The 254,245-nt window shown below is 39.2% G+C and overlaps 3 protein-coding genes across 12 annotated transcripts; 2 read left to right on the top strand and 1 right to left on the bottom strand.

Moving 5' to 3' along the window:
* Positions 1-7,112: 7,112 nt before the first annotated feature.
* On the top strand, positions 7,113-8,510 carry INSM2 (INSM transcriptional repressor 2). Its single transcript, XM_065636924.1, has one exon. It carries the CDS (start codon positions 7,113-7,115, stop codon positions 8,508-8,510), a length of 1,398 nt encoding a protein of 465 aa, XP_065492996.1.
* A 2,237-nt stretch (positions 8,511-10,747) lies between these two features.
* RALGAPA1 (Ral GTPase activating protein catalytic subunit alpha 1) lies at positions 10,748-150,379 on the bottom strand. 10 transcript variants are annotated; one of them, XM_065636637.1, is made up of 42 exons: positions 149,998-150,379; positions 138,065-138,175; positions 137,482-137,531; positions 135,914-135,971; positions 135,361-135,404; positions 134,208-134,385; positions 132,385-132,500; positions 129,675-129,813; positions 124,151-124,359; positions 123,518-123,757; positions 121,119-121,307; positions 120,482-120,619; positions 112,709-112,857; positions 111,278-111,407; positions 110,282-110,519; positions 107,863-108,024; positions 103,380-103,520; positions 95,675-97,243; positions 93,639-93,763; positions 91,270-91,486; positions 90,000-90,176; positions 86,424-86,576; positions 84,687-84,880; positions 84,460-84,558; positions 84,195-84,350; positions 82,596-82,724; positions 81,491-81,616; positions 80,243-80,301; positions 76,413-76,521; positions 69,327-69,437; positions 68,316-68,384; positions 66,432-66,566; positions 65,487-65,670; positions 57,739-58,603; positions 56,180-56,251; positions 55,140-55,263; positions 53,328-53,483; positions 44,451-44,609; positions 42,449-42,576; positions 20,490-20,614; positions 13,658-13,772; positions 10,748-12,084 (listed from the first exon to the last, which is right to left on the bottom strand). In XM_065636637.1, the coding sequence occupies exons 1-42, from the start codon at positions 150,101-150,103 to the stop codon at positions 11,988-11,990; spliced, it is 7,851 nt and encodes a 2,616-aa protein (XP_065492709.1). In that variant the 5' UTR covers positions 150,104-150,379; the 3' UTR covers positions 10,748-11,987. The 10 variants fall into 10 exon arrangements, with proteins under 10 accessions (XP_065492709.1, XP_065492712.1, XP_065492711.1 ...); XM_065636640.1 differs by lacking the exon at positions 13,658-13,772 and adding an exon at positions 15,855-15,857 and having other exon boundaries at positions 97,076-97,243; XM_065636639.1 differs by lacking the exon at positions 13,658-13,772.
* Positions 150,380-158,522: 8,143 nt separating this feature from the next.
* BRMS1L (BRMS1 like transcriptional repressor) lies at positions 158,523-185,235 on the top strand. Its single transcript, XM_065636122.1, has 10 exons — positions 158,523-158,717; positions 163,993-164,083; positions 166,682-166,809; positions 170,525-170,604; positions 173,525-173,621; positions 174,052-174,135; positions 179,581-179,645; positions 181,128-181,167; positions 182,019-182,145; positions 183,659-185,235. The coding sequence occupies exons 1-10, from the start codon at positions 158,582-158,584 to the stop codon at positions 183,780-183,782; spliced, it is 972 nt and encodes a 323-aa protein (XP_065492194.1). The 5' UTR covers positions 158,523-158,581; the 3' UTR covers positions 183,783-185,235.
* The last annotated feature ends 69,010 nt before the right edge of the window (positions 185,236-254,245 follow it).

The following is a 254,245-nucleotide window of genomic DNA, read 5'->3' as shown; positions in this document are numbered from 1 at the left end:
ATAGAAGTCACTGCCATGTTTGCTACAATGCCCAATGCTTATTTTAGGTCCCAACTCTTTACTGCTATTTTCATTTCTGATACCTTTCTGCTTGTATATCTTCCAACTGAACATACTGTGCTTCTGTTTAATGGTCTATTTATAGTCATAAGAGAAATAAACATATAAAATAAATGCATCTTGATGCATAGCTGTGCAGGAGTACAGATGTTTTATTAATGAAAATGAATCCAGCTTTTTGTAAGTCATGGCAGCAATATAACATATCATTGTTTGCTTCTCCGCTTAGACAGTCCCTGCTGTTTTTACATAGAAATTCCTGTAATACTTAATGGACATCTGGAAGAATTCAGCCAATTAATCGAATTCACGCAGGAGCTAGGCTAATGGCTGTCTGAAAGGCAGATTACATTAAATCAAACTTGCAATATGAATGAAAGTACTTAATCATACATGCAACATTCATTAGACGCGGCACAGCAAGTGTTTTGATTACTTTAATGAAAGATCAGGTAAAGTGCATCAACTGAACAGATTGAAGAGACAGCATGCTTACAAATGTTTGATTATGTTGACTATCAACAGGAACAGTGCCAGTAATTTATAGCAAAACATATTTGGAGGAGGAGGAGGAGGAGGATGGAGCCAGTGAACTTGGGAGGGGAAGTGAAATTTGGGCCTTGCCTCCAAGCACTTTAATTAATAGTCAGGTTAGTGAGACTTTAATCAAATGTCACAAAAGAAGCAAAACAGATGTATTTGGAGAATCCTGTGAAGCAACTGCTAGGGATCACTTCTGTTTGCAGTACTTAGAGCATGATGCTGATTTTGAGTCCCCTGTGTTTTGTCTGACTTTGGAGTAAACAGCACTAAGTCCTAACTGGAAAAAATATTTTTAAAACAGTGATATTCATGCTCCATTTTTTGGTCTGCAAATGGTAATGGTTTCAGCTCCATGCTGCTCTTCCCCTTGGCCTCTGTGGCAGGTGCTGGCTCCCAGCGCAGCTGTGGAGGATCTTTGGCCATGGAGCATCCTGAGGCATGGCCACATTTCGCCTTTTTCGACCTCGTCAGCCAGCAGAGTGCTTCGTCATTGCCACTCTGGCTTGCCCATGTGTGTTGACCCACCAAAGACAGGCAGAGCCTCCAGCCTGATGGACCTTTCCAGAGCGAGTGCTGCAGCCTCCCTGCTCTGCACGGTGGGTGTTTGGTAGGTCTCACTCCGGGGATGACCAGGGTGACTGATGGCAGAAGCTGGAGACGCGCTTTCTAAAAAGGGCAGCAGGTCCCTGGCTCAGCGCTGCCTTTTCTTTGCCCTTCTTCATATTTCCTGTGCTCAGGTTAATTAACAGTTCCTTTTGGGAGCTGTTGTCCTCCTTGTTGCTTTTGTGAGGTGCAGGCACCCAGCTCAGATGTGGTTTATTTCCTTGTAATGCAGTTTTCCTGCTTGTTTCTTTAGGGTGCTGCTCTGCCCAGTTGTTTCTAGCCAGCTTTTCGTGTTCGCTTGCTCTCCTCCCATTCCCCGTTTTTCCCTATCACCACCTCCCGTGCTTCACCCGTACCTTTGCAATTGCTGCTGGCGATGGTGGCTCCTACACTGCCGCCTGCTTTACAGTGGCCAGGACATACCTGCACCTTATCCCTCAGTAATTCCTGCCATTCCTTTGCACAGGCAAGCAGAGCTGCAATAGCATCATCTGGCAGGGGCCACCTGCAGCTTGGGCAGGAGACGGTACCAGGAATTCAGTGGAACCTGTAGAAAATGGATGGAGAATTAGGGAAGGTACCATGGAGTGGGGATGTGAGAAAAGTCTTCGGCAAGAGCCCTGGGGAATCACTTGTTGCCCCTCCGAGCCAGCAGAATTTTATGGAGGAAGCTGGCCTCAGCACAGAGGCATGAAAAAATTATTAGGGGCAGGGGGGAGAAGAAAAAGGGAACAGTTTTCCTGAGGGCTCATCTTCCTGCACCAAGTTCTGCAGGATGGGATGTCCTCCAGGGCCAGCACAAGAAGAGCAGGACGAAGCGTGGCCGTAACAAAGTATTTTGTGGCTGAGGGTCTCTGAGTGCTGCTCTCCAAATGTCCCCTGGATTGAGCCCCTTTAGGAAATTAAGCAAACTGCAGGCTTCTCTGTCCTGCCTGCACTTTACTGGAGGCCAGTGCAGAGCTGCTCAGCCCAGCGTGCAGCACAGGCACAGTTCAGGAGCTTTGATTCTCCCATCCTCCTGCTCTCTCATCTTTCTGTCTCTTCGGTTGTTGCTCTCTTTGCATGCACATCTGTCCAGCTATCTGCATGTACATCTGCACACAGCGCAGCGGGGACTCGGCCTCGCTGAAAGCCACTGTTGCTATTCATATAATTAATAACCATGACCTTTCTGTACAAGGAGTATCTTTTTCAGTGAATTACAACATATAACGATGTTTGTAGGAAACAGACTGCTGAGTATCTCATGCTGAAGGAAGCTAAAGCTTCCTATTTACGACATGGCGAGATCGATAAATAACTCCATTACAGGCAAATTTGTCATGGCAAATGGCTTCGGCCTGTGGGGTACGAGATGAAACCCAGTTGAAATCCTTAATGAAATAACAAAAATCATAATAGTCCCATTGAGACTCTTGGATGAGTTGTATGAGTTTGGGAATGCCAGGCTGCTCCCTGGAGAGGACCTGGTGTCCCCGCGATGGGCTAATGCAGGCGGAGGCGAGGAAGAGCCAGAACGGGGGTGTGCGCATCAGGCCCTAACGCTGCTGCTTGCTTAGGGAGTAGGGACGGGAGCCACAGTGTCACTGTCACCTCAATACCAGCTGAGTGACGGCAGCACAGCTACACCAGCAGCATCACTTCATTTACAAAAAAGAGGAAGGCTGAATGTTGTCGTAGTGTCCTAAAATTGCTTCAAATCCCCCTAGCCCGAGCACCTTCACAGAACAGTGTTTCCTACCTTCTGTTACAGAAAGCTTTTTGTTAATATTTGAGCAATGAAGAAAACAGAGCAGCCGTTAGCATTGTTTTCCCCTCGAGGCAGATTGTCCTCAGGTAAAACAAACACAATTAAGGTACCAGCAAGGTCAGTTACATTAGACAATCCATATCCTCACAATGCAGATATTTCCTTCAGTGTCTGTCACCAGCATCAAATCCCCAACCGCAGCAAGATAATTGGCAGCCTCCTTCTAGGGAGAAGATGAAATGGCTTATGCTGCCACCGAAAACAGCCTGGATTTTGTTTGTGTAAGTGCCGGAGCCTGGGGGTGGTATCGCTCATCTAACTATATTGCTGGAGAGTCATGTATCAAGGACAGGCTTCTGAGGCAGCTTCTGTCTCCCTCCTATTTACTGCTTCTTTAATTACAAACCAGATGTTGGGGAAGATTTAAAAGTAAACTTTATTTGAAATTCTGAAATGTAAAAAACTCGACCACAACAATTTTTTTTTGTGGTGGGGAGGGGAAACATGAAGGAGAAAAATGTTCTTTAATCCTTTGCTTATAGTTCTTTTCTACTTTATTTTTAACTCTTATTTTTTAAAGTTGTGGTTATTTTTTCTTCTATTAAGTGGCCAAAGGCATTTCTCTATTTTTTTTTCCTGCCCTCTCAGCCCCCAGAAGAGTTTTTAGGCTTTTCTCTGAGAAACAGACCTCACCCGAGACCTTGTCCCTCCCAGCCGAGATCGCTGTCATACATTCCTCTGGCTGTTTATGCCTCAAGACTATCCATAAACATCAAATGCAGCTGCCCACTTGCTTGATGATGTTCTATTCAGGGACCACGTTACATCTCCTCTCCAGTGTCCACACAGTCAAGGAGCCAGCACTGGCCGCCCGACTCTGCTGGAGACCTGGCAAGGCTGGGAGCAAAGGGATTCCTACCTTGCAGCTGGGGACCACAGTGGATGGTAGGACGGAGAAGGACCTGGGTGACGAGGTGCTGGTGCTGGAGTCTCTGGAGTCTCCTGGGCAATCGGAGCATCCTCCTGAAGGCAGCAGGAGCCCTCTGCTCTGACAGGGGAAGGTAGCTGGAGGAACATGAAGTCTGTCCTCGCTTTGGAAAGTCCTCAAGAGGTTGATCCAGCCATTGTTGAGTCTGATGGCTGAATCTTGACAAAGCTTGAATGGGTCTCACAGGCTTATTTTAGCCATAAAGTTATATACAAGAGTAACAGTCCCTTCGCACAAAAGAGGAAGCTTCTGCCAAAAGGGAGGTAGAGCAGTGCCATGCCACTCTCGTTCCTGTTCCCTAACACACCAGCATTCAGCCCCAACCAGAAAGGAGGGAATGGTCTGAGGAGGAACTGGTTCTTCTTGTTCTCATCCCACTAGTTCCCCACCAGCTATCGCATTTTTCCACTAGAGGTTTGATTTTCTATTTACCATGGGATTAATCCTTTGGTTAACTTAAGGTCATCCAAGGATGACTCTCATACATAAGTGGCCAATATGTTTGATCAAGTCCAACCTGATTTTATCAGATTGTAGAGAATGCAGTGTAAGATCAGGAGCAATGACGTTCAATTCCCTGCTTAGGAAAGCCTCAACCTTAAATAAAGTTCCCCTGTTGTATGATGTTCTGGCAGGTTAAGTGCTGCACTCTCAGCTTTGTGATGGGACTAATCTTAGAATCATTTTGGTTGGAAAAGACCCTCAAGATCATAGAGTCCAACTGTTAACCCAAAACTGCCACTAAACCATGTCTGTAAGAACCTCATCTACATGTCTTTTAAACCCCTCCAAGGATGGTGAATCCACCACTTCCCTGGGCAGCCTGTTCCAATGCCTGGCAACCCCTTCTGGGAACCTAATATCCAATTTAAACCTCCCCTGGCGCAACTTGAGGCAATGGAATGTAATAAGTCAGTAGAAAAAAAAAATCTAGCAAATTTCCACAGGATTTGGGGAGAGTGTGCACAAAATTGTTAAATATCCTCACAAATTGTCTGAATTTTCTAATTGTAAAATTTTTGGAAGGAGTAAAAGCTGAAGGCAAGAAAACACATGTAACAGTATGGAAAGCTTTGAAGCTGCGAGAGCCAGGTGTAGTGCCAGTCACCAGGGTTAAACTCACTTGTGAGTGTGGGGAAGGAGGGGAAATAATCTGTAATTGCAGAATAATGACCCCGCGAGTGGGAGCCAGGGCACTGGGAGCTGGCACTGGGGCAGGAGCAGCCTGGGGAAAACATGTTTCTTGAGACCAACAAGTCACAAGGCGGCTCCAACAATTTGAATCCCAAAGCAATTTTGCTAGTGTTTCTGTTAAAGATCTGCAGGCGCTAGCGTGTGCTGCAGCAAGACTAATGGTGAGATGATGGGTTCTGTAGTTTTGTGTCTCACCTTGGAAACCTACAGTAAACTGGAGGCAGATGGAGAAGGCTGCAAGCAGGCTGGGCTGTGAGGCCACCGTGGAGCATGGGGGAGGCACAGACTCTCACCAAATCAGGGTGAATGTGGCAAAAGCAAATGGAATATTAACAGGAACATTTCCCTACGAGGGGAAACTGAAAGAACTATTTTCATATCGCTTGGAGGAACAGTGTAAAATAGTGGATCTGTAACCAGAGATCCAGTCATTCAGTGAGAAATGTAGCTGGGAAGTCCCAGTTACAAAGGTCAACCCAAATGTTAGGCAAAAATCATGCAGCCAGTCAGTGGAGCAACCTAACTGCACTGCAGCATGGCTCATCGGTCCCAATTACAGCAGTTTGTGCTAACAAAGGGTGATCTCTAGCCTGCACAGTCTATAATCTAATCTAAAATTCAGTGCGACCATGAAAAGGGAGGAAAATGGGAGAGGAGAGTAATATAAAACATGATTAAAACTTCGCTAAGCAAATATAATCAGAGCACTTATACAGACAAGTGGTTGAGCGTTCTGAGCAGGTGGGGCAAGTCCTGTTCTTGTATGAAGGCTTCAAATCTTGCTTGCCACTTCTGGAAAGCCCTGCAATCTGGAGGTGCTGACTTTTTCCCAGTGCTCTCCTAATTTCTCCTGTTGGAGAATTCTCCCAACAGCATGAGCTGGACCGTACGACTGTGGCAAGGGGTGTCTGTCCCCGGGCAGGGGATGGAGCGAGGCGCTGGGGTGTTCATTTTCAATGGCACACCACCTTGTGCACACTGCGATCACCAGGTCTCCGGGCGGGACAGCACTGTCCTGCCCCCCAAAACTGGACTCAGATAAATGAGACATCGAACAGGAGAGGCTGGTAACGCGCAGTGCGGTCGGAGGGTCTGCTGACAACCCGCTTCAAGTGCATGTCATTCCCTACTGGAACAACAGCATTTCTAAAAAGGCGATTACTGGTTTAGCAAACACAACTACTGCCTTGCTTCAGGGATGTGCAAGCTGCCACTGAGGCTCACGGCATCCACGAACGAGCCAGGAACTACAGCAGGGGAGGGTGGAGGGGTCAGGTTTTGGCTCTTGCATTTTGTGGCACCACAACACAGTCTTGCCTCTGGGCTCAGGAGGCTGACCATGGGTGAAGCTGCCACAAGCCGTTACTTAGATGAGGGATGTGGCATTCTGAGCGGCCGTGGCAATTCTCCTCTTGCAGGAGGACCTCATCTTAATACAAGATCTTTCTGGCGACTTGTGGAAAAACTCCTGATGTGGCGGTGCGGAAGGATGGAGCAGGCTCCCAGCTTTCGCCCCCTTCGGAGGAAAGACGCGGCGGGCGGCCCGGCCCGGCCCCAGTGGTGGATGGATGTTCCTGGCACAAACACCCACCAGCAGCATCTAGAGATGCTCCTGCCGGAACCCTGCTCGGCGCCTCGGCCGAGGGGCTGCGGCCGTGCCCTGGCGCGGGGTGTCTCCCGTCTCAGACCCACGCTCCCGGTCCCACACCTCTCTCGGTCCCACAGGGCGCAGTTTCTCCCGGCTCCGCGCCGCGGGGTGCGCTCCCGAGGACATCCCGCCCGTCCCCGCAGACCGAGCGCGCCCGCCCCGGCGGCGGGGAGCCCCGGCCCGGCGCGGCCGCCGCCTCCCCCCGCCGCCAGCGCCGGCCCCAACTCCTCATTGGCCGCCGCCGCCGGAGGGAGGATGACGCCCGGGCGGGAGCGGGCGCCGGGGGTATAAAGGCCGGGCGGGCCGGTGGCGCCCGCCGCCCCGCCATGCCGCGCGGCTTCCTCGTCAAGCGCAGCCGGCGCCCCGGCAGCTCCTACCGGGCGCGCCCCCGGGAACGGGACCCGGACCGGGATCCGCCGCCCGCCCCGCCACCGCTCCCGCCGCCCGCCGCCGGGGGCAGCCCCGCCGCCAGGCAGGGGGCCGAGGAGGAGGAGGAAGGCGAGGAGGAGGAGGGCGCCGCCGCCGCCTGCCCCGCGACGTGGCCCCCCGGCGGCGGCGGCGGCCCCGGGCTCGCTCCGCCGGAGGGGCCGGCCACCTGGGGGGCCGCGGGACCCTGCAGCGCCGCGGGGCCGCGGGCGGCTCTCTTCGAGCGGTGCCTCAGCTCCCCCGCCTCCGCCGAGTCCTTCCCCCTGGCCGCCTCGTTCCCGCCCGCCGAGAAGCTGCTGCTGCAGCCCCGCACGCCGCTGCCCGCCCCGCCGCCGGTGCCCGCGCTGAAGCGGCCGTCGCGGGCAAAGGCGCCGGCCAAGAAGGCCAAGGCCACGCGGAAGCTGAGCTTCGCCGACGAGGTGACCACCTCGCCCGTTCTGGGGCTGCGCATCAAAGAGGAGGGACCCGAGAGCCGGCCGGCGACGAGGCTGCCGGCGGGGCGCACGCCGCTGGGCGAGTTCATCTGCCAGCTGTGCAAGGAGCAGTACGCGGACCCGCTGGCGCTGGCCCAGCACCGCTGCTCCCGCATCGTGCGCGTCGAGTACCGCTGCCCCGAGTGCCACAAGATCTTCAGCTGCCCCGCCAACCTGGCCTCGCACCGCCGCTGGCACAAGCCGCGGCCCGGCCCCAGCGCCGACGGCTCCGCCACCGCCGTCCCGCCGGGCAAGGAGAACAGCCCCGAGCGGCGGCCCCGCGGCCCCGCCGCCACCCCGCCCCAGCCGCCGCCGCCCCGTCAGCACCGCGGCGGCGCGGACAGCGCCAGCGGCGCCCCGGCTGCCCCCGGCCCCGCTCCCGGCGGCGCTGCCGCTCCCGGCCCCGGCGGCGGCCCCGGCGGGGAGGCGTTCGCCTGCCCCTGCTGCCAGAAGCGGTTCCGGCGGCAAGCCTACCTCCGCAAGCACCTGGGCACCCACGGGGCGGCGCGGCCCGCCGCCTACGGCCCGCCGGAGCGCGGGCAGCTCGCCTTCGCCTGCCACCTGTGCGGCGCCCGCTTCCCCTCGGCGGACATCAGGGACAAGCACGGGCTGTGGCACGCCGTGCGCGAAGAGCTGCTGCTGCCGCCGCCGGCCGGGCCCCCCGAGGGCGGCGCGGCGGGCGGCGAGCGGCAGGGCTTCCCCTGCAAGCACTGCCCCGCCACCTTCTTCAGCGCGCCCGGGCTGGCGCGGCACGCCAGCAAGTGCCACCCGCCGGAGAGCAGGCAGGTCCTACTGCTCCAGGTGCCCGTCCGGCCGGGCTGCTAGGCCCGCGGCCGCCCCCGATGGGATTGCTCCGGAAGCCCGGGCGAGCCGAGCGAGTCCTGTCCACGCTGTAATTCCTATGGAAAGTCGCGGTACTCACGGCTACGAAGGCGGAGGAGTCATCCGCGGTCTCCCGCGCTCCCTCGCCTCCTCGGCCGGCGGGCGGCAAAACTCACTGAACGTTTAGTCGGCGGGCGGTACCGGCGCCGCCGCGGATCCCGCCGGCAGCGCTGGTGCCGAGCCCTTCAAGGGAGGGAGCGCGGCGCTGCCCGCCAGCTGCCGGGGCAGCCGGGGGACGGCTGGGGGGCGGGTACGGCCCCGGGCTGGCGGCAGCACCGGAGGATCCGGGCCCCGCCGGCATCTGCCGGGATGCGGGCAATGCCAGGGCGGCGGGTGTCAGCCCACTGAAAGTACATCTTCCGTAGCTACTCTCGGTCCCAGGATAGAAGTACAACTGTATATACGGTATTTAAAGAGAGGAATTATTTTTCGTGAGAAAAGGAGCCTGATCTAGTGATCTTGTTTTAATAGCCTTAGCCCCCGAGCTTCAACATTTAAGTTATTGTGAGGTGTTTTGTTTGTTGTACTCTGTACTAAGATAGTCGAGAAGGTAAATGTTCATACTAAGTCAATGTCAAGTCATATAATAGCTAGCAAAACGTATGGAAAATTAATCGTGCTGTCTGCTTAATTAAAAGACGAGGTGTTGTTCTTCTATAGCTAAGTACGCATCTCCCGCTTACTCTGTGTTTCTATACTCCAGCGACCGTGCAGCGGGCAAAACGCATGTCTCTGGCAGCTGCCCATTTCAGGTACATGCTCCCTTAGTGTCTCCTTAGTGCGGCACAGATGATGGCAAGAAGCGCAGTTCGGCCTCGCCAGGCCGGGCAGCGTGTGGCCCTGCCACCCCCTGCGTTTGGGCGGGCAGAGGGTCCCTGGCTGTACCCGGCCTTTTTGGGTGGCCTCTGTCCCCTCTGCCCCGTGAGCTGCGCTGTTGACGTGAGCTCCTCTGAGTCTTGTGCACAGCTGGAACTAGAACATGAAACAGTCTTTTGATACGTTGCTGAAGCGCAGATGACAGGCTACCTTCCTTCTCTCTAACGAGACCTACCTTTAGGAAAGCAACCCACGGCGTGTATTCCCTGGCTTTAATGGTGTTCTGCCCAAACGCTTTGAAATACTGTCGAATTTACTATCTACTGACATTTCAGCCGGCATTTATTTATTTACTTATTTATTTATTTATGTTTCTTACGCATGGGTGATTGTTTCTAAATGTGATAACAGATGAAGCCAAAAATAAGGGCAAACAAATTCAATAAAGGATTTAAAACAAAGCTCACACCTTTCTTGAATTCAGCAGGGCAAAATGGGTCAGCTGGTGATTTCTGAAGAACCAAATTGATCCCAGCCGTAGTCTTTGTTCTAACACTCTGAAATGAGCACGCAAAATATTTCAATCTTTTGATTAGCATCCTATAAAGCAATTATTTCTGTTTTTATATTTTGTTACACACAACAAAAGATTCACGTGTATCATGCCCAAAGGCTGAAAGCAAGGAATAAGTGCTTTATTTTAAATGAGCTTCATGGACTTTCTCATTTTAGTTCTAGGACCTGGACAAATGAATTAATACAATATAACCTAAAGCAGACAAGATTTGCTGTCTGATGAAGGAGGCTAAACACACGGCTCGCTCTCATCATATGCCAGAAATAAAGCATGTTATTTTAAGTTGTGGATTTTTCCGTCATTTGTTGGTAACGGGGACGTAGGTAAAAATGCCCGTTTGTGCCATTAAATGAGTTCTCCCCTGGAGGTCACTATGTTTTTTTAAATCATTGCTCTCCTTTCTCCACTTGTACAGTCAAAGACGAAGCACTCTGGACCACAGAAACCTGATGATTATTAAGATGATTATTAACTGTTCCTACAATTAGCATTCGAGCAACCAGCCTGCAGGAGGGAACGTCCTGTGCTTTGCATTACCTGCGGAGCGACATGTATCGTATTTACCAGATCTGGGGAAAAGTTCTCAGTATGGCATTCTCGTGATGGGTTAGGAAAGAGCTCCTAAGAACTTGTGTGTACTTTTTAATACAAATGAAAACTGTGTATCGCACTTAGCTGCTCCACATGTAATAGGTATTCTATAAACTGGAGTAAGACTAATCACCGAGGTCAATGACTCATATACAAAAGGTGGTAAGAATAATTTTATTGTATTATTAAATAGCATGTTTTCTCTTCAACCATTACAAATTTGTAGATACTACATGAATGACAATACATAATTTATCTTTTTATTGTTGCCCATATGATATATTTACACATGCAGTTAGCACTGATGTCATGCTACATTTTGTCAACAGCTTTTTGTTGTTTGCCAGACTCAAAATGTGAGCATTTCATCTTCGGTCGGAAAACATCTCTGGGTGGGTGGAACGCGTGCACTAATCTGCACTCACAGGACTGCAATTGCCAGCATGTCAGGCCAGGCTCCTGGCGCATGTTCCCTTTTCTTCCCTAGTACACAGCATCAGAGCAACGATTTTCTATCAGGAAAGTGCCTTTTTTTTTTTTTTTTAAATGTAGGAAACAGGAATATACATGTAGACCCAGCAGCCCAGTCTAAAACCCATGAAACCTGATGGCATTTACTATTGATACCACTTGGAAAAAGCAAACATTATAAAAATATTTGGAAGCCAAGCATAAGTAGAATTTCAGCACAGTGATTTTTTTTTTTCTGTTTTTCTGGCATAGATTATGGCATCACCTGCAGAATTATGAAATATGTTGCTTTGTGAAGAGTTGGTGCTATGAGCAAGTTATTTCTTTTGGACTCTGTAATGCTTGAAAGGCCATTGAACTATTTTATTCTTAACATAAATAATCTGTACACATCCTGTGCATTAACATTGTGACATCTGACAAAGACTTTACAAATGCAACTTCGATTTAGAATTGTACATTCATTTTCAAGTTGTACATATTTCTTTCTTTGTTACAGAGAAAATTGCGATGGGGCACAATAAATACAGTGTAATCCAACTGCAGTCTCCAATTCCATACATGACTCAAGATCAACCAGAGTTAAAAATGACTACTGTTAAGATATTGTAATCATCCAGGAAGGTAAAAGGTGCAGAGTACAAACTGTACTAAAAACCAAAACCAAAACCAAAACAAAAACAAAAAAACAAAAAAAAAAAGCAGCCTGGAATTTGATTAAAAAAACCCAGAAGCTAAAATACTAAAGTAAAATTCCAGTGTCACTGTTTAAAATAAACATACAGACCAGGGGTACGCAGGGAGGGGCACACACACGAGAGACGTTATCCTGCGCGGGGACGCGGGGAGTCGCTGCGGGAAGGGCGGCCGGTCGCTGGTCACTAGGAAGCTGAGGGCATCTCGCCGCTTAGGACTTGTTGGCTGAGCCAGAGGAGCGGCGCAGTTTCATGGACATGCGGCTCTTGCTAGTCCGAGGAGACATTGGAGAGGCTAAGTCTGTTCCATCCACCTGTGCTGTTGCTGCTGCTGGAGTTTCTCCCGGCTGAATCTCTGGGCAGAAGCCTGCAGAGGACAGCAAGAACCAGACGGGTCAGTGCCGCCGGCCGTGCTCCCAGCGTGGGAATCTATTCACAAGGGGCAGAGAGGAATTTCAGTGCTGCCGTCGCCCCCACAGCATCTCCTAGCCCTTTACCAGCTGTGGGTGACGGTACTGCACATGGGGCTGGCACCTGCCACAAATCCACCTCTAGAGAAAAGGTGATGCCAGAAACCACTGAGCTACAGGACTGCAGGAACCCCTTGCTCTCGGCAACTGAGGCAGCACTGAAGTGGGTGATGTTCTCCTGCTAGCCGAGAGAACAAACACCTCCAGTTCCCTCGCAGGGATGGGGAGTCATTATTCAAGCCACAACCCAGAAGGATCCAGTCTTTAATGAGAACATGAAGGTTAAAAGCTGGTTGTGCATGAAGGGAGCTCTAGGAATGCAGCTAAAGAGGTGGAGTGAATCAGGGGCCAACCGGGAGAGCAAAACATCTCCCATCCCAACTTTAGTCAGTGCTTCAAAAGGCAAATTCCTGCAGAGCCCACAAGGCAGAAGCTTGAACAGATCATACTAACTGGATGCACTATACGTTAACATTTCTTTGTAAAAGGAACAAGATGAATTTGAGATAAGGGTGTGTAGTTCTGTAGCCCAGTGCCCAGAGCTACGCTCCAGTGAGCTCTGAGTCCTCCCTGCAAGAGGACAAGGCTCTTCCCCTACAAACAGCCCGTCTCCAAACCTTCTTCCATAGAGATAAAAAAGGAAAAGGCGAAAACATGAAATCAAATTTGTGTTCTGTACAGAAAATTAACACTATGAACTCATATCCACAAAACTAAGCTGCACTTTAATTAGCTGTTTACAGAGACTGACAGCCTGATTGAACTCTACCTCAGTCGCCACCGATCACCTCTGACCCGTATAAATTACGGACAGAAGCTCAGTCCTGCAGAAGTCAATGAGGAAACCCCTGCTGACTTCAGTAAGACAGAATATCACTTGCTATTTTTTCCACATCATGCTATTACAGGTAATTCTTTAAAATTTTAATGCAATAATCAGAATTGAAGATCTCTCTCCTCAGTATACATTTCATATGTAAGAGGTGCAAAAACCATTCAGAACTGATCGTGTTTTACTTCGAAAGGCTCCTCTAAAATAAAATGAGGTCGTCAAGTAAGAAGCCTGAGAGTACATTTAAAACATATTGTCATAAAGCTCAGTGATTTAGCGACCTGGCCATCCTCCACGCCTGGTCCATCACCTGCCTGCTCCAGAGAGATGGCACGGTGCTTTCTGTCTTTTCCAAACTGACACGACCCATCGAAGGGACAGGGAGGAGAAAGGGCTGTTATTTGTTCCCCAGCTGGTGACAGTAATTCTGTTCATGACCTGGGTACTTCATTGCCAAACAATCTGGAAAAGCATGATAATGCCTGACTCACCGTGCCTTACAGAAAAAGGCAGGCAGGGAAACATGCACTCTCATTTTCTGAAATTCTATCTTGTTCTAATTTTACAAGGAATTAAAGCATTTTGAATGGTGGAAGTTAGAGAACAGAAAATAACCATTGTTGTTTTGCACAGCATACCATTCACAGCTAGCGTGAAAGACCTTCCGTTTCAAGCCTTTGCCTTTTACCTTGATGTGGCCAATGCTTTCTAGTGGAGGTTTTGGAAGGAGAAGAAATATCACAGCATTTCTTTCTTTGTTGAGAATGAAGAAGTGATGAGGAAGGAGGAGTGGAAAGAAGTGAGGGGGGGGGAGAAAAGATAAAAGATAACAGGTGTGAGATATGAGACACGAACCGCAGAGATTGAAGGGTATTAACAGATGAGCACAGAAAACAGAATTTCGAATTTCATTATGCAGTTGCTGCTCATGCTACAGGTTAAAGAGAGTGATGAGTTAGTTATGTGCAATGAAGCAACAGCTCTGAAATCCGGCGTCATACTTACCAACTAAGCATTACAAGAAAAAAAAAAAAGAAAGAGAAAGAGAAAGAAAAGAATTCTATAACATTATCCAGATCCAGCAACCTTATTCATAGCAACTGAGATACATCCTAAACATTGTCTGAAATGCTTGCTTAAAGTCTGTGGAAACAGTTAAATACTCACACACATACACACAATCAAGAAGGAAAAACAAATGGCAACTCGATATATGGCTTCTGCTCCCCAGCTGTTTCACAGTATTATATATGCTAAAATTACAGCCAGTCTCAACATGAGACTCCTGAAATCATGTAAAGAAGGAAAAACAGAGTATTTAAGCTAGTTAGTCTGCATCAAAGGGTCAAACCCTGGTGTGAAATTTTATCACGGGATGGATAAAGAAAACCTTAACCCTTCCCCCCTACCCCCGTTATTTCAATTAAGGTATTATTCTGGTTGTATCTTAAATTTTTGTTCCTAATTCCTGCAAACAGAAGCACAGACTCAGATGCAACCCCATTTTTTAACGATCCGACTATTGAAGAGCAGAAGTCATGTAAAGTGATTTTCACATCTGAACATATCACACTAGAAGAGTGAAGAATAATGGCACTTAAAATATATTTAAAGTCTGACAGAAATCAACGGACTGATTATTTAACTCAATTTCTTTGGATTTTAGCTAAGCATATATAACTATATATACATACATACTCACATACACACGTGCATATTGAATGTGGTGTACAGAAAGTTTGCAGGTTTTGTTTCCCCTTCAGTTTTAAAATCCTCAGTGTAAAATGTTTTATCTTTATCTCTCTATGCAATGAAATGTTTAGTTATCCAAAACATAAAAATGAGGTTAAATTAAGAGGGCCTTATTGACAATTGACCCAGAACCAGAAAGTTCTATTAAAATAAACAAAATAGATGTGTTAGGATTTTTAAGAGTTTGAAAAATGTCAGGAAGTGATCCGTATTTTTCATCTCTCAGGCTTGACAAGTGACAAATATCATAGCCTGATGAGCTATGATATTTTGGGGTCACCATGTAAAGCCGTATCAATTGCTTCTGAACAAGGAGGTGGATCAACAAAGTTGAAATGCGACATTTTCCCACTCCACTTGAAGTCTTCAGGATATTCTAATAATAGTATGTTAGTTGTTTGACTCAGAAATTAACTATTTCAATGTAAAATGGAATCCTAACTACACAGAGACTGATTTAGAAGGGAGGTGAGGTGGAGGAACCTGGACGTATCATAACACACACGTTGGCATGACTCATCTCGCTCATCAGTTCTGGCTTTCAAAGAGGTGAAAAATTCAGTGAGCAGAAGCCTGACAGGGTGCTGATGTTAAGACAGGGTGCTGCATGGTAAGACTGCTCTCAGTAAGTCTAGCTTTATCACACCTTGTTGTCTGGATCAACATTTTCCTGAGTGTCACCTCCGAGAATGACCACAGAGGAAAATATCATTTGTGCATGTTGGTAAATTTAGATGGCCTTTTAAGATACTTCAGCCCGCAGTCCATATCCAGCCAAGTTGTCTGTTGTGCTCAGCAGAGCCTTGCTAAAGTCAAGTAATTGAGTCCCTCACCAATTTTGGGAAATGAGGAAAGGAAGTGAGAAGCAGACACAGAAAAAAAGACTGCAAAAGCAGCTGCAAAGCAAGACAAGAAGGTGAGGAAGACCTGGGAGACTGGAACTGGGTAGGAGAGAAAGAAGAGCAAGACAGGAGAAAGGACACAGCAAAAAACTATTCAGTTTATGGCAAAAGAGTGGCAGAGCCCATGTCCAGTGAAAAATGCTCTTCAGAACCTGGCTGGAAACGTAAGAGTTGGGTAAACCCACTCATCTCTGTCAACTAATATGTCTGAAACCCACGGGCAAAAATCCCAATTTGGAAACTAGTGGCGATTCAAAGAGGTAACACAACTAACCAGTACTACCAATTATTGCCCTATCTCAATCTGCAGGAGTTGGTGGTGGATCTAGAGGTTACAGATTTGTTTATGAATCACGTGGCTGTTAATCAGTATTACAGAATTTCTCTCTTGCCCTATGCCTTAAAACAAAAATGGAAGGAATTACACAAGGAAAATATTTTAACAAGACAAGAAATTAATAAAATCAAACACAAAAACCTAGGAAATGTCAGGATTCAAATTTAATTTTGTATCCTTGTGTGTATGCATGGGATGCTTTTAAATTGGGCAATCAAATTCTATTTTTTTTTTGAGTGGACCCATTTCATTAACTATAGAAAGTTGATCTGTTTGGGTCTCTAGAAGTCCACACTAAATTTACTGCCTCACAGTGCTGAGGATCCCAAGCTTACTATCACCCAAGGGGTCAACTTAAGGGCAATAGTTCAGAAATGCAAAAAGTTTCAGCATCAGTTGTGACAATACAAAATTTTTGGAAAATTTCAGAAAGTTTCGTGGTTTTTCTCTGTTTTGGAATGAAAACCAAAAATTTCATGTTTGGAATGGAAAAGGCATAACGAGAAACTCTTCCCAGCCCTGCCAGACATCCAGCCCTCATTTCCGTATTCCACTTCCAACCCAAACTTCAACCACCACCACCAAATGTTGCTTAGACCCTTCTCCAGTGAGAAAAACACCATCATTCTCATCCATGAAGGGGTAATAGGTGGCCATAAGGATTCTCAGTTCAAAGTTAGGCAGCAAAGCAGCAGCAGAAGAGACTGAGATGCTGTTGCATTTGAGTTTCCCTTGCGCAACGCTGAAGGATTGTGACCTCTGTGTTCCTTGCCTGGCAGCTGGCATCCCCGCTCACCAGGGGAACGGGGCAGCAGGTTCTGAACACAGCCTTGGAAATATAAGGAATGATTGTTGGGATCAAGAAGTCTGCTGCTTTTATCACAAGGAAAATACCGTGACTAATACAGAGACGCCCCTTCTTTATAAGGTTTGCTATACTGAGGTACTATTTTTACTAGGAAGAGAGGGGAAAAAAAGAAGATAAAGAAAATCCAAACCCAAGACATCAGTACATTTAAAATCTCAGCCTCTTAGCACCATGGGGTCAATAAGCCCTTCAGTGTCATTTAGCTTACCATTGACAGTTCCCTCAACCTATTGTGGTGTCACGGAAATTTGGTTTACTGAAGAGCTGTATAGCAGGAGTTACTCTAACACAGTATTTGCAGTTACTCTCTTTAACAGAGTCAGCACGAAGTAAAAAATACAAAGGCAACTGAATTATATTCTGTGATTAAGTGCAGGTAAATCTCATTTTTTTAAAACGTATGCATCCACTACAGTAGTCAGGTTCCTAAACATGGCAAGGTGGACTTGTCAGATATTTTGACAGGGCAAGCTAAGCATCCAGATAAAACAGCAGCAGCCACAATCACACTGTATTGAAGAGCAACCACTCTAAGGAAGGAAATGGCTTTTGCTGAGGGCTGAGCCTTTGATAAAATATGTCAATCGGAGGAAATAGAGTTTGTTACCAAATCGCATGTTCTGTATTTGCTCTGATTATCATAGCTCAAATGAAAAAAATGCCACGCTGAAACCAGCCAAGAGGATCACAACAACAAAATTACAACACCTGGTGATGGGCTGTAGTAGCTTCACAGCTTCTACATAACTTCCTTAGAAGAAATTGTATGTAATATTTTATAAAAAATAAACATATTCAGCAATTGTAATCTTGGAGATCACAATCCAATTAAAGAACCAAGTCTATAACATCTGAAATGTGGATATATTTTCTAGTCTCTTCTGGTCAGTTGTTTTTCATTTAAAAGCAGAAAAAGAGACAAAAATATTTTGTATTTAAAAAAATAATTGTGATGTATTTTTAAGAAGCTGGTCAGAAATTTTCAGATGACATGGAAAGTCTGGCAGGGAGCCTGCAAGGTTTTGTCTGAGTCATCTTGAGGGAGATGAATGTGTGTGGATGACCAGGCAGGACTCCAGCACCACTCCTGTGTGCCACCCTGGCACAATTCAGAGTTCTTCATGCACCTTTCAGTAAATTTGCCTGTTGTAGGGACCCTGGTAACTTAGGGGTATCTATTTTTTTAATAGCATATCTGGTGGACTCTTTCTTGGGATTACGGTCCATGCAAGTTCTGGGTCACCCGTCTCTCCCTCGCTCACAGGTCTGCCTTTGCTACAGTGGTCTCCAGGCCAACCCCAAGCCCTGGGGTAACCTTTTTGGCAGATGACTGCGGTGTTAATTTATACCTGCCTCAGGCTCTAGAATTTGTGCACTGCAGAGCCAGCCTGGAGGCAGATGGTGCGGTGCTATTTCAGGCACCCTGTCCTGGAGCTGAGCACCAGGAGCCCCAGACGAACAGGGCTCAGCCCCTAGGCTGCCGGGGGCACGGTCAGAGCGTCCCCAGCGCCCCTGGGCTGCAATGGAAGCACAGAGTCCGGCAGGTCTGGGGACAGGGTGACTCTGACGGGGGGTCACACCGTGCTGCATGTCTGTCCTAGGAAGCTCCTGGCTGCTCCCGACACTAGTGTGTTCATCAGTTCCACTGCACAGCACAAGGTCCAGAAGAACGTGGCCCTCAGGGCAGGACATCACATTTCATGGTACGTAAACACACATGCGCATACATGCAGATGTGAAATACATCACAATCTCCTATTAATGAGATCCCTGCAGAAAATTATTACATTTGATAGAAAGGTTAAGTCTAAAATCAAGTTTCCAAAAATCATATCTTTTTCCAGATCATGTTAGAGAATACCAAGTATGACTAGGACAGTTTTTGAAGGAATACAGGAATTGCCACTGTAGAGCAGTGTTCTCCAATGCACCAAACTAGCACAGAAAAGCAGCTTTGCTTCACCCCTAAGAATGAACTAGAGGAAGAGGGCAGAACCATCTAGCCTGGAATGAGATTTCCAGAAATGAACAGGCAGAACTGTTACAAGCGCACTAGAACATAGACTATATATGAGCCATACAAAAGTGTCTGGTGTTGTACTTACTGAGTGTATTAGGAAATGTGCCAAGCACTGGTATCCCTGGTTATTGTTTTAAATGTTTCTAGTTACAGATTTTTCCTATTCAAATGTTTTCATACATTAGATTATGTTACTATTTTTTATATTGATTTATTTAGTTTTAAATTGCTAACTTTTAACTTTGTTTCTCTTTGGTCTTGACTATTTGCACTAGCATTACTATACCACTTACTATACTTTGAATCTGCCCCTCATTTCTACTTATGGTTTACACTTTCAGTCATTCTTTCTGTAGTCCTATCACAACTCCTCTATAATTTTGGAATTTATTTCTGCATCTTTTTGCAATTGAGAAATAAATTTTGAGATAACAACTTGCCAAATTAATTTATTTTAGATTTACAGCTTTTCCACAGAAGCATTTTGATTCATTCGTTATTAAATAAAGGTTTCTGAACAAGGAATTTCAAGTGTTACACATTCTTCTTCTCCTTCTCTCCTATATTATCACTGCAGAATGTCTGACAACATCAATGAAAGACAGTACAGGGTACAAACCACACCACTGCCATCCAGTACTACTTGTTCATGCTGAGAAACAAAGGTCAACACAATAAAGTGTTACTCATTCAACAACTGTCTCTATCATTAGTTACCTTAATCCCCAAACCAGTGTTAGTGCTTCATGCAGACCTGAGGTTAGTAAAAAGACTAAAACTTTAAGAAGATGTAGTGGTCATTTCTCAATCAGCGTGAAATTCTTTTTAGTGTGAACAAGGGCAACAAGGAAAGTTCGCATACAATTTGGTTACAAGCTTAGTGGTCTAGTAAAAGTAAGAGGAACAAAGGGGTTTTTTGGACACTTTGTCTTACCTTCAGATAAACAGAACTGATATTTAATGATCTAAAAAGAGGGGAAATAAAATAATGAAATAATCATAAGGAGTTCGAGAAATTTCAGAACAGGAAGGCCTTGAGTTACTCATTTTCTTTTACCGATTTTATCATTAGTAACTGTAAATGCAGTATCCTCTTATAAAACAGGTATGTTACTGGACAGTGAAAATGACTTTAAAAACAACTTTGCAGCTAATAACCTGGAAACAAAATTGATGATTGCAAGGCTCTCAGATTTCAAATTTAGAACTTTGCATTCTAAAAATGTAGTGAGCCTTAAAACGTTCCTAGAGGCAAAGTGTACTTGGATTAAAGAAAGTGTCTACCTGAACTACCCTGGATGAAGGAGTACCAACACGTCCATGGAGACTTTATACAAGGGAACGTGATAAAACGCATTGTAAAAATACAGGGTCTGCTTGCTATATTACAGCAGCCTGCCAAATCTCAGTCCCAAGCATTGGCTCACGATGCCAGGCAGTAAAGACTTAAAAGCAACTTTGCCCAGGTCCTCAAATATGTACATATAGTCTCTTAACGATGTGCAAAGGTCTGAATTTTTAGTCTTTATAAGTAAGGATACTGCATTTCAAGTAAGACTGTACAAAACCAGTTCTTTACTGTACTTCTTACCTGTCTCTGAGGGCAAGTGGTGGTAAGGTGCTGGACAGAAAACCTGAGCAGCAAAATCCTCAAAAGTTGTAGGCTCTAGATGATGTTGAACAATTGTTTGCAGGTATCGTGCTCTCTCCTCATAACTGGTTTAGCCAAGAATTAAGGAGCAATTTGTATAATGTACTGTAACTGCTAAGTATCAGTGCCTAGTAATTCAGAATTCTTGTTTTTGTTAAATACATATTATGTATTTCAGTGACTGTACACACTTATTTTTTAATTCTGTACATAACAATGGTAGTATCTGATGCACTGAAGTAATAACTTTAAGATAAACATGATTAATGTGAAACTTACAGTTCAACTATTTTTTTATGTGTGATGCAAAACTTTCTGAAAATTTTTTCGAACAACAACTTATATACTCTCTTTCAAGTAACTGCTTTGGTTATACACTGGTCACAATTAAATATAAAAAACTTGACAATTTTTAAAAGGTATAGCATGAAAAATAACATTAGCATTAACAAAATAAATCATTTGCATTTTTCTGTAACAAACTGCTTCCATAATCCCTAAACACACACACGGTTAAGATAAACACATAGCTAAATTTGAATATTGTGAAAAACACCTTGTCAACTCTGCTGTTAAAACGAGCAAGAATATTTGTAAAGAATCCACAGGACCCCTAAATACTGACTAACAGGGTGTCGGCAGGGCACTGACAGCAAAATACCGTCCTTCTTCCTTTTCCCTGTGTTCTCCCTCTCTGATATTATTGACAAGAGACTGGTATCTTGAAGTGTTGTTGCTTTTGAAGAACCCTCTCCAGGCTTCTTGTTCCAGCAGGCCTGATTGTGCTGTTAGCACAGAGAGAGTGAGAAAAAGAAAGAATATTTCTGCTGTTCATGAAAGCAACTATGGAAATGGCTGTCAAAATGTAGAGCAGCAGGCAGCAACATACAATTATCAAGAAAAACTACCATGCTGACTTCATGTCGCATAGTTCCTGAACTGAGAAATCAGTTAACCTTTTCTCTCATAACTTTCAAAGTCCTCCAGCTGGACTCAATACGTTGAATGAGCGAGACCTTCTCCAGTTATCTTACAGAACCGTAAAATGATCAGAAATTTTACCAGGCGTTTACATTTGTGCACACTTTTTTTTTTTCCCCATGTTTTATTTGTAGATAGTGGGATAATTTTTTCCTTACATAGTTCTCTTTTCTAAAAAAAAAAAAAAAAAAAAGAACTAAACCAAATCAGCATGCTGTGGAAGAATGCACTCAGAATCAGCTTCTTGAATGTTCTGGGTTCCAATTTTAGATTTGCTGCTCATCTTGAGGGGAACAGAGACAGTGAGGAAACTACCTTTCTGATTCAATTTTACCATCTGTGAAATGGGGATAATACTTTTAGCAACCCAAAGATAAAAACTGCATTACAAGTGATAAGAGTTTTTAATAACAAGTGCTAACATTTAAAATAAATAACTACACTATTTTCAGTTATGATAAGCAATAAAATTGTCAGCCCAAAATTACAGCTGGAAACCACACCCCTTCACCTTAGCTTTTAAAACCACACTTCGACAATTACGGAACTTTTCCTGTGAAACCTTTTTGCTGTTGTATTCTGTACAATATTTACAGTAGATTTTGCAGTATATCTAAAGATGAAAAAATGTACAGAGAATACATTATCTGAAAAGAACTGTCAGTGAATAAATCAATCTTAATTGTATTTCCTTAGACCACAACTTGGTTACATAGTGAAACTGGGAAACAATTTTCCCTCCGAAATCTGCGTTCCAAATTCTTTCTGGATCCTGAGAGAGTTGAACCTCAGCAGAAGTCTCAGTCTGGAGAAGCTATAATAGAAGGACTGGGACAAGACAAAATATAAAAATCTCCTATTGTAATGGTTCTTAGGTTGTGCGATAAACACAGTATCGAGTTTGAACAGAGTAAAGTAATATAGCACAGTTTTTAAGAGGCTATGTATAAGTGGTAGAGGATGAAACTGATGGTTGAAGTCTAAATAATACTACGTATCTCTCAACTTGTTGAAAAGCACTTTTTTCATCGGGGGAGATTCACAGCTGCTGAATTTTCTGCAGTTAATAGAGTCCTTTGATTCACAGCAGTGCCCCTTGCACAAAAAATACTGGCCTTTGTGTATTACCAGAAACTAATTTTCTATTTGGCTGAAAAGGGAAAAATGGGGTTATTGCTTCTCCCTCCTACAGAGCTTTTCATTATGCCTGATGCACTCAACTTCTAAGCTCTTCTGAGAAAAAAAAATAACTGAAGAGGCAAGAGGTAGAAAAATGAGCTTGTTAGCACATTAGAAGTGAAGTATCTTGGTGGGCCCTAGAAATTCCCAGTGGTGTGTTAACTTATCACTCTATGCATGCTGGCACTGATAGTCTCCCAATTGATCACTCTCTTTTCGCACCAAAGGTGCTGCCAGGAAGCAAAGGCTGAAGGCCCACAGGAGAACAGGCTGCTATCAAAACAAGCTGTTTTTAAAAGTCTGCTTGAATGGGTAAAATGTTTCATGGAAAAGTAGGGTGGAGACACCTACCTGCTTTTAAAATGCTCTACTTTCAGAGGTCTCTAAAGGAAACCTTTTAGTTTATCCTATTATATCCAAAGCTTATACACAAATAAGGCAAAAATGAAGGAAAGTTACCATTTTGAACGTGACAAGGACATTCCCATTCTCCCATCTAGGTACCTATCTCCTAACCAAACAAAGAAGTCTTGACAGATGCTGACTGAGGAGGATAATGATGTTTTCATTACACAGTGGAGAGGACATGCTTATATCAGTTCTAGAAGTCTAATTCAAACGCACACTTAGTACACCTGGAGAAAAGTAATTCAGCTAGCGAGGTTGCCCCTCATCCTAACAATTCACAAAGCCATCTGCAGCTTGTTAAAAACAGAATCCCACTTAAAACCAGAACAATAATCTGATGGGAATGCCAAGTCCAAAGCTTGCAGTACTCTGCACTAAGAAATGATGTGCTCTCTTCGGAAGAACTCCTTCTCTGTAACAGAAACTGAGTAGCCGAGATGGGGATACTTTTATATTCTATTCGCTTATATTTTGAGAACATCCTAGTATTTTAAAACTCCAAATTTGTACACTTTTGTGGCTGAGATGATCTAGTCCTATGCTGTATTTGAATGCAACTACCTGCAAGAGTGACCATAAACTCATGGTAGTTAATTTCTACATTACCTCTAATAGGCTAGACATTTATTTTTTTTAAAATGCTGCTCTCTAGGGAAGAGTTATTAGCACCTACAAATTGAGTGGCACACACAAACTCAATGGCTAGTAATAATCAGGCAATGCAAGCTGTATTCTTACTGCGAGTGGATGTTGCCACTGGCATCAGCAATTAAGATGGAATGGGAAGGATGCATGGACAAACCAACAGGGAAAGACTCTGGCAAAGAGAGTGACTAAACACTTAAACAACAGTGTTGTCAGCTTTCTGCTTCTGAAGAAAGTGCTAACTGGAACAAAAGAAGATGGATAAAAAGGTATGGGATACATTAATTAACAAGCACTCACCCAAATCTGCCAGCTAAAAACTTGCAGATACATAATCCACAAAAAGCACAACAAAAAAACATCTAAAGATCTGCTGAAATGACTTCGTTATACTTTCTCTGAAGTTATTGTTCTGAAAAATAAAATCGGTACAGGAAAAAATCAGAAATTGTACCTTTATAGGTCACTCAGTTTGTAGTCAGTCCAGCTAAAATTTCATTTGCATTACAATCCATTTTACTAAATCTGCACTTATTTCTCTCAATACTGAAAACACTCTACTTGCCATTATTACTGTAAATATGCAACTTTTTTAGACCTGTTGATTTGCATTTCTGAGCAAGCACCGAAATCCCGTCTGTCAGATCACCGGCTTGTACTTAATCTGTCTGAAAAACAACATCTCATGTCTTCACCTAATAGCTATCCATCACTGTTGATTTTATCACTTCCTTTTGTAACTCAAGCTCCTCTGTTGAGATTCCTATGGCAGAATACATCAACACCTTGCAGATTCTTTTTCCATAATCTAAGTTAAAACTTTTTCTAGCCATCCACATGAACAAATCATCTAGGCTCTTACTTCACATCTCAGTTACTGCCATATCCTTTTCTCTGGCCTCAACAAATGAGTTTTTATTCCTCCTTATGTCTACCGGGAGCATTGCAGTGCCGACTTTTTAACTTATTGCTTAGATTGGGCATTCTCTTCAGATATCGCCATCAGTCTGCCACTCCTTAGCATAAATGCAGGCTACTTATTTTAACTTTATAGTCCATACCCAATTTATCAATTTTATCAAAACTACTCTTGCCTCCAGTCAGTTAATACAGACAGTCACTCTCACTCATCTTGACATTTTTGGACAGGTGCTTTTGTACTTTTTTCCATGTGGCTTCTTATGCCTAGCACCAGGTCTCCACAATCCCCCCTCAACCTCTCCCCTTTGCTAAGATGTTTATTGAAAAAGAAACGAAGCAAACACCTTGGAAGACTTAAGTCTGTTGCTGTGTAGGTGACACAAATATTCATGCTGTCTACTATCCTTTCACATTTCCCTGAATTTTGTATCTGCCTTCATTTGCTGTCTTCAGTTTTATACTTAGCTTTTTTACTTCTAGGGGACAAACACATCTGCCTTATGCTGTACAGCACCTCAGTATGATGGGTCCATGCTAAGGATATAAATGTGCCACAATAACACATGCAAAACAGTTCTCTTCCTTGTATCCACCATCTTAACCTCTTTCCTTTATATCCAAACCAATTCCCTCGCATTGCCTTTCTTTTTTTTTAACCTATGTCACCCTTCAATTTGGTAAGTAAATCTGTTTGTTACATTTCCCCACATCTCTAGCTTGTTCACACTAGCTCAGTGTTTATTTTTCCTTTCCTGTAATTTTAACCATGCAATCTCCACAAAACTCCATACTTCCCATTGTTCAGCCTCTTCTACTGTCTCCATCTTTCAAGTCCTCCTGTTGAATTCATCTCGTCATAGTAATTTCCATAGATTTACTGTGTCACTCTGACAACATGTTTTCTTTCCGTTCTTCTTATTCACACCTCTCAGGTTTAGAACTGAATGAAATGCATTACAATAAATCTATCTAGTATTTTGCAGCCAAAGAAGAGTGGATGCATGATTACTTGTTCAAATCGCCCAAGGAATACCAATCCTAAAATGTCATTAACCTGAGGCTGTAAAAAAATAAAGACAAAGCAGTTTCAACATGGAGTAAAATTTCCAAGACTTTTAATTAGGGATATGGAACTTCACAGTTTTGTAATCCAACTATTACCAGAGCATCTAAGTGCTAGATTCACAAAAGGGCTGAAGAAAAAATCCTAGTGCCTGCTCCAAAGACCATTTGATAACAAATGGTTCCTGAGCAGGGGCTGGAATCCAGGGACCCTCCTCTCCCAGGAAAGTACCACAACCATTAGGCTATACAGATGAGCACATACTTTCCCTGTGATTCAGAGAACATCTTATTTTATGAAACGAAGAGCAATTTCAGCAGCAAACAGAGTGTGCCTGATTACAAAATGTCCTCAGTCCCAATGGTTAGAGCAGTTTTGTAAGAGGCAGGAGATGTGGCCTCAAAATTGGAAAGCGCGCTCTCATTTCCTGGCTGATTGATATAACGAGGGAGTTACCTCCTGTTGTGTTTGTGTGGGCTCCAGTCCAGCGGGTCTACCTTCCACACTCCTAGCACTGCCGCCTTGCAGGTCAGATGAGCAAAGAAATGGTGACCTACTCAATGGATAAAAAGGGGCATGAACCGGGCATTTGGCTGTTTGGATACAGGAAGGACTCCGGCAGCTTTAAAGTGTGCTGAAGCTGGTAGTTCTCCAGGGGAAAGTGGCAGTGAAAGCTTGAGATACCCGTGAACTTCAGAGGCACCCAAGAGTAGGCATTTGCTGAGGGGACATTCTCAACACCTCTATTTTAGAATCAGGCACCCATAAGGCCAATTGGGAGGAACTTGGGTCAGATCAACAGAGTAGTTACAGGTCCAAGTACTCTCAAGACTTTAAGGAAAAAAAAAAAAAAAAAAAAAAGAGCCACAGAGAATGTTTTATCAAGACAGATTTCCTAAGCAGCTTCTGGAGGGAAGGGTTATGCTGGGGAACCTACTCCATGACAGAAAATTAAAAAAGGGCTGAAGAGATACACAGCTCATTAATACACTTAAAACAGTGATGGGAATATTTGCGGTGTCTGAAAAATCTCTTTAAAAGATCAATATTTCATTTGTTCAATGGAATTTAAAAAGAACGCATTCATGAAGTATCTAAAGTCGTCAGTGGCAGAAACCTTGTATTTTTCCAAAAGTCAGAAGAAAGTGTTGCTCATTTCAGATATCACAATAAAATGTTATACCTCAGCTTCCATTTAGTAACTGACTTCAAGATGATTTCTGGATGATTAAAAATGCATCAAGAAGACTATTGTTCAGGAATATCCTAGAACTATGAAGTTCAAGTCGTAAGCTCAGCAACACTACAGGCATCTCTACACCCTTACCAATGGTCTACTCAAGTCCAGTAGACTGATAATACAACATTCTCCTTTTCAAGAAAAATAAGAAAATAAGAATAACAACAAAAGGATTCCCTTTGCAAAAGGGAGTAAAAATGTGGGCTCTTCGCTCATTTTTTTCCATCACTGTGTCTCTAATTCAAAAAAATCCTGAACAAAAATCGAAATAAGACACTTCCATGGAAGTTTTATTAATAAATCTTTCATCCTGACACTTACATATTTACATATAGAATCACAGAATCATAGAATCATTTAGGTTGGAAAAGACCTTTAAGATCACCAAGTCCAACTGTAAACCTAACACTGCCAAGTCCACCATCACAGTGATATTTAAAACCAAGTCTAAGCCACCCTTCACCTTGTACCAGTGTGCCTCCTACCTGCCACTGAGCTGGCTGCTGATTTAAGCTGACTTGAAAGGAGAGAAGGCCAAGGCAAAAACAAATAACTGAATATCAGTAAATATGGGAACAGGGAAAAATATGAAGGCAGCAGTAAGATTAGATATATGTGCACACGTGTGTAGTATATCACAATGTAACTATTAATTGGAATAGGTGATCACAATACTGCAGGTAGGTAGTACCTGGGATTCTCTGATTCTGGTGCTAGGAAAAAAGAGGTTTTGATGATCACCTAGAAATACCTCTTAGAAAAAAGCCAGAGGATGCATTTCTAAATAGTAAGATGGACCTTTTTTCAGGTTAAATTACAAACTACTGTCAGGAATACATGTACAACTGCATCCCTGGCAGTTCCAACTGTTAGCAAAATCATTTAAGAAGTCAATATATATTGATATGATTGTGGAGAGTATGTCTTTGTCAGCCAGGCATTTGCAAAATAATTTAGACAAGCAGAAACCAAAGCACTGCTCCATCCTTAATTGGAAAATGAAAATCCTCCACCCAGTGATAGTTGCTTGTAGGATCAATAGACACCTGCAAGAGGTTTTTTGATTGCATGCATACGCTATTTATATGAAAGAGATTAAGAATATTTTCAGAAAAGCTATGTAAGATAGCATCCTCTTGTTTACTACATTTGCCCCCTCATCAGATTTAGAAGCATACCTCTTCTTTGCTGGAAAAAAACTGTAGTGTCAACATGCAAAAAAGCTCCCAGGACTTTAAAAACTAAAGGAGAAAAACAAACAGTGAGGCACAGTGAATGGCGTATGTTGGTAGGAGATTTTAAGTTTACTGCTCCCTGGCCTGAAAAGGTGTGCAAACCCCACAGCATTAATTGCTACAGTTTGAGGTATTTAAAATGAAGATAGCATCAATTTTATTGGGCAGATTTTTCCTAGTAAACTACAATTCCTGAAGTCAAAATGTGAAAGGAGGACTGCCTCCAGTAAAAAGATACCAAGTACAGGTTAGGACCAAGGTTTTACACAAGCTGAAAGGAAAAGTTAGCCATAGCAGAATTCGACTTCTAAAGGAAGACAGGACAAAACCCACACATCACAGAAATGGAAGCTTTTTCTGGGAAATTTCACTCTAAAAGAAGAGATTGTGCAGTGGCTGTCAAACCAGCTGAACTCATACTGAGTCACAGCAATTTGTACTCTTTGTTGGCTCTTAGAATTAAGGATGTAAGTCGGGCTGCTATTGATCCAGTGCTGGAAGCCCTGCAACTGGCTGCGTTTTGTATGTAGGTGGGTGATCAGTATCAACTGGCCACACTGAGAGGAATAGTTAAAGTTCTCTTATGTTCAGAAAAGTGACTCTGTACAAGTGGCATCATGGTGTTCCCTGTTTATTGCATTTCAGTGATTTCCACATCTACTTTGCACAGTATACAAATAAAGATTTTTTTTTTTTTTCCAGCTGCAACTTTTGTTTACTCAAGTCAACCTGATATCTCCAAGTCAGCCTGGGTTATTTTCTGTTTCTTCAATACTGCCAATATTGAAAATAGCATATGAATATTTTACTCCGTGTATCTGTTTACACAGCTATGCTGTAAATGAAAGCAGCTTCTGCATATGCAATTGGAACTTAGCCACAACACTGATGGTTCATAAAGCAGAATTCAGTTCATTCTCTTCATATCTGATGAAAGTTATTTAGGTGAAAGAGAAGAAAAAAATTTACTATGCCTGACATGACTAAACAGGTGAAAGGATCAGAAGAATTAAAAGTCTTCTAAAGTGATTTTTTTTCTCTGTTGAAACCATATTTTCAATACTAGCGACAGCACTTTTTCGATAAAATGTAACAATGTTTTCTTACTCATAAAAATGGAACACAAAACTCAGAGGAATCACAGATATATTTTAGAAGTAAACTTTTATGTTGCATTTTGTGAAAATATTTTAGAACTGCAGAAGAGACTCAGTGTTAATTATCCAAAATCACTAATTTAAAAAAGTAAAACATATATATGACAATCTACTGATTAATGTAGATATCTCATTAAAAAAAATGAAAATATGAAAAACGAGTTGGAATAAGACTGTAGAATTGAAGTAAACATAAAATGTAGTTATCTAACATCTTTAATAAAAATGTTTTTCAACACAAGTTGTAACTGCAAAAGGGCTTTCTGAGACAATTTCTGAGGTATATTTCTTCATGAAGAAAATAAAGAACATATAAAAGATAAATCCATACAAAGTAGTGCCATAGTTCCAGGTCTTGCAATTTGTTTCCAATGCATATAGTTACATAATTCTTTAAATGAATAGAAGGGAAATTACTTTGCATTTTTATGCTACTAAAAAGTTCCATAAATCTGTGGTAAATTAAAAGTTATTTTGCAAACTATAACAACACATACTTTTGCCATTTAGAGGCTTTTTTCTTTAAGAGTACTAATCTTGTAGCTAAAGGAGATTCCTTCCAGTGTATCTACCTTATGATGAAATGGTTAAAAGTTCTGCAAGGTAAGCATAGGCTAGATAAAAATTGCAGCCACTGAGTGTTTCCAAATCAATGCTATTCCTTTCTGCCTAGTTTACTTACACATCGTATATTGAAAGGCATTATCTGAATTTATAACAGAAATTTCATTTTTACAGTGTGAGCACTTTCAAAACTGGTAAATTGCTTCAAGATATTCTAATTGATGCTTACATTTTCATTGGAAAACCAAACATATTTAACATTCTGCAATGCTGTCCTTCTAGGAAAATCCTTGATATGATGTTTATTTTTATGTTGTTCCATCTGATCTTACAGCTAACAACATTCTTCAGTGGTTTATAACATCATCTAGGAAGAAAAAGCCATGATTCATCGGCGCAGACAAAGCTGGGCTTTAATCCATTCCTATAACCATATTGCCAAGTCTATATTGTTTACATTGCGTCTCAATTAAGAGACAGGCAGGACACCTGGTACTTCTTTATCTAAGTCCCACGGGCTGCCAGATGACTCAAAATCCATAACAGGTGCTAAGGCAGTGTGAGTGCAGCACCATTAACACAAGCTGGAATTGGATAAAATTTGGACTATGCTTAACCACTTAAAACACTCAATTATGAAATGAAAAATGTAACCACTCAGCAGCAAGCTCCTTTACGAAAGGCACTTACAAAGATATGTAGAATTAAAGTGAAAGTCTAATGGACTTAATGTAAATTTTAATTTTAATATAGATATTCTCCAGAATTAAACTATATAAAAAACAGCTACATAAAGAAGGGGTGTGTGTGTGTATGTTGGTTTGTTGGTTTTTTTTAAGATAACCATATACTTACTGAATTGAAGGAATTCTAATTCTGATCATCTGCTTAGACAGCAAAAATGACTAAACTGATGCTCAGACTTCTAGAAATTTCAACGTTAAGGGAAAAAGATCTGAATTAACAACGCGTATTGAATTCCTCAACACTGTAGAACCCAGAAGTTATTTTATTTTAAGGACTCTGGCAAATGAAAGCATCTTATGGAAGTACTTTAAAAACAACAAGGTTAAAGTGAAAACCTATATGATAACAGATACTCCTTTGCACTGAAAAATCCCACTGCGGATCTTTTTTCAGCGCTTTTTCAGCTAAGGTGACTGAACTAAGTATTACACTTAGACACTGACAGAACACACCTCATGAGAGAAAAAATGAGTATCAGAAATTTTACAGTGGACAATTACTTAAGAACTATCTGAATCTAAATGTGCAGTAATCCAATTAAGTTTCTATTTAATATTGTAATTATCAAGAACACAATATAGTGATTTTATTACCAGAGTAAGCAGTAACAAAGTACAGTAAACTTCCATTGAAGACAGTGTCATAGTATCTACGATAAGCAGCATATTGGCTTAAACTAATGCACTATATGCCTCTAGGGAATGACAGGCTCAGAGACTGCGTTTTAACATCAGAATCTATCCATTAATCTTGACTTAAATATAATCTACTCTGCAGTAAGAGGAAGAATGGGCATTCAATGAATTATCTGTTTGAAATATAGCAGGAGCATATTAACACAAACATATAGTAGAAAGTCTCCACTTCAGTATCATTTATTGTGTATTGCTGGTTTTACAAACCCTGAACTGCATTTTAGCATGAAATTGAAAAGATAGTAAGATCGAATGGCTAGCAGAATTGGAAGGACGAATACCTCAACAGTATAACAGATTACCTATTAACTTTACTGGCTGTGTGGTTAAAAGACTAATGACAGTATTTACAAATCACCTACTCGTCCGTGTTTTAGTAACAGGCTACAGAGGTGAAAACAAAACAGTGAAGGCAACAGTGCTGGAGCCTTTATGTAGGCAGAATTCCTACTCCAGCTTCCAGGAAGGATTTGTCTTACTAACGTATTCAAGACGGGAATCGATGAACCTTTAAGGTACGTTGTGCTCATTGTTTTGAAGCCCGTTGCAGCTGCTGCTGCTTCAGGCCCTCCTTGGCGCGACGCTGCGGGCAGAGCAGGGCTGGCCTGCAGCCGGGCCCCGCAGGAGGCCGCAGGGCGGGCACGGGGCCAGACGCCCACCCAAACCAAGTTTATTAAGGATTTTGCACCAAAAGTGCCAATGCGAGATGTTAAGGTGTTGTAGCCATCACTTCAGTACACAAATAACGTGGAATAGTACAGGCCAGGGAGAACTGCAGCCCCACATACTGACTCCTGGTTTTGGGAGGGATTCATCCCCACTCTGACACTCAGCATTACATCAGTTTTAACTCACGTCATTAAGGCTGATGAGTGTAAAAATACAGAAGAAAAACTGGCTCTTTGCTCTCTGGTATTAGCATGAATCCTTAAGCTCACTGTTCATCCATTCGAATGTTTAAATTTATATTTTAAATATGTTCTCTGCATATATAGACATATTCATTGATGACAGAAACAGTACGGAAAATGCCTTTCATGAAGACATCACTACAAACTGTAAAATTCAACAAATAAAAATTATATTAAAATCAAATATGGTCCAGTAAAAAGACTGCACATACAGACACATATTAATTTGCACTTCCACACTACATAGTAATAAAGAAAACTTCTCTCATCAGAAATTTTGTCATTAATTCCAACCTGTACTTTAACAAACTTTACAACTCCCTTTCTTTTTTTTTCCTTTATAGTGGAAGAGAATGTTTTCTCTTTACCCTTGGCTGCTGCAGTACTGGTACAAGATAATCTACTTAAAAGTCTCTTCAGAGGCCAGTAAAGTCAATTTTCAAAATTATTTTTAAAACTCGAAGACAGGCTTGTTCTATTTAAATGAGTAAAACAAATATTAATTTTCAGTTACTCCCCTCTTTCTTTAGTTTGAAGGGCAATTAGCAAAGCAGCCCCTTCGCCCTCCTCCCTGGTGCTGTCAAGCTGTTGAGAGCAGTTTGCAGCACTACAAAGGCACTATTGTGAACACAGCCTGGGCTCCCTTCCCACAGAGAGTTAAATGGGCAGTTCCCGCTGCCCATGATTGGTGTCCAGCGAAACAATACTTAAGAGCCAGGTTTTATCAGTTCCACGCCAAAGAAGCGAAGCCAGGGAACCCAAGCCTTCATATCATGCTGAACCATATGCCAACCCTGCTGCCCCCAAAGGTTTATCACTAAGAATCAGGATCCATCATGTCCCCTGTGAAATTTCCCTTCACATACCTTCTGTGAAATGCATGGCTTTGCTGAAAACTGACCTTTTTCCACAATTGGCAAGAACAGATGGATGGTAACTGTGGTTTGGCAAGCAGAAATTAAAAGATTTTCTAATAGCCTGCATTCTTCTATGTTTGGGAGGAGAAGCATTCAGAAGGAGACACATATATTCGTGACCCACAGATCTATTCAGGTGCAGTTAATCAGCAATTAAACTATTTTCTCAATGTCTAGAAAGTATATTGAGATTAATTTGATTGGCCAGGCTACATGATTAGGACTCATGTCCTTCGGACTACCATATGGTAATTCCAATTACTGTCATACTAACTTTTAATCCTTGTTTTATGTTATTCTGTTTTTCTATTAAGTATGTGGCACATACAGACTAAACTGTATAAGTACACCCTTTTTTTTATAATTTTGACCTGCTTAATATTTAGTTTTGTTACATGAAGTATATTTCGTCTCCAGCTAGATATTTCCATATACTAACACGTATTATACATAACCCCTTTTTTCAGCAACTGAAATACAGATCTTAGAAGAACAAAGACAACCAATGTGCTAGTTTCTATTAATCTCATATTTTTTTGTACCTATCATCTTCTAATCCCTCTGTTGGCACTGGAAACCATGCCCCAACTGTCTTGATTACCGTATGTAGAATGACACAAAACCAGTTTGCCAATCTTATTCAACTCACTCGAAAACATCATTTTATCTCACAGACATTAACTGTTTGTCAGTTTCCCTTGTTACAAAAAATCTCCCACATTTCCCACCAACTTAAATATCCAAATCAACCATACACAATGTTAAAGACTTATTCTTTATATATATATACAGCTTTTAGTGTTTTAACCTACAGATCTTTCAAGTTGTTTGCAAGTCACTTATCTATTATTAGGGGTGAATTTATGACTAGAAAAGGATTAAATCAATAAACAATGCTGTCTTTTACAACATAAAAATAGAGCTTAAATAGTTTAAAAATATTTATTTCTTTAAATCTTAGAAACATCACGAAAAATTGTTTAACCTTCCTGGCTTTTATTCACAGACTTCTGAAAGCTATCAGAGAAATCTGTATGAATTTTAACACTTTAAGGGGGCAAGAGTCTTAACATTTTAACAAAGGGCTTTTGTTATCCAAAATGTTTAATTAATTAATAAGGCTAAGTAGGTATTAACAAAAAACCTGTCATTTTGTCTTATGTACAAAGCAATCAACTCTGTGTAAGATTGAATTAGTTTATTTTTTTCATTCCAGTTTTTTCATTCCCAGCCTTCTCCCTGCAAATTTTTGTTTAAAAGAGGGATCTACACACATTTAAAACACACTTGATAATTAAAGAGTGATTGCTCTACTAACTTCCATCTTACAACATACAAAAATTTCATACCTTAAAAAGACAAAGTAACAACTTCCCTCCCAAGAGATCTGTACTGACGGATCCAAATTCACAAGTTCTAGGAGCTGATAAAGCACTTCACTGCTTTTCAGGGTAGTCCACTGACAACCGTTTATTCTAAAACAGAATGCTGCTGGCATAAGTTACCCATATTTTATACAGAAATCAGTAGAACCAATACCCCACTTTAGATGGGTAAATTCAATTTATGGAAGAAAGTAGAAGAATCTAGAATATACTTTTTAACAGTACAAAAAGATTTGAGTCTCCCCCATAACTGTGTATGACATCAACACATCACTCAGCTCTTTATAAGTGCAATTATTTGTAGAGAATAGTATTACTAGAGTCAATCACTTTTGTCTCATTTGGTATTTTCCTTTTTTACCACTTTCAAGAGAGTCTCATGCATTTCCTTAGGAAAGAGTAACTAATAAATAAAGCTGTGCTACTAATTAAAAACAAGTTATAGATATCTTGTGATGACAACAACATTATTACTCTTAAACCCACGCGCTTACACCATACCTCTTTAACAGGTGCTCCCAGCATCCTAGTTCTTATCTGCAGACAGCCCATAAGAAGAGGTAAAGACAGAAGAGCTACCTGGGGTCTAGAAGGCAGGTGCTGTGGGATTAGAAGCACGGCAATTACTGAAGAAAATATGTTTACCTGAACATGTGCAAATCCAGACCTGCTGCTAAAGGAAAGTACAGATGTGTGTTTTCCAAAAAATTCACAGACTATACACATGAAATATACTACATTACAACATAGCTTTCAAGCCTCACACTTCCATTTATTCCTCATATTAAAAATGCATGAAAACCAATTGAAATTATTTGTACGTCTACATGAAAATGCAGTAAAAACAGCAGCTTAGTACACACATTTGCAAGTATTCCTCCAGCAGTTATTTGAAGTGTCTATATGACAAACACTAAGGCAAGAATTTAAAAACCTATCACAAATGTTGGTTCAATCGGTTGTCTCTAGTGGTTAAAAATCAAAGGCATTTAAAGTGATGCTTTGGAATTATTCATTGCAAAACAATCCTATTCTTTCAACAGGTAACTAATAAATGATAGCTGAGAACAGGCTTGCACTACCCCCGAGGAACAATTGTTACTCAGAACACTGCCTACTTTTGCTCCCTGGTGTTGCATTTTAACTCTAATTGCATGATCAAGCCAATAAATTGGACTCAGGGGACAAAAAACCCCTACAAAAGTACCTACTCTGACAAAACCAGAGGTTGCAAGAAAATGCACTTCAAACAGAAGTGAGGCAAGATGAGACAAGCGAAGGAGAGGTACCAAGGCTTGAAAGACAGTCATTAATACTGACAGATTACTGTAATTCTGGCTGTCAAGGTGATCGATTTAAACAGCATATGCCAATCAATACTCTCCTCATTTACTGAGCAGCATTAGATATATAGTTAGGTAAGATGTCCTTAAGACAGGATTTCAAACCATACTTAACAAACATAAAAAGCACAATTTATGCTTTGGAATCTTAGCTTTTTTTTTTTTTTCCATTTGGCCTTTTTTTTAATTGGGTAAACATCACGTGATGTTATCCATACAGAATTTACTTTAGATGATTCTATTACACGGCATTGTCATCATGTATACAATTCCTTTACGTGAGATATTTCAAATTCTACCAGTCTTCTGTATAACATATTAAAACGCTGATCTTGAATACGAACATTCTTAAATGCAGCAGTTATTTAGGTACTGTTCATTTTGCTCTTTTTGCATTAGTGGTTTGCTGTGCTGAGTACTTTAGCCACTCATGGTTTACAAGAAACCAAATCTTCCTGGTATTTCCGCTGGAATTTTCCTTGCAACAATCTCTTATTGTTCAAACATACTTGTGACATCAAAGGAAAATACATCAATTTGATGTAGTAATTTAGGTAAGTTAAATATAAGATAAGAAAAATAGCTGTTACTGTCATTGCATAGACACACGCACAAACGTGCACATGCATATGCATGACTCTATATAGAGATATAAAACTTTCCTCTTATATTTAGGTCTTCTTATAATGCACAGAGAAACTGTTACACACGATTTCTTGAAACTGAAACATCTGAACAGTCCAATGAAAAAATCAGATACTCATAAATGCCTTGCAAATCTTCAGTTTTTCATGTTATACCACTGTATGCAGGCATCAGTTAACCACATTTTGAATTATTAAAAGATTAAGTAAGTTGTCAGCAGAACTAGAATTTGAGAGAACAGCAAAACTGAGCAAGTCAAAGTACAGGAAAGACTGAACATCATATTCTCTACCTTATGATTCTTGCTTGAACTTGGAAAACAATTTCCGTTGCTAAACAGTAAAATAGATTTTAGAAATAACTCCATTTTCTCCTGGAAAAAAACAGCAGGGGTCATATGATGAACTCATCCATGGTTCTTACTTCAACTCAGATAAGTCCACAATGGTATGATTCAGGGATGGGATAAATATTCACTGAAATCTTGAAATTTCCAATTATTTGTTGTAAACCATATAGAGTAGTATCTAAAAAGCATATCGAGCATTATTTTTAATATCTGTTTCTTCTCACCCGTGATGACAGAAAAATCAGTAACAGGTATGTTAAAACCTTATTAAATGTTTTGTATCAAAATTGTATCATCAGAAATATAGCAAAGTTTGCTGAGAATCTTGGCATATGGCAGTTCAAAAAAAAATCCTAAACCAAAGCATATTATAAGAGCAATTATACCGGCATGCATTATTCCTTTCACTATACCAAAATTAATTAGTGGCACTGTGAAAAATGAATTCATGATACATATTTAAGGAGAGAGCACCCCTTATGCCTTTTTCATTTCAAGTTATCCTTGATGTAGTACCGCTGTATTCATTTTTTTTCCTTACAGATGCTCATGCATCTATAAGATAGAAAACTTATTGGACTTAGAGGAAGGGAAACTAGCATTGCCAAAACCCGATGCTCTCCAGTTTTACCTTCTAGTTTCTGTATTAGTGAGAAATCTCCAAATTCTTCAGAAATTCCAGTCTGAAAATAGAAATCAATCAAATATTCCTAATTAAATGAGACAAACGTAGCCAGAGAATCTGAAGAATATTCTTTGCTCACTATACATCACTAATAACAAACACTTAATTTTTAAAGATAAGCTTTCCGGTGTCTGCAATTCTATCTTGAGGGAGACGATGGTCAACCAGGCACAACAACTGGCGACACTACCAGTTCCAATAAAACCCCCTCTCGGGGAACTTGAGTGTCATCTCAAGCCAGGAAGCTTCTTCTGAGCTATTAGTTTTTACTATAGAGGAAACTTTCAACAAACCATTCAAACACATTATTTTATTCATAAAGAATTTAACATCTTGTCAGACAGTGTATGGGGTTAACATCTTCCCTTTCTCTGGAAGACAACTGTCTAAAAAGGTCAGCTGAAATACATGAAGTATCAAACGTTTAGGAATACAATGTCAAAAAAAGATGGGGGAACCTACATTTTTCAGTTTTCATCAAAAAGATTATAAAATCATTTAGATTGAGATTTATTCTATAATATTTTGTAGGTGGAATAAACTGCAGACAGTTTGGAATAATCGTTAACACTCCAAAATCTGTGTACAATGTGTAAAAAGTAACACAAGTTGTTTCACATTTGGAATTCCACTCCCAGAAGGTTTCCAGCTGTTCTGTTGTATGACATAAATAATTTTAACAATTTAGATCACTGGAGGTGCTTACTATGTTCAGTAAAGAACATCATGTTGGTGTGCCTCTTGGCATCTGGCTAACGTCTGTTGTTTATTCAGGAAGTTCAAGTAAAACTTTGTATGAAGCCACTCTATTTTTCAAAACATTTAATATTGATCCATTTTCTACACGTGGTAGGTTCTGAGTTCAGAATGTGACAAAGTGTTTGCTCTGAGATGCAAAGTATGAATAAAACCATTCCTATCAGGAATTTCAATGCGATTTAGTAAATAATGAGAATTTAACAATCCCTTAAATATTGTCCTCCTTATTCCACATCATAGTGAAAATGACTGTTCTCTACATTCAGCCCCATTATTGCACCTGCAATTATAAGTCTTAAAAGTTTTCCTGGCATATGTGCAGATGGAGTGTATTCAAGAGATAAGCATGTACTTCTTACAACAATGACAACTGCATTGACAAGATGAAACATATTAGCTACGAGATAGAGAGGAGAGTACTGCTGCTTCATCAGCAAGACAATGCAAGTATTTTGTGTATATCACCTGCTACTGTGTGCATGTACATGGCCTGTTGGTGAGGGGGTACTGCTACAAGAAAGCCAGGCCACCAAAAGATAGTGAATCCTCACTGCAGAATCCTCAAAGGGGAAACTAAAACAAATTCCACAAACCAATGCAGAAACTCCACCCAAAATGGCAATATTCTCTTCACCCAGCTGCAGCAACAAAAATGTCAAGCATCGAGTAAAAGCAGGATACCTGCCATGCCTGACTGATGTTTGCTGATAAATTTAGTAATTTTTTCATCTTAAAATACTACAATACGGAAACACTGTTATAGTATTCTGAGCAAACAACAAAAACACAGAGCATATGAAACCTTTAAAAATAATTAAAAATTCAAACCTTCAAAATGTTCTGCTAAGTTTGCTATCAGAAGTACCAAAATAATGTCAGAAAGAGGTGATTGACAGAATATGTCAGTCTCAGAAGACTGTACAATACATGCTCAAAAGTCACGGCAGACTATAAAAGGGAGATGAGCAGAATTTCCTGTATCCATGCAACCATTATTATACTATTCACACATACTACCCATTGCCACATCGTGATTAACAGACTAGCGCAATAAGGAAAACGTTGCAATCAGGTTACGTGGAGAGGACTGAATATCCCTGCTGATTACAAATGACAGCTGATTTTTCCAGTCAGGTCTGCACTTAGAAAATGCACTAACTGGGAGGATGGATAAGCCCTCCTTGGAAGTAGGAGGGACAAGCTCAGTGCCACTTTCTTCACATCCCATACGCAAGCAAATCAACACACTCCTACTTTTTAATTAAGAGTTTACTATGATCTATTGTCACCACAAAGATCTGCAATGTGACATTGTATTACTCAAATATAGATAAGCACAGACCTACATATCATCATCAACTCCATACTGAGTCAAAAGGTGCCCACCAAGAAACACCCAGCACAGTGACATGAACCACGCACCTTCAGGCATAGAGACGTCCACACACTGACACTGGCTTTGAAATTCGGAGAGTTAATAGAGAAGCGTGGGGCTTGAAATGTGTTCTGCCTGACAGAACTCTCAAGTATTCTTCCCTCAAAATCTACATTAAACTGAATTTCTACTAACTATCAAAGCTCCTAATAAACTAAAACTGCTCCAGTAGATTAGATACTCATAAGTAAACAAAAATTAACTTTTGAGCAGATCACTTCAGAATTCTCTTTCACTGATACTGTTGTGGTCCTGGACATGTGGGAAGCCTTGATTATCAGCTTCAGTCTTCCAGCTGGGTTTCTGCTTTTGGCGTATCTTCTGAAGAATAGCTTTTCTGTGCCTTTTTTCCTCTCTCTTCAAACGTGTTGTTTTCCCCACTCTGAGCCCTCTTTTTCTTTGCTCCAGCAACACTCCAACACGAGGAAAGACCACCATGATCAACAAGGCCTGTCTTCCACAAGAGACATTAAGTCTGGTGAGGTCTCCAGAAAAGCTATTTAACTACAGACCATAAAATACTTCTCTCCCTACACCCTTCAGTCCATAAGAAACTTAAAAGCCAGTAATGAACTGCTACAGCCATAGCTAAAATATGCCAGTGGAAAAAAGCGAGAGACGCTAAAGACAATCCTTGACGTCTTCAATTCCCCACTATTGTAGGAACATAATTAGATTCAATTTTCTAATTATTCCTAGTTAACAGACCATGTCCATGTTACAGGAAACACCCACCAGTCTTTGACAGTCTTGTATGAGGGAAATTCCTTCTGGACCTCAAATCTGGCCATGGGTTGAACACCAAGAGCATGCCCATGGTGTTTTTAATCAAGAGTCTTTTAAACCACTCAGAGCTAGGACAAACTTTGAAGTTTAAAATTTTTTTGCTGTTCTTCACTGACACAACTGACTCCACCATAGCCTAGTTCAAGCTAGAGAGGTTTGTAGAGTTTTTTCTAATTTCATGCCAAGTAAACAGTTTTTAAAGAACTGACCACGCTCTCATTTTAAAGTATTACACAGAGCAATGGATATAAGATACTACAAGCCAGGTGGAAAAAGAATTCCACCAACTACTTAAGAAAGTTGCCCTTTAATATCAGCACCCAATCAACTGGTGCTTCATAAGCTTACCACGTGGTGATACCAAACCCACCAACCAATACTATCTAATATTAAGTACATGTAATACTTTCCAGTTACCATGCTAACCATATTAGGAGACAAATATCGACATTTTAATGGAGGCTACATTGTGTCATAAATGACATGCAGTGCTTTGACGCATATAAAAAGTACAATTTAGAGAACCGAATTAAAAGTGAACGTGCAATACACAGCTCTTAGGCCAACTCCTAGAGATTGAGATGGCAAGCTGTGCCCAAAGAATTTATTACAACTTCCATATTCTATAAAGAAGTTTAAACACACAAGTTTGTGGGGTTTTTTGGTACTGAAAATTTGCTACTTAAAAATAAGTTGTTTTCCAATTGCTCATCACTATACATCAATATGATGCTATAAGCCATCACTTTTCATGGTATAATCATGATAATACATTTTAAATTCTTTGATTAAGCCACTTGAGTAATGACAAAAAGATCGGACCTTTCCAAACATAAAAACACAATGAATCAACATCTGTCATCTACAGAAATGGCACAAACGTCATTTAATGTGATCACATCAAACATCATCCATCATTCATCTGTAAATCCACTTCATCATATCTAATCCAAAACTCTGAATATTAACAGCCAGCCTTAGAAAAAAATAAAAGAGTATTTCAGCAACAATCTCTCACATGACAAATACAAGTATCTACAGCTTGGGTGGAAATTAAGCACAGAATTTCATTTGGATCAAAATTTAAACTTACCTTGCAATTTATGAAATTAAAAAATAGTACATTCTTGTTGATTTAACTAACAGGTATATAAGAGAAAATCTTAAGAAGAGGAGAGGTATATATGACTGACTTACCTTATTATTTTAATTTCTGGTTGGTAAATCTGTTTTTCCAAGAGGAGTCCTTTCAAAAAACTTCAATTTCAAGTTCCAACAAAAACAAAAAAAATAAATAACCTTTTCTGACATCTTTACAAAAGCACTAACATAATTTTGACAACAGTTTTGTATTCTGAGCTGAATATCAAAATCTAAATGACAAAAATGTAACAAATTTCTCATCTGAAGGAAAACAGCATTCATATCCTTCTTGGAACTAGAAAACAAAACTAAGTCACATTAATACTGGATAAACATTACATACCTTTAAGGAAATAAAGATTATTAACACCATGACATTGCTATTTTAGAAAGTCTACTCACAAAATGGTCATTAAAATAATGTTGTTAAACAAGAAGTGATAAGTACATGCTATAAAATATTAGAAACAGGTGATTTTTCAGCACTGAATCTATTCTTCAGTTAATTAAAAAAAGCTGGTCTTTGTCTGAATTGTCTTCTATGGGTTTAAGTTTCCTAAACACACCATCACCATAAAAAAAATGGAAAAGATTTTCCCAATGTTAATTCGACAAAAAAAAAAGATGACAGCAAACACAAAGATAGTATCTGTAGGACCTGCAAGGGAATGTATATGCTTTGGAAACCATTTGAGTGAAAGGATACAAGTTTTGGTATAATGGGATTAATGATTTCAATGCACGGCTTGCATTTATAGCTGTTGCACGAACCATAATAGGAAGAATTTTTCCATTCACAATAGCACCATCAAAGAGTGGACCAAAAAATGGAACCTGAATAAAAAATTAAGAAATTCAATATAAAGCAAGATCTTAGCTATAACAATTAGCAATCAACATGAACAATAGAGCACTCAAATATATAATTTTTTTCTCCTCATCGCTAGATAATCAGACCAGTTATTGTGCTCCATGACAGACCTTTTCTCTTGTGGAAATATACAGCCATGTAACTGCTTGATATCCTTGGTAACAGATAACATAGCATTTGAAGAAAATTAAGCAACCATTTGAATACTACATCTCATCAAAGCTTATTTCCAACATTTGCTGCCAAAATCCTAGGAACAGTCATGCATATGATGTTTATGAGGTTGAAAGGGCTAGATGACAATACTGTAGGTGGTAAGAAGCAAAATGAATAATTACTCAATTTTAAAAATAATATTTATCATAACTTTAGATATAACATGTCCAAAAGGACCAATTCAACGTGCAACTGTCATACAACTACTGGCAGACAAACTCACTCCTTCCATTTTCTCTTCTTCTTCTATCTTTCTATGGTATCTATACGAATAGACTGTAAACCCTTCACAGGAGAAATCTGTGGTGAAAGTTTGGCCTCTTCAGACCCTAAGTGTAAAGCCCTATTTGTGAGATCCGTAAAAAACCTTGATGTTTATTATACGTGCCACCCAAAAGGTTTACAGAACAGATGGATCTTATGTTTTGCCATTACAATTTTCTGTAATCAATCATCATTTGGCAATTAAAAAAATAATTAAAACTCTATTAAGTATCTTCATTTCCTGTATGTGTGAATAAAGTCCTGAAGCTGCTAGCATAAAGCATGTGAAGAACAGCAAGGCTTGTTCATCAGGTCACCAAAGAGAGCAGAGCATACACTAAATATTCTTGCTGCTAAGATGAAAACAATGCTGCAAAATAATTTTAGATCCCTATATTATTTTTGCCATCAGCCATTTAATGTAGTTTTGAGAATACTGAAATCTGATGGAAGGTACCTCTTTTTTCACGTACAAGGACCTCTTGCTGGACTAACAACAATCCCTGCTATCAGCAGTTTTCTTTTTCCTTCTTAGCCTGCGCATCCTCGATAATACAACTCTTTGTATTAAAGTAGTAAGAGAAAGAATATATTATTAATTAAAAACATAAGTAACCCAGTAATAACAAGACCATGTACTGGGTATCACTTCATGCCTATCATCAGATAGAGGGAATCCTACTTCTGTCATACCTCATTTATGAATATTAGTGCTTCTAGAAAAAAAATATTTAAAGTATAGAAATCAATGGCAAGTGACATCACACACAGAAATTTTGCAGTACAAACATTCACAACTACTTTTACTTAGCCAGCGTTTGCTACCCTAAACCACTGTTTTAGTAACAGGGCCAGCACAGACATTTGAGGAAGAGTGTGTGTTCATATGCCTAAAGTTGAACAGTCTTGCTTTGCTGACTTAATCTCCAAATTCTTGTGTGGAGCCAAGGAGAAAGCGAAAACTTGCCTTGAGAAGAAAAAAGGGGAATATGACAGAGATGGAGAAAGCTGGAACAGGCTATTATTCAACTCCCACAGTCATGTATCAAATTTGATTTAAAAGTTTGCCAAGTTTATCTTAATATTTAAATGATTATGCAGAATATTCGAGATTTCTTCCCAGTTTATGTTACCAGATATGCTTGACAGGATCAGGCCTTTGCAATTTCATGTTACTGATTTTACTACGCCTTGTACTCAGCGAGCTCCTTCTCCTTCTCCTATCACCACTGCAATTGTCACTCTTAAAGACACATCACCTTGTGGTATCCATCTATTCTACCAAAAACTCAGACTCTAAACAAAATTCAGTTCAAATTAAACATACAAGGGAAACACAAAAGAAAAAACCCCTTACCTCAGGCTTTTTCATGATCTGGATACTGAACATATGGTTCTTCATGGGATAGATAACTATAAGAACATCACCAAATTCTGTTGGAATTATTCCTCGTCTATAATCTCGAGTATGCTCTGACCAGACAATGTGTACTTCATCATTTCCTAAATGTCTTAGCTGGAACAGTAGGGATAAAAACCCATCAGTTTGAATATATTCTATAGCCATACAGCTACACCACATTCTTGTATTTCAAAAGGACACACCCACCGAAAAGAAATTAAGAAAAATTAATAAAATAACTGAATTACACTATAGTTCTCATACAATTTCAATGACAGTATTAGTTCACAGTATGGGTTTGTGCTATAGAGTTTTATGTATTGGTGCCAATGTCTATTTAGATTAACAGATACGTCAATATGTTTTCTACTGAAAGCTAAAATTTTGTTGATATTATCTCAAGAATGCAGAGTTATCCAATCTGATTTACTAAAATGCTTTCAAGCAGTCAGTGAATTACTAAATTTTATATGAACTTTTACAGGATATGAACAAACATCTGTTCAAAAGCTACAAATCTGAGTAGTCTTTAACCTCATCATTCTAGCTAAATTCTAAACCAGCTAGTACAAATGAAAAGCTTTTAAAGGAGAATTGCTACTGCACTTTCCATAGCCCCTAGTTTAAATAAACTAAATGCTCATTTCCCCTGAAACCTGTATACCTTTGTAAAAATAACTCACCCCGTCCCCCAAAAACCACCCAAAATGGCTCTTGATTTGGCTCAGAATGGCCAAATGGGTTCCTCAAAGTCCATTCCGTATCCTCAGTTGTAATTTTATAACCAGATTAAGGAATATTGCGAACACTTTGGAATTATCTGCACTGAAACTCCAATATGCTCCTTCTGCTAAATGTTATCATCTGATAAACAAATGTTAACATCACAGAGAAAGGCTTTACATATACTGATCAAATTCATTCAGATTATTAAATGTGAGTTTCTTTCCAGTAAGGGCTACTTCTGAAAATCCAAGCTGAAATTTTATTTTTTTCCTCCTTGTACATCACCAGCTATAGCTGACAATTGTCTTCACCTACAGTTTTCGGTTTGTTTGCACAGCTTTAGGTAGGTAGAATTTGTCAAACAATTGCCTTGACGCTATTCCAAGGACAGCACTGTGAACTGCTGTTAACAGGTAACATGCAGATACTAATCTGAGCACTTACAAGAAGTTATTGTATATGAAAAAGCAACAATTTTCTGTATTCATTTTCAGAACATAACTGCACTTTAAATAAAAGCACAACACACACAGTCATCAGAGCAATTTCACTGCAAGTATTCACTTGTTTATATCACAAAACCTCCTGGAATGCTAACTTCATCTTCTCTGAAGGGTTATACCAGTTGTCAGCATTAGACTTAAAAAAAAAAAAAAAGGAAAAAAGAAGCCACCTCTGCTCCTCTGCTCTTCTCTGCTGTCTTTAAATTGTATCAGACTGAAAAACAGAGTTGTATTTCTACAACAGTGTTGGACTGGGCAAAGGACAGATGGCATCAATACCCTGCATCTTGTCTGATGCTCAACAAGTCATTTGTTTTGCCTGGGCCACATCATACATCTAATCTCCAATGACTGCAGTTCCTTTGAAGTGAGCTGTTCTTGCCTCTTTTGTAGACGGCTGAATTATTCTGAACAGCACTTAGGGACGTTCTTGTGCCAATGGTAAACCCAGCCCAACAATAGAACTGGTTACAGCAACATTCACTTTGCTGAGTTTTATTTGACTAAATTAGAAGAAAACCAGGCAGCAACCTGAATGACTGATGTGCAACGTGTAAACACCAGCTGCAGGAACCCTGGACGACACTTAGCAGTGATGAATGTCATAAAAGACAATGAACTGTGGAATCATTCTGAGGGCCTGAACCTTTCCTACCTTCCTATGTGAAGTGACAGTCAAACTCTCTGTTGAAATATGACAATGACAGAAGGGCACGTGGGACTGATGGGCCTGCACTTTGAGGCGAGTGAAAAGCTCAGGAAGGATGAGGCTGCCTAACCAAAGAGAAAGCAAGAGGCAAATCAGTTTAGATATTAGATCTTGTGGAAGATGAAAAAACTACATGATCCTAGACTGAGGGACAGCCATCTGGTGCAATGACTGAACTGAACTCATTCAACTGACTGCCAAAAAGAACTAGGACTGATACACCCCTTGCTGCAGTGCAGCTTTCCCAATTCGGCAATACTGAACTGTTTACTAGAAGAACCAGCCCTCCTTCACTTACTGTCTTTGGACACAAAGACAACAAACTCATGCACTGTTACAAACAAGAGACGGTGACAGGGTACATGCAAATAAATGGCTTTAAAATCCAAAACATATAGAGAGTTTAGCCAGTGCAACTTCTTGAAGGCGTCACTGCCTCTGAATTTCCATTATCAAAGGTTGCCCCTGTGTACCTGTTACTGATACCTGCAGTGCATCAGACAGGACATCAGTTCTTGCACGTCTGTGAGAGCTACCCAGACAGAGCATGGCTACTGATGCACACTTTCACATCAGATCGACACAGATTTTGGTGTGATACACGTGTATTGTATGGTTATTTCAGGAGGAGGACTACTGACAAGGCACACATTTTTGGATGCCAAGGGTACCGAAGCTACTAGTGACATTCCTCTCCAATTTCAAAGTTTGTCTTATACCCCCATAAAGGTTTGAGGATACATTCCAGGCTAAAAGCACTAACTTCTTTGGAGGAAAAGGAAAATTAATCAGATTATTCCAACGAGTTCTGAGTCCTGTCAGGTGTGTTTCACCTCATGATTATTACCAAGACAAGATCCAGTTTGAGTGTAGAATGGCATCTCTGTGACATATAATGGACTGAAAGTCAAAATCAGATGGTGTGAATAGGTGGATGATGGTATAAACTGTGAATTGTGGTTTATAACAACATGTAAATTACTCAAGATCAAAATTGTGATCAATGCCTTGTTTCCATTATAGGAGGTAGAAGACTGACAAAAATAATAGACAAGTAAACTAGATCGTGTGTTGCTGATTTTATCAGTATGTCTGGAGAAGAATTAAATTCTGGATACATGATTCTGTTCCTTTTTCAAGAGTAGACACCTTTGTATGTGTGTGTATCACAGTAAGCAAAACAAAGCACAAATCCGTATTAGAGATGTAAGGCACAGCAATAATATAAATAATAAAAATCTCTAAAATAATGTTCTACTTTGAGTAACAGGAATACACTACAGCTGTAACACCTGAAACTGTAGGTAATATATCAATATTCTAAAATGCTAAATACTGCATAAATGCAGATCAAACTGCTCTAGAGAGTTTATTATTCAGGCGTAAGGCAAGAAACAAAATGGAGATTGAAAAATGCAAAGAAACTGTAAAAAGGTGTTAAAGATTAGAAAAACGTCTTTCACAGCAGCATTCTTCAAGAATGAGTGTCAAGGCCAGAGAAAGGAAGAGTTAAGGATATAGCAGATAAATTTTAATTGTGTGTACGGAAAGGTTATATTGCAAGAAATGTTATGTAGAAAACAAAAAGAACAGAGTCTTAGGCACAGACTGAATTTAAGAATCCAGAAAGTGGACCAAATTAAAGATGATTTCAGGCTATGGGCACAAGTGACAGGCACAATGGCCATGTTATCCGTGGTGATCCAGAAAGGTGGCAATGAGAAAGAGATTAAGAGCTCTGTTTTAGTCATTTTGAACCTGAGCTGTCGGGAAGACAGCCCTGAGGAGATGTCAGAGACAAACAGATTTTTTTAGGCTTGCTTTGAAACTCTACTCCATTAAAACAAATATATAAAAATGACCGACTGTTAGGTTACCTGAAATTTCAAATTTAACTCAAAATACTTTAAAATATTCTTACTCTATAGCCATCATCATGTGTCAGCTCTCCTAATACATTTATGTTAACTGAATACAAAAGAAATGTGAAATAAATATAACCAGGAGGGATGATCAAATCTAATTTTGATACATTAGTGTCATATGCTGTACATGTTACAATAGCAGCCAGACTTAATACTGAGCTGCAGGCTATACTGAAATTTCCAAATGGCAGATTGTTCTAAGTGATACCAAGTATAATTGAAGTAATAAACGATAGTAAAAGCAAAGCACACTGTCAGGAAGAATTTAAGTATTTACTTTTTAAAATTAAATGAGTTAGGTCTGGAAAGGCAAGACAAGTGAAATAATGCAGGGCCCAATTTACAGAAAATTCCTTTTATTTATCTGTTGCATTAACCCTTGAACTCTTGCCAAAATTACTGTAATTTCTAATACCCACTTACCTAAAGGAGGGAGCAAAAAGGCTGTTATATTTTCTCATGATACAACAGCTAGCCCCAACTTTTTTCTTCGTCAAAAACGAAAGTGTTCATTACAAAAAGAACAGAAGGAGCAGAAACATCTGAAGTAATGGCTTACTGCAGCTACTTTCGCCCATTACGTGTAAGCAGCACTGCTGTCTACAGCATATGCACCCTCTAGTTGAATTTCTCACAGAACTTCGTTTCAACAACTATGGCGTGTTTTTGTTTATTTGTTTTTAAAGCAACATGTACTTAATTGTAACTCAAAAAAAAATCGTACTAATAATTTACATCTGTAAACTTTCAGTTTCTCAATACATGTTAATAGCACAATAAAAACACCCTAGCTATAAATACTAGGAGCTCTGAATCTTTTATGTGGTTTGGATGATGTCACACATAACCTAGAATCATGTATTAATAATACACCCAAAGCCCATGATGAATTAGTATTCCGATCATTAATAACATTACTACTTTTTATTTACATATCTTGTGTATAATATTCTCACCTACAATGCCTTCACTCCTTTATCAGGCTAAGGAAGGAGGAGCTAGACAGGTGATAAGCTGCAGAGGCACACAAGTGAGCTTTCTTACTCTGGGAACAGAGAGTCTTCACAGTTTCATTTAGTCCTGATATTTTTTCTTTGCAATTTGTTCTTGTAAGGATAGTGTAAATACTTTTTACTCTAACCTTTAATTTTAAGAAAAACAAAATGGATTGCATTATCAGCATCAAATCTTTAATTTACTATTTGCAAAGTAAATACCTATCATATACGCATTTTGATGTTAAGTTCCTTTACACATGCAGAAGATTTTGATCTATTCTCCCTGATTTCATGTCTTTGCTTGCTCTTGTTCATATCTTCAGAAACAAATGCTTCAGAGGTATCCAAGACACTTTAAAAGTTTTATTTACTACTCTGTAAGACTGATGGAAAAGAAGTTTAAAATTGGCTTAGCCTCTGAAACAGCAGAATCTTGATTTTGCAGTGGCTGGACTGTCAGGAAGAAGTTTTGTTTTAATTTAATTTAATTTCCATTTATAAGATGAACCTATCATGCACCTCTAGGCACATTTACAACACAAAAACCAGCAGTTCTAAGCCAACTACTGCAAGATTGCTTGTTTTCTCCCATTGAACGAGATAGACAATGAAAGCACAGGAAAGATCTGCACAGAAGCTCAAAACTCAAGTTTCTGTGGAGGTCATGAACAGTACACGCACTCAGAACAATGACAGCTGTTAGCACATACACGGTTCTCAAATCATTTTGAGTTCCCCTATAGCGTGTGTGAGCTGGACGGCATCTCATAAAACACATTCCTTGTGCTGATGTGCTCAGTCTAAGCAGGATGAGCAGTAGCAGAACTACAAAAATAATTAAGCCCGTTTTCCTACTCATGTCTCCAGAAGAAGCCAGAGAGCTGTGGTCAATGGGGCAGAGTCTAGTTGGAGGCCTGTATCTAGTGGAGTCCCTCAAGGGTCAGTACTGGGACCAGTACTATTCAATATATTCATCAACGACTTGGATGAGGGAACAGAGTGCACTGTCAGCAAGTTTGCTGATGACACCAAACTGGGAGCAGTGGCTGACACACCAGAAGGCTGTGCTGCCATCCAGCGAGACCTGGACAGGCTGGAGAGTTGGGTGGGGAAAAATTTAATGAAATATAACAAGGGCAAGTGTAGAGTCTTGCATCTGGGCAGGAACAACCCCAGGTACCAGTATAAGTTGGGGAATGACCTATTAGAGAGCAGTGTAGGGGAAAGGGACCTGGGGGTCCTGGTGGACAGCAGGATGACCATGAGCCAGCACTGTGCCCTTGTGGCCAAGAAGGCCAATGACATCCTGGGGTGTATTAGAAGGGGGGTGGTTAGTAGGTCGAGAGAGGTTCTCCTTCCCCTCTACTCTGCCCTGGTGAGACCGCATCTGGAATATTGTGTCCAGTTCTGGGCCCCTCAGTTCAAGGAGGACAGGGAACTGCTGGAGAGAGTCCAGCGCAGGGCCACGAAGATGATGAAGGGAGTGGAGCATCTCCCTTATGAGGAAAGGCTGAGGGAGCTGGGGCTCTTTAGGTTGGAGGAGACTGAGGGGTGACCTCATTTAATGTTTATAAATATGTAAAGGGGAGGATGGGGCCAGGCTCTTCTCGGTGACAACCAATGATAGGACAAGAGGCGATGGGTACAAACTGGAACACAGGAGGTTCCACTTAAATATGAGAAGAAACTTCTTCTCAGTGAGGCTGAGAGAACACTGGAACAGGCTGCCCAGGGAGGTTGTGGAGTCTCCTTCTCTGGAGACATTCAAAACCCGCCTGGATGCCTTCCTGTGTAACCTCATCTAGTTGTTCCTGCTCTGGTGGGAGGATTGGACTAGATGATCTTTTGAGGTCCCTTCCAATCCCTAACATTCTGTGTTTCTGTGATAACACTTGCTGGTTTCTCCCAAGATGCAAACTTCACTTGATGCTTTTCTCCAGGTTGGGATGACTTTCATAGCATCGCTCGCTGGTGCTGGTTCCTTGATGTCTAATGCTTCTGCCCACGCAGCCTCTATCTGCTGAGTAGGAGCACTAAGAGTCTCTCTCACTCTGCTTCCTTTACTTAGCCCATCTTCATTAAATACACATGAAATTAACATCTTTAAAACATGTCTCTACTAAATTTGATTGAAATGGACCAAAAGGTGTTAGGGAAGGGAGGAGACACTTAAAAGCAGGCTCACAAGCCTGCATTCATTTGGAAACCTAAAAATAAAACCAAAAACCAGATACTGAGGAAGAACAGGAAAGAAAACGACACAGAAATAAAGTGGTTTGATTAAACGGCCCATCAGTAGCTGAGCTACAAACATAATCTCAATCTTATGACACACTCTACATATCTATACAGACCTCAAATATTCCAAATTACGAGAGTGAGATTGTGGGTAAAAGAAGAGAGAAACAGGCCTGGGGCAAGCTGGAGTTGCTAAGAAGTCCAGCCGACACCATTGTCACCAGCGGAATCTCAGGAGGCCTGGACCAGCACCGACCCTTGCCTGGCAGGAATTGCTCTGTGGAGATTTGGGCTGCTCCTGGAAGCAGGCATGAGGTCTTGCACCTGTGTTCTGCTTAAGTCCACAGTATTTGCAGATTATTTAATTAATATTTTCACTGTGACCCATCTTCCCCCCTTTGTCAACACTTTTTAATGCTCTAATTCCAATAGATTATAAACAAATATTGTAAGGATAATTACAAGCTGTGTTTTATAAAACCAAGTTTCTGTTTAAAAAATACAGAAGCCTGGCAACTTAAGAAAAAAAAAAAATTTATATACACACATGCTGCTCTATACTAGAACAATAACAACAATCTTATTTTAAAATTATTTATTTTTGCTATTAAACCACTTTTATAAATCATTTAACAACCTAAGTATTACCCTGGCTCTACTTCAGGAAATAAAGAACAGAAAGGACCCAGCACCATAGGCATACAAGAAAAAACATTATTTAATTTTTAAAAACCCCACCAAACAAACCAACCTAAGATGCGCCAGTGAGAAGTTAGAACTCAGTCAGTCTATAATAATAACAATAACAATAGTATTTTTTTTGTCAAGTTGAACACAAAGAACAAAAAAGCCATTAATAATTGAAGCTTGCCAGAGGCATGGCCATTTCTCTCTTTACTAACTGTCTACTGTCTAATTTAATTACAAGTATTAAACTCCATGCCAAGGTCAACCAGCTTCAGCTCCTCCAATATTACACTTCAACCAGTGCTCATTAACGTGTCTACTGAATGGATTAGCACATCTGAAGATGTATGTACGCAGAACAGAGGACAGTCTAGTGATAGCCAATTGTTCATTTATAATAGGACACAGGTTTGAGACTATAACTTGTTATCACTAATGTGGAATTTATTAAATTCTAAAGAAAAAAATACCAATACAGAAAACCATTTTTTTCCTTCATGTGGCTATGAGAGATATCACTGTTGAGCATTTGTGCCTGCTCCAAGATAAAACACCTTATGTACAATGAGCATTGTCAAATTCTTAATATTTTTAACTTTTTTTTTCTAAAGGGAAAATTATGTTAATAGCACATGACTCTTCAGTGAATTAAAACTCATCTTAGAACGTACCCACCACATATTTATTAATCGGCATTTAAAATCTCAAAGTACTAAAACATAATTTGGACTTAATGCTTTTTCTTCTACACAAACCATCGCGTCCCTTCATTTTTTACCACTATACATGTGATCCTGCCAACATTTGCAACAATGGCAAAAATCACCAGTATGGCAAAATTTGAAATTGGTAGAGAATAATTTATATGGCTTAACCTACCTCAGTAAAATACCAGCTATTAGCACATAAAGGTGTTATGTGTGTGGTTTTGGTTCTGTTTGTTTTGTTATTGTTGTTGTTTTTTAGAAAAAGTTACTGGATTTTCTTTGACTCTAATTTCTCTGGGTTTATTGTCAAAAGAAAATATGTTATTCAGAAACTCCTACCTTTTTTGTTAAAGAGTCATCTGAATCAGAAGGCATTCTTGTTGACACATGGAACATTACTTCTACTGTCGAGGTAGCAAAATATGGAGTGGTCAGTCCAGTGCTTTTGTTTTTTTGCAGTCCTCCCATAAAGCCACAATGGTTTGTGAGATTTACCTAGAAGTAAAACCCAGGAAGCATTAGGAAAAATACATCAGGTGATAAATACATTCTTTACACTCTGAAACGCACTTTTGACTGAATTTTTAGAAGTACAGCCCTTTTCACAATAGTACTGTTATGCTTTTCTCAAAGAGCTCAGACTCACTGACTACACTGGAAATCAACTGCAGTAGTGGCATTCTATGTTCCATGGTCACCCCAGATGCTGCTGGGAAGAGAAGTTTAGAGAAAAGGAAAGATTGTGTACATGGATATTCACTGCACTATTCCCTGATCAGTTGACTCCAGTCATTTACATGTACTTTTTGAATTTTTAAAAATTCTGTGATACTACATTAGCCTTGACCTGAGCTCTGAAGAAACCCTGTGTGAGAGCCAGACAATTTTAAATTGTCGTTACCTTCCATAATTTTATTGAGAAATTTTCATTCCGCGAATATGAAAAGAATCACAGGAAATTAAAGGATAATTCCAAAATAAGTTTGTAGGTCTTAGTTCTATGGGAAATAGTTTGGCACTGAAATAAATAGGCATGTTTAATGTGCTATTTCACTTTTACAACAGTGCCAAAGAAAGCTACATCTCAGATGTGAATACATTTAATCTCTGCCCACATGGGATATATTTGCTTTTCTGTTAATAAAGGATCCAGAATTTAATGTTAAGAGGTTAAAATATTAAATGTCTCATCATGGAATATTAATCCAAATTAGCAACTCTTTAATCCGGCTAATAAAGGCTAAGAGAATTAACCTACTAAAGAAGGATATTTGAAGACACTAATGTGATTTTTTTTTTCCTCCTGAAGAATCAGGAATGTGGGAAATAAATATCTGTGTTCGTGACAGCACAGACTTCTCGTAATTTTTCTCTGTTCCTGTGGAAAAGTCATAGCCATTATCCATGCAGTTAATCTAGCCGTGCTGTTATATACGTAAGGAGTAAGAAAAAGAACAAATAAGATGGACACTCATGTGGACACTCCTGATGAACACAAGTCACAAGAGGAACAGAAAACCTGCAGATTCTTATGCAGCCAGCCAGGAACAGGAGCGATTCCTGTACTTCTGTGCAACAGTGAGGAGTTGAACTTTACAATGGAAGTGAATCCTACGTGGTCAGAAAGAAAGGAAAACCTCATAACAGTATCTAACTAGTGACTAAAGAGTTGCGAGTCTGTTTAGATTTTGGGGTACATCACAGTATTTCTGAGTGCTAGAAGAGACATGGAAGCAGAGTGTGTGAACAGACAGATGCCTGCATTGAAAGGCAGGAGGAAGGAAGCATGAGAGAAGCTCACATTTGTATTTTTTGGATTCCCAAATTCAAGCAAATCTCAAATTTCAATGGACTTTACAGGCCTACAGGGAAATCAAGATGCCTCTTACTCAGTCCATGAAAGCCAAGTACAGGACTGCACATTAAAGAATCATCTCTGCCTGCACAAAGTTTCTTAAATTGAAAGAGTGTAAAATTATATAGCTAGTATTGCTAATAGAATTAAAACCAGAATTATTCTTTACATCCTACTTGCAAAACAGTATTTCAGTACTTGTGAGTAATGCTAAAGAGCCAAAGACTTATAAAATCTAAAGGGATCTATAATTTTCTCTGTAAACAGACTTAGGATAAAAATATTTTAATAAATACCTCCCAGCCAAGGCCAGCTACAAAATCTTCATAGGCTTGACTTCCCCCAGCATTAGTAAGAATGGAGTGTTTATCTTCTTGTCCCTCAGCAACATAAAACACTGCGATCTTGTGTGTCTCTCGGCTGTAGAACAGAGAATGGTCACTGCATGACAGTGCCTTTACTAATATGAAACCCAACTATGCCCACAGTACGCACAGAACGTGGCTTTTAAAACATCAAAAAAGATAGTGGAAGTAAAGTACAACTGCATGGCTTCTTTTTGAATACCTTCTACATTTCCATATTCCCATTCTATCTTTTCTAGTCTGGTCTCCTCTAGAATATGAAGTTTTGCTCTACATGAACAGCATTTACCCCTTTCATCACTTCTGAGGTGTAGGATGGTGCTGGCAGCACCAACTGCTAGTGGAATAACTGGCCTTCTGAAACGAGCAAAACCTGCAACGTGGGCATTATCAACATCGCTGCCCATCAGCAACGATGCCTTGGGAATGCTGCGGCAAACGCGGCTTATGCAACTGCATGGAGAATCTTAAGTACTACAGCAATGCCTTCTGTTCACAGCTTGCTGTGAGACACCAGAGCAGCTGAAGGGGGTTTCTCACACTTCTAAAACCTCCACTGGATTTTATTTCAGCTTCTACAAAAACAATTCCAAGTTTAATTCTGTGCTGCAACTCCAACTAGAGTTCCATGTCTTCAACTACTAACAGCACTGGAAAACAGCTCAACAATTAGCCAAAGTTTAAAACGTGGAGATTTTGTTATATCAAAGTTTTAAAACTATTCCATGTTAGCATACAAACGTTCATAATTTCACATTATTTTGAAGGTTGTTCTATCTCATTATATTCTACTTGTAGAGTTTCACTCTATAAATAACACCAACGTAACTTCAATATAATACCAATAACTACATTAATAATTTACAAAATTATTTTAAAAATTATTCCAACTCTCACATCTACGCAATTAGAGCCACTTAAGTGCAAGCACACTTAAACCAAATAAGTAGGTAGTCATTAGAAGAACTTACCATTGTCTTGAGTCCAAATTTCTGAGTTCTCGAAGTAACTTCTCATTTTTCTTCAGCAGATGAAAGCTCCTTCTAAACAGAGAAATTTGGAACTCTTTTAACACCTGTTCAGTGATGTATACAGAACAGTACAAGAACGGTACAGGAACATCTCCAGGTCCATGCGAGAAGAGTCAACAACTGCTTTTGCCTTTTCGATAGTTCTTTCTTATTTAAAATATTAAGATATCTTTTCAAAAATATATTAGTATTTTTTTTCCAGGAAATCTTCTACATCCATTATAGCCTTGAGTACAACCTTTACTTCTTTCCTCTTTCTCCTATCAACCTATTGGATCAATTAACCTCAATCAATCTCTGCTCTGCAGAAGAACAGAGAGAACCCTCTTTGATGCATATGTAAGCTGCACACTTTACTAGGCCAAAATATATGGGCTTAGCGACAAGAAACAGTCCCATAATCTACTGTCCTAGGGAGCTAGTGCAGTAAACACAGAGGTTTTGCTACGCTGAACTGCAGAAGAGAGCAGAACACAGGTTGCTGGTCACCCAGCCAGCTGTAACAATTTAAAGAAAAAACAAAACAATATGTTACAGCAAGAAAGGCCCTCTTCATTTCTTTTAAACCTTACTAAAGATGTTTCCCACAAGACATAGTGGAATGAGTTTAAGAGCAGTACTGTTCAAAACCAGACTGACTCGAGGAATTAAAGACACAAATAAGAAGGGTTATAACACCAAAATTTTGTCTGATTCCAGTGATATCTCAGTGACAGATATTTTTGCTTTACAGAGTATTCACTTCCCTTCATAGTGAGACAGCTCTGGCAAAAGAAGATTTCGGAAAGACCCTTAAATTCTAGTGTGCTTCTATTTGCACATACCCACATGTATATGCAGACATACACCCAACCACACCCACACAAAAATAATAATGTAAACAGAGACATTACTTTTGTAACTGAACCTGGCTTGTCTCCTGTTGTTCTGAACAATACCCAAACATTGCCGATGCTGAAATAAATAGTAGGGGACACATCTTTCTAGTTAGCTAACACAGATGCAATGCTTTGGGGCTGCGTGCTCCTAGCAGGCAAAGCAGCAGGACACTGTCCAGCAACACAGCAGCTGAGAATATGACACTTTCAGAGTCTCATTCTGGCACAGAAAGGTAATGATTTTTTGCAGGAACATACATGGGAAGTAAAGACAGCATAAACGATGCCTTCTTTACCCATGGTAGCACCCCTTAGTGCAGCTGGTGAAAGAATTATTTGAAAAGATGTCACACCTTCAATTCTCCTTCAAACACTGTTCTGAAGAATATAAATAGCAATGAAGGCAACAGGTTCCTCCTTTCTCTATCTCTAAATGACATGTTCAAGTGCAGAAAACTGCCATTTTCCCCTTAGTCACACATCCCCTTTTCTCTTTTGTTGGCTGGCCTGAAGTATTTTTGGCTTCACCCACTCTATGATCAACTATTATTATGCAGCAAAAATAGCACAATTCCTTAAAAGAAAGTTCTTAAATTGTGAGTCTTAGTCTTTCCATTTTACCTTTTATCCCAAGAATTCATTCCCAGTATACTGAGAAGTAATCTGCAGTAGTAAAATGCTGACTGGGGCTTTTGTGAGGTTGGCTCATCCTGCTCCATAGCCCTCATATTTAAATCATTGAAATGCTTTTCAACAAACTCCCTCTCTTCTGTGTGCTGTTTCAGAATTGCATTGATGACATCGTTCTCCTGCTTCTCTGAGATGCAGACTGGTTGAGGGGCAGGAATATTGAGAGAGACACCAGTTCTCTGTAAGCATTCAGGGCTTGTAACACCTAAATACTGCAAGAGCTCATCAAGGGCATCTTCTTCATCCCTAATTGTATCCCATGTTGGTACAGTGTCTCTAAATTTCCTTTTTACTTGGAGTGTAATTCCATCCCTTGCAGATACATCCTCCACATGCTCAAAGGATGAAAGAGCATCTTCTGGTTTATCTTGTTGAGATAATGAAAGTGCAAAAGACGTTTGTTGTGAAGATCCACATAGAGATGATGGTCCATACAAAATGGCCGAATCCCACGAGTATTTGCCAGATAGGTCACGCACTATAATTCTAACATTTGAATTAGCAGATGCAAGTCCAGCAGACAGTCCTCCCCCAGGCATGTCATCTTCTGCTTGGATTTGTATGCAAGACACCAGGGAAGTATTGTTTAACACAAAGAACTGAAGGTTTGGTTTCTCAAAAAGTTCAGGAGAAAGTTCAGGACTTTCACTGTACGGATTGTCGTTGTTTTCACACACTTGACTGGTTAGCATAGCAGGACCTCCGCTCATGGGGTAGTGGCCTAAGTGGTTGACTAGATGTGTTATCACAGTACGAGCAGCAACAGAAATTAACCCTTGTTGCATGTGACTTTTCACTGCAAGAGAAAGAATACGGGTTTTAAAAGAAAACAACACTGAGATTTCTGTATTTCTTTTGGTCTCCTCTTCCTGGTGAGTCTTAAACAGAGGACAAGCACTGCAAGGTTATGATACAGCCAACTCAGTATGGAAAATCTTCACTATTTTACGGCTTACCACACCTCCTTACCATAGCTTTGTAATCAGCATGGTTCTTCTAAAATACAGGTTTTTTTAATCTAGTGATAATAAATCTTAAATTGCTGATAAAGTAGAGATCATAATTGTGTTGTAAAAAGTCCATTTCCAATTGCAATGGATTTTTATATTTATACACATTATTACACTGTGAAAAACAAAGGAACATAGATGCACAAAACCTCTAATCCATCTTAATTTCCCTGGGGAACGTATAGCTGCAGGTTAGATTGAGAATAATGCTAGATGGTTTTAAGGTACCAAATTAAAGACCAGGCTATCTATACTAAACACAATCTAACAGTAGCAAGATTTTTAAAAAGCAAATCTCATGCCTCAACTCCATTTTAAAAAGTTTTAGCCTGGAAAAACTTGCTGGGAGAAATAGAAGTTAACTGCACCAATCTTAAGTGAAATACATCTTGTGAAAAGTACTGGTATTTTGCCACCTCCTTCTTTGTTGCATACCTTCCACTTGCATGCAACGTTATCTAAATTCACAAAAGGAAATTCTTAATGTTTATAGTATACTCTGCTAACCAAGTACTCTATTGGCATTGGATTCTTCTACCAAATCCACTCTATGTTACTCATGAAGTACAGAGCTGACCAAAGCAACTCGGTCAGGCAGAGAACCCACAACTGGCTCAGGGTACCCCTGAAGAGCCCATACACAAAAGTTCCACACCACAGAAGATCACAGGTAGAAGAGTAAACAGGATCAATATGGCAAAGCACATATGTCTGCAGCCTCTCTCTTGTAACAGGATGGATGCCCTGAATTTGTGATTTACAAGGGGAAGATAAATCAAGACTGTGCTCCTCAGGATTACATCATATATTTTAAACTACGTTAAACGTTGAAAACTGTTGCAAACACTTCCCACCTTCTTTTTCACCAAAAATCCATCAGGCTAGAATGTTCCGAACATTACTTCTTTATTTGGTATTTACTGAGATGATGTAACCTCTTGAACATGTAAGTATGGTATAATTAACTCATCTTCCTTTATCTTGTGTATTTACATGCAATAAAAACTAACGCTTAATAAACAAATTTCTTTTTGCAGTTTAATGTGTCTTAATTGGTTTAACTGGAAAAATAAAGGCAAATTTGTAATGCATACTGTCATGACAGATCTTTAGTTTCTGAAGCACTGTATGCATTCTGCATCTACAAAAGTAAACAGTTAGTAAATATTTGTCTTTTATTTTTTCCACAAGGTTTGGGTAAAGCATCTAAGAGCTTCGGATTCTGGCTCTTTTTTACCTTTAGGGAGCACTAGATCCGAACTGCAAAAAGGGGAACATCTCATCCTGTTACTAATTGGCAAAATCAACTTAAATTTTATACTATTCCAAAACTCAGATAAACTCAAATACTTTAATAAATTAAGGCCTTGAAAACTAATATAAAAAAATTACACATAGGATATTTTTATTGTCTGTAACTTTCTTGAGGTTTAAAAATTTACAAACACAAAAACATTCAGTGAAGCTGAATTAAATGTCCAGATATTGATGGCATACAAGGAAATTAAGTTATAGTGCCATCTGCTGAAATATAAGAAAGAACTGTAAGCAAGTTTATATAAGACAAAAAGAAATTAAGTTGGATGCTTGAAGACTAATTTATCAGTGCAGCACTAATCAGCACCTGGACAATGCAGAGGTTGGCTCATCTTTGCCAGGATACTTGTGCCGAGTGTTTAGCGCTTGGCACTGCACAGAAGGAAGGTAACACTCTCCTCAGGTTCCTGGGAGCAAAGGTGTGTGAGCTTCCCAGCTACCTGAAGCCTAACACTCTGTAGGTTAAATGCCTTCGGTTAAGTTCTGCTGAAAAATCTAAACAAATGAGAGGGACCTTTTAGCATATAAGTTACTACTATTACTGTTTTGTGGCAAATCCTGAAGATCTCAAACCTGACCACAGTTGTACTTTGCCTGTGTGCACGAATTTACTCCCATAGGAGCCTAAAAGAAAGGTAATACCATGATGTGAAGAGTGGAATAAGAAATTTCAATTTGGAAGGTCCATTCCTGCTTTCTCTGAAAATTTTACTCTTGAATTAAAATTTTGAAAAGTGATTCGGATATAAATCTGTCATTGCCTCTTTTATAAAATGAGAACAGTACTTCTCTTTGAGTCTTCTCTTGGAATACAATATTGTTGATCTAAAAATGACACAGAAAAATCAAAAGTTTTAAGAGAATCACATTGAAAAGTAAATTGTAAGATGTAACCTGTTACATTGAAATAAAATAAAGCAGTCTTGAAACACTTTTGCCACATGGCAAATCAGATTTTGGTGATGGTTTCTCTTAGAAAACAAACAAACAAAACGAACTCAGTACTGCTTTTTGAAAACATGAGAATTTTAAATTGCATTCACAACTTAATGGATATATATTAGTAGTTTATTCCTAGAAGCACATCTCCTCAATCAGGAACAACTGGACATCCAATATATTAGAATTCTTAAAATGAGTATCCAAACTATGCTCTTTGTTTCTGGAGGGCAGATCAAAATTTGCAATAACACAAGCCATCACAGCTTTGCCACAAATTCTACAACTAAGCCATACCATTACACATTAAAGCTGTCTAGCTGGCTGCTTTGCCAGCCTGTCTTCCTGAGTGAACACTTCTCTGCTCTTTACAACGCTACAGTCTTTGGCTTGGGCAATGTAATTTATATGTGTACGTGCTCACTTGGTAATTTGCTAGAAGCATGTTATATTGGCTATTTTTACCAGTCCCTGAAATTACCTCTTTTGTGGAAAGGCTGAAGGTCCATCACCACTAATTTGTATCGGGGGCATGAATGGAGGATTCCTGAATTTCCTTAAGATGTGTTGTTAACTCTTTAATTCAACTTTGGCTCAACAGCTTCTAAACAGCTACAGTAATGTAGTAGAAGGAAAAAGTAATGACTGAGGGTGGAATTTAAATCTTCTCACCCTTTTAGCTATCCAAAGAATGATGCACCTGTATAGACTGATTCATCTCAGTTAGAAGCCCAAATTGGAGAAATGGGATGAAACATTCTCTGGAAACTCTTCTCCATTACCTTTAAAGGGAGCCTAAGAGTTCAATTTAGCTTAGCTACCTGGATTTTACATTAGCTTAAGGAAGTCTCACTCCCTTCTAATTTCAAGCTTCAGGTATAGAGAGATGCAGTTACAGAGAACCCATCTCTAGAATATCCCTCGCAAAACACGAACTGTGCTAATCTGGATACATCATATAGGAAGTGGTTTTTTTGGTTTGGTCTTCTTGTTTGTTTGGGGGTTTTTTGTTTGTTTGTTTGTTTGTTTTGGGTTTTTTTTAAGGTGTACTTTTTGTCTCCTGTCAGTAAAAAGGCAAACAGCAAAGCCTTAAAATAAAAGTACTTTGTATTTCTAATTTTTAAATAAAAGCTAAGACTAAACATCAGATGGAAGAAACTTTTCCTTCAGAAATTGAAATATATCCGGAAAAATGATTGATCTATGCAAAAAGTTTAAAATATGTTTGGAGAAATATGAAAAATGGGGGAAACTCCATGAAATCAGTAATTGATGGACCACTGTGTCTATGCAATACAATTAGTACCTTCCAATCACAACTATCTCTAATAGATGTGTGATCTATGAAAAACAGGTTTCAAAATGTTTTTGGCTATAATTGCAAAAAAATTCCCATAAAATATTCTTTCCTTATGACTAGACTCTATTCAATAGTCTGATTTTGCTACCTATTAACATTAGATGATGTAGAGCACTTCTTGTTTATTACTACCTATTTTCATGTAACCAGCATCCCTGTCAATATAAGGGTCACGAAAACCTCAATTTTACTTTTTCCTAAATGTTTGCATCATTTCATACAAACAACAAAAAAGCTTTCAAGGACAGGTTCCATTTTAATTCTGCCTCGTATATATTCATGGTCTCGTAATGACAAGTAAAAGATCAGAAGCGAGTAAGCAGATCACAGCACAATGCAGTCCAAGTTAGCTTTTGCACCTCTGACCTGTAGAGTGAATGGCTATAATGCTTTCCTATCCTTGAAGAAAGCAAATCTCTGTCAGGGGGACACTGAATCCAGGCTAGTGAGCTGCAGTTAATTAGCACAGGCAGCACTGGTATGCATGTACTGTCACTAGAAGAAGCCGTTGTCAATACTACCTAGAGGAACACTGTGATTCCTTAGATGTATGAAAGCACTACAGACTTGTCTCCAAGTTCTGATGATGCATGAAAAGCTTCCTACTCACATCTTTATTGCCAGCTGCTACGAGTTTGTTCTGGTTTAAATTATCACACTTCAATATACTTAACAATTTCAAAATTATTCTTTGTGCATCTTATACTGCAATCTACCACTTCGCCTGAAACCTACAGAAAGGAGGACAATTTCACAGATAATCCTAGGTACAGCAGATTCCTTGTGAGAGAAAGCACTTGGAAAGTTCCTGAAACAGAGAGGGGAACAGTCCCCTCTCCACATCATCTGTTTCCAGAGGACTTAATGAATTTTTGCTGTGACAATTATTGCAGGGCTTGCTCCAGCCTCTCAACAGATCCTGTCCCCACTACACAGCTGTATCATCAGAAGTTCCACATCATCACAATTTCATATCACATTATACTGTGGCTAACTGTCCATAAAACTTGTGATGGATCTGACCTTGAACAACGGGAGGCACAACAGGGTATGTCAATCACATCTATTAAACTGATCGAAAGCACCCTGTCTTAAGAATTCTGGCATTTCAGTACTTTCAGCTTTGCTTGTAACCCAAAGAAAGTGTCTAGCAAACCCCACCCTCTCCTTGTAGAACTTCCCTGATTTCCCTATAACTGCTGCCCTGCCCATTTTCACTCCTTCAAAAAACATATCATGATAGCACTTCCACTTTACCTAAAAAGAGGCTGACCCACTGACATACAGCTCTGCTGCTAGCTTGCACTAACTGACCCCCTGTCTCTATTGAGTCCCAGACTGGGTGTTATCCACTAACTTTACTCCTCTCACTCCTCCAGCAATGCCAGGGAGAACAGATGCTGAGCGACCGGTTAAGCACCGCCAATTCTATTCTCTGCCTGGCAATGTGGACTAGAAGTGCCAAGGTTGCAAGACCAGGGTTGCATTTTAATGCCACAGTTTGCCAATTAAATTTCACAATCTAACTTACAATTCCAGAGCCCTGAAACTTTAAAAAAACGTAGGGAGCTTTCTTAATTCATCTGGAGAGATAAAAGGAACATCTGAAATTACTTTTATTTAGAAATTTAACAAGAAATCATAAAAGAACAGATCACATACGGAAATGCAAAATGAAGATATCAGTGCTAAGGCTTTGTGCAACTACATTCATTTAAAGAGAAATCCATTCAGGGTTGTCTTTTCAGATTGTCAGATTAAACAAGCCACACAACATTTGCTGCTAACCCATAATTACAGATTATTACAGAACACAAAAGATGCCAGGCATAAAAAGCTACTACAATTCACTACACTGTAATAGAACATGCAGTGGAAGTTAATTTTGGCAAATGCTTTAAATATTAGCTTTACATAATATGTATAGGTGAGACTGTAATTAGGGCAGAATGAATCCTTCGAAGCCTCTTTCATTCTGACCCAGCAGATGATTACTTTTTTCTAATAAGACCACAGCCATTTGACAAAAAGCCAACTATAGTACCTTGCTTCATTCTTCAGTAAATTTAATAATTACAGCTCCTCCTGCCAATAATTCTCAAATCAGACTTGTTGAATCCAATACTGAGCTTATTAGGGGACAGCTCTATGTTTAGAATTCTTTGGCCAAAAAAGTACTTGACGATGATGAAGCATGCCTTAGACAAGGGCACAATGATTAGCCATTTTCTCTACATAAAAAACAGCACGTAGTCACTACAGACCACAAAATCACCTGCTGTTAGCACACAGCTGCTACAAAGAGCTTCTGCATTTATCTGGTTCTTAATACCTCTAAGGAAGCCTAAATGGAACAACTTAATATGGAGGGAGAATAGCACTACACAGAGGTTCTGGTATCAGTATTAATCTCATATTTTTCAATTTTCTTCCCAATGTAGCCATTTGATATTTACTAGATACACTGCATAATATATGCTACTCTCCTGTAGCTTCATTTCTTGATTTGTTATTTTTATTTTCAAGTTCTGAAGAAAATGTTGATTCCCAGGTCTCTTAAGGGTCTAATCAGATGAGATAAAATTTATTTCTTTTTAGAGGACTCTGTTGTTCTAAACAGTGCAAACAGATTGACAACATACTATCATGGGTTAAAAAAAAATTCAGAGAGAGCTTTCCATATTGCAAGCTCAGATAGGAGAGAAATCCAAAATATTCTTAGAAAAAGGAGCAAAATTAAGAAAACTATACATTAATTTAATAAAAGTAAAATGAAAAGCAACATTTATCCATGTTGTAGTACTTAACACTTTTTGCTGATACACAGAGCACAGGAGAATCCATATCAAATCAATCTTCATGTTGTTCAGAAAATACTTATTTCAGTTAATCGAACAGTAATTGCTCAAAATTATGTTAGCTCATTCCATACTAATGGCCCTTACCTAGTGTCTAGGTATAATTTAAAACTTACGCTTTAGACAAACACTTCAATACTGGAAACCAAGATAAAATCTTTTTGAAAGAAAATGTATTTAGGCAATTTGACAAACCTTCAGTGACTGGCTGAAGTTTAGAAGATCTCTCTGAGTCTGGAGAATGCAGTGGTTCTGGTTCCTTCAAGCTTTCTAAATGCATAAAAGGATCATAATCTACACATGCCAAATCAGAAAGGCTTAGAGGAAAATATTTAGGGTTGCTAAAACACTGAGACCCATAGACACATCCATGCAGAACCTAGAATAAAAACAGAATTTAATTACATTAACTACTGAAATTTCTACCTGACAGTTTCATAAGAAATTAATTTTATTTTAATTTACATTTTAATTGATTTGTTAGAACCAAGTAGGCAGGACAAAATGTTGGAAAATCTAAAATACTTAATGTTTACAGAAACAAACCCTACGATGCAAAGAAAATTGTTAAAACACTGTCTACGCTGAAGTGGAATTTAACAACAAAGAAACAAGATACAAAACTGAAATCACTAAAGTTACCTTTATTTTTAGATCTCCTATCTTCTTTAATTACATATGCTAGGTCTAAGCTGCTGGAAGTTTTAATCCCCTTCCCTTGCAAAAAAAAAAAAAAAAAAAAAAAAAAAAGAGATCCTGTCTTTGTTCTGTGTCCCTACAGACAGCAATTATAACTCAGTGCTTTTCACTTTGCTTAGTGCTAAATAAAATTGCCTGGCATAAAAAAAGCTACTTCCTCATCTGTCCTAAATGTATGGCTGGTCTCCTACAATGCAAACGTCTGCTATCAGTACGACATGCAAAAAGTACCTTGATTAAACATCACAAAACATAAGACAAAATTAACAATTCCAAATATATCAAAGATCAAGCAGTTACAGTAAAACAGAAGAACTAAGCACTCCACCTTTCAGCAGCAGAACTGGTCAGCTTACAGAAAGGTTCTGTTTTTGTTTCCATGAAAACTGACACTATCTCCATACATAAAAATTCTAATTTAGTGAATAAAGAAACATATACCTTATATATACAATTAAGAACGGATCTTTCAGTCTTATCGTTTTCTGCTCCTGTAGTGTGAAGAGGTTGCAGCAAGGTCTTTAATGGCAAAGCCATTATCCAATCCAATAAGCACAGAAGTAAAGAAACCACCAACTGGAACAAACACTTTCAATTACAAATCAATTAAACCAGCACCTGCTACTTCATATTTATCACTGTATTTTACTTCTCTGTTTTACTTTCTTTTCTCAGTTGAGCAGAGTCAACCTTCTGCAGTAATGGCAGGTCATACTTGTTTAAAAGCCACTGTATGTTCAAAACCTACGGCACGAGTCAAAACTTCGGCTTCTGAGGGATTTAACAAAGACCATCCATACAGCGGTTTCTCATCATGGTAAGTCTGTGCGCAGATACTGTGCTTAAGAAGATACCCATGATTTTTCAAAATTGATTTGTAGTGTGCTGTTTTTAAAATGACAGATTACACACGTACAAATTAAGGCCGATGCACCGTTCTGCACATAAATCTCACTGCAAAGTGAATCAAGGATCAAACAAAACTCAATGATTTCAGCTGCGTTCAGTGCTTTATAAATAACACAGAATTTCCTTCACGACCTGTCAATAACGCTATGCAGCATCAGGTACCATCTGAACGAAATCCAACTGCTTTCTATATTGTGGGCGACTCAGCAAAAGAACCAACTCCCTCTAGGGGATGTTTTTAAAGACTGTAGAACAGAATTAGCTTAAGACATACATACACACAAAATTATTAATATCTTACTGGCTTCAAATAATTATTTTTAATTTTTAAAAGTTAGCTGCGGTAGAGGAAACAATTCAGATAAATAGCTATAAGATTCTCTAAAATATTTCCCAAGTTAAATAAAAGTCTTTCAAAGAAAATCCATTTAACTAATTTACTAATAAATGACATAAACATCATACTCATTTCACATAATACATTACAACTTTATGTCTCTCAGAGGCACTGTATAATAAACCAAATGATGAAGGGCTCAGAGTATTTTTATATTAAACCAATTTTTAAGGAACCCATTAGGATTAAATTTGTCAAACTAGGTAAGCCATTTTTTTATACAATGTTTGAAGCAGAACGATCAGCATTAGCTCCTGGGAAAACTTATTGATTTATGGGAAGCATCTCAAGTGGAAAGGTGGCTCGCTTGCCATACTGCTGTAGTGCAAAACGGAGCTCTGGAGGCCAGAATGAGCACAGATGAACGCCAGCTCCCGTGGGAATGGGTGGCCCAGAACGACAGAGCTGCAACAAGAAACTGCAAAGTGCCAAGTTTAAATGGCCATTGAGCCCCACAGTCCTATAGCAAAGCCAAATAATTCAGTAGAGATGCAGCTTCCAGGAGGCAGAGAGTACTCCTGTGAGCTTCAAGTGAAGAATGAGCCTGTCTTAGTCACACTGAAAATACAAAAAGATAGCAATTGTTCTGAAGGATGGCAACAATCAAGTTCATTTGAAGATTACAGGCTGTCTTGCTCAAGAATGCACTTAAAATAGAAGGTGCAAAAAAATCAAAACCTTACAAATATTTTGAAATGTACTCTCTCTACAAGTTAGTAATATATTTTCACTATAAGACAAGTTTGAAAAGTCTACATAACTTTCTTGGCTTGCAAGTTTACTGAAAATAAGGAAAAAGAAGACTTTTAGTTATTGAAAACAATTAATTTCAATTAATTTTAAATGCATATTTTCCTAGAAAAAGTCAGAAATACCACTGGAATTCTGAGAAGACTATACTGTCTTATACTTAAAGAGCAGAATCCTTACTTTGAGGCACAGCTTACATTTTGTAACAATACTATGTCACACACCTTTGAATTAAATTGACACATTAAAAAGAAATGAAAAATGTTTACCCTCTTGTCCTGTTCATATGAGGAAGCTTCTGTACTGGGTAGCAGATGGGTAATGGTTGCTATGAGAATCTAGGGAAAATGTAGCACAGTTTCTTTAAAAATACAACTTATATATTTAAGTTTAAAACAAGTTTTTAAGGAGGTAAATGTGACACAATACTACACTCATGGTTAAATTCTGTTACAGTTATTTTGAGAAAAATTACAGTATTCCTTGCCACTTTTAAAAAAAACCCCAACCCTTTAAATTGAATTTCACAAAAGACATTGAAGGAACACGTTCTGCTTGACTGACGTAGATGCATTCGGGACAATGAAATTACACAGCTACTCCAAATACCAGGCAGAAAGAGAACTTGATGCAACACACTTGTAGGGTGCAGGAAGGAGCCTGATGTGGATTTGTGTATGGACCTATTTGAGCTCCATTATTTAGGACTTTGAACAACTAGAATTTGTAGATACCCTGCCTCCACTTAATCAACAATACAACTGCAGAGGAGGAGAGAAATGCTTGCTATACCTCTTAAGAAGCTTCAACACACTTTTCTTTCCAGTTACCTGGTAGACCTCTATCTCTTCTCTGTGGTTCAAAGTCACAGAGGCCAGTCTATTCCCTTGTTATTTAAAGTGTATTCAAAATAATTATTTTTGGTTTATGTAGGTCTGTATTTTAAGTAATCACTTTCTCACTTAAACTTAAATAAGCATATTTGAAGATACTGAATATTAAAAAACCCCTCCACTTTACTGACAATACTCTTACATAAATAATCACATAGTTGTACTGGAGAAAAAATAAGCATGACATAGCCATTTTACACGTTAATATTTGTGTCAGCAAGTGTGATGTGAACCCACACAATTAATAATCAGTAGGATTATGTTTCTGCTAATTTAATATTTTGTGAAACATACTTGTCAAAATTCTGGTATTTTTATTTCAGTGAAATACATTTTACTATTACATTTAAAAGAATTTAAATTTTCAAAATTTAAAAAATTACTTACTTGAATAATTCTTAAAGGTGAATCAGCTTGATACACTTGAAGTCTATGTACATAATGTATCAGCATGTTCAGCATACTGCAGGCAACTTGGGCTACTGTTTTATTTGGAAACTAGAAGAGAACACAGCACAGTAATGATGGCAACATTTCACATAACAGTATGGTATGTAGGTCAGGAATTTTAGTGACAGTTTAATACATGTAGTTCCTTGTGTACCCATTTATCGGTGTGACACAATTAAATGTTACAAAATTTTAAAGGAATTATTTTACAGTCATAATCAAATTTTAGCAGCTAACATCAAAGATCTGGAACAGACAATCAGGGAGTTGCATGCAATGAGAGAAAGAGGAAAGGACTCTCCTAACTAATTTCAGACCAGTTAGTACAGTATCATGAAGCCAGAAAGAATAAATTCATTTCTTGTTACCTTGATGTTTATTATTGTTAACACATTACTGTAAAAACCCAAGGACCTCATTCTGAAATCAGAGGTCTGTCTTGAGAACCAAGGCAGGCGAACAGCCGCATAACCAAAATGCAAACGCAGAACTGATGGTGAGACTGACTGTTCTGTATTTGTTGGTGACTGCTGCGAACGGCACTTGTCTGAATGGAAATAAATGCACCTTGGCTTCTCTGCCTACTTCTTCTTTGCTCTGTTGTTTTTTCAAGGCAGGAGAATGTTGCTTCACTGGAGCTTGCCTTCAACAGTTACTAAAAAGTTTAAGTTACTGCATTCGTCAAGGCAAAAGTGAATGCACTTGTACAATCAGTCCCCAGCCATGGGAGGGGATGCACACGCTGCCCTACGCTCCTAAGTGGGAAAATAAAGAAATGAGAGTCAGCGATATGTTTCCCTAAATTGTGAATGCCCGGGACACGTAACTGAGGCCTCTTCCTTCATTGCACTTGACTTAAAACATTAAGCCGTGTGCCAACAACAAGCAGAAAGTGAATTTTACATGTGAATTTTTATTACATGAAAATCCTACAAATCTGAGCTAAAGACAAATCTGAGCAAAATTGTTAATAGGACAGCAAAACTACATACCTCAGAAGACAGCACAAACAACACAGAAGAAAAAATAGTGTGCAACAGTCCCAAGGGAAATATTTCAAATACATTCAATTCAAGGAAATACTCAGTCTTTACTGAAAACAAGTATTCCAAACCATAATACTGATGCAACTCAGATCACTCAGAAAGCAATTAGGTAATTCATGCTTTAATAATGAAAAACCCTATTCTACTTCTCCAATGAAGATGGGTGACATCAGAATTCCTGTATTATTAAAAGAATAAAAAAGTTTACATGTTTTAATCTCAGTTAGCAGTGAAGCTGTCACAGGTGTGTGTTCCAAAGTGGCTGTCTAGTCTGAACTCAGAAAAGGGTAATTATGTTGCCAAAATACTTATATTTAACTTTTTGGCTTAGACTGTTTTCTTAATCAGTCCAGTTCTATCAGCCTTTCAGGGAATGGTATCTCACAAACCTTGGGGAAAAAAAAAACCAAAACAGTTTAAGAAAGCTGCAATGCCTGGGCAACAAAGCCTAAGCAGAAAATTAAGGATTTCAAAATAAAGTTTTCGAATAGAAAAAATTTAAGGGTGGAAAATACACTGAAAGAAAACTCTGTCCTGGGCCAGATTCTCATCAAAGCAGAGTTATTATTTTTTGCATTTAAGGTCTTCAAAATGAAAGAAAAGCCACAGGTTTAAGTATGGAATATGAAGCTTTAATTAAGTGGTTTTTTGGTAGTATCTATGTAAGCATGAGGAAAGGCTATGAATGTCTCTTATAAGTAGACACAGAGTCAGAAACCAGAGTATACAGAGCAGTTATTTCTTGTTCTGACTTTCCCTCTTTCTCAGTGGATGCAGTTTCATGGTATTGTTGGCTTTTAACAAAAACATAGCAGATATCTTACATCTGCAAGCCTTCCCAGAGCTTATGGCAAGAACACCATTATTTTTTATCCCTCATGAGGCAGGTGCTCTCCGCGCTGTGACAGTACATTGTAAGAGCACAGTAAGCGGGGTACAGATTCTAATGTTCAAGCTCGAGTGACAACCAAAAAAAATTAAATAAAGTTGAAAGCATAACAATTTGATTACAGAACTTGAGATCAAATCCAGATTGCTGGAAACATCCTTACAAGCTTGCAGGAAAACTCCAAAGTCACTGGAGAGGATAAAAGGTGTGGACAAACCAGAGTAGCTTAATCCAGTTCACTGAATTTAAGAAGTAACTGAGAAAAAGGCATGGAGATTTTTCAGTCTTTGAATAGTCAGCTGTTCACTACTTAAAAACACGGAGCATCTACTTTATCTTTTTTTTCATTTTTTTAAAATGAAAGAGAGGATCATCAGGCTCTAAAATGAAGACAAGTGAATGATTTCTAGTGCTGGTTTATGCAAAGTAGTTTACCTCTTTTCTGTTCTCTTGTTGAAGAGTTGGGGTTTTTTGTGTGGGGGGGGTTTTTTTTAATTTTAGAAAAGGAATGAAAGTCAGTGGAGATGCAAATTTCACAGAAAAGCTGAAGGGTATAAAGTAATGAACACGAATAAAATTCAAATCTTGTGCATTCACATCTCCCTATTAATGGGAAGAGGTTATGAAGATTTGATCAAGAATACAGTGATCGGCCCAAACAGATCAAACCGTACGTCTACTTCAGAAATCTGTCCCAGCACAGTCAATAACACACATTTCAAAAGAATGCACAGACACTTTAGAAGAGACAGTAATAGGGCTGTGTGTCCTGAAAGGACATTTTCTTAAACTCAAGTAGCAACACTGGGTTTATGGTATATTGAAACAATTCAGCCCTTTCAAGCCAGCTGCTTTGTTCTGACTGTTTTCCAAGAGCCTTCAGAGATGGCACGAAGATGTCTCTGCGATGCTACAAACATTTAGCCAGCTGTTTCTCAGAAAAATACTGTATGTTATAAAGCATACTGTATGTTATAAGGCATAAGAATTCACTACTTTTTACATGATTTTATATTTAGTAGTGTAATTGTGGGCAGAATTTTTTAAAAGTTACGATGGAAAAAAAATAAGCTTTCAATGAACTGTCACACTGCCTGGCACCTAACTGTCAGAGTTCTTAGAAATGTAGTCTTACCATACTTTTCATCTTTGCAAGGGTCCATTGCTCTCTGGGTGTTTTATTAGTAGATTAACCTACGTTTAGCACTCATTCAACTAAGCCTGCACAACACAATTTTGTGATGTATCTGCAGCATTTTTGAGAGGAGCGTCATGTAAGGATGAGATGCAGAGGTCTGGCCGGCTGGTTGGGATCCTTGGGGCTCAGACTTCAGCAGAGGTTGACGCCGCTCCAGCAGTATCGCTGCACTGCTGGGAGGAGTGCAGGCTACATTCAGAGCGAGCTGCTGGACTGCAGTTCTGAATATGCTTCTGTATTTCAGAAATAGGCATATAATTGTCGCTAACATTTCTATTGAATGTTATTTGCTCAATTGTACTTATCAGTAAATTGGACTAGGACTATACCCCCCCATCCATTCATTTCTCCTGAATATAAGAAAACAATCCATTCTGGGAGTTTAAATCTCCGACTATTTGCAAGCCAGGGGATTACTTAGGTAACAAATTAGAGCTAATTTGTTTCTCCCATGATATATTTATGAACTTTTCATTTCATGATTAAACTCTGTTGCGAATGTGTACCACTGCTCGGAACAGGAGAAAAGCCAACAGGCACTGGATGCTTTTGCCAAAACAGAGCAAAGCCAAGTAGAAATATAAAGATTTTTGTCTTCTCATTCAAGAAATAATTTATGTTTAATATAAATGAGCTACAAATAATTGGTCGAACAAATATGTCAAAGAAAAATAAGGGAAGACACAGTGAATGTCAGGATTAAAAATAGTTCAAACTTTGATAAATTGCAGAAGATAAAACCAGCATCATTTGACTCATACCAAATTTGCACAGGAACTTGATAAAATGCACCAGTTAAGGGATATTAAAAAGTAAGAGGAAAACTCTGGAAGAGAGTATTAGTGAAGTTGCAAAGGATGAATGTGATTTTGCAAAACAGGAAATTGCAATTTAGAGTCTAATACTAAAAGCCCTGCAGCCACATGTTCTAGACATAGACTCAAATCCTGCTTCACAGGATGTGATCAGCTGATTTGCTAAGATACTTTTCAGATTCCCATTGCTGAAAAGAAGAGTTAGTTCACAGCATCTGACACAAGCCATGTATAGCAAGTGTACACCCTGATTTTCATCAATGTGCATATACAGAAAGACTAGACTATTCATTGAATTCTAATGTAAACAAAAAGCATGTAGAAAGGTTCTGAAAATAAATTGGGTCATACTTAAAAAGTTGAAGATATTGTTCATGCACATGTAAGTTTGCAAAATGCTAAAAATAAAATGTTTTTAATAATATTCTAATTATTTCATAGAATTTGAATATGAAAAATATTTTCAAAAAGTAGGAAAACAAACATTCATCAAGGAAAAAAAAAAACCAAAATAATGCAGCTCATTAACAGAGGTGATGAAAGGAATATACTGTTGATATACTACCACTAATAGAAAAACTTGTGACCAGAGAGCTGAAATGCAGTGAGACTAGTTTCAGAATAGTGAAAACTGTCATTCACAAAAGGAAAGGCAGGCAAGTGTCAGAAAATCTCTTCTATTCATAAACATTTTATAGGAGTTGCACCACAATGAACTAGCTGTATCTGAGCAAGCTGCATTTCCAGGTGGGAATCACTGTGGATACCAGCTATGTTTAACAGATTCAATCAGAACAACAAATACCAAACCAGTAAATCATCCTGGATTTCAAGAACTTAATGTGAAGGTGTTTATACAGAATTGCACAGTGACTACCAGAGACTGAGAAGTTCTGTCTTACTAATTAGTTTCAGAACCATTGCACTGGGTATAGATGGGAAGGTTTTGGTGGGGGAGGTTGCAGTGGTGGCCTCCTGGGAGGGGGCCAGGGAGTCACCGCTGTTCTTCCCGTGCTGTCCCCTCTCCTGCTGGGGGTGGGCCAGTGAGCGAGAGGCTGGGTGAGAGTTTGGCTGACAGCTGGGGCCAACTCACCACACCCACTAAAAAAGGAAAAGCTAAATCCTTCTGAAAAACTGTAGAATTACCTAGTGTTACAGCATGCTGCATAAAAAGCAGGAAATAAATGTTAATGATAACCATAAAAACAGGTACTCTTTAGTTTTCACCAAAATTAGAATTCTTGTTATTCGCTTTCAACAGGTAGTTTATTCACATAAACGTTGATGCTAGCTCTTGATCAGTCTTTGGATTCAGATTTTTTCTAACAGGTATGAATGACATGCCCTAGAATGACTACAGAAAAGTACTTACCAGAGGAAATCAAACACCTTCCAGCGCTTCCATGCATGCAGCATAACTGCGCTACAGCTCTCTCTAAATATTTGGCCAGGGCTGAGAAGCAGTAATGCAATGGCTCTCAAATGCAGAAGTGAACAGGCACAGCATGTAGTGAGGATATGGGGATAATGGGACTGGGTTCGTGGGAGAAAGAAGAGAGCAGGTGAGCAAGAAGCACGAGAAACTTTGGGACACTTCTGCTTGGTCTTTGCATTTGTCACCTTCCCACTTTCTTCCTTGTCCCCCTCCTACACTGAATGTTCCGGCTCAAGTCTGGAAGCCAAAAAGTACAAGGCAGCAACTTGGCTTGGAACAGACTTTTTGCATATCACAGCAGATGGCTCACAAAACTGGGATCCCTTCCAGTTTCCTCTCTACCTTGGCCCTTCCCTTTTGCAATGTGTCAGGAGAATGTACCATGGGGGCTTTACAAGTACTATTAATCAGAGCTGGGGAACCCAAGGTGCCAATTAGTGAGGAATGTTACTTCCCTCAGCATCCATGGCTAACCTAGACAGGAGACACAAAAACCACCACAAAGGCAGAGAAAGGGAGAAGGAAAAAAAAAAAAAACAAACCAACAAGCAACAGCAGGTGAACATGAAGGTCAGAGAAGGAGGATGCGGAGGAGGTGCTCCAGGTGCTGGAGCAGAGATTCCCCTGCAGCCTATGGAAAAGACCATGCCAAATGAGATATCCACACTGCAGCCATAGAGTACCCCACACTGCAGCGCTGGATATTTCTTGAAGGAACTGCAGTCTACAGACAGCCCACATTGGACCAGACTTGTCCTGACTGCAGCCAGTGGAAGGACCTGCACAGGAACAGGGAAGGAGGAGTGGCAGAGAGGAACTGCTATGGACTGATCCTAACTCCCCATTCCCTGTCCCCTCTTCACTACATGGGAGGGGGCAGGAGGAGGCAGAGGAGCTGGGAATGAAGGACTGAAGTTGAGCCTGGAAAAAAGGGAGGGCAGGGAAAGGTGGTGTTTAAAATTTTGTCTTTGTTTCTCACTGCACAAATTATTTTAACTGGCAATACATTAAATTAACATCCCCAAGTCAAATCTGTTTTGCCAATGATGGTAGCTGGTAAGCAATCTCCCTGTCTTCATTTTGATGTACAAGATTTTTTCGTCTTGTTTTCTTCTCTTGTCCTGTTGAGGAGGGGGAGTGAGTAAGTGGCTGGGGGGGAATTTGGCCCTTACCCAAGGTTAATCCACCACAGGCTCCTAGATCTAGTGACAGCCAGATGCAGAAAACCCTCCTGGAAGCTTGGGTCCAGGATGTGGGAAGGCGTGTAGCTGGACAAAGTCAGACAAAGCCAGTAATGGTTTTGCTGAAACCTGGATTGCAAGGATTATTTATGAAAGCTGGGATGATGAACAAACTATTATGCTCCAAAGGGTAGAGGTTAGAGTTAAGTGGCTAATGATATATATTAAGATACGGATCCACTATCTTACTTCCCAGCACATCGTTTCCTCCAAACTTACAGAAGGGTAAAGATCTTTTTTGACAGTTTAGAGACCCACCAATTAAACTGAATTCAGTCTTTTGTAAGGATTGAAAACGAGACTGTGAAGCAGAGATGCCACAACGTGTCATGACTTTGAAAAGGCAAAATACCTCTACGCATAAAGGCAACATACATTGTAAAAGTGTTAGTCTCTCACCTTTAAAGAAACACAAATCACATTCAATGCTTCCTTGATCTGAGGATGATGTGATTCATGAACTAGCTCCTCACAGATCCAAATACCAAGGCTGCAAAGAGCAACACATCTGCAAAACAATGTTGGAGAAGTTGTTGAGAAACATGCTACAAGAATGTGCAATTTTTATGATTCATGATACGTCTTGCAAAAATCTAATAAATGTTTCTAACATTTCGAAAAGAACTACACAAGTATCTTTATAATGCTGTAACTTATTTAAAAATGAGAAAGAAATCCCAAGTACCCTGGTGAAGGCACAGGAAAGGACAAGGAAGCAACCTTCCGAGCAACTGAAAAATCCTAAACACATCAAGAACTCCTGCATCTGTATGTGCTTTTCAGATTAAAAATATTACCTGAAATCCATCTATTTAAAATTCATATATATTTTCTTAAGACAAAGTCAAAGTTGTGGTGGGAGGTTCCTCCTCCCCAACATGAGAGTTTGCTCATATTTGTTTAGAGCTTTTGGGACACAGAAACAAGAAAGAGGAATGTTGTTTGTTCACAGACATTTACATTTTTTTAGAATTACAATAAACAAGGATGAATAGAGGAAGGGGAAATGAATGCCAGAGACAATGTACATATTGTGATTAAATACTTCAGCTTCTGTTGTTTCTTCATTTAAAAATCAAGAAATATAAATACTTCAGCTTTTGTTGTTTCTTCATTGAAAATCAAGAAATAGAAGACAATTGTAAAGGTAAAGAGTATTTAGATAGATGTGTTCTAATCAGCAGAGATGGATTAAATTTGTTCAGAAATGTTAAGGAGCTAGCTTAAGCAATCTCTGAATCATTAGTAATTATCTTCAAGAACACAGGCTGCAAACATTTTGAAAAAAACTTCAGAATTCAAAATCCTCTGGATAAAATCGGAGAGCAATCCAAAAATCAAGAGATGAAAGATGGTCATAGGAAAGCCGGTCATAGGAACTGCAAAGCATTACATCTAGGAAGGAAAAATAGTCTGCTAGAACAGAAACAGAAGAGGCTATGAAGCTGGTGCTGTAGAAAAAGGATTTTAAGGCTACACAGAATAATGATCCTGCTAATAGGTCATAAAAACACATCTTTGCATGAATTCTATGTGACAATGTAAGTAATATCTGTGCTGGTTTGACTTCCTGTTTTGTACACTGTCACTAAAATCTCAGCTGCAACACTCCCTCCACTACATTTTGATTAATACCATTTAAGAATAAAGACAAGCCTGAGGGACTCCAGGAAAAAAGTGGCAACAATAATAAGCTTTGGGAAATACTATATATGGAGGAAAACTTGAAGGCCATACTGAGTCTAGATCACAATTAAGGAAGGAAATTATAAGAAAACCTCTGACATGCAGTAAGTCACTGAAGAGTTTAATTTCCAGTAGAAAATATTTCTCCCAAATACTAGTCATAAAAACAACCTGACTGTAAAAATTAGATAAGTATTGGAAGAATCTAAGATTTTTGTAAATTTCTTCTTTAAGAAAATTTTTTTGATTGTTTAGACAAGCTACTGCCAGGAACATTTTAAACACACTCCAGCCTTGGACGAGGGGGAGCTAATGGAGGTGCTCCCAGTCCCTCCCCAGTCTACTCTTCTGCTATTTCCACAGTTTGTGTTTGCATCCTTTTTGAACAAAACACAATAATAATATAGCATGGATTTAACAATAAATATAGACAGTTTGTGTCAGCTGACCCAGAAAATAAACCTTCAGTATATAGAAGACAGCTCTAAGTCCATGTTACTATTTAAAGTTTTCTTCATGCTGCTGAGATCCATCCCACATCTGATGACATGCTGACATGCAAAATATCCACGAGTTTGTAAGGTTTCTACAAAGAACAGGAGTTTTGCTATAATTATTTAGAGTAGCCTCTGAAAAACTGTGTAGTTATGTGGCTACAATATTGTTACTAAACTCAGAGCCTTAACAGCACAAGCAGAACAGATGAACACCAAGTTCATCTACCTGTCACTTCTTTTTCAGACTGTCGGCAGCAGGAGAGGAATTTGATTAATACAGTTAATCTCTATGGATGGAGATCTGAGATCAGAACGTCTTTCAGATAACTGACTTCCCTGAAGCTCAGCTGGGTCAAGTATGTAATGAAATGCAAAACATCAAGCCTCTGTGGAAGAGATAAAGAATAGAGATTTATAGCCTGGGTAACAGTAACAGCACTCAGACTTGATAGAGATATACAAAGCTATGTAATGAAGTTCCAAGAAATCTAAGTTCTTTCCTAGGGAACTGCAAAGACAATTAATCCTCTACCAGTAGCTGAGCTGACATAGCAAAATCATAACGCAGATCCTAAATGTGACCATGATCTCTGACAGGAACCCAGGTGAACTCTGTACTGCTGTGAAGCAGAGGGTATCAGAGAGGTTATTCCTAAAAGAGACGGTGGATAAACTGCCACTGAGGAGTAAGGCAGTCAAGTTTCTGGAGCTGTGGAAACATGATTATCACCACAATGAAGACATACCTATCTCTCTCCCAGAAGAAGAAGGAACACAGGCAACCCAAACATACATTTGGAATTTATTCCTTTTTAATCTCCATTTAATGTTATTACACACAGTGGTCCAACTTCGTATTTTGGAGGCAGCATAACTCAGCTTTCGGAAAGACTGGGCCTGCACATGTGCCTCTGCTCCTATGTACACTCCCTCAGAGCCAGACGGGACATGGGGACGTGCAGGGTGTTCCCTTCCTCTCCCCAGCCACACCGCCAGAACTGAAGACACTAATGCTGTGTGCTTCACTGCCACAAGATCAGCAATAATGTTCTGAACCAAATGGATTTAAATCACCTTTTTGTAAAAGAACATGAAAAACAAAATTAAAATTATCTCAGAACGTTCCTTCCTTCCCCTGTGTTGAGAGGGATTACCAGCTCAAGTGAAGAACAGGTAAGCGGGCTGATGAAAACTCCTCTTTGTTCTCCAGCAAAACATTTTAAGGTTCAATGAAGTGATCTTTCCAGTGATATTCTTCAGGCATGTGGTCCTAGTATCTTGCATTTGCTAAGTAACAATTTATTAGCTGAGCACATGTAGACACTCCACCCAAACACACAAGGCACACCAGCGTATTCTTTCTTGGTAGGCACTACAGATTCTTGTTTCAATCCCGTACACAGGACTCTATGACTGAAAGCCTCAGGGCATAGGTAAGGAGGAAAAAAATCCTAAGCAATTTCAGAAACAGAAAACTGGTAACTATCTTCTTCCATGAAGTTCTCTATTTAAGAAAATGCTTAGGTTTGAGCATCAGAACAATCATTCCCAGTTTAATGCTTAGCTCAGTATCTTCTGCTTTTCCATATCGTAAAGAAAAGCTCACATACCTTGGATTATTTCTGTTCTTCAAATTAAATCATGCAGTCTAATAAAAAATAACCATACCTCTCTTGTAAGTAATGTTGTCCTTAATCAAACTCAAAAATGCCTCTCTAGACAGAAAACCCCTGAACTGAACACTAGGATATACAGCTTATATTCTTACCCGTATTATTGTAACACCCTTTTCAATCAGCCACTATCAGAGAAAGGATACTGAGCTAGATTAGCATTTGGTCTGTCAAAAAATGTTGGTTCCATTATTATCTCTATTTACAAACAACTTCACATTCACTTGGTAGACCACAGTTTTTCTAGTGGCAAAGAAAACCATGAACAAAATATGTACAAATTTTTACTTTAAGCTCTTCAATATATCCAACTCAAACCAGTGTAACAAAGCAAAGAATCTATTAATTCAGAAGCTCTTTTTGTATGACATACCGTGCAGGACCAGATGGCTCCTCTCTTGCTGAACTTAACACAGTTTTAATTATGAGTTCCTAAAACAAAGAGGAAAATTTTCACCAATTTACCAATAACTCCATGACATGAAGTGTCAGAAAATAAGAATTTTATTATAGCACACAGAGGCATGTTGCTTAGCTGAGTCTTTAGGTTTGAGGTCAGATGAATTGTTTGCTTACCACTATTGCAAGCTTCTAGTTTCTCCCAGATGCTCATTATTGTGCTACCCCTGGAATACCCCAAAGATTACTGTCAAAATTTCTGCTGATTAACCATTTATCCAATTCTTGCCAACAAATTTCCATAAAAAATCATGGGTTAAAAGAAAAAGAAGCCTCCCTAAAGGAACAGCCTTGAAAGGTATTACAGAAAGTATCTATTACTTTGAGGTTTAAACGAGCAACTTTTCCCTCTCCAAAATCATACTGATTTAAAAAAATCTTTGGAAGTAGTTGCAGAACAAGTGACTACAGAGCCTTAGGAATGATGCCAAGAAGAATTCTGACTCAACTGCAGTGAAATATCCCTAAAAACTGTAGGTTCCTCTCAATAAAGCTCAAGTAAACATCCATTATGCAATAAAAATGAGAAAGAATGAATTCAAAATCAATCCCCAAAAGGAAGCAGCTTCCACACCATCATCTCTCTCTAAATCGAAACGGTTTGGAATCTAATCTTATGGGGAGCCTTTCTTAGACACGGTAATCATACCTGACGCACATACAGCAACTAAACACACCAACTGATCTCTGCCCAGTTTCAGTATACCGGCACAATACCCAACTCTGTGTTACAACAGAGAGGGAAATGTCTCTGTTAATCTTTGTTTTTTGTCTAAAATAACATACTGATGTATAGAGGTTTTCTAAAGCCCCTAGGAACACAGGCAGATGTTACCCGTTGTGAATTCTCAATAAATTAATGTACCTTGAAACTCTCAATCTTCTCCTTATCAGCCAATTAAATCTATGGTACTACAAACAGCCATAATGAGAGTAGGCTTGAAAAGGGGTTGAGATTATTAAGTTAATAGCAATTATACAATATGTTTAGTAGTATAAAGTTTGACAAGATTTTATGGGATGTTGAGCCTTATAAACTATTTAAAATGATTTCTGAAAAATTTTAGACTCTTAAAATTGTAGTTACTATATCTGGCAACAACATCATGTTAAACATATACTTGGTAGTGGAATACCATCCAAATACTCTTAAAATTCCTACCTTAACATCGGTAAACTGAGACACAGCAATGTCAGGAATGTTTGGGTGAAGAGCTGGTAGTTCATGATATAAATTGGGAAAACAGACTAGAGATCCTAAAAGAACTTGTGCTTCAACTCTTGGTGCCTGAAAGAAAAAAAGGTGAGGAGAAATATAAATTCTTACTGCAATCAGGAAGCTGACATTTCTAGCTGCCTTAAAAGAGAACAACGACTGAAACTCTACACAGTTATTTCCCTTCTCTTTTGGCAAACTCTGTAAGGCTGAGCAAACCCAGACCACAGCGCCACGGACTGCTAATCATGCACACCCAATGCTCCCATTTTCCAAAGGGAGCAGAGGAATTGTTAGGACTACAGACAAATGACTGAGCTGCTAACTAGGCTCAGGTCTTAGGTTCAGCTAATTGAACAGGATGTGGAAAACTACTGGACATGACATGAGGCATTGCTGGACACGACAGGTAACAGTGCAGAAGCTGACAGAGGCTTCAGATAGTACCTTGAGGCTGGATTTCATGGTTGGTTAAAGGGGGGAATGATGTGGACAACAGTCAAAACTCACAGACAATGGGAGGGGAGTATTGGGGATCTTTGAGAGAGTACAGTCATGCAAGACCAAAAGCACCTGCATAATTATATCAGTATTAATATAGAAGGCTGAAATTGCCAGGGTAACAATATCTGAAATACATCCAAATAGTGCAAACACTAGCAGGTTTGAGTACTCAAGTCTGATCATCAAAGTCATTGCACAGCAGCGATATGGAGGAATACATATACTTTTAAAATGAAGGTACGGTCAAAATGGATATTTATTTTAAAACATTTTAAAGCACAGAAAAATGGCAGTCACAATTCCAAGAACTCTAAGTAAAAGAATATTCTCTGCTTCAATGGTAATTTTTGCATTCTTCACATATTTTCTGGAAAGAACTTGCATGTGTAGTGTTCTGGAACACACCACTGACAGTACCTCTATTTGCTAACCATTACATTGAATTCCAGAGTTAAATTAACACACTAGTGAAGGAAAGATAGTGTTCAGTTTTCTCTCAAATCCTTTCCACTCACATGTAAATGAGAATTATGTGATGAATACTTACATTGAGGAAAGAAGAAGCAGCCACTCTTCCTGCTGCTACAATGAAATCCATAATAAGCATGGTGGCACCAGGCAAACCAAGCGAAAAGAACTGAGGAGAGCAGTGCTTGATGATTGTATTGACAATATCCTTGAAGAAGGAAAAAGGGAAAAACGAAAAGAAGAGCAGCAACAACGTGATAGTGAAAGAAAAAAGACAGGTATTTATCAAAGGTAGAAAGTAAAAACGCAAGAAAGTAAATCCATTGTGGCAATTAACACACTTATTACTGACCAATGAACAGCATAAAAAGATAAACTCCTTAAGTATACTCATATTAGTATAAGTAAACTGTGGCATACATTATAGATCCATTTAACCTTGGACACTATTGTATGGTGGTCAGTACCAGGTCACATCTTACATTCATTTATATTTAGCTTTTAAGAGTTCTATAAATGATTAACCATTCATTTAAATATGTACAGAAGAGATACAGTAAGATAACCAGCTATCATACCTTCCTACCAACATGCTTAAATCTTCCCCAACAAGTATCATCTGACTAAAACTTTAAAGAAGGTATTAGCCTTTTACATATATCTGTATGGAACCAGAATATAAAGAAAAAAATATAATGTTTCATAACATTTCAGGTATACAGTTATTCAACACAGCACATCGCATTCTTGTCGACTTAGTGAGGCAGTTGTTAAAATTAATGTACATGATACAATTTCTTCAAAATACTGGAAAAAGTAGAAAATGTTTTAATTATTAAAAAAAAACCTTCATAAGCTCACAGATATGAAAAAATAACCCCTTTCCTCCTTTGAATTTTTTCTCCAATAGCAGTGATTTCCATTTAAATGGCAATATGCCATTAGGAAGATTTGCAATACAGCAAGAAAAGCAGTGTAAACTGGTTTTTAAAGGACAGAAACTGGAGATCTGTATCCATAGCCAACTGTGGAATAATTTTAGACTAGTTCTATTTTGCCCAGTTAATGAAAGCAGGGTTGTTTGAACCTTTGATCTCCCTGTGCCTCTAACTGCTCCTCCAAAAAGTTCACAAACCCAACTTTTTCATACTTCTGACGCAAGCCTTCAAAAAGAGCGTTTAAACCATATAATATTTTCAGACTTGTTCATATTAAAACCTATGAAAAAGATCCACTCCCACCGAGATACACTCAGTAAGTTTGCTGGTTCCTGTGTGTTCTCTGTAAATAAACTACTCCAATGCAGTGAGCACAGTTTGCATTCCCACTAGCTAAACTGTTTCATCAAGGAGCAAGTAAGAAGAAGAGTAGACCTTAGAGAGATCTGCTTCCTTTTCTTTCTTGCATGCTTCAATCTGTAACATACAATCAGTAAAAAACTAAATAATACCTTTTCTGCCCTTGTGTTTGCTTGAACTGGACTACAAAAAAAGCATTCCTGATTACAGCCAAGAACATGAGGGCTGTTTATCAAGGTTTAGAAAACATATCAGTCACATAGCCATTTTCAAAGACAAAATTAAATTACTCACCTGAAAATCCCTTCAGTATTTTTGATAAAACAATTTAGTTTTAGTTATACTATTCACATTAACCTGAATTTTGTAATTAAACTTACTTGATCAACATGAAGAAGTCCACAGTGCATTATATTGTAGAAATGAGTTAAAAAATCCTTGTTTGGAGAAACATCTTGTCTTCGCTTCATTGTCTTACAAATGAGTTTATAAGCATGTAGCTTCCCTTGTTTGTATTTATCAGTCAGCATTGTTGCCTAAGTTGTAGAACAATATTTGTTATTCATAAATCAAAAAATGACATTAAACACTTCTACAACTACATGAACTTTTATTTCTGTTTCACTGCTTAGTGCTCAAATTCACCTTGAACAGCCATGGTGTCAGAATTCTGAGTGGTGGAATTAAAACTGGTGGAGACGGTGAAGTCAGGTTATCTGTTGAAATACCAAGATTGTCTCTTATCTGCAATTATTAAAAACAAAACAAAAAGGTAATCATGTAAGGGAAATATATGAGGTGGTAGGGGTTTTTTTCCTTCTGAAAATCCTGCCTTATTGGGTCAGGCTGGAGAAGAGGTTTGGTTATTTTACCTTGGCCAGATTCTGCCACAGTTCGCACAGGTAATCAAAAACCTGAGCATGAATCTCTGGATCCATGATGCTGTTGACATCTCCCAGAATTCCTAGCATTCTCCTCCACATCACAGTAGCAACATCTGCATGCCATCCTGTGAGCGTTCCCCCAGCCATCACGCTGCAACATTCTGAGGGGAATTCACTAGTTTCTGTAATGGAAGAAAAAATTACAGTGAGACCTACCTCTCCAGAGAAAGACAGCTCTGACACAACTCTTATATACATAGTTTTCTTAAAAACGAAAGGAAAGAAAAGATTAGGCTTTCCGAGTAAGGTATTTCTTACCCATCCAGCCACCTCAACACCGGACATGTTTAACTATATGTCTACTTTCAAACTCTGTAGAGGAAGAAATGTCTTGTTTCTTATATTCTTTCCATAAGTAACATTTAAGGTCACTTCTGGAGCATTAGTACTGGTCTGATTGACCTAGTAAGGCCACTCCTTTTGTAAACGCTGTCTTGGAGTTCAATGGAGTTCAATGTTCCTTGGAGTCAATGAATCTCCAGAACTCCACTTGCCTGCTTTGAAGTGAAATTACATTTCAACTTCACATTTTTTCCAATCATACAGAAAGATGATTTTCCTTAGAATCTACTAGGAATGTATTTTATTGCAAATTGAAGAGAAAGATGACAGTAAACTTGTCTCTGGCTACTGTTCTTTACACAGTAAATTTGTGGACAGAGATGCATTCAGTAACCTAGCACCACAGTCTAACTCTCACCTAGCTTTCTCTACACATCAGTGTTATACGAATGAATGTTATTTTTCAGGTGGAAGACGTTTAATCTATTCTGTCAATACAAAGAAAACGTCAGTAGATTACAATGCCTAGAGCTTAACTCAGTTCACATTTAACTAGCTGAACAGCCAACTAAACTAGCTGATGAGCCACAGTTTTAAAGCAGCAGGCAACCAGAATCTCCTTTCCGCCCCTCTCAGACAGATTTTCAAAACTCTCAGAGTTTGCTGAGATCTTCTGAAAATCTCACAGCTCCTACTGGCATACAAAATCAAAATGAAACTGAATTCAGTCTAATCACACAGCCTGTTGTTTTGAAGATCTGGACCACTGTTATAGAGACACTAACGGTTTCTAGCCTGTAGATTTCAACAAACTACAAAGCAAAATTATGTTGTTCCTGTCCATCAGTAGGCTATTGAAAGGAAAAGGGTCTGAAATGTACATCAGACACCATTCTGTTTTCATGAGACAAAACACGGAGAAATGAGAACTTTGTATTTATAAAGTGAATGGACCCTAGAATTCAATAACTAAGACAATGGAAGTAATTATAAATGTGTTTAAATATGAAAGGGAAAACAACCAACATTCCGAGAAGAAACTATAACATTACCTTAAAATTATGTCCTATTACTTATACATCAATGATAAAAGAGTTTATGACAGGGCCACATACTAGATTAAGCTGCAATGACTCTAAGCATCGAAAAGGACAATTATAAATTCGTGGACTATTAATCCACTGCTAACAGTTCCAATGAATGTAAGATAAATTACAAAAAGGTTTTGTTTGCTTTTAAATCACTATAATTAAGTATTTTTAAAAGTGCAGATGAAATAGCCTTGCACAGGATTGTCTACAACTAACATGATACTAGCTACTTCACTATATGGCATTGGAAAGAAAGAAAGAACAGGTTTATATTTTCTGTTCCAGATATTGCCTAGGTCATCTGGCGTCTGTAAAACAGAGTGGTGGAGCTTCTCATCCAGCTGCAGATCCTTCTGCTCAATATGATCTGCATGAAGAGTGGCAGGAGAGGGTGTCTGTGATCGGGATCCAAGAGCAGATTGGATTGGAGAAGCACTTTCAGAGCCTGCAAATGCAATTTTTAACAGTTACCTTAAAGGCTTTTCTATTTTCTTGAGCTACTGAAATGTTGTCTAAACATAGCATTAAAAGAAAACTGAACTACTTTTATATATCGGATCTGGGCAAGAAAAGATATAAAAACTGTAAGCAGAACTCCCTGTGAATGGTGCTCTGAAAGAAAACAAATTACATGCATGAAAGCTGAGAGGCGAACATCAAAATCAGATAAGTAAATGGATTAACAGACCTCTATTTTAGGTCCAAATAATTTTAAATGTATTAGTTCTGCAGCACTTCCAGTGTTCTGAACCAGTCAAATTTCTCTTCACATTCCCTCACCTAAATTTCTCTCCAGTCAAGTGGTTAAGCAGAATTTTTCCTGGAACACTGGTTTTTCCAGGTTTATGGATGCATGCAGGTTAATTTATAAATAAAAGCTCAAACCAGTAACTGACAACGTTTGATGTTTATCTGCCAATTGCGCTCAGAAAATCCATATGAAGCAAAAGTTCTGTAAAGTCAGAGGAATGTTTTTTCCCCTAAGACAGGAAAACACAGGAGTTTGAATGGCAGTGCTGCAAAGGCATTTTTCCATGATCCCCACTGAACAACCTCTAGGCAACTATTTGGTCTCCTCTACAGAGGAAACTGTGGAGATGGAGTGGGTATTTGTATTTTTCTTCTGTACTACCTTAGTTTCACTTCCTGAATTTGCCTAAAGATCCTTATAAAAAGCTGAGTTTGGTCAGAATAGTCAGATGGGGGGGGGGGGGGGGGCGGGGGGGAAGGAGAACAGATAGTTACCACATACTTCTCTACACATCACCACTTTAAAAATGGAAGAATTCGAACGTATTAATTTTAACTCTTAGATAAATGTAACTGGGACCCAAAAATGTTATAATAATATGTGAAGTTCAGAGTTAAACTGAACTTTAGAGACAGCAATGAAAAACTGAGTCTTTTTAAATAGTAATTTTTCCAAATTATTGGCTGTGAAGTGTTCTTTCTTGTAAAGAGAACAAATTGTTTAAAGAACTTGAGAGAAAATGTCAGTGTTATCAGAAATTGTGGTAAACAATCTTAATTACATCGTTAAACTGCAAAGGTCTCTATCTGCTTTAAATGGCAAAGGCAATGAAGCTTTTACCATCAATGTAAACCATCACCTCTGTGTAGGAGAGATGGACACCATGGCTTCACACCCAGACTGCTGTCTCACCCAGCAGGGAATGATGCTCTCCTCTCACTACTGACCACTTGTTTGTCAAATGCTCGCAAAGATAATGTAAAACACACACTTAAAAGCTGTTCAAAGAAATCTTTTCCTACTTAGCTTCCATTCTGCTTACTAAGTGGGATGATGGATGAAAGTAGACCGAGAGAGAGGAGGTGAGGAGGTAGTGGGGAGAAAGTGAGGGTGAGGGACAGAGAGGGAAGGAGAGGGTGAGAAAGTGCGGGCAGGAGAGGGAGAGATAGAAGGAAGAGATCTTTATATGATGGAAGAGAAAGGACAGAAACCATTATGGAACATTTGCTGTACTGGAGTCTTCTAAGAAGCACTGAAAGATACTCCAGCATACATGGATCCAAATTTGACAGAGAATACTATCGGTTCAACTTGTTCTAGGACTCATAAATGGCAATCAATCATTTGCTAAGAATATGAAAGAATGCCTGTACTCCAGGAAGAAATTTTCCTTCCAAAAACCCTCAAAGGAAAACTATTTAGAAACAAGTAGTTTTCTGAGCAGCTGAACCACAAAAAAAATCACTTCTTATGAGTGGTTTTGGGGTTGAGTTTCTGCATCGATTTGCTGGCATGTGACACAGTGAATTCCCATCGCAGCCTCCCTGCCATGGATACATGTAATTTTCACTAGATAGCTGCCTATCTTTCATAAAATTTCAAATAAAAGAATGTCTTTCTGTTTTCTTCTCATATGCCAATTAAGCAGAAATTAGACAATGGGGTCCAACACTGTTGAGGGCATGGAACAGTCAGACAGAGACAGACAGTGTAATTGCACAAGTCTTGCTTCCTCGGGAAATCCAGCTGAAGTTAAATGCATGTGAAACACAAAGCTGCCTCTCTAAAACAGCGGTCCAAACAACAAGAAAAGACAGCCACAGAATCTCTCAGTGGACAACTCAGTCATTAATTGCAATCTTATCAATTCACTTACAGCGCAAACTTGGACAAAAATACCAAACAGTAATGAAATTATTAACATTTAAAAACAAACAAACAGAAAAAGAACAGATTTTCTGCGAGGACTACCAACAAGCACACAGCAAAGAGAAAAATGAAGAGATCAGAAGTCAAGCTGAACATTGTTGAACAAGCTGAACAACAATGTCCAAGAAATCTAATACCATATTTCTTTCAGCAGAAAGGCCATTTTAGAAAGTGAAAACTGTTGCAGAGGAAGTAAAGATGTCTTTCAGTCTCTCTGAAAATGCAGAGTTTGATTTCTCAGAGAACAAGACACAGTATGTAGGCATAAGCTTTCACAGACAAACAGGTACTTGTTGCCAGGGTTGTAACACGAATGGTAGTGCATAACCATTAGGTAACAAGGAGGATGAAAATGACAATGGACATCTTTACTTCCCCACTTACAAAATCCAGCAAGAGACCCTTCTTCCAAATACTCCCCAGAAAGGAAGATTCTCTCTTTCAGAAAGGAGCCCATTAAATTTGGGTTAACTGCACCGCTTGGTGATTGCTAACCTAATCGTTATTCTCTTTCCCAAGAAACAGTTGCAAAGTAAACTGGAGGAGCCTCAAGCTCATCAGCTGAGGCTGTTAAACACTGCTTGCCGAAAGACTTACTTTTTTATGAAAACAACAGGGAATGTATTAAAAGAAAAAGAATTCTTAAGTTACATAAATGAAAACTGATCTTACATGGCACAGTGACTAACATTTTGCACATTAAAAGCTCCCAGTTAACACAACAGACAGTATATAGAGAGCAAGGTTAAGATGGATGTATACAGAAGAATTCCATGATACTTCAGTGTGATACAAGGGTTTGAAACAGCACTGTCAAAGCCTTCCAAAGACAAAAAAACCCTTCCTGGAAATTACCTATTTGACTACCAGTAGTAGAACGACACTTGTAAGAGATCTAGCATACATTATGTGGTAAGAGTTTTTTTCCTGGTAACTGTATAGATTTTCTCATGAAGGGTTTAAAATGCATTTAGCACCAAGCCAAGGATCATATGGGTAACTAAGTCAGAAAAAGGTTTTCCTTTTATGTTATTTCACATATTACTTTTCAATAGCAATCAAAAAATAATTGAAATCAAAGAATCATCTTATATAGAATACAGATTCATTGCAGAAGCTGGAACTCGAATTCTTCAGGATGGGTGGAAAAATTTCTGAAATAAATGCCTTTTTTTTTAACTACTTTACCAGTAATAGTTGCAGCTTCAGCAGACAATGGTTGCTGATTGAGACTACTTGTTTCTGAATCTATATGGAGTGTGGTTAGACTGGCCACTTCTTGCTCCTCAGCACTCTGTTGCTGTCCTGAAATTGCATCAACGTCAGTGGAAGCTGGCGTCCCTGCCTCAGTGCCAAAGCTGAAATCTGCATGAGGAAAGCACTGCATTAACTTACAACCTAAAAATACAACTAATATAAACCCCAAAAGCCTGGCACCTCCAAAATCCTCCATGTAAAACTTGGATGTATATCTCCTATGCTACTAAAACAGTGCTGCAAAATTTACATAAAATATAACAGCAGAAAGTAATTGACTCTTATTAATATTCTCATTTCTGTCACAAAACTGTGACTATACTTCTGGAGAAAACATTCCTATTGCATGTTGTGTGTTCTGCTTAGTTGCTCCAAGTGCACCTACATGAGAATAAAGTAAAAATAATGGAAAAATACATTAAGGAATATATTTGCAAAATTTACAAGCTGGAAAGAAATATCCAAGTTGGTTATTAAAGCACTAAATTAAAACTAAAAATATTATGGCAACTGATACTCTATCAAATGGCTTTTTCAACACTAAAGACAAAATGTCATGCTGAAATGGAGGTTTAAATAACATCACTTAGTTGCATAACATCTACATATCTAAAAATTGTAATTTCTTCAACAAATACCACCATATAAACATTATTTCTCTCTTACGTAATACATTAAGTCATAATTCCTAGCAACCATAATGATCCCTTCTGTTGAACAAGAGTGGGAATGAATAACTGAAATAATTATGTTATTAAACAAAGCATACTAATTTTACCATGATATTACACTTAGTATTTTGATTAAGCTATAGCTACACAAAGCCCTTAAAATTTTACCTAAATGTTTTCAAAAGAATTAAGATAACTTCCAAAAAAAGTAATCTTTCATTTCTATATTTTGTGCAAAACAGACGGATACGCTGCAGGGAGCAGACAATATTGCTTTTTAACTTCTGTTCACCGTTGTTCTGCTTTTTGCACAGTAGTACTCCAGTGCTGTTTTGTTTAGTATACTATAAACATGATAGCCTCTCTCAAGAACTCTGCTTGCTCCATTAACTTGCTAATGATTTCAATGGGAAGTCAAAATAAGCTCTCTCTACAGAAGACTGCTGCCATATCACTAAAAAAAAATAAAAATAAAAAAAAATTGCAAGCAAGCAATCAAAATATGAATACTTTTGGAAAAATATACTTGCTTTCAAATTTGCGGCCATCATATTGGAAGGCGCTGAAGGAGTCGGAGTGGCTGTCGGAGCTGATGAGGTCGCTGCTGCCCGCACTGGCAGGCGATGTCCATTCGGAAGGCACACCTGGGTCGTCTATAGGACGCATTTGGTTCTGTTTGTTCAATATATCCGGAAGGTCTTTAGGAACCTCCAGGCTGCCAGGACTGCTTCCTCTTCTCGTCACATTCTAAACATTGAAGAAATATAAATTATCTTACAATCTTGGATGGTTTATTTACATGTAATGCAAAAAGCAATCACACATTTGCAAGTGTCAGTATGAAAGAAATAGTTCACAAGAACCTAAACTAGAAATTGTCAACATACTACATACATTGCCAAGACTTTCCAAAACCCCAGACAGGCATCGGTAAGTCAAGAACCTACAATCACGCAGTCACACAATTTCATAAATACAAATTTTATTTGCATAATGATTTTTTGGGCACATACCTTAAAGGGCTAGGATTCAGACTAGGATGTGCCACACATGTATGAAGAAAGACTTCAGAGAGAAAACATAGCAAAAAAGTATATTTTCTCCAGATTATGTCTAAATTCCTAACAAAAAGTTGTTAACCTTGGTTGCAGCCACAAGCAGAAAAAAAATTTCAAGGAATGTGGTGTTCTCTGGCCCACCATGCTGTAAGCAAAAATTTAATGTACACCACAAGCAAATGAATTTTCTAATTAATGTGGTAATTTTCTTACGATCAAGCCAAAGCCTCGATATTGACTTGGACAATAAAGACAGCATATAGCAGAAATAAGACACATAGATTTGCTCATATAGAAGTAAGGTGTTGTTTTACTTGGAGTCTTTCTTTAAGCTGCTCTTTTCACAGATAGGACTGTTTCCTTGAGGGAAGAGAGTAAAGGCAGAAAAGCCATTTTATGAAACTGCTTGAAATCTTAATGCATTATAAAACTGAAGGTGACTTCCTTTCACACTAGGCCCAGTCACTATTCTTTTATTACCCTGCTACTAATTAGAGGTTTGCTCAGGCTGACAAGCTTTTCATGATACAAGATTTTAATATTAGTACATTAGATTACAAAATCAGTGTCAGTTTCAAAATATTTTTTCAAACCTAACTCGGCTGGTTTTTGCTACCTAAGGAATGTACCAATTCTCTTGTCTGAACTATTAACAATCAATATTCTTGCCCATCTATGTGAAAATGAAAAGTATTCCCTTTCTCTCTTTTTTCTGTGGCCAGATGTAATGATTTCTGTTTTATTAATTTGCAGACCAAGCTAATATTTTTTTAATAGACTTCAAGTTAGTATTTTCGTCTTGTAACTCAAGACCTACTAACAAGAATACTTTGCACCAGCAATCAAGTTTGATGAACATGAGTTCAATACAAAGGGGAGAAAAAAGTATACATTTAAACAAATTTTATAAGTCCTCTCTTGCCATTTATCAAAGATGCTAAAAAACCTTTTCTAATCACTTTGAAGAATCTTGCCCAACAACTAAACTACTCATTGCCAACCTGCTACAGAAGCACATCTTAAAATGATCCTCTTTTCTTTAAAAATTCTTTTAAAATTCTAAGCAGGAACTGGACAGCTTTGAAACAATACATTTAAGTTGTTATTAATTCTGTTCTTCATTTGCAATATTTTTTAACATCTTCCTTTTCACTGCTAGTTAATAAAACACTTATCACTTTGGATTCATTGTCTCATTCTGTAAGCATTCAACAGCAACCTGAAATTCTTGACTTAAAATTGATCAAAGTTTCTCATTATGAATGATATACCAAACAACATACCTGGAAAAATGTAGGAATAGAGTATGAGAAAAGTTGGTTCAATTAGCAGAAAACTATTAACAAGAAATTATTCAACACTTGTAAGTGAAATAAAAATAAATTAAAAAAAATGAAGGAAACGCAGACACTAGTAGTGTTTTATAGTCTGTTGCATTGACTAAACCTGTAGAGAATAGTACCATACTACAGCACAGAACTACGTACCACACTGAAGACTGCAAATTTACATATAAACTATTACCCTGAAAGTGTCTGTGTATGAAGATCTTTACAGGTGCAATTAAGGCCGTTCAGGTTCAATGAGACTATTTGACAGTTATTTTTTCATTGCTTCCGCAATGAAGATTTAATAGATATGAAAACATGAATGACATAAAATGGCTTGAGTCTATGTCAAAATGATTTAAAGGCAAGGAATAATTAAGTTATATTCTTAATCCTTTTTGATTCATAAAAGTCAGAGAAACATATTTTGGCAAACTGACTTAAAATGTCATTGACAAGTTCACACATATATGCAGACTTATATATTGAAAAGTAAGAAGTTTAAAGGCTTACCAGTGCACTGCCACTGCGGAGTCTCTCAGCTATAAATTCATCCATGAGGTCAGGAACATTTGTATTGCTACTGCCAATATCACTATCAATAGGGTGCAGCTTTTGACTCATGTCCTCTCTATTAGCTAAAAGTAAATGAACAACTGTATATAATAAAGAACACATCGAGACATTTTCAAAACAAAGCATAAAAAAATGAAAACCACCCTGTTAATTAACAGAAATTTAAAAATAAATCAAAATTGTCAAACATGCATTTCAAGAATTTCCCTCTTTTAAAGCAGATTGTACTGTAAGAATTAGTACGGCTGCTTCTTCCCACTAAGCAGGGGTTAGTTGATTTCCAGTACCACCTCTAATAGCAAGAAGCTTCTAGGTAAGCACTACTCAAAGTTGTTAATGCTTGCTTTAAGGATACAGCATATATTCTTCCTCCATATCACAAAAAATAAGTAATAAATCCTAAAAATTTGTTATGATTCCTCCAGGAACTCCTTCTTCATTGCATTCCTAATGAAGAGCAATGTAGTGGAAAACATAAACAAGGCTGTAATATGTACTAGTGACAAATGTCAACATGGCACCGTATACAGTTAGTATAAATAGTGCAAAGAAAATCTTATGTAATAAAATTACATGCTACCACAGGGAATGAAAATTCAAACTCTGGATGGTCAATGGTTATGAACAATTAATTAAGCTTACTCATTTATGAGTTCTATATTTTTGATATAACTATACTGTTCATATTGAACTGTGGCTGTTACACGTGACTTTGTGATTGTAGCCTTTAAAGTCTTCCAGTTATTCCAGTTCAGGTTTTCTCTGTAAGAATTTTTCCCTCCATGTCATCTCATGAGACCACAGTGAAGCTTATTCTAATAGAGGCTCTGTTAAATGTTACAAATTTCAAATAAAATATACTTCGAAAATTAGTGCTTTCTAGATCTCTCTTTTTCAGAAGTCCAGATTCTGCAGAGAAGCAAATCGTTTTTTTGAGACCCATGACAGTCACATTCTGCTGGTGCTATGCTTACAAAGACTGCCCTCAGGTGGCATTAACATCTCGATGCAGGATGCGTTACAGAATCCTCTGTTAATCATGCCAGCATAACAATGGGAGAAAAGAAAACCTACATTACTGCTGAAAGTTAATTTATTGTTCATTTAAGGTTAAGATGTGAACTAAGACAATGGATATTAGAGCGACAGCCTTCTTTTTTGATCAGTCCACAGAGGTCTCATAGTTAGCAGGAGAAGGACCATCATGAGACCTTCATGAACATCCACAATTCCAAGAAAAAAGAAAGCGATGAAAGAGGTTGCCAAGATGTAACAGCATCCATTTTGATGAATGAATACAGAAAGGCCTACAGCATGTTTTGAAAAAGATTCAAACAATGAATATGATTAGACTCACAGAGAATTGTCAGAACGAAATCATTCTGGTATTAGAGACTTCTGTTTAAGACTATTTTTTAAAGTTATCTAAACTGACCTCCAAATGTAAATTTGAGGGGCTTTTTTGTATTGGAGGAGGAAAAGGAGGAAGAGGAGGAAGAAGAAAACACACTAAATGAACCAGAAATACAATTAGTTCAACCCAGCTGGTCATGAGCCAGGTCCTTCCCACAATTGAACTACACTCAGAGTGGAATAGCACATTCTGATAAAATATGCCTATTCCAATCATTCGGTAGGCTGAATTTTAGGGCTCTGCATGGTAGATGAAAATTCAAAACTCTCAAGGCTTATTAGGTCATTTACTGTCTCTTCCTCCTCCCTAACGAGATGGTCTTCAGCAGCAAAGAGGTTCAACTAAATATTTTGAAAAGGGAAATTAGTAATTTAAAGTATGTAAAAGTAACTGATGCTGGGAGAAAAATGAGCTGGCTGTAGGCGCATGCATAACGAAACAGGGAAAGCAGTGATCATCCCAAAGCCTTTTGATTGCTTATCAGAGCTTGCTTCAGTTGCATTAAGCCAAACTGGTGCTGCCTTTCTCCTTTTGCGCTCTGCACACTGTTAGTGCTCACCTGCAGCTTTCCTTCCAAAATAGCCCATTACATGACTGTACAGATCCCTCAGTGGAGCCTCTGCTGGCATTCTGTTCTGCCTCTGTGGGGAAACATTTGCCTTCGGCTTCGAAAGAGCATGGACAACAGTTTTATAAACACCACCCAGGGAGCCCTGCTGTTGTGCTGACTCCTGACCTGGTGCTCTAAAGGCACTACGATTATGGAACTGATTAACTGCAATACCTTCTTTTTGCAACATGGATGCTTGAGCTTCTGTAGATTCCTTACTTTGCTTGCTGCCAGCTGAAGCAGCATTGATCGCATCTAGAGGTCTATACATTCCAGGTCTAACCAGCTCCGTGACGGCTGATGAGCCGGTGCTCGCACTGGTACTGCTGTTGCTGCTACCACTACCGCTACTACTGAAGCCACTGAGTTTACGAAGTCTTGCTTTCCAAGCGGCCTCTTTGCTCTCAAGAGGATTGTAAAATTGAACCGATTCTGTAGATGGCCTAAAAGTAACATGAACGCTATTTCTTTTTCTAGTCGTTATTTTCATTATTTTGGCCCTATGAGTTACAGTTTCAGATAAACTCCTTTTAGTTGGTGATGGTTTGCTTGTGCCTGTGATGTGAGGCATTTGAGGGTTAACTTGTGCTTTAGGAAGAATTTTCTTTGCATGCATAACACGTGAGTTGGTTACTTTTTCATTAAACTGGGCACTTTTATGCTTTTCAGCTACTGCTGTTTCCACAACTAAATCTACATCAGCTTCAGTGGCTGCTTGCCTGTACAGGTATCTCTTCCCTTCTTTGCTGCTAGGACTACTTGACCCGTGATCAAACACACTTTCACATTGCTTATCAATATTTAACTGTCTGGCTTTATCAAGCACTTGATTTCTTGTAAAAATGTCTACTTGAGTAGGTGCAATACTACTTATAAAGCCACTTTGGTTTTGTTCTAGGTGCAGCTCTGTGTTATCGGCTCTTTCTGTAACAGTGATGCTATTCGTGCATTGACCGGTCTGATCTCTATTTTCTAATCCATCCAGTGGCAATCTATCATTCTTATTTACTGATGTATCAACTTCGTGAGCAGAAGCCTCACATTTATCTATCTCAAAGTTACCGCAAAGTTCTTCTTTTTCTTTAAGATATTCTCTCAGAGAGGAAAGGAGATCATCTTCACCTTCAAGGTCAACATATTGGCTTTGTTCAAAGGCTGTGTTTGCAAATTCTACCGGCCCTATTAAATGACAAAGATGATCATAAATACTATCCCCAACTTCCAAGGAGGACTCTCTGCTATTTGTATCAGTTATATGGCTTTCAGTGGATCTATGCATTGAAGAGGTCTCAGTGGAACTCTGTAAGCTTGGAGCATGATGGGATGAACTGTCAATGACAGGAACTGCACCTTTGGCTCGTTCAACTGCAAATGGTTCCAGGATGTCAGAGGTGCTGCTGCTTCGTGGCAGTGGCTGCTCCTCATTTAATGCACCAAAAACTTCACTTGGAGCATCCTCGCTCTGTGAAAAATGTCTGACTCGAGGTGGACGTGGAAGAATTTGAGCATCATCAATGTCTGTAGGAAAAAAGTATATGTAACATGCACTAAAATTTACATCCAGAGACAACATGTATTTACCACTACAGCCTAATGACGCGACTTTAAAAGCCAGGAAAGTTCAGAGCCTTGTTTTCTTAAGGACAACAAAGATACTTTTTCCAGTACTAGAGTGTTAAAAACACACGCACGTAATATCCAGTACAGAATGTAATATAAATGAGTTAGACCATCAGAACACAGTTTTAAATGTTAACATGCATGAGAACAAACAGTGAGACCATGAAACATTTGGAAATACAGTTAAAGCTAGGGCTGTGCCAATAAGTTCAATAATTCAACCAATATTATGCCAGCTAGTTCATTCAGGACATGGTTACCTGGAATACAAATTAGCTTAACAGTAGTACCCGTCATGGAATTTACAACTTCGGAAAAATGCAAAACTCTAAAGATAACAAGTAAATTTTCTGGAAAATTAGAATTGTTTATTAAAGTGGCAAACTATTACTTTTTTCATAACTTGTATGAGTATATATGAACTACTGAAATATCGGAAAGAACACTAGCATACAATTATGAATATTATGGCATATATAATATAGTGTACGCCTAAAGACTAAAGCTTTTAAATTACATGGAAGAGCTGGCCCTATACAGAAAAGATTACTGTCCATAATGGATCATTTAAGGATATACCCTTTTTCTCTAGAAGAATGTTTTGTCTCTCACTTTCAAAATGTGAAACTGAATACTTCATAAAAGCTTACTTCTCCCTCCTTGTCCAGTTCTATTCGAGCAAATGTGGCATTTATGGGAATTACCAAGTTAAGGACCCTGCTACCGAAAAACATCCTGCAGCCTCACAACAGGTAACATTAGAGTAAAACCACTTTTGTTTATGAAAAGATCAGAACATTTCTTATGACCATTTAAATTAGTGATTCCTTGTCTCTGTTCAGACTGCTAATATTAGCATCAGTACAAATCATAGCTAACTGTAATGAAAGCTGCAGTTCCAACATAGATCACCTAGGAATCATACAGAAGTATCTTTAGCTCACTTTGCATCACCCACGAAAAAAAAGAATCTTCACACTCGCCTTCAGATTTCCTGATGTTATAGGAACACCACATACCATAGAATCACTGATGTGGGCAAGACTAAGAATCTCTTGCAGACGATTCAATTAATTGCAAGAATTCACACTATCCCTTGCAGTCTTTTTATGGGATAGACACAGTAAGGTAAAAACAGCTTTCTCAATTTTCTCTTGGTTTGGTTTTGACAGAATTCCTTATTCCCCAGATTTATTTTTACTACCTACCACTTAGAAAGTTGTAGTTATGGTTTTAAAGTCAGGAATAACAATAAAGAGCTTATATGAACACCAACAAGAGTTACTTGCCACAATAAACAGACTTACCTTGTTGTTCTATCTAGAGGCTTTATCCTCAGGACTGTAATGGTGAATTTACTTAAGATCAACACAAAATTTAAGCCCCTTTCCCTCCCCTAAATCTGATGTGTTACTGCCAAAACAAAGAAACTAAGTTGAATTAATTTTAAAATATTTCAAATTATTATTGCATGGATCTCTATATCTATTTCAGTAATATTTAGTAATAGTAATCTGAAGTCACCTTAAAAGGCTGTTTTCTGAGAAAGTTAGAGCTGGAGCTGAATTTTCCCATATTTTCTTTGTGAGCAAAGCATATAAACTGGAGGAACATCTGTACTTCACTAAATGTATGTGTTGCAAGATCAAAAGTGGTATTTCCATGCTCAATTTTTCAGAGACATTAAAATTTGAAAATTAGAGATTGACCTGATACAAAGTTTACTGAACTGTAAAGAAGCTATTAAACAAGGAACAGAGAGATCTATATTGGAATAAGAGAGTAGATATCCAAGCTATTTCAGAAGACAAACATGAACTGAAAATCATTGTATACGACACAATTCATTATCCCTTTCCTCTCTCTTCAGCTCTGATAAGCAACAAATTTCTCATTGTTCTCGTTCAACTTATTACTAGCTATGTGAATTAACACCCTCTGAAACGAATGCTGTTTCCCTCTACCTGGGACTGTTATTTCAAACTGTTGACTCAGAGAAAACACAGGTTATGTTTATATAGTCTCAAAGCCATTTCTTACAGCTGCAACGAAAGGATCATAGGATTCAGTCAAAACTACGTATGATAATGTTATATATGGGATTAACACAAATCTGATCTTGAGCCCTCAATATGCATCTTTTGTACTTTTTATGAACTCAAGCTTATCTAAAGCAGCAAGCAGCCTGAGGACTGCATACTCCGCATGCACACAGTGATTATGATTTTCTAGGATGTTAAAAATTACTGGATGTAGAACTCCAAGTGCACGTCAAGCAGCTCCACACATTGAAATAAATTCAGCTAGATTTATTTCAGTGTTGATCCAGTACTAATTTTAGGTGCTCACATATGCATGACTAGCACATACAAGTACACAAACTTTTTCAAACAAATGTGTAGTGCTTGTGCCAATAGAGATTTCTTTTTTGTAGAACAGAGGAAGAAATTAAGGAAATGAAAAATATGTTACTGCAAGATCAGCACTGAAAATACAGACAATGTTTAAAAACCCAAACAAACAGCTCCTTCACAGCCAGGGCTCACCCTTGCACACAGGTGTACAGCCACACTGGGACATCATCGATTCCCAAGGAGTTTTCACTAAGTACATTACAATTGTGCACGAGAAGGCTGTGTCTCTGACACACTGCATGCACTGCTGAGAAACGCTGGCCTGGTTTCTAGTACCTTACAGTGAGGAAGAGATTGAAATTGGTAGTTCTAGCCAATCTCACCCACGTCAACCTTACCTCTCCTTTTTCTGCTAGAAGGCAGAAAGAAAAGGTAGTTTTTCAGCATCAAGCAGGGCATAGATAAGCTAAAATACCAACTCAGAGAAACATTCTGGCAAGACAGCACGAGTGCAAGTGGGAGATTCCGATAGGACACTGGCACAAGATTACATTTTATCACGGAAAGTTAGTTCAGAAAGCAGAGAAAAAAATAACGCGTTTTGCTTCTCAGCTTTCATTGCAATTCTTTTATAAGGACACACTCGTTCTGTGAGTTTCAGGGATTAAAAAATAATTACAGCCATACTGACATTACAACTATGATTTTTTTTATATTTCATCTTAATTATTACTTACTGATTAGGGAACACAGTTGTAAAGGCATAATACACATCTCCCTTTCATGCTAATACTTACTTTGCCACTTTCAGTCCCAGTGGATAAGGAAAAATCTCCCACCTGCAGTTCATGAGTCTGCAATTGCGGCCAATTGCTTCCAGGAACCTTGCCTACATCTCACTGACACTGTTCTTCACAAGCAGTCTTGTACCTGAAAATCCTCAACAGTTCAAGGGACAAATGGTTATTTTGCTAGTTATGCTGTAAACGTGTAAGACTGGATTTCCTATGATTCTAACAGGCTAAAAGAAAAGTTATTTTTAGAAATATTGCAGACTTGCAACAATTGCACTACACCAAATCACTTTGCTAATGAAACATCCTAAAGCAGAAATCTCCATTTCTACTTTCTGGATCCTATTGAAAAGTTGCAAATATTCTGCAAATAGAAATACAGTGTAACTTAGAAACTACACAAAGGAATTACAATCTTAGGAAAAGCATCCTTTTTGATGTTAAATTACTAGACGTCAATATTGAGCTTGAAAATTAATATACCTAAGGTAAATGTTTTGGCATAAATGCTTTCTTTTGGACTACCTGTCAAGATACACCAGTGTTCAGTGAGTCGATCTTTCAATAAGGAGTTTCCCAGCTAAAAAGGAGCCAAATACTACTTAAGAAAACTTAAGATTAGGGTATCCTATTATCTTGGAATCATTTGAAATATATCCTCTCCTTCAAATTGTGTTGGATCTGACAGTCACTTGGGATAACATGGATATTCATGTAATGAAATAAGAGGAAGGGCTGTCACAGCCAGCTAAACATAATTCATTTCTTAAAGCATGATTATGATAGAAACAATATGATTACTTGCCAAATTACATGCTGTATGTCTGGACACAGAAGGCTTTCAGAAAAGAATATATTTACTGTAAGAAGAAAAGACAAGGAAAATAACAAAGCTCCATGTTAAAAAAAAAAAAAAAAGAAAAAGGAGAGAGCACGCAATAAAAAAAAAATGCAGAAAATTAAAAGAGCAAAGTGCACTCTGATCCAGTGGATAGTTTTTCCTTTACTCTGCTGCTTCCTCATCAACTTTGCAAGTTTGCTTTTCTTCACTAGAGCTTTTTAGCAATGTTCAAGATTCTTGGGCACATCACAAAGCTGTTTCAAAACCCATTTGTTTGAGAAGACACCAAAACCAGGAACTGCCAAGGATTTTTTCTATGTTACAAGTGCAAAGACCTGTAAAATTATTTTACTTTTAAAAATTACACTGGTTGTGCAGTTTTTGTATCCGATGAGTATCAACAGAAAAGATAACAGCAAGAGAGCTATCAGGTTTTGCACACTGTAGAAGAACTAGAAGATATAAGCCAAGACTTTTCAGAAACATGGATGATAAAACTGACTGCAAAAAAACTTTTGCCTTCTTTAAGACAGGATTAATTATCAGTGACTATATGAAAAAATAACAGTTCACTGTAAAAGCTCATTCCCCTCTGCGGGTGCTCTTAAGCTCTTCATTAAGCACTGATTATTTCCAAAATTGTTATGGCCAGGTAACATCTGTTTCCTAATAGGTTGTTCATGTATAATTCCTATAAAAAACCCCTATCTTCTAAGTTCTAATATTTTATCTCAGAAGAGTTATCTTTTGCACTCATATGTTTATTAATTTATTACATACAATTTGTGTTTTATTATTCTTTGTTTGTGATGTCAAGATTTGCATTCAAATACTTCATGATTTTTCACTGTGAAAGTCTGATCTCTTTAGAGTCAGTTCCTTGAACCTTCCTGATTCTCCATTTATGTTTTCAGATTGAATGCTAAGGCACCAATTTCTGTTTCACAACATGACTTAATTTTGGACACATAACAAAATACAGTTATGAAAATACAGTTCTTGATACTCCTTGGGTAACAAAGGGAAACGGGACAGAAAGAAAAAAAGAAAAAAAACCCAAAAAACCAAAACACAACAAAAACCCTCATATCTTCCATAAAAAAATTACTGCCATAAAGTCCTTATACTTCTACATAGTTTTGACTATATATATAGTCCTCCCACTGTGAGCTTTTTTTTTTTTTTTCACTCATTTAGACAAAGGCATAATGTGATTGTCGGCCTTAACATGCTACTAAGTTACACCTATGTAAAAGCTGAAGTACAGGAAAAAAACATTCTCTGTAAACTTTCATGCATGCACTTTTATAATCTGTGCTAATTCTAATTGTTGAATCAATTCGTTCAAAGAAAATTATCCAGAGAAAGCTAGTGTCACATTTCTAGCCAACCACCCTGCTGGACAAAACAATGTTGAGGAAAACAACTCTGTAAAAAACGGATCATTTGGAAAACACCAAAACACAGCACTTCAGGATTCCAAACTGGATAGATTTTAAACTGCTTTTATATATTAATGAAAAACAGGCATACTGTAAAGTATGTTATACGATACCATACACTTCAGACATTCTTTTTTCATGGGAGCTAAAGTACGTCATTATCATGGTTGTCCACACAACGTCTATGACACTGAATTCAAAGATTTACGTAGGAAGATGTAAATGGCAAATCAAAGTAAAATTCTGTTCTTCCTTTCCTCCCTCACTCATCACAAATAAAAACTTTAGATTATTTGTAGTCGCTGGTAGACAGATGCTATATGACTTCTTACAAATAAATTGAAAAAGCAAGAGATTTCTCCAATTTTTACTTTTATGACAGTAAACATTGGCACAGCACTAACTTCTAACAGTTCCAGAATGAATTGCAAAATAGCATGGTATTTTATATAACTCAAAATATTCTTTCTTAATCTCTTCCCCTCTCCCCCCATCCCCCAAGTATTTTTTACTTTGAAAAATTTAATGATTTAGCAGAATTTGAAAGCAGAAGGTTTAAAAAAGTGGTAAAGGGGGTGCAGAAATTAGCAGAGGTGGCACTACCTGAAAGCTCATCAGAAAGGGGAGTGAGAACAATATCAGGCAAGAAGGGTTTGGAAGTATGGATCAGAACAGGAGCACTTTTAGCACTGCGTATATAGGCCGATGGCAGAGCACATTCACCAATGGATCGGCTTCTCATGGCTTTAAAAAGGAAAAGAAAGAAGTGGGGAAGGAAAAAAGAAGAGTGACTATAATGAAAGGCTTGTGTCACAGAAAAAGCAGCAACAGAGAAAACAAAGATAAAAAGGAAGAAAATTCAAAAATTAAAACATTTCAGCACGGCAGATACTGGCAGAGCTGTAAGAAAGAAAAAAAAAATCAGTGGACACATAAGACATTTTGAGTTTTCAACTTTTATGTAAAGCAGCAACAATGCCTTTATTATGACGATTACAGAGATTTTGCATTCAAAATCAAGAAACTAATTAACACTTTTTTTTTTCCCATTGCATCAGGGGTTGAAAAATCAAAGTTAAAGTCACTCCACAAGCACTTGGAACTTGAATTTTTTTAACAGAAAAAGCGACTTGCAACTTACACTACATTTGCATTTTTCTAGTTTCCTTTGGTTTACTCCTGAAAAAGCATCTCCAAATTTTACACATACCCATACTCTTGCATTCATGATTCTCCAAAAGAGATTTAAAAGCATAAGGGGAAAATGACAAGTTCTGTGTGGAGAAATTTGCAATATAATTTGTTATAGTTCCACACTAAAAATGAAGTGACTGAAGTGAAATGGTTTGACAACAAAAAGCATTAAAATGTTTCTTGTCCATAGAGTCTGGCTTTTAATCAATACTGAATAAATCTTGCTAAACTGGTCCTTACATAAGAATTGTGGCATCAGGATCAAGGTTGTATCTGCAGCTTTTCTAATAGATTTTAAATGAATCTTTATGATATTTGTTTTCCTTTGTCAGAGTAAGACATAGCAAGAACCAATACTGCAGTCAATCTCAAAGTACACTTGAAGGTCTTCAAAAAGTAATATTCACTGTTTCAAGCAGCTTCATTTTCAAACTGTTGCAAATTTCATAACTTGTTTTAAAATAGTTGCTGATAAATGTTTTTTTAAGGAAACTTCAGTGCATCTTACCTAAATATCATCAGTACAATATTCAATCAGTCTTTGAACTTCTCTCTACATATTTTCAAAACAACATGGACTATAGATCTCAGTGCTCCTGATCTGTATGGGAATCAGAAGTACACAACTGGAGTGCAAGAAAAATTGAGCACATCACACTTCTAAATCAGGTTAAAGAATTGTCCCTAACAGCAACATGCAGATAACTTGGGTAGGTCAACGGACATAGAGCAGAAAACACATTTGACAAATGCAGCACAACTTAAGTGGAGTCTTAACACCAGCTTGAAAAAACAATTCAGAAAGACAAACGTTTAAAGACTGAAGCCATCCGATACTAAATTTAGTTTATAAGACAGAAACCAATTTTTTTTTAAAAAAAAAGGCTACCAATTTTTTTAAAAAAGGCTTTAACATTATGTGTATGGCTTTGACATCTCTTTAAGAGATACAATAACAAAATTCAGGATACAGTGATAGTTAGATGCATCACATTCATCATTGCACATCTTAAAATGAATGTAGGCAAGAGAAAAAATAATAAGGTACACAGTAAAACTTGAGAGTCTTTTCCAACCTAAACAATTCTACAATTCTAAATAAACCAAGCTTTTGAGATTAGATACTGTGTTGATTGCAGATCTTAATGTAAAATGTCCCTTGTAATTTGACTGGATCTTTTCCATCATATGACATTGATACTAGCAAGGGGAGGGCAGAAAAACCCATTACAATTTCTAAGGTGGAAATTTTACAGAAACTTTTGAAGGAAAAATTGCAGTGTGTTATTATTGAAAGGAAAATTAACTTTGAGGTGCAGTAAAACAGTAATGTGATCTCAGCTTATTATTATTTTAAATAAAATGTGTCACATTCAATTACATAGGTAAGTAGAAGCAGACAATACCAGAATGTGGACTAGATATCTGATAGTTTATAACCTCCGCCATTGTCTATAGACAAAAGCAGAACCAAAGATTAGGAAATTCTTTCAAATCCAATATTTTTATAGGACTAGAATCTGCTTCCTAAGCCATATATTATGTACCTAGCCCTATAGAAGATTTTTCAACCCATATGCATATCATGTTTAAAGGCCCTTTTCCAAAAATTACTTTACATAAGTTCAGGCTAAAAATGTACACACTGCACATCAGAAAAGCTGTGAATTTTGAGTAACACACACACACACAAATTTGGTGCAGCAATAAATGTGTGCTGGCATGAGGATGGCTCAAAAAATAGAGGTGCACAGATGTACACAAAATGCGTACAACATGAAGCAGATGAAAAAGAAACCCCAGCTTTTTCTTACCAGAAAATATTCAACATGCACATCCCCCCTACTCAGATATAAAGAGCGTATTACTCACAATCAAAAGAAATATACTACGCATCAGATATCATGCAACATATCTGAAGTCTGATTAAATTCCAGACTTAGCTTGCAGAGCTAATGTTAAACTGAAGGAGAAGATCTGACCAGCAAAATGTTCTATAGAAAATTTCACTTATTGTGACTATAAACCAGGTGGGGGTTTTTTTATGTGACCCTGTGTTAACTGGCACAGATTAAGAAGGATCCGAACAGCTCTCTTAGCAGACCTGAGAGACAATAACAAGCAACTGTTTGCAGACAGTCAATACACATGCTTTTGTAACATATTCTTCGTTAACATTTTAAAAAATGGAAGAGTTTGGAATTCTGACTCTGGCTAACCTTTTTGGGTGTTTCATCTTTAAAAATCATCCTACTAATCCTGTGATGCTTGTCCACAGACGGTATTCTATAGAGCTGAAATTTTAACTGGTTACAGTAATACAAACTTGGCTTATTAATATCAAATATGTGAGGTAATTGGAGGAAAGGAACAAAGCCATGGAAGGTAAAGTACAGTGAAACTAAAATCAGATTAGTTTGCTGCTAAGCAGGTCAACATATAGCTTGATTAGGATAAATTTCAGTCATTTTAGGGCTAACCTCATATAAATAGCCATCTTTCAAATAGCAGCAAAACAAAACCATTAATAAATTGACCAAACAACATAACCTTCTGACAGACTATCTGAAATATTAACAATTTGGGAAGGAGAAATTTTAACATGAGCTTTACCTTGTTAAGACAATTAAGGTTTAAAAACAAAACAAAACACTGCAACAGTTAAACACAGGCTATCCACAGAGAAGCAGAAATTACATTTAAAATATCTGTGACCCATAAGGAAAACTTTATTCAAACTAAATGCTGTCAGTATGAGATACAGGAAAAGCTGTGTAGCATTTGAATGGACAGGAAATTTTGGAGTAGTGACTTCATTTTCTCACGTCTGTACTGCTTACAGAAAAAATAACTCTCCCATACCAACAAAAGCCTTATGAGAAAACTATTTTTTTTAATTGAGAATTTTGAAGAATATTCAAATAAAAACTTTGGCTAAATAATCTTTGTGACTTAAAATTAATTTCAAATATTTTTGGAAAATGAAAGTAAACATTAATTTCCGAAAAGCCAACACAATTACATGTTCAACTGCCAATATGCATCCCTGGGTTCTAAAATTGTGTCAGAATGTATCTACTACCAAGAAGTATCAGTGAAGCAACAACACACAACGACTGAAGCCGCTACTGCTACAGAGACAGTACAAGAGCAAGATGCATTCCTTAAAAGTTCTTCGTTTAAATAAAAAGGTAAAATCAGCTTAATTTTCCTTTACATAAGGGATAGCACTGAGATCATAAAGATGAGACAGAGTTAAAGAAATCTTTAGTCCGGTTCATGTTAAGATATTCTGAGAAAATTACGTGAATGTAAATGAGTCTTCTTTTCAGCAATCCACCTAAAGCACTGTTTAGCATCACTCATTTCTAACACAGGAAAGAGTATCTGTAAGTAATAAAGTTGAGGAACAGACAACCTCAGAAATGGAGAATTACATACATCTGTGCCAATCTTCCACTAATGCAAGATTCAGAATATAGTAAAAGACAACATATTTTATAAATTATGCAGACATACATATTTCTCACACTTTTCTTTGCACAGTTGGAAAATACTCAACCTATTTTGTGGACCGTTTATGAAAACATGCACTTTAAAAGGCTTCTATTAGTCACCTATCCATACCATTGCTCGAACCATACCTGCTTTTTTCTCTTTCGTATACATACAACAGTATTACTTTTCCAATCCAGCTTAAGCATGTGATCAAACTCACTAAGATTTAATACATCAACTGGATTTCTTTCATTTGCAGTAACTGTAAATCTAGTAACCACAAGTTATTCAGCTACACTCAAAGCACAAAAGGCTACATAATTTACATATTTAACTCATTATTATAGATAGTATAGTACTCTCAAATAACACATCAGCTTTTACAGATACGTACCAACTGTTTTCTGCCGTACTATGCTTCTTGCCTTTTCTGTTCCTGGAGAGCCAGTGGTTGTAGCACTGCGTTGTCTCATCGGCGCTTGTCCAGGTTGATCACGGCTCCAGCCTCTAGAAAAGGACTTATCAACAGAAGACTTGGGGAATTCGTGCCCAACTCCTGCAAAAATAGAATTGTGAATCAAATCACTTCTATTCTGTTATCACCAGATATTTGTAGTTGTGTTCTTTTAAAGAGTTTTAAAGCTTGATAGAATAAATGTTATCAAAGCAAGAACGATTCCAAAAAGTAAACAGCTCATTAAGGGTTTTTAAATATATAAATCCACTCAGCCAGGTTTAACACTAAGGGATAGTAAAACTTTTTCAGAAGTGTTGGTGCTATTAAACTATTATGATTTTCTTTTCTGACCAATCAAGTGCAAAACCACAAGAAAATGGGTTTACAAAGGTTGTAGCCTGATAAAATGTGTAAATATATGTTTTTCCTTTGCCGTTCCTATTAGACAAGACTCACAAAATCACATATTACAGACCATTAATATTATGGGGTTTTTTCCAAATCATTTTGTGACATTTGAAGAACATGAAATAAAGATAAAGTATTTTAACACAAAATGCAAGAGTGAAAAAATGGAATTAAGCGCTCAGAGAACAAGCCTCCTTGGAAATTCACAAAAAAAACCCCTACACTAATATTAAGAAAAGAGGGAACAAATTTGGATTTGACATTTATATTGAAGGAAATAAAGCCCAAATGAGGAGCTATCAAAAACAAATGCAGGTTAAAAAAAGTTAACTAAGAATATTTGCAATGTATTTCCTTATCCATATTGAAGTAATGTAATCCAAAACTATACTTGATAAACAATTACAATCATTAAAAGGGCATCTTCTTGGAAAGTAAGTCCTTGTACAAGAAGTTCATTATTATTAGCAAGTGAACAGAGCCAAAGAAATTTGGCATAACTTGTATGATATTTATTACTTTCAAAGTTGGATTTAACTCTGCAACTCACATTTAACAACAGAAGCTTCTCTGGAACTCTTACTGGAGGCTAAAAACAAACTCATGTGGCTCCATATGGGTGATACAGATGATTCAAGATGGTTTTTAAGCCTATATTCAAATAACTATACACATTCTTATCCCATATCAGACAACTTTTTTTTTTTTTTTTAAACTGTGTCTTTTGCAAGAAAAAGAAGAAAACTGTATAGTATAACAAAACAAAACAACCTCTCAGGGTCAACTACAGAGAAATGTATTTTTGTTCAGTTGTCACACACCAGAACAAAATGAAAGTATGAGTAATGCCTCTGCCTAAGATGAGAAATTTGGAAGCGTGTGAAATGTTTTTAGCACAAACAGCTTACAGGGACATGCTCTTTCAGAGAAAGAATCCACACAGATTACTTCTCACTGACAAACCCTAGAATATTAGTAGGAAGTACATTGCCTCAGGTTTGACTGGTGAACTGCATCAGTCAGAATACAGAGGCAAAAAAGTAGACTAAAAATTACACTTTTTTTCCATCTTTATTACTCATCCTAAACACAATCCTGCCTCTCACTATTAGATTTCAAAGCACTTTTTGAAGGAGAACAATATCGTTACCTATGTTTTACAGAAGTGGAAACAAAGAAGTGATGGTCTCATGCAGAAAGTCAGCCTCTGATTTGGGAAGAGAATCCAGGTTTTGCAACTCTCAGCCCTCTATCCAAGAGGACAGACTTCATGTTCCTTACCAATTCCGTAACAGCACCATTATAAGCAAGTAGCCACCTCCTCTCCCCATATTGTGTCCTACAGAGTATTTCCTGCATTGTTTAGACACCAGTTTAAAAACTGGTACCATTCATACGGATTATTAAGAGTGCCTTCTCTTAAATAATCCAACAAGGTCACTTTGACAAAACCTGTCTTCACCATGGCTTAGTAATGAATTAGTACCCAAACAAAACTATGTCCATCTTGCATTTCATCTTTAAACCACATTCACTGGATTTCAGGATCAATATTCTAATTGTGCTTGCAATAGCCACTTGCTAGTTAGTTATTTTTTACTAAATGTATAATCTTTATGACTTTCAAGAAGTTATGATTAGGACTCAACTATTTAACTGCTTTGATAAAAGGAAAAAGGCATAACTCACTACAGTGTAACATTTTAGGTTAAATTCAACACATCTTCAAGAACTACATTTCATACGTGCCTATTTGCAGGACTGAATCTTAACGTGGAGATTTTGTGGTGGTTCTAAATAGCAGCCTTATCTTAAAGGAACTGGGTTATTTCAGGTGATAGAGACACCTAATTAGGTATGCTAAAAAGGCTTGACCAAAATTATGCTGTGTCAAACATCTCATTACTCCATCTCATATTCTAATGATGTGTATATGATGTTGTCTTACCTTTGCCTTTGTGTTTTTTCTGCTTCTGCTCACTTAATTTGTCCAACGGCAGATCACTGAGGTCCAGGCTATACAAGTTTCTAGCTAATACTTTAGTTAGTGTCTCCATTGTCAATGACCACTCAGTGGCCAGCTCTTCCCAATATGTCAGTGATGACATTACAGACAGCAAGTCATCCCAAAGTTCTCGAGAGATGTAGACATTTAGATTCGCTTTGATCCAAGCTACTATAAGAGTCTAAAAGAATAAAGTGAGAAAAGTTGGGTTCCAAACATAAGATTACAACATTCAAATGTTACTGCTTAAAAGAAAGGTTCTAACTGCCACTGATATTTCTGTGTAGTCTTGACATTCTTTTCCTCACCAGTATGCACAGACTTTTCATGAATTATCAAGTGTTATGTTAACATGGGCTTCTGACTTAAGTACAGGAACAACTGTTTTGACTCATGAAAGATCTTTCAATATCTTGCAAGTTTTGCCAAAGAGTCAATTAGTTCTCATATATGTATCTTGTGTATCCTTTCTTTTTTTCCTACTGAAGTATCTGCAGACTTTACAGATCCTATTTACAGAGAAGCCACCGCAACAGCACACTGTAACTATAAACTTTGAAAAGATCTGCTCCATCTTACTGCAAGGAATAAAAAAAAAAAAATCAGTTGGTTAAGCATGGATGGCACAGAAGACTTTGTGCTGACTTGAGCTAATTTTGCAAAGGAAGCAGGCTAGAATTGCACACATTGCCTGTTATCCCAACTCAATTAAAGAGTAGCAATTTTTTTAATTTCATGATACCCCAAAAACCATTGTCACGGTGTCATTAAATACAGGACAGAGAATAACAAATGTAGCCAGTTCTTTAACCCACACCATTCGCATTCTCTGGGTAAGGTGATCAATGATTTACGAAGACAAATCAGCCAACAGCGGTTGATGTATCTAATCTCTTGGTCAAAATTAAGCTGAATTAAAGTGAATTTATGTTTAATTGCCTGGAAAAGAGGTCCTGCAAGTCTTCCAGCTAAAGTGGAGTTTTTTCTTCCTTGATACTGCAAGAAAGTTTGGGGTGGTATTTTCAGCACAGATTCAGTAACCCTGAGCAGCACAAGTAGCATCTGCTCCCTGCAAAACAATATTAAACTTACAGTTACCATTTTGTTATACTTCTGTATATACCAGGATACTTTTAAAGATAATAATCTAGCTTGATTTCATCAAACACATTCGAAACAGGACACAGTGATTACAAACAGCCTAACTTGGTTCTTGAAAAAAAAAAAAAAAAAAAAAAATTACTCCGATCTTCTTTTCACACTTGAGAGTGAGGAACCCCTGTCACCCTCAAACATCTTCTGTCAGGTCATTCAAATACTATCACCTTCAATGGCCTAAAATTACAGGCAAAGTTTTAATTATGTTTCCAATCTGAGCGCCTTTTTTTTTTTTTTTTTAATGAATGACAGGTTTTGGCAATGTTACATTATCACTAACATACTTCATCAATTATTTTGTGTGGCACAATCTTTGGCATCACAATCTAGAGCAACTCCTTTACAGTGATGTGAAACCAGGGAAGAAAATACTAACCTAGTGGAATCTGGTTTTCATTATTATTCCTCCCAAATCTCCCAGTGTCTATCCTTCAACTGACTCCTTATTTCCTCACAAGAGAAGACAAGCTTCACATGACATGTAATGCCACTTCTCCTTACCCAGAGCTCAGGAAATACCAATGACAGACTGAATGCAAGTTAAGTTAAAATGGAGTAAATCAGTCATTTCAAATCCCCTTAGTTCCCTTGCTACTACTTCCTTGCAATGGAGAATGGTGGCACTATATTATCTCATCAGAGACAGCTATTTAAAGGAGAGGAGGAAATAATACAAATGAATCTGAAAACGGGGTCCCTTCTACTTGCTAGGCACCTTCAGCACTGGAAAGGAACAAAACACTAAACTAGTAGAACAGTACACAGACTCCTGTACACATTTACAGATCGGGAGCAACCCACATCTGATTATAATAGTTATCCATGCTCATCGGAGGATTTTTTTGTTTATTTTTAAATAAGGCCGCAAAGCTTCATATGTTTTCATATTTTAGCACTTTAACACATGACCAAAATGCCCTGGAAAAAAAGTAATCAGTCACTCATTACTAGCAGTCTGTATTTCCTAGCTTACTTCTTTTCTCACTGATGGCTAAGCCGCCTCAAACTAACTAGATGCTTACTACTGGGTTTAACAGAGGAGACACCCTCTTCCCCTGTGGTAAAGTGCCTGTGATATTCAAGCCCATGGATTTACTGACTTAGAGAAACTCGTTCACAAAGTCAATACCACTCTACTGTGTTTACTACCAAATAAATTTTCACATTTATCTTGTGAACTTATAAACTAAGATAAAAGCATTAGCATTTTACCATGTCTTCTTGTCCATAGTCACTTGGACTACCATGTGACGGTAGATATTAAGAATGCGTTTACACATATCAGTGTGTTCATCCAGCAGAGCTTTAATTTCATTTGCAGGTTCAAGAAAGAATATATTTGAAGAATTTATTATAAACACCTGTAAGTAGAAAAGAGTGGATGTTACGAGCTTGAAGTACTTTGACATTTTCAGCAACTCAGTTGATAGTAACCAGGAAGAGAAAAATCTATGATTAACAGAAGAGGCTGCATATGCACTCAAAAGCATATATTTAAATATAAATTAGCTTTATGTGATGATAAAGCAACAAAAAGACTGACTTTTTTCCTATAAAACCTAATTGTATATTTTTGCTCTCATGGACAGATGGTGCAAAAAAGTACTCAATACTACTCAAAACTTTAATATGATGGACAAAAATATGTCAGTAAAGAAAACCACTGCTGAACAGTTCCACCTGTAAGCCGGCAACTGACTAGTATAATATATGCTAAACTACTTGACATAGTCCTGGTACACAGTGTGTGCTTCAGCATGACAAGGCCTGCATTATGTTCAGGGCAACTAAAGCACTGTGAACAGTACGGCTTACCAAAAGTAGGGAACAGGATACCTTCTCCAAAATGGCTGAATTCAGTGGACAGTGAATTAAGCCTTTCAGAATGAAAATGATGAAAACAAAGGAGGCAAATACATTGTAGGAGATACAGGAGCTACTACTGAAGTATTGTTATATTTTTGAGTAAGTTTAGGAAGTATTTGAATCACAGTGAGCCCTAGATTTCCAAATATTTGTCTTTCTTAATCCACATGTATAGGAAATCATTGGTTCTACCGTTGTAATTTTCCTCTACTGAGAGCTTTGGATTTTAGTAATTAAAAACCATTAGTATGCAGCTTTACATTCACTAGACTCAAGTAACGAACGTACCCTAGTCTAAGTGCCTAGAAATAAGTCTCTGCAAGAACTAAATGGGAAGAAAACTCAAGACAGAAGTCTTGGATTCTTGATTCACAGAAAAAGTCAAATGTGGTTCCAGGTCAGGAAACCTCTCAAATTCACACATGGTACTGGGTTAAAATGATGTCTTGACTCTGGTTTGGACTAAACAAGATATTTGCTGGTCAAATGAACCTTCGTCTAAAACATGAAGAATCTCCCAGACATTCTCAGACGTGTAAACCTTAGTAAAACATTGCGAACAGGTGTTTTCTCGTATGCAAAGATTATGAAGCTCAAATTATTGTAACATATTTGAATTTAAAAGCGATTTCCATTTAGAAGTTTATTTCCGTATATAACAGTGTACAGCACAATAGAAACCCCTATTCAGGAAATCACTGTGGTAAAAACAATGAATTCTAACTACAATGGTCACCCATGGTAAAAGCGCACACCCTAAGTGGTAAATGCACATATTTTGTTCAGAATCAATTTTCTTCTAGACAAAAGAACATTATGGAGGCTAGAGTCATATACACACCTGTATGTATGTGCGTGCACGTATTATACATAAAAAGCACACATTTTATACGACCTTAAGATCATTTCAAAGACCCTCAAATTATACTCACTTGATTTTCTTCATAGAATCATCATGGAACAGTTTGGGTTGCAAAGGGCTTTAAAGATCATCTAGTTCCAATCCCCTGCAGTGGGCAGGGACACCTTCCACTAAAGCAGGTTGCCACATCCAACCCGGCCTTGAACACTTCCAGCAATGCGGCACCCACAGCTTCTCTGGGCAACCTGTCCCACTGCCTCACCACCCTCATGGTAAAGAATTTCTTCCTCAGATCTAATCTAAATCTACTTTCTTTCAGTTTAAAGCCATGATTCCTTGTCCTGTCACTACATGCCCTTGTAAAAAGTCCCTCTCCATCTTTCCTGGAGGCCCCCTTTAGGTACTGGAAGGCTGCTATAAGGTCTCCCTGGAGCCTTCTCTTCTCCTGGCTGAACAACCCTAACTCTCTCAGCCTTTCCTCACAGGAGAGGTGCTCCAGCCCTCTGTCTTAGTGGCCCTCCTCTGGACGCTCTTCCAACAGGTTTATGTCCCTCTTATGCTGGTGGGGGCCCCAGAGCTGAACAAAGTACTCCAGAGTCTTCACAAGAACAGAATAGAGGGGGAGAATCACATCCCTCGACCTGCTGGTCATGCTTCTTTTGATTTGGCCCAGGATACAGTTGGTTTTCTGGGCTGCAAGCGCACATTGCCAGCTCATGTTGAGCTTCTCATCAACCAACACCCCCAAGTCCCTCCCTTCAGGGCTGCTCTCAATCCATTCTCTGCCCACCCTGTATTTGTGCTTGGGATTCCCTTGACCCATTTGCAGGACCTTGCACTTGGTCTTGTTGAACTCCATGAGGCTTGCACGCAGCCAGGTCTCAAGCCCATCAAGGTCCCTCCAGATGGCATCCTTTCTCTCCAATGTGTCAACCACACCACACAGCTTGGTGTCATCAGCAAACTTGCTGAGGGTGTACTCAATCCCACTGTCCATGTTGCCAAGAAAGATATTAAACAGCACCGGTCCCAGTACTGACTCCTGAGGAACGCTACTCATCACTGGTCTCCACTTGGACATTGAGTCGTTGATCACCACTCTTTTGAGTGCGACCATCCAGCCAATTACGTATCCACCAAGTGGTCCGTCCAATTTAGAGACAAGCATGTCACGCGGGACAGCATCAAATGATTTACACAAGTTCAAGTAGATGACATCAGTTGTTCTTCCCTTACCCACCAATGCTGTAGAAGGCCACCAAATATGTCAGGCACAACCTGCCCTTAAGTGTTGGCTACCACCAGTTCCCTCCTTATTTTCCATGTGTCTTAGCATAGTTTCCAGAAGGATCTGCTCCATGATCTTGCTGGACACAGAGATGAGAGTCGCTGGCCTGTAGTGACCCTGGTCTTCCTTTTTTCCCCTTTTTAAAAAAGGAAGTTATCTGTCCCCTTTTCCACTCAGTAGGAACTTCACTGGACTGCCATGACTTCTCAAACATGATGGACAGTGGCTTAGCAACTTCATCTGTCAGTTTCCCCAGGCCTCGCAGATGCATCTCAGAATCACAGAATCACAGAATGTTAGGGATTGGAAGGGACCTCAAAAGATTATCTAGTCCAATCCCCCTGCCAGAGCAGGAACACCTAGATGAGGTTACACAGGAAGGCGTCCAGGCAGGTTTTGAATGTCTCCAGAGAAGGAGACTCCACAACCTCCCTGGGTAGCCTGTTTCAGTGCTCTGTCACCCTCACTGAGAAGAAGTTTCTTCTCATATTTAAGTGGAACCTCCTGCGTCCCAGTTTGTACCCATTGCCCCTTGTCCTATCGTTGGTTGTCACCGAGAAGAGCCTGGCTCCATCTTCCTGACACTCACCCTTTACATATTTGTAAACATTAAATGAGGTCACCCCTCAGTCTCCTCTTCTCCAAGCTAAAGAGACCCGGCTCCCTCAGCCTTTCCTCATAAGGGAGATGCTGCACTCCCTTCATCATCTTTGTGGCCCTGCGCTGGACTCTCTCCAGCAGTTCCCTGTCCTTCTTGAACTGAGGGGCCCAGAACTGGACACAATATTCCAGATGAGGTCTCACCAGAGCAGAGTAGAGGGGAAGGAGAACCTCTCTTGACCTACTAACCACCCCCCTTCTAATACACCCCAGGATGCCATTGGCCTTCTTGGCCACAAGGGCACAGTGCTGGTTCATGGTCATCCTGCTGTCCACCAGGACCCCCAGGTCCCTTTCCCCTACACTGCTCTCTAACAGGTCATTCCCCAACTTATACTGGAACCTGGGGTTGTTCCTGCCCAGATGCAAGACTCTACACTTGCCCTTGTTATATTTCATTAAATTTTTCCCCGCCCAACTCCCTAGCCTGTCTAGGTCTCGCTGGATGGCGGCACAGCCTTCTGGCGTGTCAGCCACTGCTCCCAGTTTGGTGTCATCAGCAAACTTGCTGACAGTGCACTCTGTTCCCTCATCCAAGTCATTGATGAATATATTGAATAGTACTGGTCCCAGTACTGACCCTTGAGGCACTCCACTAGATACAGGCCTCCAACTAGACTCTGACCCATTGAACCCACCTCTCTGGCTTCTTTCCTCCAGCCAGTTCCCAGTCCACCTCACTACCCAATCATCCAGTACACACTTCCTCAGTTTAGCAGCGAGGATGCTGTGGGAGACTGTGTCAAATGCTTTACTGAAATCAAGATACACCACATCCACTACTTTGCCATCGTCTACCCACCTTGTTACGACCTCATAAAAGGCTATGAGGTTGGTTAAGCGTGACTTCCCCTTGGTGAAGCCATGTTGACTGCTCCTGATGACCCTCTTATCCTTGATATGCCTTGAGATGGCACCAAGGATAAGCTGTTTCATCACCTTTCCAGGGATTGAGGTGAGGCTGACCCGGGTCCTCCTTCTTGCCCTTTTTGAAGACTGGAGTGACATTTGCTTTCCTCCAGTCCTCAGGCACCTCTCCCGTTTCCCATGACTTAGCAAAGATGATGGAGAGTGGCCCAGCAATGACTTCAGCCAGCTCCCTCAGCACCTGTGGGTGCATCCCATCTGGACCCATGGATTTATGGATGTCCAGATTGCTTAATTGGTCCCTAACCCAGTCCTCATCAACCGAGGCAGACTCCTCCATTGCCCTGCCTTCCTCTGGGGCCTCAGGGGTACAGGGTTCCTCAGGACAGTCTCCAGCAGAGTACACAGAGACAAAGAAGGCATTCAGAAACTCTGCCTTCTCTGTATCTTCTGTCACCAGGGCACCCACCCCATTCATCAGTGGGCCTACATTGCTTCTGGTGTTAGTTTTATCTGCCATGTATTTGCAGAAACTCTTTCTGTTGTCTCATCAAGTCCCATGGACCCGTGCACCTTCAGGTTCTGTAGATGGTCTCCAACCTGATCTTCTCCTACAGTGGGCAGTTCTTCATTCTCCCAGTCCCTGCCTTTGCCTTCTGCAACTTGGGTGGTGTGGCTAGAGCACTTGTCGGTGAAGACGGAGGCAAAAAAGTCCTTAAGTACCTCGGCCTTCTCCATATTTCGGGTAACTAGGTCTTCTGCTTCCTTCCAGAGAGGGCTCACATTTTCCTTAGTCTTCCTTTTATCACTGGCATACCTATAGAAGCTTTTCTTGTCGCCCTTGATGTCCAGGAGCTCCTTCTTCATCCATAGAGGTCTCCTGGTGTTTTTGCCTGACTTCCTCTTTCTTGGGATGCATCATTCTTGAGCTTGGAGGAGGTGATCCTTGAATATTAACCAGCTTTCCTGGGCCACTCTTCCCTCAAGGGCATTATCCCATGGTACTCTAGCAAGCAGATCCCTGAAGAGGCCGAAGTCTGCTCTCCTGAAGTCCAGGGTAGTGAGCTTGCTGTGCACTCTCCTCACTGCCCCAAGGACCTTGAACTCCACCACTTCAGAGTCACTGCAACCAAGTCTGCCCTTGGGCTTCACATTCCCCACTCCTTGTTGGTGAGAAGGTCCACCATAGTACCTCTCCTCATGGGCTCCTCTATCCCTTGGAGAAGGAAGTTATAATCAACACATTCCAGGAACCTCCTGGATTGCTCATGCCCTGCTTTGTTTCCTCTCCAACAGATACTGAGGTGGTGTAAGTCCCCCCATGAGGACTAGGGCTTGTGAATGTTAAGCTGCTACTATCTGTCTATAGAGGGCCTCATCCGCTTGGTCTTCCTGGTCAGTGGCCTATAGCAGTCCCCCACTATAATGTCACCCGTCCCTGCCTTCCCTTTAATCCTGATCCATAAGCTCTCAATCAGCTCCTTCTCCATCCCCAAGCAGAGCTCCATGCACTCCAGCTGGTCACTGACACAGAGGGCAGACCCCCCTCCTTGTCTCCCCTGCCCGTCCTTCCTAAAGAGCCCATACCCGTCCATTCCAACACTCCAGTCACAGGAGCCATCCCACCACGTCTCCATGACGCCAGTAAGATCAGAGCCCTGCAGGCAGGTGTGTGTCTCTGTCTCCTCTTGTTTATTCCCCATGCTATGTATGTGTTTGCATAGAGGCATTTCAGTTGGGCCCCCGATGAAGCTGATTTACTGGCTGGAGTGGCTGGAATTCCTTTGTGCTGCTCTTCGGGTGCTTTCCTGCTGACTCGTGAACCTTCTCCAGGCTCTTGGTGTCAAACTGGTAGAAGAGGGATGGACTGAGTTTCCTCTCCTCTGGCAACTAGTTTAAAGCAGCACAGCTCTCCAGAGAGTGTGTCAGGTCACCAAATGGGCACCTCGTACCTCTCAGAAGAGAGTCCCTTACTACTATTGCCTGTCATTTTCTCTTAGATGAGGTGGTTGTTATACGGGGAGCAGATCGGGCTGCCTTACTCAGCTCCAGCGTCTCTCCTCATGTGACCAAGTCTTTGTTCTTCAGTCTGCAGAGCAGTGAAGCAGTTCTGCAAGGGCACCTCAAGCTTCAGGGAAAGTCTCTTCCTTCTGCTGGTCCTTGCCGTTGCAAGCTTTCATTCTTCTGCATTATTGGCCCCCCTCCCTTCTGTGTGTGCTGGTGGGGAAGTTTTTAGCTGTTTGGCCATGGGCTGTGGGTCCACTGCCAATTGTGTTTGGAACCAGCTATCTAACTGCTTCTCAGCTTCCCTGATGTTACGGAGCCTCCTCACTGCCTCCTGCAGCTCAGCCACCTGCTGCAGGAGGTCCTCCACCTTGGCACACCTTTTGCAGGCAGGTCTGCTTCCTGTCCCTGCCCCAGGAGAAAGGTCCAGACACCGCCTGTGGTCTGAGGTCTGCACTTCAGCCTCTCCCTTCAGCAGCTCCATCTGTGCAGAGGCATTGGGGCCACTGCTGCGGTAGATGGTGCTGACCCCTCAGCCAGAGCTGCGGCCTTTGCTCTCAGAAGAGTGACCACCATTCTGCCTGGAGGGGCAGGTAGGATGAGTGCCCTTGACCTCTGCAGATGGTCACAGAACAGTGCCCGGTTGCTGGGTTGTGTGTGCTTCGAGTCTCCCACTCAGCCAGTGGAATGTCCCTCCTTCAAAGAGGTGCCCTCCCTGTGCCAACCGCCATGCCAGGCGCCATTTGCCCACTCTGTTTGCAGCACTCCTCAACTTCAGCGAAGCATTTTGCTGAACATTTGAAATTACACAATTTCTACCCTGCCAAATTTCCTAGAAGCATTTCTAAAACTTCTGTTAGGGAACTTCTGCAACTCCCCAATTCCTTAAGGATATCCCTGAAGTAGAGAGTTGTGGTGTCTGATCCAATTTTTCACACACTTCTGTACTCATCCAATCTGTAGTTCAGATAAAGATGAGAAGATAGCCCTGTATATCTAATTATTCACATTAGGAAAACCGCAGGTTTGGATTTTTTGTGTTTGGTGACTAATAGTTTAGAAGAAAAAACCTTCTAAGCACTCTCATTACACACTTAATTAGAATAATTCAAAGATGCGACACTCAAAGAATTATTTTTTCTGTGATATGATGCAGAGCAGAATGCATGACCTGATGCAAAATTAAAACATTTTTTTACTGTGTTATCCAACACTTGTGTATACATTGTCCTACTTAAGGTCAATAAAGATATAGTGAACCACTGCCATTATTCTAACACTATTATTCATCATACTTCTAAAATCTAAAATAATTTTTAAAATTCAGAGATGCTTGGAAGGAGCATGGGATTCCCTTGCAGAAGTATTGCATTACATTCCACTCTTTATGTAGTGATAACAAGAGATTTATTATTAGGACGAAAATCATATATCCTACCTGCAATACTGACTGCACTCCAGCTCGTACATTTTGCTCTTCAGTATCAATTTCAGACATTTTATGCAAACTGTCTTCATAACAGCCATTTCTTCCCCAGTTTGAATTTCTAACATGACTGGAGTTCATCTCTCTTTCCTGAAAAATATTTTTTCTTAAAATCCCACAGATATGTAGACAGGTACTTTTGTTTTATATTAAAGGAAAAAGGATATTATAGATACTAAATAAAAAACAATGGTAAACAGATGTTTAAGATGCATCTTAAAGATACAACTATATCTTAAGAAGTTTGTAGCAATTATTTTAAAGTATCTGGATGAAATAACTATTCTTTTTCCTTATCCTTTTATTTGTATATAATTTTTACACAGCTGAAGATTGGCATACTGTATAATCCACATCTTGAGAGTAGTTCATAAAACTATATGAAATTTTAAATTGAATTAACCACGTGAAAAATCTACAGGTAACAGATCAAATTGGCAGCCTATTCAGGCACTGTTTAATCACCACTGATTTTCCCCAACAGATGCTCTGACATCAAATCAAACCACACATAATCTGTCAAGGAGTCCACTTGTTTGCCTACTAGCATATAAAAAAGATGCACAAATATTAACCAACAATATTTTACCTCTTCTCTGTCTTTTGCTTTCTCTGATGAACTGTGGTCACCATTTTCATCACAATCTACTGTTGTGCACTGCATTATTTCTTCAGGTTCTTTCATAAATAAAGGCTTGTCTTCTTGCTGAATCCACTCCTGATACACCTTTACCACTTTCCTCATGGCAGCTGCTTCGCATATCGGTAACAGAAATGCCTGCGAGTAGAAAACAAATGAACAAACAAGAACACTTGAAATCACATTGGGCTCTATGACGTTCAGGTTCTAAGGGATAAGCAGAAAAAAAATAGAGCCACTGTATGATCTTAACAAATAAATTACTCCTAAACTTACATGTTCGCACACTTTCTTCATCTGTAAACATGACAAAAATGTTTTAACAAGAAAACTTGTCAAGAAAATACTTCGAAAACTTCACTGTCAAGGATGGAGATATGAGAACCCATGCAGGTGTATCTACTCAGCATCTAGCCTGCTGAAATTAAGACTCAAACACTCATCAAAAGTATGCAAAACGAATGAGCAGAAGTTTATATTACAACATCTTCCATTCAGAGGATTTGGAAGAGTGAAGTTAAATCAGTTCTAAATGACTATGAAAAATTCAAGTGACACACAGTACTGGCAGCCATGTATCTTATCTTTAGCTAAATGAGACTGTACAAAACAGTACCCTTAAAACAAATTACCCCCTGAAAATACATCAGAATTATTGTTTCAAAAACTCGTGCATTTGAGCTAGTGTGATGGCTGATCAGTGCCCTCTTCAGGAGGTTTTCTGTATCTGCTGTGCTGGTGACAACTAGACGCAGATTAGAAACTTTTAACATTAGTCAGGTTTTAACTAACTATAAATACATTTAGCAAAGACTATGACACCCTAATTGTATTATAAAAAAGAACAGATAAACTACACTAACACATAGTTCTATAGAGTCCATGGTGTGAATGTTGAAAACTCATTGCCCGTGTCTTTCAGGAGGGCCCACTTGACACACGCTGTATGTTCTCTCTCTGGAAATATGCATCTCATAGCAGTATCCCACTAAAAATAATTTTGCTGTGTATAACAGAATTCAACTAACAAGTCACACACTATCACTCTTCAAGTCTAATAGTTTTCTGCAAGCCGATATACTTTTTTTTGTATCCCAGAGTCTAAAACCCATAAAACTTTTTTTCCACAGACAATCTTCCCACCGTTCAGTACAACTGAAAACTCTTCCTGGCTGGAATAACTTAGCCCTAATGTTTTAGAAACATTACAAACATCTGGCATATTAGAAAGGAACTCACACTGAAAACATCTGCCTAAACAATTACTTAAATGAGACCTGATAACCACACATGAAATCCAAATTATCTACATAACTCACAGAATGTCTTGCAAAAACAACAAAGAAAATTGCCTTTGCTGTCTCTTTCATTGGGTGGGGCGGGGACACGACAGTTTCTAAATAGACCATCAATAATTTAGACTCTAAATTCAATGTCTCGAACTTTTAAAACCCTTGAGCAGCAGCTGAATTCAGATAACTCAGTTACCTCCCTCAGTAACAAGTCCCAGATCTTCAACACATCGGATGTGGATAAGCTTCTGACATTTATTTGCCTCATTCAAAAATATTCGTTTCATCCAGATATACCAAAGTTTTAAAATGTTTAGTTTCCTGCTGTTTAAAGCAATTAGTATCATGCATTTCAACTGAAACTTAAGTATACTATTATTCAGAAAGATGTCTCCATCTTTTGATCTATAGCATGAGGCATATAGAAAGTCGATCTTGTTCTGTTCTCTCACATTGAACTCAAAGTTACGTACCTTCATATTATAAATACAGACTCCATATTCTAGCATATGTTCTCAGTTTAAATTTCTTTAATAGCTTCCAGTTGAGAAACACTATTTTGAATGTGTTTAGCTAACATTTCTGGTTGCAGTTAAGTCAGAAGCAGAAGCTGTTACCTTTTATAGCCATCGGTCCTCCTCTTCTGATAAATGCTATCAAGGTAAGGACATTTGACTGCTCCTAAAACAGCTCTTTAAAGCTGCAGACTCCCACAGGAGGCTTATTTTAATATGCTCGGTTGTGAGCTCTAATACCTATGAGGTTTATGTATGAAAAGATCAAACATTCCTTTCTATGGGAAACTGTAAAGACCAAGTAAAACGCTGTCGAACTAGTTATTAAAGAAATAAAATTAGAAAAATCAGGAACTGGGGATATTCTACACAGAAAACATTTTAGAATTTTAACTTTTCAATTCTTAAGCCTTAAGGGCGAGGTGACAAAAAAAATTCTGCATTTTTATAATGTTCTGCTTAACAAATAGTCTTGGAAGAAAACCATGATAATTTACACTATAATAATCAAGATTCTTGCATTCTAAAGAAGGTTCTTTACCTGTCGAAAAATCTCAGTTAGAAAATTAACATTGTTTCTTTTTGAAGAAAAGACTTTCCGGACAATTTCAATATCGGTTAAATGTTCTTCATCAATACTGCAGAGGCTGGAAGAACTTGGTTCTCTCTCTGTTAGAGTACTTGTGTTAGAATGAGATTGTTCTGGCTCTGCATTTCTGTCCTGCTTATCGGAACTGTCATTTTTGCTGTCCTCCCTTGAAGCCATGCTAGCAGCTGCTCTCTGGAAAAAAAAAAAAAAAAAAAAAATCAAAGAATATTCCATAGCTCATTTATAGTATGACAATTGAACAGTACAATTTAAGTCATACAACAGTATAATTATAAACAGTACAAAAAACTCAGAAAATTAAAAACAAACAAACAAAAAACTAGGATTCACTGCGTTTCAAGGCTTCTTATGTCTATTTGGTAAAAACCACAATAGCAGAATTAAAAAAAAAAAAAAGAGAGAAGCATAGCAAGTCATTCTAAAGTGAATTCATAACCAGAAAAAATGTTTAGAAATCCCTTTTTTAAATTCTCCACTAGTTACAATTATCATAAGAGCGCACACTGCTGACATAATTAAAACAAGGTCATGAAAACAAACACTTTTTTGTAGATTTGGTTTTACCTGAATATTCTTTGGCACATTTTCACCTTCCATCCCAGGAATATGAGGTCCTGTATGAGGTTTTGGCTCAAGCCAGAAAGACACCAACCATCGAATTACAATAACACGAGCCTTAATAAAAGGTTCCTTTGTGCAATATATTGCCTCATTGGTTTCAGCATCTTTCTTAACCATTACGTAGTGTGGCTTTGGTCTCATTTGTGGTATATCTGTAAGGGAACACAACATCTTAAAAACATGTGCAGAGAGAAAGCTCTACAGAAGAAAGAAATCCTAAACCCATAACTAATACACACCAACTTTCAGTGGTGCTGGTTTTTCATATTCACTGTTGCACAACTCATCCCAACATGTGCCAAAATGAATGTGATAAGAGAAGATTTCAAGACAAGACTATAAGACATCAAAAGACTGCAGTTTTCTCCTAGAGGAAGACAAAATTGTTGGTCCAACACACAGCAACTTGTTTCTGCTATGCAAAACCTTTCATTTTATACCTGAAAGTGATTTCTGTAGCCTTCCATCCTTGCTTGCTTTTCTAAACAAGTAAACACATTTCTTTTCCTTGTTTTCAGCTTTAAGCTATGTGGTATACTCACTATTTATATTTAAACTTCAGCAAACTCACTGCTTCACATTTTAATTGAAAACTACAAAGGAGTTCTAAGTAGCAAAATAACTGTTAACTAGACCAGAACATGGCCTATACAAGAAAACTGTTTTCCTACAGAATTAAGATATTGTCAAATTTCTTAATTTTTAAGAAGTGTTTATAGTTGTTTAAGTTACAAAGCAACAATTTATGTAACTCATACCATTTTACAACATTTTAGGACTACCAAATCTACTGGGAAATGCAGATGCAGTTCAGATGCAAGAGATCACATTTCCTAACACATCCCTAGAAAGATCTCTGTGCTGGTCTGCAGTAATCCACAATAAAGCAATATAACAAGCAGTAAAGGCCATCAGTTCTTTACTGATATAGATCTCAACATCTAATCATGGTTACCATGGGAGAGCTTTAATTCCAAACTATTCTAACAGCAGCTGCAACAGGTGAAAGATGAATGGAACCAAGAGAAATCCTGCTCTGAAATCCTGCTCCTGCAGGTTTCACAGCTTCATCTAATGTCACATCTCCACTTGCTAATTTTGCTGGACTTTGCTGCCAGAGCAAGGACACATACACCAACCTATGACTTTGCCAAAAGATGACCCTGTGGCAACAGGTTCTGTGGCTGCTTGTAGGGAATGTAATGAATGATGCCCAGCAGCATGCCAGCTGGTAGCAGTGTGGTTATTTGGGGTCTCTAACCTACAATTCCGTTTTCTCCATCCCATGTTCTGCATGATGGTTCAGAACTGTTGAGCTTTTCTGGTTCTCTACTGTGCTAGTGACAAAGATGCTGACAGTGTCATGTGTATTCCTGAATCTGCTTTTTAAAAAAGCATCTTTTAAAAAAAGAATCTGCTTTTTAAAAAAATTCTTTGTGGACAGAACTGACACATGCAGTAAAAGCGTTACAAAGATTAAGGAGGTGGGGGAAGGACATGGATGAACAGTTTTAAAATTGTGCATAACGCACATTTCTGCAGGGACAAACATCAACAGCCCAGTTCAACTCCAGCTGTGTTATCAGTCAACTCAACACTGCAAAGTGTCATTTCTGAGTTTCACAATGCAAGACAAGGTGCAGAACAGCTCTGCAATACCAATCATCAACTTGAAACAGCTACAAAACTATCAGGTGTGAATGACCTTTCTCTGGGAGTGGTGTCCCAACTCTATTCCTAGTTCTAGAAGGGGGAAGTATGAAATCTGCTCCGATATAACGATTAAAATTTGTCTGAGGCCTGATTATGACATGTGCTGTCAAGAACACACCCCGCTGCTGGTGGTTTGGTATCATGATTTTCATCTGGTGACACCACACGCACACAGAACAACAAAAAACAAACCAAACCAAACACCAACAAAAACCACAAACAAACCAACCAACCCACCCAGACACACCACACAAAAAGGAGGAGGCATGGAAAACGATGGTTCTATCCAGATATGGAGAGTGATAGATCTGACAGAGCTGGTATTTCAGCACTGCCTCAACTCTTCTATAGCTTGCAGTACATGAGTAAGAGATACATTCCATGGTTTTACAGGCCAGAAGGAAGTTTAAAGATACTAATAGCGGGAGTCAAAGTAGATACAAAGTAGTCACGCTGAAGAGTATAAAGTTGTTCCCCAACTATATCATCCTAATGCAAGGTCAAGAGTTGTTTTAAGGGATCCAGCATAACTTCTGACAGCTCATGGTATCATAGTCCAGGAGGAACAAGTCTGGATAGCAGTGAAGAAATAATTACCTACTATCTATGCAATTAACTTATGACAGCCATGTATACTTTTAGGCATTTGAAGTGAATACAGCCTACCCGCCCACCCACTGTAAAGCTTTCCTTGTTAACGTTACAAATACACAATACAACATCCCCCACCAGCACCAAGGATATCTAAGCTGGCATATCTCAGTGTCATTTCAACAGCCACATACAAAAGTAGTGATAAACTCATCACGATGCTGCTAAACTGAGGAGTGTTTCCAGAATAGACTTTAAAGTTACATCCACTATTTTTAATAGAAGCATTATTTTTAGAGGAAAAAACTACATGACTCTTGCATACTATCCATCTAAGTAACAAATGCACAGAGTACTTTTTAAAAAGCTTACAAAGAGTTTATTTGCTACAAATAAAAATCAGTACATTGTTTTCATTCTGTGGAAACCAGCAGGTTAGTAAGAAAATTAAAATATCTTAAATCAAGGCACGTATAACACCACAATCAGTGAAAAAAAAGAAGCAAATGCCTGGTAATGCAGTGTTTAAAGATGCAAAAATCAGTTCTCTCTGTCATCTACTAGCATTCAGTAGGGCATGAAGGCTGCAATACTGGCAGTATTTTCAAAAGGATAAGGCATGCAGCAGACATGCAGTAAACACGTCTTCAAAGCACACTGTCTCCTGTAGTTTCAAGATATCCTCTCAGAACATCCTCTCTATTCCCTCTCAATTGTATTACGTGCTGTAGCTGCTTCTCAAACGTATCCTCCTTCAATCGATTCTTGTATTTTCACATTTCTGTCCATCTTGGAAGTAGGTGTCAAGGCTCCAGATGAGGACACTGATGTAAAACCAAACCAAAACAGAAGCTTATTAGATTGATCCAAATAGCACAAGAGGAAATACTCCCTTCCCCCAACTATCCATTTTTCCTTCCTATTTTGTTTTGGGCTTTCCCCAACCCTTGCCCTTCTCCCTCTGGGAACTTGATGTGAGCTGGTGCCCAAAAGGGCAGGAAGCTGTAGGTGGTGGAAAACGTACAAAGGGTAGAAATTGAAAGCGCCAGCAAAACCACAGTTGTAATGGTGGACACTTCTAGCTTTGACCATGCTTATTTTATTGTTTCCCTGTATATGAAGGAGCTCATCTAAATGGCTTGGAAATGGCACAGAAAGGCACATTACTATGAAGGAAGAAACAATGCCCCTGGAATCCTACTGTCATATCTGTAGTTCTTACTAAACAATTTCTAAAGACTACCTTACAGAATCTAAACAGTTGTTAAAAGACATTCAAAACAAAACAAAACCAATTTCATGGTCTTTTCTAAGCCTGTAATACAGAAGCCAGAATTTGGAGGAGGCACAATACCAGATTCTTCTAACTGGAATGCTTGTGCTTGTTACTGTAACCAATATATTTATCTGAAAGATCTGCCTCAAGGGAAAAAAAAGGAGGGGGAAAAAAAAAGGAGGGGGGAAAAAAAAAAGGAGGGGGGGAAAAAAAAAAGGAGGAGGGGAAAAAAAAAAGGAGGGGGGGAAAGGAAATCTCAATCCATTATACTATCTCCAGCAAAGCCCTGTATCAATGCTTGCTTACTAAAACTACTATTTTGATGTATACCTCATGACTTCTCCTAAACTAAACATTACACCAGTAGCCCAAGAACTGTTTTTAGTAGCAGGCTCAGTGCCCAAGTTTGCCTTGTTTTCTGCCTAAATGCTGTCAGCTTTGTTCAGAACAGGCATAGGATTATTTTCAAACAGGGTGGGAAGATGCATGCCAGAGAAGAATGTCTTAAAAGAGAAAAGACTATTCTACTTACCAGAGTTTCTGTTGCATTCATTACTGTATTCTTCCCAAAATCCCTTTCATTGTTGCTGACTTTGCACAGTTTCAGGCACTGACAGTTTTGGATATCTGTGCCCATTTCTTCTTGTTGTTCCCCACTGTCCTCTTCTTTACTAAAGCCTTGGAAGTTTCTTGTTTATGGCTCACAGAAAAAGAGAGGACTACGGTAACACTTCTGTGGAAGGCTCAGTCAAGATCTTCATAGAAAGAGAAAATATCATTTCCATGTTGATTGTTCCAGGATGTCAAGCAGCAGTAGGTTTGCTTTCTCAGCATCGCTTACAATCCCTCTTGTAGCTCTTCTATCACAGAACCTCTTCAGTATCTTACATATCTCTTGTTCTACTGTTGCTTATAGCTGGATTTACACTATTTCTTCTCCCCTAGACAAGAAGGCCAACTGTCTGTTTTCCTCAGAACAGAGTTTTGAAACATCCATCTCTGAAGAAAGCCACAATCCAAATACATGTTCATGGACTGACAAAAACTAAGGCTTTCTCAACAAACTTCCCCGACAGCTTGATTTTACAATATGAAATTGTGTCTGGAGATCACTACTAATCCTTGTGAGATGCTGCATCAACAGGTGAGAGGAGCAGTGAGGCGTCCGTACTATTCAAGTAATTAAACAGCAGCTTAAAGCCTGTGTACATGGTATTGCTTTGCAAACAAGAGTCTTCAACTCTGTTAGCTTACAACCAACATGTGTGGGTGCATGCAAACCTGAGCTAGCAAAAAATCAAGACATGCAGACAACATTCTAGTTTAGAATGGGCTAAAAACCTCTGAGCAAAACTCTAGTTAGGTTTGCTTAGCAGACACCCAAAATTCCGTACCCCCAGCTTTAAAGATTGTGTTAAACCTTAGCTTCCTCTCCCTACTGCAAGCTCTTGATAAAATAGTTTACACAAAAACATAACTTTGTCCTGTCTGAACTACAAGCAAGCACCGTATGATCCAAACACTATGATCCTGTACAGATAAAGCCAACATCCCCAAAGATCAGCACACTAACACCTTTTGTCTCAGCAGCAGTAGTTCCTCTTCAGAGCACAACTTAAACCAACAACCGAGGTCACATTAAAGAACTGTTTTGTAAGAACATTTAATTTACCTGAATCAGGTTAATATAGCAAGATTGACTCTAATGAAAGGGTCAGGTACCTCCACAGAGAAGTGAAAACCATGAACAGGAACCATAACATGTTCTTTCATAAGAAATACTTTTGGAGAATGTTCTTTATGGGCAACATGACTAGCAAAACACTGCTTTGCTGTAGTCTCTATTAGAGACAATGTAATGATTTTATCAGCTGTGTTAACACTTACCAAGTATAGGGTTATACAAACTGGTCTCCTTACAGATGTTTGGGAAAATAGAAGGTAAGTAGTATTTCTTAAAATTTGAGAATAAAAATGAAAATCCCTTTTCCTGGTTTTCCTTGTTCTTCCATTCTAAACTCTTAACCTTAAAAAAAAAATGGATAAAGTAAACATCTAGAAGCAGAATAAAAAGATGACTGATGAAATGTCTTCTTTATAAGTTATTTCTTTGGAACAAAATCATATGCATTTTAATAAAGACTTTTAGAAAGATGGAACAGAAACTAGCTAGGAAACGTCAACGAAACAAAGACTTTCTCTTCCAAAACATTGCTTCAAAATGAACCTGAACACATCAAATACTGAAACCAGTAAGAAATACATCTGCTTTTATGGTCATCTTGCCAAGTCAGGGTGTAAACCCAAACTGACTGTTTTTGATAAACTGGTTTTATATTTCAAAATGTTTTATAAGAAAAGGACAATTACCCATGGTACTCCGAACATTTGTTTGACAATTTAACACATTTCAACTAACAAGTGTCCATATAGTCATTATAATAGGTACTTGGATTCATTTCTGTGGTTGGTAGTATGTAACAAACAGATCTGTCAACCACAAGTAGCAGAACATACAACTTTAAAGTTGAATTAACAAATCTACTTTCATGGATCATGAGTGCTAAGCCCTTCTCTTAAAGAAATATTTCCTACTGAAAAGCATGATAAATTCTCCTTAATAATAAATCCAACATGCAGTTTCCATCTTTGTCCTAGAATATCCACCTGCCTGGAGGGCTGGGTTATCTATCGAGTCTACCATAAATAAAATAAGAAGCTTTGCTTTTTCCTTTTTTTCCCCCACCCTTTTTTCACTTCCCTCCCCTGTTTTTTTTTTTCTCCCTGCCCCCCCCCCCCCGCCCCCCGCTTCCTTTACTCCTTACTTAAAGTCCACAGTTCTATTATGATCTATTTTCAGGGCAATGGACCTTTAGAATGGAATACACATACATATATATATATATATACACACACACACATATATATACCCCCTCGATGTAATTCAATAGAATGGGTGACTAATATGTAGAAATTAGTGACACAAGGTCCTTTAGCAGAACTTAATGTCAAAGAAGTAACTATTCAGCTTGAAATTATTAGTGCCTCTAAAGAGACTTCAGCAAAAGACTGTAGCACTCACATAGTGAACAAGTTTTACAACAACTGTCTCAATGACTTATCTAAACTTAAAAATAATATTACCAATTTATTAGAGAGAGGGCAGTTGTCTTCAAGAATGTAAGGGGTATTTTTATTCAAACTGAACAGTCGTCCTTAAGCTCACCCTACAAAGTATGATGACCTCTATTCAAACTGGGAGATGCTGCAAGCAACAAAATGAAGTTGCAAATTATTCTAGCACTGCAAGTTCGCAGAGTAATATAGATAAAGGGAAACCAGGAAATGTTTCAGTTTAACACTGGCTATATTTGTGCACTGTCCAACTCCTTGAGCACAACCTGCAAAAGTGTGAAGAACTTATGGACAGATACCCAAGTGGGTTCTGCTGGACAAGTCTGACCAGAAGGCAGGACTCTGGAACACCTACAGAATGTCATGCAGTTTGCTGGGCGTATGACATCAGAGCAGGCTCAGAAGCAGCATGTGTGAACTGGCCAGCAAATCAATTACATAAAATATAACAGCTAGGCCACAGTTTTTGATAGGAGCTCTTGCCATGCCCCATCCTAGGCATTTCAATGATGGACTGAGATCATGTAAGCGTCAAAATACAAAAGGGAAGACACAGTGTGTGCCTGAGTTGCACACCGTGGACTAGATACTCATTCAAGTCTTCATTTTCTGTGCACAGTTCAGCTCCACAATCTGTTGATCAGAAAACAAACAAACAAACAAAAACACCAAAAAAACCCCACCAAACCAAAACGAAAAAAACACTACCACACACCAGCTTTTGCTAGAAAGCCATAATCTCTGTGTCACACCCTCACACTCTAAACACCAAGGGCTTTTCAGTAGCTCAGAGTGTTTCCATTAAAGAATGGAGAGGCTGTACGGTTAATCTACTGAAACAGCACAAATTCCAGAAAGATAGCTGGAGGAAAAATACGGCCTTAAGCATAGACACTAGCAGCCCCAGTCTTACAAACCACTGAGTCTGACATCCTATTTCTGTTGGTTTTGTCAGCTAGCCCAAGTATAAACCTGGGAAAAAAAGCCAGCAAAAGTCTAGGACTCATTAAAAGCAATCAATGCTTTCAGTCAGAAGTTTCCCCTTAGTTTGAAAAGCAAAGCCCCTAACCACCACAAAAACCACATGGTAAGAGCAAGCCCAGTTGATCCCTCCACTTATTGAAGGAACCAGGGCAGGGAAGGGGACGTGAAAATCATAAGGGAGCTGGAATCAGCATTGCTGGCAGTGACTGCCAAGTCTTATCTTTTTTTTTTCCCCTCTGTGTTGCAATTTGATATGCTACTCTGTGGTAGAAGACTTATGAATCTTCACAGTGAAGACAAGTGAAGATTTTCTAGGAAAATTTGCGTTTTATGAAGGACACTTGAGCAAGAGGCAAGGGGGAAGAATGTTTAAAAAATGTTTATATACATTTGCAGTGCTACTAGTAAATGTCTTTTGTAATGGACAAACAGGTGTTAGTTGCTTGGTACTTGTTTGCTTGAAAACCATAGAACATACCTGAATTACTATGTATTTCAAAAGTGCTTCTAGGAAATAGCTTGTTAAATCTTCTTGTCCTTTATCTCCTGATTGTGGAGGAACAAGTGGAGTGATTTCTTCTATAGTCACTTGAGCTATTTAAAAAAAAAAAGAAAAAGGAAGTACATCTAACATTTAGACCATTTTTTCTAATGCATAAATATCTACCAAGTTATGAAAGTAGAAATGTAATGAAGTAAGCAGAGACAGTTATGGGCAAAACAATCCACCCAAAGATTAATGAAAATTAGGAAATTTTAGCTAATAAACCACCACAGAACTAATTTCTTACATACATAAAAACACAGCAGATAATAACTAAGTGCTCCCTATGTACCTTGGGAATCTACCTGCCAAGATGCAATTTTTCAAAACGGCGTAATCAATTTATTTTGGAATTTATGCAAGCAACAGCGTAACATTTGTGTTGCACAAATGCCAAATCTTTATTTACATCTCTCAAAATTTTCTTCATCTAGCAGTTGACAGGTTACATTTGTGTTAAGTTTTACTAGCTCTATCCTTCCTTTGCCTCTACAGTGATGCTACTTCAGTTTATTTTTCTCTTTTTCTAGTTATATGTTCGCATTTCACATAGTGTATTCGTCATACAACCCCTTTATATTTGTTCCTCCTTTCCTGCTGTAGAGATACAACATAAGGTAACTCCAAAACAGGGCTTAAAATATGTAGCAAACTTATCAGCAGAGCTATCCTGCCATGGAATTTGTCAAGGAGACACCACTTGCTTCTACAAGCAATGTTTGTGTCAGCTCTAAAACACTGGGTGAAGGTGGAAAAAAGGCAACAGCACTGTTCAGAGGGCAAAGTGGTTAGCTGCTTATTCACATTTACGTGAATGCACAGCTTGCATTTATGACCCCATTCAATTGAAATTCGTTAATAAATGAGTTTAAAATTCTACTAACTGGAATAGTTTGAGTTAGGAGCCAAAAGGCTCCCCAAAGTAACCAGTATCTGATGCTGACTGCTAGAGTGAACAGTCAAATGAAAAACTGTCATAAGAATCATCTTAAGAGGAAAATCATCCTCATGCTAATCAAGAGTCAAGATAATGATCTTCACATTTAAAAAACCAGTATCTATAAAGTATAAAAAGCTTATCTCAGAATGCTTAATCCCTTCCACTGATGCTGACCTTTCTGACCCCAGGTTTTGCAATCTACAGGTCCAAGATTCTGAGCCACATTAATATCACAGCTTTAATTGCTTGGTCATACACAGACAGAGCAAGAAGATCAACCATTTGGCTTTATGCATTGCCTTAACAACTACTCATTCTGTTGACGGTCACACCACAAACTGCTTTGTGTAGCTTGCTCCCTACAGTATGGCCAAAGCCAGTGCAAGTGTTAAACGCAAGCAGAATCTGCCTGTTTTAAGTTTGCAGTAGATGCAGCACCTGCTTGTAGTTCTTAAGAAGAACTACATAAAATTTGTCAGTTTATTTTCACCCTCTGTGTTAAGCTACTATAGCCATACTAAAAACAAACCAAACCAAATAAAAACAAACCAACCAACCACAAAAAAATCCCAAAAGCAAACAGACAAAAAAAAATCCCACAAAACAAACCAAAACCCAATCCAACCCAAAAAACAACAGAAAAAGACAAAGTTACTATTGGAAGATCACCTGATAAACTGCCAAGAAACACATTACCAGCTCCATAATCTCCCTGGATACATACATACATACATAGTTCTTTGTTACTTCAACTTGCCTGTTCTGGGCTGAGAGGTGAATTATGTGGAGAATTGAGCAATATTACCAAATTACTTACTTTCTTGAACGTTAAGTGGAGGGTTAATGAGATTATCTAGTGTTCGGGGGCCATACTCAGACTGTGGTGATGAAAATCCAGGAATCAAGCAAGAAAACATCCATAATTGTTCTTTACTACAGTTATTTTGAAGTGCTTGCAGCCACAAAAGAAAGAGACGCACACCCTCTCGCCGTATCTTAAAGGAAAAAAACCAGACAAAACCAAACTGAGCAAGTTAACTTGTCCCAGAACATACAAAAGCATTTCCATTTGTCCTGGAGGAAGGAGGAGTAGGGGAGTGGTAGAAAAGATGAGAATAGACAGACAGCATGACCACCAGCAATCAGCAGAGCCAGGCTAGTGCATCTGCTGCTCCTGCTGAAATGCAAGGACAACCCCAGCACTTTCCCTGCTGTTTGCCTCACGGAATCTCTGTCATAGGGTTTTCTCTGAGGGACGAGGAAGAAAACCAAGATGCATCTAGTCACTTGCCTGACTGCAGCATTGCAAGACATCCCGTGAATTTTTCAGAAAATACAAAGACCATCATAAAATTTCTAAATGTATGCATGAATTATAACAGAGTGAGTTTTTTGCAGCAGAAAGATCTGTTCCACCCTCTTCCATTCCTTCTTCAAGAAAGGCCATGGAAACCTAGAGTAGTCCCCTCCTGGCTCTCACGCAGGCGAATTTCAGCACCAGCAAAGCCTTCAGGTGGTTTACAGAGGAGTGGCATGGGTGTTTGCTGCAGTACAAAAACAACCTGTGGCTTTTGTCCCATGGTCAACTGTTATCACACTACCCACTGACAGGTCTCTTTGGCACAGATAATCTTCCGCTTCCAAGGCAGTCCTAAAACCACAGCCGGAATCCCAAACCCAATTTCCTTGCTCCTAACAAGGAATGGTAAAGGCTTACTTCTGCTTTAATGCAAAATCCTTCAAACCATTTGCACACATTATCAACTTGGCTATTCTATGTAAACCTATTACCATTGCAAGTAGCTCTACCCAGGTAAAGCTGATGACAGGAAGTCATTCTTTCATAACACACAAATCATGATCTTGTTCTCATTCCTGTACTTTTACCATAAAAAAACCCCACACCCTTATGTTCTTATTTGTATTTTTAAGTATTTTAGAAAAAAGTAGTATGCAACTCTTCCCAATACCTTTAATGAATTTCCAGTATGAAGAAGCTTCTTTAAAATCAATCCTAAAAAACGGGGAAAAAAAAAGGTATATTTGTTTATTCTTTTATTAAGTAAAATGTCAGAGTTCTCGGTCAGACTTGATAACAACTTTTAAACAAGTCCTTGGCAATCTCCAATATAATCTTGGTGAACTTGATATCCTCAGGCAACTCTCTCAATGCCAGAAGGAAAAAAGATCACCTTTCATAGCTTCCTCATAACCCATAACATCTTCCCCCAATGACTTTTTCAGATGTGTACATTAAAAGTAAATGATTCTCACGTCATTAATGTTCATAATATCAGCACTCCCCATTTACAAATACGGACCTCACCCCAATGTTGAAATTTATTACTAGTAGAGAAGAAATTAGGAAAAAGAAAAACTACAAAGAGTTTCAAGACCATAATCCCTGTTATGCCACTTAAAGGTTAGGGAAATGAGTAGCACAAACTCCTAGTAGCTACTAATAAAAAAATAAAATTAAAAAAGAAAAAATAGGAAAAAAAGGAAAAAAGAAAATCAGCTTACCAATACTATGAAATTGCCATCTCTGATGAATCCTTTCTGGAAGGAGCTGCAAAATTTTCTACAAAAAACAGAACCCAAGGATCTATGTCACAGATACCACTCTCAAAGACCAAAGAACACTTTCACAAAGGCCACAGATCAGAAGCTGAAGGGTTAACTTAGAAAATTTCCACATTGCTTTCCTTGGAAGCATTACGGTCTTTTCAAAATAATCCCATTCCTAAAGCTAAGAAGCCCCAAGATTCAGACTGTCTGGCAAGTCCTGCACTGGAGACTCCAAATGTTGCTGCAGTTCATCTGGCGCCATTGCCTCTCTGCTGGGGGTTGCTGCTTACAGTATAGGGAGTCAAATGGGATGAGTATCTGTCTCAGTTGCTCTGGTTCACAACAGGTTGTGTTAGGTTATTCCGCCTTTCTAACTGCTTAAGCTAGGATCTTCAGCTGTCAACTTGCCTCTGTGGCACAAGCAAACATTTGCTTCAGCCTTCTCAGCAGAGGGGTAGTGAGCTACAGCAAAACAATGAAGAAAAGACTTGAGGCAATAATGGTCTAACACCTCTCCAGCCAGATTAGAGGATTATCATCTTCAAATGGTAAGAAACAGAGCACAGTTAGTGACAGAGACAGTTAAAAATGTATTATGTAGCACTTCAACATTTATGCTAGAGGCATCAGCAACTTGTAAGTAACTTGATTTCCCAAATGAATTTCTGGCCCTGGCCCTCCAGCAGCCTGTGCTACGGCTTCCAAGGTGACCTAATATCCCTTTATGTAGGAACTAGTGAACAAATTAACTAGCTCTCATTAGATTCATTCTCCTTGTAATAGCTAACCCTACAGTTTTAAGGACCAACGTATCTCACTAAAAATAAACTTAAAAAAATTTAAAATATTGAATTTATATTCAACCATGTGATAAGCATTCATCGACTTTCGATTTTACAGATATTTAAAAACCACAATCCTTGTTCTACAGTTAGAAGACTCCATCAAAAAGGAAAGACAAAAACTTGACATTCTGAGCTATTTCTGAACTATGGTCTCTGCGCAGAAATGGTCTGATTTCATTGAATTAGTTTCCAACTCATCTTAATTAAGTCAAGATATGCTTTTGGTAAGGATATTGCAAGATGCTACTTTCAAATAATAAATCTTTTCAAAAACAAAAGGGATCTATAAAAACTTATTATGCAGTAGTCACCTATTATGAGAAAAATCAAAGATAACAAGCAATCATAAGGTAAAAAACCATCATGACTAATCAGAGATCACATCTATAAGAATTTCAAAATGTGAAGGGGGGTGGGCAAGACCACCACCAAAAAGTAATCAACTATCTGCACATGCAGAAAACATCTTTTTCCACTTAGGACATCTTCCTGCAAAACTGCAAGTCAAATTCTTTTTCTTCTCATATAAAGCACATATATTCAACTCTATGCAAAAGAAGAAAGAATGTAGCTAAGTGCAAAGCATATTTCCAGGCAACTGTAGAATAGCTGTACTATTATTTAACAGGACTTAATTCAAAGCAAAAAACTCATACAAGAATATTTAAGTTATCTTACCTCAAAAATAAAAAGAATAGAATCTAATTCTTCTCTCTGAGACTTGTGACCTTGATGCAATTAAAAAAAAAAAAAAAAAAAATAGAAAATACACTTTCATTAACCAAACAAAACGTAGAGGACATTGACAAAGAACCTTAGATGTGTAAAACAAAAACATGCATTTCTACAACCATAATTTTGCATTCCTTCTACAATTTTTTTTAAAAAGTATATTTCATAGAAAGGTTTTATAACAGCTACAGTTTGATAATTTTCTATCACAGCACCAACAGCTGATAGAAATTCAGTTACATAATATTTTCTTACAACAAAACTTAGAATAATACTGCAGAACACAAGTAGTATAACACCTTAACAATCCTCACTTTGCCAAGTGCAAAACCAGTCAGAGAATAAAAACTCTTTGCTCACCTCCAATTGCTCCACCTTTATTTGCAAAGTTCATGCTTATACTTATTTCTGCACACCTAATGTTACTATCTGTGACCACAGACACTCTGCTTTATTTCTAACACTCTGCTTTATTTTATAACAAAAACAGAAGTGCCAAAACAAAAAGTGTTCTATTTGAAATACTTACCTTTTTGTTTAAGACCTACTTCAATAGTCACAAAGTTTTCAAAGAACACATAATATATATGTGAGAAATGTAGGTCGAAAAACTGTTTGAGATCAATTGATTCTGCATTCTCTGAAAAATAAAACAGAACACTGGTTTTATTTTTTTTAAATACTCAAAGTCAACCACTGCATACCATTATCCAGTAGGAAGAACTTAAGATATTTAAAAGAAAACTATTTTAAAGAAGTTCTTGAAGTTTTCATTCTTTTAAACTGAAGCTAAGGAAATTCAATATAGCATGCCGCAAATGCCTAGTGAATTTTAAAACACAAAACAGCATCTTCCTGCACACTCAGTGTTTGTATGACAGTAATACCTGCAAACCCCAGCCACGAACCAGAATTCCATCAGGACTAGCATTGTACAGATTAATGTTGTTTTAATTGTTAATTTAATAGAAATAAAGCTAATGACACTGCCCAAATTCTACAACAGAAAGACCATTGCTGCCCCCAACTGTAATTACGAGACACAACTAAGCTTACTTAAGAAAGCGGGAGAAGGACGATAAGTGAGGACCCACCTCTGCTCTGCAGAGAAACAAGCTGGGAAGACGCAAACAGAAGCACTGAATTCCCACTGCTGCCTCATTGCTCCCTCCAAGCTCCAACATGCACATTCCTTCCCCAGTCCCCCATACTCCTTGGATTATGTGGTCTCTGAGGTCAGAAGCTGGGACCTCAGGGGTACCCCGAGATGGGAACATTATTGTGAGTATAGGGGGATGTGCTTTGTTGTGTACCCCAGGAAGGTTTCGAGACTTTCTTCCCACAACCCTCTAGATGGTTTATGAAAATCTTCGGTTAAAGGAATACATGACGATTTATCTAGATTCGTTTTAAATTGATTGTTTTAAACAATCAATTCTTTGAAGTCTTAGTAAACGCTGAACCAAAAGATGCTCCCTGTCCTGTTATTTAACTACATAAGACTAGAGAACCTACATGGACAGAACAATACTATGGAAGCAGAGGAACAGGGAGACAGCATTTTAAAAGGCAAAACTCTCACCTTTCAGAATATTGATGTGAAACAAACAAACAAAAAAAAAGAAACTGAGGCAAATGGAACTTTTATACCCTTCACCAGCTCTATACACTGAGGCACCAACTTCCACCAAAGATATTTCTAAGTCTCTTTCTAATTCTTTATTGGATCATAGTTTTTTAAACTCTTTTTAGAATGTCATCAATCTTGATCATCTACAACTGTTATAGTATAAAGGAAAGAAACAATCAATTGAAAGGATGGCCAAAAGCACAGCATGGTTTTCAATTCTATTTTATTACGTAGCTCTGGAAGACTGCCAGTTTTCTCACAAATCTTGGTATAAAAGTTTCCAGTACATGTTCAGTTTTTGCAGTACCATAGAATTCTGCCATCATCTTGCATAATGAGTATAGTGGAGCCACAGTGCTCTTGGAGAAGACAGTGCTGTATTAACAGCCAAGATAACTCTTCAAGCAAGGCAGCTTAGCCAGCAATAAACTTTGTGGTCCAGAGTGCCAAGCGTGTGCCCGACCACCTACAAGACTACCCAATCTCCAGTTTTGCAGAAACTGCTACACCACTTACAGATCAGCAGCTGAACTGCTAGAATCCAGAGTCTGACATACTAAAGTATGGACAACAAAAAAAACAATTACACTTTAAACAAACTAGACCACGATTTTCAGACAGTCAGGGCAAGCGCACAAGCAACAGAGATACGACTAGAGCATAGCACAACCATCATGTCCACTTCCACACACGGGGCAGAACCCTAAGTGAGATCTAGACTATGGACAAGAAAACAGACCACGAAACAAATCAAAGGGGTTTGAGATAGGAGGATTAAACGGAGAAAGAAAGCACTGATTGAGATTTTCAGGAGAAAGGAAGGTGGCAGAAGGTAATCTTTTAGTCTATACATTTAACTGCTATTTGGGAATTGAACATAGAAAGCAATAGAATAGTTCACTTGATGTGAAGGAGCAGAAAACACTAGCTTCACATACTACAGGGATCAGAAGCAGTTAAACAGTGTCTCTGCCAATCAACTCGGAAGAACACTGCATTTTTGCAGGCACATTAAGTGTTTTGTTTCCTGAAATAGGTCCTCCTTTCCCTAGACACAGGTCAACTCTGAAGCAGACAAATAATAAAAAAATAAAATTAAAAAAAAAGCAAACCCCCTCAAAATCCCAAATGTATTCTTTAAAGACTCAATCTTAACGCAACAGTTTGTAATTTTTTGAGATACTACTCGAAACACCTAGATCCTTCAGGTGACGATCTCAAGGCTTGCCTACATCACCAGCTGGACACTGATTCTCATTTTTCCACATAATTAATGTGTGACACTTGCATATACCTGGTGCTGTGGTAAGAGGTCCTGCCATTCTCAAGTTCTGTTTCGGGAGAAGATTTCAGAAGATGGTCCTTTTTTGTTGTTGTTGTTATTATTATTATTAATTTTGTATTCATTTTTTAAGAATACTGTGGCGCAAATCACCTCAGGACTCAGAGGAGAATTGGTAGACTTGTATTACCACCATTAACAGCCAATTAACACTAAAAGCATACCTTCAGAATATAAGTATAGCTTAGAAGTGTATGATGAAAGTAAAAAATTCCTTGGCTTTACAACTTTTCTAGCAAATGCATTTCACACTGATTTCTTCCTAAGATCACACTTGACAGCACAATCAAATGCAAGTTTTTGGAATTCAAACCAAGCAGTTAACACCACCCGAATACTTGCAATAAATTCTATCACTTACGATGGAAGAAAATAAAAATGTAACATTTTATTTAATGAGAGTTTTGTCCTGGCGTTACATGAAAATAATACTTTTTTTAAAAAACCCGCAAGCTATTTCTGTTAATGGTGAAAAACAGCTTTGCTTCTAAAGTAGGGAAAACACACGTGCCTATGTGATAGGTTTGCCACGCAGAGCAAAAGACAGGATCTGCTCAAAGGACATCTATAGTCATTCAGTAAGCTGCTGGTCCAGAAGTTTGGAACTCATTATGCATACCCTGACCAAGAATTATGGCAAGAAGAGGGTGGGGGGGAAGTAGATACAGCATGGAGATAATAATGTAGACCTTAGACGAGTTTGATCTGGAAATCTAGTCTGGCCACCTGCCTACACCATTCCATGTCATAGCTACCTCCATGCTGAACACAATCCACACGACTAATACTAAGCATGACTAAGCATTGAGAGATTATTGCTCTCCTTGATTACTTTAACATCAAAACTTCCACCTATATGCTGCCGTTATGGCTTTCTTCATTAATTAAGGATCTGATTTTTTTTTTTCCCCTAATGAAAACATCTCTAGAACGTTTGGTTCACCTTTATCTTTGTAATCAACTAAAGATACAACTCTTCAATTCTCTCATCTTAAGCCATTTTCTCCATCACAAGGTCATTCTCCTCTATGCTCTCCCAAAGTACCATGAATGCTTCACACAGAGGCAAAAATCATTTCCTCTACAAGGAGCATCTGTACGTCCTTTGCACACAGCCTTGAACTGAGAATTTGCAGGAAGTTGCTTGTCTGCTTTGGCTATTTAATCTTTTCTGCCTTTCTAAGAAGGGAGACATAGCCTTGTTGCTACATGAAGTGGGATTACACAGAAACAGGCTTTTCCCCCCTAACTTACAGTGCATTCATTTACTTATTTTTAAACAAAATAACTTTGTATTCTCCTAACACAGATTCATGTAACTAACACAAACTAATGTATTCCTTGTGCTCTTGGTACTTATGCCCAGACTGGGAGGAGAGAAAGACTCAGAAATAGACCTGGCACCATATAAATGTCACAAGAGTTTCTCAGAATGGGAGAGGGGAAAATGGGACATTACTGTATTCCAACAATGTAAAAACTAAAGCTTCTACTGTACAAAGTATAGCTCCAGTACACTAAAATCCAGATTTCCAGCATTTTTTAGGGAAGCTGTTTGTCAAGAAAATGCAGTTCTCTTCAAGTATCACAAGGGCAAGAAACACAGATTATTGACTGCTTATTTTTCCTTAATAATTTTCTGTAACTTAAAAATTAACTCTGTATGTTCAGTGGGTTTTTGTTTGTTTTTAGGAGGAAGTTTAATTTAAGCACAAAGAGACATCACACAGCTTCTCTGTCCTTTTCTTCCTCCCATAAGACTTTTCTAAAAGTAGCTTTACTTTTTTCTAGGTTAAGTATTACAAAGGTAAGTTAGTTTTTTTGATTTAATTTTTAGAAGTTGTATTCAGCTTACAGATTTCTGTTCTATTTTGATGCATGAAACAGACAATCGAACTAAAAATGGGAGACTATAATAGTTAGAGCTATTTGTATGACCCTCATTACAAGAGCATTCAAACACCAGAGCAACTGGAATTCATATTTCCATTCAACCAACTGAAGTTTGGAAGTTCTTACTATTCCCCTCCTTATAGACTGGAGCTGCAGCAAAGGAAAAAACCAACCAAACAAACAACCGAAAAACCACAACCAAAAAACCAAACAAACAAACCAACCAACCACACAACAATCAAAACAAAAACCCCTCCACCTCTCCTACCAACTTCTGTGCTTACATGTGACTGTACTTTTAGGAACTTAATTTCCTATATTTTCAACTGGCCAACTCTTTTCTTACAAACTTATTTTCATGTATTTTCAAACTCTTTTGAAGGTTAATTGTTCAAAAGTTTCTGGAAGGTTACAGTCTTTCCAAGTATGTCAGTAGGATGTTCAAACTGAAGTGCCCACAGTGACCATTTTAGGAAGGGAAGATTCTAGGCCAAAATTTTCTTGCAGAAAATCTGCCACAGAACTCTGCCTGAGAGTAAACCCATTTGCTCCAAAGCTTTTATTATGGTTTATTCATCAGCACATCTCTTCTTAACCAGGAATAATTTGCATCCACAAAAGTGTTTCAATAAAAATGTAACCCTTTAGTACTTCACATTGGAAGATACTATTTGAACCGCATATCATACTTAGAATTACAGTGCTAGAGTGCCACCTCAAAGAGCTTAAAAATGACTTTATTAGATGTAAAACATGAACCAGAAAAAGCACCACAGGTTTTTTACTGTATATTTAAACTTGTAAGGGATCACCTGAGCCAGATTCTGCAAAGCTCACAAGTTTACACGTAAAACACCCCTATCATCTGTAGGACGAGGATCTCAGTGGGCTTTAACTTCTATTATACACAGTTTGTCATCCCTGGTTTTTTTGTTTTCTACATATTACCCTATAAATTATCATAAACTAATCCACAACATCTGTTACATATTTATAAATGAGTTGATTTAGCATGGGAAATGCATCTCTACTATTTAGGTGATTGCCTGCTGTATGAAAATAAAATATGATAAAGCAGCTAAACTTGTACTTTCTGCACAGAACTTTAAAAGTAAACGATCAAAATACTGAACTTAAAACTAAAACAAGAACACCTAGACAGATCTTAGATATATATTAACTTTTCTGAAGAGAACATTAACATTCACCAGTTGACACAAAGCATCACAGAAATTTACCATAGCATTTAACAGAATAGTCTACATCATTACAGACCAAGTTGTGGTTACTTTCACATTTGATTTCAAGTGTTTCAGAATAGTATGTTTATACATAAAATTGCTACAGCACACAGTATTTAAAAAAAAAAAAAAAAAATCCACCACACAACAAAAAACCCAAATAAAACAACAACAACAACACAAAAAAACCCACAAAAAAAACAAAACCAAAAAACCATTATCCTGTCTCATTCTGAGACTTACTGGCTTTTAAGTCACTTTCCCTCATCCTCACCCAAAAGTAAAATACCAGTGACAACCGCAGCAAACAATGGCCTGGAAGACATCCAGACTTCTAGTTCTATTTCTGTGAAGCGGGGGCCCGCTATAGAGACAAGTGTTCAGTACCCATTCTCATAACAAACTGGTGCCATTAGAAAGCAAGAGGTTTCTAAACATCCTCAGTTTCAGTTAACGTACAATCAAAATGGCCAACAGAACTTACTCATTCTTAATTCTCCAAGCTGAAAAATGTAATGGCTGCTTTACAGCAAAACAGTACAGAGATCCAATTACATACGAACAATCTCTCGAATAGAAAAGCATGTAGTTTAGAAAGGTCAAGTGGAAAACCTCCAGAACTAACTGGTGGCTCTGGCATAGTTAACAGACCGTCAAAGTGAAACAGACCCGATAATAAACCACCAACGTTTCAAACAGTGAGATACAAATGCAAATCTATTAAACAAGGGCTTCACATTAGCCCTTACTGTTTCAGATCACTAACGGCTATTTAACAAAAACAATTCATTTTTTTTAAAAAGGTAATTTTGTCAAAGAAAATATTCTTGAGGTTTTTGGTACTGAAAGAAGGAACACACTTCAAGAAGTCTTTTAATGGACTTCTGTTTCACATCAGACAAGTCTGAACTCCTGATCACCAACATCTTTTACACACAAATATACAAAGAAAAAAACAAAACCAACCCACAATACTAATGAATAAGCAGGTTAACAGCACCAATGAACATCTTCTACACATAAACTGTTGGAAATTGCAACCCGGGTGCTCTATACGAATGAGCCGAAGCAGCTCACAGCTCTCCAAGCTAATCTTCCAGGTTACTTGCAGACTCCAGAAGAGCTACACTAGTAAACTTTTAAGAAATGCTTCCATAACAAATCACACATGTTCCAGAACTTAAGCTTTTATTTAAGCAACTTCAAACACTTTGTAGTAATACATTTATTTTCATTCCAAACTGCCACAAGCTGAACCCACGCAGACCTTTCCTTTGCATGGCAAGGGCCAGAGCTGCCCCTCTGTCCAGCCGGGGGCTCCGATCCGAGCCCCAGCCCTGCCCTGGCCGGCCCGCAGCACCGGCCACTGCTGGCCTCTGCACCTCCTGCGCCACCTCAGTCGAAATCCTAAAGCAAAGCAATCCTTCCCCCTTTCCTCCTGCCCAAAACAGAACAGAAAGGATTCAGGGTTAAGTCAAGACTGACAGAACATCAAGTCTAATTGCTTAACCTGCACTCGAGCCGCAGCCAAATCCATGAATTACAGCAGTGACACATCCTCTGCAGTTAGAATCACCAGGAAAGAAAAAAAAAAAAAAAAAAATCTACAACTCTTGCCAAAAATAATACAGCTTTGCACATCCACAGAAACTTCTGGAACAGTTATCTCCAAAGAAAATTCCAGGCAGCTAGTTTTGCTGTAGCTTCTCACTCGCCTCCTACTTTAACAACCATAAGATGTTTTTCATTTATTATCATATAAGTGATATTATGATGAGTGATGTTGACAATGTGCAACACCAATGAATACCATCCAGCTGAAGCATTAGGGCTTACTGCCAGTCAAACAGACTTCTTAAATTAAAATCCCTTTAGAGAAATGCAATCTCTGTTTAAGTATATTGTTTAACATTAAACAATATATCAGAATGGACGGCCAATGCAGCCCCTTTCATTCTGTCCAGTACAGCTTCACCTTTCAGCAATTGCTTACGTGAGATGTCTAGCACTAACCAACCACCAAGAATAACAAAATAATAAAAAAATGACCCTACACTTCAAATGCTCTGTTCTCTTGAGTACTGCATTTTACAAGCATTCCCTCCATGGTTCCAGAAATACAAGCAGTGTACTTTTAAGATAACAGATGCAAATAAAATAATTCATGAGAAGCAATATACTCCTTTTCCCTTTACTCTGGCTTAACAGATTACAGGCCTGAAACTCCTACTCCACAAAAAAAAAAAAATTAAGAGGAAGGAAAAAAAAATCTTAAGAATTCAGCCCTAAAAGTAGATCTTAACCCAAGTATATTCATTTGACTTGCTTGCACATAGGAACACTACACAGAAATCATCAAATATTTAGAGGCTTTAGCTTTTTTTAAAAATACATATATTTTAAAATTCTGATTGACACTACAAATTCAACAGGTAGCAACAACATTATTTGATACCAAAACTAGAACAAAACAAGTAGTTAAAATTGTTAAGGTATGATGTTATGAAAGAGTCACATCTAGCTGCCTTAAATAATTATTGAGTTCTCAAAGCATTGTTATAACAAAAAGCCAAATCAAGCATGGCCTTTCCAGCACACAGAAACAAGTCAGAAGAACAGTTTGACAAAAAAAAAAAAAAAATCACACACGGACCAAGATAGTATTAGGGAACTGTATGAGACTTAAACGTACTTCTCAGAAGCAAGAAGGAGAAAAAAAAAAAGTGCCTGGGGGGTGAACACTTCCCTACAGAAAGAAACTGATACACCTCAAAAGAACCAAATCTCTTAAAGCAGATAGTTCCAGCTGTTTCAAGAAAAATCCTGCAGCAGGAAACAAAAGCAGATTACCTTCACTCACAGACTGGTATGTCCCAGGATATAGTCTTCAATCTCTTTGCAAATTTTTCTTAGCATTTCTTAGCAATAATATTTGTTACTGCTTGGAGGACTCCTAAAATCTTTAATCTCTACTAAGAAATCTCTACGCCTCTGAGATGCATAAATCAGGCATGTATTACATTTGCTTTAGCAACTAATTTAATCAATTCCGAATTAGTCACCTGAATTTCACTGAATTTTCCTTGGCTCCTGAATTGCAAAAAAAGGCTGAACAGAGCTATATGGAAGCAGAGCAGAGAACCAGCCAGAGACCAGACATTGGAGGGAACTGGCAAAAGAGTTTTAGTAAAAAAAATACAAATGCATTTCCTCCTGTATGCTTATAACTGACAATTAGTCTAGCACTCAGGAGCTTCCCAAACCAAAAATCTGTTACTGTAACTTCAAATTTGATAGGTCTTAATAAACTTTATTTCCTAGTTTATTTTCCTATATGTTTACATATTTTTCACTATCTGCCCCTATAGAAAGGGATTACAAAGCTTTCAGTGTCTTTTCACATTACAGTTTCACTCTCATCCAAGTCATTCCCATCTCTAAGTCTTCTACACACTGACTATAGCAACAAGACTACTAAAGCTGCAATGATAGTTGGTGTAATGGTACACCACTGTTTTACAAAGTTACAAAATTTTCTACATTTCTTATGGAGTCAGACTAATTTGCATTTTTTACGATAGTCAAACTGAGTTGTCATCAACAAGATACATTTTCCTGAAGTGATACAACTCACTGCATTCTAAGTTATCTTGTAAAAGGCATGTAAATAATTCCATTTAATGTACACTACTTTTAATTTGTTAAAAACAAACGTCACTTGCCTTTGTGCTATCCACTCAGGCAGCTTCATAATAGGTTCGCTGAAATTGTTCAGTCTCCTGTTAGTCTTTACTAACAACAACATTATACTATGTTAAAAAATTTTAGATGATGCATGATTTGCACAATTATCTTGTAGCATACAACAGTCAATCTTTTACTAGAATTAAAATTTTTAGATTTCCTCTCTTTGGCTAATAGACAAGGAGCAGTCTATCATTCACAAGCACTGCCTCTTTTCATGACTATTCCATTATTCTAGCCTACGGGAGAACTGCTGCTTTGGATGCCTTGATAAAAAGAAGAGGAAAAATGAACTAGTACTCCCTTTTATCCGCTCAAGTCCTAACCATGAATCCATGGCCATGCTTCAGTTTATTGTTGCTGAACCAAAGACTAAAAAGTATAGCAAAAAAAAAAAAATTAACTGCGGTCCAATACACCTTGCAGGTCTACTGAAAAAATTTTAAGAACAAGAGAAAATTCTCTCTTTCTCCTGGATGTCAAATGGCAGAGAATTCTCTTCTGGACAGTCTTTTAGTCTCCAATATGCACCGGCTAAGAGCAATAAACAAGACAAATAATTTTTCATTCATAAAGACACTGAACAGAGCTGAACTGAGATTTCCTCCCTTCTCCCCTTGAAAAGTCTGTTGGCAATAGCTAGCTTGGCTCCCCTGAGCACGTGGAAACATGCCAATTATTATGCTGGGGGAGTTGTCACTGAAGAAAAAAGATAAACAGGAAAATGCAGCACTATGCTGCTCAAGCTGCAGGATGGTGCCTGCATGCGAAGCAACCTCAGGTCTATCTTATGTGGGCACATCATTCTTTTAATCTGGTCCTGCAGGCCAGTCAAAGAAACGATTGGAAAAGAAAGGACATAGAGTTTAAGCTCTGAAAGCCAGTATAGAAAGCACAGAAATTTAAGGAATAAGGCAAGGAGATGATCACAGCAGAAGCCAGACTTCAAATAATCTGCTATATATATATCTTGCACTACACTAGGAATATGTAGATAAATATCCTACTCCCCTTGCCCTCAAAAAGAGACCTTGTTTTTGTACCTCATGCATCTAAGAATATCTGCACAATGACAAGATCCTGTAGATGCATCCAGAACAGACAAGCTGAAGTGTACTGTTACACCTTTTCCTACTTTCACAGTCACAGCGTTCTCCCAAACTCGGAGAAAGGACGTGTGGGAGCTGCGCTTCAACAGCTGAGACATACGCATGTGCAGGGGGGAAAGGGGAATGGCCATCCCATGAAAACATGCCCCAGCAGATTTAGTCTGTCCTATGGCCAGTAAGCAGAAACCTTAGATAAGAACATCTGCTTGACACCGTGTTTGTGGCTTGCATCTTTCAGAATGCATCCAAATATTAACAAGGCTGAAGGAAAATCTTGTAAATAAAAGCCAAGCAACAGAAATATAAAATCTAGAAGAGATCAGATCAAAATCATACAGATTGTTTTGCAGATTAAAGCAAAACTAGAAATATTCAACACACTTTAGGCAGGAAACTTATCTGTTCAAACACAAATACAAAAGAAAAAAGAGAACAATGGCCATTTTCATTTGAAAGGAAAAAAATCCAGCTTTGGAGCCAAGGACAATGTACGCACAGCCCCAGCCTGTGGGCAGAACTCAAAATAACCCATTCCGTGTTCTGCATTAAATACAGAATGCAGTTGCCCTTGACCCAGCCCTGCTAACGTGTTGATAAACTGTCACAAGCAACATGCGCATTTGCAGAACCAAAGGGCCCAAAAGACATTCCAGAGCAAACTTACTTTTTCAAGGACAGCTTGATGACAATGACTTAGATTTTTACGAACACGTGAAACTAACAGATATCTTGGAATGGTTAACTATGTTTTGTTTGGGGTTTTTTCCCCACTTTTTTTTTTTTTTTATTAGGCAATTATTCCACTTAATTCCAATTTCTAATTCACTGGTCAGGTTAAACAGCTGTTCACATGGAACTGCGGCAGTACTTAAGTGCTTATATGACCTCGTCGACCAACTAGCAAACCAAAAGTGTTTTCAGACTAGCTGTATCAATGCTCATCTACATCTCCTCTGGTGAGCACTTACTGTTGTAGCTCTTACCTTGAAAACATACACGAACATAAGTGGTTACTGTAAGCACTTAGGGGAAATGGACGAGGGAGTCACAGGCACCACTAGCGCTCACCAGCCACTTTTATTCAAGCGTACCGACTTCGCAGCGTTTACATAGCTCTAGAGAATAATTCACGGGGGAAGCACACCCGCTTTTCGCCTCCATCCACAGTTGCCAAGCGAATCCCACCGCCAAACGCTGTGCAAATGTACGTGTCTCAGGACAACAGCGGGGAGCGAAGCGTCCCCCGCTGCGCCCGCCGACTCCAGCGGCCCCCGGCTGAATCCCCGCCGGCCGCGGGGCCCTCCCTCCTGCCGCCGTGCCGGGGTGCGGCTGGGCCGAGCGGGGTCTCTCTCCGGCGCAGAGCCCCGAGCCCGCCTCCCGTCCCGGCGCCCAGCCGGTCCCGCCAAGTTCCTGGTCCTTCCCACGCCGGGATCCGGGCCGGCAGCCGCACGGACCCAGGCCATGGCCCCCGCTGACCCGCTCCCCCCCTCCCGGCCGCCTCACCGATGAGGACGCGCAGGTGCTTCAGGCGGGTGAGCGGGTCCTTGCGGGTGTCCAGCACCTTCTGCGTGGATTTCCGCACGTCCCCGTGCGGCTTCTTGGAGAACATCCCGCCGGGCCCGGCCCCGGCGCCGCGCTCCAGAGGCGGACAGCGGCCTCCAGATCCGCCCGCACCGGTCCCCTACATAGCCAGCAGCGGCAGCAACGGCAGCGCCGCCGCCGCCGCCTCCTCCTCCTTCGCCGCCTCCTGCCTCCGATGCGGCGGGGGTGGAGGGGCGCGGCGCGGAGCCAACTCCCCGCGGGCCCGGGGAGGGGGGGCCGGGCCGGGCCTAGACTCCCCCTTCCTCCTTCCCTCGTTCTCCTCCCGCTGCTTCACGACAGCCGTCAGGTGCGACCCCAGGCGTCCCTATGGCAACCGCGCGTGACGTCACGGCCGGCGCTCCCCAGCGCACCTCCGAGGCGGGGCGGCGGGGCGTGCGGACGGGGTTTGTCTCTCCCTCCCGCCTCTCAGGCCTGGGAGGGGAGGATGCTACCGGGGGTGCTGTGTGCGCCCTGGGTTTTCAGGGGTGTCCGCGCTGGAGGATGGAGAGCAGGCACCGGGGCACGACAATTAGGGCCTCGCTGCAGCATCCTCTGCGCAACTCGGCACAGCAACTGGTGCCGGAAACTGCACTTCAGCTATCCATAAGTAAAAGACAAAGTTACACCATTACACAGCAACTTCTGGCTATACTGAGACACCGAAGTGTAGTGAGGTGAGGGGCAACTCCGTGGGGAATAAGGAAATAAAATCCAGGTAGTGACTCCGAACCTTCGGGCTCGGCTGTGCGGCCGCAGCGCCCTGTCCCGCCGCTCCTCCCGCCGCACGGTCCCCAAAGCGCTGCTGCCGGGAGTCGCTTCTCCCCGGCGCCGCTGCCCACGCCTTGGGCTGCAGCGCTGCCAGCACCACCGAACAAGCAGCCGCCGCCGGGCCCGGTGCAACGGCCTGGGGAGCCCTGTCCCTCCTGCGCTCCCCGCGGTGGTCACGTCGTGCCCACGCGGCTCCCACAGCAGAGCCCGAAACGGGCTCGAGAGGCCACGTTTGCCCCCGTCCCACGCACAACCTCACCAGAGGGGCCCGCAACAGCCAGGGAAATGTACGAGGTGCGGTGCTAACTCTGCTGCTGAGGGGCTGAATTAGTAATGCCGAAAAAGCCCAAAGCCTCTCCTAAAAGCCTGACATTGGTTTTCAATAATGAAATCCATGAAATGGAGACTTATTGGACTTTTCAATAGACGTCTGCTGTTGTATCATTTCAGACTCGTGATTTTCAGTGTCCCTTTTCTTGGACATTTTTAAAAATCCAGTTCCTAAGCTAAGAATCTGATTACAATTGCTGGAGTTCTTAATATTGACAACATCTAACCATTTGAGAGTTGTTATAAAATTGTAAGAGTTGTCGACATTTACATACCTATCACATAAATAACATAACCTGAGCATTTAAATGCATAACCAATAACAGTCAATGTTACAAGCAAACTGGCAGTGGGATTTAGTCAGAAGGGTGTCAGTGAGGGAGTCAGTGTCATAGGTACCTACATGGTCTGCCCCAAAGCATCTCATATTCTACCACCTCTGTAAATGACATCTGAAGATTAACAATGTTAGGTAATAGCTAGTATTACAATACTTTTTTTCATGATAACATAGCACATTTTACCTCTCTAAGATCTGACAATGATACATTGATTTATGTGCTTTGTTTTCTAAATTTTGAAAATTCTAAGCACACTTTTGTATTTTGACAATCTTTAAAAAACAAACATATTTTCTTTGGAGAATTTACTTGCTTTTCTGATAATTTTTAGGTCTTCAACTCAAGACAGAGATGAAAACTAAACAGAGTAAGACATCACCAAAATATTAAATGACAGGAGGGAGTGGTGTTAACTGAGATATTAATGGCTTCTACAGAGAACATCCTGGCGCAGAGCACACCAGGCAGGAAGGGCACGTTCTGTGCACAGCGAAAGCCGTGATCTTGCAAAGGCTTGACTTTGAAGCATGTGACTTCTGCGCCTTTGATTATGCGTGGAGAACAAGGTTAGAAAATAGCAGGATTACTTAGGGAGCGGTTAGGTTCTGCTGCATTCCTGGTGGCTATTACTGTACCAAATTCTTTGCATTTCCACTTTAAAGAAAGTTTTCCAAATATTTTTGTCCAGCTGTGAGTGACACCTCCCCTCCCCAAGTAAGTTTAGCTGAACATTTACAGGAGTATTGTAGACAATTAAGTGCTGCAGAACTTTTTACGCTTCTTTTAAATCTCTCCACAGGGCCCCGTAGGGCATTCAAACTAGTGGGGGCAGCTGGGTCACATTCATACCATCAATTAACTTCTCACGATTCATCTAGAATTTATGATTTCCAAATAATTCAGGTGTTATCAAGTACTTAAAAAAACTTGTGAGTATTTTTGGATATATCAACAAGAGCACAAACCCTTTAGTTCTAGCCTGGTTCAGTCACATTTCAAATAGATAGATTACATTTTGGATTCTTGTATCCATGCCCAGAAATCCAAGTTTTTGGAACTCCTGCTTGACTTCCTTTTAATAATGTACCTTAATGTGGTGTAAAAGTGAGTTAAAATTACCCAGAATTTCACTAAGTATTTCCCTTCTTTCAGGGAGCTAGCATGAGTCTTAAAACTGATCCCTCAGAGATGCATGTTTATATTCCAGTGAAGAGCTATTTGCCTGCATGGTCCTTCAAGAGAAAACAATAAATTAAAAAGATTTTTTTTTTAAGTGTTACACTGCTTCTCATCTCTTTATATTTAGCTCAATAGTTGATCCCTTTGAGGCTTTTCTCTAAGTACTCCTATTTCTACTTCTCTATATTACCCTCCACTGTTCACTTCCGATGAGGGTTGCCTTGCTTTTGAGAAAGAAGCCTCTCTAAATTGCACCCTGGGCATCAGGATGGTGTGTTGCAATCCGCTCTGTATGTGTCTTCTCCTGTGCTATAGTACTCCTGTTTGAGAACCATCCTGAGTAACAAATTTTTGGTTAACTTAATTGGAAGCTATTTAATTTGAGAAAAAGACCCCCAAACCTGGTTAAGTTTTGAATAGTCAAAACAAGGGGTTTTTACAGTTTAGTACTCTAGAGTAACATTGATACTAGAGATGTGGGCCACAACCTAAGCAGCCAAATATCAGGAGCCTGTAAGTTACTTCTAATATGAGAATAAAGGAACAGCTAGATGTTCCTTTGACAAAATCCTCTTCCTATGCAAAAAAGCATAAATTCCCATTTCATTTGCACAACCTCGTATCTCACAAATGAAATCTGGAATCTATACTCTTCTGTAGTTAAGGCAAAAAGCTTTTCATGAGCTCGTACTCTCCTGAGCAACCAATTCTTGGTTTATTGCTTTTTTTGTTAAGCAGTATATCACCATTAATACCTTTGCATGAGCATCTGGTACAAAGTCAGAATGCTACAATCTTTCCAACCACCAAAGATCCCAAGCTTGAACAATTTTTTCCATGAGCTACAGAATTAATGAAGCCAGATTTCCTCTGAATTTGTAGTCTAGCCACTGTACGCCATGAGTCACCTCCTTCCACAACCATAAACCTTCCTTTGCTTAGTCCTCCCCTACCTATTTGAGATGGGCAAGAGGCCCAACTGCAGTTAATTATGCGTACACAGGCTGGCGAGCTGACTGCTGTCCCTTGGAAGGGTGAAAGCCAAGTTACATATTTCCCTCTGTGAGGCATTACTAGGGGTTCTTTGTTCCAGATACCATTTCACAAAACACACATAAACTTGGTGTCTTTAACACTTGTGCTCTCATGTACAATTAGATCTAATTTAGACAATGGATTTGAAAGTAGCAAGGAGAGTGCAAGTGAAAAAAAATCCAAACTAAAACCAACCCAACAGTCATTACCCAAGCTTTGTTTTCTTAACATGCTAGGACTCTGTCAGCTATGCTCAAAAAACAGAAGGGATATATGGCCTATCATGACAAGAAACTTTCATACACTTGAAAGTTATTTTCAACTCATGTAACCATTTCTAGTTCCCGTACGGCGTTGTCGGAGAATTTAAACTTTTGCTGTGCAAAGTCACCTCCAATTCTCAATGTTGGACTTCTAATGTAAGCACTAACACTCATATCTGATATGAAAGAGGTTTTGAAATGTGAACACACTGATACAGTGGCAATTACAACAACTTTTTTTCTAACTGAAAGTGCTCAAATGCTGTCTCTCAACCACTGACATGTTTTTCTTCCCCAACTTATGAAATAGTTTTGCGACATTGACAAACCCACAAAAGAACTTCCAGAAGAGAAAAGCCCTGCATGTCTGCCAGCCTCTAGGGGAGAGCGAATTTTGCACAGATTATTTCCTTTTTATCAAAGGAAATATTTTGCCCTGAATCTCTCCCCTTATCTTGCCTGCAAGAGTACGCAGAGTCTTTTAGAAATAAGTTGTATCTATTTGAGTTTCTTTTGATTAGTAGTTCTAAACTTACTTTACACCATTTGCAGCATATAGTGGAGTATCTTGCCTAGATAATATACGAGCTGAGGGAGGAACATGATGCAATAATCTTCAAACATAGCTAGTAGCTAGCACATTGTAACTGCTACTTTAACTTGCTGCTGACCTTGTCCTGCAGGGAAAATAGTCTTTTCAGTGTTCTAGTGACCCAACTCCCAATATTATGCTTTGAAATTGAGGGTGAAGAGTCAGATTTAATTTGATAGAGCATCCAATGTATGATTTGTGATACTGGATAAAAATTATTTCAAGTCACATAATTTGGTTTGCCAGAGTTCACAAACACCTGAGTGCTACCATTTCTTTCTTAACCCATACTAACGTGAGGCCCGAGAACTGACTAAAACCTTGCATGTATCTCCCAGACAAATTTCTCTCACGATTTTTCTTTCATTGTTAATAACATACACTGATAGACCTGGCTAATACGTTGATACCCTGTCCCCTTTGAAGGACCTCACCCCCCACAATCGAACTTGTAGTTTGTCTTAGACTTAGACATCTTTGAACTGGGAGAAACTCTCAATGAGAAGATACTTCTGCTCATTAAGATGTAGTGCACTACATTGCAGCAAACACAGGAAAAGCTCTTTCATCCCTGCTTCTCCTTGAAGGTTTCATCTATACCTGTACCCTACTGACTCACATTATGTATCTTTGGCTTCTCTCTTTACAATCTTCTTGTCAGAAATATTCAGTTACTATGCAGTTACTCACTACAACAAAAGCTGTCAATTAGGCTGATAATCAGAAAGCTAGTAACTGCTTTTCAGATTCTAGAGTGATATGTTTCCATTCACTGTCTTCGTTAAACAAATTAGGTATTAAATTACAGCTCTGCTTCCTAGCTTCTTCTGAATATGTCTAGTCTAGTAGCCACCATGTGTGTGGCAGGTTCCACTTTTCTGTGTGTTTCACAGATGTGGTTCAATAGCCAGATTCAGGTTATTGTCTTATGTGTCCAGACTAAGTCCTAGGAAGCTGATGCATGTATTTCCAAGCTTCTCCTCTTCATGTGTGTGAGTTCCTATCTTCAATCATCCCTCCCTTTCCCAAAATGAGAAAGGAGATCTCACCCTCTGTCAATATCTGTGCTGGCCAGCATTTTATTTATAATAATTGTTATCATGTCCATTTTTTTTTCAGTACCAGCTGTCAACAAAATTGCCAGTTTCAAATTTTACAGTATTGCCAAGTGTCCCTGTTAATGATCTCTTCATAATTGTTCAAAAATAGCACATATCAGCTGTTAATCCTGACTTCCCCATTAAATACAGAGCTGAGCTGATGAGGATGATGACAATTAGCTTTGTAGATACCTAATGCCTCCTTTTACTTATCTTAGTAAAATGGTCAGTCTACAGACTGGTTTGCTTGTAGGTGACTGGATTCCTAGCTTGTATGTACACACAGTAAGACACAAACCTTTGCAAATACTCTAGTAAGCCAGCCAGAATGTCTTCTTTCCTCTATCCTTCTTGGACCCATCTGGCCCTAGATAGCTGATTAAGATAGGTGTTGCTACTTTATACGTTAAGGGTTTACAGGTGAACTGATTAATTATATTTCTGGGAACAAATTATAAGCTGCCAATAGCACTATGGCACCATATATAGCTACTGGAAATACCCTTTTCTCTTAGGTTTTTTGGAACTTCTTTAGACAAGTTAACTTCTTAACCAGTATAGTTTGATTTTGGGTTTGTTTGTTTGTTTTCTCCTCAAGACCATAGATGTTTGTATTGCTTCAGCTGGGTAATCCCCTCCTCCCAGCTACAAACAGAATTTAAACAGCATATAAAATCATGTGTTACTAAAAAAAGATTTCTGGCTCAATTCCCTATCCTGGTTGCTGATTTCCACTATGGGACGGCAACTTTGATTTCCTTATAGAGCTTATTTTTAAGTCCCTTAAACCTAGTTCCAACTGTTTAGACAGGAAATTACAAGCAGGCCAAAGTTTTCCTGATTTCTTGCCGTTCCTTTCCCTGCAACTGTTGCCAGTAGTTTTTTTCTAGTCTAGATAACTTGATTTCTAGTCTTTTTATCTTGTTAGCCCAAAATGCAACACTTGAATTTGGGATTGTTAGGCATTTCTTATTTCTGGTTTATTTTTTTGTCAAATCCCGATGGATCTCTTAAGAGAAATTTCAGATTCAGTTTGTGAAATTCACAGGTTTTCTCTGAGGACATCTCCAGCTCTTGTTTCAGGCCTTCTCCTAACTCCTTTCAGCCAGTTGAGTAGCAGACATCACTACTAACACTTTTGCCACATTAGCTCAAAGAAATAAGCTTTAAAAAGTTCCTTGGGCTTGTGGCAAGTGGAGGCAGGAGAAAGAAATGTGTCTTCGGCAATCACAGCTGTCTGCGGCTGCGGGTCTAGGAAGGGACTTGTTTTTGTGTCTGCTGCAGTTCTTTCTGAAGTCATAGGTGTTTCCTATCATATACTTAAAATTATAAAAATTGCGGTGGGCATGGAGAAAGCATGCTAGGTTCTGCTGGGTCCCCAGTTGGCTACAAAGCCAGAGACAGCAAAAACAGAAGGGACGGAGTTCGCACAGTGAAGGTCGGGAGGGGGTTAATTTTGTCTAATATTGCTTTGTGTTCCTGGAGAAGAGGTGGTAAACATACATATGCTCCTCTTGGTGGAGAGACAGAAAAATCAGTTGCTTTGTATATGCAGAGATGTAGGAGAAAAGAAGTGACTAACGTACAGCGATGGTTGTCATAGGTGAGGTGGGCAGCTATTGCCATGGAGGTAGAAGCCCGTGGGGAAGCTCAGAAGTTATTAACTGTCTTACAATATAACCTCCATACCATTCCTTCACACTGCGGAGAGTGACTAAATCTGGATCTCTCAATATGAAGAAGTGCTACTGCCAGGCAAATACCACCTGAACTTCACTGTGGCAGCACATCACAGCACAGAGACACACGGGGCTTCTCCATTGCTCCTTCACCTGGCCCAGACATCAGAAGTTAGCCTGTGTGGTACAGGCAAGCTCGCCTTCACCCCAGAGATCCTGCCCATGCCTACCTGCGGGCCACAGCTGACCGTGCACTTCATGACTCTTGAGGAGCTCTGCCAGACTTTCCTGCGCATGCATATGTCCATAAGTGAAGCTAATCAGTCCCTGATGGCAAGGGGACAGTTGGGTCAGTTTGCTCCAGTAAGCACCATGTCTATTCAGTGCGTCTTACGAAGCACAATTAACAGCAACTGGCGAATGGACAGACAAGTACTGACACTCGAAGCCAAAAAACCCACCCCGACCCTGCACAGATTGCAGCACACCCGCTTATTCCCTTATGTCTGCTCTCAGTGGTTGCTATCAGCTTTAGAGGACCAAGTTAAGTCTGATTTAATTTGAAGTGTATCACAGAACGTGGAAGTGAGGAAGAAACGGGTTCTGGTGGGTAGGTCGCCGTTCACAGGGACCTCAGTGCCTTGGAGCCCACAGGGGGAAGGTGAGAGGGAGGCGGTGAACCGCAAGGGACACCTTGCCACGATGCTCCTGGGCAGCAGCGCGGGTGCGGGGCTGCCAGGCGGGCGGCGCGGGCAGACAGGAGGCCCCGCGTCCTCCCTCCGCTGCTCCGGCAGGGAACGGCAACGGTCGAACCCCCGGCCTCGCAGGCCCGCTCCGTCGCCTGGGCCACCTGCAGGTGCGAAGCGCTCCTAGCTCTGCCTGACCTCCATAGAGCTTCTCAGCGACGAGCAATTCTGGGAGCGCCCCAGGACGCGGCAGCGGGCGCGGAGAGCGCTCACTATCTGCCCGGCGCCTCGCAAATCCCCCCGGCGGCGGCGCCGCGCTCCCTCCTTGCCCCGCCCCGCTCCCGGCGGACGACAATTCCCAGAATGCCCCGCGCGCCGGCCAACGTCAGGCGCGGCGGGGCTCGGCCAATGGGAGGGCGAGGAGGACGCCGGGCGGGGCAGGCCGCGCAGGCGGGGCGGGGCGCAGGGGCCGGCGGCAGTGGCGGAGCGGCGGCGGGAAGGGCTGTCCCAGCGCGGCGGCAGCAGCAGGGACGATGCCGGTCCATTCCCGGGAGAAGAAGGAGAACAACCACGATGAGATGGAGGTGGACTACGGGGAGAATGAGGGCAGCAGCTCGGAGGAGGAGGAGACCGAGAGCTCGTCCGTGTCCGAGGAGGGGGACAGCTCAGGTACCGCCGCCGCCCGCGGGGCAGCGCCTCTGAGGGGGCGCCGCGGCGCTTCCCTCAGCGCCTGGCGCGCAGCCCCGGGGGAGAGGCCGGTCCTGCTGCCCTCGGCTCCGGTGGCTGCCGGTGCCCCCCCCCCGCCGTGACCCCGCCCCCCCGCCGCTCCGGCCCGGCCCGGCCCAGGCTGTGCTGCGGCCCGGCGGCTCCTCTGCGGGCCCCCGGCCGGGGGGGGGACGTGGCGGGGCGCATGGGCACGGCAGCCCCGCTTCGCCCTGAGCCGCCGGCTCCGGAACCGGCTGGCACCCGGGCTTGGCGGGCCGGGCCTCTCCCTGTGGGTGCTGTGGGTTGTGCCTTGCTCGGCTTGAGCGCAGGGCTCGCGGGGGGCTGCTCGCTCAGGTCTGCGCCTAGAAGCTTGATGTACATATGTACATATGTGTGCAGGTATCCACACAAAATGCAGGCGTACATGTGTGTACACATATATACGTATATATTTCCTCTTATGCATAGGCGTGAATTTCAGTTGGATGTTTTGAGGCCTGTCTTTGAGGGGGCATTGGAAGCCCTGTCAGTGCCATTGGCCTCTTTTGCATAGCATTTCAATCTCTGCTCTGTTGAAGGTCCCAACCTTTTTCTACAGCTTCCTCTGGACTGTAGATTTTAAATGATGTTAGTAGGTGAAATCCAGCTTTAAAAGGATTACTTTTTCTGTGCTCAGTTTCCACTGTGTTAGAAGAAGGTTATTGTCTGTTTAAACTTCCCTTGTAATTTCAAGGGGTAAGTTATAAAATGGTCACTTACTAGGATTGTACTCATCATCAGATGCATACACTGCTACTCTGGAATCATTGGGGCTATATGAATAAGTTCCATAAGCAGGAGCTTTGTCACTAGAAGGGCTAGCTGAAAAACAGTAGCTGTGTTCAGTGCTAGCTGTGGTCCTGATGTGTTTTTCTGGCAGCTTAAGTGATTTAGAGTGGTCTGCTGGGATGCTGTCCCGTTCTTTTACTATCATATTGAGTTGTGGCATGAGTGCCAGGCCTGGCACAGTGGAGGGAGTGGGACGCCATGAACTAGGCAAATTAGACAGCTGTGAAGTTACATTTTTACATATGTTGGCTTGTGATTGATTTATTTGTGTGTTGAAGTCCTCAATGTACAGTTAATTCTTCATTTTTGGTGTTAAAAGATCTGGGTGATGTTGAATGTTAAATCCTATGGCTTTTATATTCACACTGCAGTTCAGTGAAAGCCCTGCTATGGTGGTTCCATGTGGACTCAAGGATCTTGCCCTTGTCTGGGCTGTGCATGGCCTAGCAAGGTGTTGGAGCCTCATGAGTGTGGTTCAGAAACAGCCAAGATGACCCTACAGAAGCAGAGTGGAGACTCTGCTGGTGCCTGGAAAATGTGTCTGCCATACTGGGAGTATAGTCGCTCTCTTAGGCCTTGATCTAAGTTATTATAATACTCACACTGCAGTGGAGTCGAGTAGAGGCCTTGGTTAATCCACAAATCCAAGTAATCTACCCCTGGTTTATACAGAGCTTCTTGTGTTGTTGTGGTGGGTTTTTTTGATTGTTTGAATTTTCCCCCCACTTCCACATCTCCCCACGCCTTTGAGCTGGCAAGTTTTGCTGGTTGAACCTCATTTTACGAGTTAGTCTGCTGGTCCGTGGCTGCTGCTCACCTGGATTGGATTGCTGGCTGCCACTGTCCTGCCTCTCATCCTTACCCATCCTTCCTGGTACGCTGTGCTTTCCTATCCCCTTTTTTGCACTGTCTTCAATGCTTGTTGGACCTTTGTATTCTAAGCTGACAGAAAAAGAACCTATTAAAAAGATAGCTAGTGAAAATGTCTCTGGAGAGTCTGATATATAAATAGGAGGCACTGGGGACTACGTAAATCAGTGGTTAAATAGACTGCAGCTCAATAGCAGCAGAAGTCTTAAACTGCAATTTTGTAAGAATATTTAAACACCTCCAACTTAAATCAGTTAACTGGACAACTACAAGTTTTTGTGAATTTGGGACTAATGATTTGCATGGCTTTAGAAAAAAGCTCTTCGGGAGCTGGGAGTTCTTTAGTTCTGAACTGTTCCCTTATCTGAGGGAGGATCTTGCTTGTCTTGTCTACTGCAATGCTACACAGGAGATCTCTTCAATCAGTGAACTGTGGACCACATCCAGGTGTGGACTTGAAAGAGTCAGCAAAATTATTATAAACATAGTGATTTTATTTGTGTCTGTATTAGCAACTGATTTGGCAAAATGAGAATAGAGAATAAGTGGTTCTGAGTAGATAGTGCTGAGGCACCTACATCTTCAATGTAGTTAGGATTTCTTTGGGATTATGAGCCTGAACTGAATAGGTTTGGTTGGAAGCTGCCTGAAGGACAAATCATTGTTTCAAACCGTTGTGTTCCCCATAGATGTTGGAACATGTTTGACAAGTACCTGGAACAAAGCTTTGGGTTTAAGTTGATAGGAAGAGAACTTGGGCTGTGTTCACCAAAACTGCTGCAAATTGACCTGGACTGAAACCTCAATGTGTGCACAGCTTTTATAAACAGTTGGGCTGTTATAGGTGGAGAGTTTAGTGATACAATGATAGATCTGCTGAGGAACCCTGATCAGTCTTTCCTTAACTCTGTTCTCTCAAAGCGATTTCACTGGAAAACAAAGCCAGAAAAATGTGCTTAAACTGCCTTGGGTTGTTCTGATGAAACCTAAACTAGGCAGCATCCATGCGTGCTTGTGGTTACGATGGAAAAAAGGTGAACTTGAGTGGGGGTACCAGGGCAAGCAGCTGGAGGTAATCATGTTTTAAATTGGAAAAGCATATTTGATTATGTCCTTGTTTGCACAGCAACCTACTCTGTTCCTTTCAGATATGACTTACAAAAGCATGATTCAATTTTTTTATTATCAGAATTGTACATGGACTAAAAAGTGAATACCGTCTTTTGGATAAGAAATTCATGGAGACAGCTTTTCAAGAAGTTTTGATATATCAAGTTTGTTACATCTTTCCAGTGAAAACAGGGAGACTGTAAAGGAGGGGTATACAGGCTTATTGGGCAGTAAGTGGGTGAGACACAGGGTTGTGAAGGTCTAGGAGCAGTACTGCAGCAATAACCACTACTTACTTAGCCCATCTTAGCTTTCCAGTTTGTATTGTAGATAGATGCCATCTAGGAATGCCCTTTCTTCATCTCTTATTCTAGCTAATCTGTATGTCTAAAAAAAAAAAAAAAGTCATTTCCTCTGTGAAAAAGGGAGCTTGGTATAATAGATATAAACTTAACTCTTTCCCTCCTCCAGCTCCCCAGCTCTGATGAAGAGAGAGTTGTCTCTGTTAGTTCCAGCTTTGAAGTTTGCTCTTTTTCAAAACTTGCCTTTGCTCCTCTTTGTAGTTGTGCTGATATTTTTAAGGCAAACTTTGAATTTTACATGTCCTCAAAGACACTTCGGTTGATTTTTATTGAAGGCAAATACTGTCGTCTTGCCCTTGTCTTGGTTTCTTCAGGGCTTCTGGGGGATGGAAGGAGGAATTGTGTTTTAAGTGAATGTAGTCTGTGAATGTTTCTTAAAAACAATACCAGAAGCTCTCCAGATAATTTCTATTGCGTTCCACGGAGAGATGCTTTTAAGGGAGCACTTAAAAAGCGATGATTACAGGAAATTACATGCTCATCTCAGTGTCTTGACAAATATGAATGTACTCCATGGAAGCATATTGCTCCTACAGACATAAAATGATTAGCACTGCAAGAAATAAGTCTTAATTAAAATTAGCAATAATAAGAAAAAAATACGTTGAAGGAAAGGAATTTTTTTGTTGTTAAATTTGTCATTTGCTTTACTTGCATTCAGCTTTTTTTTTTCCCAGCAGATGCCTAAGAATACAGAAGATATGGTTATAAGAAGTATAACTTGCTCTTGAGAGTTGGCACTGTTTCTCTCCTGTTCCTTTTGGCACTGTGTATTTAGTAGAGAGTTTTTTATTGACCAGGATATAGAATAGTAAATTAGAGATGAATAAAAAAGCCACAAGTTATGCTCACCATCCCAGATGAGAATTTGGCCATTTTTTTGTAGCACTTTATATAGGCTACAACTTATTAAAAAAAGCTATTTTAGGTGCTGTTACATTTTAAGTACCATGGGATTTCTTGTCTTTAAACCAGGCTGCCCTAGTTACAGAGTTGGACTGCTTGAACATAGTAGGAAAAGAATGACTGTGATTTTGAAAGTGTCTAAATACTTCATGCAATATGAAACTTTATGGGAAATCTGAAGTGTTGAGACAGGATGGGCCTGTTAGCAAGTGTGTTAATATAAAATGAGGAATCTTCCACATCCAATGATGTGATTTTTTTTTTTTTTTTTTAACTGAAAAGCGATGAGATTTGAAACTAAAACACTTTAGTTTTTCAATACTGCATATTCTCCAATCTCTACGTTGTTTAAGGCCATGGGGAAGAAGTTCCATAACTGGGGAAATACCGATACATCAGGACTTCGCAAGTCTTCATCATTTTATGAATCTTACTGGAGTCAGAATAATACGAAACAATTGAAGAGCGACTTAGCATGTAAATTGCCATTCAGCATGAATGATAGGGAGAACATAGACTTCCAGGGAGGAAGTCAAAGACTTTTGAGTGTATGCATAGCTGAGGGGAGACCGGAGAGAGTGATGTGTTATTTCGGTACCTACATGAAAGTCAGCTGGGCTCTCAGATACCAACGCATCATAGTTTACTTGCAAAGCAAGTTTAAAATGGAAGACGCAGTCACTTTCCCCTCCAACAGTGGGTGTTGCACTGATCCTCACCCAGGGTTACAGTTCTAATGTATTTTCTTTGATTTCTAGTCCCTAAACATATGCAAACAATAGCTAGGAACTCCTCATGCTTAATGGTGCCTTTCCTCTGGCATGATAGACAGTGTTTAGTTTTTCTGTTTTACATATTCTTAAGTACACTTTGTATTATCAGTCATGAAATTTAACCTCTTGAAGTCTTACAGTGATTTTTTTTTTCCTGTTTTGAGGAAGAGAAATTGCTGTTTATGGGGTTTCTTCTAGAATTAGATCTAAATTTCTTTGTAGTATATATGGCAAGTGATTTTTCTTATTCTGCTGGAAGATAATAATATAATGGATATTCTATTAATGGCTAAAATTCAGCCTTGCTTCAAATTAATTAGAAACAAAATATCCAGTTTATTTGGTTATACATTACATTGTTCAAAATAAATTACCTTTTTTTATTCTTAGAAATGGATGATGAGGACTGTGAAAGAAGAAGAATGGAGTGTTTAGATGAAATGTCCAATCTTGAAAAACAATTTACAGACCTTAAAGATCAGTAAGTATTTTAATGTTTTATGTGCTTCATTTGAAGATCCATTCCATGAGAATATTTTGTGCAGCTGGGTTTTCTTGTCTTTCATATATGTCAATGCTGCTTTTGGAGGAGAATATGGATTGAGAATTCTGAAATTATTTGCAGGCAGTTGTTCCAGAATACATTTATTTATTTATCTATCGATTTATTTATTTTTCTGGTTTTGAAGTGTTATTGATGTGAAGGGCTGGTGTGGGTCTGTTGCACCAAAATTCTTAGCAGAACCAAGCAATTGTGATTTTAGGGAAATTTGTGGTTTTATTTATTTATTTGCTCAGGATTCTTCTCATGCTTCTATATATATGAGAGAAACTCAAGCACTGTCTTTGCTAAGTAAGAAATCAAGGTTTTTTTGCAGGATATCACAGCAACTTTTACAGTTGTTACCAATGAAAGTTTCTTGTGGTTACTGCAAACCAGATGCCAATATTAAAAAAATATGAAAATACTTCTGTCTGTAGTTGCCATAATATCTACATCAGTAGTAGAGACCTAATAAGTAGAAGAGACAAAATTAATAGCCACAGTTATTCAAAAGTGAATCTCATTTGCATTAGAGCCGGTCTTTTGTATGTGTTTTAAGTTCGACTTTTTTCATGTTTGCCCAGACAAGCTAGATGCGTCTGTTCCAATTTAAATTGATGGTAATTTGGCAGCCGCTTAATCAGATACCTGACAAGTGAAGCTTTGAGGACACTTTGTGTGTTCTCAGGCATATGCATTTTGATTGAAAATCTATTCAGTTGTTGTTATGTTCCGGATGCATGTTTACATTGTGAAGTAGTTCTTTCTGCTAGAAAACTGAGACATCTGACTTGCTTTGTGTACCAGGATAATGTGAGTTCTGTCTAATAGGGTCCAGAAAGAGTGGCCCAATGAGCCATTTCTTGCTGCAGTGCCTGGAGAAAACTGTTTGCCTTGGTCTTCTTTGTGCTGAGCATGGAGCAAACTGGGAAATGGAGCCAAATGATGAGCATTGGAGCCAGTTGGTACTCACTGGGTTGGTGTTTGGAAAACTGGCAGCTTTTGAGTTCAGTCCTACTCATCTCTCTGTTGGCCAGCTGGGATGATGACTGAAAACAGTTTGTGGAAACACATCTTTAAGGAGTGGACATGAAGGAGGGTGGTCTTGGGAGGAAGGAAACAAGTCATTCAGGGGGTTTAGGGAGGTGGCAAGGCTGTGGTATACGAGGTTTTTTGAGAGACTGGGGTGATTGTAGGGACTGGAAGAACTGTGATGGTGGGAATAGTGGGAAACAAGCAATAGAGTGATGGAAAAAGGATTATAGGGAGGAGCAGCTGTGAGTAGGGAGGTGGTAAAATTGGGAAAGAAGAAAAAGATGCATAAAGAATGAGATGTTTAGTCACTGGATAAGCAGTTTTAGGTCATCAGCTGCTGCATGGTACCAAGTGCTGGCAGTACCCAGTCCGTAACTGCTGCTCTGATGTAGCTGGAACTTGGTGCTGTGTGGTCAGATCTTTCTGACTCACCTGTTCATGTGTGCTATGCACCTGTGCTTATGTTCTAGCTAAATAATTCTGTTGTAGCTCTTATGTTAACCATTATGTGCATAGCATGCTCATTGAAGATTTAGCTCAGCAAATTGGTTTTTGACCAGCTGCAGGGCATGTCAGTTGACCACAGGACAGATTGAGTGTATCATACTCTTACAGTTCACAGGTAAGAAGGAAGGGGCTGTTCACTGACTGTTGCTTGGTTAGGTACCTGTGCCTGAACTATGGACTTGTCATCAAGGTAAAATGATGAACCGGCACTATATTTAAGTTATCAGTTACAAAGAGCGGAGCTTTATTGTGGCTGAGATGCTTGTCATTGATACTACATTAAATGTTTCAAAAGGCAAGCAGATTTCTTCACATTGTCTGCCAGTTAATATTAGCTTTTACAGAAGGAATGAATTTTAGGTAAAATGAAAATATTTTAAATACATTTCCTTTTGGCAGGAATGGGAGATACCAATTACAAATTATCCCATGATATTTGTGATAGTATGCAGTATGTGGGTGCTCACAGGAGATGAAATGAGAGTTGCTTCAATAAGAGCCTGTGTATCTTTTTCCGTGGTTTATGATATGGTGGGAGCAGATGTACGAACGTGAAAGTGAACGGGTGTTCCTATCCACAAAATGTCTTTCTCTCCCATGATATAAGCCATATTATTCTTATGTATTGTAGCACCCTTTCCTGCCCTATTCCCTGTTGATTCACCACTTACTCCATCTTAATCCTATTAACAGCTGCGTGATTTTTTTTTTCTTCTTCTTCCTTAGATATGGAGATACATGTAATTTTATCTTTACTTTCTACACTTCTGATTGTCTGCATGTGTTTTCCAGAAAGGCTTAATAGACAAGAGGAATATTGTTCAAAAATAAAATATGTATTTGAAAATTCAAATTGTAACAAATCTTAACTTTGCTTTGGTGGGTGTTCCATGGCAGTAACACAGAGATGCAGAAGTAGTTCTTTTAAAAATATTTCTTCTAACTTGTATTTGCTTTTAAATAAAAGACATTTTTTATTTCTGTTATTTTAAGACTTTACAAAGAAAGATTAAGCCAGGTGGATGCAAAACTACAAGAGGTCATAGCTGGAAAAGCACCTGAATATTTAGAACCATTGGCAGCTTTACAAGAAAATATGCAAATCCGCACCAAGGTGGCAGGTAGGCACGTAAAATGAGTATTGCTGTTTCAACAGTATAAAATCGCTATGCATTTTAAGCTGTGTTTTTGGGTTTTTTTCTTTCCCCTTAGAATTGCTAAAGGAGCATTTTTAAAGTTAGAAATACTGTGGCATGATTTTAAGTGTAAAATATTTTTCATGTCAAAATTAATAACTTGTTTACCTCTTTGCACAGGTTGCCTGATAACATCACACTAAAATATTCATATGTCTTTTAAATGTTTCATTTAATGCCTGTCTGTCTTTGTGTAGTAAGCACAAAATTACTTAATTAAAATAATATTTTTTATTAGTTAGAAGATTTGGGATCAAGTCTGCACAGTGGTCACTGTTGAAATGAAGAGATACATAGGTGCCATCTCTTGAAGTGTCTGCCATATCATCTTAGATGATGTTTTTCCTGCTCTTCTAGTCTATATCTTTTCTACTCCTCTGCTCCCATCCTCCTGTTCCATCTGGGGAAGGAGGAAAACTCTTGTCCTTAGAAGCTTTTATCTAAGCCACATTTTAATTATTAAAATTAATGCTCAGACTTGTATGCTCACAGAAGCAGCAGACAAGAACCGTTATCTTCTTCTGGGATGCAACCATGTAGTCATATGGAATGGTAGTATTATAGGAAGACAATGTTCTGTATTTCCCTTTTGTAAATTCTTTTCGTGTTATGGCTTGACTTCTGTAGGAGTAATTCAGCTGTCAGGGTGTTACCTAACACAGGCTGTCAGAGAGCCAAAAGGCAGACAGTTAGTTGTGATCTCTTCAACCAGAGAAGCTATGCCAATGTCTTTTCTACAAAACTCAGCAGAAGCATGGTGCCAGCAAGCTGGAAAATGGTTTTCGTAATACTAGCACTACTTTCAGTGCTACTCAGTATGTCTTCGTTGGTACTTTTGACTGCTGGCTATGAAGAGAATTTGAAGTCTTTTGTCTGTTGCATTTCTTTTCCTCCTAGGCTTCTCCATAACACTTTTCCTCAGCTGGTGAGCCAGAATTTTCTGGGTTTTCAGATCTTAACCCAAATTTACTTGCCTAGTCCAAAATAGTCCACTTGGGCTTCACAGCAGGTTCACAGGTGAACTTGCAGAAGGTTTGATATGAAAGCAACCTTAATCCAAGCTTTTAATTTTCAGTTCTAAATGTAGCTGTCTGTCGGTACTTTCATGTAGGTGGGCATGGATAGGCAGAATATTACGAATTTTGCTGATTTGTCTTCAGCAGCACTGGAGATCTATGTTTCAATGTAGGAAGAGCCCAGGGTAAAAACTACAAGTTTCCTTGAAGTTGAGACTAGAAATCAGGATTGTGGTTGTGGTGCTTGTTTTGTTGTGTGGGTTTTTTGTTTGTTGTTTTTGGTTTGGGTTTGTTTGGTTGGTTGGTTTGGGTTTTTTCTGGTTTTTTTGGGGGGGGCGGGGGCTGGGGGTGTGTGTGTGGTTTTATTGTTTGTTTTGGTGGTGGTTTTTTTGTTTGGTTTGTTTGTTTTCCGTTAACTGAAGGAGATGGATAAAATCGTTAAAGAGAAAACAAGAAACTGCAGAACAAGCTTATTTGCTCTGTTGGAGAGCCTTGACAGAAGTGGGTAGTAGCAGGACTCGAGCTCCAGCAGGTAGCCCCTAAGGAGCTACTTCTACCTGAGAGGGAAGAGGTGAGGAAAAAACAAACAAACAAAACCCAAACAAACAACAACAAAAAAGCTAAACTATGTTTAGCCAAACTATGGATATAATTGCATATGTGTTAGAAAAGAAACTTGTGTTTTGATTCTCTCTAAGGCACTGAGCACTACAGCACTATTCACACAAAATGTGGATCTTGACTATTTCAGCAAGTCAGGAATACAATTGTTTCTTCTAGAAGTATTCATACCTGAACTGCTTATTTCAGGCAAATAAGCTGTGATTATAAATTGGTAGACCTAGATATGCCAGTCATCCATAAATATTCAAACAAAACCCAAGCCAACAAAAACCCAACATAACAGTGATGTAAGAAAAGAACATTTTGAATTCTAGATCAAAAGTGACTTCACAGAGGAAAGATGATTGACATAATACTTTGCTGTTTGTTTTTCAGACAAATTGCTGGTAATGGTATTGTTCCTCTTGTACTGTATGAATTTATAGTCAACTGCATTCTAAGGGAAGTTGTTTTGTGCAGTTCTTCAGTTACTGGACAGCACCAGTGTGTGCAAACTTAAATCCTCTAGATGGTAATCTGGAACAATTTTTTTGTGTTGAATGCATTTAATATATTAAATCAAGTTCAATCTATGCTTGCCAAATAGTACATTTCAGATAGCTTTCAGCTTTAGTAGACACATTTTCAGAAATGTATAAGAAATGCTCCTAATACTTAGAAGCACTATCCTTTGTATCACAAGGTGACTAGATCTAAGAATGGAACAGTCTTGTTAATTGGTGTGATTTATTAAGGTCATTGGCATGGAGGCACCCCGAAGTCAGTTTTAGACGAACAATAAGTTCCAAACCAGACTTTATTCTAGCCGGAAAAGTGTAGCCAATAAACCAACTAGGAAAAGGGTTTATACAATTATTTAGCACTCCAACATCATAAAATACAGATTTGGATATCGGTTGAGGAGATTATTGGGGTACAACAACATAAGAATAATGAGGATCCACAATGTGCATGCATACAATCACAAGAAACAGAACCAGAGGCCTTTCACTCCAGGGTACCCACAAGAAATAATCACTTGCCTGGGTTAGGTGAGGGCTCATACTGCCTGGGTTAGGCAAGGACTCATTCAGGGATGTATCAAATAAATAACCACTCACCCCAACGAGGAGGTGAGGTGCTCTCAGTCCCAGGAAGTTTCCTTAGATGCCATCCCAGTCTCGCTGCTCCAAGAAGACCACTCCAAGGGGGTCTTCGGCAGGGACCATGTTTTATAGCCGGTCAGATCTGGCTGTGGTCATTACAACATAGTCCAGAAGGTTCACAGCTTCTCTGGGCGCCTCCTTTGTGAAGGATCCTGTCAATTGACTGAGGGTCCCACCCCTCCTGCCCCTCGAGCTGGGTGGAGGTGAAGTCACCCCGCCCTGGGGTAGGGGAGGATGTGACTGTCAGCACCTTGAGTGTGTACGTGGGGACAGGCACAGCGGGGTACAAATGGTGCTAAAGAGCCATCAACTGCCCCATTGAAGGCTCCGGATCTCAGGGGGATGTGCAACTGCCACAGTCATGCATTATAGTAAGCCTTATTCCAAATATTAATTTGTAAAAGCTTGTGCTTTCATTCAGTTTTCTAGATATTTAACCCCTCCAAACATTATTTAAAACTAATTAGAAAATAGCAGAAGCCATTTTGTACTTCATGTATTTGCAAACTGAGGATATCTAGGATAATTTGATCAGAAGTAGGAAATAGACCTATTTTGTAAACTTAGTATGACCACTGGTATAATTTTTTGACTGATAGGGGAAAAAGTGAAAATAGCATTTATTTTTCTTCAGATATTCAGAATTAAGGGATTACTTGTTCTTTGTGTGGTTTTGTTTGTTTGTTTGTTTGTTTTTACTTTGTAAAGCTGCCAGCCACTGTAAGTGCCTAATATAATACATTCATATTTTCCAGTATGTTTGTGTTTTGGGACTTGCAGGCAGTCTTAAAAGAGAATTCTGAAATCAGATATTACCTAAAGAAAGTAATATTGCTGTAATTTGTCTGATTACAGGTATCTACAGAGAGCTTTGTCTGGAATCTGTGAAGAACAAGTATGAATGTGAAATTCAAGCCTCTCGACAGCACTGTGAGGTTGTGCCAGCTATTTTACATTGATAACTAATCTCATCTATCTTTACTGTGTGTCATGCTTTCCAAGTTCAGTGCATGTTTTTTTACTGCTCTTATTTTCTCTTTTAATGCAATTTTCTTGTGATATTTAAGTCCATGTAAGAGATTGTTCAAAGCATCTAAACTTAGCTTTATATTAGTTTGGCTTTGCATATAACTAAGGTTTCTTACTTTCCATTGACAAGTTCTTGTTAATAGATTACCACATGATTTTTTTACCTTTTTTATAAAAAGATTACCAAGAACAGTAAATAAAATATATGCTATAAATGTAGCAAAAAGCACCTTACATTTTAATAATAACATTAACAATAATAATAATAATGTCTTTTTTAAAATGCCTTGGACAGCTAGTGATAGAGTTGTGATTTCAAAAGCAGTTACAGGAAAAATACCTTTCTCTCCTTGAACGTAAACATTCCTGTTTAAGCATCTAAGTGATGGCTACTGTAGTACAAATACTCGAGTACCTTATGTCTGGTGCTGTAGCAGCTGCTTAGATCCTGAGGTTTACATTATAGTCTTCCTCAGCCACCCACTACAGTTGCTTAAGTGTGTTTTAGCTTCTGAGTGGTTCACTGTATTCCTGAAGTCCGTGGCTCCTACAATAAAGCAAGAATGTGCACAAATACTTTAAAAAAAATGTCCATTTTCTTGATGCCTTGAGAAAGAACAAGGTGTAATGAGGGACTACTCATTACTGGCTGTGTTCACTTCCTGTGATCCCAAGGTTGGACAGAATCCGTGATTGAATGATTTGTGTTGGCTATCTATTATTCCTCTTTAAGGTGGTCCTTTTCCTTTGTATTGCTGTTATGTTTCTATTATTAAATCTTCAGGATTCAAATATCACTATCCAGTAAGAGTCTCTTGTGGGTAAAACTCTTTAAAGTCAGTGATTCTGCTTGTAGAATTGCTGTTCCACTGGAATATCACCATTCAGCAAGAATGCCTCTGACGCCTGTAACAGCTTTTCATGCTTTGTCACCAAGTGCTTGCAGCAAAATAGATTTCTAAACACAAACACTATTTTGTTTTAAAATGGAATTTTTAAATGATCTCGGAACACATAATGCTCATTTGGTGTTTCAGGTACATGTAAGAGGCTTCTGCTTTTTCAGTTCCATTGGAAGTTTTTTTATATAATAAAGGATTCAAAAATATATGAAAGGAGGTATTTGGAATTTAAATACTTTGTAACTTAAAGGTAATGGTAAACATGACAGTTGGTAGAAGAGGGTTGTTTTTGTGTATTCCTCAACTGTGTTGCTTCGCTTCAGCATACTGGCTTGAAGGTTGGTAAAGGTAAGTTTCTGTTAGTCTGCTGTGCTGGGGGCAGGAGCTGTTGGGCTGCAGACAGGCTTTTAGGACTACAGCTTCTGTCAGAAACATGCAAATAGCTGGACATGGTGACTTGTGCTGCTTAAGCTGTTTTCTCAATAAGTCCAAGCCTTCTGTTTTCCACAGTTGCTGAAAGACTTTCAGTGAAAAAGAACTTTAAGCTTCCTACTCATGTTTTAGGACATGTGCAAGCTTATGAAAGAACAGTAAACTTATTTCCTTGAGGCTTGGAATTCAATTTGATTCCAAGTTACTAGTTTAAGAGAGTTTAGTGTTTTTTAATACTGCCTTTACAAGGGCAACTGATCTGTATAGATAATGTGTGATTTTGGTATCAGTCCTATGTGGTGGACTGTAGTTGAGAGCAGTTTACTACAAAGTTGATTTTCTTGTTTTGAAACACTTAAGAGATGGAAGAGAGTGTAGACTGCACAAAATGTTGCAGAAAGTTCACATCAGAGTGTATTTTTGTTTGTCTTTCCATATAAAAAGTACTAATGATATATCTAACATTGAAGGCATTATGTTCATCTCTTAATATTCAGATCAGAAATGGCCTTTTAAAAGGAGGAACTAGATAACTTTTCTAAAGCAGTGTTTTAAGTGTTTCTTACAGCTTTAAGGTAGACAATTTTGCTTTCACAACTACCTAGGTTATTTTATGTGCTCCATAAATTCTTTCTTCTGTGGGAAGGTATTTTTCAGATCTATGAAAATAGTTATAAATACTGTGGTAATAGATGATAATTCTTTATAAATGACTGCAGGTTAATAAATATTGGAGGCAGCTTAATAAAAAGCTTTCCATGAAAAGATAGAATCATGGAGTCATAGTATCATTTTGGTTGGAAGAGACTCTCAAGATCATGGAGTCCAACTATTATCCTAACACTGGCACTAAACCATGTCCCTAAGAACCTCATCTAAACACCTTTTAAACACCTCCAGAGGTGGTGACTCAACCATTTCCCTGGGCAGACTGTTCCAATGCCTGACAACGCTTTCCCTAAAGAAATTTTTCCTAATATCCAATGTAAGCCTCTCCTGGAGCAACCTGAGGCCATTTCCTCTCGTCCTGTCACTTGCTATTTGGGAGAAGAGACCAACACCCTCCATGCTACAACCTCCTTTCAGATTAGCTTTTCTGATTTGTAATGAAAGAGGGCATGGAGGTCACTACTTTACAGTTATTCATTGTAAATAGATCTTTGCTATCCAAAAGGAAAATACTGTATTTGTGTCAAAATACAAACAGTTATTCTGGAGATCTAGCTGCATGCATTCCTATACTTAGTTATTCTTGGTACTGATATTTGATAACTATACTTACACTTATGCCAAGTGGGTGTGCTGTCTTTAAGGAGGATCTCATGCTAAGAAAGTGGATAGAGAGAAATGTCATATGCTTTATGGCTTCTGAAAAATTTTCACCTAAAGCTACTCTTATCTTCCTTCTGCTGAGGCTTTAAGTTCTTGTCAGATACATTTAGATGATAGAACTTAGTCATGCAAAATGTGTAATTTCTTACTTTTTTTTTAGAGTGAAAAGCTTCTGTTGTACGATACTGTACAAAGTGAACTAGAAGAGAAGATTAGAAGACTTGAAGAAGACAGGCATAGCATTGACATTACCTCAGGTGGATGGAAATTCAAAGTTGTTGGCGTGATTTGTTTGTGGTTTGTTTGTTTGGTTGTGGTTTTTTTTGATGTTGCTTGCTTTTCTTTTTTTTTTTAATCTTCTAGTAGCTACTGATGAGTTAGTTGACCATACACAGTATGTCTGGTGACTTTTGGATTATCCGGTAGAATGCTATTCAGCTGTAGACTTTGCGTGGGGGAGTGAATTTAAGCCTAAACCAAACTTTGGTCTAATAATTGTCAGCATCCCTTGTGTGTTTTGAGAATATTAATCTATGACTATATAATATAACACTTGTATTCTGTTCAGAAACAGGATCTCACTAGAATATAGGTTATTTTTTGGTTTTTGGGCAATGTCTTCTGCTGTAAAAAGGGCAAAACGTAACTGTTTCTGATTCATAGCATATTCTTATTATATCTTTTCAGAATTATGGAATGATGAGCTACAGTCCAGAAAGAAAAGGAAGGATCCATTTAGTCCAGATAAGAAGAAACCTGTTGTTGTATCAGATATCCTTTTACAGAAATCACTCTTCTTTCTGGTATTGTTTACTATTTTATAGCTAGTCTTATTACGTATGTCATTAATAACAAGTTGAAGTGATAATGCATTCTCAAAATTTATTTTTGCGGGGCAGATGTTACTCTAATTCAAGTTAGAGAAACCATGTTGACACATCTCGTTATGAAAACTGAAATTAAAATTCTCTTATCTAATTACTAGTTTCATATAGAGAATATTCCTGTAAGTTGATTTTTCTGACTGTTAAAAAAATAGACCTACAAAGCAAAAGCAGAAAAAAGTTAAGCATTATGTTTGAAAGGTATTACTTTACTTGTGTAACTGATGGTGTCATCTTTCTCCAGAGAAAGGAGGAGATGCCCTTGCAAACTGAATGTTCTTTCTACTTCAACCCCCAGCCCAATATTTTCATATGATAGAGATGTGATGTCTTAGAATTTGTCAGAATCATAGAAGTTGTTCTCTTTTAGGTAGTCACATAGGAAGAGGCAATCGACTCCACGCCTCAAGACTGCCTCCAATAAAAAAGAAAGAAGGGTAATTGTGGTAGGCAATTCCCTTCTGAGAGGGACGGAGGGCCCGATATGCAGAGCTGACCCTCAGCATCGGGAAGTTTGTAGCCTACCTGGAGCTCGGATCAGGGACATCACCAGGGCCCTCCCCAAACTGGTGCGCCCAACGGACTATTACCCCCTACTGATCTTTCAGACAGATGGGGAGGAAGCGGCATCCCGTAGTCTGAGGGGAATGAAGAGAGACTTCAAGGCCTTGGGACAAATGGTGAAAGAGTCTGGGGCTCAAGTTATCTTCTCTTCCCTCCTTCCATTTTCGGATGATGATGTGGGACGGAATAGAAAAATTGAGTCCGTAAATGATTGGCTTCGGGACTGGTGCTACAGGCAGGGCTTTGGGTTCTTTGATAACGGCTGGTTTTATAAGACACCAGTCCGGTCAGTGATATGTGGGAAAGGTTTATCCCACAGGGGTAAAAAGATGCTGGGACATGAATTAGCAGGGCTCATTTGCAGGGCTTTAAACTAGATTTGAAGGGGGATGGGGTTGTAGCTGGGCTTGCATCAGTGGGGCAGCACACTGGAATCAATAAAGACCGGGAGGCCCCCCAGGCCCCTAGGGTGAAATCGGTGTACTCGGCTCGCTCTCTGAAATGCCTGTACACCAATGCGCGCAGCATGGGGAATAAGCAGGAGGAGTTAGAAACCTGCGTTCGGTCAGGAAATTATGATCTGGTGGCAATTACAGAGACATGGTGGGACAGCTCACATGACTGGAATGTGGTCATGGATGGCTATGCCCTTTTCAGGAAAGACAGGCCAGCCAAGCGTGGTGGTGGAGTTGCTCTTTATGTGAGAGAGCAACTGCAATGTATAGAGTACTGTCCAGGTGCGGTTGAGGAGCGAGTTGAGAGTCTGTGGGTGAGAATTAAGGGGCAGGCTGGCAGGGGTGACACTGTTGTGGGAGTCTATTACAGGCCACCAGATCAGGGTGAGGAAGTTGATGAGGCCTTCTACGGGCAGCTGAGCGTGGCCTCACAGTCACAGGCTCTGGTTGTTATGGGGGATTTTAACTACCCTGATGTTTGCTGGAAGGACTACTCAGCCAGCCAGCCTCAGTCTAGGAGGTTCCTCCAGTGCATTGACGATAACTTTCTGATGCAAATGGTGGAGGAGCCGACTAGAAGAGGTGCGCTGCTGGATCTCGTCCTCGCTAACAAGGAGGGTCTGGTCGAAGCAGTAAAGGTGGGGGGCTGCCTTGGTTGCAGTGACCATGAGATGGTGGAGTTCAGAATCTCCTGTGGTGGGAGCAGAATACCGAGCAGAATTGCAACCCTGGACTTCAGCAGGGCCGACTTTGGCCTTTTCAAACAGTTGCTGGAGGAAATCCCGTGGGCAAGGCTGCTTGAGGGTAAAGGCGCCCAAGATAGTTGGTTAACTTTCAGGGACTGCTTCTACCAAGCTCAAGATCAGTGCATCCCGACGCGCAGGAAGTCAAGGAAGGGAGCCAGGAGACCTGCGTGGTTAAACAGGGAACTGCTGGGCAAACTCAAGTGGAAGAGGAGGGTTTACAAATCATGGAAGGAGGGGCTGGCCACTTGGGAAGAATATAAGGCTGTTGTCAGAGGATGTAGGGAGGCAACTAGGAAAGCTAAGGCCTCCTTAGAGTTAAACCTGGCGAGAGGGGTCAAGGACAACAGGAAGAGCTTCTTCAAATACATGGCAGATAAAACTAACACCAGAGGCAATGTAGGCCCACTGATGAATGAGGTGGGTGCCCTGGTGACAGAAGATACAGAGAAGGCAGAATTACTGAATGCCTTCTTTGTCTCTGTCTACTCTGCCGGAGGCTGTCCTGAGGAGCCCCGTACCCCTGAGGCCCCAGAGGAAGGCAGGGCAATGGAGGAGTCTGCCTCAGTTGATGAGGACTGGGTTAGGGAGCAATTAAGCAATCTGGACATCCATAAATCCATGGGTCCAGATGGGATGCACCCGAGGGTGCTGAGGGAGCTGGCTGAAGTCATTGCTGGACCGCTCTCCATCATCTTTGCCAAGTCTTGGGAAACGGGAGAGGTGCCTGAGGACTGGAGGAAAGCAAATGTCACTCCGGTCTTCAAAAAGGGCAAGAAGGAGGACCCGGGCAACTATAGACCGGTCAGCCTCACCTCCATCCCTGGGAAAGTGATGGAACACCTTATCCTTGGTGCCATCTTAAGACATATCAAGGATAAGAGGGTCATCAGGGACAGTCAACATGGCTTCACCAAGGGGAAGTCGTGTTTGACCAACCTCATAGCCTTTTATGAAGACGTAACAAGGTGGATTGACGATGGCAGAGCAGTGGATGTGGTCTACCTTGACTTCAGCAAAGCATTTGACACCGTCTCCCACAGCATCCTCACGGCAAAACTGAGGAAGAGTGGACTGGATGATCGGGTAGTGAGGTGGACTGCAAACTGGCTGAAGGAGAGAAGCCAGAGAGTTGTGATCAATGGGGCGGAGTCTGGTTGGAGGCCTGTATCTAGTGGAGTGCCTCAAGGGTCAGTTCTGGGACCAATACTGTTCAATATATTCATCAATGACTTGGATGAGGGAATTGAGTGTACTATCAGCAAGTTTGCTGATGACACCAAGCTGGGAGGAGTGGCTGACACGCCAGAGGGCTGTGCTGCCATCCAGCGAGACCTGGACAGGCTGGAGAGTTGGGCGGGGAAAAATTTAATGAAATATAACAAGGGGAAATGTAGAGTCTTGCATCTGAGCAGGAACAACCCCAGGTTCCAGTACAGGTTGGGGAATGACCTATTAGAGAGCAGTGTAGGGGAAAGAGACCTGGGGGTCCTGGTGGACAGCAGGATGACCATGAGCCAGCACTGTGCCCTTGTGGCCAAGAAGGCCAATGGCATCCTGGGGTGTATTAGAATGGGGGTGGTTAGTAGGTCCAGAGAGGTTCTCCTTCCCCTCTACTCTGCCCTGGTGAGACCTCATCTGGAATATTGTGTCCAGTTCTGGGCCCCTCAGTTCAAGAAGGACAGGGAACTGCTGGAGAGAGTCCAGCACAGGGCCACAAAGATGATTAAGGGAGTGGAGCATCTCCCTTATGAGGAAAGGCTGAGGGAGCTGGGTCTCTTTAGCTTGGAGAAGAGGAGACTGAGGGGTGACCTCATTAATGTTTATAAATATATAAAGGGTGGGTGTCACGAGGATGGAGCTAGGCTCTTCTCGGTGACAACCAACAGTAAGACAAGGGGTAATGGGTACAAACGGGAACACAGGAGGTTCCATTTAAATGTGAGAAGAAACTTCTTCTCAGTGAGGGTGACAGAACACTGGAACAGGCTGCCCAGGGGGGTTGTGGATTCTCCTTCTCTGGAGACATTCAAAACCCGCCTGGACGCCTTCCTGTGTAACCTCACCTAAGTTTTCCTGCTCTGGCAGGGGGATTGGACTAGATGATCTTTTGAGGTCCCTTCCAATCCCTAACATTCTGTGATTCTGTGATTCTGTCTCTAAGTATTAACATTATATGGTATAAAGGCCATTTTTTATTGCTAAGCTGCTGCAAAAGATCCTGCTGCTTTCACAAGGTTTTGCAACATTAGGAGAAGGTGGGAAGGAAGAAGTTTCTGAAAAAACTGTCATCATTGGGTCAGCCTCCTTCAGCATGGTTGATTCACTGGAACACATCCCAGATGGATGATTTGTCCTAATCATGACTGTTCTTCCATTAGGGTGCGTCATAAATTCAGTTTAGTAGAGATGTTAACTAGTGCTTAGAAGCCAAATGGTATTAATCAATGCAAGTACAAGTGGCTTCGTTAGTTTTGTAACTCCTTTTAGCAATTTCAGTGCCAGGTTGTGTGAAAGTATATTTTCTTTACCTCTCAGTCATCTTTGTCTTCAGGTTGTCTATAAAAATGGCATCAGATTCAGTGAATTGTGAGCTATCTTGCCGTTTTATAATACATTCCAAACAGAAAATACTAACATAGCATTAGGTCTAAAACCCCAGCAATTTCAGGCAATTCATGAGGCTGAAAATCCTTTCAGTTGTGAAGTATATTAATTTGCTCTTTTTGCTTATGATTTTGAAATAGTTGTGAACTTGTCAGTTTGTACAGATCTGTGTAAAGCGAGTATCTAGAAATTTTACATGGCTTTTGATTTATAATTCTTGGCTATTTAGATTAAAACAAATTTGAAAATGGCTAAAGATTCTTAAAATTTAAAATGGAATGTAAGTTAAAGTGCTCATGTCCATTTTAAGAGATTTTGGTTTTAAACATTCATAGCACCTTTTTCTAAACTTGTTTTTTGGAGATGAAATGGGGAGAAACAAAGTGAAAACTGTTGTAATGGAATAGCTGTGCTATATGGATTTTTTTGTTTTGAAGTTCACATAGTGTTCTAATACACAATTTTTACTTCACAGTTGATACTTCAAGGAAGGGGCTTTGCCTTTTTACTTCCTGGTTTTTGGACATTTGACATTCAGAGATGTGGTGCTGTCTACACTTCTCTCAAAGAAGTACGATGCACAATACTGTTAAAGCTGGTACTGGTGTAGATGTTGATTTGTAGTGGTGTATTGAAATTGCAGCAAATTTTAATTGTAATTTGTAGTATTGCAAATAAAATGGTTTGGGAACTGTTAGGGATGGAATGGCTGTATCTCAATTGTTTATCTTTGTGTTGAACTATAGTAGTCTGAATATCTACATACCATTACTTATCTCTTTTAATAATTTTTAAAGTGTATTTCTAGGTTGCATAATTTGAAGATGCATTTATTTTTGCTGAACTTTCACTTCACGCAGGTATTATTTGTTTGAAAGACTGGTAGAACAGAGCTATTAATATCTTTGTACAAACATTATTTTTATTATTGCTGTTTAAAAGAGTTTTCCCTAACTTTTTCACGCCCCTATATAGTTTATATGCTACAGGACCTCGATATACTCGAAGACTGGACAACAATAAGGAAGGTGAGATGAAAAGATGAATGCCAGTGGCTACGGGTTTTGTTTGGGTTCTTATCTAGTCCTTTTGCCTCTTAAAAACATGTAAATATCTTTCTTACATGATCAAAACTCTAAATAGATTTGTATTTCTGCAATACTCTGCTAATCATTCCAGTTCAAGCTATGTAACTGCTACTTTTTCTGATTCTACACAAATTATGCAGAGGAGTCCAATGAAGTGGTGGAAGAGGTTATCTCTAAAATGGGTAGTCTGTAGTTTTCCATGGTAAAGTGAGCCTAAAGCTTGTATCAAGAGGATTTGCTTTCTCGTATTCTAGCATAATTGGGTAGAAACTATGACAGGATGGTTTGATAGGATTTTGTTTTAAATTAAGATGTTCTCAACAGATACCATATGGTATGTTTTCACATAGTCAATACTTTATGTAGATGTCTATGTTTTGATGTGTCCTTATACCTTTTTTTTATTTTGTATAAAGCAAAAAGCTATGTCTTTCCCAGATGATAAAATCAGGGCTTATAGGAAAAGAAATTTGTTTGACCAGTTGATGTATTTGAAAAACTAAACCCAACTTGTAACTGCAGAGTGCCTTTTTCAGATCGTTGTCATTTGGTTAAAGTAACTTGCTGTAGTGAAACGCTATCCTTGACTTGTACCTGCAGTCAGAAAATTCCCTGTAGTACCCTGGAGCTTCCCAGCTTATGGAACAGCAAACTGCTTATGTGAATTCGAAAACTTGGTGGGAAATGGCTTTGAGTTAGTTTCCGTCCTGCTTTATACTTGTACATGTTTCCTAAACAAGAAGTATAATGTGGTGCTGATGTGAAAACTTGTCTGACTTTTCCCTTCCTATTGCATCAGAGGAACAGACACAAAATGGCTTTCCCTCAGTTCCTTTCCTGTAGTGTAACATGATTTTAAACAATAGTAACAAACCGAGAATCTACTGGAGATTTTGCCTTTTCTGGCAATAATTTAAAAAAAAAAGAACAACAACAAAAAACAAACAACAAAAACCAAAAACAAACAACGCAAAACACTCTTAGAGGTTTTCTAAATGTGCCTTAATACTACATGTGGTGTAGTGTTCACATGAGACAAAATTTGTGAGCTTATGAGTATAACATATAAATCAAGAGTAGCTTCTTCATTTTGTTTTTCAGAATGGGTTAATGTAGTTTTGTATTTTCCTGACAGAATTACATTACAGCAATTTTGAGGGTCTAATTTAATTTAAAACCTCCTGAGTTATTTGAAATCAAAACTTATACTAAAGCAGGTGATTTTTTTTTTCACCATTGAAGTGCTGTTTTATTTAGTTATTGAGTCACCACTGAACACACTTCTATTTGTTCTGATTATGTTTTTTGCATGTAAAAGCAAGTATCCTGAGCTACACTGCACACCACTTCGCAATTAAAGCTGGCAGTTTAGAAAAAAAGACTATACTTGCTGACTAACTTCATTTTCTTTTGTGTTTCAAGGCAATGGCTACACTGGGGCCACACAGAGTAAAACCAGAACGTAAGTAGACGTTGTCTGGTTTCGCAAGTCAGAACTTGCTGTGTGCAATGATGCAAGTTGCATCTGGGCAGATCATATTTATTTTAGTCCTGGCATAGTGACGGAGGATGGGGTGAGGTAGCTGGAAGACGTGGCTTTTGTCTTTCTCTCAGGTAGCTTGATTGCTCGTGATTGTGTTGACACCTGAATTCTAGAAAATTATTAAAAAAAAAATTTAGACTTCTAAAAGTGTTTTACACCAATTAATATTAGCAAGCTGTGCTGGTGTTTACACAAGATGAGGTGGGAAACTGAGAGCATCTGGACCTTAGGGGTGCATTCTAAAGGATGCTCATATTCACTGCAAGCTACAGCCCTGAAAAAGTAGAGGGAAAGGAGTGGTAACTGATATTTGGCACTGAGGAGAGAAGCATATTACTGCTAGGTAAAATCAAGTAGTTGGAGGTAGTGAGTAAGGAGGCAAAGGGAGAAGAGGCAAGCAGATGGTGTATTTCTTTATCAATGTATTACTACTTGCATGTTGTAGTAATGTGCTGATGAAGAGGTATCGGGTTCTGCCATTTGAAGTCTTCTCTTGCATTACTCGATTTGTGAAAACTCATATCACAGATACGAAGGTCGTGGGAGAGAGAGCTTCTATCTGATAATGGAAATAAAACTTTTGATTTATCTGACTGGAAATAAAAAGGTGTCTTGCTTCCAATTTTCTTGCATTCTTGCAATTATTATTAAGAGAGGATACTTTTGATAATGGAAAAATATGTATTCTATGTAAATTACCTGATGAAAGTGTATTTAAGTATCTGAGTTCTGCCACATCAATATTAAATTACTTTTGTTGATCATTTTAGCACCTGTCAAATTAGAAAAGCATCTACATAGTGCTAGATCTGAAGAAGGAAGACTCTATTATGATGGAGAGTGGTATGGACGTGGACAGACAATATGCATTGATAAGAAAGATGAATGTCCTACAAGGTAAAGATTACTCAGTTTGTACAGCTCTTTACATTCATGTTGAGCAATAGATAGGATGATGGCATTGAAGAGTAAGGCTTATTTGGAAATACTTCCACCTAAGTAACATTTATTAGTCCACCATGGAAGACAGACGTTATCAAAGAAGGTTGACTGCTGGATTTCTGAGAGACGCTGGTAAAGGTTGGGCTTCACTGAAGCTAATGAAATGTTTATCAAGTTAGGATCTCACTAACAATTTAAGCTCTTCCTAGTTTCTGAATAGCCTTTGAGTAAGGTGGGTTTTTTTTAGTAGCTTGGGATTTCGTTGCTTTGAAAATTCGATCTGTTGGCCCACCCAAAACCACTTAATTATGAAAAAACATTTTATACCATTAAAGACAAGCTTTATTTTCAGTTGATGAACGCTCTGAAAGAAAAGAGTTGGGACTTTTTTTATGGTATGTCCTTCTCTTAACAAAGGGTCTACCCGGGAATGGTCTAAATATTACAGTGCAAATTTGGTTGAATGTTTAAGATACCTAAATGTATTTTCTCTGTATGGATAATATTTGAAAATTCTAAGAGGTGGGTATATTTAAAACAATATTTAAAATTAGATGTATATCTTACCTTTTGCTGAATGGAGCAAATCAATCTAAGTGCAGTGTGACTAAAAATGCACAGCGACCCAAGAAATTTAACTTCTTATAGCAGTAGTTTACTGTAAAATGGCTGTTTCTTTTCTTCTATGTGCATGGTGAAGGGGAACAGATTTTGGTGATTTTGGTGTTTGTTCAGGGCTGTAACAGGAAGGTACTTTAGTAAACGATATATTCTTTCTGAAATTTAAAAAATTCTGAATTAGTTTAGCAAACCATAGCAGTTATACTGGGCCAAAAAAAAGATCTTATTATCCAGTGTCTGACAAAAGCCAAAACCTGATGCTTAACAGGGCAAGCATACAGTGGAACTTTCCCACCTTTCAAGATTTCAGCAACTTCTAAGGCTGAAGAGTTTCCTGCAGAGAGTTTTGTCATGCTCAGTATGTGATAGATCTTTGTTCCGTTAACTGTTTAAATCTCTGGGTTTGAGCCATTTTTTTGTCATCAAATTTACTTGAAATTTTTTTTTTCCTAGTGCATATGGGGAGGGGGTTGTGTTCAGTATTTTTATTAAGGCTTACCACAAGGAGCATAAAAACAGAGTTCATGTAAGAATGATTCTGTAAATCAGGCTTTTAAACTATTAAAATGTTTGTACATGTTGAGGGATTTCTCATGGGAGAAGAAAATAGATGGCTGAAAAATTAACAACCTTCACTAAAGACACATGCAGTTACCAAAGATTTCTATTAAAATTATCCTTACAATGGAGCCAGTATCTGTCTGGCCTCGCATTTACAACTAATACATATTTTCATTTACTGTACAGAAATAGAGCTGCAGTTCTGTGGGGTTTTTTATTAGCCTATAAGGTTTCTAAATTCTTCTTGCTTTTCTTCCTCTGACCCTTCTTCCCTCATTTTCTATAGTGCCACAATTACAACAATTAACCATGATGAAGTTTGGTTTAAAAGACCAGATGGAAGCAAGTCCAAGCTGTATATTTCTCAGCTACAGAAAGGAAAATATTCAATAAAGCATAACCACAACTGACCATTGCTAACCTGGTATGACACAAGTGGTATTGCCATGCTTGATTATGCCATGGGGTGAAAGTTGTATTTAATAGTGTTTTGTATTCCTTGTACATTTACAGCAGTATCTGATGTGTATTTGTAGTGCTATATGTAAACTTCATATGGATGGCCTTCAGAAACCTGAGGATGTTGAATCATATTGACAGACATTTTACCTCTAACTTGGGTCCAGTGCCTAAGATATGAAGTATGCTCTTCAAGTATAATGCCTCTGAACTCATAGTTTTAAAAGGGGCGGGGGGGGGAAGAGAGAGAAAAGAAAAGAAAAAAAAAAAAATTTCCAAGATTTTCCATTGGTGACCAGTTGGTGTGATAAAAATGATAACCATTATTACCAGCAACTCACTTTGTTTTCAGTGAAGATGTCATGTTTCTCTTGTGGATGTAAATTTAGCTTGTTCAGCTGTTGCTTTTGAATAGATTGTAACATGCGTAAGCATTCTTTTATCCAAAGTGGACTGATTTATGAAAATTATTGCCCTCAACAGCTCTGCTAGTACTGACTGTGTTATATTTTGTAAGGTTTACTATATTGCTTGTAATGAGACAAAGCCAGTATTTTGAGGTACAGTTTTTGAGGAGCACTTTTCTAGTTTAGGACTCTATTCTATAGTAAACAAATTATTGGTGATTTTTTTTTTCCTTCTTCCCCAAATTGCCAGCAAAATTTATGCATAAAATAGACAGTGTTGCTCCAACCTGTGTTATATGTAGCCCACAAAGAACGACTGTGGGGATGGTTATGTAAATACTGTTGCATGCTCTGCTTGTTTGGTCCACAGTTGTATGAAGTACTATGAATCTTTTTTTCAAAAGGAAAATATTTCCCCAGAAATCATATATCTGGGAAAATTTACACTGACTTTTTCACCAAACACTATTTTCCAAATTTCTGTACCCTACTTTATCTTGCTGTGCACCAGAAATTATTTCATGCAGCTTGGAAATCTGAATTTCTCTTAAATCTTACTGTTCAAGCCACGGAGAAAAGTTCTAAATCCTTGATGTTACTGTGATGTGCTTGGAGCATCTAGAATGATAGATGGGATTGCTGAAGAATTATTAATGTGTTGGTCATGTGCACTTTAATCTCCACTTATGATGATTCTTCTTGGAGAAAGAAAGCATCCATTTGCTTTAAATGATCACAGAAAATAACTATTTTTATTGTAACATATAAATGTTTTATTCCTATATTAATTGTTTCTTCTAGTGCAGGGTGGTAACTACTTTCCAAATGCCAAATCAGTTTCTGCTGAGTGATGCTTTTCTACAATTGTATGACATTATTAATCAAATGTACATAAAGTATCAATTGACATGTTGGTTTTTAACAATATGAACTCTATGTATACTGTTGTTTGATAAACTTTTTGTAATAAAATATTCGTATTTTTTAACTTAGTATATAAATAAATGATCTGTGGTAGTGGACATCATTTATGTTGTTTTGATCTTTGGTTTTCTAGTCTTGTTGGAATTACTGATATACCAAATGCTAAAGAGAAACCTATTTAAGTTTTCAGAAAGCCTAGATCTTTTTAGAGACTTTTGACTTTGCACTTCTTTCTTTTGAATTTTTAGAGTTTGTATGTATAGGTTCTGTCTGTTGGTTTTTACAATTTTTTTCTATATTTTATATTTTCTATATTTTATGGAAGCACTATTCTGTGCTGTTTATAACTTAAATGTAAGCACTGTTAAGAACATCTTAACTGTTGATGTGCTTGAAATAATTTGTATTTAGGGCATGCTGAGCACCCTAAACTGCTTTGTGCTTCACCTCTTTCCTCTCTTTTGTTCTGCACCTCTCTAGCTGCAGTTCATTATTTCTAAAGCTGTTTCTAATCTGATCCTTGGGTGCAGAAGTTTGCTTTGTACAACCCTGCAGTTTGGATTGACACTTGGTGAGTGTGGCTTCTTGATTCAGAATAAACATCATCCGTATTAACAGAACAAGTAATAAGCATAGCAGTGTGGGTTAGTGATCAAACTACTGGGATCTACCTGTTTTGTTACCAAAAGTCCAAGAAATTGAGCTATAGCTTTCCTTTTTACATGTAATCACTTCTGTGTATGTGATCAGAAAGGTATGAGGTTGCTCTTTTTTTTGTAATTGATTGTTTCATGCCTAGGCAAATCATATTTGGTATGTACTATATATCTTTTTAATATCTGAACGGTTAATTATTTGCTCACTCCGTTATAAAACTTAAGAGGTGTTTTCAACAGATTTCAGTCCTTTGAAGTGCAGATGACGTTACCCTGTTGTCCATCTGTTCCATCTTTTACACTGTGACAGTAAAGCTTTTCAAGCCTCAGTAGCATTGCTTTAACCTACAAATAGGATTAAGATCTGTAAAGTGCTGAAAGGAAAGAGATGTTGGGCATACCGGTTATTCCTTGAGATATATGTGAAAAGGGAAGTAAATGAAGAGTAACAGGCATTGAGTGACAAAGAACTTCCTGTACGTGTATAGAAAAGGCTTCTATATCAATAGGTATGTTTCAGAGGAGGTGCAGTTTGTTTTTTGCTGATCACGCAGAGCAAGCTGAGCTGTTCGTCTTTCCCATAATGAAGTATCTGGTGGATTTAGTTAAAATGAAATTGATTTAATATGACAACACTTAATGCATAAGTATCATGTGGAATTTAGCTTAGGTATCTTGTAACAAGTAGCTATTAAACTTTCCGAATACACTTGGATTTTGGCGCTTTGCACTGTATTTGTTTGGAAACTATTAAAATTGACTATCTATAGTCTGTGGAACGCGGTATTTTATATTCGTAAGCCAAGGCCTGCATAATTTGCTCATCACCCCCGTCAAGTGGCAAGTGACAAGTGCTAAAATTTTCACTCATTTTGAAAACCTGTGCTGTCTTCCACCAGGAGGTTGTTTGTTCTGGGTGGGGTTTTGTGTTTGGTTTTCTTTGAAGTGGAAAGAAACAAATAGGTTTTGGCTTTTACCAAAAAAGAGAAGTACTAATACTGTTCCCAGTCTCCTGGAGAAATTTTTCTGTTATTACTCTAGGAAGAGCTGCTTTTTTGGCCTTTTTTTGAGGACAAGTGCAAGAGGTAGTGGGAAAATGTATTCAGTAGACCTCACATTTAAATATCTAAAATCTCCAGTGGTTTTATCTGTATCAGGTTTGTTGGAGCCTTTTACTGTTCCTTGTGTTACAATAGTCCAGCAGGACGTGCTTTCTTCTGGTGCTGCATACGGCAGCCCTGGCCAGACACCCTTTACCAAGTGGCCAAGTGAGCTCTGCTCTAAGGACACTTGGTTGTTCCTGAAGAAGTTTTTTTACAAGGTCCCTCTGGGTCAGGGGCATGGTTACCATTGAAATCCAGACCAAGTAGCCCATATTTAGGTCGAGGGAGGTTTTCCTCCCCCTCTACTCTGCCCTGGTGAGACCGCATCTGGAATATTGTGTCCAGTTCTGGGCCTCTCAGTTCAAGGACAGGGAGCTGCTGGAGAGAGTCCAGTGTAGGGCAACAAAGATGATTAAGGGAGTGGAGCATCTCCCTTATGAGGAAAGGGTGACGGAGCTGGGGCTTATCAATGTTTATAAATATATAAAGGGTGAGTGTCAGGAGGATGGAGCCAGGCTCTTCTCGGTGACAACCAGTGATAGGACAAGGGGCAATGGGTACAAACTGGAACACAAGAGGTTTCATTTAAATTTGAGAAGAAACTTCTTCTCAGTGAGGGTGACAGAGCACTGGAACAGGCTGCCCAGGGAGGTTGTGGAGTCTCCTTCTCTGGAGACATTCAAAACCTGCCTGGACACATTCCTGTATAACCTCATCTAGGTGTTCCTGCTCTGGCAGGGGGATTGGACTAGATGATTTTTTGAGGTCTCTTCCAATCCCTAACATTCTGTGATATTTTACCTTGAGTACCCCAGGGATGCTCTGGGGAATGTGTACATGCAGGTGGCACTATCGGTAGCTGCCTGGTGTCTGGAAGTACTTAGGTGTTTCTGCAGCATGTGTACAGGTCAGCTGCTTGGTACATCTACAGTAAATCGGCATGGGATTTGCAGTCTAAGATTTAATCAAAAGCACAGCATGTATTCAGTAAGCCTGATGTTTCCTGGAAATGCCAGCCTAACTGCACTTGCATGGCATTCTGTATGCTTGTGTTTCTCTGGTTGGAAAAATCTGATCTTGGAGGAACAGATGTAACTTCCGACATTTAAGAATAATATATGTTGTTGATTTTTTTTTTTGTGTGTGTGTGTAGTTTTTATTATTATATTATTTTTTTCTGGAACTGCCAAACTGGAAAGCCAAGAAGTGATGAGCTGACTGCTGTTTCAGTATGCTGGCTCCTGTAGATCTCATTTCTAGAAATCTAACTTTCCCAGATGTTGTATGAAGAATTTGAATGCTGAAACTGAGCTGAGAGGTTCACTAGCAGGCAGAGGACCCGAAGTTAGGTGCAGTGCTGAATGCAATATTGAAGAAATTCGAGCTCCAGAATAAAGACTGGAGGCGTAAATGGAATGAAGTGGTGAAGAGTACGTCGAACATTAGCATTTAAAGAAAAAAGGTAAGATGAGCAACTTAGCCCTAGTTACCCTGGGCATTGACAACTTCTGATAGGAAAAAATACTGTATGATTTTGTAAGTAAGGATTGTTTCACATGGCAGTGGATTTAAAAAAAAAAAAAAAAAAAAAGACTTTGTAGGCAAACTTTGTATTTGGCATTTCCAAGCTTTAAAAGTGTCAGTATTACTCTTCCAGTACAGTTTAGATGTATGAGAGAATATAAATGTATCGGACTCAGGTCACTTCATAAGGCCATAATCTCCAAATTCTCCTAAAACAGTGCTTTCGGATGTTTTAACTCCAGACATGACTTACTGTAAGATCAGACTTGCTAGATTTTTTTAAAGATCTTGGTTATATTTTTGAAGATAGTAATTTCTTTGAACAATAGGAAAATACAGAAAGCACAGAGTGTTTGAGAGGTGGTTAGCAGCAGTAGAACCTCTCTGTGTGTGCACATATATATCATTTTTTTTTTTTTTTTAGCATGTCAATTCAGTAGGAAAATCTTCAGACGTCACCACCGTCTCCATGAACAGCAGCAAGCTGGAATAGAGTCATAGAATGGTTTGGGTTGGAAGGGACCTTCAAAGGTCATCTAGTGCAACCCCCCTACAACGAGCAGGGACATCTTCAACTAGGTCAGCACAGAGCCCCGTCCAGCCTGGCCTTGAGTGTTTCCAGAAATGGGGCATCTGCCACCTCTCTGGGCAACTTCATTGATCTCCACCAAAAGGCCCCATATGCCACCTACTGAAGCACCATCCCACTTTTTCAGTTTCCTATTCATGCTGAGCAAAGGTACCTACCACAACCTTCCCCCTTCTCCCCACTAAACGACACAAATGCCAACAAGCTGCGTTGTTCCTTTGAAGAGAGCAACATGAGTGGATCCTCCTTTTTCTAGAAGCAAAATAAGTCCCGAGTAGGGATATGGATCTGCCTTCCCTGCAGGTGGCCATGGGGCGGGTGGTGGGGCTGCCCTTGCTCCCGTTGCTGGAGCAGACCCGCAGGTGGCAGTGCATCTATGCTGGAGTTACTCACCAGCAGTTACAGAATTTTCTGTCTAGATCCTGTTAGGTTTTTTTACTCGGTTTCTGTTACTCTGTACTACAACTGGTTTTAATCCTAATGCATGCTAATTAAGGGATATTTGGAAAGAACAGATAGTACCCGGAGTTCTAAAGGAGGATTATCTTTTGCTACTGTATCGTGAAAGAAAATTGCTATGTAAAGGCTTAGGAAGGAACAGAAATGGATTAGATGCTTTCTAGTTGCTATAGAAACAAAATATGTAATTAAACAAAATGAAATATATTACAACTCTTACACTGATGAAAGTACTTAAAGGTTGGACAAGGAATAAGTGTTTTATATTGCAACACCAAACTAAGAAATAAATAGAGGGTTCAGGTTTATTTTTCTAATGTGATTTTCACCTACTGCATTTTTTGTGCTTGGTTAACTAAAACCAAAAATGTTTTGTTTCCTGAGGTGAATCTATAAAAAGCAATGTCAACAATAATAAGCAATAAGTAACACAGTGAGGATTTGCATCAATACTGTTGCAGATTAATAACATGAGTATTATGTGATGATAATGACGATACAATAAAATGAATACAAATCTTAAGCACATGGTTTTGGGGGAAAAAACCCCATTACTTGATGAGTATGAACTGTTTAATTACACTTGCTTTAAAAGAACTTCCAACAGATCACTTCAGTGCTTCTTATTCTATAAAATATATTAACAGTTTCATACCTTTGTTCTACAGCTAACAAAGGCAATTTCATAACGAAATATGTTTGTCAAAAGGACTTTCCTTTAATCGGAGAGTAAGTGCTGCGGGTTTGGGGTGCATTTCAAATGAGCTGGTAGTTAGTGCCAGCTGCCAGGAGAGGGCACTTTGAGGTTTCTAATGAAATGCAGTTTACTTTTAAGTCTAACTCGTTCTGAGAATTTTCTTTTTCTTTCTTGTGTCATAAAATTTCACCGTTTAAAGTTGACAAATCTAGCAGTGATTGTTACTTCTCTTGGTTAGGTTAACTCTGAAGGTGACCACATTCTGCTCTTTTTAAATTGAGGGGGCACATTTCCATGGAAGGATCTCTTATTTAGCACATCTCGATGTGTGGCCATGGGAGATGGATGGAAGTTGGTTGGCTTTGTATTTGCACCCCTACCCCACTCCTGTGCAAGAAAAAAAAAAGTATGTGTATATATATATATTAGAGAGAGAGAGAGATTGACGGATTGATGGTATGGTATTCTATATTGGTCAGAGTGAAGGGAAGGAAGACTGAAATTCTGCATTCACTATGTATGATTTCAAGTTTAGGTGACTATGACAGAACGTGGCTGAAATATCAGACAATATTTACCTTGGAAGTACTTTGTGGTACATCTGCACTTGCTCGCCAGGCGTCTATGTGGAATGAATCTGTTTTATCCTTTCTCACAATCCTGATGAGCTCATTGCCTGCCGTGGTTTAGCACCCCTGTTCCCAGGGTTCCGCACCTACAGGTGGAAAGGGGCAGGAGGAAAGCGGACATCCATAGATTAGGATACTTGCCACTGCTAAGATTTCTGAAGGTAAAATTTTGCTTTTTTTCATCAGGCAAAGTTGCCTGGAGTCTTTCATAGCTACAAAGTAAGCCTACTGTAGCTCCTAAACTGTTGTGTTTGTTTGGTTTTTTAATATTTTCAGAGTTTTTTACATAATAATGAATACATTAAATAAACACCTTTTACAATCAAGACCCAAGATTTCACTGAACTGGAAAAATAAATAATATCATTGCAACATAAAATGTAAAAAGTCCCCGTGAACTTTGCAGAAATGTTTAAAAGTGAGGGGAGAGACACCCAAAATGGGGTGGAGATGACCCAGAAAAGCACTTGGACAGGTATGTTTTACATGTGTTTTAATAAAAACTTTGGTTAATTAAGAAACAACTTTCTGGTTTACAGTATTATGGAAGCTTCTTTATAAGCACTTGAAGACTTGGTACTGAAAATACGTTTCATTGATATTGTCTATAGAATTTACCTCTATGTCTAATAAAACATTTCATTTTTTTTTTTCCTGAACATAAATGGGATTTTCAACTCTCCTCTTTTGTGTGCTGTCCATATTTGTCTTCTATGGAAGATGGTGACATTTTCCTGAGAAATAAGACCTGCAAACCAAAAAAATACTAAAATGAGACTGTCACTAAGGTACCATGAAGTCTTTGCTTAGATTGTGGAGCTGAGAGAATTGCATCTCCAGTGCCGCATGTACATTAAGAGATTCTCGTCATTCGTCAAGGGGTGAGATGAGAGCATTGTGGAGCATACATGCCAGCTAAATATATTAGGTCCAGTGAGAACAATGGAACAAGACAACTGGAGTTGTAAAACTCAGTAAAACACTCAGTAAAAAGATCTTACTGGATGTCTGAATCCTCTGTTCTGCTGTGAGTGTCTAGTAATAGATTGCTTGTCCTGTCTCTTTGCTTGGCTGCTTTGGCATACTTGCCTTAAGGCTTCATAAGAAACTCCTGTAAATTCCTTGACTCCTGCTTTCAGAATCCCATCTCTTCCATCTGAGTTACTTCAAATGGTTGCAGCGAATTTTCTGGTGGCCACTGCTTTGTCTCTGCAGTAAGACTGCAGTGCCCTGGGCTAATACAGCACCCCGCTCACAGGTAAGGAGAAATACTTCACAACAAGCAACGTATTCAAGTGTTATCACAAGAAATCTTGTATTATCTCACAGTAATGCAAAATTGTCACCATTTACCTCTCTTCTTAAATTGTTAACAAGATGCTCCTATGCTATACATATACATATAACCTCGTATGCACTGGTATGCATTCAGGATCTGTAAAATACCAAATTCCTGATTTTCCGTGGCTAGTATAATATTACACCATTGTTCTTATATTACTAATGTTATTACAAATTACTTGACCCTTAAACCATTTACAACTTCCTAAAGGCTGAAACAATTCACTCTTCTCTTGATCCCCGACTTTCTCTTAACCAACCAAATGATTTCGAACCTTTCTTATAGAATCATAGAATAGTTTGGGTTTGAAGGGACCTTCAAAGGTCATCTAGTCTAAGCCCCCTGCAATGAGCAGGGACATCTTCAATCTTACCTTGGTAAAATGCTTGTAAAAATAATTCTCTTTCAGTTTGCAACTGAGCTCTTGATTGTTTTGGTGCAAGGTCACAGTTAAAATACTGTAGTCAGGGTATTTATTTGGTGGCCACCGTGTCACTCCAAAGTCCTATGACAGGCACAAAACTGTGATGACCAGTAGAGCTGTGCCATGGTGGCTGAGAGAGGGAAAGAAGAGTCCGGGAAAGGCTGTGGTGTGTAGCTGTGTTGGCTGAGGAGCCAGCTTGTGTTCTCCACCTTGTCTGGTTCTGAGCAGCAGTGCTGCTGGGCAGCTGCTATAGAAGGTCTCATCTTCCGCTGTCTGGTCTCTGGTGTGTGTGTGTGTGTGTGTGGTGGTGTCCTGGGTTTGGCTGGGGTAGAGGAGGGGAAGCTGGGAGGGGACGTAGCCAGGATGGCTGACCCAAACTAGCCAAAGGCACATTCAATACCATGTGATGTCATGTATGAGGGAATCTCTGCTTGGGAGCAGGCTGGGCATTGGTTTCCAGGCAGTGAAAAATTGCACTGTGTATCCTTCACTTTGTATATTTTTTTAATTTTTATTGTTGTTATGGTTTATCTCTTCTCTTTTGCTGTCCTGTTAAACTTTTTTTCCAAACCCAGGAGTTTTAACTTTTTTTTTTTTTTTTTTTTTGGTTCTCCTGCCCATCCCACTGGGGCAGGGGGGTGGTGAGCGAACGGCTGAGTGGTACTTAATTGCTGTCTGGGAGAGATGTGCCAGAAATAGAATGCTGGGCTCAGAGAAATCCACGTCAACTGAGGTGGATGCTTTGGGTGGGATGTAATTAGCAAATAAATTATGGTAATCTTCAAGGATGGTGTTTTCCGCCTTTGCAACTCCCAAATAGCAGAAATGCAAACTGTCACATCTTTGTGGCAATTGAGTGTATCACTGGGAAAATTTTAAATACACGAAAGATAAGAATAGTTTACCTCTTGCTGATAGAGAAATGCAGGCCTCTTTCTAGTGCAGAAGAATCATCTGCTGGGCTGCCTCCAAAATAACTGAACCTCAGTTGTCACTGGTAAAATACAGACATACTTTGTTCTTCATATAAGAGATTTGTCTACAGAATCATTCCTCTTCTATCAGGCTCCTGACAGTGAGAAATAAGGTTACAGTAAACTGTTTGTGCTTTATTTTTTAAACCTACATTGCTGTAAGGTGAAAGCCATAACTTTGTTTTATATTTCTTTTTCCCAAGCTTCATTAGAGTAAATATTGAGATAACATGTCAACATGCCTTTATTTGTAGTCTTACTGAGCCTCAAGACAAGATCAAATGGCTGTTGAATATTGGAGTTCTAAATGCTCAGTACACAACTCTCAGATACACTCAAAAGAAGACAATCATGTCGTAACCACCATTTGGAGAAAAATAAAGGACAGTCTTCAAGACGAGTGGGGACTGGAAAGGTATATGTTTTCAGATTCCGTTGAAAGAGTAGAAGATGTGACAAAGAGTATGAAAGTTAGATCTTTTAAGGAGCTATATAGTACTTCTTGTATGTATTCTTAAATATCAAGGAAGACCACAGGATATTAGAGGATAACACATTTCTTTAACTGAAATAAGCTGGGATGCTCACACTGACTCCATCATGAAGCGAGGAGGGATTTGTACCGGGAAATACAGCTCTAAGTATTAATCAAAGTGAAATTGTGGCTAGATTTGAGAGATTACAAAGTGCCTTGGACATGGGCTCAAAACCTCAGGGGATCAGTGTTGAAGGCCCTGTGCTGTCACTGGTTATTTGGAGCCCCTTGTGGACAGGACCCAGAGCAGCAGTTCTGCAGCTGGATGGGTTCTCAGGCACATCTGGTGATTACAGCACAGCCGCTGCCTCACTGAGTTGCCTGAATACTGATGGCGCCCTAGAAATGAGAAGTTAGTGCATGCCTGACCCCTGAAACTTTTTATTTTCCTTGTTTGTTAGTTTTGTGTTCCATTTGTTTTTCTCCCTAACCCCACACTGCTTGTTTCTTACCTCTATTGCTGGCCTTTCTGGAAGCTGGAGGCCGCCTGCCGAGAACACAGGGTGTTGTCTAGCGGCATAAGCAATTGTTTGGCATGCGGAAGACCTACATGGTAGTGGAAAATGTGTATTAATACTAATGTGTGTCCAGTAAGCGTCAACGATAACATATCCAACAAGTTCAACAAGCTGTGAAAGCGTCAGTGCCTGAGGTTTGGTGCTGATGACATTCCTCACAGGTCTGGGGTGGGCAGCTTCACCTCTTCAATACCTGTCCAGATGCCCTGTGGATGTGTCTGAATCAGGGATGTTGTAGCCACCTGCAGACAATGCCTGTCTGTGCACTCGCTCCCGCCTCAAAATCCTGCAAGGCTTTGCTGCTTGGTTCCTAAATACCACTGGGAATTTGGCTCTTAATCTCCGCATGTGTCCGCCCCCACTTGTAAAATAGCAATCCTTCAGTGGGAAGCCGTGAGGTGTAATGCGTTTGACACTGGTTTGTCGGATAGTTTGGTTGCGAGAACCCTAGAACTAGGAAAAATAGCCAGTTATATTACGTAGAACGTATTTTGAGCCCAACACAATAAACAAGGTATTTTGGATTTAAGACTATGAAGCAGGATCCAGTTTTTAATCATATAAAGATTGTTTTGTTGGAATGATTATTGGATTGAAGTATGTAACTTGAGTGAGATGAAGTCTGTGCATGTGTGCATGGTATGTAATGGATAACTGACCATTTTAAATTTTTTACCATTTTAACAGCAGGAAACAACTCACAGATCAGTTTTTTAAGTGTATAATTTCTGTTTCAAGAACTCACTTGTGCTGAGCAGACTAAAACTCAGCACCTGTGGAAGAAATTGTGAGATGCTGTGATAAAATGTACTGTTAATTGAAAAACATAGTTACTGAATTCTCACATTTGTCCAGGTTCTTTCATTCTCTGATTGTGTGGTCTTGTTGCTTGTATGAGTGGGGTATTCATTCTCTAAATAGAAAGCAAAGGAAAGCTTTTTGGGCTGAAATGCTGCCTTTTTTTTTGTTGTTTAAATTCTTTCTTCCAACGTTCCCCTTTTAAATAGTTTGAGATGCATATAAATATTCCTAATGATTAGGCAGTAGTCAGCCAATTCCAACTTGCCTACAAATGAACCATTTTTAATCAGGCTTCATCTGAATTGGGCTCTATCATAAAAATTTCATGCACAACTCAGAGAAAGATGTTCCTCGTTTTAAGTAATGCTCTTTCTTTGTGGGCTTTTGTTTATTTGTTTTGTTGTTCCCCTACCCTGCCCCTCTCCAGGGTATAAATAGCCCAGTATTGTTTGGAATAATATAGAATAAAAATGTTTTCCTGGCTATGTAGGATTGCTTTATTATGTAAGTTGCTTTATTATTGTACTTTGTAATACAAGAGAGATGTTTGTTACTAAAGACTAACCATATCCCACTCATATTTTATTTTATGAAGGAGGACAAGGGTTATCTCCTGATACCTAATATCAGGCTGATATCATTATCTCAAATTTTAATTCTGGAAACATACCTAACCAGACCGTTGTTAGGAATCACATTAGGTGATAATAATTTGGAAAAATTTCCAGCATCACTAGCTTCCCTCCCTTGGATGGAGCGATTCCAGCATGGGTGGGCAGCCACTTTCCTGGCCCTGAGATCACAACCCCCCAGCCAGGACTGGGCAGCAGAGGCAGTCCCAACGCTTTAAGGACAAGAGGAGGAAGATGGTGTAGCTGGTGGAAGAAGAGCAAGAATGACCTTAAACCTCAACCTTCAGGTTTCCTCTGCCTCCCTCCATAGGGAACAGCAGTGTAAGTTGTTCTCTTCCACCCACAAGTTTTCACACACTGTGTAGCAAAAGTGCTTCCTCTGAAACCTCTCGCTGCTTTGTCAGACATAATTAGAGCTGATGAAGTTCAGAAGTTGCTACAGTGAAAGGAGTGATGGGGAAACAGGTGATATAGTTGAATAAGTCTCATTTCCTTAGAAAACTAAGCTAAGTATGTGTATTTAATATGAAAAATAATGAGCAAGTAAATCAAAGCCAGGGGTAGGGTTTTCTTTTGCATCTTTGTTCATAACTTTTATAATGCTTTATATGTAACTGTAAATTTAATCTCAAATACTCATACTGCTTCCTGCTGTCCATATTTGTTTTCTTGGCATCCTGTGGCCTGAAAGTTACCACAGAATAAGTCATTTATTTTCTAAACCGCTATGAAGTAATATAGTATAATGGCATAAAGAGTATTATTGACATATTTTAGAGTTTTCTACGCATATTAGCGTGTTTAGGAATTTAATTTTTATGGTTGGTGCAACAAGTTTAAGTAAGTGTAATAGATGTTAATTTCCTTTGGGAGGTTTTTTTCAGTGCCCTGAGGAATTCTTCAGTAAAGCAGAAAAATAAACAGGATTTGGGGATTTGCAGCTCGGCCAAGCAGCAGGGGCTTGCTGCATGCAGCAGGAATGCCTGCAGGTGTGCGCTGGGGCTCTGGTGACCCCATCCAGGAGCGAGCCACGCACCAGCACGTCACAGCTAACCTGAGAAGCTGCAGGCCTGTGCTGCGCTTATTTAGCAGCTCACATGTTGCGTCTACAGCTCTGCTTTCAGGCCTGTGCTGAACTGCACGTGCGCCGTGGCCGCGGGATAAATGTCGCCAGGGAACTGCAATGGTGGAGCCTGCGGGCAGCTCCTGTTCCGTGCCAGTGATTACACCACCTGCGTGTCCTCGTCTTTATCTGAAAACGTGGCAATAAGTTCTGCGAACGGCCTTCGACCTTTTTGTTTGACAGTAGAAATGAATAGAATTGGTTTAAGAAATTCCTATAAAAGCTTAGAAGCCCAAAACGGGGTAGGGAACCACACAGCATGCTGTGCACTGATTGGAGACCCACCTGGTGCTGTGCAGTGCAGGATTCCCAGCATCTGAAGAGATGTAAAATCATCTATGCTATCCTCTGCTTCTTTATAGTATTAGCTCCACTAAATGACATTTTAAGTGATACTTCAGAGAGTCTGAGTGCCTTTCTTATTGGGACTAGAACAAGCCAGGACTTCTTGGTGCAGAGCAATGGCACGCTATTTTGAGGGAGAAATGTAAAACCAAATGACACTGGTCTGTGTTGCTGGCATGACTTACAGAGGGTAAATGTGCAGAGAAAAGAAGAGTACTACCCTCGTTGCTCTGAATGCCTGCTATTAAATTCCAGATGTTTACCTTCTATTTTTTCTGCCATAGATAAGTCTGTTGATGTTGGTTTAGCCCTGTACACATTAGGTACTCTCAAAATAGGAGGCCTGGTCCTGTTCCTGAGAAACCTGTGGATGCCCTTTTACACACCTGAAAGGTCTTACTGACATGGAAGTAGTACTGAAGAGGTATAAAATCTGCTTGTGTGGGCGTGCCAGTGCTGGAGGATCAGGCTTTTGGTGTTTAGAGAAGAGGGAGAATTACCTGCCATCCGTCCAATCTTATCTTTACCACTTCTGTACTGCTGTAGTGCTAAAGCTATTCTGACTCTGTTATTGATAGTATTCCCTCCATGCTGGTAGGTACAGGTGTGAGCTATAGCATCAGTTGAAATTGCTGTTGACTTTGCATAATATATATTAATAATTTGTCTTTTAAAGTTTTGCATAAGAACCGTTTAGGAAGGCTATGGGAATTTTATTCTTAGTGGTCTACAATTAAAAAAAAAAATATATTTACCAGTTCTACACATACAAACAGAAAATAGGGAGCAGCGTGACTAGTTATAAAGTGTGCACGAGGTTAACTCTTCTGTGAATTCCGGGCTGGGTGTCAGCACCTAGAGGAGTGCAGAGTCCTTCTGGCAGTGCAGTGGCTGAAGGACCCTGCTTCCTTCTCTGATTTATTACTCAGTTAAATCAAATCCTTTTTGCAGTTTTGCCACTGAGTCTTGTGAATGCTGGGCTTGGTACAGGGAGAGAAATGGGAAATGAACCATTCTGTGCTTAGTGGCTGCTCAAATACACCTAAGAGGACAGCCTGAGGCAGCCGAGCTTTGCCGTCCTCAGCTCGGGATTTTAGAGAAAGCCCCGAGTGTGCGCTTTTAGAGCTGTATAGTAAGGTGGGTTGAATTCCTCTGCAAGGCTCTTGATTTTGCAGAATTATGGAAGTTTCATAGCAGCTTCTCTTGAATAAATAAAATTATTGAATTAAAAGTGAAAATACGAATGCAATTGGTACATTAGCATTTGTATATTTTCCTTTTAAAATTAGTTATTTTTCAATCTTACTTTGTGTGCAGTGAATATGCACTTTTAGCAGCTTTTATCTGCCATTAGTTTGTTAACGTTCACATCCTGTAATCCAGAAACACAAATATTGTGATTTTTGGAAAAAATGTGTGTGTGGATTTCTGGTATTTTGAATGTAAATGAATACTTGGTTATTTGGTTAATATAAGAAAACCTGATACTCTCATTGTGTAATTTCTCTGCAGCTGCAGACAATACTGAAAAAATACTTAAGCAGTGGAAGTGTGTGCAATCTCTTTACTGTTACTATAAATGAGAGAGAAACGTTTACTGGCATTTGTTAGTAAATCTTCACATGTTCAGCACAGCATAACAGTCTTGTTTTAAAGGCAGCTTCAAGTGTAGTGCACTGTGAATGGGAGGGAATGCTAATAAAGGCTTTGGTGTGTAAGATTCGCTCCACTACAGTATCGTCAGGTATTCCTGGATCCTTATAAAAAGAAACTGTGAATTAATCCCGTCTATTTTTGTCTCAAGTATAAAAAGCACATTATATTTCCAGAACCAGAGCTGAAAAAACCCACCAAATGGAAGTTACCTTTGGGTTTTAGTAAAAATTGAAGAGGTGACTGTTGACATGCAATGATTCTTGTCTATGCAAATTGTTTTATGGCATAGCAGGCTTTTCTTTTTCCTAACAGCAGAGAAATGTACTTATCTATTCTCAACAAATGTTTTTGAGTAGTAAATTTAAAAATAAAACAAAACAACCCAAATGAAAAAACTACAACAAAACAATCCCTTTCTGGAATGGTATTCAAGCTGCTTCATCTATTGGTCTTGGCTCTCCACAGCTCCCAGTTGCCAGTTTCAGCCTGGCTGCCTGGGATCTGAGACCCAGTGGGGCTGTAGGTCTCACCTCAAGTACACTTAAAGAATGTGTGTATCAATGCAGTGCATGAAGGTAAAGCAGAGGAATAAATAATTCTAGTGTTTTTTGATGTACATCTCCATTTCCCTCTGCTACTCTTCTGCTTTGAATTATGTATGTCCTAACACGAGGTGTTGATGTTGCCAGTTAAAGCCAGTTTAAGTGGCACTTTTGAACTTCTCCATATGTTGGTGGTTTTTTTTGGTTTGGTTTTTTGTTTTGGTGGGGTTTTTTTTGTTGTTGTTGTTTGGTTTTTTTGGGTTTGGTTTGGTTTGTTGCTTGGTTGGTTTGGGTTTGTTTGTTGGTTTGGTTTTGGTTTTTTTTTTCCCCCGCCCCCCCTAACTTGGGTTCTCACTGCTTGAGACTGTGGCACCTTGCTTCAGTTGAACTTTCAGCGAGTAGGTTTTTCTTAAGATTTAACCCTAAGTGCCTTGAGCTTGGAAAAATGAGTTCTGGGCACTGAGGCATTATTGAAAATTTTCTGCCCTGAAATCACTGGATATTTAGGAGAATGAAGTTATTAAAGAATGAAAGATGTTTGTAGTCATATGCCCAATTGCCTCTTGGAGCTGAAGAAGGAAAACAGAAAAGCTGCCAGGGCTGGAAATGAGACTTCTTCATGAAGTAATGTTTTTTTCCTTTTACTTGTGTTACAGGAACATTTTCTATTTGCTTTCTCTTCACAAAAAAGATACATCATTGTTTTTGTTATAGCTGTATGGTCTAAAGCTTTAAGCAGAATTATTTACTTACAGAAAAATCATCTTTGTTTGCTACATGAGCTGATGCATTTGTTTACAGTTAACATCTCTCATATTAAGTTGCTATGAGCTTACAAAATTAAATGCAGTACAATTCACATATAATAGAGCTCTTGCAATATACTACACCTACTATAATATGATAAGATTTAAGAAATATATTTAAATCAACTAATTCTAGAACTCTGGTAATATTTCAGAGAGACATATACATCATAAAGCTCTGTATGGTTGATCTCTCTTAATCTTACGCACATGCTTTTCCTTTTTCTACCTGTTTCATTTTAACAGTCAGTGCATGTGCTCAGCTCAGCTGCAAAACACTTGAAGAAGTTGTGTGACACAGGTATTCTACCAAATGAATTTTGTTATGTTTTGTTTATTGGCTGCTCTATTTTTGTTTAAATTTTCATTACAGATTTGTATTACAACAGGTGTGTTTTTCTGTGAGGGACAACTAATGTACTAAACAGTCAAACCCAGAGCAGTAATTAGTCTGGGAGAGATCAAAGGGTCCTCTTCTAAATCCCAACAATTTGATGGGGGTGAAAAAAAGCAAGTATTTCTTCTGCCTTGGTCTCCTATTAATTTTTACTCTCGTTTGCTGCAGAACAGCTGCTTTCCTGTCAATCCAGTGCACTGCTTGAAAAAAAAATCCATTTGAATGTCACAAATACCATCTCAGTGGGCTTTGCAAGAACAACTACTCTTTAACGTAACCTTTCTCTTTTATGAGGGACTCATGGGAAGGAGAAATTCCTTGAGCAATGGTGTCTCCAATACCCATCAGAAAAGTGTATCTGAAGCCAGCACCACATGCTGAAATTTTTGTCTGATTCTTTGCTGAGTGGTAGACACAAACCATGTGTGATTTTAAGGGGGGAAAAAAAGAAAGAGTGAATGACAGCCAAATACTCTGATGAGAAGTTGCAGAGCTAGAATGGTAGTATTAACAGCCCACCATTAGTATTGTCAGCAGAGATATTTCTTCCTTAATGCACCCTGCTGAGCTAGATGATCTCTTGAAATCTATTTCAGCCAGCATTTTTATGATTTCGAGACAATATCGCAGTGTTTTGGCTAGTACTCAAAGCCCTGTTCTCTCCCCTTTCTCTGCCCTGTATTGTCAAGTGGCTAAGGCAAAAAAAGCAACAAAAAAAGTCTGATTCAAGTTTCTTGCTCTTAAATTGGAGGCTACTGCTGCACCCTGCAAGAAGAGACAAGATGGGAGCACATCTGCATTCCTGACTGGCACGAATGGAGAGTGAGGCGGCCAAAAAGGAGATCCTCACTGAGCAAGGGGGAAAAGGTAACACCACCATCAGCCCTCACTGTACTGAGCACTACAGGAGGAAATGGTGGAGGAATTTTACACGCTGGAGGGAAAGATAGCATAGAAGTTGCAAAATGTCTTAGGACAAAGGGGAATAAAAAGAGCATCACACTGCAAAAAGCATGCCATGGCCATAGTGTCACCTTCTCCTTACTGGTTGTCTCTCTTCCCACTTGGTGGAGGACATGGAGAAAGAAGGTAGGGAGGACTTCTTTTCAGGTTCAGTCAAGGACCTCTGCTACTACATGTTGCCCTGAATTTTGATCCATGTGGGGTTCTCCCGTTCTCTGGTTTTATGTGAACAGTTGGTGGATTATATCAGCAGTGAAAAGTTCTCCCTTTGCCTGACTAGGAACTGAGCCAGTGGTTGACCAAACTAAGGCGAACTGGCAGTGCTTGCCTTCTTCTAGCACTGGTGGAAGAACTGTGATGTTCACTCCCAGGCTTAATTCTTGCAGGACAGAGTAGCTGGAGTCAAATACTTCAGTCTATAATACTTCGCACTGGAATTATATCCTGAAAATACTAACAGTTCTCAGTTACCTAAATATATGGAAAACCCCTGTGGCCATCACATCTTTCCCACGGAGATTTACAACCATTTAGAAGTGTGCACATTTTCCTATGTATTGTTTGTGAACGATAGAAATACAGATACATTTTTCCTGAAGTTATCCATAAGTATTCTTTGGCAACAGGTTTTTTGTTCTTGTTGTTCATGTCTTTGTATTACACAATGGGCAAGAATGTGCTCAGCCCTGATTTGACTGGAAAGCTGCCCTGGTCTGTGCTGACGGGAGAGCTGCATCTCCCTCCCAGTCTGCAGCACAGCCATATCCTGCAATGCCAGAAACTTCTGTGCTCCAGACACTGTAAAGTTGGAGACAATTGGTTTACAGCGTGTACAGTGCGGTGTGTTTTTTTGTTTGTTTGTTTTTTGTTCCCCCCCCCCCCGCCCTTTAATGTAGCCATAGTAGTAAACCAAGATGATTGTGTTGTCAAATGCTGGAACGGGTTATTGTCTCATTCGGCACCCATAACAGGTGGGCTAACTGTGGGTCCTTACAACACGCTGACTGCCTGCAAGTGCAGCTGAATGGAAGTGTTCTCTGTCACGGCGCATGTTCTAATGTGGGTTGTTTTAGTGGTGATGGATAGTAGTTCTCATCTGAGCAATCTCTTTCAGTTTAATTTTTAAATTATCAGACAATTGTAAAGACGTTTAATTCAGGTAGCCATAATGCAACTTTCTTGATGTGATATGAAGGCTTTTAAAAACACGCCTTTAAAAAGAAGTCCATTTGCATTAAAGAGAGAGAACCTTTTCTCTTTCTGCTTTTGTTCTCATCTCCTTTGAAGTGACAGTGTCTGAGATCTATGTAAAGCTCAAGTGCTGTGCATGATTATAGGAATGACATGATATTAAGTGGCTGACCTACCTATTATAGAATTTGTAAGGCACAGAACTTTTTATTACACAGTGATAAATATCACATTATGGAGAAATGAAGCTGCTACTTCCCATTTGAAATGGAGCAGTTTTTAAGCCAGCTGTAATATTTTAAATACAGATATTCTCTACTTTTTCTTTAGAGTAGACACAGATCTTGATCTTTTTTTCCTCCCATCTCTTCACAGTACCAACAAGCATTTCAGAAAATGATCCTGTTCAATATTTGGGTATATTAAAATGTGTAAGAAAAATTGTTTTAGCAAAAGACTGCTTTAATTAAATGAATTATTCCTATTAATGTAAACAGGCAGGTATGTTAAACACGTTTGTAGAGATAAGCCCTTCCATGTATGACCTTCCAGTCTCACTGTATGTTCTGTGACCAGGCAACCTACTGAGAGCACCTGGATGAAACAGGAGGAATGATCGGAATTGTAAATCCTAACATTTTGAAAAGCAAGTAAGAGCTATTAGTTGTGACTTTTAGGAAGCTTAGAAAAAAAAAATCTGAATATAAATGATATCCTATAAAACACTTCAGCGTATCCTTTAAGACCAAGAGTTGTGTGAAAAGAGCCCTTGTGCCAGCTGGGTGCCAAAGCCACCGCTCTTTCCTCTGGGACAGGCAGCCCTGCGGGGCAGCAGCGCCAAAGAACCGTTCCTAGAAACGCAGAACCGGAGATGTGGAAGGAGCAGGCCAGCTGTGAAATTATTGTGTTTTCTGGTTTTGTGCACGTTTATAAAGACATTGAAGACTAAGTTGTACAAAACAGCAGGAGTTTCTTTCCTGCTTCACATTTTAAAGTTCCACAGAGATCTGCTGAGCCTCTGTGGTTGTTGCAAACAGAGTAAAAGAAGGGGGAAATAATGAAAAGCAGGTGACTCTGTGTTAAGTAAAAACAGTTTTTCTTGGGGCAAGTTAGTTTGAAAAAAATTTTAAAGGAGAAATCAGTTTCTCCTGGTGCTATTCTGGTAGGATCTTTTAGGATATCCTATTGAAATTGTATAGCAGCATTTAGGTTTAAAACATGAGAAAAAAAAATTTGTTTTGTTCTTTCCAAACTGCAAATCCCTGAACAGTTTCAATTGCAGTGAAAACTATTACAAAAAGCATAATGAAGATGAAGGTAGCTTAAAGGCTTCCTGAAGTCTGCAGGTTAAACCTCTTCTTAGACGAAATTTCTGTTAAATTTTCTGACACTTTTGTATGCTGGATGTGAAGTGGAATACAAGTAGTAACAGCACCCAATTAGGTACTAGGGAAAACTTTTTATCAGGATATCCTTTGCATTTTCTTCCATCTTTGAAAAGCTTAGAGAAAGAAAACAAACATGCATAAAGTTTCATGGAAAGGGTCATGAAAAACCTGATGTAAATGGATAGGTATCTGTATAGAGTTCATTTGTGTCTTTTGGTCATTTCTCTATATCTTTATAGGATTTAAAGCAAAACTTTGGTGGAGCTGTCCTATTGCTTTTAATAAGTAATCGTATGTATCACAGCCAGGTTCATTTAATGGTTATTTGAAAATGTTATCACATTGTATCACATTTCTTTGTTATCAGCCTGAATTTGGAGTAGCCTATGCATGAGTGAAGAACCCATTAATAAATAACGGAAATAATATCCAGACCATTAAACAAAGAAGTGACCTAAAATCTTAGTTCAGTGTTTGTGCTGGCATAATGAATTCTGTATTTTCAGTAATGAAGTTTTTAAAAAGTTACAGCAGCTTGGAAAAAAACCCACTTCTGAGAGTGAATCTATATACCAGTCCACGTGTTTGCAACAGGAAAAACCCCATTATCTTATTAATCTTAGCTCTCTTTATCAAATCTACTTGTTATTAAAGTGGATTTTCTCTACATTGAAGGGGAGGAATGTTAAATCTGTTGCTTGTGCAGGACTGACTATTGCCTAGTTCGTGTTTCAGGCCCACAGTTTCTGTCCTGTCTGTAAAAAGTAGAAAGTGTCCCCTGCTGGTAAGCAAAGGATTCAAACAGCAGCCAAAGTCCAAACAAGAGGTTTTTTTTCCCCCAGGTTGGACTGCTAGAAACTATTGGGAATTTTTCCTCTTGTCTGTGTAGCGCGGTGCTCTATTCTCTTCTTAAAATTATCTGGGAATTGTATTTAACCAATTCCCTGTAGCATAAAGACCTAGAACATTGGTGTGGTTTCTTCTGTTTCTTTGTGTGATTAGTCGCAGTTGTGGGGTTTGGTTTCAGGTTAGTTATAGCCTTGAGGAAACCTTTCTGGTGTGTGATCTGTGTCCATGACCTGCGCGATTGCCTGCAACTGTGGGAAGCACTTTTGGAAGGAGTCCTATCTCAGTCTTCTTAAGTGCCGGCATTGCCCCCGGCAGGGCAATTTTGTTTAGTGGCTTTTTTTGTTTGTTTTCTCTCCTCTCATATGAACGATTTGAAAATGAACGCAAGTCTTCAGGCCTAACAGAGGAAGGTGTCTGTCTTGTTCAGAAGCTTTGTAGAGATGGTTACTTCCCTTCTGCCGCACAGTCACCACCTACTGTGAGCACAGCAAGGGAAATGCGTTGCAAAAGTTAGGAGTTGTTAATTAGAGCCAGAAACTGTGGCAGTTCTTTGCCTCGGATATGCTTTGCAAATTCATTTTGTATAGATGTTGCATTCAGAATTGTTAGAAGTCCCATTTCTATTGTGTCTTGTTTTTTCTCCAGAACATTGGAGGTGAATGTCGTACTAAGTTGAGAAGAAAAGACATTTGTGTTCATGATGTGATTTTGATTTAAAATATGGTTGAACTCATATCAGTGAGTTAATTTTTTTTTCAAATCAAAATAATGTGCCCTCTGAGAATTAATGAAATGGTGTAACAACATGTCCGTCACTGTTGTGAATTCTGAAACTGTTTCTTTTCTTGTTTGCAAGGTACATTCGTGCACCTCTGAAAAAGTAGAGGAAATTACATGTGTGTACCTTAAAAACTAAGTTTTTCTGCTTCATGCAAAATGAGACTTTAACATTGCCTACAGTTGGTGTGAATAGTAAAAGAAACAGGAAATAAAAAAAGTCCTTTGGAGCTCGGTTCAAGGGGGTCTGACACACTACAAGAGAGCCACATGACATCTGCACATTTTTCTGTATGCTAGCGCTGGAAAGAGGATAGAATTACCAGGAAACGTTGCCCTCTGATTTCTGTATTGAAGTGGCTGCATCTGTGCCACCTGTTGATGACATGATTGGAGCATTAGTTCTTGCTCTGCCTTAGCACTATTGATAACTCTGCTTAACATCGCCACAGGGGAGGCTTTGTTGGAGGCTGCAGTCACTTCGCCTGAGCAATGGTGTACATTGGCTCCTCCATTCAGCTCTTTTTTTCTGACATTAACGCATTTGAATGGGCCACCAGTGAAGCCATTCAGTGAGAACATGCAGCGGGGCTCCTGGGTGGCCCGGGGCTGGGCTGAGAACCCCCGTTAATGGACTGCCAGCCGCGGCCATTGAGCTCCATGAACTCGGTGACCAAAGACAAGTGAGACAAAGATGTTCCTCAGCGCAACGTGTAGGTCAGCGCCGGACAAAGGCAGACAGTGACCAGTCAAACCTGTTTGATTACCCCGCTGAATAGGGGACGCCTACCACGATGTCAGCCCGGCTGCCGCCGGGGCTGCGCGGCTCCTGCGCTCCGCCCTGCGCCCGCTCCGCCCTGCGCCCGTCCCCTGCGCGCTCGGGACTGCGCCCGCACCGCGGCCCCGAGGGCTTAGCTGAGCTCTCGCTCTAATCACGGCGGGATTTACAGCCCCTTTAAACCCGCCATCGGTATAATAATCGCTGCGGATTGCTCATAAACATGCGCGTAATCCTCTTGTATATTGCTCACCTCTGTAGCGCATACACGTTTGTATGTACGTGAAATGTCAGCGGCAGCTAAGTGAATTAAGTACAGAATTAAACTTCTCATCTGGCTATTTATGCCTGTCATTTTGATAAAGGTAACGGTCTTCATCAAAGGTTCACCAAAAATTGGTGAATTTAAGATAGCAAGCGGCACATACTGTGTTGTGTCACCCTCCTAAATAAAAAATAAGTTCAATATTAAAATTGCCTTCTGTTGAAAGAAGATTTTCGCTGCAATTTGCCGATGATTATGAAATATTTGTCTCCTTTTTGTTGTCGTTTTGTTTTGCTTCTAACTTCTACCTGCTGGAGCTAACAACTCCTGTTGCAATCATTAAAACTACTCTGTTAAGTTAGTCAGACACCAGGTAGTGAGAGCTTTTCTTCTCACAGTTAAGGACAAAAGGCAGATGGGAGCTGCCACTTCTGAGCTCTTTACCAGGCTAAAGCTAAAATGGTTTGATTTGGATCGGTGGCTTGAAAGCCATTGGTTGGCTTGGAATAGGGATAGTGTGCAAGACCACCCCTGTCCTTGCATCTGTGTGTGCTCTCCCTGAGGTCCTCTAGGCAAGGGATTATGGTTTTCCATGAAGATTAACAGTAGAGATGTGAGAAACATCTTGAACCCCAAATAGTTGTTGTCAGCTCAGTTGTCAAATTTGCTCGTTTTATGAACTGATGGGGATGTGTCTCTACTAATTATCTGTGTGGATCTTTGCTTTCGACCTTATGAAAATATCCTTCAAAAATTTGTATGCACACTAAACATACCTGCAGCTCAGGAGAACCATGTATGTGCAACTTTACGTTATGTTTCCTGCACCTCATTCCCCACTTGCTTCAGGAAAACCCCATGCTACTGGACTGCCTGGTACCCAGAAGATGTATACTTGCTTTGTAGTCAGTCTCTCATAGATTTAGCCCTGCCTCTTCGAGATCACTTCTGTTTTCAGAGTGTGTGGGTTCTCTGCAGCAGTAGACAATATGACAAGCTCTCAGCTTCTTGTAAATAACGTATTTCCATTTTGATTGACAGTGAAGACCGGAAGAGAAATGAGTAATTTTATTTCCTTGACATTGTAATACCTTACAGAAAATATTATATAATAAGGTTTTTGTTTAGTTTTGTGTGTTTATCAAAGTTAAGACAAAGCGGATATAACCTCACAGACCTCAGTAAGAAAACAAGAGGGATGTGGATGTAGAGGTAGGGAGAGGATGCTAAACCAGTAAGAAGTAGTTGAAAAATACTATGAGGATCTAACTCCACACTTCATTGTTTTTAAGTACAGACTGTGGTTTCAGGATTGTGAAATGCAGTTGGAAGCAACAATATGAGAAGAGAATTTTGCAAAGAAAAGGCATAAAGCAGAAAAAAGTCCTTTGGAAGTGCTCAGGTTGGTTAAAAACATGCAGGGAGAAAGGAGACCTAAATAAAGAAAGAGAGAGCGAGCCAGGTGAGACAGAGGACCAGGAAGGGATAGCTGAGCCTGATTTGCTCAGAGACTAGAGAGGTCTAATGAAAACACAAATGTATGTAGAGCAGCAGGCTAGACTGAGCCAGTGAGTCAGCTGTGAATGTTTGAGCCCAGGGTTCTTACTTCCCAGGCCTGTATTTTTTTTAATGATAAAACTACTTTCTACGTTACACAATTGTCCATGACTTCGCATACCTTTTGGTGCCATCGCAGTTGTGACATTTTACAGCTTTTTTCAAAACCAAACAAGACCTAAGGCAGCTAACAAGTCTTTGGAAGAATGAGCAAGAAGCCTTGCTGTTCTTGGTTCATTTTAATGAACACTTTGCAGATAAGATGCAGTCAAATTTCTCCTGTGGTTTTGTTACGTGTAAACACAAAGAAGCTGTATGTGGGGAGATCTGATCTGAGCAAACAGTAAATAACCAAATTTATTTTTATGACTGTGGATATATTGAAAACTTCAGATAACATAATAAGGACAAGCATAAGATACTACACCTACTTATTGCCTTTAGAATCAGATTTCAGCTACAGCAGTGAAGAAAACGGTTGGTTTCCTTCATATGGCTACCCAACTCTATAATAGCTCAGAACTAACTAGACCAGAGTTGCTCGGGCCTAGGGTGAAGTAAGGACGCAGGACTTTTGCTGCCAATATTAAAGAGTGTTAAGAGAAGCAACCAATGCAGTCTCTGGGGGGCAGCATGCTACCACCTCCTTTGCCTGGATATAACAGTCGCTGCAGCTTCACACATCACCTTAGAACAATAATTGTTTCTACTGCTAAGTCTTCAGAAAACTTGGGTTTAATTTCACTAGGCTTCCTACAATAAGTACCTTGCATTTATTTTTATATACTGATTATATGACTACGTTACTTTAAATCTTGTGACTTTGCAAATATTACCAGTTGTATGCTTGCTCAGCAATATCAGTTTAGTTCTTCTGTTATGCTCGTGTCCTCTGTGGTTACCCTCTGGTATAAAATTTGATAAAATTACATTGACAAAAATGGTTTTTGTTATTTTTCTCCTGCTTCCTTGAAGATCGTTTCCATTACTGTAAAGGGTCCTGACAGGTGGAAAAGCAGTTCTTTAGAAAGGATGCTCTTTTTTTCACTTCTTGCCAAGTGGTTTCTGTATTGGGTGTTATGGGGCCTCTTGCACACCCGTTACTGGAATGCCAGAGGGGCAGCTTATCTGCTTGACACTCCATAAACCAAATCACAATTAAATGGGTCTGTGGGAGTCCCAGTGTACATTTGTTCCTGTGGTATTATCAGTAACTGAGAGCTGTGCAATGATTAAGGAAGGATCCAGGGGCTAATTTAAGTCAGAATTTTCTTTGCTTATCAACTGTCGTGTGCTGTAACTGAAAGTGAAAACAGGAGAGTAAAGAGAATTTCGCTTTATCCTTCAATAGGTTCCACAGTAAAAACATCCTACTATAAAGCAGTAAACAGTGTGCCCTTTGTAGAGAGCAGATGTTTCTTCAGTTATTAACTACGGTTCTCAAATCTGAAAATGAACACATGTGAGTGCTCTCTTTATTTTGGCTGATAATTCTTAACCAAAAGAGGATAGTTTTTTGGGGAGAAAGTTGCAAGAGAAAGGAAAAACTTTGCCAGTTCCAGTGGAATTTGATGAATTGGTTTTGGTTGAATACAGATTTTAAGATGGTAGGGAGCATTCACAGAAAGAGCAAGCAGAAAACTCCCAAATCTATCTGTAATTGGTAACCAAGACTCCCGCTGAGAGCATACATTCAGAGCTCCTTGTTGTTTGATTCAGGAAAGTGGTTGTAAGCCAGGTCTCTTATGTCCCAGTAGAATACCTTTAACAAGCAAGCCAAAAATGTGTGTTTTAGAGTAGAAATCTGTACCCTGATTAATCTTGATTTTGTGTGTGTGTGTTACAAAGAATCTTACACACCCTTTGGGCATAGAAGACAGAGATTAGCAGTTCAATCACAGTTCTGGGAGACCTGTGTTTCAAGGCTTATTCTTGGATATTGATTTTTTTATTTTCCATTTTTTAGTATGAAGCAAGGTGGCTCCAGTTGGAATGACCAGAACATCTGTTGGGTTCTTTGAGGACTTCTGTAAGTGACTACTTTTGTGAAACAGGTAAATCTTAGTTCTAATGTTGTGCTCTGCATCACAGAGGGAGGCTGAATCCCGAGTGCAACTGTCCTTGTCACTGCTGGAGCACTACTGCCGTCTCCTTTTCACATTTCTGGAACATTCTGAAGTGCTGGCTTTAATCCAAAGCGTGCATACAAAGTACGTACAGGTACCAAGTGACAGGTATAGAAATATATGCTTAATTTTCCAGACAGATACTGAATGAATGGTTTGCTTGGTCTTATTAGCAACTATGGTGTGGTCTAAACTATATTAAAAAAATTCCAAAGAAAATGGAGGAGAAAATGCAGAAACTTGATTCATAATTTCTAGACCTTGAAGGATGCTGTGAGCTCCCTTGGGATGCTGGAAAGACTTGATGGCTTTCCTAAGTTTGTGAAGGGCACCGTGTTTATTATTTAACATTGTGAGAAAATGAGACAGATGAGAGAGCGGCATAAGACACTGTCATCTTGAACAAACGGAAGACGATAATTATTTGCATAGCATTTTATTAAACCTTTAGAGGTCAAGAGAACAGCATTTAATTCAGGTAAACAGTGTGACATGAGTGGATGTGGCCTTAATTTTCACATCCATAATTTCTGCAAACTCAAATGACATTGAAGGGGTTAATTTTCAACAGATAATCTGGGAAAACACACAGTGGATCATGTTAGCTAACAGTTAAGATAAAGAGACTAGTAGTGTCACTAGCTGAGATAGCTTCTGCATAATACTTAGTCCTTCTGCTAGTAGTACTGTGTGTCTTAGGAGACCCCAAATCCCCATGCTTCATTTTGTCAGGACCTTCAAATCTGTCATTTTCAATAGAGAAACCTTGGTCTTTGAATAGCTGCAACACCCTCCTCTCTGACTTCCGGGCACATCATTGTGTCCCTCTAGTGCATAATAAGTTCTTCTAAGTCATCTTTCACATCAATTTTAAGTGACCATTGTGCCCTCTTAATTCTTTACAGGGTGTATCACTTGGATGCTGGAGATTGCCCAATATGCTAATGTATTGAAGTATTTGCACATACAGCTTGAGCTATTGAATATTGCTGTCTAGAATTGTGCCTATCTGACTGTTTTTGTGTGAAACACAGGAGAAATAGTCTAGAATATGGATCTTCAGCATAACCATTTAATATGCTATACTGTACTGTTCTGTTTTGTGCAAGAAGAAAAGTCCATCTTTAATATGTGAAAGCTACAGAGATTTTCTTTAGAAAATGTGATGGACTCAGAATCATTATTTTATTTTAAAAATATTGCATTTCAATGTGAAAGATAATTTGAAAATAATTTAAAATTGGGTAATGTGAAAACGTTCTGCCTCTTCTCCTTTGCTGTAAATGACTAAGAATATGCCTATGTGATGGGGGCAAGAAAACAAAAAAAATGAAATGTGCTTTTAAAAGTGGATGCTATCTGGGAGTACGAGCACTAAAATTCCCCATCTAAGTGCCCTTTTTTCAGTTTCTTATGGTCTGCTATAGCTTCTAATATTATACTTTTAAGAAAAAGGCTATGCTATAACTATAAGCTTCAACATTGCCCCATGGAACAGCTACACGTCTCTTGACTTGGCCTTGACAACCATATTTGCCTAATCAGAATCTCATGATTATCAGCTCCTGTTATTCCACGCCATTATGTAAGGCCTTTGAACATGAAAAAAAATCCCCATATGGTGATACTTTAGGTATCTCCATATATTTGAATTTATTTCAAGTGTCACCTGCCCTCATATTCCAAGGGTTTATATATCTGGATTTTTAGAATCATTACAATACAGCCTTGTAATGGTTTTACCCCAAGTCATCACTGCATACATCTCAACTTCAGCTCCATCATCCTGTAGTTTTTATCTGACAATAAGCACTGATCTCTGTTGTTGGGTTTCAGAGGGAGGTCCAATGCAGGCAAATTTACTTAGAATTTGCAACATGAAATTGTATGTTTAAACATAACAATGAAACATAACATGTCTAGACCATGACATCTCTTTGTGGCTCAGCACCAATCTTGGGTATAGATCTGTTTTTTTCCAGAAGTAATTTTTACAGATGCGGTCTATGGTTGTAACCTAAGACTTCATCTTTAAGACCATTTTGAGAGGGGACATAGCGTTGCGAGAAAAGAGGTACAGTAAAGAAGGTGTTTGTAGAATATGTCAAAAAACAGAAGAAGGATGTATAAGGGGTCAAAAGCTAGACTAGCAGTGTGAAGAAAGCATGAAAATAGGGCTAGAGAGGGTTTGGAAAGAGGAATAGGCAGCTGAGAACCTGGGAGTGACAGATGGTGATCAGTGTTGCAGGTAATTCCTGGAAAAGGGTTTGTGATGCCAGGCTCAATTGCAGTAGAAATCAGAGCAAGCAGGGTAGAATGAGAGTAACAATCTTGGTTCAAGTAGGATGGCAGCAAATAAATTTCTAACTGAATTAGCAGCTTTTCAAACACTAAACAGAACTATATGTGAAACAAATATCCTTTTGAATGCTAAAAGCCATTAAAGGCAAGTATTTTTGCAAAGAAACCCACAAAGCAAAATTCCACCATCACCTCAAACTGCTATTTGCTGTTCTGGGTAACCCACAAATGCAGTTTTTAATAAGCAGCCTGTCAATAGGGAGAGGCCCAGAAAATGAACCTAAAAGATTCAGACATGTAAGTGTGGTCATTTCAAGGTTTTTCCAACCTGAGACTTTGCTAGCCTGGCTTGTTTGGGTTCCAGCTCGGCTCTGGCTCACAGTCACAGCTTGGCCAATGTTTGGGAGATGCAAGTCATTAAAAGCTGTGAAGGTCAGTTTGTGACAGCTGCCTAAGTACAGTCTATGAGTTGTATTTAGTATTGCGTGCCTTGTGTCAGACCGAGAGATTTATGTTGAGCAGGGGGTTTGTTGCCTTCCCTGTTGTGCTGACACGTCTCCTGCTGAGAAATCAAAGCAACGGATTGTGCTGGAATGCTCAGTACCCAACAGGACTCCTGCAAGTGGCATCTAACAGAGGACACTATTGGCTAAACGTAAGCACAAGGTGCCCACAGCTTCAGGTCTAGGCAAGGTGTACTTAGCCATTTAGGGGATCTAGAAGGAACTGGTGCTTCACGTTTCAGTGGAGAGGTAAAAGTGTCTTTGCGTCAGGTATAAGCCCATGTCTGAATTCAGAATTACCGATCAGTCACAACCAACATAGAGGCCAAAATTTGGACTCCACCATGGACTTGAGATGGGCTCCTAAGAGGAGGCATAAGGAGAATTTTGCTTTGGATGTCCTTGGTCCTAGCTCAACAGCACACCTGTGTGCAGCGTGGCTGGATACAGCATTCCTGGCCCTGCCGTATCACACATCATTTCCCCTTGCAGCAAGGCAAAAAGCTTCAGAAAAAGGCTGTGACATCAAATACCATAAAGGCAAATGGGATTTACAGACAGCTTGGATTCTGACTTCTTCCATCCCCATACTGGCAGTCCCTGCCACACTCACTGGTGCTGCATGGGCACGAGGGCTGTGGCACAGAGCTGGCAGGGAGAGAGCAACAGGGTTTGCCCTGCCGTCTCTCCTGGTTTCCTACAGGCAATAAAAATACAGCCTAAAGAATCTTTCTATGGACCATTTTTGGTGGGGGGATAGGCTCAAACACAGCAGACGTGTAGGTGTCCAGTAAGTTGTTTCTAGCAAGTTTTGTGGCACTGTCATCAGGTAAGAAAAGAAAGTGAATGTTTTTTCTTCACGAAATGTTCCATGGTAGTTTAGAGAATGTGAGTTGATGTTGTGACACACTTTATCTTCCCTCTAGTCTTTTGTTTGTGGTAACATTTCCTCATATGCCTGACTGTGGGTGTAAAGAAGAACAAAGATCGGTGCTTCTCCAGGAACTCTTGAGTTCAGAGCTCTCCCATCCATCTGAGAGCCTGTTTTGGAAAGTGATGGCTGAAACGGGCTTTTGGCTGGGGCAATGTAACCTGTCCTTCTTAGCAGCTTCTTAAGTTTCCAAGGGGTGTTTCTGAGCTGTAAAATAAAGCTGCAAAACTGGAGAGAACAGAACTGTTGTAATTAAGTTGGAGAAAGCTGAGGCAGCCTAGCTGTTTCCTGGGATGAGGGAGCCACCACAACCAAATTCTGCATTTCAGGGTTTGGGGAGGACAAAAACAAATAAAAGTGAGATGCCAAAGCTGCAAGGAGCCAAGAGGTCACTGGTGAAGCCTTCTTTTGGGACAAGGACCCTGGGTGGATTTGTCCTGCCACTGCCTCCCTGTGCTGCACAGACTGCTGTGAAAAGTGGGGTGGCATAGCACCACCAGCAGACCAGGTCCTCAGCAGGAGGACCAGCTCTAGCAGACCGGGTCCTTGGCAGGAGCATGAGGTCGGCAGCACCTGGAGGAGGACAGGGTCAGGACAACTGCTAGGTACTCTGGCTGAGGCTGTGGTGTTGCCTGTTGTGAATGGTTGGTAAATGGTTTTTCTTTTCCAGTTAACTAAGTCTGTTTAAGCCACATATCCCACTCTCTGCTTGATAGTGGAGAAGGACTGTCCAGAACCCAAAAGGTCCAGGTCAGGTTGATATTCAATGAGTTTTCCCTTGTTTCCTCAGTGGTGTTCCACCTCTGCAGTCCTGTTAGCAACTGTTTGTGGGTTTGCAAATCTACTGAGATTTGGAAACTAAGGAAAACTCTGGTTTTGAGTGGAAGGATGGCAATTTTCTTGAACCCTCCTCCTGCCTGGCCCCAGCAGAGTTGCACCAGCGCAGCCATGAGGGGAGGATGGCTGGGGTGAGCCTGCGAGGTGCAGGAGATGCTCCCTGCGGTACCGCTGCCATCTGCTGAGCCGTGGCCTTCGTTTGCAAGGTTTCTGCGGAAGGGAGAGCGAGGAGGGCTTAAGTGTTTTAGTGATTTAGGGGTTGAACCTGGCTCTGTGGCTGCCAGGCAGCGATGCCAGAAGGATTATAGGGGAAACTGAATCACTCCATTGAAACACCTCCTGAAATGGCTTTGGTCCCCCTGTGAGCACAGCGGGAGTGACACAGTGAATATCTGCCATAAACGCAGCATGGGAGGTATTTGTTCCACCTGAGCTACAACTTTGAGAGTGGAAAAGTCTGGATTTCCTCTCTGATTTACTGCTCTGTAGCAGTGACGGGAGATGTTTTGCCCATGTTACCTTCTTTGATCTGTTCTGAGTCATTTGGTGCTGCCTGCTGAATAACCAGTATAAATTTCTTTTTTATGACTGTAACCCTAATTTTTTCCATCTAACTCTTTATTTGATTTAACTTGTTGAACCATTATTGAATTTGTACTATGTAAACATCTATCTGTGGGACTCAAATCTGACAGAAGATAAATCAATTAGGGTAGGAACAAACCCCATACTTGAGAAGTCTTGAAGGACACTCAACTATATTTAATATCCATTGTGGGCAGGGAAGCTTCTATAAGGTGACTGTTCCCTGATGTTGGGAGTGTAGTTACCATTAAATCATAATTGGAATACAAGATTGCATTTCATTATCCAGAACTGTTAAAACGCAGAAAGGTTTTATTTCTACTGCAAGTCAGAAATGTGTAAGAGTAGGCTGTACATATTCGAACACTGACATCTTGAAAACAGTAGATAATGAGTATATTTTAAATATTTTTTCTTCTCAATAAGATATTGAAGCCAAATAGTATTATACTACGTTCATCCTTATCCACAAAAGGGCTGCACGTTTACCTGAGGCTTTGAATTTGCATGGCATATATCCTATGCAGTCTTATAGAAAAAATATTTCCATTTTAGAATTCAACTTTTGTAACCTTTGGCAACATGTAGTATCAATGGCTCTTTGTTGTTTAAAAAAAGTGAAACTGTAAGCTATCCACAAGGATATGCAGGGCATTGCTATAGCAACACAGCCTCCTTTCCAGCACCAAGAGAGAAGTCATGAATAAAAGATGGGGTTCTAAAGACAACAAAATAGAAAAGGTTGTTTCAACCCTTCTAATACCTGACATTTGCAGTTATTTTGTTAAACGCAAAGGAAAAAAAAAATGTTGGGAAAGGGCATGCCTTTGCTGAAAGTATGCATTTATATATTGGGAATGTCACCAAGCAGATACACACTTTTTGCATTTATTAGCTTGGAAAAGGGGAATAGAAATCAATAACGGAAGCCAAAAGCATGCAATTTCTTAAAATGTGTATATATACATTAAATAAATAATCCTCTTAAGTATCTACCTGATCTGAAAAAACAGTGGATACTTGCTAGCTGAATTAACATAATGAAAATATAATGTTGTGAAAATACCACCCATTTTCTGGTCTGTACTTGAATTTTTAAAAAATTGAGATGGAAATTTTCCTTCAGAAAAGGAAAGATTCTCAGCCTCGACAAACCCATATTTTCCTCTAGCCGTAACGAAAATAAAGCTCAATCTCATTTTCCCCTGTGTCCTATTCCACTTTCTGGCCCTTGGTATTTTTCATGAAAATGTCTTAATTAATGAATTAGTTGTGAGGCATAAGAACAGCAGTATGGTTTGAAAGGTTCTTTTAAATAAAGCATGTTATTTGTTACTGCATTTGAATTCAGATTAAATCCAGGGAGGACTACAAGACCATTTCCTGGCTACAGTCTTGTTTACTAAAAGATTGTTTTAAAAATACTGTTGCTTTAGAAAAAAAAATATTACTCATAAAACACTATATTTGAAAAGTAGCAAAATATATCTATGATAATCTTATTTAATTTACTCTTTGGAATAATTTGCTTTCTATATCTGCACCTGGATTTATTCTATTTGAAATTATAACATTGTGATAGATGACTGTCGGTTATGCTGGCAAATTTTCACTGAGGAACTTTAAATGTGATGTAGGAAGCAGTGTGAACCAGGAGTGGTGTTAAAAACCCCCTCATCTCTCAGTCCTGTAGCTTGGCTTCAAAGCTGGGAAACTCACTTCCCTAAGATCATAATTTTTGTTTGCTTTGGGGGTGCACTTTGCTCATAATTACATCTTTGTCTGCACTGAGCTATACAAGTATGAAGAAAGATGTAGAACAATGTTGCTCCTCACCATTAGAAAATCCCATTAATTGTTATTATCTTTCCCCCCCACCCCGCTTCAAATCCAGTTATTCTCCTGCACTTTGAGGTATAGCAGGCAGATAAGATCTCACCCCCAGACAATCCTGAGAAATGCTTAGATCAATTTTTTACCCTTTAGTCTTTAAGTGTGGTGTGAATTGTCCTTGGGCTTGCCAAAACCAAAAAAACAACAAAACCAAATGCTTTTGGGGGAATCTCGTTATTTTGGTGAGACAGATCCTCTTTTGCATCTGTGCTGATGCAGAGCTGCTGGTCATTGCCATTGCTCAAAATCCTCTTTATTCTGCCTGGTAGTTCTGCAGCGTGTCACACGCATTGGCACTCCAAGTCTTCTCTTGGGAAGACTTGTGGCTCTTTCACAGAAACACTGAAGTTACTCTTGAAGACTCATAGCTTAGTGGCAATGAGCAATGGTGTTAAGCTTTTGTGGTGAGGTTTTGAGAGGCAGGGTTCTCCTTGCTGCCTTCAGTTATGTCATTAGCCATGTGGTCATCAGGGCGATGAGTGGTGTTGCTTAGACCATGCATTAGTCAACTGACACTAAACAGCTCTCTTCTCTAGAACAGGTGCCTTGTCTGAAGTCCCATTAACTTTTGTTTCCTACAGTTTCGACGTTTACTGACTCCGGTCACTGACCGAGTTTTTGGTTCATTTACCAGTGTCTGTGGGAAACAGATAACATGAGCAAAATCCATTTCTCTGTCTCCCTGCAGAATTCTGGTTTGGTGTAAGAGATCCGCTGTAAGAAAAGCTGGAATGGAAAAAGTATATGTCTGTATTTAAGAATTTTGGAAATATTCAGCCAATAATTTTGTTCTAGTTTGGGCATCTCAGGACATCTACTATTTTCACAGAACTTCTAAAAGATGTGTTTTTCCAAAGAAATATCTCAGCATCATCTATCACAGATGGCTTTCACCTAAGTTATTGAAGTTTTTCTAAATGAAGAGAGGTACCTCCCATCAAGCTTTGTTCAGCAATACTGTTATTACCTGGCGAAATGAGGGAAAGGGGGAAGGCAAAATATTGCTGACAGGGTTGGGGGAGAGAAATTAAAATTTGTAGTTGCTAGCATAATGTAATTCTGATCAGCAAAATTGTACAGTACCAGTGGCTCAAATAGCAACATGATCCCATGCCAGTTGTTAAGGGTATTTTAATACCCTTTCTAATGCAATTTCATAATGATTCCTTTTTCCAGTACTTCAGGTGATGGGTATGCTCAAAGGGCAACAATTTCATGTTGTCCTCCCCACTCTGAGCAAACCCGTAGCTATTTAATCCCGCCATGCCATGTTAGAGCTCTTTGGTGTTTGCACAGCAACTTTAAGTTACCCCAAAGATATTCCTTGCTGTCATTGTCAAAATTATCTCATCTTGATGTTACTGTCAAGATTTAATTTTGTTTCTGGCAGATGTCTGTCCAACATGCATTAAAAATGGTCTGTTCATTTGTTTTCAATTCAGGGATAATGAGAAAGCTTTTGTGTCTGTCTTCTGTTGTTCTAGTACAACTGCAACTAAAGTTACTTTGTACCTTTTCATGACCTCTTATAGAAGAGAGATATCTCCCTTTTTACTTGCTGTCTCCTTTTTTCCTAGTTTATCTGTCAACACAAGGTCACTTCAGCTCTGAGAACGGTAATTGCTCTGACCCCACTGACTGTGTATCTGAACACTAGGAAAAGAAGAAACAACCTACCTGTAAGCATTGAGGTGGTCTAACTGATCCTCTCTCATATTGGGAATTGTTGCACAAATTGCTTTTTGGCTCTCTTTGTGAGAGAAATGGTTAATGTTCATCAAGTTGTTTCTCACTGCTACTGAGTGAGCCAGTTGTGTATGTTACAATGGTGCTTCTTAGCCTGTGGAACCCTCTCCTGTTTTTTAGTAGCCTGTTCTGGAAGACCCTTTTAAGATGCTAGATGGTTTATCTTTGTCTTATTCCTCATGCTTGCTCATTCAATACTGAGCCTCCTCCTCAGACGGTGTGCGGAGCCGGTGCCTCCTCCCCTGGGTAGCAGGGCTATGTGTGCCCTGTCACCCGTGACCCAGGCAACTTGCTTCCTCCAGCTGGACTTGTAGGCACGCTATTGATTTTTTGTCTTGTAGGATACAATAAGCACATAGCTGTCTAAATATGCTTGCATACAGGTAGTAATACTCTAAAGAAATTAAAGATCTTTTCGTAAACATTTTATTAACGTATTGGAAATCGAGTTGCCATATTCAATGTGTACTGTCTGCTTTCAAGGCCTAAGAACGTTCACCTCCAACATGAAACACAAAATAAAATCCAGAATTAAAGTCTATAGGAAGCATGATGTACCCACGAGTGTCACGAGGATGGAGCCAGGCTTTTCTCGGTGACAACCAATGATAAGACAAGGGGCAATGGGTACAAACGGGAACACAGGAGGTTCCATTTAAATTTGAGAAGAAACTTCTCAGTGAGGGTGACAGAGCCTGGAACAGGCTGCCCAGGGAGGTTGTGGAGTCCCCTTCTCTGGAGACATTCAGAACCCGCCTGGACACATTCCTGTATAACCTCATCTAGGTGTTCCTGCTCTGGCAGGGGGATTGGACTAGATGATCTTTTGAGGTCACTTCCAATCCCTAACATTCTGTGATTCTGTGATCTTCTTTTGATGCCAGCCTGCATCCGAAGAGAGGATGGTTACTGCTTCTTTGTCATGGCACATGGCTTCACTTGAAGAGTCTCGACATAGAAAATGTGCCATAGCAAACAGTGGAGTAGCAAAAACACTGCAACTCTAACTTACAAATAGGCCTCACTTAACAGCAAGTCTTGGTGGAACAATGAGGCACAACATGAAATGTGGTGACTATCTATGAATGTGTATCGCAAAGGTAAATGTGGTGGGGTTGTTTTCTGCTGTGTCAGGAGGATGGTTCTTTAACTAAAGCCTTCCAAATTAACTGCAAATAAAGCTTTACATCAACATACAGAAAAATAAAAGTAAACTGTTTTGATAACACAACAAGAGCTCTAAAAAGAAACTTACTGTGATTATTTAATCAATTTGGAAAACACTTTATTTACTGCTCTATAAACAATAAGCAATAAAGTCCATGCAGTGCACAGCATTGCCTTAACTCCTAATGGCAAGGAGATTAGGATCGGAACAGGCTGGGTAAATGTGCAGAGAATGAAGAGAGGACTTGCCTGGTCACAAAAACCCTTAAGCCATCAGAAGGGGAATCAGTGGCAATCTAATAATTTAATCAAGAAACAGGCACAAAAAACGAGGAAATCTGTTCAAGGGGGGTATCCATACTTATCCACCAAGTGTCTAACAACCAAACTTGTTATGGCATTTGCTGTTTAGGACTCTGTTATGAATTTTATGTTTATGAAGGTTACAATGCCACTAAAAAATTTATGGAGCAATTATTCTATTTTTATGGATGCATTGGGCGGCTCAATTTAATAGTAAATGACAACAATGAAGTGATTCCCAGCAGAATTCATTGTTGTTTTGTTATTCATTAAAATATTTCTGAAGAGGAAATCTCTTGCTGACAGGAATTTAATTCAGTCTTTCACTTTCAGGAACTTCGTGTATTTGTTTTTAAAAACTTTATTAAAAATTATATAAACTGGCAACTGTGCTATTCTATTAATTTCAGGAAAAAAAGTGTATTTGAATGTATTTTTCAATCCAGTTTTTGTTTGTTTGGTTTGGGTTTTTTGTTTGTTTGTTTGTTTGTTTTGTTTTTTCTCCTTCTTGGTTAAGAGAAACATTTTTGCCTAAATGTAGAAATACACATAAATATCCAGAGTTTCTCAAGCTAGTGAACTTCTGGGATATAGATTTGCCAGAAGCTAAGACAGACATTTCTCCGCAAGAACCTCTTGGTAAAAGAATTGCCGGAGTGTGATTGAGAAGGCTTCATGAATGCCTTTCTAGCACTCTGTTAAAAGAACCTCCTTTTCTCATCAATAGGTTTTAATATAATTGAAGATTAAATTTATTTAAATTGCAGAAAATGTTGTGAATACCTGTTAGCTTCTCTGAATAGATGTATATTCAGTGAGAAAAACTTTCATTCTCATGTTTTATAGCCAGAAAAATCTCTTCAGAGCTCTTCAGCTACACATCCTGTTGATTATACTGTGAGTTAATTACATGCAAGAATACCAGGCAAAAGTGCTGTCCTTGAAAACATCACGATGGTGGCAAGAAAAAACATGCAGGCAATTGTCTGATACCTGGAGAACTTATCTGCCTTCTGTCTCAGCTGGAACATGGGTCTCTATTTGTGCCAAGTACTCTGACGGTTGTGTTTTCAAGCATTTCACTGTTAACATGGCTAGATATTCATCAGAGGACATATTTTTATTAGTCTCTCCATGAATTCCATGAAACCACAAAGTTCAGTGTTGAAACTGTAAAATAGGTTTTGCAAGATTTCCACTGTTCCTCTACAGCCTCGTGTTTCCCTGGTTGCTGTGCATGACAAGTACCTCTGTTACGGATGAGGGGTCCAGCATGGAAAAAAAGATGGGATGAGGAGATAAGAAGCATCACTTGGAGAAAACAGACACCCAGTTTTATTTTTTTAAAACACATTATTGAACAAAAGAAATGCAAAACCAGACAAGGAAAAAAGCTAGCACAGTTCTTTGTGCTTAACTGCAAACAGGTGTAAAGATCCCTAGGCCAATGGGTTTTCTGTTATTATTTTTAGACCATGCCATGCGAGACTGTGTTTGGATATAGTAGACACTGAGGTACCAGGGAAAAAAGCATTTATGCCTTGAATACCCTCTTATGAAAGCAATGGTTGTAAACTAGCTGAGGTTGGCTTAGAGACTATGTCCCAGGCACCACAGCTATTTGAATTTAAAAAAATAAACAAAGAGGGGACAGAAAGAGGAAGTCAGGTAGATGAATAAAAGAATACATATGGAAACGGAAGAAGAGGGAAAATAATCTAAAAATGGCAGGAAAAAATCAACAAGAAAAAGTGTAGAGGAAAGAAGAAAAAAGGTATTAATTTTGAAAAGGGCAGAGGAAGAAAGGGAAAATATTTTAGTTTTATTTTATTGAAAGTTTGTTGCAAAAATATATTTACACATAGTTTAAATTATTTTCAGTGTTGTGTGTGTGTAGATTTGTAGATATTTGCCTATACTTTAGATTGTCTAAATTTGATTTCTCTAGAGCTCTTGCATGAGGTGGTTGTGTGTAAAATTTTATTATATTTTAAGTGTATTTGAAAGAAAAATATTGCTTTTCTGGCTTGAAGTGTGTAGAAGGGGACTTCTGTTGCAATCCATATAATTATAGGGTGGAAAATTTCTCTTGGCAGTGGCACTGCCATTCTTCATTTCCCATCATTTAAATTTCAGGCAGTCCTGGAAATTGTTGCTAGTTTCATAGTCACTTAAGAAAGTAAGAGCCCTGAACATAGTCGTTAGTCGCCTTTATTCATCCTTGAATTCTGTTAAAAATTTGCTTCAAGGCACAGCTTTTTTAGAGCGCTCAATATACATTTACTAATATGAACCTTTTTTTTTTCCCACTCACTAAATACTTCTCACTGTGCTAGGGTGGCCTTAGTGAATTTATCTCTGGGTAAAATGACCGAGGTCTGCCTTCATTCTGTTCTTGTTTCAGGGCAGCTCACTGAGCTGGGAGAAGAAAGATTGTGGGTACCAGAGGAGATAGAGAAAAAATTATAAGGCACTATCCAAATATCCCTGAACCAATTTAATTGTGACCCTGGGGTCTGAAGACTCTGTTTGTGCTCAGCTGAGTCATTTGCTGACATTGATTCTTGTTGCAGCAGCTCTCAGTAATTTAAAATGTCAAAAAATGCAAGTAATTTTTTATATAAAATTAAGGTTATTTTTAAATTTTGACCCATTTTCACTTTTTTAAAAAACACACACTCAATTGAAAGACATCCTGCTAAAACACTGATTTTAAATTAATTTTCATCTGTAACCTTTGTCTTGCTCCAAGTCTACCAGAAATGACTTTTGTTGTGCTCACTCATAGGCAGTGTCTTCAAATAGTTTGGGGTCTGCCACAGTCATTGGTAAAACATGGATAGAGAAGATTGAGACTGTTTAACACTTTATATAACCAAAATTTGGTGTAATCAAACAAAAATAAACTTCTACTGGATATCATTATGGCCAGTACAATGTGGCAATTACTGTCACACAGAATAAAAAATAGCTCACTAGTTCATTTTTTGCTATTTTGCCTTTTGATATGCTTAAAAATGAGAATGCAAAGATATTTCTGACAAAAGGTTATGTGTGAGGTCACACGTGTCCGTAGCAACTTGCAGACTTTTTTTTTCTTTGTGATAATTTCTTAGAAGCTTTACTTAACTAGAAAACTAGAATTATCTTTTTTGTGTTTTCATCTTTAGTGGTACAAATAACACTGAAGTCTTTGCTCTGGTTGTCATTTCAATAATCTGCAAAAAAGAGACTGCTGAACTGATAACAAGGATCTCTTTTCCTTGCAAGATTTTGTGTATTCATATTGAATGATAAAATGCAATGCCTAATCTTTATCCTAGGTGAAAGTTTCTACAATTTCATGAAAAAGGCAGGCTTAGTCATGTACATACACAAAATAATTTTTAAAAAAACAACAGAAAGCCTCACATAACATATTAAGTTTATAATAATAATAATAATACAATATTTCACAAATAATCCAAGACAGCATATGTTTTATTCCACTTTCTTATTTAATGGCAGCAATTTAAATTAGATTTTGATGTTAGCTATGTGCCATACAGTGCACATATCCATCAGTGGTTACAATTCTTAAGGCAATTATTTTAATCCAGCAGCAGATTATTAGAAATTCATAATGAAAATAAAATTCATGTTATCCTTGAAATTCTTTTTTAATACCATAACAATGACCTGCCCAGCAATCCTGGCCACAGCCTTCTCAAATTCAATATCCCTGAAGGCAGAAAAGCCACAACTTCTTACCCATCTCCCCATCATAATATAATTTCCAACAGGAATTTACACACAAATGAAGAACCTTTCTCAAAAGAAATTTAACAGGCAGTCCAAAAGGTAAAATCCTTGCAGAAGACTGTTTAAAGCTACCAGAGACATCTTCCATTGTGGAACTTCCATCCAAATAAGAAAATAGGAAAAACTGGCGAGATAATGTAAAACTGTTATGAAACAGGCCAAAAATGTTGTTGAGCCTTGACTTACTAAAGACATTAACACAACTAATAACAGCATTAAAAATAAAAAAGATAATATTTTAGCAAAAAAACCCACCCCAAACCTAAATAAATTGTTGTTTACTAAGAAAGAGCAAAAAGAGCTTTTTGTTGTTGTTGGCTTTTCTTTTTTTTTTTTTTTTTTAATACTGGAGCCTTTCTGTGTGGAGAACATACTAAGGACCTCTGACTTCACTGTCATGAAAAAAATTTAGAACAAAAAGATATATGTATAGTAACAAACCAACAGAAAATAAACGTGTTCATCTAAGAACTCTACCAGAAATTAAAACTAAGGTGCTGAACTACTCCCTGTGGTGCATAACTGTGACTTACTTTACCTGTGACACCTGAGGAGTAGAAAGTGATAGTTGTGAAGCCAGGGTTTTTAGAGAAACCGTAGGGTGTGAGATTGAAATTCATTAATGTGTCTGGACTCTACAGCAAGTAGACTGTCTGAAATAATAATAAAGACCAGACTTAGTATGCCGCAGTGTTTTAATGTGTTGTAACGGAGAGGAATCAGCAGAACTTGGATATTTAATAGGTGTCTCACTGAAGGCTAACAAAAAATAACTGATATGGGATATGGAATAAGTTTCTTCCTGAATTAGCAATAGGTTAAAGAAAAAAAAAGAAAAGGGAGAAGAAGAAACATATTATTTTTCCAAAAGATTTAGTGGGGGAGTGAATGGAGCTGTCTGCTATTCAACATATTTCTTAACTGATCTAGAAAAGGGAGTGAATAAAGAGATAATTTTTGGCTGATAGGAAATTACTCAAGCTTACTGTAAAAAGTTGCGGAAGGATTTTATTGTGTTGAGTGACTGGGTGAGAAAAGACCAAATTAATGCAAAGTAAGCCTCCTGAAGAAAAAAACTATTTTGATGATGAAGATCACAGTGGTGGACTCTAAATTAGCAAAGAAGATCTTGAAGATCCTCTAATTAATTCCTTAAAGACATCAGCTCAATTCTCAGCAGCTGTCAAAAAACAAACATAATATTAGGAAGTTTTGGGAAAAGAATAGGAAAAAAAAGAAATAGAAAGCTTGATTATGCATATATCTATGAAGTGGGCACATAGTGAATGTTTTGTGGAAGAGTGGAAGGTTATAGACCTAGAAAGGGCAGGGAGAAGGGCAGAGGGAAAGGTTAGAGGTATGGGACAGCTTCTGAGTGAGAGATGTAACTGTTCCAGTACTCTTCAGCTTGGCAAAGAGACAACAGAAGGCGGGTGTGATAGAGGAATGTAAAATCATGAATGACTTGAAGAAACTGAATAGGGAATGATTACTCACTGCGGGGTACCCAAGGAAACTATTAGGCAGCAGGTTTAAAACAAACAAAAGAAAGCCCTTTCCTGCAGAACAATATTATGTTTTAAAATTCATTTTCATGGGATGCCAAAATTACAAAAAAGTTCAAAAAGTGATTAATCAATTTTATAAAGGAAAGACCGTGAAGAGCTATTAAACATGAGATGGATGATTTTAAACAGAAGTAGCTGGCAACCAGCACTCTACTTTCCCTCTTTCATGTGTTCTTTTTTCTAAACATCAGTTGCTGGCCACTGGCTGAGAAAAATCTTTTAGTTTGATCTAGCATGTCTGTTTTTATGGAAAACAGCATAAAAAATATGGTTTATTCAATACTATGTATGTAAGCTCTGATTCTGCTATCCTTTCTCTTGGCCTATTGTCAGTATAAAAGCTAACCAGGTTTCATTGGGGTTGCATGATTAAATGTCATATAACGGAGCACTTCAGAATCATTAATTTTTCAATAATAAAACAATCAAAACCTTCCATCAAATGATTCTTTTCAAACATTTGTCATAAATCTAATAGTATACAAATATTTTCAATGTTGCTAAGAATAAGGAACAAAATATAGAGCTTGAGATTCAAAACAGTGAGTATGGTGTGCGCTAAGGACAAATGAGAGAGGTGTATCTCCATAATGTAGCAAGGGATGCTGGTTCAGTTCCTCTGCAATCTTGCTTTAGTGACGCAAAAATAGCGAAGGAGCAATGGTTCAGTATTTTCAATGTATTTGTATTTATAAAATATTACTAGAAGAACAGTAATCCAGGTGGTTGTCATCCTTTATTACTGTATGAATGTGGAGAATTCCATTCATTTCAAGGGCTGCCCCCACTAAATATGTGGTTTCTGTGGGAACAGAAAACAGCCTTGTTGGAAAAAACAGGTGTCTTCATGGATCTGCAAAGCAAATGTGACAATGACCCTTTCTCTGTTAAGGTTCCACGTGAACAAAACCACAACTCTGGGATCAATATATGGAAGGTCTACAAAATATTAGAGGGGTTCCACCCCCACCTTTTCTGAGGAGAGAAAATGAGATTCTCCTGACTGCAAAACTGAGCAAGCTGTAGTTTAAATTTGCTCTGCTAGTTGAGAGTATCGTGCAAAATAAGCCCTAAATATTTGAGGCAGAATCAAGCCCTTCAAGACTGTGAGATGGGAGTAATGACAGAAAATGGTAATGGCTGCCAATGTTGCCGTCAGCAACTGAAATGTTGAGTTGAAATGTCAAGAATCAAGTGTTCTGCTATTTATTTAAAATTTATAGACAGCTACTATTGTATTACCTGGAACATTCACTTCTGAAAGCTGAAGAGTGAAAGAGCCTGTTTGAACAGAAACCCTGCTCCTCAGGCAGTGTTCTGATAGAGCTGGGTCTCACACTGCCCTCTGTTTCCAGCACAAGAGCTCTGGTGTTGTTAGACTCGGCTCTGGCTTCATGCGACTATGTGTGTGTCATGCTTGGCTCTGAGAGGTGTCTGGATGGGCTCCCGCTGCACAAGTAGCATGTCTGGTGCGTCAGGTTGGGCCAGCTGAAAATGCCATGTGGAGGTGGACACATGCAGCTTTGGATATATGGCACAACAGCAACAGGTCCTGTTGAGTTGTAAGCCTGTGGTGCAAGAGAAGCACTGTCTTGAGTGCATTATCAACATCCTGACCTTTAGGACTTGGACAGACTCTAAGAATCCTTTTGCTTTTCTCCTGAGCAGGGCTCAGGTGCTGTTGCATGTGCTTCAGTTTGGTGCTTTGAGGAGTTGCATCAAAAGTTGAGATGCAAATGGAGTGCAGGTATCAGTGAGGATTAGAATTCCAAATTACTCTCTTGAACTTTTGCATTTAAGTTCTCATCCGCTCTGGCATGCTTGATGCACCATGGTCACTGCCAATTTCTTTCTGGTTACATGTGATGTATGTTTGCAGCTGGTTGAACCACTAGTTATTTACAGGAATGTTCTGAACTCACTTCTTGAACTCCTGCAATGACAGTTTGATGAAATCAGAATAGAAATGGGATCTGCATTTATGCTGAAGTAGGAATACTCAAAATGGAAAATTCACCACCACACCAGCATGTAGTCTGGATGACCCGATAACAGTGTAGGTTTGATGTCTATGGGCTAGTGGAGAGAAAGTATTGGGTGAAAAGAACACGATTCAGTTCCCGGTGTAATTCTGCAGTTCTGAATAAAACATCTAAACCCATAGGCTTTGTTTCTTCATGCTTTTAAAATGCAGGTAGTAAACCTTGGCCATATTTGTAAATGATTTTGTATTTCAGGTTGATAATACAATTTGGAAATTATTTTAATAAGGAAAATTAATATGAATATGACATTGCGGAGAAAAAGTTTCCTCAAATATTTTGACAATGGTATAAAAGAAACTTATCTTCTTGGTGACTCTTATCTCCATAAGTTTGCTTTGGACTCCAGAAATGAAGCTGTTTTGCAGTTGTACACAGTCACACAGATACTGGCCCACTGAGATGAGGCTGATATAATTAAAGTACGGATAATTGTTCCTCTCCTCCTGAGATATATAATACTGATAAATTTGTTGTAAATTCTTTTAACAATATGCAGATTGTAATCCCTGAGAATATTTACTCACATTCTCTTAGCAATACAGTTTCTGCTGTCAGAATTGAGACTGTCAAACAAGCAGAGTTGACAGATTTTCTTTGAAAGTATCCATCCAAAATTAATGCTTTAAACAGCACATTTGTTCCTTGTGCTTAGTTGTAAAACTCACTTCAACGATTCAGTATAAATACAGGATCTAGTGCTGCTGTACTGCTTGTGTGAGGTTATATGGTTGATAACTAATAACTGTAGGGAGGATGGGAAGAATAGACCTATTTCCTTTCATTTGTTAGAATAAAAACAATGGAGAAAAGGTACAAAATGTTCTTCATTTTAATACTATTTACATTTTCCCAAACTTATTCATGTATGAACCACATTTTAACATATATTATCCTTTATTAGTTGCATGACATTTCTATGGGGAGGTAGTGCAATAAGGGTGTTGGAGAATACGACAGGGAATGGTGCTATTTTTTTCCCCCAGTACTGGCTGGCAAGGTCACTGTCTGGATGGATTGTCTGCTTATAACCTTTTGTGTTCTACAAATAAGAGATTTCTGATGCAGTTCTCAGAAATTATTTAAAAGTACTATTAAATATTCTTAATTTGAACACAGGTCTTGGGACTTTCCTTCTGCATTAGCATTTTTGATAGTCTTCAAATTTATTTCTTGATTTGAAAACGAGCTTTCTGATATATCCCCTGCCTGGTCACATGTGGTAGTGGTATGTTTTCCTGAAGCTGTTGTTGTTTGTGATGAATAGGAACTATTGGAATAATCTGTAGTGATGCTAATTCACATTCACTTGTAGTGCTGCTGCCTAGATACATAGCAATTGTTCCAGGGGCCTCCATTCTGATAAGGACAAATATTCATGATGAAGACATCACTGATTTTTAACTCATTTGTTCTTTAAGCTCAGAATAACTCTAGTTTGTTCCTAAGGGAGAGAAGCGAAAGGATAGGCGTATGGATAGAGGTTTTGAGGGTATATATATATGACTTCAGTAATCCTAAAGCACTGTGACACATCAGTTGAATACATGATGTATATAATTTATAAACTGAGTCTTGTATGTCACAATGTTTATAAAATATGAATGTCTTGGATACCACAAAGCCAACATACCTCCCATATTTTGCAATCGTCTCCATACAATCATCTCCATCCAGCATTAAGGAAAAATTGTATAAGAAGGAGGAATTTAATCTGAAGATAAAATCAGGAGCGCTCCTCAACCAACTGCTGGTTTCATGTGGTAGTGCAACATGTTAGGATGTGTAGAACTGCACCACGCTGGACATCTATACACTGTCAATAAGTTTAAAATTAGTTGCAATCCACCCTGTTGTGTTTTCAGCCTTTAAAAAACTGAAGGTAATTTATTTATTCCAGAGTGCTTTAGTGCATGGCATTATCATAATAGTTTTCATTTTAAAAAAAAATAGTACAAACTCTAATCATTTAGGGTTTTTCTTGCTGACATGTATGGGTGCAGATAACAATGCAGTTGTCTGTTGCCAAGTGTTTTTGCAATAGTTTTTGAGATCAGATTAAGAAATATTGTTCACTTGGAGTTGGGATATCTGATAGGAGAGAGTGGTAGAAAGAGATAGAGGTAGAAGAGATCATGTAGAAAAAGCCACTGAATCATTGCCAGCGACTTTGAAGTGATCATTTTTAACAGCGAAGTTTAGGTGGTGGAATCTACATTGGCTGACATTTTAAAATTAAAATAGGTTATCTTTCCAAAAGTCTTAGAATCCACAAAATAGTTGACCCTATTTGTATCATTTGTTCTGTTGGGCTCCAAGTTAATACAGAGTTTTCTTCAGTTGCAGAGGTACAGGCCTTGCTTTCAGAGTGCTCACCTCTGAGTTTTATCTCCAGTGTTGCTGCTGAGCCCTGACTGGCCATGGTGTTCATGAGACTGATGACCAGCAAGTCTTAGAAAGTGAGAGGACATCTTTGGTATATTAATAATACCATACGTTTATTTAACTGTAATGGAATTTGATAAGCTGGATATTTTATTGGCTTTTGCTCTTCACGAGCAATTCGATATATGTTTTATCTCATTTAAATTCTCAGCTTCAATCTTCTTGTTTTAGTTGGCAACTGTTAATTTGAACCAAACTGAGAAAATACTGGAGAGCTTCTTTTGTAATGGCAGTTTGCTAATCTGACTTCTTTGTCCACTCTCAGAATAGCTTCTCTTTGTATAGGTTCTCCATAGTACCCTTAAAGGCCTTTTAAAAATGGTGATTGTGAATTAACGTATATCAAGTAAAGAAAATGTAAATGAGTGAAAGGAATGTAAAAGAAAATAAAATCGTATTCCAGAAAAATTGTACTATATGAATGGGAAACCAGGAAAAACTGGTTTCCTTTTCATCTTTTAAGTCAGAATTTTATAATCTTTTACATGACTTTGCTGCTAGTTTTTATCCAGGGAATGAATACTTCAAGTTTGGATGAAGATCAATCAAACTCAAACTAGATACATATTTATTTACAGAGTATATACATTTTAGAGGGGTTATTAATATCTGTTACATATTAATATATTACATTTATTTATGGATTTCTGGAGTATGTTTCAAGTTTGCTGACCACCACTTCTCCATATTATTATTTAAATTATTTAATAAGAGGAGAACTTGGTAAACAATAAATGAGCAGCTTGCTTGTTCTTACATCAGCAGTTATGGACTTACTGCTTGCTTTTCTAACTCATATGGACTGTTGCTGTTTACTGGCATTCTGCTATTAGAAACTCATTTTATAAAATATAATTCTCTGCAGTTTAGGACTTAACAGTGATATCTCTTGGCAAAGAAAACTTTTATGAATTTTATATCTAAGACATCAAACATACTTACTTCGATTTAAAAACTAGCTTTTTATTTCCAACTTAGCTGTATCAGCTCCATTGCTTCCACTAACCAGCATTGGTAAGTTATGCCTTTTAAAGTGCTGATGTTTCATTGCAATATCTTTTATCAGAGTGTATCAACAAAATGCTGAGAAGCAATTGCTTTTGTATTTCCCCAAAGCTCCAGAACCAGTGACATAGACAAATATCAGCTTATTTGGGGAGAATAGTTGATGGAAGAATTGACTTGCACAAAAGATTGTAGAATCTTTTCAAATGGATATGTTGTGCTTTCGCAAGTTATTCTCAGATTTGACTTGGTTTTGTGCTGACTTTACTCAACCTTTACCAGAGACTAGTATTAATAAGACTAAACAAATTTTGGAGCATCCCTACGAAATTGGAAGCTTTTCAGGTAAGCGTCTTAGGGCCCATAGCCTTTCCTCCTTCAAAAGTGTCTCTGAAAAATCTAACCTGTGCATGAGAACTAGGCAGCAACCCACTTCAGGGAGTCTCTCCAATGCAGGCAATATTCTCAGTAAGATAATTACTAGATAATATCCTGTTGAAATTTATCCTGTTGAAATTTTCAGACATAAAACATATAAAAATAGAAGAACATGAAAGGCCATACTCACATTAAGGCAAAATAAGTGTGCAAGACAACAGCAAGTCCAGGAGGAGCTGAGGACATACACTGCCTCAGCATGTGATGCAGCTCTGCAGTTCTCACCCCAAATGCTGCCTGAACCCCACACTGACAACTCCAGCTATTTCAGCACAGTGGAGTAACCTCCAATTCTTTCCACATTTGGCTTCCATGTCCATTTCCCACAGGATTTCACTTATGATGAGACCTTTCTTTCCACCTACTTCTTCCCTCCTTTCATCTCGCACATCTCTGGTCTCATAGATCTTCTGTTACCAAACTCCCATTTCTGTCTTCCGGTTCTACCCTTGATCCCCTTCATCTGGTTTTAGGATCTACATTTCACTGGTATTTCTTTCTGTCACTACATCTTTGTTTTAGATAAATTTAGTGAACAAGTATTCCATCTTTATCCCATTGACTTGTTGGCCAAGTGTAACTGTGACATGGTTATTCCCTCTCAGCCTTTCATTTGCTCAGATCCTGTCTTCCTTTGACTCTTTCCTACTTCTGACTGCTCCGGGAAGGATTGTCTTGGAGAAGTTGTCTGATTCACCTTTCTTACATCTTTATAGTGGTTCTGTGTGGTCTACATCTGTTCTCAACTGTATCTCTGTATATCTGCCCATAAAGTGTGAATTTGACAACGTTTTCTAGGCTGTTGCCTTACAAACCTCTCTCTCTACCCCAGTCTTTGTTTATTTAGTGCAAATTAAAATCTTAGACCAACTGTCTTGTATGTCCCCAAAGAGGTCTGTGAACTCCAGTTCGGAGACAGCTACTAACCTTTGACTCTAATTCCATCCTACGGTTTCATTTTTCTGAGTGTGAACATGGCTAGGCTAGTAAGTGAGGCATGTAGCATGGGTTCGCTCTGTAGATTGTTTCCCATTCAGACTGTCTTGATGATTCTCACTGTAATATTTCAAATCTTTCCTGTCTTTCTTTCCATGCAGCAGAAGCTGGTATTATTTTGTCAGCCAGTTACTATGACATACTTCTTGTCTTTTACTGTAATTTTGTTCCTCTGACAATTCTTCATATTGCTGCACAGACCTTCCTTCCTGCGTTTCTTACCTTGTTTGCAAAATGCACTCCACTTCTCTTGCCTCACTAAAGCTAAGCTGTTGATTCATTCTCAAGGCTTTTCACAACCTCTTGCACTGTACTTACCACCTTCTCTTCAAGATTGAGGTTGAACACCAAATTCCAGCTATCCCACAGGCCCCAGCCTTCTCCATCTTCTTATTGAAGTTCCAGGCAGACACATTTGGTTTTTTCCCCATAGTATTTCTATATCTCTCCCTAAGCTGGAAAAGGGGAATGTCCCTATAAAAAGCCACAAACTATTTCGTTATCCTCCAAAAATCCCTGCTTATTATTCTTCTTAACTATGACTAATGCATGAGACAGCATGAGCACAGTCTCCTGAGATTAAACTGAGCAATGCTGGTTGCTTTGTTTCCCCCATTCATCTGTCTGCATTAATTTCCCCTGTACTTGAAACATAAGTCATCTAGAGTAGAGACAAGTAGCATAAACAACTTCAAATTGCTACAGCAATACAGTCGATAAGTAATGATTTTGGAAGGCTGACACCTCTAGGAGACTTTGAAATGGTGGCCTGTGGTGTGTGAATGCTACAGAACATGTGCCTCTGGCTGAAGAATGAGAAGTTGTTATGAGATTTACTTTCATTTCCTTTACTTCTGTGAAACACTTATTTTATTTTATTTTATTTTATTTTATAGAAACCTTTATTGTTTCTCAATCAAGTTATTTCTATATTAATGGTATCTATGGATAGCATGGGATGATAAATATTGAAATGGCATGTGGAAGTGTTTCACATTTCATGAACTCTGGTCTTGACCTTCTTACAATTACCAGAACAAATTACATTAATTACACCAAATTACATGACAGGTGGAGGAAGTTATCATTAGTATCCATTACACACAGCAATATAGAAAGAAATTCCCTGGTTTTCTGTGCTAATTAATTGTAAACATGACCAGTCTTATATAACAGCAATGCATACTCAGGATTTTATGTTAGTTTTGTTTGTGCAGTTTTCATGTGAAAAAGACCTACTTATTTCTGAATAAAAAGGTTGTTCTTGAGTGATAAAGTCAACGAAGCCTGGATTCCTATGGTTTAGGGTCCCCTGCGCCCACTATTGAAACATGATTTCCTCCTCCCTCCATGCCCTCTGTGGCATCCTTGACTGGTCAAAAGCGAGCAGTAACGTGGGTGCCTGGAGTGACAAACACCGACCTCCTGCCTGCGCGTTTGCACCAGCTGTGCAGGCAGCTGCAGAGGAATTCTGTCCTCCCCGGGGCACGTGGGTCTGCGTGTCTTTCCCTCTATTGCTATTATAACTGCTGGTCTTCAGGAAACGTGTAGGAGTGCAGTCGTCAATAGGACTTCTAGACCTATTTAAATTTGAGTTAATAATGACTGTGTGTGTGGAAAATTAGGTGAGAGATACCGTGGTAACATAAACCTTATTTTCCTAGGCAAAGAAACAGGCAAAAATATTTTTTATAAAGGTCAGCATCTGACAATGTGAACCTCAGAGCCATCTAGCAGGGTCAGACAGTCTGACCCACAACATTTTTCTCCACCGGCAGCCCCACTAGCCCCTACCACAGTGCAGACATCACCCTTGCTTTTCCTTTTTAGTCACAGTACAATGTTTCTCAGGTAAAAGACCATGAAGAAAAAGGGACGTAATTTGATATGTGTAAGTTTTCTTAATGCCTGCCATGGTTGAATAGTTTACTAAGCACATTGGTAATTCATGTTTTATCAAAAATAATTTTTTATTCAGTTTTTTTCAATGGGAGAAAAAAGCTTAAGGGCACATATAATATCTTGTTTCTCCTTCACTTTGTTTCCTAAAGCCTTTCACTTTATGCTTCCCTGTACAGCTTGTGATGCATGTTCCACTTTTGTTCTTTTTCCTTGTTCAATTATTCATCTTTAAACAAAGTTTTATCCCTGATGTTGGTTGCTGTTAAGAAGAATAATTTTAGTTTAAATCTTTCAAGGTATTATTAAAAAAAGAGAGAAAGTATGAAAAAGAACTGAACAACTCCCTTTTAATGAATTTTTTAAAAGTTTCTGATTGTTTGTGAAGAGTTCAGAGGATGTGACTCTAATATTACATTCTAGAGACTGGTTTGTTCCATTATCCATTATCCATATTATTTCATTCACTTCGTAGACTGTTTTTATCAAAAGAAAGTTTCAAGTAGCTTAGAAGAAATGGAGTCATCTTCCTTTTCTGGATGCCTGAGCAGAGCAGGCTTTGACTTTGGATACAATTTATACATGAACTTTTAAAATGTTGGCATGGCTTTTCTTTAAAATCCATAGCTGGATTTTTCATCTATCACTTGAACTGACGGGCACTAGATCCCTAAATACCTCTGAGGACAGGGGCCTGAGACCCTGCTAAAGTAACTGACCCTGATAGACTGTTATGTTGAGATCCAGTCCCACGGAGTGGCTTCATGAAGGATTCACGTGTAAAGTAGCATAAACAGGTACTTGCTTGCACATACATTTTTTTTTTCATGTGGTAGGCTTGATAAGAATGAATCAAACTGTTCCCATAAACTCCACTTTGTTTCCCAGGTAGGTGAATGTACAATTTGATATATGTAAAAAACCCCAGACATTAACAACAAATGGCTCTAACCTTAAAAATGCAATGAATGCCCTATTCGAGTGATGAAGCAGTCATTATTTTCACATAAGCTCTGTGGTTTCAAAAATGTAGTAAAACCTCATAAACTGTGTTAAGAACATAACCAAGAAATCAGTAGCCTCAAAACTTTGCAAAAAAGACAATGGAATCTGTCAGAGACAATGGAGAGGAGAGGTGTGAATGAAGGCTTAGGAAAAAACCCCAAACTAATCCTTTAAAAAATGAATGAATATGGTAAATGCAAAATGGTATCCAGTACAGCAGCATTGGAGGGAGCGATGTGGTCAGCACAGGTGTCTGTGACTTTCCAGCCCACCTGGGGCAGCTAGTGGTGGCCTTTGGCTTCAGCCCAGAGCTGACCTCAAACTGGAGATCCCACAGAAGGGACTCCGTAACTCCTCTGTCATCATCATCTAGAGAACATCTTTAAACAATTCAAGGTTAGTGTATGATTTAAAAACCTCTCCTCTTGTTGTTCAATAAAATACTTTAGAGTGATGGCCCAGCACTCTAGTTTGTGGAACAAATAATTTATTTCTGCTAGAGGTCCACTTCAGCACTAAGACAAAGGATGCTAAGAGGGCCCTGAGGCTGGCGACATCTGTGTTGTGTATAGTGAGATTTCTGCAAGAGCTAAATATTGTAGAGATCACAGGAGTGGAAATCCAGGAGAAAAGAGTAAGGATTGTGCTTTGCCTTGCACAGACTGAAGCATGTATTTGCTGGATCTTGGCAGAGGAAGCTTTTCTTTCTGAAGCTGCCTGACACAATAGAACTTACCTTACATGTGGAATCAGAATTTAGAAAGGTCTTTGTATTGTAACAAATATACAAACCTATTAAGCTGCAGTGATATGATCCAGGCGTTGAGCAGCTTAGTCTGAAATGTCATCTGCACATGCCAGCCCAAGAAGCAGACAGACTAGAAAAACTTTTGAAACTCTATTTTTCAAATTTTGTGATTTTTAGCTTTCTTTATAGATGTTAAGCTTTGCTGCCCTTTTCCTGGAAAATGATGACACTAAAAGAAAATTTACTTAGTTGGCTTGTTCTTACAATTTTTCTTCCAGCCAACATTGAACTTTAGTACTTAGTACCATTTAGCACTCTATAATCATTTAAATCCACTTTAATGACTTTTGTAATATAAATGTTGAAAGTATAATAACAATTATTTTAACAAGCGTTTCCTGATTCCAGGCATGTGTAAAGAAGATGAGGTATATAATATGTCTGACCAGATAACTGCTTTTACAAATTATATTCATTCTTCTTTATTTAGCTGCAAAATGAAGCGAGTTCAGTGTGGTTCAAGGAAAGCACTGTGGTAAACAGACAGCTTAAATGTGAGCAGTGTAAAGAGCAGCAGCTTGCAGAAATATTGCTATAGATACTAAGGCTGTATCCTGCTTCGCTACGGACCACACATAATTGAATCATGTTCAATAGAAGGCCATTACAAAACAGAGCTGATTTGCAATGCTAATGTGGTGAAGACAGCTGTCACTGGGAATTAAATATGATCATTCAAAGCCTGAATAAATGAGGTGCCCATTATCTTCTGGCTCTGCCGAAGCCTGCTTAAAGAACACAAATAAATGATACTGTCTCAATAACCAGCTCAGTTTTGTCTTCTAGCCATAGAAATATGAAGAAGACAGAGGGAAGAGGGAGGGCACACAACAACATCAACAACAAAAAGCAGAGTCAATTTACAAAGACACACAGAGAACCAGTGCCCTAGGTCTCCATTTTCAACAGAACAGTATTTGTGGAAAAATGAAGAAAAAGCTCTTTAACCAAGCTAATGTGTTTTAGTGTAGAGCAAGCATGTCTAAAAAACACAGTTAGTGATTTTCCAAAAGAAATCAGTCAGAGAATCCAGAATGTCACATGAACTGGCACAGAGTCTGCCAAAAGTGATAAAGGATAGGTTAAGGTAAATTTCTTTTCCTTTTGCCACCCAGCATTTTGAATGCCATAAGGTATTTTGATTCAATTTTAATGCAAACCATAATCTACACACAAGGAAAAATCCTGATCAAGGTGGAAGAAATTTCCTATTTGTTTGAAGAAGATATTTCTGGGAAGTTTGTGTCATTTCACAGGCAGCATAAAAACCAACAGTGGAAAGAAGAAGGAAAAAGAAAAGTTAATATAAAAATGAAGGGCATTTCTACTTCAGGTAAGACTGTCACAGGCAATTTACTAGTCCCTGGTGTAGCTAGTTCAGTCCTAAGGTGAATCCGCCCGGTTTAAGCTGCAGCTGGGCAGTGCTGTGAAGCAGCTGATCCCAAGTGAGAACTGTGCCGTGCTGGGAGTCGGCATTCCAGAGGTGAGCATCTTCCATTCCAGAGGTGAACATCCTCTGACTGGTGAGCTCCCTGTCCTGGCCGAGTAGCCGCCTGTGTTGCAGTGCCGGGATGTTGGCAGAGGGGAGCACGGACAGCTGTGGTACTGAGTGCTGTCTTAGTTGGTATTTAATCACCAACTCATGCCTACAGAAAATACTGCAAAAAATTTTCACTTTAAACGAGAAAGGAGAGAGAAGACAGAGAAGTAACTTGCAGAATCATATTGATAGTATGCATGCATGTATGTCAATATTTCTTTAGACCCATGATATCCACAAAGGATTACCATATATGAAGGACTATAGGGCTGCTTTTCTTCCATCAAAATAATTGCCTGCTCATGGCCTCTTTAAAATATTTTGCATTTTCCAATACGAAAATCAGCTGGCAGAGCCTGAAAATTGTCAAAATAGGCTGGGCAAACTGGGAGGCCCCTATCGCTTGTAATGCCAGGTCCCAGGGCAAGTCTGAGACCTTTTGCAGCCCTATGTAAGTGTGCAACAGGCCACAGATTTCACAGTGGAGTTGGCTGCACACATGAGAAAACATGCTAGTCTAGAACAGTGAACTAAGTGCAAAGAAAATAAAGGTACGAGCAAGAGATTAATGCATGCTTAGAAGGAATATGACTGTGAAAAATTGCATCTGATGTACTACTAAATATCAGTAAGTATAAGGTTGTATATATGGCACAGGAAAGCAAATCAACAGGATGGATACAAATTGGGGAGTAGCTCTTTAGAAGTCAGCAAGTTTAGGAATGGGTGGAGTTTAATGATAAGAAAAATAAATGTGAAGTTGCAGACTGAAACATGGACTGATTTTGGTGGAATGTATTGTGACAGTGCACAAACAAAAAGCAATGGTGCTTGCAAGACATGCAGTGTTAATGCATCTGCACTTGAAATGCTATGTTTACTTATGTCCTCACAAGTAGTGAAATGATAAGTAAGACAAAAAGAAGGACATTTAACACAGGGAAAAAACATAGTACGTCTGGAATGACCGATAGCACCATATCTGTCTTCTTTAGAAATCAGAGGATTTGAGGACACGAATAAGTCAAGCCATACCTGAAGAAGTGGAAGTATTTATGTAATATTTTGAAAGAAATGATGAATGCAAGAGACACCAGTGTAAAGCAAGAGTGAAAGGAGTTTCAAGGCCAGAATCCTTTGATTTCTAAAGATTTTGTAGGTAAACGTCTCTTGTGAAATAAAACAGAGCAAGGCCAAAGAAACAGAGATTTGAAATTACTATTTTAAGTTCCTTCATCTATCATTTACTTGATAAATATACAGTTTGCAAACCCCTTAGCTGTGAGCTGTTAAATAGAAGGCCTATTGTGCCCTACTGTGAGAATATCTTTAATGGATTCTCTATTTTCCCCGTTTTGCTTGGAGTTTAGTATTTTTCCTGTTTTAAAACCCTGGGGAGGAAAAAACTTATATTCATTGTTATGAAACTCTGTGGGTGCGATATAGCACCTGTACATTTAATATCAAAGCCTCTGATTATGTGTAGCTGAGGGGGTTCTTCTTCACTGCCCTATTCTTTCCAGTGACTCCTGCATTCCCTGTAGATTTATGCATTTTACCACTTCAAGAATTTCAAAATACCTTTTAATTGTGGGTTTGCCTTTTTTTTTTTTTTTTTTTTTAAATGTGACTGGCAACACCACAGGTGATACACAGCCAGAGAATGAACCATGGCACGGGCAAATAGTCATGTATGGTGTGATGCTGTAGCGCTGCGCAGGTGAGTATGACACTGGTCACAGGCAGCTGGACCACGCACAGCAAGGCCTTTCAAACACTCTCCTCTGACTCTGGTCATGTATATTGTCCTTTCCTGCGGAGACTTAGAGCAGGATTCTTCTCAGATCCTTTCATCCCTCCTATCTCACAGCTGCCACTGCCACAGCACCATCTCCTTTTTATCAGATGCTTTTACTACCAAATAGATTATTATGTCCATGTGATCAGCATTTTTACTGCCAATATTATTGCATGTTTTATGCAGAGGCTAGTGTGTTTATACCACAGCAGGAAATGCAAGTCTCATTTGACAGCTTTCTTCTCAGAAAAGCGCTTCATGTGTCACTGCATGAATGAACAATCCCATTGTTTAACAAAGGAAAGCTAACATAATTCAGCATTTCCCCATCTCTAGTAAAGCATTTGGTGTTTTCATGTGTTGTAATTGTAGTGTTTAAACCTGTAGACATGGCAGATGTAGAGCAATTCATATATTTGCCAAATGGAAGTATGGTTGATCCACAAGGTATCCTGCTATCATGGTGAAAGCAAACTTTAGTCTTGCTTAATAAGTACCCTCTTGTGGCTAATTTGTCAATTTAGGGTGATGTCATCTTAGCGCAAAGGGAAATAAAGAATAAAAAAGCACTAATTAGAGAAAATATATCCAAACTCGCTCTGCTAGGTATGATGAATCAATGCATGTAAAGTGCTTGGAATGAAATAGAGCAGTTGTCATCGTACCTGTAAAATATATATTTGATTTGTACCAGAGGAGTTACAAGAAAAATGAAACCGCATTACCTAGGAAAAAAACCAAACAAAACCAAACAACAAAACAGGAAGCTACATGGATATGTCCTACAGCAGGCAAGGTTTTTGTCCCCATCCACCTCTACTTTGCCATTAATTATGAAGCTACTGAAGCTCGATTTCACAAATTTTGGGTCTTGCGCTTAGACTACAATATCCCACTTCTTGTTCCCCTCATGCCTCCCTGCCCTGCTGAAAGAAAAAGGACAAAACATGTATATTTACACAGTATTTACCATTTGTTTTAAAATCAAAGCACCTGTAGCTAAAGACCAGGGAAAAGGGGAGAGGAACAGAGTGATGGGGTGTGTTACCATCAGTAGCTGGAGTCCTTTCTGCATATTTCAATTCTAAGCTAAGCTGATTCCTCTCACATCCTTGCCACTAGCCTCCTTTATTTCAAATTCCTCTTGAATGCTGCTGAAATCCATAGGAAAGTTCCTGTTCATTTCCAGGCATTGGCTGTATTTATTTTTGTGTGTTGTGGTATTTAAGTACTGGAGTCTAAATTTTCTAGAATATACTCTTCTTCATGATGCCTGATCTTACTTAACCTCCTATATTTTCTAGAATATACTCTTCTTCATGATGCCTGATCTTACTTAACCTCCTATATAAGTATCTAGAACACTTAAGAAAGAAGAGTACAGAAAATGATGGTGTCACTTCTAAATAGAAATGGAGTAAAATCCCATTTGGATCCATCTTCTCAATACAGATAAGAAATGCATCTTGCATTCATAATGGAAACATGGTGGGTGTTGGTGTTTTGGTTTTTTTGGTTTTTTTGGTTTTTTTCAGACTTACACAACTCACATTAAATCAGCATTTACCATTGTAAATAGTAAGTAATAGATGGAAATTAACTGCAATATCTCATAAACAATGATTGTTGTTAAATGCTGGTCTTTGTTGTTTAATTTTTGTACAGCACTGCAGAACTGTCTGAGATTTCACTTTTTATAAGACAAGCTTCTGTGTTTCCTAGATTCCTGGCTGCATACTGCCTCACAGCTCTGCATCAGGGCTTCAGATATTGCCCAGCTCTTATTATCATGGTGATTTCAATTCATGTGTACTGCAAAGTGAGCAAAACTTCACAAAATCTCTGAAACCTTCAAGTTAGAGACCCACAGGCTTAGATACCTACGTGTTCTAGCTATCATTACTTTTTTCCTGCTATGTGTAGATGGATGCAATCAAGCTAGTTAAAACGCAGCATCCAAACTTTGAGTAGGTTTGATGTATTTGCTTGAACTGTTGTTAATTCCGTGCATAACCTGTAGCTTATTTATTTTTCTCATTATGCATTAGATTGAATAGAAATAAGCGCTGTGGTAAAGTGTTTATGCCATGTTGATAAGGCTGGATACACAGCTATGAGGCTGTTGCACAGCAACAAACTGTACTATCTTTACATTATGAGACCACTATAATTTTTGTACGTTATACTCAAAATATGAAAACAAACTGTAATGTGAGGTCTTCAGGAGAGCTTTGTTATCAGCTTGCATTTTTTAAGTAATTTTGTGTCTAAACTGTATTACATTTCCTGTCAAATTTAATTCAAAAAACACAACTTCACACTAATTAGTTAATTAGGGGCCATAAAATGTTCTTTCTGTCTCTTTCTATTTTTATTCTTGTTTATTTCTGAAGTGTGAATGGGGTGGAAAATCTATCCACTAAAAGCGAGATGGAGATAATTGAACTCTTTTCATATAGTCCCAGGTAGAAATCGAATCTAAGACCTGGAGGTGAAAGGTGAGCTCTGTAACTACTATACCAAACTATTCTTGGTAATGGGCATAATTATTAACATTTCAATTATACTGACAGTATTACATCTCTCCAAGGGGGTTTAACTCCACTGATTTTCAACTTGATTTTTTGGTAGACATCCAGTTGGAACAAAGTTGCTGGATAATATTTTTGACACAAAAGGGTAACATATTTTTCAGAATATGTGATATATATGTTTTGTCCTCAATGACGCTTGTGTACTTCCAGATTTTGATTGCTTGGTAACTCTACTTGGCATGGTGAGGTATCTATTTTAATAGATTTACATAACTCATTACACAAGGAAGAAAAAACTGCATACAGATTCTTCTCTCAAAATCTAAAGTTTGAAATTGTGACCTAGATTAATAATACTGCATCCTTTGATTTTAAAATAATATTCACTCTTTGTCTGCTGCCTAATAACTTCTAATGTATGTATTTCCTAAAACTTACAAGGTATGAAGCCAAATAATTTATGTATTTTAAAATATTTTATGTTTACACATCTTGTTAACTGTTTCTGAGTATTCAAACCTAAAATGCTTAATAACATAAGAATTTATGATAAGTGGGAACCACATGAGGTATTTCTGTACCTTTATTAGTTTTGTATAACCATCTTTAGTGTTTGTACATTATGGCTGAGTTCTAGTTACTTGGTGCTTGAACACGTCCAAGTAAAGGTGCTATATTATTCTGTATTTACAGGTGTAGTACTTTCAGAAAATGCTTATGAGAGAGACCAGCCTGTCTGGCAGAGGAGTGGAGACTTCAGCTTGAAGACTGAGTATGACAGCAAAAGTGACTCACATCCTAAAGACACGTGAACTCAGCACAAAACAAATTAAACAAAACAATGTTAAATGACAGCAAAGGTAGTATCCTGTATTCCTGCTCCTCATCACATGGGTGTAAGAGTATGTTTAACAGCTGTAAAATCCTTAAATATTCATAGGAAAATCACAAACTTCCAATAGAGCTGCAAGAAAGATGACTAAAGTCAACCTGGGAGAGTATTAAAAAAATGTATCGTATTTTTTTTCCTATTTATATGCACTTTCATGGGTATCTGCTTTTGGCCACAGCAAGCTGCAAGGTGAAGCTTTGGACTGATACTATATGGCCATCTTTTTTTCCTGTAAGGTCTATCCTTTTAACAGTTATAAGCTAAGGATGCAACGTGGCCTGAGAACATCTGCTATACCAGCAGGACGCTGGGTTTAGTGACACGATTTATGTGTAATCAGGAATCTAGAGAAAAAAAAAATAGATGGGTATATTTCCTGCTTGCACAAATGGTTGGTTCATGATTAGCACATTTTGAAGTGTGGACCAATCCATTGTACTTTTGTAATGAGCACAAAAGGTGTAGGAACCTAATAGGAATGCTCCAAGATCAAACACAGACTCTACCACATATAGTAAATATGTGTCTTGCTAGTACAACCACAGCAGAGAAATAGAAAACAAATCACCATTAGTACAAGGGAAGGCTACAGATGCAGGGAAAAACATGGAATAGCTTTGGAGGACCCTCTCTGTCTCTACTCCAAAAAAGCAGGATGTCTTCTGATACTATATAAAAAAATGTACTTTTATGAAAAGATAAATTTTTGTCTAAAGGGAGGGGGGAAAAAAAAAGCACTGCATTGAGGAGTACTGTAGGGACTTAAGCTATTTTGTACATATTGGTGCCATGCAAAACTTCAAAACTAACTGTATTGTGCAGCTTAGAAAATGAAAGCCAACAGAGAAACTAGGTATGTGTAAACACGTAAGACTACAATGATGTCATCAGCTATTTGGAAGAAAAGCAGTCAAACCTAAGCAAATTGCAGCTGTACAGTGGAATTATAAAATATTACGAAAAGAAATGTAAATTATATTTACAATGCCAAGTAAAATTTTCAGCCTGAAATGATAAGTATCAGAACTCGAGAGAATTTATGATTTCAACCAAATGACTTTGTACAACAAATGGTGAAACACAAGCCAAAACCATACACAAAAATGATTAGGCACTTTGACTGTCCTCCAATAATTAATATAAAAATGCCAAGATGTAATTAAGGCACAGAAATATCTTCTTGGCACGTTACACCCAGCATAGCACCAAGCACTTCCACAAAGTAAAACTATCTGCTAGTTTAACTAGCAAAAATGATTGGAAAAAAACTAGTGAAAATGAATGGAACAATCATGTCAATTGAAAATGACTGTTTAACTGGCCATGGGATATTGCCAGCATGTTTGGTTAACAGAGTTTTGCCAAAGTCCAGCTCTGCCACATAAACGCTAGCTATGGGTTGATGAGCTGGTTCTCATTATGGAAGTGAAAAAAAAGTTTCCTTTGTAATGAATGACTCCAGCATCAGTTTGTCCTGTTTTCTGCCTTTCTGCTTTGTCAGAGCTTCCCACCCTTGCAGCTGAGGACAACCATGCTCCACATCCCAGCTGCGGTAGCTGAGGCAAAACACGTCCTGTGTTCACCGCCACCTCCACTGTGTGAGCTGTAACTTCCTACATAAACTGGAGGTTGCACATATGTTTATAGGAAGCATGATTCTTCTTTGCCTTGGAAAGTGCTCCTTTTGAATGGAAACAAGAGTCTCGGACATGTTTAGATCAACACTTTTGGTTTGTGTTTGGTGTACTCAGATCTGGGGGCTGAGCCTGGATCTGGAAACAGGGACGTTTGATTTGTGAGACAGAATGGTATTTTGGTACAAGGAAACTGAGTATACCATGAGGCCTCCTTCCTGGACATATACCAAGCTGAAATGAATCCAGAAGCCTGGAAAACATGCAGAGAATGTTTGGACCTCTCTCCGTCCACTGCCTGCAGGTACAGGGTGCCAAAAACGAGAGGAGACTGCAAGCAATAAGGAAAAAGAGAGATAAAGCTCAGAGAGATACAGGTCAACAGTCACAAAAGAGATGGATGCTGTGGGGCTGGTTGTAGCACAGAAAAAAAAAAAGGGGGAGATGAAACTGATAAGAAAGACCTCATGAATGAGATGCAGCCATTTTGTGTCTCACCTGCAAACAGGTGATTCAGAGTCAAATGCTCCAAACTTTCAAGTCCTAAATCCGTTTCCAAAACCCAGTAATTGTTACTACAAGCATATCTCCAAAGAATTAAGAGGTTTTTGACTCAGCTATAAACACTTTATTTGCCAGCTGAGTAAGCTTTGTAACAGCTGAAGACAGTAAAGGCCACAGCTAAATTTGGTACTTATCAGTGTAGTTAAAAAAACTGGGAGTGCCTTTTCCCCCTCCTCAAAACCCAACCAGCCAACACTCTCTTGTCTCAGATAAAACTCACCTGGCGTTAGCCAGAAATACTTCTGTATGCTTTTTGCAGGACATTATCTTCATGTTTATTAGTATAAGATAGCTGATGTCACATTTTCCTGGCCTTTCGACCATTTTAGCAAACTAGATGAGCGTTTATTGAAAAACATGAAGGCGATAACTTCTAACAATATTTTTAAAATAAGTTAAATGAAAGAAAAGCTCTGTGAGTCACTGTGAAGGATTAGCAAATCTATGAGAATAGGTTTACAATATTTTATATGGACAAATGAATATTAACATATGCAAAGCTGTTGAGCTGGAGTGTCTGCCAAAAACACAGGTCAACTCACAGAAGAGTTCCTGGTAATTGCAACAGAAAATGGAAATCTGGAGCAAAGTAATTATAAATTTTTTTAGGTAAGTTTGAAAAAGATACAGGCTAGCTCTGATTTCTCTGAAATAGCTTTATTAGCAAATACTGCAGTATAAAAAGTGATTATATACCTCATATATTGCCCCTTGTCATCTAGAAGTCTATTGCCTGCTGACAACCCACACTGTTATGGGCAGGAAGTCAAGCAGTTGGCAGAGCTGTGCAGTCTCAGGTATGTATTTGGTGCTCTTGACCATTCTCAGCCTAACTAGTCAGGGAAAACAGTGCACAACATTGTGTTTAAAATCGTGGCAGCCACAGATTACCTATTGTGTTTATGTCTGATTACATTATGGCACGTTACCACTACCACCCTAGTAGATTAATTCTGAACCTGCTGGTAATGGAAGACAGGATCTGCGGAACCATTTGACTGTGACTTTGCCATTAAATTCAGACATATATATGTTGTATAAGCTCATGTTTATGCTGTAGCTTTCTTTTCCCTCTTCCCAGTAAATGCACATGCACGTCTGGGAGCTCCTTGAGCCAGCATCCATTTGTGTGTGTAGCGCTGCATGACTCCACGGTGCCCATGTCTAGGAGGATGTTGTAGATTTTGTGTACTCCAGATGGAGAAACAACGCTGTCCCCAAAACTGACTAATGAGATGAAGTATAGCTAGGATCTGCTTTTTTGCAAGATAAGGCCTCAGGCAGATGCTGCTGACTGCTGCCTGAAACAGGAGCCTGAGCAAATGCACTGTCTCTTAATAGTACTGATGTATGGTGGGGAGGGTTTGAGGGTCAGGTGCCCACACAAGGCACTTCAAAGACTATCCCGAAAGTCATTGAGAAATTCAGTTGACAGCATAGGTGGCTTATAGTCATCTATATCATATTGATATCTTTTTCTCTAAACACTTTGTTTTGGTACAGAATGGAAGTTGTGACACTGGAAGCTTCAGTTATACCACGGTTATTGGGGGTAAATGGTGCTGTGGAAGTCTGTTTAGTCACAGTTCACTGGAAATGGTCTCACTGGAAAAGAACAAATTGGCTCTTTTGCAAGAAATGTATAAAGAGCCGTGACTGAATAGCACAGAAGTTGGAGAAGTGCTGTTACGTGGCCTTCAAGTTGAGAGCAGGAGTTCATATTTTAATGAAAGGTCAAAGGGAGGAATGGCATAGGAGGAATGGTGTCTCAGCTGCTTGAGTTGGGCAGCATATAGAGGGGAGAGTTGAGAGAAAGACATGCTAGAAGGGAAGATGCTGTATCAATAGTTTAGAGGAAAACAAAATCATGAAATGGGGCTGTAACGATGGTCTCATTTTGTTTGCACAGTGTGGAAATAGATGAAGTATGAATAAAGTCAGTATTGAATGTATTGCCTTGAGTGAGAATCTTGTGAAAATGAGGAGTCTAATCCCATGAACAAGCAGTGTAATTGAAATACAGATGCTCTTACAGTGAATCTCTCAAACCTCCATAATCATACTTCTGACCCTAAGTGACATATATACATAGGTGAGCGTATGCGTACAAATGCGCATACACAGTAGGGATGTGCATTGTTATAACTACTTGTAACTAAGCAAAAATTGTCACTTGATCATTTCACACAATAGGAACCCCCTGTGTCAACAGTAGCTCCTATGGATTTAATTGAGTGAGCAGGTTCTCCTTGTACTGCCCCTGAGGCATGGTGACAGCCCCTGTCAGCAGAGCACCCCAGCGTCATTGCTGATTGCACCCTCTGTTGTATCCAACCCTGAAGCATTCAGTTTTGAAAGGACTGTTTTCTGCCACACTGGAGAAATTAGGATTGTACCACTTATACAGTCCATATTTCCTACAAATCCATTTTTCTTTTAGAATATGTAGTTTCTTAGCTTACTCTTTTTTGTCTAATGAGTACAAATGTGGTGCTAATATCTAACACAGGATGTAGAACTACATCATTACACTACACTGTATCCAGCAAAAGTAGTTCCCAATGCAGCTGAGGAGTTGGAAACCTGAAAAACCAAACTACTTTCCTTACTGTACCCCAAGCTATTTCCAATGGTCTCTCAAAAAAACCCAGACACCCAGACAAATAAAACCCAAATAAAAGAAACACGGTCATAGACCTATCTGGCATAAGATTGTGTAATTCTACTTCCTTAAGTCAAGCATATTTTAAAGCTTATCATAATGTTGTGCTAGCACTCATAGCCTGAGCATGTAAGGCCACGTGCCTTAATCAAACTTCAGTGTTTTCAGTGGCTTTTACACTGGTGGTAGCTCTAAAAATCTGACCTAAAGAAGTCCCGCATTTGCTCTGGTTCTTCAATTCCTTAGTTTAAAGGCAACCAACCAGCCAACCAATCAACCAACCAAATGGTATCTCTCTTGATCTGTAATTTCTTTAGCGCATATTTTGAGTACATGATGTAATTTTTCCTGCCCAGAAAATAGTGCAGGAAACTTTTAGAACATGTGTGCTGATGTTGGCTAGACATAAAGGTATGTCTGTACCTGCTGCTCTGGGTGGTTTGGCTATATGTCCGTGTGCAACATGGGCTTTGATAGCACATATGTATTTATGTGTTATATTTGATCAGGAAGCAGTAATATATTAAGGAATGACAACAAGAGATTTACCTGTGTAAATAAAAGGATGGAAACAGTATGGATGACTGGAGAAACATATAAAGATACTCAGAGATCTCTGCTCTTCCCCTTGTCATTAACAGGTGGTGATGGTACACTGGGGATTTGTTCTTAACCAAAAAACTGTAAAAAGAGTTACTAAACTTGACATATAACTATTAAACTGAATAAGAACACTCAGCTAAATTCAATAAATAATAGTCATCTTCATTTCTTTTTCTAGTTTCGACTATTTCTTCTGTACAAATAAGTGTTTAAATAACATAAGCTATAAAAGCAGCGGCAACCAGCCAGAGTGTATGTGTATAGAAACTCTCTAATATAAATTAGTGCCTTTTAAAAATCACTTTAAACTCTGTTTTCTGTAATTATAACAAACCCTGGAGTTTTACCCATGTAATAGTAATTTTTTAGTGTCTTCACCATTATTGTCCTTTTGATATATTTAACTACATCTAACTTGAGCAAACAATGTTAAGTGGGAAAACAGATGTGGTTAAATAGCCTATAATTATGCCTTTAGTCATCTGTTACCATCACAAGGCTCCTCCTGCTACTATGACCAGAAAAAGTGACCTACCTGATTTTACCAGCAGCCTTGCCAGGGCCCAATGCAGAATAGATGGCCTTATTAAGCAATCAGAAAAAAAAATAAATAAAAATCAACCATTACAGTGGAATAGTAATCAGCAGTATTTATACTAGCCCCACAATGCACAATCAGAACCATGAATTCTGCTAATTGGGTACCTTCTGCATCCAGAGGTGCCTGCAATAGGAAACAAAAGGCACTTGAAAATTAGTGTTTGTAGCAATTAGTTTCTGTCTAAAAGCTTAGCCCAGTTCATGGAAGCCATGATTCAAGCAGGGATTATTATAGTAACTATAGTATTTAAATGTCCTCTGTCATTATTCAGCATCAAATTTAGCATAGCAAGACTAATTTGGATTTACTCTTTAAAATATGATCATTGGGAATTTTTAAAGTCCCAAACTGCAAACCATTTATTTTATGCTTTTTTATATTTCCCACATCAGTTGTTTTCTTTTAAAGATCATGAGCCTGTTTCAGACTAACTGTAGAGGTGATTAAATGTCTTTGCTATTGAATAGCTGAGATTTAACGAGTGGTGTGTTGGAGAGTGTTGGACTATTATGTTTCACAGAATGATCTGTACTATATTGGCATGTGGAGGGATTTCATACTTTATATAAAAGTAAGGACTGCAAGTTTATTGTTTATAAACACAGCTGCAAATTCACACCAGTGAGTAGTGGTATACAAACATTCAAGTAGGGAAATTTAGGTTTGCAATTTTCTGAGTAAACCGCTAGTACATTTACAGATGGGCCTCGGTGAAAGCTCAGTGGATTATATTAAATTGGTTACAAAAAGCCTTTTGCCCTTTTCTTTCCTTTGAATCTTTAGCATTTCTGACGTAATAATCTGATAGACAAATCTTCGTGCTTCAGTCCTTACCATTATAGACTCCCTGCTGTAGATGCTTAAAGGACAAATTAACAGTAGTACAATTCAAGTAACCTCTTCACCTTTTCTATCAAAGCATCAGCTGCATGTTCTTGCTCTGCTAAAGCTCTCCATATGGTTACAGCAGGACTGTGACAATAGGATACAAAGAAAGCTTAGAGTTCAAGAAAAAAAAACTTGGGAAGAAATAGGAAGAGGGAGGCAAAAAGTCTTTAAGTCAACCCTCAGTCTTAGCTCTGCTCTTTAAAGGTTATGCTGAATAACGGAAATGTATCAGCTGCAATTTATTAATAAGTTGCCATCCTCATTAGTTAACTGCTGTTTAATCCATATGCGATTAACTGTGTGACCTTAAAAAGATTGTTATTAATACAAAACATTACATTATGAAACCATTAAGTTATAGGAAAATATTGGTACTTTGAAGACAATCAGAATGATAAGTGTGATAGTTTTTAGAGATACTGTACCAACATTTCCTCTGACTGATTGCATTACATATTGATATTAGCAAGTATCAGTATGTAGTGCAATCAGTCAGTGGAAAATGAGTGAAATGTGAACTAATGAGAGCTAATTGTCTCATATAATAGCAAGGACACAGAATTCTATCAATTAAATTAGTCTGAGTTGAAACAACTATCAGTGTAATAATGTTGATAATATCAACCAAATTAGATGTAATGAAATAAATGGTATGCTAAAGATCAAGGATACCCATCAGCTTCAACCCCCACCTCCTGCTAACTGCTGAGAGAGCCTCATGACTTTGGGCTCAATTTGCTCCAAGTTCCGCCTAATGTTCAATCTGAAACACACGGTTCTGTACTCAGGGCAAGGGGACAGAGGATTTTTTTTTAAATTCTCATAATTTGTATCTGGCAAATGGGAGAAACCGTCTGGTGGGGCTCACCCTGGAGGGTGAGGCAGTGAACAACAAATAGTTGCCATTAAAGACTATTGCTAGGTTCAGCACACCTGTTAATGAAACCAGGAGAGATGGTGGGTGAGAAATGCTGGTTTGAGCATGCCAGGTGTCAAGGCTTGGTTTTTGCCTTGGGAATTGCTATGACTGAACACCTATATTGCATGATCAATAATGATCTCATGGTACTCAACAATGTTTCCTCTCTCTTTGCTTAGTTCCATTCCTTCCAGTTGCTGTTGGGCAAGGCTTCCAAAGCTGTTCCAAAGTTGTTCACAAACAGGTCCCAGACCCTAAATCTACATGGGGACTGAATGTTGAGAGCTAGGTTTTCAGAGATGCTGAACATACAGCAGCTCCCACTGAGGCCAAGGAAAGCATTGGGATCATCAGTCCTTCCACCCTGGTGTTTAGGAGTCCAAATGGACCTAGAAGCCTATCTTCACCCACTTCTGAGGTTCCAGTCTCTGAAACTTCTGCTTGCACTATTTATTGTTCTGTTTCACCTCCTCACTGTCAGGCTTTCTAATTCTGTGATTGCTATGACTGAGAGATGCCCATTAAAAGGCCAAGTAAATCTATCAGTCACTCCTGTAGCAGTGCTTGGGATTATTAACAATATGAATTCTCAAAAGGAGTAGAGAAGATTGACCTGAGTTTGTGAAATGAGGCAGAAAGGCACTCAATTGATTCTTAACAGTCTTAACCACCTGATCAACCTGATAAAACAGAAAACAACTAACGCCAGAAATTGAATGTTCAATGGACAGTGACAAAGACATTCAATTTTTGACTCACATAAAATTACTTTCAAATTATTAAGCAGAATCACATCTTCTGGACTTTCTCAGAAATATGTGAAACAACTTGATGTCCAGACTGTGAGCACTCAGAAGGGTTAAAAGGTGAAAAACCCAAATGAACTTTGTGGTGCAGTGAAAAATTATTTGTAAATTCCACTTTCTGTTGCAAGGCTCTTGGACCATACTATTATGGAAGTATTTGAGCTGGTGAGATGTGGTAAAAATTAACTCACACATAGAGACAGGAACCACAGAAACAAGTGGGCTGATAAAGGCTGGCAAAATAAGAGAGAGCAAATGCATGCAAGTAGTGAAGTGCAGAGAGGAGAAATTATAAAAAGATCTGTGTGGCCAGACTTATTGCTGCCTTTTTTCTGTCTGGATATAGTAAAAGGTGGTAGCTGCTGCAACATCATCACAGGTCATGCATGAATACGCAGATGTGCTTGCTGAAGTTATAATAGTCAGTGAGTGAACAAATTTGTTAGTTAATTATCTTAATACATAAGGATGAGTGAAATATTTAATGTAGAATCTCACATGTGACTAGCAATGTTGTTTTATTAGTGGACCTTTCAGTTCCTTATTGTTCCTTCTACTTTTCATTTAGCAAGACTATCATCTCACCAATTTGTGAGTTGCCATTAATTTCATCTCCCTCATTTGTTAATGGACTTTCTTTCTCTTTCATATTTACTTTCCTAGCCGTGAAAGCCTTTTTAATCCTCCTGAGGCTCCTTTTTATCAATTCTGGGCTTGATTGTAATGTTATGCTCTGCCCCAGGTAAGTAACAACATTGCCCCAGGAGCAGGCCAGATAATTAAGTCAGAGTTGGAGCTCTGGTCTTTCCCTGCACTCTGCTCCTAAAGACAGGGCTAAGTTGTGGCTGTGTGACTTCTAGTCTAACCAGTAACTCTGGCCAGCAAATCAGAGGGAAAAGTATTTTGCGGATCTAGTGACTTCTTTCCCTGATGATCTGTGTGCAGGCAATGGGTACTGCTCTCCATGCCAAACCTTTTGCTGCACAAGAGAGCAACATGCAGCAGGTAATGTAAGATTTTGCTGTCTCAATAGTGGCTTCAACATAGCCTTGAGCTAGATGAGGTGGTGTCAATGCTGTGCTGACCAGCAGGCACACATATACTGTCAAAATACCAGATTCAGGCAGCCTGGGTAGGGAAATAGCATCATGTCCTGGTGCATTGTTAGTGGAGTAACACCTAGGACAGTTCACCCTTTTTGGCTCCCCATGTCAGTTTTCTTTAATTAAGTCTGGATGTTTTAGACTGGTTTTCTAAAGAAATGACCTTTCTAGAATTTTACTGCACCTGTGTGTGTGCATATACATCTGTCTGCCTACCTTTTAATTATTTCTCCCTCTCTTTCCTTCCCTTTCCTCTATAATTTTTCAGCCTATTTTCCAAATTCAATTACACAGGAATAGAGAATCCAAAGATGCTGAGGACACAGGTGGTCAGGTAAGGAAAAGAAATCCTGTGAATGTCACCTCTGAGGAAAATTCTGCAGCCTGTGGTCAGCCTCCAGCAGGCATGAGAGAATCCACTGCTTGGTAAAGTTTTACCTCCCATGTGGGTTCTCTGGGATCTAATCAAGAAAAGCTTCTGGTTGAAGTATTTCCTGTGCCGGGGCCGCTGGTAAGGGCTTGTACATGTGCCTCCTCTAATGTTGAGTAAGCTCATACTGTATGTTAACGTTAACTCAGTGAAAGAGTGAAAGAGCAGTTGTCCATGACACGAAAATCCA

The sequence above is a fragment of the Caloenas nicobarica genome, chromosome 5 (assembly GCF_036013445.1).
Source record: "Caloenas nicobarica isolate bCalNic1 chromosome 5, bCalNic1.hap1, whole genome shotgun sequence".
Classification (NCBI taxonomy): Eukaryota; Metazoa; Chordata; class Aves; order Columbiformes; family Columbidae; genus Caloenas; species Caloenas nicobarica.
This window is presented reverse-complemented; position numbering and strand designations above follow the sequence as displayed.

Bases quoted from the DNA above. Each gene is read 5' to 3' on its own strand.
- INSM2 (XM_065636924.1), top strand. From the start codon at position 7,113: ATGCCGCGCGGCTTCCTCGTCAAGCGCAGCCGGCGCCCCGGCAGCTCC.
- RALGAPA1 (XM_065636637.1), bottom strand. From the start codon at position 150,103: ATGTTCTCCAAGAAGCCGCACGGGGACGTGCGGAAATCCACGCAGAAG. The intron at 124,360-129,674 runs GTAAGTGTTAAC...GTTCCCTTACAG, and splicing joins TTTGTATAACCCTATACTTG to ATATACCACAAATGAGACCA. The intron at 123,758-124,150 runs GTAAAACCAAAT...TTTTTTTTCCAG, and splicing joins ATGTGCCAAAGAATATTCAG to AGAGCAGCTGCTAGCATGGC.
- BRMS1L (XM_065636122.1), top strand. From the start codon at position 158,582: ATGCCGGTCCATTCCCGGGAGAAGAAGGAGAACAACCACGATGAGATG. The intron at 164,084-166,681 runs GTAAGTATTTTA...TGTTATTTTAAG, and splicing joins TTTACAGACCTTAAAGATCA to ACTTTACAAAGAAAGATTAA. The intron at 179,646-181,127 runs GTGAGATGAAAA...TTGTGTTTCAAG, and splicing joins ACTGGACAACAATAAGGAAG to GCAATGGCTACACTGGGGCC.